The 288,358-nt window shown below is 44.2% G+C and overlaps 5 protein-coding genes across 11 annotated transcripts; 3 read left to right on the top strand and 2 right to left on the bottom strand.

Moving 5' to 3' along the window:
- Positions 1-107,069: 107,069 nt before the first annotated feature.
- Positions 107,070-111,812, top strand: NDUFB6 (NADH:ubiquinone oxidoreductase subunit B6). The gene is made up of 5 exons (XM_073345590.2): positions 107,070-107,392; positions 107,703-107,795; positions 109,550-109,594; positions 110,002-110,072; positions 110,185-111,812. Exons 1-4 carry the CDS (start codon positions 107,213-107,215, stop codon positions 110,068-110,070), a joined length of 387 nt encoding a protein of 128 aa, XP_073201691.1. The 5' UTR covers positions 107,070-107,212; the 3' UTR covers positions 110,071-110,072; positions 110,185-111,812.
- TZMP1 (transition zone microprotein 1) lies at positions 110,707-112,814 on the bottom strand. Of its 2 annotated transcripts, none has more exons than XM_073345588.1 (2): positions 112,371-112,814; positions 110,707-111,736 (listed from the first exon to the last, which is right to left on the bottom strand). In XM_073345588.1, exons 1-2 carry the CDS (start codon positions 112,800-112,802, stop codon positions 111,626-111,628), a joined length of 543 nt encoding a protein of 180 aa, XP_073201689.1. In that variant the 5' UTR covers positions 112,803-112,814; the 3' UTR covers positions 110,707-111,625. The 2 variants fall into 2 exon arrangements, 1 of the variants encoding a protein (XP_073201689.1); XR_012159123.2 differs by lacking the exon at positions 112,371-112,814 and adding an exon at positions 111,858-112,364 and having other exon boundaries at positions 111,648-111,736.
- Positions 112,670-122,484, top strand: TOPORS (TOP1 binding arginine/serine rich protein, E3 ubiquitin ligase). 2 transcript variants are annotated; one of them, XM_073345586.2, is made up of 2 exons: positions 112,670-112,989; positions 117,960-122,484. In XM_073345586.2, the coding sequence occupies exons 1-2, from the start codon at positions 112,801-112,803 to the stop codon at positions 120,996-120,998; spliced, it is 3,228 nt and encodes a 1,075-aa protein (XP_073201687.1). In that variant the 5' UTR covers positions 112,670-112,800; the 3' UTR covers positions 120,999-122,484. The 2 variants fall into 2 exon arrangements, with proteins under 2 accessions (XP_073201687.1, XP_073201688.1); XM_073345587.2 differs by lacking the exon at positions 112,670-112,989 and adding an exon at positions 113,110-113,349.
- Positions 112,926-169,768, top strand: RIGI (RNA sensor RIG-I). 4 transcript variants are annotated; one of them, XM_078852947.1, is made up of 18 exons: positions 112,926-112,989; positions 136,598-136,732; positions 141,762-141,940; positions 145,729-145,879; positions 146,516-146,647; positions 147,635-147,742; positions 149,875-150,028; positions 153,411-153,669; positions 154,353-154,515; positions 155,694-155,795; positions 158,461-158,618; positions 160,127-160,262; positions 161,387-161,535; positions 161,709-161,799; positions 162,564-162,734; positions 164,423-164,574; positions 166,792-166,938; positions 168,888-169,768. In XM_078852947.1, the coding sequence occupies exons 3-18, from the start codon at positions 141,860-141,862 to the stop codon at positions 169,191-169,193; spliced, it is 2,460 nt and encodes an 819-aa protein (XP_078709073.1). In that variant the 5' UTR covers positions 112,926-112,989; positions 136,598-136,732; positions 141,762-141,859; the 3' UTR covers positions 169,194-169,768. The 4 variants fall into 4 exon arrangements, with proteins under 4 accessions (XP_078709073.1, XP_073201685.1, XP_073201681.1 ...); XM_073345580.2 differs by lacking the exon at positions 112,926-112,989 and adding an exon at positions 133,275-133,688; XM_073345581.2 differs by lacking the exons at positions 112,926-112,989; positions 136,598-136,732 and adding an exon at positions 133,275-133,688.
- Positions 169,769-170,992: 1,224 nt separating this feature from the next.
- On the bottom strand, positions 170,993-220,098 carry ACO1 (aconitase 1). 2 transcript variants are annotated; one of them, XM_073345585.2, is made up of 21 exons: positions 219,955-220,096; positions 200,274-200,391; positions 199,514-199,682; positions 196,951-197,088; positions 194,641-194,710; positions 194,349-194,532; positions 192,191-192,330; positions 191,207-191,378; positions 190,579-190,679; positions 189,462-189,578; positions 188,052-188,211; positions 184,748-184,883; positions 183,996-184,080; positions 181,357-181,513; positions 180,665-180,789; positions 177,907-178,011; positions 177,332-177,474; positions 175,625-175,772; positions 174,165-174,287; positions 172,770-172,955; positions 170,993-171,737 (listed from the first exon to the last, which is right to left on the bottom strand). In XM_073345585.2, exons 2-21 carry the CDS (start codon positions 200,368-200,370, stop codon positions 171,624-171,626), a joined length of 2,670 nt encoding a protein of 889 aa, XP_073201686.1. In that variant the 5' UTR covers positions 200,371-200,391; positions 219,955-220,096; the 3' UTR covers positions 170,993-171,623. The 2 variants fall into 2 exon arrangements, 1 of the variants encoding a protein (XP_073201686.1); XR_012159122.2 differs by lacking the exon at positions 170,993-171,737 and adding an exon at positions 173,783-174,016 and having other exon boundaries at positions 172,883-172,955; positions 219,955-220,098.
- Between the last annotated feature and the right edge of the window lie 68,260 nt (positions 220,099-288,358).

Raw genomic sequence — 288,358 nt, 5'->3', positions numbered from 1 at the left:
CATGCCAGAGACAGAGGGGGATGGACTTAGATCCTGGAAAGAGACAGAGACTCCAGGCTTCTAGTGTTACAGCCGATGAAAGAAAAGCCCAGGAACGGGCTAAGGACTGGGAGAAATGGGTCAGGAAATAGAAGTCTCCCAGGAGCTTCCATCACATGGGTATGGGAGGGTGCTTACTAGCCCCTCAGGGGAGTTCATAAATCAGCGGAGTTGTACCGCAATGAGCAGGTGCTCATCGGCAAGGAAAACACTGCGAATTCCTCCCAAAGCTTTGCTTTTCCAAAGGAGGGAAGCAGGGCTGTCCGCGGGTGCCACGATCCCGTTGCGAGAGAGATGATCGCTGCCCTTTCCGAGCCAACGCACCCACAATGGGGCAGCGGACGGGCATGTGACCTTTGCAGCCTGCTAGCCGCGCGGCGCCCTGGGCACCCTGAGCTCGCGCTCCTGTGTCCCTGCAAGTTCCCACCGGGAGGGTGTTCCTGCAAATTCCCACTGTGCGTGTGTGTCCCTGCAAATTCCCACTGTGTGTGTGTGTGTGTCCCTGCCAATTCCCACTGTGTGTGTGTGTGTGTCCCTGCCAATTCCCACTGTGTGTGTGTGTCCCTGCAAATTCCCACTGTGTGTGTGTGTGTGTGTCCCTGCAAATTCCCACTTGGGGGGGGGGGTGTCCCTGCAAATGCCCACTGGGTTCTGTGTGTGTCCTTGCAAATTCCCACGGGGGTGGGGGTGTCCCTGCAAATGCCCACTGGGTTGTGCGTGTGTCCCTGCAAATTCCCACTGGAGGGGGGAATCCCTGCAAATTTCCAGTGGGTTGTGTGTTTGTGTGTCTCTGCAAATTCCCACTGGTGCTGGGGGGGGGGGTCCTGCAAGTTCCCACTAGAGGGGTGTGTGTGTGGGTGAGACCCTGCAAATTCCCACTAGAGTCTGGGAGCTTTGCTTGAGTAGGATTCCCCCCTCCCCCAGCCTGTTTGATTAAGTGCAGCTCAAGATCCGAGATTCCCCCCTAAGCTGGTTAGTTTTCAAACCAATGAGCAGCGAGCGACGGCAGGAGCCAAGGGGTCGCTCAGCTGCCCTCCACGTGTCCCCCTCGCCCCCACCCAGAGGTTAGGTGCTGCCCGCCCGCGGGCTCAGGGGGGTGGCAAACGCGCCGGAGGGAGGGAGCGGGAGACGAAGGACAGCCCGCCCCGCACGCCTCGCTCCCCGGGAAGCGCTGCCTCGTGGCACTGCTGGGGTGGGAGCCCCAGCTCAGCGACCCGAAATGCAGCCGGGGAATCCCGCCTGCCCAGCCAGCGGGGCGGCCCGGGGCGCTGCCCGGCCCCCGCCGCCGCGAGACCAGCTCAGCGGCAGGGCAGCGGCGCGGGGCGCAGCCCCGGAGCCCCAGAGCAGGTGTGTCAGTGACGAGGCGCGCGCCTGCCCGTCCCCCCCCCCCCCCCCCCGGCCCCGCGCGCCTTGCGCGTGCAGGGCTCACCTCCGCCAGGTGCCCCGGCCATGGCAGAGACTGAGGTCTGGTGCAGCGCTCAGCGCAGGCTGCCTGCGGGGGGAACTGGGGGGGGGGGACGAAGGTAGGCGCTGAGGGGGGAGTTGGGGCTGTACCCCCCACCACCCCCCGAATTCCATCCTCAGTCTCCTCTGTAGCATGAACCCCCCCCACAAAGAAAATGGGGGAGGGGCATTTGCTTCAGCCCTGTGCCAAGGGGTATGAGAGAGGCAAGGGGGGTGCGCTGGTATCTTCCCTTGGACCAATTTGATGGAGAGAGAGAGAGAGAGAGGGAGAAGCTTTCCAGCCCCACAGAGCTCTTCAGCTCTGCCCCCTCTCCCCTCCAGCACAGACAATGGAGGCTCTAGTCCCAGAGGCACCCTTAGTCGCTTTCCCTGGGGGCGTCCCGCCTGCCTGTGGGGGGCTGGCTCCTGCCTGCTTTGGTGGGTGGCTCAGGACTCTGCAAAACACAGCCAAGTGGGGCCAGGGGAGCTACCAGTACAATAGGCAGTGATCCCAATGAGCTCCTGATACAGCCTGGCTGTGGGATCCCCCCTCCCTCCGTGCTGACCCACTTCTGTCAAGGGAGCCCCCTGAGGAATTCATGGGACTGGGGGGGTCCAACCGGGCAGTCTTTACTTGGGTACAACGGCCTGGGACCTCCGTGGCCTTTAATGCACTGGCTTTGGCAACAGTTGTGCCTCCTTATGCTGCTAGAACTAGATTGGCATTAATATTGTTCGATCATGCTGCGAGGCCAGCCTGACTTTGCTGCATAGATGCACCATCTCAGCTTCCAGGCTGGTGCCACAATGGCTGGGCATATCTCCCTCCCACCACCCCCATGGCTGAGTGAACCTCCTTCCCTGAAAACGCCTGGTGTGATTTTGCAAAAGCACACAGCACTGACTGAACGCTGATCCCATGACAGTCAGTGGGAGTCTTGCCGTGGACTTCAATGGGAGCAGATACTGGGTCAAGGCTGAAGGCTTTTGAAAAGCCCACCCAGCGGTATGATTATTTGTCGCTCGCTCTCCCCCACCCTCACTTGCTCATTTTCACCAGGCTGGGGAGAGTCCCTTTTCAACTGGGTGTTCCAGTTGAAAACCAGACGCCTGGCAACTCTAGGTGGATGAGACAAACAAGAAGGTGGGGGTGGGGAGGACAGGACAAGATAAAACAAGATAAAAGGCTGTTTTGGCCCACACAAGCTTATGGCTGCTGTGCTTAGCCAGGCTGTAGTAGGAACCGCAACTCACCACCTGCCCAGCCATTATCAGATGGCAGTCTTCTCTATGTACTGTGACATAGGGCCATAAAGAAAGTAGTACTTGGTAAGAAATGACTTGGAGTTTGTCTGGCGTGCAAAGGGCAGCATGGGAGAAAGCATGAAAGTGCTTGTAAGAAATGTGGACAAATGCGAGATTGGGCTAGTATCACTGGCAGAGCAAAGGTTGGCAGTGCTAAGCTAATAGGATAGATAGCTCAGGCCTAAACTGTGGCTGTCTTTGAAGGCTAGGACGAGAAGGTTGTGTATGATGCATTAGAAGAGGGGGACTCAGTGGAAAGACTTGAAGAGGGATTAACATAGCAAGGGTGGAAGATGATAGTGGCAGCAGCATTTTGAATTGAATTGACAGGGGCAGATTTTCAGATATCGAGGTCAGGCAGGAAGATATCAATGTATTCAAAGCGTAAGATGATTAGGACTTACACAGTGTGGGTAGAGCTGAAAGAAAGGCTCCTGGAGATGTGTATGAAGAAACAAAATTTAGACACTACCTGGATATGAGTCAACAGTGTGCCCTTGTTGCCAAGAAGGCCAACGGCATATTGGGCTGCATTAGTAGGAGCATTGCCAGCAGATAGAGGGGAATAATCACTTCCCTCAATTTGACACTGGTGAGGCCACATCTGGATAGTGAGTCCAGTTTTGGGCCCCCCACTACAGAAAGGCTGTGGACAAATTGGAGAAAGTCCAGCGGAGGGCAACGAAAATGGTTAGGGGACTGGGGCACATGACTTACGAGGAGAGGCTGAAGGAACTGGGCTTATTTAGTCTGCAGAAGAGAAGAGTGAAGGGGGATTTGATAGCAGCCTTCCACTACCTGAAGGGGGGTTTCAAAGAGGATGGAGCTCGGCTGTTCTCAGCGGTGGCAGCTAACAGAACAAGGAGCAATGGTCTCAAGTTGCAGTGTGGGAGGTCTAGGTTGGATATTAGGAAACACTATTTCACTAGGAGGGTGGTGAAGCACTGGAATGGGTTACCTAGGGAGGTGGTGGAATCTCCATCCTCAGAGGTTTTTAAGGCCCGGCTTGATAAAGCCCTGGCTGGGATGATTTTGTTGGTGTTGGTCCTGCTTTGAGCAGGGGGCTGGACTAGATGACCTCCTAAGGTCTCTTCCAACCCTAATCTTCTATGATTCTGTGATATAGTGTAGACAAAACTGAGATTATAGGCTTGTGTGAAACATACATTAATTACAAAATTCTTCCACGTGGTTTGCACCCATCAAAGTAGTTCATTATTATACCTGATTTGATCATGTGAATATCTTCTGTATAAGGTTGATGAAGCAGAAGAATTTCACATGACATGGGAAGAACTTTTCTCTTATCTAAAGGAAACATGGATGACAAGTGAGAGGTTCATGAGATCTCTACGGAGGAAACTCATGCAGTGATCCAGAACTTTGTTTTTTATAGATTGTAAGTCCAGAATGGACCATTCTGAACATCTAGTCTGACCTGCATAACACAGGCCGTGGAATCTCACTCAGTAGTTCTTAGAGCTAGCTGGTAACTTCTGGCTGAGCTAGAGCATATCTTTTAGGAAGACATCAGTGTTCATTCAGAGCCTTCGAATGATGGAGAATCTACCATGTATCAAGGTAAGTTAATTTTCACTTCTGCTACCAGGAGTTTCACGGGATTTGAACCTCTGGCACTGTAAACAAGAACCCAATCCCTTCGCTCACATTTTTGCAAAGCACGTATTTGTTACTTGTTTGTATCCTATAGTATTCTTACACAGAACTTTTACTTCATTGTTAAAACCAATAGAGACACATAAAAAACAAGCACATAGTTACCTTTTAGCATGCAAGCAGTCCCATTGACTTGAAGCCAATACATTATGCATGGAGCTGTACCCATATACAGTTGTTGGGAATGTGGCCCAGTATTATATACAATATATATATTGAATGGCTGTTAAGATTTCACGGTTATTAGTTGCCAGAGCTGAAAGCACCTAATGTAGAAAATACTAACACAAAGCAAAACAAAACTCTCTGTGAATGACAACTTGGCCATGATCCTATCCTATCTACCCACTTGGCTGGGATTCTTAAAAAGGGAAAACTGAAAAACTGCATCAAAGGAGCAGAAGACTTGCAGAAATCTAGACACTATTAGTGATCTCAGCAAAAAAAAATGTTATCAGAATACTGCAAGAAATGCAGAGGATGTCAGAAGATGAAACAAACAAAATTGACCCTTCAAATTTAAGGGACAGGGTTACTGAGATGGAAAGAATAGCCACTTTAGAGGACAAGGATCCTTTTAGCAGAAAAACCCTTATAGAAAGTGTCAGAACGAAGATGGAACTAAGCAGGACAAATTTAATTCAGAATACAGTTCAAAGAAGGGACAACAGCATAAAGATCATAGCTTTCCCAGATGGGGTAGAGAGGGCGACCCAAAAGACTGTTCAGAAACCATCCCTGATCAAATTGCTAAATTTATCCAAGAATTTTTAACCTAGAAATTGGGGGGAGGGCTCATTGATCTCTCACACAAGTGACAGTAACTGAGATTGTTTATTAAATTACTCTTGGGGTTACACCTAAGAAGAAAAGTAAGCTCTTTGGGGTAGGGACTGTCTTTTTGTTCATTTTTTGTGCAAATCCTAGCACCTTCGGGTCCCATGGCATTACAGGGGCTTGTCATCCTGCAATACAAGTAATTGATTGTTGCTTATTATTAGAGGGAGCCACAGGGAAAAAATGAAATGGGACATTACAGAAATAAAAGTTCATACTTCAGACTGTGATCTTGCCAGCTCTTCCAGACTAAGTCGGGTTGGACTGGGTCTGTGCTTGGAAGACAGATGTCCAAAGAAAACCCAGAGTTCTGCAGGAAGTGGTATTGGTGGTTCAGTGCAGCAATGTCCCAGTACACCATTCGAAGAAAATTGCTTTTGGAGAAGTAAAACTAAGGTCTTGACACTTGCGGTCCTTAAAGACCCCATAGATGTTTTGCTCTGGTAGAGATATTAGCTCTTGTGTTCTGAGTAAATTCCATCTTGGGATACTGCTTTTGGTCTACCAAAGTTGACCCACCTAAAATAAAAGCTTTTGGACACCTATCTGAGGATGACAAGGACCTTACAATCATCTGAGGAGTCAGTCCTGCAAGGTACTGAGAGCCTGGACCAAAGTAATTTGTGTTTGATTTGCCTCTTTTTTTTTTTTAATCTAGATTATAAGATTCTTGAGGCAGGGACCACATACTCTTATATAATATACAGTGCACTGTTGTCAGTTCCCAGATGAATAAACATACACATTTTATCAAACGTACATTTTCTCGTCAACTATAACCTTACTGAAACACCGAGGAACTGAACAGAGTAATCAGCTCCAAATCATTATTGTTTCAATTTTAACTTGTGCACTGGACCAAATGGCAAACTGCTTCTTAATTATTTGATTCAAGCTGTCTACAGGAAACACCAATATTCTCTTTATAAATGTTGCACTGCTCATATTTTTGACTGCACTAGTATGCTGGGTTTATGGTACATGGGGAAAAAGAAGTAGATGTAATGAAAAGGGATATTGGTTGAGTGAAGGATTTGTTTACCTTTTCCTATCTCCTCCTGCATGCTTTTTCCTCATCTTAACCTTTGTTTCACAGTTCTGATTTCAATTTTAGCTACTACTGAATCTCATTAGGATATTATGAAAATGGAATTAATAACCCCCATATACCGCTGACTTGGCAAAACCATGTAAACCAACTGTACTCAGCTTAATGTGTTTCCACAAGTCCCTGATGAGAAGCAGTTACAATAGATGAAGTTTTAAGCTATGCTGTTGCAATTGGCAGTGGGCCCAGATACAGCATCTCACATCGCCCCCACAAGTATCAAGACTCCATAAGCCAAATTCACAGTACTTATCAAAGTTAGCATGGGTGACACTGAATATGCTTTTCCAACTTCTAAAGGTACCCAGCTGAGGTCAGCAAAATCAATACAATTTGACACATCTTGTCACTCCGTTTGGTCTGAGTGAAATCTATCCTAGCAAACACACATTTCCGCCCTCAAGATGGGGCTTAAGTGGTGCATAGGCCTTGTGCTAGTGAAATTCCATTTCTTTGTCCAATTAGGAGGTTTAGCATGTTGGCTGATCTTGTGGCACTCTCTGTGTGTTGGGAAGTCTAGACTGCAAGCTATTCCTAGATTTGGTATGTGGGTTGATGATTTTGTCAAACACAGATCAACGCAGCTGCAGTCAGCGGAACTATGCCAGTTTATACCAGCTGAAGATTTGTTTCAGAAAGTTTTTCTTCGTAGCCTTCATCTCATCCCTGGAGGCGAATGCAGACTGCAGCATCCATCTTCCAGTTCACTCTTCTTTCATGGTGTCTCAGCCATGACTAAAAAGGAAAGTGCTCACTGGTGTCCCTTGATGTATTGCAAGGATACAGGTTCCATCCTTATGTTCTTCAGTCTATCAGGCTCTTCCTCCATTTGAAAAAGTAGTGACCCATTCAGCTGATGTTCCAGGTCATAGAAATGCCCATACCTGCATTGTTTATGACTTCTATTCTAACTCTGTGGCTCTGCAATTCTTTCAAGAGACCTGGGCTTGCCTCTGAAGACTTCATCTGATTCTGACGCTTCCTGAGTTCAACCTGGGGAGAAATGTTCAGGGCTTTACAGTTTAATAGCTCCCTTCAGTCTGAATCTTCACCACAAATCAACTGAGCTTGACTGCTGTTTGCTGGCACAGTGTCCTTGAGGCAGGACATGAAGAAGTGTTGTTGATTAAAGTAATTTTCTGATGAAAATCCTTGCAACAAACCGATGACAAAATGTACACAACTGAGTCCTGCTTAGCTTACAGGTTCTGCAGAACAAGTTTAAGAATAGGTTGTCCACTCCAGGAACCAGATTCTGATACCCTGATATTGAGTGGTACTTTACTCTTCAAGTGACCTCATTGATTTCAGTAGAGCTACTTGTGGAGAAGATATTACCCAAATGAGTTGTGTCAGAATCTGGCCTTAAACTTGCACTCGAGCCTCAATCCTGGCTGCATTGAACTCAACAGGAGAGTTTGTCATTGACTTCAATAAGAGCAGGATTTCTCCCCAGGAGTCTGCCATGCTGCACCTGGCCCTTCATACACTGCATGTAACAGAAAAAGCCAATTTTTTGTTCAACATTATTCATACAAAAATGTAGCAATTATATGGAAATAACATGCAAGGTCTATGATAGAATAGTAATGAATTGTTAAGCAGTATCTGACATTAACACAGTACATTTCAACCCAAAGAGTTTTACAAACTTAGGCTCAAACTTTCTAAAATGGTCACTAATTTTAGTGTTTGAGAGCCCAGCTCAAGATGCCTTGGTCTAAGTTTTCAGAAAGGACTTTGGAGACCCAAGTTTGAGACACCTTTAAAGGGATCTGATTTTAAGAGTGGGCAGGGGGGTGTCCTCAAATATGGAGGCATCCAAAATCACTAATCATTTCTGAGCCTGGTGACTCTGGGATCACTGTTGTTTGTTCTCTTCATGTCTGATGGGGAAAATTAGCAATAACGTGAATGATTATGATTTAAAGAGTCTAAATAACTCATTTTACGTAGAAGCTTTGGAAGATCAGGGCTTCCAAAACCAATTAAGCATAAAGCAAATGAAGATGCTGGTAAGAATTATTGAGTGTAACCAATACAGCACACTGAACACAGAAAATAAAAAGCAGTGACTTTCAATTAATCTTCTGGATTAATGTAAACAATCAAGAATTCTGTTCATTTAACACTGCAAAGATGTCTTCTTTCTGATACCATTCATATTCATCAGATTTTTTTTAACAATGATATCACTACTTGCATTGATCTGAAGGCAGACCCTCAAGGTCTGAAGAGCTGCAGGCCTGGTTTCTGTACTTCTGATGTGTTTGCAACAGTTAACAGTAAAATGTCTACCTTCATTCCTCCATTAGCAGCTGTCAGTGAGAGAATTGTGTAGTGGGAGTTGGACAGGGCCACCCCCAGGGCTTCTCTGTTCTTTCTCTCTGTGCGGGAAGGGCACAGGAAGAGTATTTGTCCATATGAGTGCAAGGCTCCACTGGTATGAGTGGAGGGGGAAGGTAGCCTCATAATATGTGTAGTACTGGAGGGACGAGCAACAGCAGTGCATGAGTGTATGTCTGTCTGGGAGAGAGCAGGCAAGCACAGAACGTATTGAAAAGAGAAGAGTGCTCATTTTGTTCTGGATGATAATTTGAAGCAATTGAGGCATAATTATGACTAACTTTGCAGTTCTATTCCTAATTAATTTGGAAGTTGTTTTCAAAGAGATACCTTGTCTGACTGTATCTGTCAAATCTTCCCATCTGTCACTGTTGCAGTGAGTCTGGTTTGTGTTAGCTGTGTCTGTCATCAGGTCTGCTATTGTCTGCTCTTCCAATGCATCTCTCGCAGCTCTTCTAGCTATGGCTCCCATAGCTTCCAGCCACATCTCTTACAGCTCTTCTGGCTTTCTGTGCACCACTTCCTCTTCATCTCTGGATGTATCTGCCATTTCATCTGCCTGCATCTCTCTGCTCCTCCAATCACAGATCAAAATGGATCTTGCCTGATTTCCCCAGCTCCTCCAGAAAGCCTCTGTTTCCTTAATCCTCTGACATGTGCATCTCTCTGTTTCACTGGCTTTCTCTCAGAGCATCATCTTTTCTTCTGATCCTCTTTCCTTCCCTTCTTCATTTCAGCACTCATTGGGTCTCATTCCCTCTTTGCTTATCTTGCACATTATTTCATCACCTTCCTGGCAACCTACCTCCCTTGCCACCCATCCCACATTGAATAGGGTGCCTGTATCCAGTGTGCCATATGTAGGGCCCTACCAATTCACAGCCAAGAAAAAACATGTCACGGACTGTGAAATCTGGTCTCCCCCCGTGAAAGCTGGTCTTTTGTGTGCTTTTACCCTATACTATACAGATTTCATGGGGGAGACCAGCATTTCTCAAATTGGGGGTCCTGATCCAAAAGGAAGTTGCAGGGGGGTTGCAAGGTTATTTTAGGGGGCTTGCGGTATTGCCACTCCTACTTCTGCGCTGCCTTCAGAGCTGGGTGGCTGGAGAGTGGCAGCTGTTGGCCGGGCACCCAGCTCTGAAGGCAGCATCCCGCGAGCAGCAGGGCAGAAATAAGGACTGCAATACCATATTATGCCACCCTTACTTCTGTGCTGCGGCCTTCAGAGATGGGCTCCCGGCCAGCAGCTGCCACGCTCTAGCTGCCCAGCTCTGAAGGCACCGCCGCTACCAGCAGCAGTGCAGAAGTAAGGGTGGCAATATTGCAACCCCCCTTACAATAACCTTGTGACCCACAACTCCTTTTTGGGTCAGAACCCCTACAATTACAACACCATGACATTTCAGATTTAAATAGCTGAAATCGTGACATTTATTATTTTTAAAATCCTATGACCAAGAAATTGACCAAAATGGAGTGTGAATTTGGTAAGGTGCTAGCCATAGGGAGACTATACCTGCTCATAGATTAAATCACCACATATTTGCAGGGATCATCATATTGGGACAGATTCTGACACCCTTACTTATGTTGTGTAATACCTTGCTCTGAAACAGGCCCTGCATGACAGCTTCAAATCAGACTTGTTAGCTGAACATTGCTCTTCAGTCATGGTGGCCATTCATTGTCCCCAACTGATTGATTGCCAAAGACGAAGCCCCACAGGTCCTGTGGGATCCTCAGATGTGTGGGCAGCCAGTGGGATTAGATAGATGCTGTGCAGATGCAGTCTGTGACTCGGGCTGACCAGGTGCCAGCTCATGCCAAAGCCCCTAGGCCTCAATGAATACTGACAAATGCACAGCTGTAAATAAGCCTGGTTCATCTGTGGGTTAGTATTGGTAAAATAGGTATTAGATTTATAAAATGTATTTAGACTCTGCAATGCTTGTAAATTGCTGCATTGCATTAATTTCATTTATAATATCTCTATCACATGTTATAAGATAATATTTAAGTATAACTACAAGTATTTGCTCTGAAACTGTAAATCCCCACAATCAGGAGAGACACGTTAACAAGTGTGAAATTGTTAAGTCCAAAGCAGACTGTGAAGAGTTATAAAGGGATCTCACACAACAGGGTGACTGGGCGACAAAATGGCAGATGAAATTCAATGTTGATAAATGCAAAACATAAAAACATTGAAAAACATAAGCCCAACTATACATACAAAATGATGGGGTCTAAATTAGCTGTTACCACTCAAGAAAGAGATCTTGGGGTCATTGTGGATAGTTCTCTGAAACATCCATTCAATGGTGCAGCAGCAGTCAAAAAAGCTAATAGAACATTAGGAGCCATTAGGGAAGGGATAGGTAACAAGGCAGAAAATATCATAATGTCTCTCTGTAAATTTATGGTCTGCCTATATCCTGAATACTGTGTGCAGCTCTGGTCATCCCATCTCAAAACGATATATTGGAATTGGAAAAGGTACAAAGAAGGGCAACAAAATGATTAGGGGTGTGGAACAACTTTCGTATGAGGAGAGATTAAAAAGACTGGGACTTTTAAGCTTGGAAAAGAGACGACTAAGGAAGGATATGATAGATAGATAGATAGATAGATGGTCTATAAAATCGTGACTAGTGTGGAGAAAGTGAATAAGGAAATGTTATTTAATCCTTTACATAGAACAAGAATTAGGAGTCACCCAATGAAATGAATAGGCAGCAGGTTTAAAACAAACAAAAGGAAATACTTCATCACACAACGCACGGTCAACCTGTGGAACGCTTTGCCAGAGGATGTTATGAAGGCCAAGACTATAGCAAGGGTTCAAAAAAGAACTAGATAAGCTCATGGAGGACAGGTCCATCAATGGACCTTAGACAGGATGGGCCGGGATGCACCACCATGCTCTGAGGGTCCCTAGCCTCTGTTTGCCAGAAGCTGGGAGTGGATGACAGGGGATGGATGACTTGACTATTGCCTGTTCTGTTCGTTTTCTCTGAGGCATCAGGGTCGGCAGACAGGACACTGGGCTAGATGGACCATTGGTCTGACCCAGTGTGGCCGTTCTGATGTAATACTAGCTTGCCATAAGAGATGTTATCTCCTGCCCATACAAGAAGTCCCTTAGACACCAGATGAACCATTTTGGAACACCAGAGGGCAAAAGACCTTGTTGATTGCTCTCCTCCTCCCCCCCACCGCACCCCCACATTCATGAAGAGGAAACAGCCACAAGCAGTTCTCCCATCAGCTTGAATGCTGCGAAAAAGGAATAAAAATCACAGTCAAGAAGAAATTATCTCTATGCTGCTTGAATGCTGAGGAGCGAAGTTTTCTAAGCATAAGCAAGAGTTCCCCAGTGATTGGCCAGGGTTAACCCTAAAAGACATATAGAGCTTGCTTATTATAGAAGCTTCTATTACCTTTTTGAATTTTAGGGCTCTCCCGGGAACCACAGCGGCGAAAGGAGCAGAATGTGCAGCTCCTCTGGCGTGGTTGTACCTCCCCCAGTTCCGCCCCCAGCCCTGTCCTCCGGTGGGGCTGCTGTGCAGACCCCAGGCACGACTCAGGAGACGCAGCTGCGTGGAAGGGCTGGGGGCGGTACAGCCATGCCAGAGCAGCTGCTGGTGTGGGGCTGCCCAGCGACCCCATGTTCTGCTCCTTTCGCCGCTGCAGTTCGGGAGAGCCTTGCGGTTCAGAAGTCTCTGGCACAGCGGGAGGAGGGCAGAGCCCCTCTCTCCCTCCGGTAACATGGGATGGATCATGGGGAGGGGATGGGGAGAGTGCGGGGGCAGGGAGGAGTCATGTGGGGAGGTCATGTGTCCCCCCTTCGTGTCCCTCCCATGATTGCAATGTACCGGTAAGAAATGAATTCTACTTGCACCACTACCTATGGCATACAGTTCATTCCCCTGCAAACTCTGGATTCATCCCTCCAATGGGCCAGATACTCAGCTGGTGTAAATTGGTGCAACTCCATTGGAGTAAATGAGCTACACTGACATCATCTGAGGGACCTGGCCCAGCGGAGATTTAATAGTGTGTTTTCTATTCTAGCTTTAAATGTCTCAAGCATTCGGTTTTCCAACCCTTGCCTTGGGAGGCTGTTCTTGGTAAGATATAAGGATGTCTGTCCTTTCTTTACTTTTCTTCCCCGGTATGGATAATATATATATGGAACATGGGGGTAGGGCATGGTTGTTTGGAGAACTGCACAGAAACAAGCCTGGGAATAACAAGGAGAAGATCAGATACTCAAGGGAAAAATCAGTCTCTCAGAAGCTTCCCACACTGTGGCTGATGTACACTCTAGCTTTTCACAGCAAATACATAAAATCTTATCCCATGCAAACCTATCTTTGCTCTCACTTTAGAGGAGCTAAAATATGCTTCTGAGATCATCTAACTAGTCTACAATGGACTAAGATTTAAGAGTATGTCCTCTTTGAATGTAATGTTTCCTCATTAGGAAATTAACATGATTTTCTTAAATCCTTATCTACAGGTCTGTTAAAAAGCCAAATAATGGAAGAGCATTTCATTAAACAATATCCATAAAGACTCTGAAAAATCAGTCACGCTATATTATGTTATACATGTCTCTGTATACAGGTCCAAATAGGAAAGGGTTACTTGTGTTTATTACTGGAAATGCAAGTATCGCTATTGAATTTAGAAAGGAAAGCTGGTTGCACTGTAATAATTACTAGTAAAAGAATAATTTATTGGAAACGAAAAACAAATGGGCTGTTAGACGGCCTCCATTTAAGTAGACATTGTGCAGAGACATGTATCAAAAGTATTCTGTACTAAAAGTATGCTGTAAGGTTTATGTTGCTGCATGTTCAGGATGACTGCATTACTCACAACTGGCAAAATCTTAGGTATCCATCACAAGACACACTATCATTCCTGAGTGTGTATGCGGGCTGTTCAGACACTGAAGAAAGGGGAGAGGGTATCTTATATAAGAAATGCAGAAGGATTTTATATTAGCTTCTAAAAAGAAAAGGAGTACTTGTGGCACCTTAGAGACTAACGAATTTATTTGAGCATAAGCTTTCGTGAGCTACAGCTCACTTCATCGGATGTTGTATCCAATGAAGTGAGCTGTAGCTCACGAAAGCTTATGCTCAAATAAATTGGTTAGTCTCTAAGGTGCCACAAGTCCTCCTTTTCTTTTTGGGAATACAGACTAACATGGCTGTTACTCTGAAACCTGTCATATTAGCTTCTAGTTATGTTAAAATGTAAAAAGTGGGGGAAATGGTTGAAATACAAAAATGAACAGCTGCAGTCAGCTCGAAGGAGTTTAAATTACAGCATAATCAAGCATTCTTACTCTTGGCCTAGATCTCACAGCTAAAACGAGTCTTCTTGGTGTCTTTATATCACCTTTAGCACTGCATGAACTCTGCTAGAAGATGCAGCCTCTGGCTGTTCAAATCAGACCTCTATATCAGGAGATTCCCTATAATCCCCTAACCAGAAGATTTTAAATCTTCTACTCCATTAAAAAGGAAAAACTATTTAATTCAAATGCATTCCAAAAAGACCACGTAGCTGCTCCTCAGCAGCCTTCACTACACACTTTCCCTTAGTGAAATAAAAAATTGGCTCCCAAATTAATAGATTAAATTCCCCAAAAGGCTGTAGGACTAAATCAAAGTTTGCACTGCCATCCAGGTATAAGAAACCCCATCTTGTGGTTACACCTGAGATCTAAGGTTGTTCAGGCTGTAGGGAAGGTTGTTGGTATATGTAGCATTTTCCATGTTGCTATATAGAGACCAGTCAGTTATAAAATTTGAGAATTTTAGCCAAAAAACTGCATGAATATACTAAAGTACCTTCATCAAAATATAATTCATTACCATATACGCCAACCCTCTCTGGGTTACACAATGATGTATAACAGTTGATTTTATCATCAATCTTTTCTTTTTCCTCAGAAGAAAAACCCTAAACAAACCTTTTAAACACTCCTTTTACCCAATGTACTACCCATGTACTGTTCTATACATCAGATCGAGAAGTTTTTATTATAGCAGGACAGCTGTCATCTTCATGACTGTCCTTACAATTTGTGGGACTGCAAGCAGCTGGGGGAGAAATTATTAGCTGCCTCCTCTCTTCCTAATGCCAGATGTAGATAGGCATAGCTCATGTGTTGCTAAGCTTGCAGAATGGAGGAATGAATCTTGAAAAGCAGTGACACTAAAAAAGATCTAGAGGTATATCACAGGGCAAAGCACTATCCGTGTGCCAGTGGCTGGTAGGGGAACCTGGGCCTGCCCTCTTCTCTGGGGTCCAGCCCAGAGACCCTCAACTCAGCAGTCTGATCCGTCTCTCTCTGGCATCACTGCTCTATCCCTGGGCTGCTTCCTACTATTGGTTCCCCTTTGCTTCCTGAGACTACCAGTTCCCAAAGCCTCCTCTCTTTTCTCCTTTTTTTTTTTTTTTTTTTTTTTGCTGTGGGGGGTGGTGTTTTGGGTGTGGTTTGTGTTTCCCAGATTAACAGGATTTAGGTAGGAAGGTGATGACAGATACAGAGGCAGCAGTGGGAGTGACCCATGTAGTGGAAGACACAATGAAGATGACTGGTTGTGGAAGCTGTGGTATGTACATGATCCTGGAGGGGGCACCTGGTAAGAGTTTTGTCTGTATGAAATGCCGTCTGATAGAGCTGATGGAGGAAAATATCCGAGGTTTGGAGATGCAGGTGGAAAGTCTGGTTGAGTTTAGGAAGGGGTTTGAGCAGATTATGGAGCAAAGACATGAGGTATCTGAAGGGAAAAGCTCAGACTTGCAGATGGAAGCAGGACTGGGGAATTCTGAGGGGAGACTGGGTGAGGAAAGTGGTCAGTGGAAGCATGTGACTAAAAGAACCAGGCAGAGAAAAAGACGGGCTAATGAAGGAAAAACAGAGCTCAAGAATAGGTTTGCAGAGTTGGAAAATGAAGAAGGGGCTCAGCAGGTAGTCACTGAAGGTGGAAGGGCAAGGAAGAAGAGAAGAGCGGCTAGTCCTATAGGAAAAGGGGAAGAGTTAATGGAGATTACACCAAATATGATCCCCAGGAGGATACAGGATGGGTTAAAGAGGATTACAAGGGAGAATAGGAATGGAAAGAACTTGCAGCCAGAGGGAACAGGGAATAGATTGGAGAATAGCACCGTCACCAGGAAAAGGCTGGTCTATGTGATTGGGGACTCTTTACTGAGAAGAATAGATAGGCCTGTAACCAGAGCTGATCCAGAGAATAGAAGGGTGTGCTGCCTTCCAGGTGCTAAGATACGGGATGTAGACCTGAGGTTGAAAAGGATTCTAAAGGGAGCAGGAAAGAATCCCCTAATTATCCTTCATGTGGGAACAAATGATACGGCTAGATTCTTGCTGGAAAGTATTAAGGGAGAGTATGCTAGGCTGGGGAAGACGCTTAAGGAAATTGAGGCTCAGGTGATCTTTAGTGGGATTCTTCCTGTTCCTAGAGAAGGGCAACAAAGGTGTGACAAGATAATGACTATCAACAGATGGCTTAGGCAGTGGTGCTATAAGGAGGGCTTTGGGATGTATGGCCACTGGGAGGCATTCATGGATAGAGGACAGTTCTCTCGGGATGGACTTCATCTGAGTAGAGAAGGAAATAGACTTCTAGGATGGAGGCTGGCACAACTGATTAAGAGAGCTTTAAACTAGGAATTTGGGGGAGATGGTTGGGAGATGTCCAGGTAATCTCCACGCTGGAATTTAGCATTGAGAGGAAAGAAAATGAAGTAAGAGGGGATACAGCCGTGGGTAGGAGGAAGGGCAGTGTAGATACAAGTCTAATAGGTTACACTGGCAGTAAAATGACTGTGCCTAATAGGGTACAGAATGTGAGTGAGGACAAACAGCAAAAATCAAGATGTTTGTACACTAATGCGAGGAGCCTGGGCAACAAAATGGAGGAACTAGAGCTACTGGTGCAGGAATTGAAACCAGGTATTATAGGGAGAACAGAAACATGGTGGAATAGTCGTCATGACTGGACTACAGGTATTGAAGGGTCTGTGCTGTTTAGGAAAGACCGAAATAAAGGTAAAGGTGGTGGAGTAGCACTGTATATCAATGATGAGGTAGAATGTAAAGAAATAAGAAGCAATGAAATGGATATGACTGAGTCCATCTGGGCAAAAATTAAATTGGGGAAGAAAACTATTAGAGCCTCCCCTGGGATAGTGCTTGGGGTGTGCTATAGACCGCCGGGATCTAATTTGGGTATGGATAGAGCCCTTTTTAATGTTTTTAATAAATACTAATGGAAACTGTGTGATCATGGGAGACTTTAACTTCCCAGATATAGACTGGAGGACGAGTGCTAGTAATAATAATAGGGCTCAGATTTTCCTAGATGCGATAGCTGATGGATTCCTTCAAGTAGTTGCTGAACCGACTAGAGGGGATGCCAGTGTATATTTGGTTTTGGTGAGTAGTGAGGACCTCATAGAAGAAATGGTTGTAGGGGATAATCTTGGCTCAAGTGATCATGAGCTAATTCAGTTCAAACTGAACAGAAGGATTAACAAAAATAAATCTGCAACTAGGGTTTTTGATTTCAAAAGGGCTGACTTTCAAAAATTAAGGAAATTCGTTAGGGAAGTGGATTGGACTGAAGAATTTATGGATCTAAAGGTAGAGGAGGCCTGGGATTATTTTAAATCAAAGCTGCAGAAGCTATCGGAAGCCTGCATCCCAAGAAAGGGGAAAAAATTCATAGGCAGGAGAGATCAAGCTGGATGAGCAAGCATCTCAGAAAGGTGATTAAGAAAAAGCAGAAAGCATACAGGGAGTAGAAGAAGGGAGGGATCAGCAAGGAAAGCTACCTTATTGAGGTCAGAACATGTAGGGATAAAGTGAGACAGGCTAAAAGTCAAGTAGAGTTGGACCTTGCAAAGGGAATTAAAACCAATAGTAAAAGGTTCTATAGTCATATAAATAAGAAGAAAACAAAGAAAGAAGAAGTGGGACCGCTAAACACTGAGGATGGAGTGGAGGTCAAGGATAATCTAGGCATGGCCCAATATCTAAACAAATACTTTGCTTCAGTCTTTGATAAGACTAAAGAGGATCTTAGGGATAATGGTAGCATGACAAATGGGAATGAGGATATGGAGGTAGATATTACCATATCTGAGGTAGAAGTGAAACTCAAACAGCTTAATGGGACTAAATCGGGGGGCCCAGATAATCTTCATCCAAGAATATTAAAGGAATTGGCACATGAATTGCAAGCCCATTAGCAAGAATTTTTAATGAATCTGTAAACTCAGGGGTGGTACCATATGATTGGAGAATTGCTAACATAGTTCCTATTTTTAAGAAAGGGAAAAAAAGTGATCTGGGTAATTATAGGCCTGTTAGTTTGACATCTGTAGTATGCAAGGTCTTGGAAAAAATTTTGAAGCAGAAGGTAAAGGACATTGAAGTCAATGGTAAATGGGACAAAATACAACATGGTTTTACAAAAGGTAGATCGTGCCAAACCAACCTGATCTCCTTCTTTGAGAAAGTAACAGATTTTTTAGACAAAGGAAACGCAGTGGGTCTAATTTACCTAGATTTTAATAAGGCATTTGATACCGTGCCACATGGGGACTTATTAGTTAAATTGGATAAGATGGGGATCAATAGGAAAATTGAAAGGTGGATAAGGAATTGGTTAAAGGGGAGACTACAACGGGTCCTAGTGAATGGTGAACTGTTAGGCTGGAGGGAGGTTACCAGTGGAGTTCCTCAAGGATTGGTTTTGGGACCAATCTTATTTAATCTTTTTATTACTGATCTTGGCACAAAAAGTGGGAGTGTGCTAATAAAGTTTGCGGATGATACAAAGCTGGGAGGTATTGCCAATTTAGAGAAGGATAGGGATACCCTATAGGAGGATGATACTAAACTGGGAGGAGTGGTAGATACACTGGAGGGGAGGGATAGGATACAGAAGGACCTAGACCAATTGGAAGATTGGGCCAAAAGGAATCTGATGAGGTTCAATAAGGATAAGTGCAGGGTCCTGCACTTAGGACGGAAGAACCCAATGCACAGCTACAGACTAGGGACCGAATGGCTAGGCAGCAGTTCTGCAGAAAAGGACCTAGGGGTGACAGTGGACGAGAAGCTGGATATGAGTCAGCAGTGTGCCCTTGTTGCCAAGAAGGCCAATGGCATTTTGGGATGTATAAGTAGGGGCATAGCGAGCAGATCGAGGGACGTGATCGTTCCCCTCTATTCAACATTGGTGAGGCCTCATCTGGAGTACTGTGTCCAGTTTTGGGCCCCACACTTCAAGAAGGATGTGGATAAATTGGAGAGAGTCCAGCGAAGGGCAACAAAAATGATTAGGGGACTGGAACACATGAGTTATGAGGAGAGGCTGAGGGAGCTGGGATTGTTTAGCCTGCAGAAGAGAAGAATGAGGGGGGATTTGATAGCTGCTTTCAACTACCTGAAAGGGGGTTCCAAAGAGGATGGCTCTAGACTGTTTTCAATGGTAGCAGATGACAGAACGAGGAGTAATGGTCTAAAGTTGCAGTGGGGGAGGTTTAGATTGGATATTAGGAAAAACTTTTTCACTAAGAGGGTGGTGAAACACTGGAATGCGTTACCTAGGGAGGTGGTAGAATCTCCTTCCTTAGAGGTTTTTAAGGTCAGGCTTGACAAAGCCCTGGCTGGGATGATTTAACTGGGAATTGGTCCTGCTTTGAGCAGGGGGTTGGACTAGATGACCTTCTGGGGTCCCTTCCAACCCTGATATTCTATGATTCTATGATTCTATGATCTGGATGACCTTGTAAACTGGAGTAATAGTAATAGGATGAAATTTAATAGTGAGAAGTGTAAGGTCATGCATTTAGGGATTAATGACAAGAATTTAAGTTATAAGCTAGGGACGCATCAATTAGAAGTAAAAGAGGAGGAAAAGGACCTTGGAGTATTGGTTGATCATAGGATGACTATGAGCCACCAATGTGATGTGGCCGTGAAAAAAGCTGAAAAAAATGAAGTCTTGGGATGCATCAGGAGAGGTATTTCCAGTAGGGATAAGGAGGTTTTAGTACCGTTATACAAGGCACTGGTGAGACCTCACCTGGAATACTGTGTGCAGGTCTGGTCTCCCATGTTTAAGAAGGATGAATTCAAACTGGAACAGGTACAGAGAAGGGCTACTAAGATGATCCGAGGAATGGAAAACTTGTCTTATGAAAGGAGACTCAAGGAGCTTGGCTTGTTTAGCCTAACTAAAAGGAGGTTGAGGGGAGATATGATTGCTCTCTATAAATATATCAGAGGGATAAATACCGTAGAGGGAGAGGAATTATTTAAGCTCAGTACCAATGTGGACACAAGAACAACTGGATATAAACTGGCCACCAGGAAATTTAGACTAGAAATTAGACGAAGGTTTCTAACCATCAGAGGAGTGAAGTTTTGGAATAACCTTCCAAGAGAAGCAGTGGGGGCAAAAGATCTATCTGGCTTTAAGATTAAACTCGATAAGTTTATGGAGGAGATGGTATGATGGGATAACATGGTTTTGGTAATTAAATATTCATGGTAAATAGGCCCAATGGCCTGTGATGGGCTATTAGATGGGGTGGGATCTGAGTTACCCAGGAAAGAATTTTCTGTAGTATCTGGCTGATGAATCTTGCCCATATGCTCAGGGTTTAGCTGATCGCCATATTTGGGGTCGGGAAGGAATTTTCCTCCAGGGCAGATTGGAAGAGGCTCTGGAGGTTTTTCGCCTTCCTCTGTAGCATGGGGCACGGGTCACTTGCTGGAGGATTCTCTGCTCCTTGAAGTCTTTAAACTACAATTTGAGGACTTCAATAGCACAGATATAAGTGTGAGGTTTTTTGCAGGAATGGTGGGTGAAATTCTGTGGCCTGTGTTGTGCAGGAGGTCAGACTAGATGATCATAATGGTCCCTTCTGACCTAAATATCTATGAATCTATGACTGCAGCCTGCAGTCTCTACTCACGCCTCCCTTTCTCCTGGGAGTGCCTGCCTTTTCCCAGCAAGCCCTTCTGCTGTCAGCTCCTGGGTTTTATAGGCCCTGCCTATTCCTGTCCAGCTCAGCCTCCTTAATTAGCATCCTAATTGGTTAATTGGTCCATCTGGCCTGCATTAAATCCTGTAGGGTGAGTGTGGGGTAGACACCCCATCACAGGGTCACAGTGACGAGCAACTGAACATGAGCTTTCAGTATCTCACTGGCTAAGAGGGACTAATATGAGCCTTGGATGTGTAAACTGGGGTGTAGTGAGTAGAATTAGGGAGGTGATTTAACCTGTGTATATGGCATTAGTGAGAGAGATACTGGAATACTGAGTACAGCTCTGGTGTCAATGTTTTTAAAAGGATGTTGAAAAATTGGAGAGGGTGCCTAAAAGAACCATAAAAATTATTCAAGGGCCTAGACAATGCCTTATAGGGAGACCATTAATGCGCTCAATCTGTTTAGTTTGTCAGAATAAAGATTGAGAGATTATCTGTAGGGCCCTACCAAATTCACAGCCATGAAAAACGCGTCACGCCATGAAATCTGGTCTTTTGTGTGCTTTTACCTTATACGTTAGAGATTTCATGGGGGGAGACCAGCATTTCTCAAATTGGGTGCCCTGACCCAAAAGGGAGTTGCAGGGGGGAGTCGCAAGGTTATTTTAGGGGGGTCGCGGTATTGCCACCCTATTTCTGTGATGCCTTCAGAGCTGGGTGGCCAGAGGGCAGTGGCTGTTGGCCAGGCGCCCAGCTCTGAAGGCAGAGCCCCGCCAGCAGCAGTGCAGAAATAAGGGTGGCAAAACCATGCCATACCACCCTTACTTCTGTGCTACTGGCTTCACAGCTGGGGAGCCGGAGAGTGCTGGCTGCTCACTGAGGGCCCAGTTCTGAAGGCAGCAGCGCAGAAGTCAGGGCGGCAGTATCATACCAGGCCATCCTCACTTCTGCGCTGCTGCTGGTGGCGGCTCAGCCTTCAGAGATGGGCTCCAAGCCAGCAGCTGCTGCTCTCTGGACACCCAGCTATGAAAGCCGTGCTGCCATCAGCAGTGACACAGAAGTAAGGGTAGCAGTACCGCAACCCCCCTACAATAACCTTGCAACCCCCCAGAACACCTTTTTGGTCAGGACCCCTAGAATTACAACACCGTGACATTTCAGATTTAAATATCTGAAATCATGAAATTTGATTTTTAAAATCCTATGAAATTGACCAGAATGGACCGTGGATTTGGTAGGGACCTAATTATTTGATTATGTGTAGGAGTACCTTCACAGGGAAAGAAACTGAGTACTAAAGTGTTCTTTAATCTAGAGGAGAAATGCATAACAAGAACCAATGGCTGGAAGCTGAAGCCAGATAATTCAAATTGGAAATAAGGCACCATTTTAACAGTGAGGGTGATTAACCATTGGGCAAAACTACCTAGGGGAGTGGTGGATTTTCCATCTCTTGATGTCTTTAGATCAAGACTGGCTTCCTTTCCATGTTTTGGTTGGACACTAGTTATTGGACTAATTACAAGGGTAACTGACTGAAATTTAAGGGCCTGTGGTATGCAGGTCAGACTAGATGATCTAATGGTCCCTTCAAGCCTTAAACTCTATGAATTCTGCATGAGATGTGGAGCTTTAGGCAGATGCTGGCTTGTGCTTAAAGCTGACCTTGAGTACCCACTTCCCAGGCCTCCTTATTTTCCATCCAGCTCAGTGAACAGTTGTCAAATGCCAAGTTCCAGCACAGCAGCACAAAGGGTTGCCTTCCATAGGCACAATCAGGGCATCTTGTCCTGTGGGAGCTAAATTCATCCTTGCTGTGAGCCTGGAAACCTGGAAGGGATCTCATTCCAGGCATGTGTAGCAATGATGAGGCAACCCTGCTGAGTGCAGGATCAGGAAAACCTATTGTGTGCTATTCTCAAGGCTGTTCCATAAAGAACTACAGACTGTCTGTGCGGACTGAAGAGCATCTATGGTGAGACAAAAAGCTGCAATGTGGCGATATGAGTAATTAATTAGGCTCTCGCTGCCATGGGCACTTACTGTCCCAGCTGATGACAGGCTAATTAAGAACCTCTACTGTGTATATTTCAGATAATCATTTACTTTGGAACAAATTAACAATGGCTTTTTAAGTAGTTTGTTTCACCGGGGACTAATTACAGTAATTTGTGGGAGAAATCACAGGAGCTTGAACAGACATTTCAAATTTTCAGCTACTTAGTGCCAAAACGATATTGCTTTAGAGTGCTAGAATTGTATCAGGGGAAAACACTTGCTTCCTTCTAAGCCTGGTGCCATGGTATTGACTCACATAATCGTTTAGTCCAGTTCCAGGGACTTTGAAAACTGATGAAGGTGACAATGAAAAACATGATTTTTAGCAAAGGATTACAGGGCCAGATTCTGATACCTTTATTCACCTTGAGTAATACCTTACAGCTTGAAGAGTATCATTCAAATCAGTGGAGCTATTTGCAGGGTAAGGTGCTCCTCAATTTGAGTAAGGGTGGCATAATCTGGCCTACAAATTGTCCTTCTATAGTATCTGCCAATTGGGGCTCTCAAAGCACTTTTACAAACGTTTAAGAATGAAGTCTCATGCCAACCCCATGCAGGTGTGAAGTATTATCATTGTTGTTTTGCAGATTGAGGGAACTGACTGGCAGCATGGTTAAGTGACTTGCCCAAGGTTATGCATGATGTCTGTAATAAAACCAGGAGAGGATCCCAGATCTCTTTGATCTGAGTCCAGTGTTCTCACCATTAGACCCTGCTTCCCCCACAAGTTAACTTTGAAATGTCAAGTATGAAGCTGGGGAAATACTGTGGGTGTGTTACATTTCCCTTTAGGATTATGTGATAATAGTCACAGGAGTCCTAGATTGAGACTTAGCCACGGTAAAGCGTGATATGCACATGCAGGGAGTTTAGTCACTGGATGTGGGATTCCACTCATTGATTGAGTCAGCTTGAGTATCTGGCACTAGTGGGCAAACACAAGTTAGGAAATACCTTGGGGCAAATTCTGCCCTCCTTCATGAAAACCCTTGCATTAAGTTGGTTGCACAGTGAGGAGCTAATAAATATTTGAATATTACAGGTAAAATAAGAGCTGGAAATATAATGGGAGAGCACTATAGCTGAGAGAGGTTTGAAATAATAGAACAGAGAGCAGAGAGAGAAATTTAGTGTCTGAAGAAGTGAGAGGGAGAATAACCAACAGCATAAATTGGAAGGTCTGTAGTGGAAATCGATCCATCCATAGCAGTAGTAAAAAAACAGCTATATAGTTTTCAGCTAGCTGCTAAGCACCATTTAACTGAAAATATATTGGAATTAAGGCTGCCTCACTGAGAATCCTCAAAGGTCACTGTCCAGCTAGTTTATATTTGTTGTGAAAGAGGAACATGTCCACACTTTCCTTCTTGAAACGTTGCCTATGAGCTAGGATGCAAAATCTGCTAGTCTAAACTCACTTTCTAGAGCTGCAAAAGCCACAGTGGAATTACTGCGTCTACCCTTCTCCGGCCTTTGCTTTTCTAGCAGTCGCCCTTCACTGGGAGCTGAAATAGTTTCCTTGTTCCATGGTAACAGTGCTGTGTTGTGGAGGCTCCTCGGAGTAGGATACATTGTGATCTTTGCCACCTGCTGTATATTGGCAAAGTAGGTGCTTTTACTTAACAATTCTGCCTGTCTTATTTCAGATGTCAGCAGCCTCCATGGACATCAAATGCTGCTTTTGTCTGTGGACACAGCTGTCTTTTCTCTTTTTTCTTTCTTAAAGCTACTTATGACTTTCTTTATGGCTGGACTTTGGGACACTGGTGACTCATTTCCTCAAGCTAAAGGCATCATGGAGCATAGGATAGCTGCACAGACAAGTATTCTTTTTTAAGTGGAGTGCTAGTAGCCAGAAGGCAGCAAAGGTTTAAAGCAATTGTGCCGCAATGCATACCGTGCAATTCTGAGCAGATGCTTCAATAATAGCTTGTGAAACAAAGTGTGCTTTCAAAACCAGAGCTGTTACAGCTCCACTGACCTCAATGGAGAGACTCTGATTTACACCACCTGAGGATCTGTCCCTGTGTTTTGCCCTGAAGCCTCCCAGGCTCCTAATAAATCAAGGCGTTCCTCTCAGTGACATTTTCTATGAGCAACCCTTAAATAACTAATCTGTGGCACAGCAATGTGGCTCACCTTGTAATCTTTGCCTAGTCAGTCCTGGCTTCCTTCAGCTCCACCCTATTGACTTCACAATGCTTAGCTAAATTTACAAGCTGATTGCATCCAGCAGGTGAGCTCAAGGCACATTTCTTCAGCCCGGACTTTGCATGTGGCCAGTACAGCAGTACTCCACTCTGCTATGAAAAGAATCAGCTGTCTTATTGCCACATGAAAGAGATGCTTTCCGGAATGCTGAATAGCTTCCAGTGTGTGCTTAAATCTAGAAATGTAAATTGTCTCCTCCTTTGTGCTAAGAGATGTTGATGGATTTGATACCTGAGTACAGGGTATGCTTGCACTCTAGGATATCTATCACCCTTCCCTAGGAAGCCCCTGAGCACAGTGGATGCCTCAGGGTTTTTCAAGGCCTCTCACAGGCATATGTTTGTAGAAGACTCTTTAAAAAACAACAATAATGTACTCTTCATAATTATTCAGCGTTGTCCTCTCTCTGAGCATCTCTTAGGGATAAGTCACAGATAATTGGGATGTTCTATATCATAGCTCCTGGCACTTGTGTTCAGTTTATTAAGCACTTTGTGGCTACCTCTAATGAAATGAGAGGATGCCATCACCTTGAGAGCAGAGCAGACTGTGGTCAAAAGAGAAAGTGAATTGCTCTCGGAGATGTGCACAGAGCATGGGGCTTGGGCTTGGCCTGAGACATTCTGGGACAGGGTCCCCCTTAACTGTTATTCTCCAAAAAGGTTGTTGGTTCCTGCTTCCTTTCTCTTCCACCCCAAGGGATGCCGCAAGAGGGATTGTGCTGGTGAATGCAAAATTCCTGCCTCCTCCTCCTCTTTGGTGCATGGAAGAGCACTTGCTGCCTGCTTCCCGGCAATGGCCAGTTCTGTGAGCCAAGGTGAGGTGTGGGCCAGGATCGTGCTATGGCCCTGCCTGTACCTCACCCTGACAAATAACATAATACGATCCCCAGGATAACAACAGAGTGAACTTGCTACATTTATCCATGGATCACTTCTTGTAGTATTTACTCACCTCTCCGTACTAGAAACTAAGAACAAAATGCACACTGATTGGACAATGAAGGTTGTGGTAATAAAGGGTGCAGAGTAAAGGTTGTTTGGGTGATCTTAATTGAGCATTTCCATATCTTATAATGTTTGGGTTTTATTTTTTAAGTGGAACCTTAAGTTGAATTTTCTACATTCTATTTTTTCCATTTTATTTCTATAGGACTTTCTGTTTGTCTGTATGATGGATTTTTTTTTTTTGGTCTTTACTTCAGGCTAGCAAAAGGAATATGTCACAAGACTGCTGTGTTCTTGAAAAAAATGCCAGTAATGCCATTTCTTGAGACAGTGGGCCAAATTCAGCCCTGGGCTAAGCAGGTGCAATCATTGTGTCAATGGAAATTGTCGCTTCGCTACATTATGCCAGAACAGAATTTTGCCCAATATTTCAAACATACCATAGATAAATCGCATAATTTTCTGTGTGGCGTGAACCATGGGAAATGTAAATTGCCTGTCAGAGGTTTGCTTTGGGGAGAAAATGCCTAGTCATTCATGAAAGCAAGGCTTTTGCATAGAGAAGAGCTATCTCTGTGTTTATATTCATTCCATCATCCTCTATAAAACCTAAAAGGATCTGTATCTCCATGCCAATCACCTTCTCATTTCCTTTGGCTGCAATCCAAAGTCCTCTTCACTGGAATGTTCTGGGGTCAGGCAAGTCCTTGGCTGGCGGCAGAGGAAACAAGATCGGCTTTCTGTGCTGTGTTGTGTAACAGCTGCCCCCCACTGCCACTGAGACAATTTAGGACAGTGTCCTCAGCTTTGTTAACACCTATATCCCAGGGAAACGTTTCCTGGATCATGTATATTTAAAAGCTTTGATCCAGTTAAATGTGCATTTGAGATTTGAAATAATGAATGGGACATCCATTTGTGTTAAAAACAAAAATGTGGCAGAAGTCATTAACATAAGCCTAAAATTCCTATTAATTTCAAGCATTCAACAGATAGCAGCCCTCTAATGAGGGATCATTTCATAGCCCTGCTAGAATCTACGTCGTGTGACTGACCAACATTATTCCTCAGTAGCCGTGGCAATTTGTGCATATAGTTTTATACCAACGTATTGTTGTCAGGTTCTGCTCCTGTGCTCAGAAACATGAAGGACTAGCTATGGTGAGGGAAATGCCAGCATGCTTAATGACAGAAATTGGCTTGTGCAGAAGGAGCAAGTTTAAGTACAGGAATAAGTTGCCCTAGTGAGGCTTAAAGATAAAACTATCAGCATCTGATATATCCCAGCCCAAAAGTTCCCTGCACAGGATTATGGCTCTGTCTTGCTGCTAAATAACGATCTCCAATAGGGGCGGACCCCCAACTCCACCCTCACCCCCTTTCACACACACACAGACACACACTCTGATCTTCACACTTCTGAACTCTAGAAAAGTGAACTTGTGTGGTTTTGGTTTGTCTCTAGTCTCAAACAATCAAGTTACTTGCTAGCATGTGAATGGAGTCTGGTGGAAAGCAGGTTAGAAATTCTCACAGATATATCTCTTTCTTTGAACGTACATAGAGAAAAGTCCAGACCGTGATGACATGGAGTTCAGGTATGAAGAGGCAGCCTTCATTGCTGAAGAGGAACAAGATGGTAGAAAGACATAGGATGAAGGCTACACCAGAGGCAGCTCACAAGGACAGTAGAACACCGTTTGTTTGTCCTAGTGCTGAGCTTGAGCAAATCTCTCTCTCTTCTGGGAACAAAGTTTTAGTTTCGCCTGGAATGCTAACTAGTTTTAGCTTATTTTAGATTTTAGCCACTCACCTTAGGTTCTTGCAAAGTCAGACCAAGGACCATCTTATACCTGGCTGCTCCAGATCTTGCCATACTCTGCTGGGCTTTTTATTATTGACCTTTCTGGTGTTCAAAACTATTTTTTAAAAATCTTCAAGTGCATTTAGAGCCAAATCTGAAGCTACTGAACTGCCATGCTCCCAAAGAAATGTTGATAAGAATAGGCACAGCATGAACAAGCACCACATGCTTCCCGACAGTGTCTCACTAACATTCCTTGACCTGGAAGGTCTAGGGTGGAATTGGTACTTTAGCCTTTGTGCCAAGTCAGCAGGTCTTGTCTACACATAAGTTGTACTGGTGTAACTTGTATCCGTTTTTAAACTGATTTAGTTGAACTTTTGTAAGTTTGCATGTAGACATTCTTCCTTTGGTTTAAGAATGGCTTATTTCATTTACGTTTTAATCAGATTAAGTTCAATCAGAATAAACCACTCTTAAACTCTAATAAGAGAGTCTAAGCACAAAGTGGCACTAGTTTAATTAAACCCTCCTTAATTTAAACTGGTCCAAATTTGTGTGTAAACTAGTTTTCAGTCCCAGGTCCTTCTAATAAGATTGTCACAAAGGTGCCAAATAGTGCCACACATGGGGATGGTATTTAAGAGGATCTGTGCTCATTAGCTACTGGATTGAGACCTCAAGACTCATAGGCCACCATAATGACAGGTTTAAGAGTAACAGCCGTGTTAGTCTGTATTCGCAAAAAGAAAAGGAGTACTTGTGGCACCTTAGAGACTAACCAATTTATTTGAGCATGAGCTTTCGTGAGCTACAGCTCACTTCACGAAAGCTCATGCTCAAATAAATTGGTTAGTCTCTAAGGTGCCACAAGTACTCCTTTTCTTTTTATAGGCCACCAAGTAATCATCAGATGATAATTACCCAAATACTCTTAGGTTACTCAAAACCTCTAAGGGACTAGTACTCAATCCTTTGAAAGAACACTAAGAAGTTATAAGCAAATTGTAAACATGCATAGGCCAGATCCTCAGCTGGTTGAATTCACCCAGTGAAGTCAGTGGAGCTATACTGATTTGCACCATCCACAGATCCAGCTCATTCGTGTGAAATATGCAGCATCATGGTTTCAATGAAACAGAAAAGTGAGTTCCTGGCCATTTATTCATGTTGATGTATAATAACCATACAAAAAGCACCAACCCAACACTTGAGGTGCTTTTGTCACTGATTAAAATTTTCATAATCAATCATTCATGGTGATGAAAGATGTCATTGTACTTTCTGCAAGAATAGGGTTATTGCTTAGTCCGCTGGACAGATTTGAACTCAGGTAATTACTTTCTGCCTTCCTAAATTCCCCCAAAGATTGAATTAATTAAGGTGTTCTTCAGTTCTTAACCTAAATTTGTTCTGCAGTGCACTATTAAACAGCTGCTCCATTCCCCCAAAGGTGAGTACATTTCAGTGGTGCATGAAGTGATCCTTATATATTCCTCGTCTAACTCAGAGGATTGTTGTGCGGCTTAACAAATTAATATTTGTAATCCTCAAATGACCAACGCTATAGAAGGGCAAAGTATTGTCATTATCTTACGATTACTATTGGCCCCATCAATCATCACTTGCCAGCCTGATCATTCTCAAGTGAAAATGAGAAAGATAATAGGCTCTGCTAATCAAATTAATTTCTTGGTCTCAATTCACAATAGGGCTAAAATTGGCAAAGCGAGGGCAGAGCTGGCATCAAGAGCAGAAGTGGCTTATTGCCAAAATGGGGATGCCAGGGGATGTTGCTCACATGGTACACAGTGTTCTGGATACCTTACAAGGCAACAGCAACTGAAATAATCAGTTACATCAGATCTGCTGAATAACAGATCACTTCCCTGGGAGGCTGGAGTGTTATCTGAGGGCCACTTATAACAAAACTTCTATTTTCCCTCTTCCCACCGCCCCCTAGGGATAAGAAACAAAATGTATGGTGTTGGTGGGGACTTAAAAAGTACTGAGCATGAAACGGGTTTTTCTCTTCTGAAAGTCATTTTACTTCAAGATGGAGATCTTGCTGTAAAGTAGGGGCAATGCTCCAGCACTATCTTGCCGCTTTGATCTTAGACTTTCCAGATACTTGCATTATAAAGCAGCCATATTGTAGATGCGACTAAAAGATATCCCATGGACTGAATAGTAGGTTATATTGCACATACTTGAGTCTCTCAGCTGGCTTGACTGGTCTGCAAATATTAGTGTGTGCTTTTCCACTGCAATTGACCCTAAGGGGATGAAGATACTGAATAGAGAGGCTTACTAATGCATTGTCTAGTCTGGGGATTTCCCTGACTGTAGGCATTGTGATAGTTATGCTGGTGCAATGCCTAGTGTAGGCAGGCAAAGCTGCTATTTGCAGTGGCACAGCTATTACTATACCAATTGCTGTAATTGGGGCAAATCTATTGGGGCAAAAAACCCTGATCTAGACAAGGCCTCGGTGATTCTGGACACAGCTGGAGTAGTGGTTCACATTAGCTGGGCTGCACTGAAATGGAGTTCCAAGGAAATGATGTTGGCACAACTGAGGACATGGAGTGGGGATAGTGTTTTACTTTCTGGTAAGGTGTTTGCCTGCACTTTGCCCTAGAGAGTTGCTATTTGGGGCACTCTAGGATTCCCCATCTGCTCCAGGTTTCCTGGTGGATTTGTTGACCCAAAGCATCTTTACTCATCTACATCTGGTAAAACAGCTGTGACCATTTTCCTTGGATCTGCATCATGCCACACTTACCCATGCTTTTGTGACTTTTACATTCATAGGTTTTAAGGCCAGAAGGAGCCATTTTGATCATCTAGTCCAGAGGTAGTCAATAGGTGGATCGCAGGCCAAGTCCGGACCACCAGATACTTTGAACGGACTGCAAAATCTTTTTATTTACATATTGTTATTGTGGTGTGAAAAATGTTTCTCTGGACTCTGGACCTTGACTATACCTTGACCAAGAAATTTTGACCTTGACAAAAAATAATTGACTACCCCTGAACTAGTCTGACCTCCTAAATGACACGAGCATTAGGTTTGTGATTTCTGCATCAAGCCCCATAACTTCTGGTTGTGCTCGAGCAGATCTTCAAGAAATTGTTTTAGAAAGGATCACTGCAAGGTTCTCTTCATCAGTCTGCCTGGAGACCCTTTGCAAGCTTTACTTGGGCCAGATTGCAGTTCCCTGCCTGTTCCCTTGGCGCATTAGCTGCTGGGAATGTATTAGACCAGTCCTCTGTCAATGGCATCAACTTCCTCTTCTCTAGCAAAGCCAATTCAAAGCAGTTAACTCGGGCAACATAAGTGGCTCATGCCTGGCTGTCTGAGAGGTTGCCTTTCTCCCCATTCACCACCATCACAGACGAACTCAAGTGTTTCAATTCAGCTCAGTCTTGAGAGTGCAGGTCTGAAATTCACTTTCCCCAAGTCTGTTGATTGTTGGCACATGATGGGTGGAAAGTTAGGCCGATAGGTTAAGGTGCTATCTTGGCCCTCTGGGGAGACCCAGATTCAATTCTCTGCTCTGCTACAGAGTTTCTGTGTGACCCTAGGCAAATCACTTAGGCCCAGATACTTAAATGGGAATTAAGTGACTAAATTCCTTTGTGGATCTGGGCCTTACTCTCTCTGTGCCCCACTTCCCCATCTGTAAAATGAAGATAATGGAATTTCTTAGGACCTAAGAAACAGGTGAGTTGTGAGGATAAATATGCTGCAGATTGAGGCACTTGGACACCACAGTGATGGGGGGTAATATAAGTACTGTGGATAGGCAAACAAACAGACGTAAGGCCCATTCCTTCTCTCGGGGTTTTGCCTGATGGAGAGGATGGGTCTGTGTGAGACTGGTGTTTGTTTTACTCAGGGAAGAGGGCGGTTGTTTGTTTGTTCATTTAGTGCCATAGGATTTATGCTGTGCTTTTTAAAAACTTGTACAAGTTCCCAGAGGTCCTTATATTGGATGCAATTTGTAGTTGTTGTTTTTTAAAAGATCAGAGAGTTTAACACTTCCCCACCCCCAAAGTTGTGATAGAATGGGGATTGGCTCCTCTTCATGTATACAGATGAATTTAATTGACACTTCAAGAGAAGAAAAGATATTGCCCCTAAAAGGAAATGAGAGCTTGAAAAGCATGAATGCGGTGGAGGTGGGAAAGAGATTAAGGCAAACACTCCAGGCCATGGTAAAATGAGAAGCCCTGAAAAGTTCTCCAAATTCCATTTATCAGGCTTACTGTCTGTTGATGAAGGAAAATCATACACTCTTCCATGAGAGTATGAGGCCAGAAAAGACCTTCTGAACTGTGCTGCCCCTAATTTCTTTAAAGCTCTGGAAATGTCAGTGTATATTTTATAGTGAAGGAACTTCCTTTTTGAAGTCTAGCTCTGATTTATTGAGTGTCAATAAGAACAGTGTTTAAAGCTTTGAAAACAAAACTAGTCTGGGGTTGGATGATGAGTCTGACTTCCTGGCTGTGTTGTGGATCTATCTGATGTCTCAGTACTAGTGTTTTGTACAATGATAATAATACTACACATAGTGCTTTTCATCAGTAGATCTCAAAGTGCTTTACAAAGGGAGGTCAGGGTCATTATACCCATTTTACAGATGGGAACACTGAGGCACAGAGAAGTGAAATGACTTGCCCAATGTCACCCTGTAGGCCAGTGGCAAGGCTGTGAATAAAACCCATGTCTCCTGAATCCCAGTTGAGTGCTCCGTCTGTAAGGCCACACTACTTAGTAAGAGAGTGCATTTTTCCTCCATGCAAGATGGACCAGATGCTATCTTGACGTCCCTTCCAGCCCTACATTTCTATGATTCTGTAGTATGGGACCTTCCTCATCAAAGCCAAGGATGCAGAGTGTAAAGGATGGGATAATGGAGTAGTTTAGTGTTTCTCAAATATGGGTGCACAGGGCTGTCCATGTAGGGTCTGTTTTCTGGCAGGACCGAAGGAGATGTGATAGTGATTCATGTGAACTACAGCAATTTGCAGGTCCTGTGAAACTCACACCCTGTAACTGGCTGGCGTCCCACGGAATCTGTCCAATACTTTGGCCAATCCACATGTGACCCAAAGCAAATATTAATTGCATTTCACATAGTGCCAGATAGGGAATCCCTATGAATGAACTTGGGAACCTATCTTCTTCCTGGAAAAAAAAATCACCCTCTCTGAGACAGGCAACTACTTAGTCCTGGGAAATACTTGCAAGATATTTTCGTGCCATAAAGGCTCTTTATAATTCCATTTTATTGTAGCTCCTCATCGCTCAGATAAAATTGACCCTTCCTTGGTGGCTCATCACCCTCCCACTCTGCGTCTTTCTCCTCTCTCACTCTCTTTCCTTTCTGAATCTCAGTGTCATCTTATCTTTCCTCCTCTGCATTTTTGTCAGATAGACCCATAAAGTGTTAACTGAATATCATTAACCTGTGTCACTCCAGTACAACGATACTGTGACAGGTTGGGTCACAGAAACCACCTTTAGACTGTCACCTGATATGCTGAGACTACCTCTAAGCCCATTTTCTCTGCTGGTTTGGGCCTCCAGAACCCTGTCTTGTTGAGCCAGACATGGTCTGAACCATGTGTCCCAAAGCTGCAGACTTAACTGAAAACACCTTAAGAAGTGCTTCTGTCTCTAGCACCCAGGCACTCAGCTTCCAATGGGATCCAAACCACAAATATATCTGTTTTACTCTTTATAAAGCTTATACAGGGTAAACTCATAAATTTTCCGCCCTCTATAACACTGATAGAGAGATATGCACAGCTGTTTGCTCCCCCGGGTATTAATTACTTACTCAGGGTTAATTAATAAGCAAAAGTGATTTTATTAAGCATAAAAAGTAGAATTTAAGTGGTTCCAAGTAATAACAGACAGAACAAAGTAAGTTACCAAGCAAAATAAAACAAAACACGCAAATCTAAGCCTAATGCATTAAGAAACTGATTATAGATGAAATCTCACCCCAGAGATGTTCCAATAAGCTTCTTTCACAGACAGGACTCCTTCCTAGTCTGGGTCCAGCAATCACTCACACCCCCATAGTTATTGTCCTTTGTTCCAGTTTTTTTCCAGCATCTGTTTGGGGTCGAGAGGCCATCTCTTGAGCCAGCTGAAGACAAAATGGAGAGGCTTCCAGGGCCTTTTATATTCTCTCTCTTGTGGGCGGAAACCCCTTTGTTCTTCTGTGCAAAGTCACAGCAACAAGATGGAGTTTGGAGCCACCTGGGCAAGTCACATGTCCATGAATGATTCAGCTTTTATAGACCGACGCCATTGTTTACATGTTAGTTTGAACATTCCCACGAAAGCTCAGATGTGGATTGGAGTTGCCCAAAGTCCATTGTCAATTAAGTGTTTCTTGATTGCGCACTTACTGAGAATAGTCCTTTCTAAAGAAGCTGACCAAATGCTTCACTGAGGCTATTTAGTATCAAACACATTGAGATACAAGTGCATAGCCAATATTCATACTTCAAATACAAAAATGATACACACATAAAGACAGCATAATCATAAACAGCAAACTACAACCTTTCCATAGACACCCCACTTGACCTCCTCTGTACAAAACCTGGTGCAACCATAGGACCCTATTTGCAACAATGATCTGTACGGTCACAGTTCATGTCAGTAACATCACAGATACTTTACCTGTTTTTATTCTGTCACTTTCTATTTTTATCTCCCTAAACAATAAAAACCACCTGGGACCAAATTGAAACATGAAACATTTCCCTTTTAAACTGTCCCACCCTTTCCTTTTTGCTCACATAGACTGACATATCTTTGTAGAAATGTACATTGTAAGTTCTTTGGGACAGAGGATCATTTTTTGTGTGTGTTTTTACAGCACCTAGCACAATGGTCAACAACTGGGGCTCTGAAGTGCTACTACAATACAAATAAATAATAATAGACTTGGCCCAATCTGCAGTTCTGTAAATTTGTATCTGTGTTATATGCCAGTGGAAATACAAATGTTCAAAAATCTTGAAATTAAAATATATCAGTACTACTAAAATTAAGTTTTATAATAATTTTTACACATAAAATAACCCCTACCCACCCACCCAAAAGTGCTTTAAAGAATGTGCCAAGAGCTGAGAAGTGAGTGAGATCATTCACCATCATGACACCAGGAGTTTGTCTTAAAGGGACAGGGATTTACCTGCTTTATCCAGCTCACTCCCTTCTGGTTATGTTACTTTAAAAATGAAGGGAAAACACCCCTCTCTATGCTTTTTAAAGCTAAAGTCAAGTGATTCTTTCCAGAATTAAAATAACCATGATGAAAATGGGCACTATTTCACACCGAAATGTTTCTTTTGGTAGCTGAGAAAATAATTCCTATTAAATTATGTATTCAAATTTAGCCCCCTTTCCTGCTCATGAATATTGCTGAAGAGATCAGTATTTCCTCCTAAGTACCCACAATTAATAATGTCTCACAGTTTTGTTGATTATTTATTTTTACTTTGTAGACTGTGGAACTTTTCTCTGAGTATTTACTATGGTTGTGAGTGATCTAAAGTCCTTGGATGGCAATGAGAATGTTTCCATTGTTTTCAATGGGCTTTGGATCAAGCCCCATGTGAGCTGTGGCAGTTCATTGGACTTGGATGAATAAGTCACATGTTATTTATTCTGTTTCCTGATTGGATAAAAATACCAACACTGCTGTTGCAAATATAAAATCTGAAGGGCTGTCCAGAAACTGGCTTTCCCATTCAGAGGGGAATTCTCAAATTTCCAACAAAAATTGTTATGAAATGGAACAAATCATAGAATCATAAGACTGGAAGGGACCTCAAGAGATTATCTAGTCCAGTCCCCTGTACTCCTGGCAGGACTAGGTATTATCTGGACCATTTCTAACAGGTGTTTGTGTAACCTGCTCTTAAAAATCTCCAGTGATGGAGATTCCACAACCTCCCTAGGCAATTTATTCCATTGCTTAACCACCCTGACAGTTAGGAAGTTTTTCCTTATGTCCAACCTAAACCTCCCTTGCTGCAATTTAAGTCCTATTCTCAGAGGCTAAGAAGAACAATTTTTCTCCCTCCTCCTTGTAACAACCTTTTATGTACTTGAAAACTGTTATCTTGTCCCCTCAGTCTTCTCTTTTCCAGACTAAACAAACCCAGTTTTTTCAATCTTCCCTCATAGGTCATGTTTTCTAGACCTTTAATCATTTTTTGTTGCTCTTCTCTGGACTTTCTCCAATTTGTTCACATCTTACCTGAAATGTGGCATCCAGAAATCGACACAATATTCCAGTTGAGGTCTAATCAGTACGGAGTAGAGCGGAAGAATTACTTCTCATGTCTTACTTACAACACTCCTGCTAATACATCCCAAAATGATGTTCGCTTGTTTTCCAACAGTGTTACACTGTTGACTCATATTTAGCTTATGGTCCACTATGACCCTCAGATCCCTTTCCGCAGTACTCCTTCCTAGGCAGTCATTTCCCATTTTGTATGTGTGCAACTGATTGTTCCTTCCTAAATGGAGTACTTTGCATTTGTTCTTATTGAATGTCATCCAAATTTACTTCAGACCATTTCTCCAGTTTATCCAGATCATTTTGAATTTTAATGTTATCCCCCAAAGCATTTGCAACCTCTCCCAGCTTGGTATCATACACAAACTTTATAAGTGTACTCTCTATACTATTATCTAAATCATTGATGAAGATATTGAACAGAGCTAGACCCAGAACTGATCCCTGTGGGACACCACTCATTATGCCCTCCCAGCTTATGGTCCACTCTGACCCCCAGATCAATTCTTATTCAATCTTATAACAATCCTACAATTCTGTATCACCAAATAGTGTTGCCAAACTTTATAGACAAACAATTAAACTCAAGCAGCCCAACCCCCCAAATTCTGATTTTTAGTTAAAGGAAATGAGCACCGGTGTCATGTCTGGAGGACAATTACATAGCCACAATCTGGTTTTGGCATGTGACATTTTTTTACAGCGATTGGTAAATCTTGGAGCCAGGAGAATACTGTAATAATGTTCCACTATTTGGTCAAGTGTGTTTCTGTGTTTCTGTCCCTTGTATTCCCTTTGCTTCAAAAATTCAAGATGCACTCGCTTGAATGGTCAAGTTCAAAGTTGCTCATGAGAGCAATTACAGAAACCAAATTTTTAGAGCTGGTCAGAAATTTTTGGACGGAATATTTTTCTGTGAGAAAATGGTTCATCTGTGAAAATCAAATATTCTGTGGTAAAGTGTCAATTGTGATGAAATTTCAGTGAAAACCAAGCTGGTTTCAAAACCTGACCAGCAGGCAGGGTTCTGTTGAAAATGAAATAAGTTAGATGTCTTCAAATCACCAGGACCTGATTAAATGCATCCTAGAATACTCAAAGGGCTGACTCAGGAGATATCTGAGCCATTAACGATTATCTTTGAAAAGTCATGGAAGACGGGAGAGATTCCAGAAGACTGAAAAAGGGCAAATATAGTGCAAATCTATAAAAAGGGAAAAAAGGACAACCTGGGGAATTACAGACCAGGCAGCTTAATTTCTGTACCTGGAAAGAAAATGAAGCAAATAATTAAGCAATCAACTTGCAAACATTTAGAAGATGATAAGGTGATAAGTAACAGTCAGCATGGATTTGTCAAGAACAAATCGTGCCATACCAACCTGATAGCTTTCTTTGACAGGGTAACAAGCCTTGTGGATGGGGGGAAGCAGTAGACGAGGTATATCTTGACTATAGTAAAGCTTTCGATACTGTCTCACATGACCTCATGAAGAAACTAGGGAAATGCAACCTAGATGGAGCTACTATAAGGTGGGTGCACAATTGGTTAGAAAACTGTTCCAGAGAGTAGTTATCAGTCATGCAGCTGGGGCCAGGGGCCATGGCCGGGCTGGGAGATGGGAGCCGTGGTTGGGGGTGGGGCTGCAGCTGGGTCCGGGAACTTGGGGCCAAGGCTAGGAGTGAAGCCATGGTTGGGGCCAGGAGCTGGGGCAGGGCTGGAGTGGAGTTGAGTGGCATTCCCTCTCTGCCCTGCGTGGGGGCTGGCCCGCTCCCTGCCAGGCCCTCCTAAATGTTCCTCCACACCCCCTACGGGGGTGCACCCTACAGTTTGGGGACCACTGTCTTAGAGATTTCCTAAGAAACCCACTTAATTTTAAAAGTTCACCTTGTTTCAAAAAGTCCTTTATAGATCTTATCATTTACCAAGGTTTACATTAGCCATGTATCCTAGAAAAGTTACATACAGTAACACATAAACAATTACATCTTTAATACAATGGACACCACCGGTATTAAACTTAATTCAGTAAGGTTTATCCAGGAGATTGCCTTATTTGTCACAGAGATAACATATCAGGGGGGATGGGAAGGATGAAAAAAATCTATAGTTGACTGGTTGAAAACCTTTTGGAAACTCAGTGCATAGAGTTCAATGCAAGGCAACCAAATCATTGCTTTGAGTTGGAGGGTGCAGATCCAGATTACCAACCACCCACAAAGTTCAGAGGTGTTCAGACCAAGGGCTCTGACTTGGCTGGGTATGGAAGTAGGAGATAGCTGTGAAATCATCCTCATTCAGATTCCAAACACCCCTGAAAGTGTGGACGCACTGAACCTACACACCGATAGTATTAACCAAACTATTAGGAAGCCAACTGTCATGCCTGCTTGCTAACTGTCAGTGCATGCTGCCAAAATATTTAGACTTCTGCACATTCTGAATCACCTCTGTGTCTCTCTCCATATCTCACTGTCAGCTTTGACTGCAGTCATCCTCTCCAGCTCGCACCATCCTCCTCTTTTTACGATCTTCTTTTAGGCATAGATTGACAGACTAGGAGGTTGCATTCCTTCATTTATCTACAGAACACGGATACCGTCAGCAGTACTGCAAGCCCCATTATGCTGTCTTGTTCATGAGCCTCCACTCTGATCTGGAGGGACAACTTATAGATCTTGAAAGACAATTAGGTTTCCAGGTGCATTCAGGACCCAATTTCAGCATTTAGTCACTGGCCTGAATATAAGGGTAGCTGTACTGCCCCCTGGGGAACGGAGGGGGGAATTGTAACCAGAGCCTAATTTGTAATGAAAGAGGTGCCAGGGGTTAAAGCAATTAGGTGCTGGGGCTCACGCAATTTTTTTACTTTCATATCTGATGTGGTAAGCCCAGAGATGCCAGAGCTTTTGGCGCGTATACCTATAGTTTTTTACCCATTCTAAAATATGGTCTATCTGCAAGTCCATGAAATAACATGCTGTACTGTAAATTAAATACACCTAATTCAGTCAGCAATGTACACTTGGAAAATTAAATTTTCAGCCTCTTCTGGGCAGGTACCTTGTCTTTGCATTTGTCTGTAAAGGGCATGGCACACACTTAGGGCTACATAATAATAATTAATAGTAATAAAGGCTAAAGTCACTTCCCCTCTTTCACATAAAATGTTGTACCCCCATCCCCAGAAAACACCTATGTGACCCTGAGATTCAAACCACTGATGTAAACAAATGTAATGGTGTAGGAAAGGCCTAGGTATGTATATTTTTTGTGAAGTTCCATCTGTGGGTTAATGAAGCAAATTCAAGTAAGGGCTGATCCAAAGCCCACTAAAATCAGTGGAAAGACTCCCATAGTTTTTGATGGTCTTTGGATGAGGCCCTAACTACTTTGTGGTTTGTTTTCATGGGAACTATATTTAATATCCTGTGCCTTCTGATAATGGCCTTTGCCTCCCTCCGAAGAGGTTTCATAAAGGCCTGTATCTCCATAAAGTGTGAAAGTAAAACTCTTCTGCAGGATATACTGGGGAGGAAATAGATATTTGGGAGTCAAAATATGACACTGGGCTAGAGAGATCGGGATAGGAGTTAATCTGCTCATGGGCCCAGTTAGAAACAAGGAGTCCATGATTCACATTAGCTACTGTTCAGATTGTCACTGGGACAGGTTCTGTGCAGTTCTGTTGCAGCTGCTCATGAAATCAAATAATAACAAAGTCCCTCTGCTAGCTCACTACCTAGACCTGCCAGTGGCCAAAATCTCAGTCCCTGAAAACAGTTCCTGAGTAAACAAGCTAATCAGAGGAGAGTGCTGCAGGGCCAGGGATAGAAAGTATTCTTTCATCCCTTCATCTTTGTATGAAAAGGTTTCAGTGATGCGGCCCTCAGGCCAATGTACTAGTCCTCATGTGACCCTTGTGGTGATTTGAGTTTGAGATCCCTGCTCTTGAGGACACCAACAGCCTGCAAAAGGTGGAGTGGTCCTCTTCTTGGGATGCATACCGATGAAGTGAGCTGTAGCTCACGAAAGCTTATGCTCAAATAAATTGGTTAGTCTCTAAGGTGCCACAAGCACTCCTTTTCTTTTTGCGAATACAGACTAACACGGCTGCTACTCTGAAATAAGAGATTAGAGGAGTTTCAGGCTTAGAGAGCTGCTTAAGGAAGCTAGGAAAAATAATAAGTCTGGTTTAAGCCATGCAAAATGTAATAGTAAAATCCACCCAGCAATTCTCCGTATGTTGGCTCTATTCCATTGGCACCCAACAGCCATGAGGAGAGCCAGGAGGGGAGGCAGTACCCCCCATTTGCACCAATAACCACCACTATAGTCCAGTATGGTCCAGATAGGCCGCCAGAGACTAAATATGAATTTAAGACTCTGTTTCCCGAGCAGATAAGGGCAATGGGTAAGCAGATGGGTCCTCTCACGAAAGAGAGTGTGCTTGACTGGCTGGCCCACCTAAGTAGTACCCCTGGCCTTAATAAAGAAGATATGGTGGCAATCATGAGAGAATGTCTGTACAATGATGAATTTAACATGCTACCCCATGAAATACCTATGGGTAATGTTAACGAGTTGGTGGATATATACCTGTGTGTGTAAAAATTATATTTCCTGTATGATAATCTCATGGGAAAGGTATAGTCGGAAAGGCAAAAGGACCCCGAACGCCCCAAGAGGTACCTCGCCAGGAAGTGACTCCTATACTGGCTCACTGGACTTGCTCCCATTGGAAATGGTATAGTAAGTTATGATACACCAGAGTTTCGGGACATTTATATGAAGGGTTTACTACTGGCTTTCAGGTTATCCATGGGATCGGTAAACATCCGGGCGGTAAACCTCAAAGAGCTCGAGGCTAGAGCCCGTGAGGCATTTGAGCTAAACTGGGAAGCTCATCCAGGATATGGGACTGGTAACAAAAAGAAAGTGGCAGCTTTAAATCCTGTAACTAAACCAAATGACTTTAAAAATGGATATGCAAATAACAACTGTGGTTTTAGTTTAAATTATAAAGGGAAAAGGTTCTTCAAGAAGGGAGGGCCTACAAAGCCTGTGTATGAGGAAACAAGCAGTTTGTTTCAGGGCACTCCAGAGGAGCTCTAGTCATTTTGCAAGGTGCTCTGGAGAAAACTCTTGAATTATGAGCCAAGAGCTCAAATAGATGGGCTGCCGACTGATGAGCTCTTCCAATGGCTCTCAAGGCATGAGAAAGGTGGATAGCTACCAGGGAGTGGTGCTCAATGTAATCAATGGTCACCATCTTCTCAACCTGCGTTCTGAGGAGGCCAAGCTCTCTCCCCCCCAGGTTTTGTAGCCCCATTAGGAAACAATAAGTAGGGGAGGCCAACTACTACTATCATGTTGACAGGGAGATTTGGTAGTATACAGCAGCGAATGCTAGTAGACACTGAGACTTCCATGTTGCTTCTTTGCACCACAGTGGCACCACAAGCAGGCAAAATCCCTACTGAAGAAGTAAAAACAGTAACCCAGGAACCTATCCTTGCAACAAAGTCCGATGCCAACTCTGTCCACATATTTATTCAATCATAGGACCTAATCACACCATCATAGGGCCTAATCACATTAGCCACGCCATCAGGGGCTCGTTCACCTGCACATCTACCAATGTGATATATGCCATCATGTGCCAGCAATGCCCCTCTGCCATGTACATTGGCCAAATCGGACAGTCTCTACGCAAAAGAATAAATGGACACAAATCTGACATCAGGAATCATAACATTCAAAAACTGGTAGGAGAACACTTCAACCTCTCTGGCCACTCAGTAAAAGACTTAAGGGTGGCAATTTTGCAACAGAAAAGCTTCAAAAACAGACTCCAGTGAGAAACTGCTGAGCTTGAATTAATATGCAAACTAGATACCATTAACTTGGGTTTGAATAGAGACTGGGAGTGGCTGGGTCATTACACATATTGAATCTATTTCCCTAAGTATCCTCACACCTTCTTGTCAACTGTCTAGATGGGCCATCTGGATTATCACTACAAAAGTTTTTTTCTCCTGCTGATAATAGCTCATCTTAACTAACTAACCTCTCACAGTTTGTATGGCAACTTCCAACTATCTGTATGTATATATATATATATCTTCTTTCTTTCTATATTTTCCATTCTATGCATCCGATGAAGTGGGCTGTAGCCCATGAAAACTTATGGCTCTAATAAATTTGTTAGTTGCTAAGGTGCCACAAGTACTCCTGTTCTTTTTTTTGAAAGTGTATGTAACACTCCTATACGGCCCTATGTGGGTATGTTTATTTCCTAGGTAATCTTACTAGGTAATCTGCTTTGATCTGTTTTCGATCACTTATGATCACTTAAAATCTATCCTTTTGTAGTTAATAAACTTATGTTTTAATCTAAACCAGTGAGCATTGACTGGAGTGCCTGGGGAAAATCTCTGCTTGGTTACCACAGATGTGCATTGTTCTCTTCACATTGAGGGAGAGGCGGACTAGGTATTAAACCCGTGTACTGTCCAGATTTGACCTGGGCAGGACGGTACTGCTCTAGGGTCCCAGGCTGGGAAGCTGGTGGTTAGAGAGCCTGCATATAGCTGCAGCTGGGTGTGTCCCTACATGTATGAATGCTGGTGAAAGTGCAGGCTGGAAGGCTTTGCAGCTTATCACAGCAACACAGTGTGAGAGGGAGCCCAGGCTGGTGGGTTAGGGGGCTCAGTAGTACCTCAGTTCTAGGTGGCACCCCAGGGGGAACCTGTCACAGTCTCCTTATGCAGTAGATGTCAGATGTTTTCTGAACGCTGCTCAGCTCTTGCCCTCTCTATCATGTGGCAGTATGTCCCACAGACCAGCTGGGCCTGGTGCAAAAGAGTAAAAACTTGGATCACTTTTCAATTTGCCCCCTTCCAAATTTGCTGACCTGACCCCTTGTCCCTGTGCTAGGAGAGAAGTGCCCGCCCCCTCCACCCTTCTCCAGCCTCAGAAGGGTCTGGCTCCAGGGCGGGCTGAAAATACCGCTCTGGGGAGAGGCAGGAAGGGGACGGCTAGATCTGGAGAGCAGTGCACTGGGCTAGGAGTCAGGAGAACTTGGGTTTGAGTCCTCAGTCTGCCAGTCACCTTGGGCAAGTCACCTTCCTGCTCTGTGCCTCAGTTTCCTCTCTCTGACCCCCCTAGTATATTCAGACTGAGCCCTTTGAGGCAGGGACCACCGCTGTGGGTATATGCTCGCTCTCTGCCTCTTGCTGCCTACTGAGGGGTGAAAGGGAAGGGGGCAGGTGAGATCAGCGGCTCTTCTCCTGTCTCTCTCCTCCCCTGGGCTCAAGTTCTTGCTGACTGGATTCCAGGGCACCAGAGCCCCCAGCGTGCTCAGCCTGTCTGCATTCCCAAAGCAAACACAGCGGCACCGAGAGCCCTGATTGATCCCATCTGTCTGGTGTGAAGCGGTGCAGGCAGGCGCTGGGGAATGAATCCGGATACCAGGAGTGCCACGCTAATTGGAAATATGGTGTGGAGAAATAACACCCAGCTAGGGGGAGAGGAAGGAACACATTTCAGATACCCGTAACTCCCTCCCCTTTACAGGCATGAGCACTACTGTTGTCACCCATTCAGAAAGTGCAGGGAGGTCGTTTCTCCCCCATTCCCAGTCCAGAAATAGGGACAGGATACAGTGCTATGACTTCCATGGACAGAGCGGACTGTTGCTTTTATTTTGAGAGATGTGTAAATTAATCCAATCCTTTGTTGTGAAAGATGGATGGTTGGCCACTGGACTTGAACCTATACCTCCTAAATCCAGTTTGTGTCTCTGCTACAGCTACCCCGTGACCTTGAGCAAGTCATTTAAACCTGTCTGTGATTCAAGTTTCCCATCTATACTATGGGAATAGATACTCCATTAATAGTTGTGGGGTGCTCAGATACTAGGGTTTATGGGACCATAAACATACCTAGACAGACATATGTTCAGAATATCTTCTTAATCTGTTAAATTAATTGAAGTGAAAAAGATTGCCATGGAGTATGGAGGAAGCCAATAACAATGGACGGTAGGGATTCTGCAGCTTTTCTAGTTTGTGGCCCAGTGTTAGAGAGAGACTCCCTCTACTGCCCCTGCCAAACTCAATACCCCTACTGCACGGATTGCATTCTTGGGACCACCCGGGCACAGATTAGTTTTAAAACCACTGACTCAGAGTATTGTCCATTGCTACATCCAATGAGCTTCCATGGATTGTTGGAATCTTGTATTAGTTCACATCGTTCATTTATTTCAGGCGCCTGCACTTTCACTTTCCATTAGGTGCAATCACATAGGAGCATGTATCTGGTTTGCAAGTCAACCCCCTCATTTAAATTTAGTAGATGAAGAACTATTAAGTGGTCATTATCAACTGCAGTATTCTAGTGGCAATATTGTCCCTTCATTGGGGGCTGTACTGATGGGAAATTGATGCCACTGGTGCTTGCTTGAGATTGGGTCAGGACATAAATTCTTTTGCAAATGGGAAGGGAGACTGCAGTGACAGAGGTTATCACTGGATTAGAAAAACTATATTTGGAATGAAAGTGCCAAATATATGCAAATATTATTACTTTTGCATTCATACAGTGCCTTTGTACCTGAGGTATTTCATAAACACACTTTATTCATATAACTTCATCACTGAAAGCAGCCATCTCTGGGACAGAGGGCAGCTACCAGACAGACATTTGCCATATAGCATGCTTCCAACAGTGTTTGCTGACTTGCAAAAAATGTTGGTATCATCTCAGTTTTAGCAAGCAGAGTTCTGCACCTCAAAACTCGCCACCACACTGGGCACTAAGGGATTGTCTACACGGGGGAGCTGGGATAGGGTTAATCTGCAGCTTTTTGAGTTAATCACTTTGAAAAGGTTTATATACACACAAAACACAATTCACTGTGGTGCACTGACTTCACATTTATCACACTCTGGCATCTTCTCTCAAAGTGATCTAACTGCTGTGAAGTGAGTTAGTTAGTCTGATCAATCATTCGTGTGCACACAATGCTGCTGTGAATTATTTTGGCAGTCTTCCAGCACCTCCCCCATACGGTTTTGCAGGAGACCATTACTGACCGGTTTGCCTGTGTGTCCGCCTCGGCTCTGGGGTCAGACTGACTGGATGCTCCCTCCCGCATTTATAAGCAGGCACACCGCCAAATAAGTCAAAAATTATTTTGTAAGAACTGCACAAGTTTGGGACAGTGGTTACAGGCGAAGAAGCTTGGTTAGCGTTCTGACTTTACATGGGGTAGAGAGACACTGCAGGCACGTAAAGCCACAGAGAGTACAGCACCCCTGTAAATGTCCTGTAACAGGCATTCTTGCAGATGGTAACACTGTGCTCCAGGCAATCTGTTTTTCTCTGCACTTTCAATATGTCGGCAGGGGAGATAAAGCAAAATCTAAAGCTAAGAAATTGCTCAGTTTTTGTTTGAAGATCATTGCAGTGACAAAGGACAGTGTGGCAGTTGCCAGGGAAAGCATTATCATGGCCAAAGATAGTATGGAAAAAGACAGGGAGATGCAGAGGCATCCTGGAGGCAATACAAAGCCAAAATGCCCTGTAGCAGCACGTTACTATTAGGGCAGCAGCCAGCCATGCTATGCAGCCCCTGGACAATACAGGGTACTGGCAACAACTCCTCCTCCTCCCTGCTGTACTCCCAGATGCCATTCCCCTCCCAGAGCCCAGCTTAGGACACTGAGAACAGTGGTACCTGGGACCACGGCTCTTTTGAGCCCTCTATTGCTCCCGGTATCTTTGACAGTTTCAGCACTAAGCACCAGAATGCCCATGAACCAAAAGAGGCAGAGCAGAGCCAAGACATACCTCGCCTGACTTTAAGGCTCCCCCCTGCCCCTTGCATGCTGTCCTGCACTGTTGCACTTTGCTGTTTTGTTTCACTGCTGGTTTAATGGAAGAGTTCTTTGTAGTTAGTAGATTTTAAATATGTTGTTTCATAACTAAAAGCCACTCCCCCATCTCCTCTCCCCTGATTAATAGCTGGATGAACAGCTGCACAGTTTCAGACCTGAGACGCAGAATAGGCATCCCTGACAACCTTGCCCCAGTGGTTTGCATTTTGTATTGGACACCTTGTGGGCTGCTCAAACCGCTGAACAAGTCTCAGCACCTCAGTCTTCCACCCATCACTAAAGCTCTCTCTCTTTCTCTCTCAAATATTGTGCAAAACACAACATGCTGCTATAACCTTTGGGGTGTCTTTTTTTGCTGCTTCCAACCTATTCCACAAACAGTCCATCGCCCTTTCAAACAGCCACATGCACACTCCACTGTCATTCTGCAGCTATGGAAGCAGTAGTTAGACAGTTTCTTCCCTCTGTTCAAGAGGACTGAGAGTGGCTTCATTAATCAGGGAAGCAGAGGTTAAGCCAGGTCCCCCAGGATAACTGGAGCAATGTCTGCACCATTAATATCCGGTGTCCCTGGGGGCAAACAGTCCTTTCTCCATTCATTCAAACAGAGCTCAGTTCCAAATGATCCTAGCAACATGGACCCTTCCAGAGCACCAGCATTTATGTCCATAAATTTGCCATGGTGGTGTACAAACTGTCGGAGCACCATGGAGAAACATCCCATTCTGTTTATGAATTCTGAGCCCTCGTGTTGGGGAGAGAGGAACTGAACAGTAGGCACACGACTCCCATCGGTTGCCCCAGTACAGTAGGGGAATCCCATGCGTGCAAAGCCGTCAATCATCTCCTCAGAATTACCAAACTTTAAAACCCGGCGCAATGGTACCTTTTCCAGGCCTGCATGCCTATGGCCGGATGGTCGGTCGATCTCATGCCAAATCTGCACTGGTTTCCCAAGCCCAGAAGTGGCATTGCATGCTGTGAAGCTGCTCCAGCAACCAGTCCTCTATGGTCAGTTGCTTGGAGTTCTCCTCCTCCTCCCCCTCTGTATTCTGGTTCCCCCATTGCTAGAGGAGCAGCTGTTGCATCTGTGCAGTGGTACAGCAAGCAAAGTCCCAAGGGAATTGGTAAGGGAACAAGGGGGGCCTTCAGTACTCCCCGTCAAACTCAGCGGGAGGCCACTCTGCCTCACTACAGCCCCTTGCTGAAACTTACTGGGGGGTTGGGTTAGCCCTCTTCCAGTACCAAAAGAAAGGGGAAGGGCAAATGAGAAGTCAAGACCCTGAGACTGACAGTCCCCAAGGCCAATGGGAAGGGGTGAAGGCCCCAGGTCAGCCCTATTGACGGGGCAGGCAGGCCAATGCGGGAGTCAGGCGCCAGGGTCCCGTCCTCCGTGTGAGCGGGAGCTGTCTGGGGAAAAGCGGTCCGAGCTAAGGCGGGAGCCACAGCCTGAGCTGAGGCAGAGGGAGAACAGCAGCAGCGGAGGCCAAGTGGAGCTGGAGCAGTCCGGAGCCACGTGCGGTGAGCAGCTGGGGAGCGTGAGGGGGGACCCTGAGCAGTGAGGGCGCAGTACAGGGGGACGCCACCCGACACAAGGGCTTGCAGGCTGGACTTGGGAGGGGGGTCGTATCCCCGACTGGAGGGCCGACGCTGGGGAGTGTGACCACCTCCAGAGCAAGGTATCTCCGCAGCGCAGCCAGGGCCTGGGAAGGAGGCCTGGGACGTGTGAGGAACAGGCTGTGAACTTTCCTTATGGCCCAGAGACAGCTGTTTGTGGTACCCTGTGCCCACACAGCAGGGTCACTTGTCTCCTAACAGGGACTGCTTTGGGGTGGGAGTCCCTCCAGCCCCACCCCCATACCAAGTACAGTATGAGAGGCAGAGACTGAGGTTGCCCCAAGACTGCAGCTTCCCCCCTGGCCAGGTCAGCTTTGGGGTGGGAGTCCCTCCCCACACTGATCATTGCCGCAATGGGGGAGCAGAAAACCTGTAAACGTCTCTGAGCTGAGCCGCAAATCCAGCCTCACTGGTTGAAACAGAAACTGTTGACAGTAAGTGGAAATCAAAGTCCAGCTGCTCCAGCTGAAATCTAGGCTCCAGGTGAGATCCAGCAGCTCTCTGTGGTCTTCCCATTCTACCAACTACACCAATGCCCCAGAGTATCCCTGGGGTTGCCATAATTAAAACTTCCAGAATGTTATGTTGCTTGAAAAGATCTCAGCTTTTTATCGGTACCCAAAGTCCTTCAAAGTAAATAATACCGTTTACAGTACCAACAATGCAACATTATACCTGCCATCTTACAATAGACTTGGTTTTGGATTTGTTAATAAAGCTGTATTATCATCATGTGTCAGAACTTTTGATATATCCTAGAACGTAGTTGCCCTGGTAACCCCTTTTGAAGATTATCTGGACATGACCCCTCTCTGAAGATCTCAAAGCATTTTGATAACTTTAAAGAACTAAGCCTAACAAAACTCCTGTGAAGAAGCCATTTTACACATGCGGACACCGAGGCAGAGAGATTAAATATTTTATCTAGGGATACAGTGAGTCTGGAGCAGAATCAGGACTAAAACTCTTATCATCATGACTCTCAGACCTGTGCTAGACCATGCTGCTTCCCATAAGACACAGGATGCATCTTTTATGTTTTGTTATCAATTAATTAATCTTTCATAAAATGCTCATTTAGTAAGTGATCATATCCACTTTGCTTCCGAAGCCACTGCATCATACAACAGAAATAGTTGTACTACAGCTTTACATATACAATGGAACATTATTCACAATATTATTTCAGTGTTTCAGTATTTTTCCTTTAGCCAGTGTTAAACCCCAGTTTTATTAGTTCTGCAAATGCTAAAATGACTTCTCTATTTCCCAGTACCTTCTCCCTACAATAATGGGCTTGATTCTCCATCCTATTGTGGCAGCATTTCACACCCACTTGGTGCTCAGGTGTAAATGGACACACAAGGTGCAAGGTGATGTAGAATCAGGCTTTTTAAATGCTTTCCAGTTCATCTCCCGTTTTTTAGCTTCAGGAATATTTAAGAGCGAAAAAGCCCAATGAAGCCAAACTCTCAAGTTTAATTGGAGGACAGGGTGGGCTACCTGAACCGCTGAGACTGCTGAAAGGATTTTTTTGCCTCACATTTAGCTGCCTGTCTAATCACCTACTGTGCTTCATTGTCTCCTGTGACTTTAGACTTGACCTATTTCTTGGCTTTATGCTTGGCCTTTCCACTTTTCTCCTTTACCTTTAATATTGCCCTCTCTCTTCCCTTTAGCTCTTTCTTGTTTCTATCTTTGAATGCCTTTGTTTGCCTTTCTTTGAGCTGCTCTCCACATCCTCTGACAAAGGGCTCCCTGATGAAATGATTCGCAGTTAAGACTTTCTTGGACAGACAGATCATCTCTCCAGCATCAGTGGATCTGTCAATGGCATTTATAAGGCTCTCAGTACAGCCTTTCCCATGCACCAAGTGAACTCTGGGCCTAGGGAAAGGAAGTTTATGTTTCTCTGCTGTCTTCTTTATTTTTGCCTGCTCTTTAGGATGGGACTTTTCTGCCTTTCTCAGCCCTTCTCAGGGCACTCAGATGCAGCCTCTTCTCTTTCTCTCTCAGTTCAGTCCTGGATACTGAGCCTGTTCTGGCAGCTGCTCCAGTGCTTGGAGAATGGAAAGCAAGCCCTCACCTCTCTATGGAGGACTGTCACTCACTCTCTCTTCCTTTATTCCTTTCCTTTGATTTCTTCCCTCTCTCTCTGTAGGGGGAATCTAGTGTTTTCTGAAGCTCTGGACCAGATTCTTGGGTCTGGCTGATCTGAGCAGGAGCCAAGGGACCACAGATAGAGGTGCTTCACAGCAACCTTTGTGCTCCCTCATTTCTAGGAGCAGACAGGGATAGATTTTGCTCCAGCATAAGTTAGAGCAGCCTCAAGGCTGCTCTGATTTACACCAGTGGCAATTGCTCCTTTGAGTTAATTCTGCTGGCTGAGGATCACTGCTCAGAGGAAAGGATAATTTAGAGCATTGTTTTATATCAGCTGTGGATTTCTCCCCTTCTCCCCCCCTCCCAAGCTCCTGGTCTTAGAATCATAGAAGATTAGGGTTGGAAAAGACCTCAGGAGGTCATCTCGTCCAACCGCCACTCAAAGCTCCCTCCCTTTTGTGCCCTGGGGCTGGTACAAACGTGGTGCGGCAAAGATCTCGCTCCATATTGCATTGTGGGGCAAGGTGTACAGAGAATCCCATGTTGTTCTAACAGAGTGAAGTGATTTATTTAAGGATAATAGAAATGGCATATAATCAGCCCAACTTTCAAAAGGGTGTGACCTACTTTAGGTGCTTTCCAGCACTTTAGGTACTTTCCTGCACAAAAACACTGAGATACCAAGGTGACAGGCACCTTATAAATGGGCCAGAATAAGGAAAAAATAGTGGTATTCTCCCAAGCACTGCTCACTACCTGAGCATCACACATCCCTGATGCCAAATGCTGCTCATGAGACTCTACATCTAATAGACTTGTATTGATTTTGTTAGCATAGAATCATAGAATATCAGGGTTGGAAGGGACCTCAGGAGGTCATCTAGTCTAACCCCCTGCTCAAAGCAGGACCAATCCCCAACTAAATCATCCCAGCCAGGGCTTTGTCAAGCCTGACCTTAAAAACTTCTAAGGAAGGAGATTCCACCACCTCCCTAGGTAATGCATTCCAGTGTTTCACCACCCTCCTAGTAAAAAAGTTTTTCCTAATAGCCAACCTAAACCACCCTCACTGCAACTTGAGACCATTACTCCTCGTTCTGTCTTCTGCTACCACTAAGAACAGTCTAGATCCATCCTCTTTGGAACTCCCTTTCAGGTAGTTGAAAGCAGCTATCAAATCCCCCCTCATTCTTCTCTTCTGCAGACTAAACAATCCCAGTTCCCTCAGCCTCTCCTCATAACTCATGTGTTCCAGTCCCCTAGTCATTTTTGTTGCCCTCCACTGGACTTTTTCCAATTTTTCCACATCCTTCCTGTAGTGTGGGGCCCAAAACTGGACACAGTACTCCAGATGAGGCCTCGCCAATGTCGAAGACAGGGGAACGATCACGTCCCTCGATTTCTGGCAATGTCCCTACTTATACATCCCAAAATGCCATTGGCCTTCTTGGCAACGAGGGCACACTGTTGACTCATATCCAGCTTCTCGTCCACTGTCACCCCTAGGTCCTTTTCTGCAGAACTGCTGCCGAGCCATTCGGTCCCTGGTCTGTAGTGGTGCATGGGATTCTTCCGTCCTAAGTGCAGGACTCTGCACTTGTCCTTGTTGAACCTCATCAGATTTCTTTTGGCCCAATCCTCTAATTTGTCTAGGTCCCTCTGTATCTTATCCCTACCCTCCAGCTTATCTACCTCTCCTCCCAGCATGACCACCTCTCTTCTTTTGGCATGCTTTGATTAGCAGTGAAAGAGAAAGGGGTTGACATTTAATCTTCTATCATTAATTTTCATATATGAATGGGTCAGGTCACCCCTGTCAGAGTTACTCTTCCAGGCTGCCTGAAGACTCAGGCAGCCATCACGGCAGCAGTTTGCACTCAGCTTTCATTCTGAAAGTTGTTTTTGTGCCCAAGAGCTAGAGACTTACATTATCTATTAAATGAAAGAGGAGATTTTAGAGCACATAGTGTAACCACCAGTAGTGATGGTGTTTAGTAAGGGAGCAGGCATGTATGTAGGACAGGGATAAAAAAGTTTGTCAGTTACAGGGCTTGATCATCAGAGCCCATGCATCCTAATGCAAATGAAAGTCATAATCACAGAAAAGAGAACACATGGGCTTTTCAAAAACTCCTATCACTCATCTCATTACTGATACATAAATATACCACATGTGCCCGTGCACCTTTCAGAGCAGCTGTATGGAGAACAAAGAATAAAAGAGAAAAGCACAAAGGAAACAAAGAAGATTTTCAAAAGCAGAAAACAGAAACCACAACAGCATTTGTGCCTAATTGGAGAGAGACCAACTAATAAAATGGTTTACTTCTGTAGTTTTATTATCAGCCGTCTAACTAATTACTATAGCCCTTAATAAAGTTTACAGGTTTGATTTTAAAACAAAATTCATTTTACCCACTGTAATCATTGGAAAAAATTAATGAACTTTTCTTAGGACATCAAGGATCAATCATGGTTCAGAGAAATGAGAATTCATTCTAAGGATTCATCTTTAAGGAAAAAAATGTTTTATAAGTTACAGAATCTCGTGACTGGCCCTGAACTCACCCATGACCACTAGGCAGTCAATTGATCAGAATAAACTCATTCATTTCTAAAAATTATTATACAGAGATACCCCTTCCTCCAAAGGGAAACTCCACTAATAAGATCTATAAATTCTCTTCATAATCACACAAGCTGCTTTGTAGCATACGCTAATCAATTCTGTCATTAAGTAACTTTTGTGGTGCATTCCAGCTGAGGATCTCAGAGCACTTACAAATATTATGAAAGTAAACCTACAAATGCCCCTATGTAGAACGGAAGTATCTTCCCTACCTGTGAGGTGGGAATACTACCTGTAAAGCAGTTATGGGTGACATTTTCAAAATGCTCCCAGGCAACATCCCCAGCACACTCCCCGTTTGTCAGCCCCAACCAATCCATCCCATCCAGGAGCCTTTCCTTCTCAAAGTCCTCCATTCTCTAGTCGAGCACCTCCCCAGCATGTACTCCACCAATCACCTTGATGACTCAAGTCCCTAGCATTCAGGCAACCCACTCTACCACCATCCCCCATGCACCCACCCCACCCATGCAACCTACCCACCCAACATCCCCCAGGCATCCAAATCCTCACCCAATCTTCCTTTTCACCCAGCAGCTGGGTAACTCCCTAACGCACATACCACTCCCCATCCCTCCTCACCCAGCAGCCAGGCAACACTTCCCAGCACCTGCCACCTAGACAGCCCACTTTGTGGCAAGTACCATATACACCAAAGGGAAAGAAAGGAGAAAAAATATTGCATTCGATCAATAATTGAGCATGGGCAATACCGAAACATTAGATCTCACAGAGGCATTTTTAAAAGCAGTGTCTCAAAGACAGGTTGCACAATACAGTTGCAATGATTTTCCAATCCACCTAAGGAAGTGTTCAAGGAATAAGCAGCTGCTGCCCTCTTGTGGGTACCTGTGTACTAGACTGAATTATTTAATTGCTAGGCAGAAGCTGTTCAGTCTGGTAAGGCCTTTTAGGAGACCTTTCACTATGTCTAGCCGCACTGGACCCTCTGCTGGTTGGTGTCTTGCTGTGTGTGACAGTATGCAGGTGTGACCCCCTTTGATATCCCACACTCCGCCACTGTCACCCAGGTGTGACAGCTACTGGTATGATACTTCCCAGTGTTGACCAACCCACTGGTTGGCTACTTGCCTGTAACTTCCCATTTGTGCTGAAGGTTGCTTCTCACCCGACCTGAATCTAATTCTAAGGCCCTCTCTCTTTAAGGGCTAGCCAGCCCTGCTGGATGCAGACCCTTTAGGAGTGGCTAAGATCCACTACTCTAGTGCTCCTTAGGCCTCCTGTTCCCTTTTATTTCCACAATAGCAGCTAGGGGATTGCTTCTTTCATTCCAGCTCCCTGTTAGTGCAGCCTCTGGGGTTGCTCCTGCAGGCTGTACTTTTGGCCCTTTTTACTCTGGGGCAGTTCTTCCCACATGCTCTCATCATCCATCTGGCTTCTGGCCCCCTCTTCTGGACAGTCACCTCACTGGCCCCCATGTTTTCCCTAAAGCTCTTTATCTCCCTGTCACTTGTAATGGTGGTCTGGAGGGTGCTTCCTACCAGACCTCACATAAGGTTCAGTCACTTCATTTCTGCAGCTCCCTCAGCTCCACCCCTCTGCAGGCCTACACTAGCTGACTGTTGGTCAAATGTTGCTTCTTATGTTGCTAATATGATGGAAGTAATTTTTAGCTGACCCAAACCTAAGTCAAGGGTCTGTCTCTTTAGGTGGGCTGGTCAGCCTTTGCCTGATCCCTCTTTGAAAGTGGTTTCACAGCTTTACGTGTATCAGGTGGCCTTGCCAGTAAAGTCTGTTTCCCAGATAACATCTAACATGTGGGTCTGTTCAGCTGCTGCCCCCTTGTGAAACCAAGAGGGTTTCTTGTTGTCACACTGCTCCCCTAACTCTGAGCCAGCAGCCAGCAACTGGCAACTGCCAGCAACTGTCATTCCGGTTAGTCTGTTATGATGTCACCAGAGCAACAGCCATCAAATCAGATCAGAAAAGCATGTTGGAAAGATAGAATGATTACACATCTGACACTTGCCCTTTGAAGGCCAGCTGCTGTCAGGTGTGGGTTTGTTTGGTATTTCATCAAATGTGGATCAATCTTTTAGGGCTGCCAGGAAAAATACCCCTAAGCCCCGGGCTAAATTTGTAAGAGTTACCCAATCTAAGGTGGAGGCAAACCCATTGACTCATCAGCACTGCTACTATTGTTGACCCCAAATGCTGACAGGGAGACATAGGTGTTGTGGTTAGAAACAACTTGCCATCTTATGGCAGTTTACAGATAAAATCATTCTGGGTGCACCTGAGATACTCAAATCTTAGAGCTGGTCAAACAGTATTTGTTGAAGGCAAACCTCAGTGACTGCTGAGCTATTTTGGCCTCACAAATCACTTATGAACAAGGCTTCCTCTCAAACATATTTGAATATACAAATATATTTGACCAACATTATGACGGAACAAGTGGCAATCTAGTCTGTGTGTTAAGTCAGGAATTGTTTGACTCTACTACTTTAAGCTTTGAAATGGGTCACTCAAGTCCCATGGCTTCAGACCTAGCAAGTTTGTAACATTGTACTTTCCTCTCAATGACTATTCAATCCTTCTCTTATTTTATAAGATCCCCATTGAAGTTTTTCGAAGGTAAGCACTGTGGCGGTGTTATCTGTTTGATCTGTACACCAAGGAAGATGAGCAGATAGTGACTCCTCAATGAGACTCACTGGGGATTTGCAGAATGCACTAGTCTCAGTTCACTGATATTTACACATCTTGAGTTTGGTTTCACTTTTGGGCTTCAGCACCAGCATCTCTGAACTGAGCCCCAAATCCAGCCTCGTTGATTGAAACAGAAACTGATAACAGGGAGTAGAAACTGAAGTCCAGCTGAAACCTAGACTCCTGCTAAGATCCAGCAGCTCTCTGCGGTCTCACTATTCAACCAACTATCCCAGCTCCGCAGAGTATCCTGGCGTTGCCATGGTTACATTTGTTGGAATATTATGCTGTTTCAAAAGACATCGGCTTTGGTACCCAGAGTCCGTCAAAGTAAATACGGTTACATTGCCAACAATGCAACATTATATTTGCCACCATAAAACAGAATTGGTTTTGGATTTGTTAATAAAGCTGTATTATCATCCTGTGTCAGAATTTTAGATATATCATAGAACATAATTGCCCTGATACCCCATTTGAAGATTATCTGTACATGACACCTCTTTGAAGACCTCAAAACACTCTGTAAACATTAAAGAATTAAGCCTCACAACACTCCTATGAAGAAGCTAGGTCTAAAAACCATTTTACAGATAACAACACTGAGGCAGAGAGATTAAATATTTTATCTAGGAATACAGTGAGTCTGGGGCAGAATCAGGACTAAAACTTTATAATCATGACTCCCAGGCCTGTGCTAGACCATGCTGCTTCCCATAAGTCACAGGATGCATCTTTTATATTTTGTTATCAAATAAATTAATCTTTCATAAACTGCTTATTTAATATGTAATTATATCCAATTTACTTCTGAAGCCACTGCATCATACAATAGAAATAGTTGTACTACAGCTTTACATGTACAGTGGAACATTTTTCACAGCATAATTTCAGAGTGTTTCAGTATTTTTCCTTTAGCCAGTATAAAACCCAAGACTTATTAGTTCTCCAAATGCTAAAATGGCTCCCGTAATTTTCCCTACAATAATGGACCTGATTCTCCATCCTGTTGTGGCAGCATTTCACACACACTTGGTGCTCAGGTGTAAACGAACACACCAGGGGAAAGGCGATGGAGAATCAGGCTTTTTAAATGCTTTCCAGCTCATCTCCCCTTTTTTAGTTTCAGGAATACTTAAGAGTGAAAAAAGCCCAACTCTCAAGTTTAATTGGAGGACAGGGTGGGCTACCTGAACCACTGAGACTGCTGAAAGGATTTTTCTGCCTCACATTTAGCTGCCTGTCTAATCACCTACTGTGCTGCATTGTCTCCTGTGACTTTGGACTTGACCTATTTCTTAGCTTTAGGTTTGTCCTTTTCTTTGATTCTTCCTGATTCTTCCTTGGCTCCCTTCCTTTTCCTGCTCTTTTGGCTTTATACTTGGCCTTTCCATTTTTCTCCTTTACCTTTAATATTGCCCTCTCTCGCTTCCGTTTAGCTCTTCCTTGTTTCTCTCTTTGAATGTCTTTGTTTGCCTTTCTTTATGGATGCTCTCCACATCCTCTGACAAAGGGCTCCCTGATGGAATGATTCGCTGTTAAGACTTTCTTGGACAGACAGATCATCTCTCCAGGATCAATGGATCTGTCAATGGCATTTATAACGCTCTCAGTACAGCCTTTCTCATGTACCGAGTGAACTCTGGGCCTAGGGAAAGGAAGTTTATGTTTCTTCTTTATTTTTGCCTGCTCTTTAGGATGGGACTTTTCTGCCTTTCTCAGCCCTTCTCAGGAGAAGGGCTCTTCCCAGATAACAAGGGGCTCTTCTCTTTCTCTCTCAGTTCAGTCCTGGATACTGAGCCTGTTCTGGCACCTGCTCCAGTGCTTGGAGAATGGAAAGCAAGCCCTCACCTCTCTATGGAGGACTGTCACTCACTCTCTCTTCCTTTATTCCTTTCCTTTGATTTCTTCCCTCTCTCTCTGTAGGGGGAATCTAGTGTTTTCTGAAGCTCTGGACCGGATTCTTGGGTCTGGCTGATCTGAGCAGGAGCCAAGGGACCACAGATAGAGGTGCTTCACAGCCACCTTTGTGCTCCCTCATTTCTAGGAGCAGCCAGGGACAGATTTTGCCCTAGCGTAAGTTAAAGCAGCTTCAGGACTGTCCTGACTTACATGAGGTGCAGTGGCTCCCTAGAGTCAATTCTGCTGGCCGACGATCACTGCACTCCAGCCATGCTCCCTCTTATACTTTGTGAGCTTGCTAGCCTGGGAGATGGAGGACAGGATAATTTGGAGCCATCGTACATTGCTTTATACCAGCCAGGGATTCCTCCTACAAGCTCCTGAGCTTGGGTAGCCCTTTCTCCCTTTTGTAGCCTTGGGCTGGTACAAAGGGGATGGAACAAGGGTCTGGCTGGTGCAGGGAGCACAGAGAATCCCATGTTGTCATAACAGAGTGAAGTGATTTATTTAAGTATAATGTGGAAATGACATATAGTCAGCACTACTTCCAAGGATGGTGAGACCTACTGTATTAACCCTTTAGGTGCTTTCCTGTACAAAAGCATGGAGATACCAGGGTGACAGGCACCTTATAAATGTGCCAGAATAGGGGGAAATAGTGGTATTCTCCCAAGCACTGCTCACTACCTGAGCTTCACACACTTCTGATGCCAAGTGCTACTCATGAGATGCTACTCTTAGTGGACTGTATAGATCTTGTTAGCATGACGACCTCTCTTCTTTTGGCATGCTTTGATTAGCAGTGAAATAGATAGGGGTTGACATTTAAATGGCCATTGTTATGTTTCATAAATGAATGGGTCAGGTCACTCCTGTCTGTTACTCTTCCAGGCTGCCTGACTCTTCAGGCAGCCATCATTGCAGCGGTTTATGCTTAGCTTTCATTCTGAAAGTTGTTTTTGTGCCTAAGAGCTAGAGACTTACATTATCATTGAAATTAAAGAGGATTTTTTAGAGCACATGATGCAGCCACCAGGGAAAAGTGTGTGGCTCACTGAGCTGTTGTGAGCCAGGTGCTTATCTCCCTGTCACTTGTTAGGGTGCTTCTTACTAGACCTCACGTAAGGTTCAGCCACTTCCCTTCCCTGGCCCCTCAGTTCCAGCCCTCCACAGGCCTACACAACTGCCAGTTGATCAAACAATGCTTCTTAATCCTAACTCCCTATATGATGAAAGTCATTTTAGCTGGTCCCTGCCTAAATCAAGGGCCTGTCTCTTTAAGGGCTGCCCAGCCCACTTGGCTGGTGTCCCCTTAAAAGTAGTTACACAGCTCTAAGTATATCAGATGGCCTTGTCAGTAAAGTCTCTTGCCCACATAACATTTAACATGTGGGTCTGTTCAGCTGCAGCCCTTTTGTGAAATCAAGAGGGTTTCTCGCAGTCACACTGCTGCCCTAACTCTGAGCCAGCAGCCAGCAACTGTCAACTGCCAGCAACTGTCATCCTGATTAGTCTCTTATGATGTCACCAGAGCAACAGCCATCCTATTTACTCACTGCAGGCCATTTACTGGGATGTCACTGACTAGCTGTTGGCCTCTATCAGGTGTGGTTTGTTGTTGTTTTTTTAAATCTCACATTGATTTTGTGGGTCTGAGATACCAGTCCGAGAGTGCTGTAGATTTACTTACTCATCCAGTTCTTCCTCCACTTTCACTGTAATGAATGGAAAAAAATAATCTGTAGAGAAGTCCAAGGCTGTTGCCAATGGCCTCCCGAGAGAATGAAACTGATAGCGACACAAGTGATAATTCAAGGGGGTTGACAATGTCAGGGTTCCAGACATATAGGTATAGAGGTGTTTAGAGGGGTTTTCTGGTGTAGTGTGAGTTAAGTAACACCATGCATATGAATACCATTCAGTTGGGGAGGTCGCAGCATAAACTAGAAACTAATACAACGATCACCAGCTTTTGGGACCCACAAAACCCACATTTTTTGGGACAATCCCAGTTTAGAGCCTGATTCTGCAGCCATTAATCAAAGGGTCTGTGATGTTGCTGCTAAAGTTGGGTGACTGTCTTCTGTCTAATGACTAAAAATTGGCTGGGCAACCAGACATAACTTCAGGTGATAAAATCTTTACAAATATATACTTTGCTTCTACAGTAACCCAACATTCTTAAAACAGATTGATATGGCTCACCGTAAAATTAGCACCCACTTTCTCTCCAGCCTTCTCTTACCAATGATCATTCGTAAGAGTTCTATTTATACCTTTTTCTTTTCGGACCATGGGAGAACACGGCCCCAGTTTTCTGTACTGGTGATTATTTAGGGAAACTATAATAATATTTGTATTGTAGAAGCAGGTTTAAAGGAGTTTTCTTCCAAGGGAGAGTTAAAATTGGATGTCTAGTTCTAAACTGGACAACTGGGGTGTGCTGTTCATTGAGACTCCCATCTGGGAGACCTGCAGTGTGATTCTGGGACATGTGAGAGCGGGTGGGTGTACCTTTTCTGAACCTTTTTTTTGTTGCAGATGTTTCCTCTGTGGCCTAAAAATCTGGCTGTTCCTCCTTGCCTAGTTAAATAATGGAAATGCTGGGTAATTTACCCCCTTTTTTCTCTCAATAGGCATTTATTGTTACAGACAATGCCTGGGAGTAACTCTGATAAATCAACTCTCACCGCTTCTAGCCAAGGGTCTTCAAAAACAACTGAGAAGCGCCGGGCAGATGAGAGTAAGTCCAACTAAAGAACAATTCTTTGTTTTTGTTTGTAAAGCACTCTGGGTTCCTTTGGGAATGAAACTGTAAAATACTATAATTGGTGCTAAAGGGAGATTTTTATTTTCCCTGCTTTCCATGGAAAAAGGTTAGCAAACCAGATGTTTTTTTAAAAACCTCTCAATACAGGCAGAAAGGCAAGAGTTCAGCGGGCGTACATTTCACAACACTGGCACTCCTGGCAGGCTTCATCTCTCCCTACAATATAGGTGGTCCTGATCCTGCAACCCTTGCTCATACAAGTGGGAAGTCAGCATGTTCATGGCACGAAAGTTTACAGGACTGGACTCCCTGTGTGCATTTTAGCTTTTGTTCAGGCTAATTGAGTGAACATGCACATAAAATATTGTCTAATCATAACCAGAAAACACTGCCCAATCACATAGGCCAATTGTAACAGATAGCTACACAGAATAAGGGCCCATGATATTTCTCTGAGCCAAACAGAATGCATGGGGTCTTGACTCAGCTCCCACTGAAGCCCTGGCGTAGAAATAAACTTTCTCTAATGTTTAAATTTACACTGGATTATGGGTTCCTTTCACATCTCCTCTTATGGCTGCAGCAGCTGTTAGAGAAGCCTGCTATAGTTTAATCTCCTCCTTTACAGCTTCTTCATTAGCCCAGGCTCTTCAATGAAAGAGGCACCATCACTAAGGGCCAGCAAATTCTCTCCAGATAGCAAGTGCTATTCTATAGGCTATGAGCAGTCTGTGTAGCCCAGTGTGAGAACAGCCAGTCCAATCTCAAGGCATTTTGTTGGTCACATCTACACACCAATTACATCAGAAAGAGAACAGGAGGCAAGCATATGGAAGGGGAGAGACAGAGAAAACAAATTATAGATCCCAGTAGGACTTAGACTTCACCTGAATGGTTGGAGGTAAATAGAAAGGAAGCTGGGACAGGTTGCCTGCCTAATGACGTGATGTTTCTTTGACAGGTGAGGTATTTACCAGAATGTCCTACTTGGCAATTGAGACCAACACCAATGCTTCATCATCCAGCGGATCTCTGCCACCCCAAAAGAGTGTGTTAAGTATGTATGATGGAACTTTTTTTCTTATAATATATATTCCTGATGCTCAGTAGCAAGAATAAGGAAAGCTTTCACAAGTAAAAACTGCATCAAGAGCAGATAATCTGACATGGAGAGTGGATTTCAAGCACTGTAAAGGATTGCATTGATGCAACTGACAGACGTGTAATTTCACTGGCAAGAAATGTTGATGAGCATTTTTTATTTTGTTTGTTTTCTTACTGGTCCAAAGATGCAATGCCCTACACACAACTCCATGGCATCTCTGTGTGTTTGTCTGTCTGTAACACAGCAACCCTGCAAAACTCAATCCAATCAATTCCAGAATGTCAGGGAATGTTCTCGGCATCAGTGGGTAGAACCATATTGACTTTGGTGAGACTTAGAAAACTGGAAAAGCCTGATTTCCACTCTGGAGGCAGAGATGAGGCAACAACTTTAGGGTTAGGATTATGCCAGTCCCCTGCAGCCTAATCACTTTTTAAATTGTTGGCCTGTATTGCATGTCTATAGTTTCTTTTACATATTCTAAAATATGGTCTTCCTATAGGTCCATGAAAGAATATGCTGTACTGTAAATTAAATTCACCTAATTCAGTCAGCAATTTACATTTGGAAGGATAAATTTTCAGCCTCTTTTGGGCAGATACCTTGTCTTTACATTTGTCTGTAAAGGGCATGGCACACACTTGGGGCTACATAATAATAATTAATAGTAGTAAAGACTAAAGTCAGTTTCCCTATTTCACATAAAAAATTCTACTTCCCTCACCGTCCCCAGAAAACACCTATGCGACCCTGAGACTGGAACCACTGATGTAAACAAATGTAATGATGTAGGAAAATCCTGGTGTATGTATGTGCTAATGTATATTTTGTGTGATGTCCCATCGGTGGGTTAATGAAGACATGAATGTGGAAGCAATTTAAAGTAAGGGGCTGATCCAAAGCCTATTGAAATCAGTGGAAAAACTCCCATAGTTTTTGATGGCCATCAGATCAAGCCCTAACTGCATTGTGGTTTGTTTTCACAGGAACAGTATTTAACATCCCGTGCCTTCTGATAATGGCCGTTGCCTCCCTCCCAAGAGCCTTCATAAAGGCTTGTATCTCCATAAAGTAAGCATGAAAGTAAAATTCTTCTGAAGGGTGTATTGGGGAGGAAATGGATATTTGGGAGTCACAATAGGAAACTGGCCCAGAGAGACTGGGATACAAGTTAATGGGCCTGTGGGCCCAGTTAGAAACAAGGAGTCCATGATTCACATTGGCTACTGTTCAGATTGTCACTGGGACAGGTTCTGTGCAGTTCTGTGGCAGCTGCTCATGAAACCAAATAGTCCCTCTGCTAGCTCGCTATCTAGACCTGCCATTGGCCAAAATCTCAGTCCCTGAAAACAGCCTGAGAAAACGAGATAATCAGAAGAGAGTGCTATGAGGCCTGGGGTACAGAGTCCATGGCTACTATTGAATCCTAAGGGCTGCAGTAGTCTCTGGCTGATGCTTCTTCTCTCACAGTCCATGGATATGGTTTGACCAGTGGTTTTGCTTGTCACAGATCCATCAGCCATATGTTGCTTCTTCTCTGCCTCATCCCTAACCTATCCCCAATTCTGCTGCATTTTGGATTAGGGCACGCAGAATCTTCTATGGAACACAGGAGGAAGGGACTTCTATGTAGGCTCTCTGCAACTAAGCCCTCACTTCAGAGCAGAACGACATCAGTTCCACTCCCAACTGTGTGCTATAAGCCTGCAATGGGGGTTACAGGATTTGCCCCAGCCTGAATAAATGCAATATCAGAACAAGATTGTATGGATATGTGCAGATGCTGTGATAACTCTGTGCTTGGTCTCCTTCAGAGACCTAATCACCTTGCAGAACAGCAAGAGATTCTTCAAGGTCCTGTTATTGCTGGTTCCAATAATTTATGGTGAGTATTCATGGAATTCTGGGAACCTGTAACAGTCTCATCTCAACTTCCAGTTTAGAAACAAAAATGCCTACTTACTGAATTAATCTAATTGCTTTGATTTAGGGATTCTTATGACTAGAGCTCACGCTACTATTGTATGTGTGTGTGTGTGTGTGTGTGTGTGTGTGTGTGTGTTTTTCTTCACTATCTACCTAGATAATTCCATGGCCAACAACACCTCCAAGCACCTCCCAGTATTTCCAAATAACAATTGCAATCACCCTTTCTTTTCCTTGCCATCCTGCTGGAGTAAACAGGTTGGTTAGTTGATAGGTTTGGGGGAGGAATGGGGGTGGATTTGATTGTGGAAGACAGAGTAGGTGGGAAGTATGCTGAGGTTTTTTTTCTGTGTGAGGAACTCCTTTCTTATGAGGAAAGTGAAGTTGAAGGGCTGAGTTCCACATTTAGTCCTGAATGTGGTGAGAACTCTGGCCATTCATATCTCTTGTGGGAGTGAGTTCCCCAGTCTAGACCCAGCTCCTTTGGAAGTTCTGTCTTTCCTCCTTGGGCGCCTCCCATTATTGGTCAACATTACATTGCATTGTTCTGGAGGAACATTCTGGGAGGTCACGCATGTGAAAGGGGAGACAATGTCAGATAGACATCCCAGTGATGGCTCTGAATGTCAGAACAGAGACCTAGACCTGAACTCTGTCCAGAAGAGGCAATTCAGAGAGAGGTGTATCGGGGAGATGTGCTCATTGTGACCAGTGTTGTCTTGCAGACTGGCTGCTGCATTCTGTACCACCTGGAGCTCTCAGAGGATGTGGCATCATTTCTAGATATATTGAGTTGCAATAATCATGTCATGGGTATGTGGATCACTGGGGCTTGGCATAAGTCTAATAGGCTGGAACACAGTCTTTTCAGAGCTGTATGCATCCCAAATTCAGCTCTCCATAGCTAACATCTTATCATGTGGGTTTGGAAGTGGATAACCTGGCCTTGGTGGTGATTACAAATGTTGGTGAAATAATTTTCTGTTGTGTGTGTGATTTGCAGCAGGTATTTACTGTGTTGGCTCATTATCGTCCAGGAGATTAGCAGAGGGGCTAGCATCACAGGTAAGTGTCTCTTGGGATAGGAAAGGAAACTCTTCTGAGCCAAAATGAGAAGCAACTTCAGTAATTGCCTTCCCAGACAAAGTTGCGATCCACAGCATCTGTGGCAGGCTCCTGCAGTCTTTGCAGTTTAATCAAACAGGTAGAATGGCCGTTAACGTTAATAAGACTTTTGCCACTATAAGGGAGAAGTCGGGGCTGCAGGATGTGACTCCCTATATGCACTGGGATTACTGGTGTCAATTCATTGGGCGTATTGTTTCTGACTCCAAAGAGGGGAAGGAACATCTGCCCTGCCTACGTTGAGAAGTCTTCACTGAGGCTGTGCTAGTGGTTAGTATATTTGTTTGCCTTTCTTTTACAGGAAATGACAGAGCACCATGAAACAGAGCTGAAGTCACTGTGGTAAGAGGGATTTCTTGACTATGAATGTATTCCCTACTTCAGTGGAGGTGTCACTAACTCTCTGGCTAAATGTGCATGATTATGTCTCCTTAGTAGCTGGTTCACTTTGAGGATTAGAGCTGGCTTAGCTAATAGAGTGACTCCTTTTACTGAAGCAGTACAGGGGCTCTTGCTTTTGCAGCTGAAGGTCCTGGGTTCTATCCCTAGTGAATACAGTGATGTCCTCAAGAATGCAGTCTCAGGTTAACCACAGCACTCCAAGTGCACAAAGGCAGCAGAGGTCCTGTCCACATTACAGCAGCATTACATCTGGTATCAATGAAAACTCATTCTCCTCAAAATGGAGGGAATGGGGCAAGTTTGTCCATACGACCAGTGAAAAGAGAGGCATGGGTGTATTTGCAGTCTCCTGTTCTCATGTATCTGTTGTTCCATGTTTTCAAGGCAGTCACACACTTTATTGGAAGAAAAAATCCATGAAATTGAACACATTAAAGAGCAGATGCAGCATCTGCATGCAGAGATCAATGGTGTGATGGAGGGCATCCTGCATTCTGTTCAAGAAACCCTGGAGGAGAGCGACATCCCAGGAGAGAACAAAGATGTAAGAGGCTGGAATTGTATAATTAGACCTTTCTGTAGCTCTCCCCATTCCCTCCCACTACTTCCTGTCACACCCTTCCGAGCCAATTAGGGCCTGTTAGTCCTTGCTATGGACCTGAACATTAGGGATGGGATTTTCAAAACACTCAGCGCTGGCCTGACACTGTTTCCACTGAAGTCAGTGGGAGATTTACCATTGACTTTGCTGGGAACAGTTGAGCCAGTGCGGACTACTTCTGAAAATCTCCCTCATGGAGCTTTCTCACTACTGTGCCCTGACAGTGTCTGCTAGAACTTTGGTAATTATGTCATTTTTCACCAAAATATCTCATAAGTGTAATGTTTAATGTTACCATTTGAGTGGCACTATACCAGTAAAATTGTTTAGGTTCCTACTTCTTCCTGGAAATGTATAATCTGGAATCCCAAAGTCCTTCAACAGTTGATCCCAAACTGCAGCTAGAGGTATCTCTTAAACTACAGGATAGCAAACTTAATTTCAGAGGCAGTGAGTGTAGTTATTAAGGCATTGAACTCAGAGTCAGCAAAACTGGGTTGTATCCCTGTGTAGCTGAGCGTGGCAGGGCCCCCTTTGGCTCCTGCCTCTGCTAGATTCACAAAGTCACCCTGGGGTTAGTAACTACTCGTGCAGTTTATTCACAGACTTGTTCCCACCACTGTTTCACCATATACAGTTGGTCCTTCATCGTCTGCAGGCAGGAGGGAAGAGCTACCTCCCTGTCTTTTCCCTTTCTTTCTGCTCCCCTGTGGCTTCCTGCCACTGAGACTGTTATACAACCCCAGGCTAATTAGGTGGCAGTTGTCTCTGCTTCCCCAATTTGCGCCAGGTTACCTCCAGCCAGCTCTAATTTATTCCCCTATGTGGGAGCTGGCATGACAGAGGGCTGAATCAGCAACTCTTTGCCCAGCACCCTGTCACACACCTCCTCTCCTTTCTCCAACCGCCAGGTTTGCCTTTCTGCATCCTCTCCTCCCTCTAATGGGGTGGGAGAGACTCTACGGAGGAGTCCCTCTTTGGGTCAGTCCCAGGGTTTGCCGTGTGGGGTTCCTCCATCCCCTACCCACAGAAACTACATTGTGTGGCAGGTCGACGGCCCCACAGCTCCCCCACAACCCACAGGTCCTTGCACCATTTATAGCTCCCAAGGTGTTCCCATGGTTTTCCGCCCCCTTCCCTTCAGTCAGGAGTTTGGGGTTGGTCATGACCCTCTTCTGGACACTCAGGACTTCCTGTCCCCCAAGCTCGTCCAGCAGGGCCTGGGTCTCTTCCTTTGGGGGTCTGCCATTAAGGCCCTCCACTGGGCCTTGCTCTTCGGTCAAGAACCCTGGGTGGACGTCTCACCCATAGCTTCCCTCTCCCTTCTTGGGCTCTGTTGTCTAGGGGTTTTCTGCTTGGATCTCCCATTTTCCCTGTCGTGGGCTTTCTCCCTCTGCCCACCTTTCCTCCTGGGAAGAGGTCCCAGTCCATACCCACCACCACCGTGTAAGACAGGCCCTTTACTACCCCAACCCACTGCCACTTAAACCTGCCCCAAACCTCGAGGGGCACCTGGGCCATAGGGTATTGCCTCCTATCCCCATGGACTCATTCTAAGGCCTGGTCTACACTATGAATTTAGGTCAAGTTTAGCAGCGTTATCTCAATTTAACCCTGCACCCGTCCACACAATGAAGCCCTTTTTTTCGACTTAAAGGGCTCTTAAAATCAATTTCTTTACTCCACCCCCAATGAGGGGATTAGCGCTGAAATCGGCCTTGCTGGGTCAAATTTGGGGTACTGTGGACGCAATTTGACGGTATTGGCCTACGGGAGCTATCACAGAGTGCTCAGTTGTGACCGCTTTGACAGCGCTCTCAACTCAGATGCACTGGCCAGGTATACAGGAAAAGGCCCGTGAACTTTTGAATCTCATTTCCTGTTTGGCCAGTGTGGCGAGCTCACCTGCACAGGTCACCACACAGAGCCCATCAGCACAGGAGACCATGCAGTCCCAGAATCGCAGAAGAGCTCCAGCATGGACCGAACGGGAGGTACGGGATCTGATCACTGTATGGGGAGACGAATCCGTGCTGGCAGAACTCCGGTCAAAAAGACGAAATGCCAAAATATTTGAAAAAATCTCCAATGGCATGAAGGACAGAGGCTATAACAGGCACCCGCAGCAGTGCTGCATGAAAATTAAGGAGCTCAGGCAAGCCTACCAAAAAACCGGAGAGGCAAACGGCTGCTCCAGTTCAGAGCCCCAGGCATGCCGCTTCTATGATGAGCTGCAGCCACCATTACCCCAATCCTGTGCTTTGACTCTGTCCAAGGAGTGGGAGGCAACACGGAAGCTGGTTTTGGGGGCGAGGAAGATGATGATGAGGAGGAGGTTGTAGATAGCTCACAGCAAGGAAGCGGAGAAACCGGTTTCCCCAACAGCCAGGATCTGCTTATCACCCTGGACCTGGAGCCAGTACCCCCCAAACCCACCCAAGGTGGGCTCCCGGACCCTGAAGGAAGAGAAGGGACCTCTGGTGAGTGTACCTTTGTAAATGTTATACATGGTTTAAAAGCAAGTGTGTTTAATGATTAATTTGCCCTGGCAGTCACGGCCAGTACAGCTACTGGAAAAGTCTGTTAACGTGTCTGGGGTGGAGCAGAAATCCTCCAAGGACATCTCCATAAAACTCTCCTGGATGTACTCCCAAAGCCTTTGCAAAAGGTTTCTAGGGAGGGCAGCCTTATTCTGTCCTCCATGGTAGGACACTTTACCACGCCAGGCCAGTAGCAAATAGTAGGGAATCATCGCAGAACAAAGCATTGCAGCGTATGGTCCCGGTGTTTGCTGGCATTCAAACAACATCCGTTCTTTATCTCTCTGTGTTACCCTCAGGAGAGTGATATCATTCATGGTCACCTGGTTGAAATAGTTGGTTTTAGTAAGCAGACATTCACAGGTGCCTGTTCCTGCTGGGCTGTTTGCCTGTGGCTGAACAGAAATCTTCCCCGCTGTTAGCCACATGGTGGGGGGAGGGGTGAAGCCATCATCCCAGAGAATGGGGGGGTGGAGGTGGGGGGGTTAGTTGGGTTTCTGCTGCACGTGAACTCGGAAACCGCAGCCCCGCCTTTTAAACTGCCAACCCATTTTTAATGGCCAACCCAACGGCTACTTTGTATGGGAAATGAGGGCACTGCTGTTTAAAACCATTCCCACACGTTATGAAGGTTAAAGAAGCCAAAAGACTGTAGCTTACCATGGCTGCCTGCAAGCCGAATTCTGTTGCCCGGCCCTGCATGAGTGATCTCTCACACCAAACCGGCATACCCTCAAAAAAGAGGCAAAATGTGACCTTGTAATGAAAGCACATGTGCTATGTAATGTTAACAGCAAGGTTTACTGTGAAAGAGTGTACCCATTGTTCTATAAAATTTGTCTTTTTAACTACCACTCTCCATTTTTTTCCCTCCACCAGCTGCATGTGTTTCTCCTTCCCAGAGGCTAGTGAAGATGAGAAGGCGAAAAAAACGCACTTGCGATGAAATGTTCTCTGACCTCATGCTGTCCTCCCACACTGACAGAGCACAGCAAAATATGTGGAGGCAGACAGTCTCAGAGTGCAGGAAAACACAATATGACTGCAAGGAGAGGTGGTGGGCCGAAGATGATAGGTAGCGTCAGCTTGCTGAAAGAAGATAGGAGTCAATGCTCAGGCTACTGGAGGATCAAACGCATATGCTCCAGCATATGGCTGAGCTGCAGGAAAGGCAGCAGGAGCACAGACTGCCGCTATAGCCCCTGTGTAACCAACCTCCCTCCTCTCCAAGTTCCATAGTCTTCTCATCCAGATGCCCAAGAATGCGGTGGGGGGGCCCTCCGGCCACCCAGCCACTCCACCCCAGAGGATTGTCCAAGCAACAGAACGCTGGCATTCAATAAGTTTTAAAGTTTTAAAGTGCTGTGTGGCCTTGTCCTTCCCTCCTCCACCACCCCTCCCGGGCTACCTTGGCAGTTATCCCCCTATTTGTATAATGAATAAATAAAGAATGCATGAATGTGAAGCAACAATGACTTTATTGCCTCTGCAAGCTGTGATCAAAGTGGGGAGGGGAGGGTGCTTAGCTTACAGGAAAGTAGAGTGAACCCGGGGCGGGTTTCCATCAAGGAAAAACAAACAGACCTTTCACACCGTAGCCTGGTCAGCCATGAAACTAGTTTTCAAAGCTTCTCTGATGCGCACTGCGCCCTCCTGTGCTCTTCTAACCGCCCTGGTGTCTGGCTGCGCGTAATCAGCGGCTAGGCAATTTGCCTCAACTTCCCACCCCGCCATAAATGTCTCCCTCTTACTCGCACAGATATTGCGGAGCACACGGCAAGCAGTAATAATAATGGGAATATTAGTTTCGCTGAGGTCTAACTGAGTCAGTAAACTGCACCAGCGCGCTTTTAGATGCCCAAATGCACATTCTACCACCATTCTGCACTTGCTCAGCCTATAGTTGAACAGCTCCTGACTACTGTCCAGGCTGCCTGTGTATGGCTTCATGAGCCATGGCATTAAGGAGTAGGCTGGGTCCCCAAGGATACATATAGGCATTTCAACATCCCCAACGGTTATTTTATGGTCTGGAAAGTAAGTCCCTTGCTGCAGCTGTTGAAACAGACCAGTGTTCCTGAAGATGCGAGGGTCATGTACCTTTCCCGGCCATCCCACGTTGATGTTGGTGAAACGTCCCTTGTGATCCACCAGAGCTTGCAGCACTATTGAAAAGTACCCCTTGCGGTTTATGTACTGGCTGCCTTGGTGCTCCGGTCCCAAGATAGGGATATGGGTTCTGTCTATCGCCCCACCACAGTTAGGGAATCCCATTGCAGCAAAGCCATCCACTATGACCTGCACATTTCCCAGAGTCACTACCCTTAATAGCAGCAGCTCAATGATTGCATTGGCTACGTGGATCACAGCAGCCCCCACAGTAGATTTGCCCACTCCAAATTGATTCCTGACTGACTGGTACTTGTCTGGCGTTGCAAGCTTCCACAGGGCTATCGCCACTCACTTCTTAACTGTGAGGGCTGCTCTCATCTTGGTATTCTTGCGCTTCAGGGCAGGGGAAAGCAAGTCACAAAGTTCCATGAAAGTGCCCTTACGCATGCAAAAGTTTCGCAGCCACTGGGAATCATCCCAGACCTGCAACACTATGCAGTCCCACCACTCTGTGCTTGTTTCCCAGGCCCAGAAACAGCGTTCCACGCCATGAGCCTGCCCAACTGACACCATGATGTGCACATTGCAGGGGCCTGTACTTTGCGAGAAGTCTATATCCATGCCCTCATCGCTCTCGTCACTGTGCTGCAGTTGCCTCCTCCTCACCTGGTTTCGCTTTTGTTGCAGGTTATGGTGCTGCATATCCTGCTGGATAATGCGTGCGGTGTTTATAGTGCTCATTATTGCCGCGGTGATCTGAGCGGGCTCCATGTTCCCCGTGCTATGGCGTCTGCGCTGAAAAAAGGTGTAAAAAGAGTGTCTGCCATTGCTCTGACGGAGGGAGGGGCAACTGACAACATGGCTTACAAGGTTGGCTTACAGGGAATTAAAATCAACAGAGCAGGTGGCTTTGCATCAAGGAGAAACAGAATGGCCCCCTCAAAGATAGAACTCAAAACCCTGGATTTAACAGGATGTTGATTTCACAGAGAAAGGGGGGAGAAAATGAATACAAAACAAATCTGGCCTATTTCTTGTTTTGATCCACTTCATCTATCTTTATATATCTTGCTGGCAGCAGACGGTGCAGTATGACTGCTAGCCATCGTCATCTCCTGGGTGCTCAGCAGAAGACGGTGCAATACAACTGCCGGCAGGACTGAATCGCCATGAGATGAAACTTAAAAGGGAAATGACCGGGCTGAGTCACTCTCATGTTTGCCCAGGCGCCCCTGACTGACCTCACCGAGGTTGACTAAAAGAGCACCCTGGAGTACGGCGACAATGGCTACCAGTCATACTGCACTGTCTGCTACCAAAAGGTAATGAGCTGCTGCTGTGTAGCAATGCAGTACTGCGTCTGCCAGCACCCAGGAGACATACGGTGACGGTGAGCTGAGCGGGCTTCATGCTTGCCATGGTATGGTGTCTGCACAGGTAACCCAGGAAAAAAGGCACGAAACGATTGTCTGCCGCTGCTTTCACCGTGGGAGGGAGGAAGGGCGGGGCGACTGACAGCATGTACCCAAAACCACCCGCAACAATGTTTTTGCCCCATCAGGCATTGGGATTTCTACCCAGAATTCAAATGGGCGGCAGAGACTGCAGGAACTGTGGGATAGCTACCTACAGTGCAACGCTCCAGAAGTTGATGGTTGCCTTGGTACTGTGGATGCACTCCGCCGACTAAATGCACTTAGAGCATTTGTGTGGGGACACACACAATCGACTGTATAAAAACGCTTTCTACAAAACTGACTTCTATAAATTCGACCTAATTTCGTAGCAGACATAGCCTAAGTCAATCTTCGCACTGGAAATCCACCAGTGCAGTCCCACCAGCTTCCTTTGTATCAGGGAGCAGGCTGAGGCTGTATTCATCAGACCTCCTTTGGGGTTTCCTCCCCACCATTACTGAAATGGTGGATAGCTCCCGCCCCTTCCCCTGCCCTCCAGCATTTGCCCAGCCACAAAACTCTGCCACCCACAATCCATGTGCAGGGAATCCCCCTTCTTGTGTCTTGGTCGTCAGCACTGCCAGCAGACAACCGGCCTGGACCCTGTGGAAGCCCCTTGGGTGTCCTCCCGTTTGTTCTCTGGGCCCTTCCCAGGTGGGGGTATTATCTGGGCCTTCTCCCAGTCTCCGCTTCCTTGCACGGCCATCTCTCCTTCCTGGGGAAGTCTGCCTCTGTGTACTCCTCCGTAACCTTTATGGCCGCCTCTATCATTTTCAGTTGGTACCTCCTCACCCACACCTTTATGTTCTCAGGGAGGCCCTGTAAAAACTGCTCTAGGACGAGCATGTCCATGATCTCCCCCACTGTCTGGGCGTCTGGCCTCTCAGGCAGTGGGTGGCCCAGTCCATTAACTTTTGGGAGAATGCCCACGGCTGCAAACCCCCACCACATCCACCTTGCTGACCAGAACTTCTGGCCATACTTCTCCGCGGACAGCCCCACCCAATCGAGGACGGCTGCCTTTACTGCTTCATAATTCCTGGCCTGCTTTTCACTTAGGGCCATGTAGGCTGCTTGGGCTTCACTGGCTAGGTAGGGAGCTAGCCGCAGGGCCAAGGTTGCCCTATCCCCTCCAGCTCCCACAGCTACCCACTCAAATATGCCTAGGAAGGCATTGGGGTCATCTGTCAGGCCCATTTTACACAGTCCTAAGCCTGGCGCCTGAACGCCATCCCTTCCCATGGGGCTCACCACTTTCTGCAGGAGCGGCTATTGGAGGCCAGCCTGCTCCCACATGAAGTTCTGCAGGCTTTTCTGCTGTTCTGCCTGCCAGGTGAACAAGGCCTGTCTCTCTAGGTGGTGGGCTTGCTGAAAACTCTGCACTGCCTTCTGCACCACCTCCTGCTGCATGACCACCCCTTGCAGGTTCTCCTCCATCTCCAGACTGCCAAACACTTGCTCTAGCATGGGATCCCAGACAAGCCCCCATGTGTAGCAGAGCACAGCAGGGCTCCCTTGAGTTCCACCTCTGCTAGATTCACAAAATCACACTGAAACCCTGGGGTTAGTAACCACTCGTGCAATTTATTCACAGACTTGCTCCCACCACCATTTCACCATATACAACTGGCCCTTCACTGTCTGCAGGCAGGAAGGGGTATTCCCCTGGCTTCTTCCCTCTGAGGCTTTTATACAGCCCCAGGCTAATTAGGTGACAGCTGTCTCTGCTTCCTCAATTAGGTCCAGGTTACCTCCAGACAATGTTAATTGTCATTAACAATTAACGTGGGAGCTGGTGTGACAGAAGGCTGAATCAGCAACCCTTTGCCCACCACCTTGTCACACCTTCACTCCGCCATTGTCTTGCTTTGTGACCATAAGCATGTCTCTTAAGCTTTTTATGCATTTATTGTTCCATTTGTACAACTGAGATAATACTTCCCTGTCTTCATCAAGTGCTTTGAACTCCTTGGATGGAAACACTGTATAAGCACATCTTATAATACTAAGGGCTAGTTTTTGTTTTTTAACTTAACCCTCTCTTCCCATCATGGAGACTTGATCATTTCAATTCCTTAGCCTTGACACCTATTCTCAAAGTCACCTTTAACTGAGCCACCAACTTTAGCGGAGGAGAATATAAGACTCCCCATCAGTGCCTCTTCTTATCTAGCTATCTGGATCATTACTGAGTGGTGAGATACTCTTTCTCACATTCTGGGGACTGGATGGTACTCATGCTGCTCTCATATTCAGCTGGCCTCCAGAACAATAGAATGATGTGGAAACCAAACCCAGGTCTCTGACACAGCAGTGGAGAGCTTTACTGTGTGGTCTCCACCTCAGTAGCTGAATGAGTTTATATCCTTCCAACAGTTACTGGGAAAACTTATTTGAGGTGGAAGTTACCGTTGTGTGTTTTATTGTGATTTTTCTCATTGACACTGAGTATTTCACCTTAAGTGCCTGTGAGTGTTTATGTTGTTTGCAAATATCTTTCCCTTCGTTACCTTGTGTCTTCTCTTTTTTTTCAGCAAGTACTAGAGATGATAAATGTAGCATTTAAGAAGGTTTATGAGGACCATATCCAGATGCCTGACTGGGCTCAGAAATCCATAGGTAAGAATACTCATAGCATTCTGCTCTTATATAGTACCTTTACAATGATAAGTATAGTTATTCCTCCTTAACAAACTGGGGAAACTGAGGCACAGAGGTGCTAAGTTGACTTGCCAATGTTCATACAGGAAGTCAGTGGCAGAGTCAGGGATACAACCCAAGTCAGCAGAATCCCTGTCCTCTCCCCTCACCACTAGACCATGATGTCTCTGGTAATGTTGTTATGAACTTTTAAAAAGTATCTGAGACATTCTTCTCTTCTGCACTGATTTCACCAAAGGTGAATGGGAGATCTTGATTTTCCTTACAATAGTGTGACATAAACCCATTCTAGATATTGATTTATCATTTATACCATGCTAAACTTCATATCAGATCATTATGGGATGTTCTCTACATCATATTGTGACATAAATCCAGCCATAAGATATTGTAGCCACTCTTTTTCTTTGACACCTACGAACTCAGATACCACCGTGAGGAACACAGGATGGATAGACTGATGGTCTATATGTAACAATAGAAATGCCTTGTAATCCACTGCTTGTCATAGGATCTGGCCTTTGTTAATCTATTCATATTTTAATTGCAGGTGCCACCATTGATACAGGCAGAACATCTAAGAGTTATGAACTTGGGAAAACAGAGGGGTGTTGTTTTAGTTCATGGTTCTTTTCTTCTGCAAATCCTCCAGATACTATTTTACAGGTAGAGCACATCTGTCCACTTTGTGTATTCTCTTATACTACTTTCAAATGTCCTCATTCCAAAACCTTCTCAAGAACCAGTTCTTCAGTGATGGACCTACAGTTAGTTAGCCAACTAATTAAGGAAAGGTTGAGAGGCAGTCAGGTATAGATAACTTGCATTTAAACCCACACCCACCAAGGGAATTAAGTGTTGCAACACTCACTACCATGGCACCTAACTTTTAAGTGTCTGAAAAATCACAGGAACAACACTGTGAACCACAAAGCCTGAGTTAGGCACCTAGGTTTCCTATACAATGAATAGGAAGAGATAGGCAACTTACAACAGGATCCACAAAAGTCATCATGCTAGGCAGGGAGTCTCCTAAGCTAGTCAATGGGAGATGCTGATGAGAGGAAGGTGTCTTAAGCCCCTCCCCTCTCTTGGAGATAGGTGCCTGATTCTAATTAGTGATTCACAAGGGGAACTCCTCTCCTGGAGTTAGAGGGCTTAGATGCCCAAGTCATTTCTCGTGAGAATGAGTTCGGTGCCTACCTTGCTCCACATAAAAGGGCCAGAGGAGGAGGTTCCCACCTTATAACTTCTAATCCAGTGGTTAGAACACTAACCTGGGATGTTGGAGACCCAGGTTAAATTCTCCCCTCTGCGGGGGGGGGGGGAGAAGAAACTTGAACAGGGGTCTTCTCCCGAGAGTGCTCTAACCACTGAGCAGCTATGGGATATTCTGATGTGGGGCTCTCTCAATCTCTCCTGTTGAAGCTGTTCTGCTGTGGATAAATGAGTCCTTGAAGTGGGGGACTGGACCCAGGTCTCCCACCTCCCAGCTGGTGCCCTAACCACTGCACTGTACTCTCTCTCTCTCTCTTTCTTGCTCAGGCTTTGATGTGTGATAGGTGTCTGGTGGCCTAGAGGGAGGCAGCAGTGCACATATTTAGAGGCAGAAACATAGTTGCCAATGGAACTTTAACCCAGAAGGCTTTGGCACCAAGTCAGGTTAGGCACCTACAAGGTTCGGCAGAAATTTTTTGGATCACAGTGAAGCCTAAAACTGGAACATAAGCACTTAAACCCAAGACATAGGTGCCTCAGTCTGGGGTTTAGGCACCTCAGTACCTTTGTGGATGAGGGCCCGTGAGCCTGATCTGAAGTGCATAAATATGTAGTTAATGCATATAAAAATCTATACATTTTAATTGTCTTTCTTTCCTCCACCCTTCGTATGTTGCTTGCCTCCTTAACAACTGATCCAGTGTCCTCTGAAGTCACTGGAAAAATTCCCATTAACGTCAGTGGGATTGGGATTGGATTGGGACCTTAAACTGTAAGATCTTTAGGGCAAGGGCCATGTCTCCTTCAACATTTCTTAGTGTCTTATTACCATAAGCCCCTGGGTGTCCTTGGGGTCTCTAGGCACTAATGCAATAGAAATAATCAATAATACGTAATAGTAGTGATTCCCTTTCTTCCTCCAAGAAGGGTGAAGAAATCAAGTAATTTCCTGTAAGCCCAACATTATTGCATGAGGGTTTTTTATGATGGTGAAACAGGCCCACTGGGAGCAACCTCCAATGTGTACCACTCTGAATATGTTATAGCCTTCTTCACCAGGTTCCTGGGTACACTCGGGCTAGTTACAGCACTGTAGTTCATAGAAACCATTTGCTCCCAGTAGTGGAAGAATTATTGTATCACAACAAAAATCCCTTTTATGTGGATGTTATTTCTTTGCCCCAACTTTCTGCTGGCATTTGTACTTAACACCACTGAAAACCATGTTCTCTTCTGTTGTCTGTGATCTTTAATCTTTAGACTCATGCTTTGAATGACTGCAAACACCTCTGGCCTGATTTAACTTTATTGACTTTGGTGGTGCTATGGCCTAAGTTCAAGTGTTATTGGAAAGGCAATTTTCCCTATAATAAATAATAAGAAAGTCTCTGGTTTGATCTTTGAGCTCAGTATTAAAGCTGTCTGTTCAGGTGATAGGCAAGGAAATCTACATTTTTGTAGATTTGATAGAACTGTATTAATTTACCAGTATAAAGTCAAATAACAGAAGGCACCAATTTTTGTGCTTGTCACTGAATACACATGTATGTGGGATGTGTTACTCCATTAGTGTTAATTGGAGTTGATTTCTGCTTCCAGCCAGATGTTTACCCTGGAAACTGCTGGGCTTTTCAAGGATCTCAGGGTCAGGTAGTAATTAAGTTGCCTGAAAAAGTTTACCCAACCGCTGTTACACTTCAGCACATCTCTAAGGCAATCTCTCCCTCTGGAGATGTAACTAGCGCCCCAAAGGATTTTGCTGTATGTGTAAGTATCTGCCTTTAACTTTTTAAACTGGAATTTTATGGTGGGAAAATACAAGAAAAGAGACTTGCTTTGTATGTTCTGTTTACAGGATATCAGGTCTGTTCTCTTCACAACTGTGCACAAGTTTAAGGAATTTTTTTCAGATGAGGTGGTAATTTTATCACTACTAACAATGCTCATTTCTATAGTACTTTTTGTCTGAGTATCTCAAAGTGGCTTTACAAATAATAACCAATTAAGACTCACAACAACCTTGTGCTATTGGTAAAGGATTCAGAAGGATAACAACATCCACCTCTTAAGTGGAAGCAGCAGCTGTTTAACATCATCACACAGCAACCCTATCCAATAGGTTTAGGGCAGCTCACTTGAAACTGCAGCAGAGATTCATCTACACTGAAAAATAAAAGACCACAGTGAATCTCAGGGCCTGGGGTCAACTGACTTGCGCTCATGGGGCTCATGCTACGAGCATGGGTGGCGGGTATAATAAGCCAGGGGAGGCCAAGCCTCCCCAAACAGGTTGTGGTGCACCTCCCTCTGGAGTCACACCGCTGGTCTGCTGCCTTTGGAGCACCACTGCAGGATTGGCGCCCAGGCTATGGCCCCACCCATGCTCTGCCCCAAGACCCCACTCCTGCATCCCACTTTTCCCCTGTGGCCCTGCCCACGCTGCTCCTCTTCCCGCCCTCACTCCTCTTCTCCCCCGAAGCCAACGGGGACTCGGGTGGGCGGGCCTGGGACTATGGCTGGCTGGGGCCCAGGACGGCTGGAGCCAGATGGCAGGTTGTGGCGAGCCGGTGGGCCAGAGCTCAGGGTGGCCAGTGGGCTGGGGACTTGGGGAGGACGGCGGGCTGGTGGCTCGTGGCCAGCAGGCTGGTAGCTCGAAGCCGGTGGCCCAGGACTCAGGGCGGCTCGGGCGGGCAGTCTGGGGCTCGGGGCAGCTCGGCCAGGGCTCATCCGGCCATGGTGGGGTCTCGGAATGTTTACATTCCAATACATCATCATTCCTTCCAGCTGTCTTCCCACTCTGATTTTAGGGACTGGATGAGGAAACAGGGAAAGAAACTCTGCTGGGAACTTTTATGTATGAGTCAGGAAAAGAGACCATTCAAACTTTCCAACTGAAGGTACTTTAACGGGTGGTGAGATTGGGGCAGATGACATTGTATGCATACAGGTTTGCCTACCAGGTCTTGGAAAGGAGAGGATGTAGAAATCTCTCTCTGAGAGGAGATTACAAAGTGGTTAAACTGGTGTTTTGGGAGAACAGAACTGTAGTGTGGGAGGATGTGGGAAGGGAGAGATGATACCCTCAGTTCCTGTGTGAACTTGGTTTCAAGGGAGGCCCCTGGCTGAATTCTCCCCTTTTGGCAAAGTCCCGCTCCTGCAACAGTCATTCTAAGTTGCAGAAGACAGTGGCTTTGCAGGGAGCAAAATATTTGTAGGGCCAAACTCAGCAAGCAGGTGCATCTTCACCAACTTCAAAGGCAACACATCAGTGTACATCAGAGTTGAACTTAGACTCTGTTCTTCCTTACTTCTACTTTTCTCCCTTAATCAGCCATCTTTGTCTCCCCCAACCTTTTGTACCAGAAGCAATGGAGGGAAAGTGCTTAAGAAGCTAGGCAGTTGGGTTTTTGAAACACTTAGGTTTCATTAGTACCAGCTTGAACAAAGCAATGGAGTAAAGGGGGTCAGGGAAGAAAGAAAGAACACAAAGCTGGAGAGGCAATGATTTACCTCACGGTAGTTGAAATTTCCTGTTGTTCCAGGCCTGCACCACAGCTGATTTCAGCAGAGAATTTCAGCTTTCCATAGTTGGTGCTAAACACTTTCAAGCTCTGGAGTTTGATTTGACATAAATTGAGACAAGCTTAGCCCTGGTATAAGTTGGCACAGTTTCCATTAATTTCAATGGGAATTTGTCCTCCTACCTCAGGGCTGAATTTGGTCCAGTAGTAGGGTTAATATAGAGACGGGACTGGGACTAAAGAAAACTGTTTAAAGTAACACAGGTTTTGATTTCTCTTAACTTCTTTTTTTAATTTCAGAGTGAACTTTCCAAATTTTTTGTTTACATAAAATTCAATGTGCTGAGTAACTGGGGCAACCCAGAGTACACTTGTGTTTATCGAGTCAGGGTACATGGGAAGATGACAGACAAGAGCTGAGGCCTGTAGTAAGAAGACATGCAGTGAGAACCCCATCAGAAAAGTAAATGCACCTAAAAATGACAGATTTTGTCAACTAGTGACTCTCCTCTGTTCTGTTAAAGAAATAAACAAAATTTAACTTGGATATGTGCAGAGTCATGAATATTGGCAAAAGGAGTCTCAATTACTTTTATGCACTGAAATGCTCTACGTCTTGCAGGATCCTCTAGAAAAACCCTAGAGCAGAAATGCTGGAACAATTTGTATAGTGGGGGTGCTGACAGCCATTGAACCAAACTGTAAACCCTTTGTATGATGGAAACCACTTCAAGCCGGGGCATGCGGCAGCAGCCCTATTTCCAGCACCTATGCACTAGAGCATTACTGACCGCTCCAGAAAGGTAAATGACCAGAGTGCAGAGGCAGGAAAAACCCCCTCCAAGTCAATAACAGCCTTGCTAAGCTCATCTCAGTCGAAAGTCGCCCTCTGCATAACTTATTGGTGCATCTCTGAGCAAGTGATAAATGGTGGCTGAGTCTGTGGATCTTCACTCTTTTCATTCTTGGAAATGTTTTTCCTACTAGACTCCCAGTTTCTCCCTTCCTTTGTGACTTAAGATTCTCAAAGCAACTATGTATAACTGTCCCCTTCTTACTCAGCAGATCTGCTCCCCATCAATAGAGATGCAGGGTGAGCAAGGGAGTATCATAGTTGATGGGGGCTGTGGCAGGATAGGTAGAAGCTTGCTTTTGCCACAACACTGTGGTTCTGAACTGTTCCCTCCAGCTCCCCACCCAGCAGGGACTGCTCTGCGGTGGAGGCCCTTCCCCCATACCAATTGCAGCATGAGAGACAGAGACTGGGGTTGCACCGAGACTGCAACTCCCCACTCTCCCGAAGCAGGACTGCATCACTGACTCTTGCTGCAGCGAGGAGCAGAGAAGCAGTAAGATCCCTTGCAGGGGAAGCCCTGCCCCTTCCTCTAGGGAATGGGGACACAGGTGGTGCTGAGCTGGGGGAAGGGGCCAGACTCAACCCCTCCCCACCACTGCCTTCCTTCCAGGCTTCACAACTGTCAGGCAGCAGCAGCTCCTTAGCTGCCACATAGGGCTACGTGCCAGTCCAAGGCTGGCAGTGGACAGGCAGGTGGGCAGGAGGTCTTGGTTGCCAGTGTTGAGAGGCTCCTGGCACTAGTGATTGGACAGGGTGAGGGTTCTCGCTGTGTGGAGGAGAGAGGGGGTCCTAGCTCCCTGCAAGAGCAGCATTCATTGGGATATTTGCATGACAGCACCAAGTAAACAGTCTTCTACAAAGGCGGCAACGCTGCCTGTCACTCTGGGGTGCCCCCTCCTGCTAGGGTTCCCCTTCTGTCCTTCACCCCCACACCCATTGAGCTCCCCCTTTCCACCTACCATGCCTGAGGCTGTCTGATGGCAGCTGCTTCCTTGTGAATGTGGGGAGCAGTTTGTTAGTCCCACTACACACACTGGCAGCAAGGGAAGCAGGCCTGGCTGGAGGGTTTGCAGCTTTTACCATCAGCAATGAAGAGCAGATGCCACAAGCCTGGACATCATTGGGTGGGTTGGGCCTTTAAGGCAGAGGGAATGTGATAAGTATGGTCATGTGGAAGGATTTGAAATGTACGCTCCTAGGGGGAAGGACTGTGGCTGTATAAGTCAAGCTGGTGCCTCAGGCTAGAGGAGGCTGCTTTGTGCAGGTCAGGCCTAGCTTTGGTCTGGCCGGAGATGCAGGCAGAAGGCTGAGAGCTCCCAGGAAGATGGCTGTGGTTATCCTGGAAAGGGCATGGGGCAGAACAGAGAATCACCCAGAGCAGGGGTGACGAGAGAAGGAAGAGGCCTGGTAGTGCCAATTGCACTTAATTAGCGGCCCAGCTGCAACATGTGGTGGTAAGGGTGAAAGTCCCCCTTCTCAGGCTCTACATCAATGGGGTCAATTGCTGAGCCTGAAGAGAGACTAAAAAGGAGCTAGAGGCCATAGAAGGGAAGATATCATTTAGCCCAGGGAGGAAGCACCCGTATCAACAGGGACAAAGAAGTTAGTTCCACGAGGGCTGAAAGACTATGTGTTTTGGTTTCCATTGGACATTTGTGTTTAGCCTGGAAGGGGTGAACTTCTGGCTTTTGACTGGAGGGCCACAAGCACCGCAGTGGCTCAGCAGTGTGTGGAACATCATCAGGGTGGAGAAACTGAGGCACAGATACATAGAATCATAGAATATCAGGGTTGGAAGGGACCTCAGGAAGTCATCTAGTCCAACCCCCGGCTCAAAGCAGGACCGATCCCCAATTAAATCATCCTAGCCAGGGCTTTGTCAAGCCTGACCTTAAAAACTTCTAAGAAGGAGATTCCACCACCTCCCTAGGTAACGCATTCCAGTATTTCACCACCCTCCTAGTGAAAAAGTTTTTCCTAATATCCAACCTAAATCTCCCCCACTGCAACTTGAGACCATTACTCCTTGTTCTGTCATCTGCTATCACTGAGAACAGTCTAGAGCCATCCTCTTTGTAACCCCCTTTCAGGTAATTGAAAGCAGCTATCAAATCCCCCATCAAATCCCCCTTTCTTCTCTTCCGTAGACTAAACATCCCCAGTTCCCTCAGCCTCTCCTCATAACTCATGTGTTCCAATCCCCTAATCATTTTTGTTGTCCTCCGCTGGACTCTTTCCAATTTTTCCACATCCTTCTTGTAGTGTGGGGCCCAAAACTGGACACAGTACTCCAGATGAGGCCTCACCAGTGTCGAATAGAGGGGAACGATCACGTCCCTCGATCTGCTGGCAATGCCCCTACTTATACATCCCAAAATGCCATTGGCCTTCTTGGCAACAAGGGCACACTGTTGACTCATATGCAGCTTCTCGTCCCCTAGGTCCTTTTCTGCAGAACTGCTGCCGAGCCATTCAGTCCCTAGTCTGTAGCGGTGCATTGGATTATTCCGTCCTAAGTGCAGGATTCTGCACTTGTCCTTGTTGAACCTCATCAGATTTCTTTTGGCCCAATCCTCCAATTTGTCTAGGTCCCTCTGTATCCTATCCCTACCCTCCAGCTTATCTACCTCTCCTCCCAGTTTAGTGTCATGTACATGACCAGTGCTAGAAAGGAAAGCCCATCTGCCTAACTCCCTGTATTCCCTCTTTGCCTGGTTTCCCCTCAATAACAGTCCACCCAGAGTACATGGGCCCTCTGATGCCAGTTCCACTGATCATGTTACACTTCTCCTGGGATCTGAGACCACTGGCTCATAAAGTGTTATTTACAATAATGATCTTCCTCCATCTTCTGCCAAAGGGACCCTAGACTTTTCAAATTATTTTACTGACCTATTACCCGCCTGTTGTGGATGAAGAAGTTTTCCTGTCTGGCCTTTACCTCTTTGCAAATTCTCTTTACTGAAGGCCACCACAGAAAGCCTTTTTATAAGAAGAAACACATTGAATTATTAACATTTTTGTGGCCTCATAGATAGGGCACTGGGGCTCCACGGACACAGATTGGGGTTCACAAGACCCCTGGGTTTTATTCTTGGCTTGTTGCATGACTTGGGAAAGTCACTCCCTCTTTCTGTGATTCAGCTTCCCCATCTGTAAATAATTATGTTTCCCTCCTTTCTAAGCACTGTGGGTATGTCTACACTGGAGGGGTAAAATCCTGCAGCAGCAAGTCTCAGAGCTAGGGGCTCATGTTATGGTGTTAAAGACAGACATGTAGATGATCTGGAGGACTGTGATCAAGGCATCACAGCTTTTATCCGTTCATATACATTACTCTTAACAGTAGCATGTCTGTTAGATCTGGGAGCCCGGAGATCAAGGCCCCATTGTACTAGATGCTGTATGTACAAGAAGTGAAAGAGAGTCCTTGTTTCAAAAAGCTTACAAGCAAAACAGATCAAATAGACTGAGGGTTGGATGAAGGAAACATTATCATCCCCATTTTACAGACGACAAATTAGGCACAGAGAAATTAAGTGGCTTGCCCTAAATCACACCTGGAGGCTCGGACAGAAACAGGCATCAAAGCCAGATCTCCTGAATCCCATCTACTCCCTTAACCACAAGACCATTTTAATGTAATCATAGTGCATCTCTTTTTCTTAGATGCAGAGCCCTTGGTCCCTTTATCCAATTCTGGGTCTTCAAGGCATCTTTCGCTTTGCTATGTTCCTCTCACTTCCTTATTCTCCTGTTTCTCCATGTAGTACCAAATATACTTCTTTCCACCTTTCCCTACCTACCTTGTAGCTTCTGCTTCCATATCTATGGTGATATGGGATCTAATTATAATCCAGACTGTTTCCTCCACAATTATGCACATTACACATCCAATCACCTTTAAAGATTATTTTTCTAGTTCTTCCCCATAGTGTGATCCAGCCAATAATTTCTAAGAGCTGTAATTCTGCAGCTCTTCCAAACAAGTCACTTGCACATGGCATTGCACAGACAATAGATATGATATTAAGCCATATGTTTCATGCTTTTTCAAGTGAACAGACACAAGGGCATCAGTGAGTAGTAACAGTCATTTAGAATGTGGGTCATTCCACTACTTTTAATTCTGTTCCAACTTTTTGGCTGTTCTGTATAATTAGAAAACTAGGGACCAGATCCCCAGGTGGTGTAAATCAAGATAAATCCATTGACTTCAATGAATCTTTGCCGATTGATACCACGCTCATAGTTTATGTTTGGCTAACAATTTTGTATTTTAAAACAAAATCTTTTGTCAACTACTGAACTGTAGAATCAGCCATCCTTTCATATTCTAATCAACCTTATAATTAACCCGTATCCATGCGGACTGCCTCCTGTTACTGATCTTATCTGAGGGAGATTCTTTTGTATCTGTTGAAGCAGCTGTTTGTGTATCTGCGTACCCTGCTGAATCAATTAATCATTTAATTAAGCTGTGCTAATCAGAAGCAAGTTGAGCATCATTTTTTTAAATACACTTCAGAACATATAAACCATACTATATGAAATAGGATGCCTTGTATTATTTCAAAAATGGAACGGGAGTTCATCAGCATAATGGATGTTCCTTTAAGCAGGCGGTTGATGGCAAAACAGACATTTCTGGTGATTTTGTCTGAACACTCGTGCTGGCTGAACACAGTTTTAATTTGCAATACAGATTTTAATGTGAGAGAGAGCAAACAGTTTAGCTATAGCTATCTGTTCTTCCCGTGATGTATATGAGACTTACCTAGGTAATTCATTAGCCCTGTTACAGTGATTGGAGAAGAAATCCAAAGGCTGCATACATAGCACCAAATCTAGGCCCACTTTGCTTTTCCCCTCTGAAAATGGATGGAGAATAATGCTGTTGTATTTTGGGAATTCCACTTAAACACATGCACATAGGAAACTTAGGCAAGGAGCATGAATAATCCTAGCAAAGGAAGATGTATGGGGGAGCAGAGGGTATGCACTAAAGTGAGAAGACTATGGCCAGGATTGGTGAAAATGGGTGCTTGAAGTTAGGCTTTGAATTCCATATTTAGGTTGTGATGCTGGTAAACCAAGTGCCAGCTCTGGCCAAGGCTGTAGGGGTTAGCTAAGAGCTGATAAATTCATAGCTGGAAACCAAACTAGCTCACCTGTGTGTTAGGTTTGTTCAGAACAGGCATTAGTCTTATAAGAATGTATTTAGTGTTTCAAATCTATAAAATGCTTGTAAATTGCTCCATGCATTAATCTCACTTGTAATGTCTGTATTCCAGTGTAGAAGATGAAATATGAGTTTGTTTTATAATAGTAAAAATGCCTGCTCTGAACTTGCGAACTCAGATGGGAAGAGTGGCCCTCCCATCCATCTAAGAGGACTATCAAAAATTAAGTGGGCAGTTGTAGGACAAAAGCTTTGTTGGTTGCCCCATCCAGCATGGAGAAGTACATGCAGAAGGCCTCATCCAATTGGTTTGAATGATGGAAGAGGGAAATGAATACAATCTTCATTTTAGCTATTTTTATTTCTTACAAGGGCTGGAACTAAGAAACAAAAAAGCAGAGATTCCCAGAGTCGACCTGGGGTAAGCCCTGAAAAGACATTCAATACTGACAGATTCCTACATCTGTCACCTTTTGAATCACAGACTGAAACTCATTTGTGAATCTATAATTGCTTGTTTTAACCTGTGAATAACTCTTGTATTTATTTTTCCTAGTTAATAAACCTTTAGTTATTTTATTATAGGATTGGCTATAGGCATTGTATTTGGTGTGAGATCTGAGGTACAAATTGACCTGGGGTTAAGTGCCTGGTCTCTTGGGACTGGAAGCAACCTGAATATTTTGTGATCTTCGGTGTAAGTGACCATTTGTCACTAAGTCCAGCTTGCCTGAGTGGCAAGATAGATTGGAGAGCCCAAAGGGACTGTCTGTGACTCCATGGTAAGACTATTACAGTGCTGTAGGAGTTCACACTTGTTACTGAGTTGGAGAAATTTAATTCTAGAACATACCACCACTTTGGGGCACCTGCTCTGCTTTGACAGTCTGTCCTGAGATTGGCACTCTCAGATGTGAGCCACTCCAGACATTTCTGTGTGACATAGGCATCTAAATAAGTGTCCTGATTTTTCAATAGTGCTGATCAGCCAGCTGTTCCTATTGACTTAGGCTGGAATTTTCCAAAGGACTCAGTGGCCTAATGCTGCAACCTGTGCTGTCAGAGGCCATGATCTTCCACAAGGGCAGTATGGCATCATTCCCATTGGGAGCAGTGGAAGACAACGGACATTTTGAAAGAGGGCCTCTTAACTAGGGAACCTGTGGCTTCAGTTCCAGTGAGAATAATCAGATATGTCAGCCAATTTGAAAAATTTTGAAAAAGGGCATTTCTTTCTGGAATTCTCTGCAGAAGAATATTATTTGTCAGCCCCTGCTGAAGAGGCTTTCATTTATGAAGAATCATGGTAAAAAAGCAAACCTTAATCCTACAAAAGACTTCAAATGTAGCCAGTGCATGAGATTACAGTGAGTTATAACTATATGGTAAACTTGAGGAGTCTGAATTATTCTAAAATGAAAGGACTCATTTTTAATTAATTTTAAGTCACAAACTAATCAACTGATTTATTTGCAATGTCTCAGAAAATTAATTCTGTATTCAAAGTGTAAATATTGTAATATTGGAGAGAATATGCTGTAGTCTTCATATGTGATAAGTGGTTGACTGCCTGCTTTGAATACACAGCCTCTGACACGATGCATGGCACATGGCCTTTGCTTTCTCCATATGCTATAATTTCATAATGTCTAACGTCTACCTAAATACAAAAAGTGCTCTAAAGACACCTGTATAATTGTCAGTACATGGGGGTTTTGTGAATGGGGAAAATCTTCACCCTTAGTAACAGGCTGTTCAGTCTGAAATTATTAGAAGATGGCACTTTTCCTGTGAACTGTGCTTAGTCATGAAGAAGGCTAGATGCGCATGACCCCTGGATGTTTAGGAGCAAGGTATTAACACTTCTGTGGTCACGGATTAGAGGAGCCTATGTGACAGAGGGCTAAGGGTGCCACTCTTTTTTTTCCTTAGGGTGGCAACGCAGGGAAGAGTTACGGTTGGTTGGATCCCATTACCTGCATTTTCGTGGTGTCAATTGTTTAATTTCCAGGCTTCTCAATGTGTTTTTTGAGAAAATGGAGACATTCGCTTTGAGTTTTTTTGGCTCATGTGATAGATTCTTTCGGTTTTCACTCCATGTAAGAGGGTTGTGTTTTTGTTTTTGCCTAGTTATGTAACTTCTTTGACATTTTTAAATTGAATTTAGTGAAAAACTCCAGATTCACAGCCCAGTGACTGAAGTCCTATATTTATTCATTAAATCAGTTTTGTGTGGCTTTTGTCAGCTTCCCCCAATCTACTTAGCTAATGTGCTTTAGCCATGACCCTGGGGAGAATGAGTTCTATCTCCAAGTCAATCGGTCCTCAGACTCTTCCCAAAAAGGGTGCCACTCAGTGCTAGCTGTGGGGATGTTTTTGTGATGTGGGCATTTGCACTATAGAAACTTGAATAGGAATGCAATAATGTCGACCCTACTTGCTGGGTGGTTCAGATACTAAAGGTGTTCCTGTGAATTATTGCCACAGGTGCCTAGGAAATGTTCTTTAAAGCATGCCCGTGTGAAAACTGTTTATTATTTTAGAAGGTGCCAAGACTAAGAGCCTATCAAAGATCAAGTTATGTTTAAGCCATTCCAAAATGTCATCATGACCAAGGGTGGTTGGAGACAGATCCACAGAATTATGTGCTGGATCTGCTTCATTTATTGGACTCCTAGCTAGCAAGATACCAGTCCTGAAAATTTCACTCAAGCTCCTTTCACTGCAGCATTCAGTCAACCTCAGAGTACAGCTTCCATATTTCATTTTAGGAATTAATGAATATTCAAGACATTTTCAGGATATAGAGCCCTGGGGATCTAGACCTCAAATTGCAAATCAGAATACAGCCAGGTGTACCTTGGTACAATCCCTACCAACTGGGATAATGAAGCAATGGTTAATACATTGCTTCCCATGGAAAACATTTATTTAATTTCTGTAATGTGGAGCAAAGGAGCTTGATTAAATACATCCACTGAGTTTTACTTATTTTTGTGCCACAATCTCCAGGGTAAACTTTCAGTGCAGTGCACAGGGATTTAGCTGCCCAATCCCCATTTTCCATTAATGGAAGGCATATGGCTAAATCCCTGTGTGCAGCACACTCCTTTAACGTTCGTTTAAAATGTAGCCTCTTGAGTGTTAATGGAAAATCTCAAGCCTTGCTGCAGTCAGCCGATGAAACTAATCTCTAGCAGTAACTTAAAGATTAGTCTCGCTTCAAAACACAAATGTGCTGTTCCATCAATTCAGAGAGAGACAGCTCAGCTCCTCCGGAAAGGAGACCACTGACAGCAAAATTGAATACAAATGATGATACTCTGAGCATGTACAGTGGCTCTCAGGCTCTTATTTCTATAGATTCATTCATTTCATAAATACTTTTAACCTACATCTTAAATAATTTTGGGGCTTTGGGAGCTTAATCCTGGGATTTGCTGAGTAGCCTCACCTTCTTATGGAATTCATCAAAGGTGAGTTCTGGGCAGAGGTTCAAAGAGGACTTCTTATTTTATCCAGAACTGGTGTATTGATTATCCAGAGTGAATCTGAATGCTGAACCTTTGAAAGTTCTCATGTGGCTAATTGGCATGTCTTTTTTGTTCTCGTTTTAGGAACAAAATGCAGGACCAGGGGCTTTTATTTGGCAGTTTTCAATGCTTTGGTGATAACCAACACTTTGGCTTCTTTCTGCTCTGCCAGAACCCCACTAAGCAGGAAGAGAGGGTCAAAAGTGGTAGCTGGTAAGACCGATGCCCTCTGCTCCATCTTATTAATTAAACCTGATAGTCAATGAGTCCTCATCTGTTGGGGCTTTGAACCCACTTTCAACACTCTTTTATTAGCTTTCAAATAAAGCCACATCTGCTATTGTCACCATCCTGCCATAGTTGCAGCTGCACAACCTGAGGGTATTTCACAGACCCTCAACATTGCCTCATAAAATCAGGACTTCATGCTGGGGCCAAGCCTGTGAGTATCGTGGCCACTGATAATATAACACGGCCTTACACAGAAAATGGGGAAAACAGCTGGCCAAAAAGATGCCACCCCAAAAAACCACGGGATTCACCTAAATGGGTGACACAATATTTCCTGTGTGCGTGCTAGTCTGTGTATATGTATGCATAAAATATTTTTTCAAATAGTCTAGAAAAAACAGTAGTGGGGATGAGGGGTGAATTCAGCTGAAGGGAAACCCTTAGGCTTTTCACTTTTTTCCAATGCGAGCAGGCATGGACCCTGCCTCAGCACTCTGGGGAATATAATTTATTGAGTAATTGTCAATCTTTTGGGACTGCAAACAATCTAAGGTGGAAGCAACTCATCAGCACTACTGGACTACAGCATTACCATTGCTGGCCCCAAATGCTGATAGTCAGACCCAGGTGCTGTGGTTTGAAACAACTTGCCATTTTGTGGCAGTTTATAGATAAAATCTTTCTGGGTGCATTTGAAATACTCAAATATTAGAGCTGGTCAAATAGTAATTGTCTAAGGCAAAATTATGTGAATGCTGAGCTATTTTGCCTTCACAAATCACTTATAAACCAGTCTTCCTGTCAAACATATTTGGTATATGAAGATATTTGACCAATATTATGATGGGATAAATGGCAAGGAATTGATTGACTTTACTGTTTTAAGTTTTGAAATGGGTCACTCAAGTCCCATGGCTTCAGACCTAGCAAGTCTGTAGCATTGTACTTTCCTCTCAATGACCATTCAATCCTTCTCCTATTTTATAAGATCCCCATTGCAGTGCTGGCAATTTTTCTGAGGTAAGCACTGTGGCGGTGTTATCTGTTTGATCTGTACACCAAGGAAGATGAGCAGATAGTGACTCCCCAATGAGACTCACTGGGGATTTGCAGAACACACTAGTTTCGGTTTACTGATATTTGCACATCTTGAGTTTGGTTTCACTTTTGGGCTTCAGCACCAGCGTCTCTGAGCTGAGCCCCAAATCCAGCTTCACTGGTTGAAAGAGAAACTGAAGTCCAGTTGCTCCAGCTGAAAAACCTAGAATCCAGCTAAGATCCAGCAGCTTCCCATTCTACCAACTATCCCAATGCTCCAGAGTATGCCTGGGATTGCCTTGGTTACATTTGCCGGACTGTTATGCTGCTTCAAAAGACCTCAGCTTTTTATTGGTACCCAAAGTCCTTCAAAGTAAATAATACTGTTTATGGTACTAACAATGCAACGTTATATCTGCCATTTTACAATGAAATTGGTTTTGGATGTGTTAATTAAGATGGATTATCATCATGTGTCTGAATTTTGGGCATATTATGCTACGTTGCCCTTGTATCTCCATCTGAAGCTCATCTGGACATGGCCCCTCTCTGAAGATCTCAAAGCACTATGCAAACTTTAAAGAACTAAGCCTCACAACACTCCTGTGAAGAAGCTAGGTCTAAAAACCATTTTACAGATGAGGACACCGAGGCAGAGAGATGAAATATTTTATCTAGGGGTACAGTGAATATGGGGCAGAATCAGGACTAAAACTCTTATCATGACTCTCAGACCTGTGCTAGACTGTGCTGCTTCCCATAAGTCACAGGATATATCCAGGGTGCTCTGACTTACACCAGCTTCAATTGCTCCCTAGAGTCAATTCTGCTGGCCAAGGATCACTGTACTCTAGCCATGCTTCCTCTTATCCTTTGTGAGCCTGCTATGCAGTGAAATAGAGGATAGAATAATTTAGAGCTATTGTACATTCCTTTATACCCCCCATAAGCTCCCGAGCTTGGGCAGATCTCCCACTCTTTTACACCCTGGGGCTGGTACAAAAGGGATGGAGCAAGGATCTGACGCCATGTCACGGAGTGGGGCAAGAAGCACCAAGAATCCCATGTTGTCATAAAGAGTGAAGTGCTTTATTTCAGGATACTGTGGAAATGGCAGATAGTCAGCACTACTTCCAAGGATGGTGTGACCTACTTATTAACTCTTTAGGTGCTTTCCAGCACAAAAGCAGAGAGATACCAAGGTGACAGGCACCTTATAAATGAGCCAGAATAAGGAAAACATAGTGGTATTCTCCCAAACACCGCTCACTACCTAAGCTTCACACACTCCTGGTGTCAAATGCTACTCATGAGATGCTACTGTATAGTGTTTCTCAAATGTGGCCACCGTGGCCGCATGTGACCAACCAGGGGCTTTTTTTGTAGCCACAACCTCCTGGGTGGTGATGGGGGTGGGGGTATGCCTCCCTCTGGAGAGAGACAAGCTGGAGGAGCAGGCAGCCAGTGAGTTCCCCACCTTCCCGGGATCAGTGGGGTCGAGCTTCAGCCCTCAGGTGGCAGGCACTAGCCACAGGGCTTTGAGCTCTGTCCCCAGGCCTTGTCCCCTGGGCATGGGGCTTCAGGCTCCATTCCCTGGCTGTGTGGTGACGGGCTCTGGCCCCAAGCTCACCCCCCCACGCCCCGGCATCCCTCCTGCCTCCCCCTAGTGCCCATCGCCCCTGGCCCCTGCTGCCTTTGTACGAACCTCCCCATCCAGGGCTTATTTTGTCCCCAGGCTTGCCGGGGCTGAGTAAGTGTGCTGTGAAAAGTGATGTTTGTTAATATCACTTTTCACAGCACACTTAGTAGCTAGCAAATTTTTTTTAAAAAAAGCAACCAACAAAAGCAAAAGAAACAAGAAGAAAAAAACCAAGAATGTTCAAAGCACCTTATTTGTGTTTCTATTTTATCTAGGTCCAATAAAGAATAGAGACAACTGTACACTATTTTTATTATGAGTCTGCAAAAAAAACCCTACATAGATAGATGACAATGTTTGTACATGTACCTGTGCATATTTATTTGTTTTTCCTAAAGTTAATTAAGTATTTTAGGCAAAATGGTCAGAGTGGCCCCACTCTGACGCCACCAAAAAATTGGTAGTGAGAACCCCAGATTCTTGTTAGAATGACCATCTTTCTTTGTTTGGCATGCTTTGATTAGCAATGAAATAGATAACAAGTTGTAACCCCTTTGGGGTTTAGAGAGCATGGCCCCTTTAAATTGTTTTTTTGAGTTGGAAAGTGCTGATTGTTCCAGAAGGGGGAAGTGCTGTGGGAGAGTGGGGAGCAGAGAGAGAGGGGAGAGTGATAGGATGTGTGTCTGGAGCTCCAGACAGAAGGGACGGCAAGCAGGCCCTCACAGAGCGAAGCAGCCGAGAACCTGCCTGGGAGGGGCAGAATGGCCGATCGGGGACACCCCAGGACAGGATCCAGGAGAAGCACCATGTCAGGGAAGAATCACCCAAGAAGGACAAACCAGAGCTGGACCCAGTATCACTGTTGCACACAGCTGTATGGGACTGTGAGTACTTGAGCTGGTGACTTTGCATTGGGAGTAAGGAGAGAGGCTGTAGCTAGTTACATGGGGAGATTGTCGCTCCGGATGGATTCACAGAGAGCGGCAGAAGAGGGAACCGGAGGGGTTTGTTGTTGAAAGTTTGCTGGCGGCGAAGATAACTAGGAGCACCCAAGACTCACTGCCGGATGCAACTTTGCCCCAGAGTCCTGAACTCTGTGTGCAGACACATTGCTCCATGTCTGCCCTTTCAGACTGTGGTACCACTGGGCCCGTGGAGCCTTGTGTTGAATGCAACCCTGTTTTACTGCTCACCCTAGCTTTCCCCCTGCTGTTTTTCTCCTTTCATGCCTGAGTAAATAAATATTTCCCTTTCCTATATTCATTGTACTCTTCTGGTGTGTGTGTGTTCCACTCTGGGGGGTTTGGAACAGGTGCCCCGGTGCTGGAAGGGACTTTCCCTGCTGCATTCCTGCGTGCACCTTCTCTTTGACAGAGCTGCTCACAGAACAGACTCCATCTTGGCCAGGAGAGCACTAAAGTTACATAGTGTTGACATTTAAACTGCCATCATTATGTTTCATGGATGAATGGGTCAGGTCATTCCTGTCAGTTATTCTTCCAGGCAGCCAACGTTGCTGGGGTTAACATAAGAATGGCTGTACTGGTTCAGACCAAAGATCCATCTAGCCCACTATTCTGTCTTCCGACAGTGGCCAGTGTCAGGTGCCCCCGCGGGAATGAACAGAACAGGCAATCACCAAGTGATCCATCCCCTGTCGCCCATTCCCAGCTTCTGGCAAACAAAGGCTAGGGACACCATCCCTGCCCATCCTACCTAATAGCTATTGATGGATCTATCCTCTATGAACTTCTCTAGTTCTTTTTTGAACCCTGTTACAGTCTTGGCCTCCACAACATCCCCTGGCAATGAGTTCCACAGGTTGCTTATTCATTGTGTGAAAAAATATTTCCTTTTGTTTGTTTTAAACCTGCTGCCTATTAATTTCATTTGGAGACCCCTAGTTCTTGTGTTATGAGAAGAAGTAAATAACACTTCCTTATTTACTTTCTCCACACCAGTCATGATTTTATAGACCTCAAGCACATCCCCCCCTTAGTCGTCTCTTTTCCAAGCTGAAAAGTCCCAGTCTTATTAATCTCTCCTCATATGGAAGCTGTTCCATACTCCTAATCATTTTGTTGCCCTTTTCTGTATCTTTTCCAATTCCAATATATCTTTTTTTGAGGTGGGGTGACCAGATCTGCACCATGTATTCAAGATGTGGGCATACCATGGAACTTATACAGAGGCAATATGATATTTTCTGTCCCTTTCCTAATGATCCCCAAGATTTTGTTGGCTTTTTTGACTGCCACTGCACATTGAGTGCATGTTTTCAGAGAACTATCCACAATGACTCCAAGATCTCTTTCTTAAGTGGTAACAGTTAATTTAGACCCCATCATTTTATATGTATAGTGGGATTATGTTTTCCAATGTGCATTACTTCGCATTTATCAACATTGAATTTCATCTGCCATCTTACACTGAGCTTTCATTCTGAAAGTTGTTTTTGTACCCAAGAGCTAGAGGCTTACATTATCTTTGAAATGAAAGAGGAGATTTTAGTGCACATGATACAGCCACCAATAGTGATAGCAGTAATGATGGTGTTTAGTTAGGGGACAGGGATGTAGGTAGGACAGGGATAGAAAAGCTTGAGTGTCAGTTACAGGGCTTTATCATTAGATCCTGTGCATTCTAATGCAAATGAAATTCATAATCACAGAAAAGAGAACACATGGGCTTTTCAAAAATTCCTATCACTCATCTCATTACTGATACATAAATATACCACATGTGCCAGAGCACCTTTCAGAGCAGCTGTATGGAGAACAAAGAATAAAAGAGAAAAGCAGCAAGGAAACAAAGAGGAATTTCCAAAGCAGAAAACAGGAGCCACAGCAGCATTTGTGAATGAATTAATAAAATGGTTTACTTCTGTAGTTTTATTATCAGCAGTCTAACGAATTACTATAGCCCTTAATAAAGTTTACAGGTTTGACTTTAAAACAAAATTCATTTTACCCACTGTATCTATTTGAAAAAATTAATGAACTTTTCTTAGGACATTAGGGATCAATCATGGTTCAGAGAAATGAGAATTCATTCAAAACATTCATCTTTAAAGAAAAAAAAATGTTTTATAACTTACAGCATCTAAGGATTGTGCCTGAACTTGCCCCTGAGCACTAGGCAGTCAATTTACCAGGATAAACTTATTCATTTCTAAAAATTATTATACTGAGATACCCCTTCCTCCAAAGGGAAACTCCACCAATAAGATCTATAAAGTCTCTTCATAATCACACAAGCTGCTTTGTAGCATATGCTAATCAATTCTGTCATTAAGAAATTTCTGTGGTCCACTGCAGCTGAGGATCTCATAGCACTTAAAACTATTAATGAAAGTAAACCTAAAAATGCCCCTATATAGAAGGGAAGTATCTTCCCTATCTGTGAGGTGGAAATACTACCTGTTATGGGTGACGTTTTCAAAATGCTCCCAGACAACATCCCCAGCACACTCCCCATTCATCAGCCCCAACCAATCCATCCCATCCAGGACCCTTTCCTTCTCAAGGTCCTCCATTCTCCAGTAAAGCACCTCCACAGCACTCTACCACCATCCCCCATGCACCCACCCCACCCATGCAACCTACCCACCCAACATCCCCCAGGCATCCAAATCCCCACCCCATCTTCCTTTTCACCCAGCAGCTGGGTAACTCCCTAACACACATATCACTCCCCATCCCTCCTCACCCAGCAGCCAGGCAACACTTCCCAGCACCTGCCACCCAGACAGCCCACTTTGTGGCAAGTACCATATACACCAAAGGGAAAGAAAGGAGAAAAAATTCGATTTGATCAATAATTGAGCATGGGCAATACCGAAACATTAGATCTCACAGAGACATTTTTAAAAGCAGTGTCTCAAAGACAGGTTGCACAATACAGTTGCAATGATTTTCCAATCCACCTAAGGAAGTGTTCAAGGAATAAGCAGCTGCTGCCCTCTTGTGGGTACCTGTGTACTAGACTGAATTATTTAATTGCTAGGCAGAAGCTGTTCAGTCTGGTAAGGCCTTTTAGGAGACCTTTCACTATGTCTAGCCACGCTGGACCCTCTGCTGGTTGGTGTCTTGCTGTGTGTGACAGTATGCAGGTGTGACCCCCTTTGATATCCCACACCCCGCCACTGTCACCCAGGTGTGGCAGCTACTGGTATGATACTTCCCAGTGTTGACCAACCCACTGGTTGGCTACTTGCCTGTAACTTCCCATTTGTGCTGAAGGTTGCTTCTCACCTGACCTGAATCTAATTCTAAGGCCCTCTCTCTTTAAGGGCTAGCCAGCCCTGCTGGATGCAGACCCTTTAGGAGTGGCTAAGATCCACTACTCTAGTGCTCCTTAGGCCTCCTGTTCCCTTTTATTTCCACAATAGCAGCTAGGGGATTGCTTCTTTCATTCCAGCTCCCTGTTAGTGCAGCCTCTGGGGTTGCTCCTGCAGGCTGTACTTTTGGCCCTTTTTACTCTGGGGCAGTTCTTCCCACATGCTCTCATCATCCATCTGGCTTCTGGCTCCCTCTTCTGGACAGAGTCAGCTCACTGGCCCCCTAAAGCTGGCCCCCTAAAGTTTTCCCTAAAGCTGCTTATCTCCCTGTCACTTGTAATGGTGGTCTGGAGGGTGCTTCCTACCAGACCTCACATAAGGTTCAGTCACTTCATTTCTGCAGCTCCCTCAGCTCCACCCCTCTGCAGGCCTACACTAGCTGACTGTTGGTCAAATGTTGCTTCTTATGTTGCTAATATGATGGAAGTCATTTTTAGCTGACCCAAACCTAAGTCAAGGGTCTGTCTCTTTAGGTGGGCTGGTCAGCCTTTGGCTGATCCCTCTTTGAAAGTGGTTTCACAGCTTTACGTGTGAAAAGTAAAGTAAAGTAAAGTCTGTTTCCCAGATAACATCTAACATGTGGGTCTGTTCAGCTGCTGCCCCCTTGTGAAACCAAGAGGGTTTCTTGCTGTCACACTGCTCCCCTAACTCTGAGCCAGCAGCCAGCAACTGGCAACTGCCAGCAACTGTCATTCCGGTTAGTCTGTTATGATGTCACCAGAGCAACAGCCATCAAATCAGATCAGAAAAGCGTGTTGGAAAGACAGAATGATTACACATCTGACACTTGCCCTTTGAAGGCCAGCTGCTGTCAGGTGTGGGTTTGTTTGGTATTTCATCATCTATCCTTTCAATCTTTTGGGGCTGCCAAGACAGGTACCCCTAAACCTGGGGCTAAAACTGCAAGAGTAGCCCAATCTAAGGTGGAAGTAAACCCACTGACTCATCAGCAGTGCTGGACTACAGCAATACCATTACTGGCCCCAAATGCCGACAGGGAGACATAGGTGTTGTGGTTGGAAACAACTTGCCATCTTATGGCAGTTGATAGACAAAATCATTCTGGATGCACTTGAGATACTCAAATCTTAGAGCTGGTCAAACAGTATTTGTTGAAGTATCAGTGACTGCTGAGCTATTTTGGCTTCTTATAAATGAGTCTTCCTCTCAAACATATTTGGTATACAAATATATCTGACCAATATTATGACTGAACTAATCTAGTCTGTGTGTTAAGTCAGGAATTGTTTGACTCTACTATTTTAAGCTTTGAAATGGGTCACTGAAGTCCCATGGCTTCAGACCTAGCAAGTTTGTAGCATTGTACTTTCCTCTCAATGACCATTCAATCCTTCTCCTATTTTATAAGATCCCCATTGCAGTGCTGGCAATATTTCGGAGGTAAGCAATGTGGTGCTGTCATCTGTTTGATCTGTGCACCAAGGAAGATGAGCAGATAGTGACTCCTCAATGAGACTCACTGGGGATTTGCAGCTCGCACTAGTTTCAGATCACGGATAGTTACACATCTTGAGTTTGGTTTCACTTTTGGGCTTCAGCACCAGCATCTCTGAACTGAGCCCCAAATCCAGCCTCACTGGTTGAAACAAAAACTGATGACAGCGAGTAGTAACCGAAGTCCAGCTGCTCCAGCTGAAAAACCTAGAATCCAGCTTAAGAGACAGCAGCTCTCTGCAGTCTCCCCATTTTACCAACTATCCTAATGCTCCAGAGTATTGCAGGTGTTGCCATGGTTTCATCAGCCAGCATGTTATTCTGCTTCAAAAGACATCAACTTTTTACTGGTACCCAAAGTCCTTCAAAGTAAATATGGTTTACATTGCCCAAAATGCAACATTATATAAAAACATAAGAATGGCCATACTGGGTCAGACCAAAGGTCCATCTAGCCCAGTATCCTGTCTTCTGACAGTGGCCAATACAAGGTGCCCCAGAGGGAATGAACAGAACAGGTAATCATCAAGTGATCCATCCCCTGTCACCCATTCCCTTTTTCTAGCAAACAGAAGCTAGGGACACCATCCCTGCCCATCTTGGCTAATAGCCATTGATGGACCTATCCTCCATAAACTTATCTAGTTCTTTTTTGAACCCTGGTATAGTCCTGGCCTTCTAAACGTCCTCTGGCAATGAGTTACACAGGTTGACTGTGCATTGCATGAAAAAAATACTTCCTTTTGTTTGTTTTAAACCTACTGCCTATTAATTTCATTTGGTGACTCCTAATTCTTGTGTTATCAGAAAGAATAAATAACACTTCCTTATTTACTTTCTCCACACCAGTCATGATTGTATAGACCTCTATCATAACCCCCCTTATTCATCTCTTTTGCAAACTGAAAAGTCCCAGTCTTATTAATCTATCTTCATATAAAAGCTGTTCCATACCCCTAATTATTTTGGTTGCCCTTTTCTGAACCTTTTCCAATTCCAATATATCTTTTTTGAGATGGGATAACCACATCTGCACATAGTATTCAAGATGTGGGCATACCTTGGATTTATATAGAGGCAATATGATATTTTCTGTCTTATTATCTATCCCTTTCTTAATTATTCCCCACATTCTGTTAGCTTTTTTGACTGCTGCTGCAAATTGAGTGTATGATTTCAGAGAATTATCCACAATGACTCCAAGATCTCTTTTTGAGTGGTAACAGCTAATTTAGACCCCATCATTTTATATGTATAGCTGGAATTATGTTTTCCAATGTGCATTACTTTGCATTTATCAACACTGAATTTCATTTGCCATTTTATTGCCCAGTCACTCACTTTTGTGAGATCCTTTTGTAGTTCTTCGCAGTCTACCTGGGACTTAACTATCTTGAATGGTTTTGTATCATCTGCAGATTTTGCCACCTCACTGTTTACCTCTTTTTCCAGATAATTTATGAGTATGCTGATAGGACTGGTCCCAGTACAGACCCCTGGAGGACACCACTACTTACTTCTCTCCATTCTGAAAACTGACCATGTATTCCTACCTTTTGTTTCCTGTCTTTTAACCAGTTATCAACCCAAGAGAGGACCTTTACAAAAACCATGTTGATTCTTCTCCAACAAATTATATTCATCTATGTCTCTTATGATTTTGTTCTTTACTATAGTTTCAACCAGTTTGCCCGGTACTGAAGTCAGGTTTACCAGCCTGTAACTGCCAGGATTACCTCTGGAGCCCTTTATAAAAATTGGTGTCACATTAGCTATCCTCCAGTCATTTGGTAAAGAAACTGACTTAAATGATAGGTTACAGACTACAGTTAGTAGTTCTGCAATTTCACATTTGAGTTCCTTCAGAACTCTTGGGTGAATACCATCTGGTCCTGGTAACTTATTACTGTTTAGTTTATCAGTTTGTTCCAAAACCTCCTCAAATGACACCTCAGTCTGGGACAGTTCCTCAGATATGCCACCTAAAAAGAATGGCTCAGGTTTGGGAAGTTCCTTCACATCCTCAGCCGTGAAGACTGACACAAAGAATTAAGGCTACTGTGGAGAAACTCAATTATTGTCCTTGAGTGCTCCTTTTAGCATCGTCCACTGTCCCCACTGCTTTTTTAGCAGGCTTCCAATTTCTGATGTACTTCAAAAAAAATTGCTATTACTTTTTTACTCTTTGGCTAGCTGTTCTTCAAATTGTTTTTTGGTCTTCCTAATTATAGTTTTACACTTCTTTTGCCAGAGTTTATGCTCCTTTCTGTTTTCCTCACTAGGATTTAACTTCCACTTTTTAAAGGAAGCTTTTTTTGTCTCTCACTGCTTCTTTTACATTGTTGTTTAGCCAAGGTGGCACTTTTTGGTTCTCTTACTATGTTTTTAAATTTGGGGTATACATTTAAGTTGAGCCTCTATTATGGTTTCTTTAAAAAGTTTCCATGCAGCTTGCAGGGATTTCACTTTTGGCACTGTACCTTTTAATTTCTGTTTAATTAACTTCATCATTTTTGTGTAGTCCCCCTTTCTGAAATTAAATGCTACAGTGTTGGGCTGTTTTCCCCACCACACGGATGTTAAATTGAATTATATGATCATAGAATATCAGGGTTGGAAGGGACCTCAGGAGGTCATCTAGTCCAAACCCCTGCCCAATCCCCAATTTTTGCCCCAGATCCCTAAATGGACCCCTCAAGGATTGAACTCACAACCCTGGGTTTAGAAGGCCAACGCTCAAACCACTAAGCTATCCCTCCCCCATATTAGTGGTGGTCACTATTACCAAGCAGTCCAGGTATATTCACTTCTTGGACCAGATCCTGTGTTCCATTTAGGACTAAATCAAATATTGGCCATCTTACAATGGAATTGGTTTTGGATTTGTTAATTGAGCTGTATTATCGTCTGTCCGAATTTTGGGCACATTATGGTACGTTGCTCTTGTATCTCCATCTGAAGATCATCTGGACATGACCTCTCTATGAAGAACTCAAAGCATTCTGCAAACATTATAGAACTAAGCCTAACAAAACTCCTGTGAAGAAGCCATTCTACACATGTGGACACTGAGGCAGAGAGATTAAATATTTTATCTAGGGATACAGTGAGTCTGGAGCAGAATCAGGACTAAAACTCTTTTCGTCGTGACTCTCAGACCTGTGCTAGACCATGCTGCTTCCCATAAGACACAGGATGCATCTTTTATGTTTTGTTATCAAATAAATTAGTCTTTCATAAACTGCTCATTTAGTAAGTAATCATATCCACTTTGCTTCTGAAGCCACTGCATCATACAATAGAAATAGTTGTACTAGAGCTTTACATGTACAGTGGAACATTATTCACAGCATTATTTCACAGTGTTTCAGTGTTTTTCCTTTAGCCAGTGTTAAATCCCAGTTTTATTAGTTCTGCAAATGCTAAAATGACTTCTGTATTTCCCAGTACCTTCTCCCTACAATAATGGGCTTGATTCTCCATCCTATTGTGGCAGCATTTCACACCCACTTCGTGCTCAGGTGTAAATGGACACACAAGGTGCAAGGTGATGGAGAATCAGGCTTTTTAAATGCTTTCCAGCTCATTTCCCTTTTTTTAGTTTCAGAAACATTTAAGAGCGAAAAAGCCCAATGAAGCCAAACTCTTAAGTTTAATTGGAGGAAAAGGTGGGCTTCCTGAACCGCTGAGCCTGCTGAAAGGACTGGAATGGGGGCCCACAGTGCTAAGTCTGCCATTACAGACTAGCGAACATGGGACCGTATGTCGTATTTGCCACTCATTCTGATGCAGGATGGTTATCTCAAGAAAAGGCATTTGCTAAGAGAACATAGCTCATATCCTCTGTCAATATCAGCTTGCTCTAATTTCTGGAGACTTCCATATTGCTCTCACAATTGCATCACCCAGTGTCTTGTATTCGGTTCAGAAATAACATTAAAGATAGCACTGTAACAAACCGTGACTTTCCAGGGAAAAGGACACAACTGAGGCTCAAGTGATCACCATGGGAACTCTTCTAGGCCTTGTGAGAGAGAGCAGATTTTACATTCTGTGGCTAAGTACAACGCACTCTGCGCTGCAGGGTACGTACGACAAGAAAAGTGGGTGGGGCTATGTCAGTGAAAGTGAGACAGGTTGCAAGAAATCTCACAAAATAATTATAAGCTCTTTGAGTCAGGAAGAAACTTTCTGGTGTTTGTACAGCTCCCAGCACAATGGAGTCCTGGTTTGTGAGCAGAGCTCCTAGGTGCTACAGTAATACAAATAATTAATTACACTGCTAATAGCAAAACCATCTCAGACCATTAGGACCTTCAATAACAGGAGATTGAACTTCCCCAAGAGCAGGGGGGAGTGTGTGCTGCATGGACAGAGCTAAAATGGTCTCCCCCAGCACTGACTCCTATCAAATGTTTACAATGTAAATGCAGCTGATTGCCACCTAACTTCCAGCCTTCCTGTTGGTGGCATCCCATGGAAAGCGTGAGCATGAGGACTCAGGTATTTTTACCTTTGCCAGCTGGAGGTGGATCAGTGTCCCCTAGGCCTTCTGCTTCTTAAATCCAAGTCACTTCCCAGAGTGCTCCAAAGAAGCCATTCTTATACTGCTGTCTTCCTGCGGGGAAGGAATCTGGATGAGACCTGAAACGCTGTGAGTCCTTTGCATTTACAGACTGATTCCTCCCTGTTGCTGGAACTGTAACAGTTTGTGAATAGGCTTTTATCTGACATATTCTGAATTTGGAATTCTTCATGTTCAGAGATTCATCTAACCTATTCCCTGGATGTTTGGAACAGGGCTGGAATCAGATAGGGTTTCTTTGGGAGAGAGTGACCATTTTCATAGCGTTAGCCATACAGTTTACTGTTAATCATTACGGGATGCTGACATCAAAGTGCTATATGGCTACTATTTGCCTTTGAATTTTACAGTTGCAATCATTAACAGTGATAGCAACCAAACAGTGTTTTATTCTGTGCATACCCTCTTATATAAAGCCAGAGAGCCTCAGGGCTGTACCGTCTCTCCACTCCCCATAGCAGGGATTTCACCTCCTCTACTGGAGAAGTTGACTGTCTTCTTCATATCATAGTAACATGTACTTATAATGGGCAGTTTATACTAGTGAGAGACCTAAGCATGCTGGTGAAATCCCCAGGCTCCTGCCCCATTCTGTACTTGCATCAAAGAAGGTTCAGGCTAGAAGGGTTACCTGCATGGAGGCAGATATCTTGATTATCTTCAGCTGCTGCAGAAGCTTAGCTAGCCCTGACAGTGCCATTAGGAGGATCCTGGAGTCTTATGCCTCATACAGGCAGTTCACAAAGACCTCCAGGATCTTGTCTATGTGCGCTTTGACCTGAAGCCAACAAGAGATGCAAAACTGCTCTGTTAGCTGGTCCCTGGGGACTTTTTGTGTGTAGGTAAGCATGGTTACAGTAATAAAAATAAAGAGTAACAAACAAAATGGTTGTATTAGGATTGAAATTAGAGATTTTTTTCCACATTAGTGTCTAGAAATGGAAGTACAAAAGGGGAATTGGGGCATTTCCTACCTAGAGATCCATGGCTGAAGTCATATCCCTTTCCCCCCACAGGAGGCTATAAAGAAAAAAAGACTGAGGGGGGACCTGATAACTCTTCAGGGTGTAATGGCTGTTATAAAGACGAGTTGGTCAATTGTTCTCCATGTCCACTGAAGATAGGATAGGAAATACTGGGCTTAATCTGCAGCAAGAGAGATTTGGTTAGCTATTAGGAAAACTTTCTAACTATAAGGATGGTGAGGTTGTGGAATAAGCTGCAAAGGGAGGTTATGGAATCCTCTTCACTGGAGGTTTTAAAGAACAGGTTAGACAAACAGCTGTCAGGGATGGTCTATGTTTACTTGGTCCTGACTCAGTACAGGGGGCTGGACTTGATGACCTCTCATGGTCCCTTCCAGCCCTCCATTTCTATGACTCTGTGAAACAGTAACCTGTTGCAAGACCTCAATGGAAAAGGGGAATATTGTCTAAGCATATTATAATGTAGTGTAAGGGCAGAGAGACAGTATGACTATACATGTGGGACAGCCCTAGGCCAGACACAGATAAACTTTGCAGTGTGAGAGCATACTCTCCCCCGCAACTCCCAGTGATGCCCGCCTGGTCCCAACAGGAGTGGGCTTCCTGTCAGAATCCAGTCATCCACCACTTACTGCATGAACTTGCTAATTGTTCCTCATTAAATTGTTCCACAGAAAGCCAGGCTGGGGGGACCATCCAGTGTGGAAGGTGTCTGCTGGTGGAATCTCTTAGGGAGCAGGTAGAAGAACTACAGGAGGAGATGGCTAGGCTGAGGAGCATCCATGAACATTAGAAATTCATTGAGAGTATTCATATGAAGACCTCTAAGGTCAAGGAAGCTATCCAGCTAGAGAGGATTGCTGTCTCACCACCAGGAAAGGAAGATATGGTTCTGTCACAGGGAGGATGCTGGCTGCTGTTTACTTCTGACAGCAGGCAGTGCTCCACCCCTGCTCCCAACCCACCAACCATCATGATAAAGAACAGTTATGCTGCTCTGTCAATGAGCAATGAGGAATTGTCCCTGAAGGTGGAGGAGGAGAAGCCATATACCTCCACGGCTAGGGGGATCGCAGCCACCACTCCCAGAAGGAAACATAGGTTAGTTGTGGTTGGTGACTCTCTTCTGACATCTGTCAGCCTGACATGGCATCCCAAGAGGTATGCTGCCTGCCAGGGGCCCATATCTGAGATGTTGCAGAGGGACTGTTGAGGATCATTCAAGCCTCTAACTACTACCCCAGGCTGCTCATCCATGTGGCACTAATGATACTGTGAGGTGTGAACCTGAGCAGATCAGAAGAGACTAAAGGCTCTGGGAATAAAGGTGAAGGAACAAAGGTGGTATTCTCTTTGATCCTTCCAGTCAAGGGTAAGGGACCAGGCAGAGTCAGATGCATCCTGGAGGTGAATGCCTGGCTGCAAGGATGGTGTTACCAGGAGGGCTTCGGCTTCCTTGACCTTGGGATGCCGTTTCAGAAAGAAGGACTGCTCTGCAGAGATGAGGTCCACCTATCAAGGAAGGGGAAGAGCATCTTTGGATATAGACTGGCTAACCTAGTGATCAGGGCTTTGATGTGGGAGAAGAGTCAGAATCTGGGGGAGGGGCATGGGCTGTTATAGCAGGGATAAGGGAGAGACAAGAGAGAATATAGAGTGAAAATCAAGTCAATATCTTAGATGTCTGTATACTAATGTGCGAAGTTTGGGGAATAAGCAGGAAGAACTAGAAATGCTAGTTAATAAACACAACTATGACATAGTTGGCATAACAGAAACTTGGTAGGATACTCACATGACTGCATTATTGGTATAGAAGGGCTCAGCTTGCTCAGGAAGGCCAGGCAGGGGAAAAAGGGAGGAGGTGTACACTCGGAATGAGGTTGAGATGGAAATAGGAGACAGACTCTGTGCCTCAGTTCCCCATGTATAAAGTGCTGATATCGCCTCACCTCGGTTGGGTGTTGTGAAAATAAACCCATTAATGCTTGTAACAAACTACATATTTGCAACCTGAAGCAAATACTCACCAACAACCACATACCACACAACAGAACCACTAACCCAGGAACTTATCCTTGCAACAAAGCCTGTTGCCAACTGTGCCCACATATCTATTCAGGGGACACCATCACAGGGCCTAATAACATCAGCCACGCTATCAGAGGCTCGTTCACCTGCACATCCACCAATATGATATATGCCATCATGTGCCAGCAATGCCCCTCTGCCATTTACATTGGTCAAACTGGACAGTCTCTACGTAAAAGAATAAATGGACACAAATCAGATGTCAAGAATTACAACATTCATAAACCAGTCGGAGAACACTTCAATCTCTCTGGTCACGCAATCACAGACATGAAGGTCGCTATCTTAAAACGAAAAAACTTCAAATCCAGACTCCAGCGAGAAACTGCTGAATTGGAATTCATTTGCAAATTGGATACTATGAATTTAGGCTTAAATAGAGACTGGGAGTGGCTAAGTCATTATGCACAGTAGCCTATTTCCCCTTGTTTTTTCCTACCCCCCTCCCCCAGACGTTCTGGTTAAACTTGGATTTAAACTTGGAGAGTGGTCAGTTTGGATGAGCTATTGCCAGCAGGAGAGTGAGTTTGTGTGTGTGTGTGTGTGTGTCCCCGGGGGAAAAAAAAAAGGGGGGGGCAGTGAGAAAGCCTGGATTTGTGCTGGACATGGCCCACCTTGATTACCATGCACATTGTAGGGAGAGTGGTCACTTTGGATGAGCTATTACCAGCAGGATAGTGAGTTTGTGTGTGTGTGTTTTTGGAGGGGGGTGAGGAGGTGAGAGAACCTGGATTTGTGCAGGAAATGGCCCACCTTGATTATCATGCACATTGTGTAGAGAGTTGTCACTTTGGATGGGCTATTACCAGCAGGAGAGTGAGTTTGTGTGTGTGTGGGGGGGGTGGGGGGGTGGAGGGTGAGAAAACCTGGATTTGTGCCGGAAATGGCCCAACTTGATGATCACTTTAGATAAGCTATTACCAGCAGGACAGTGGGGTGGGAGGAGGTATTGTTTCATGATCTCTGTGTGTATATAAAGTCTGCTGCAGTTTCCACAGTATGCATCCGATGAAGTGAGCTGTAGCTCACGAAAGCTCATGCTCAAATAAATTGGTTAGTCTCTAAGGTGCCACAAGTACTCCTTTTCTTTTTACATATTACAGTGACAGCACCACAGAAAAATCTATGAGGAAAGTAATTCTGCATTTGTTGTGGGGTTTGGATGGGCAGTAAATAATGCCTGGGGCAACACACGGAATAATGAGGATAAAAAGAAATACTGAATGACTCCCCAGTAAGTGAGCACCATCTATGGTGTACACTGGATGGGGCAAGGGTCCTGTGTCAAACATAGCATGTGATGGTGCAATTAAAACCTGTACCATGATGCCCAAGGTGGCTGAATGACGGTTACAAAGGTTTAAATTTAGAATTGCTGCACTGGTGAGTGCTTGACTTTGCAACCTTAACGTCCTTTTTGTATAGGTTTCTGGGTGTGATGTTACATGGAGCACACTGTGTCCTGCTGCTTTGGCTGTTTCTGTTAACAGCTCAGGGAGATGAACTCAGGCCTGTTTCTGCACCAGATGCTCTGGTCTGCCCCAGATTTGGGGAGAAGTGAACAAATTCCTGCAAAACGTTTAGATTCTGCATCTTCCAAAGGGAAATGTTCTGTCTGGCATTCCCAGTTCTCACCAGCTCCCCCCTCCAACTCCCTCTCCACACACCAGCTGTTACCACCCCCTCCCACAGCTTCCCCTCCATCCCCACCCCACGTGCCAAGCTTTAACTGCCCCCAGTGCCCCCTCCATCCCTGTCTAGGGTGACCAGACATCCTGTTTTTAAAGGGACAGTCCCGTATTTAAGCCCTCCTGCAGATGTCCTGACTTTCTTAAAAACGGGCAAATTGTCCCATATTTTCTGTCTCCCTCTCCCTCTCCCCCGCAAATCAATACTGGTGGGTCCTGTGCCGGCCAGATCCCTGCTCACCAGCTGCCCACCCACCAGCGGTAAGTCCGGGGGGTCCAGTGGCTGACGATGGGGGTGGGTATGCACGGCTGGTGACGGGCTGAAGCTGCAGTGCGCAGGGCAGGCCGCTCCTGCTGGTCCGGGAGTGGCGTGGGACCACGACATGCAGGCAGCCTGCCTGAGCCCGGCCGGACTTTCAGCAGCCCAGAGATCGCGATCGACTGGCAGAGGCTCCAGGATCAACCCCTCGATCGTGATCGACGGGTTGGTGCCACTGAATTGTATTTAATTATGGATTTATTTTTGTGGGCCCCCCCTTAGCCCGAGGCCCTGGGCTGCAGCCCCCAGAGCCCCTGCGCTAATCCGGCCCTGCCCCTCGGGTGCAAATGAGTAAGGGTGGGGGAGGGGAGTGATGGAGGGAGGGGGCGTGGCCTCAGAAAAGGGGCGGGGCAAGGGTGTTCAGTTTTCCGCAAATAGGAAGTTGGCAACCCTAGGGCACCAGTCTTTAGCCCCCCCTTTCCCCCCACACACTCAGCTCCCCTAGACCAAGCCCGGCCCGCCCTGCGCTCTGCTATGGGCATGCGCACGCAATGGCCCCCCAGGGCCTTTGCGGATTCGGCCTCCCAGGAGCAGGGGGCGGGCCAGGCAACAGGGGCCGCCACGCGCCTGTGCCTGAGCTGGGGCAGCACATGTGGCCTCCCACCAGCAGGGGGCGGAATACAGCCTATCCCTTCCGGATAGCGTCTGTGATTGACAACACAAGATAGCGGAAGCACTGAGGCGCGGCTTCCGGCGACGCGCACAGACGGCTCGTCTCCCTGAGCAGCGGGGAGCGGTGTGTGGTGACGCCACCCGCGCGCGCCGCTTGCGGGGTGTCCTGTGCTCGCGAAGGTCGCGTTTCCGGCGCTGGGCCGTCTCGGGGCTCGGGATGTCTGGCTACACCCCCGACGAGAAGCTGCGGCTGCAGCAGCTGCGCGTCCTGCGGCGCCGCTGGCTCAAGGACCAGGAGCTGAGTCCGCGCGAGCCCGTCCTGCCCCCGCCGAAACTCGGGCCGGTGGCCAGGTTCTGGGAGCGTTTCCTGCAGCCGGGCTCCTTCTGGCGGCTGCAGGTCAGCGAGGCCCGGCTCCCCTTCCCTAGAGGGGTCCTCCAACCCTGCTCTGCTGAGGGGTTCCCACCCTGGGGCAGCCTTGACCCAGAGGGGTCCCCTAGCCCCCATTCCGACCCTGCTGCGGGGTTCTCCTGTGAATAAATAAGCCCAGAGATAAAATCTGTCAAGCCAGCACTTTTGAATGCTAAATTCAATTAAAAAATTACTAGACATTTAAAAACAAAGCTGGTATTAAAGGTTGAAGTGGGGGCTTATATATAGTAAAAATTAAGGGAAAATAACATGAAATTTCATTTACTTTTGTTTCCAGACTTTCAAGCTGTACAAAGGTGGTGTATTTACTGTAAGATGGATACTTATTCCTGCCTGGGTTATTCACTACTATGTCAAATACCATGTAATGGTAAGTATAGAAACCTGCATGTTGTATTTCGATGCAGAAGGTATATGCTTGACCCAACAAATACCATTTACTTCCCTGCCCTGTAAACACTTCCACTTTTTCTCCTTAAAACCCCCCATACTTCGAAAAACACACCATCTGTGATCTACCATGAAGTCAAAAGTTAAGGGTGACTGCATCTGAGAATTATTTTGCTTTATTTTTGTCTGGGTACACTTTAGTGGTGTTGAAAAGGTTTCACTTGCAGGACTATAAAACTATTCAGTGCTTCTGCTTTTCCACTTCAATAGACAAGTGTCCTTTGTTGGCACACTTGATCCTGAAGTATGCAAAGAAACAAATTTCTGTAATACTTCAGATGAACAAAACTGTTTTCTGTTTCTTGCTGCTTAGTAACTGTTGATAAGGCTTACATTTTTTCTTTAAAAAAACAAAACAACCTACTTCAGTCCATTCAGTTGCTTGTTTCTTGACACAGTTTTCATCTATAGGCCCACTCAGCAATTATATACACTGGGATTAAGCATTGAACATTCTAATCCCCTGCCTGCAGTATTGATTCTACAATTAAAATAAGAAAAAACACCTCATGAAATAGGCTTGGATTAAAGAATTTTGGGGCCCTGTATACTTGGGGAAATTGCCCCCCCTCCACCTGCGGTAAATTAGTCAGTAAAGCTCCCCCATCCATACATATCCCACCCCACACAACTCCCTGAATGCTCCTCACATCCCACATACATGCCAGCCACCATCCCCTAGCCTCAACGGACATGCCAGTAGCTCTGACATACATCCCGTTCACTGTAGCCCCACAAGCCACAGCCCACAACATCCCCCACTCAGCTGCAACATTCTGGCTCCCATCAGTTATAACTTGATCTACTCTCTCTGTCAAATATCCAGTGACAGCTGATTCCCCTGAGTACCTGTGCCTCCCTTTAGTCACCAATGACTCCATTCATGGTCTTTCCCTTTTGGCTTTTAGACAGTTCTGTAACGTATGTCCTCTTACGTATAAGGAGAATATCAAGGTTATTCATTTCCCGTTTAACTTTTCTAGAATAGATAGACTTAATTTTCAGCCTTGGAAAGCTAATATTTTTAGTATCAGAAAACTTGGAAACTCTTATGTAAATATTTCAAAGTGCCCATAGAGAATGGAAAAATCCATTAAGTTGCATTTAGTTTATTCTGGGGGAAACCAGGTTTTTCACAGCCCACGTACTGAGAGCTACATGTTGTAATGAATGTTTGCTGAGTAGCCCTCTTATGTTTGGATAATTTTATGTTGCTTCCTCTATATGTTTGGTAAGACAAGGTTAGTTCAAACTGCATAAGCCTTGATGATTAAGAGGTTGTTTTATGTTTTGTTTGTAGCTTACTTGTAACCCTGGTCTTGCTCACTCTTGCTTCCTTTACTAGTCACTGACAGAACAAAGCTCACTGCTTTCCTGAAGAAGTAATAACACTATCACTGAGCCACGATTCAGCGAACACTCTTATTAGGCCACCTGTGGCTCTTTACCCTGGGAGAGCCTTTTCATTTATAAAGTATTTTGAAGACTTGTCCTGTTTGAGGTGTTTTTATTCTCTATACTTCTGGTTTTAAACTAAGAGTAACCTAGTGGGGAGAAGCGGGTCTGCTTAATATTAATTGTAATCAATGCTTCACCTTTTTGGCAATATGGAAAACAGCTTTTCAGCCATCTTTAAAAAAAGCTTATCCTGACTAATCTGTTTTTTTATTGCAGAAAATGCCATATGGTGTTATTACAGTGAAGCCCAAAGTATTCCCAGTGAGTTAATTCAAATAAATATTTTCTTGTAACATGTCAGCCTCATAGATAAAGAAAACAAATGGGAAGGGAGAGGTGGGTGTGTGAGGGCAACAGTGGTACAGGGAATAAAATTAAAATAACTATTCAGTACTTTGGGCACTTGGTACAAAGAAATGTTAAATGCTGACTAAGAAAAACATTGTGATATAGACCTTTAGAAGCATCAATTATTTTCTTCAGAATGGATAATATTCCCTTGAAAACTTGTTTCATCAACCGAAGATGATCCAATTAAAAGATATTGCCTCACTCAATTGGCGCTCTCATAAAAATAATAGTACTTTTATGCTCTTGCATATTATATATTTTAGATAGTAATGTGACCCATGACAAAATATTCACCATAATCTTTCTGATTTCATTAGGGTGACAGAATTCTAGAGACAGGAGAAATAATCCCACCAATGGAAGAAGAACCTATTGGTCATCACTGAAGGTTATAAACTCTAGCTTTGTTCCTATAAAAATGTGTTAAATATCTCCAGATATGTATATAAAACAATAAAGTCACTTTCAAGAGACACTCATGTTATCTTATTTCCTTCTAGGTATAGCAGGAATAGAAAACACCATCTCCAGACCTTTCTTTAGGGCAGAGAATAAATGGCTAGTTAAGGAAGTTACTCTCATAGTAACAAACTGTTCATGATTGACTGTATGAAATGGACTCTAGAAGTAGGCTTCAGTCCAATGTACTAGTAGTAATACAATCTTTTTGTCTTAATAGGCAACAGATTATCTGTATTTTATCCATTGTAGCAACCAATTATGTATCTCTACTCATGTAATTGTATTTAACCAAACAGGAAGACACGGCAAAAAAACATATCAGCTCAGCAGGTAATGCACAAGTGCAGTAAAATTTAGAAAGGATTTTTGGAAAGTAACTGTCCTACTTTTAAGTCAGATATTATTGAGAAATAATTTTATTAAGATTATTTTACATAGCCTCTTTGTTTCATTCATTGTGGAAGTCCTACCTGAACTATGAACACTCAAGCAATATTGTAATGTTTATAAACTACAAAATCTTACAGATCATGTTGCAAAAAAGAATTGTATGAGAAGGGTTTGGTAAAACATGATAGCTTTAATTGTATGAATCAACAGCAAAATAAGATGAGTAAACAGAAACGAACTGTGACAAATAGTGATTCGTACTCACATTTCTATGAATACTTGTTCCTGTCAGGAACTAACCCTATTTCAAATACTCAATCCACTTTATTGACTAGCAGTATTCCAGAATTCGTCAACCACCCTGGACCTGACTATTCCTGAAGGTCAGCACACCATATCACTAGAAGATAGTATGAGTTATGTCACTGTAACGTATGTGACTAGCACTTTACTAGGCATAGCCAAGATGCCAGACACATCTGCGGACCTCTAAACACAACTCGGTTGAGGCTGCTACAGTTACACTTGCTTAATCCATCAATGAAAAACTTTACCACAATCAAATTTAATAGGAAAGAGTTGCTATGTATAAGTTGTTACTGACAATGGCTGAATAAAACTATTTTGAGGGCCAAATACTACTAATATGAACTGAAGGAAAATGTTGAATCACGCTTAAATAATGTTACTTACTGCCATACTGCTGGACATAAACATCTGTACCATATTTTAAACATTACAAAATCTTTAGCAAAGACATTGTCTGTAAAAGAGAAGACATTCTGCAAACAAACTGAACATACACTTGGTGTACAGTTCTTCCTTGGCTACTTCTTAGTCTAGTGCTCATTTTCTATATTTGTTAAGAAAACTCAGTGTCACACAACATGCATTGCCTGTATTTCTGTTGATCCTTTTAATTGTGCAGAAAGCTTGATTTTTTTTTCTTGAAGCCTTCTGCCACTGTTAAACTTTTGTGGTCAGGTCATAACTTAAACTGGTACTCTGGAAATCTTTTCTGTCCTCAAATTTGGTTTTACATGTGTTCAGGTTTGAAAATCCAGCTGCAGTCAATCTGTCATGTTTCCTTTAAAAATTCAACATTTGATCGGGGTAGTCCTTCTCAAGTTGCCACCGAGCCGCTATTCTTGTTGCATAAATAACATATCCCCATGAAAGTAATACAATGGTGAGAAGAATCTGTTAGAAGAAAATATATAATGTTTGGAAAGGTAGGTATGGTGCATTACCAATAAAAATGTTTACGTGCATTGAATATTGGTCTGATATTTAAACTATTTGTAAAATGGTCATCACTTACCATCCCTGGCCTAAAAGTTTGAGGTGTCCAGCCAGACACTAATGAAATACTGATTATATAGGGTAATGGCGGGGACAGGATTGGTATAGTACCTGCCTGCGTTAGCATGGTCTTTTCTGGCTCTGAGCCCTGGCATTCAGTGCTTCAAAGGAAGGCAGGATCTCTGGCTTCCTAGGCCCTGGAACCGACGGCTTGATGGAATTAGGTTCAGTGCCCGGTGCAGAGCGTAACGCCGCCCCGGGGTTGTCCCGTAGGAGGCGGGCCTCCAAGGGCAGCTGGAAGGGCAGAACCGTCCGTGCGGTACCTGCTCCCCACGCAGGGCTGCGCCCCGTTCCCCCAGCCAGCGGCCAGGGACCGCACGGAGCCGAGAGCGGAGGCTTTGCTGCACTCTCCCACCAGCCCGGGCCGGGCTCGCTCCGCGCCGGGGAGGGGGTGGTGCAGGCGCGTCCCCCCCCCGCAAGGTGGGGTCGGCCGGCTCCGTGCGCTGGGCCGGGGGGCGGCGCGGGCACCTACCAGCGAGTAAAGCCAGTCCCGGGCGCTGCGGCCCAGCGCCGCCATGGTGCGGGCTGGGAGCGGCGCGTGCGTGGGGCACGGCAAGGGGAGATCACCATGGAGACAGAGCGAGACGGGCGCGCGCTCCGAGCCGCCATCTTTGGTTGGGGCCTGGAAGCGCCAACCCTGCGCAAAGCGAGCGGCATGAGCGGGTTGTGAAGCATCTCCGGGCGAAGCCGCCCGCAGCCAAGATGGCGGCCCGGAGCGGTCACGTGGCCGGCGTTCCGCCCACTTGCAGGCTGCGGAGGGGGCGTTGTTGTAAGCCGTGGAGCTCCGACCAAGTCTTTTCCGATCCCAGCAGCCCTTGCGGGGTGTCTGTCTGGCCTGCGGCCCGGCCGTCTCGGTGTGTAGCTGGTCGCTCTCCGGGCCCGGCCGCCGGCAGGCGGCTTTCATGGGTGACCCACTGAATTACCTCACAGAGCGGGGGCGCCGCCGCCGCCTTCGTCACGGGGGGGAAGAGCCGCGCGCGGGCCCCGGCCCGGGCCCCGCCCGCTGCCGCCGCCGCCAGAGACTCAAAGCGGCGGACACGGGGCAGCCCCGCGGGGAGGGCGAAGCGCCGGCACCGGACGGCGGCGCCGCTGTGAGTGAGCGGGCCGGGCGGGAGGGAGGGAGGCTGGACGCGGGAGCGGGCCGCGCCCTTGCCGGGGGAGGTTCCCCCCTTCCTTCTGCTCGCGCCGGGGCTGGGCGGGAAATGGCGGAGTCCGGGGTTGGGACTGAGAGCAGCGGGTCCGTGGAGAGTCAGGGCCGGGCGGGCAGGTCTGTGAGGCGGGAGGGCTCCTGGGCAGAGGCGGTGTCGTGCCCAGCCCTGTCGGGAATCTGTTCTTTAGCCTGGTTCAGGAAATGCTCCGCTCCGCCCCATATGGGTCAGATTTTTTTACCTTCCTGCCAGGTGCAGGTAAAGAGCCAGTAACGGAGTGGTGGGTGCCTTGTGCTTCCGCAGGTGAGTTGTCAGTAGCCCCTCCCCCCAGCTCGTGAGCGCCCCCCCCCCCCCATTCCCTAAACCCTTGCAGGGACGAGAGTTGGGGCAGGAGTTCGGGTCAGCAGGAGCTAGGGAGACTGAGCAGAGAGTACTTTGGCAGCCCTGCCCCGCACTCCTGGCCCAGCTGGATTCTGCCTGATTTGTGGTAGATCTGTGTGTAGAGGGAGAGTGAACTTACAGGCACTTTGCAGCCCCTGCCACTCAGTGCCTTGTTGGGAGGCTGAGCCAGTATGCCAGATGAGTCGAACTGTTCCCATTAGGGCTATATGGAGAGTTTGACAGTAACATACAGGGGTAGTTACCAGCTGTCCTCAAGTAGGCTTCCTATGGAGAGCAATAGAGTGCTCATCGCTTTCCGTTTTCAAAACGGGTCAAATAACAGTTCTAAATAGAAACACCAAGCCCAACTGTACATGACCACAGTGAGATTTATCAAGTCAGTTGCCCAGGATTTCATATCTCTCATTCGCTTAAAGCCTGAAAATTTAGCAGGCCACACTCTAGTCCTTAATATAACGATTAATGATATAAATATATATATCAACGAATATAATGATAGTCAAAATAGAAATACTTTGAATTTGAAATTCTCAGGCTGGGAGAGATACTTCAGTGTTCAGAAATGAAGTTGGTGCACACAGCTTTGTATACACTTTGGTTCTCAGCTTGTCTTGTTAAAAAAAAAAAGTATCAATTCTTAATGTTTTTATAGTACATCTGTTCACATGTTTGCAACAGCTGAATTGTATACAAATTGCTGCACATAACATATTAAAGTTATGGTCAGAAAACCAACTATTACAGTGGTATCTTCATACTTAACAGTTCTGCCAGGGCTTTGGAGTGGAGCCTGGAGCTGGAGCGGAGCCAGAGCACAGCTCCAAAGCCCTGAGTTCTGCTGCCTTGGTCCTGTAATCATATTTGCTGAATTAGTGACAGACAGACACTACAGTTTACTCTGAGCATTGCTGAGTCTGTACGGCTGTGGATAAATAATCTGGATTATATGTCGTCTCATGTATCAATTGAGTTGTTAACTGAGTTCTTGTCCAGTTATATTACAGGTGTAGCTGGTAGAACCATCTATAATTATGGGTGCCTGATGCATCTTCTTTTTTTTTTTTTTTAAATTTTTTTTCCCCGCTTATCACATTGCCAAATGTCAATTATTTGGGCTGAAATAATTTCAGCAAATAATGGTTCAGCTGTTTTTGAGAACAAGATTAGGGAAGACTTATTTTGCCTACATTAATAAAAATCTTTCTATTTTGTTGAGAAGCTCTAGTGCCTCCATTCTTTGCAATTTGGCAAGGGGATTGCCCTGGTTTTAGGTGTGGACCTGTTTCTGGGGAGAGAATGGGAAGGCTCAAATATGGACAAGTTATAAGCCCTTGAAAAATCTCTGTTCACACATGATCAGTAGAGACTTATGAGTTTGGCAACTAAATACTGAAGCTGAAGATTGTTTGGAATACACATACTGCAGTCAGGGCCACAGGGGCTGAGTAGGACTTCACTTGCAATTGCTACTGCTGGCTGTTGCAGCACCAGGCACTGAGAGCTGGGAGACTGTATCTCCTGTGCTGTCAGTGCTCCCCCTGCTTGTGTCTAGGAATTTGGAGGAAGAGCAGCTTGACTCAAATGTGATCGGTTTGAAGAACCAGACCTGAGTGGGCAGAGAGGAGTAGGGTTGCCAAGCCCCTCCCGGTTTGGCCAGGAGTCTCCTGGAATTGGGCTCGATCTCCTGGAGACCACTGAAGCCAATCCGGGAGATTTTAGACGGTTAAAAGTCTGGCAGTGCAGCGGGGCTAAGGCAGGCTTCCTACCTGCCCTGGCTCCGCGCCAGTCCTGGAAGAGGGCAGCATATTGCGGCTCTTAGGTGGAGGCGTGGCCAAGGGGTCTCCATGTGCTGCCCCCACCCCGAGCACCGACTCTGCGCCTCCCATTGGCTGTGAACGGGGAACCATGGCAAATGGGAGCTGCGGAGGCAGTGCCTTCAGGCAGGGGCAGAGTGCAGAGCTGCCGCCAGACATGCCACTGCTTCCAGGAGCCAACTGAGGTAAGTGCCACCCGCCCGGAGCCCTCACCCTCTCCTGCACCCAACCCCCTGCCCCAGGCTTAGCCCAGAGCCCCCTCCCACACTCCAAACCCCTTGGCCCTACCTCCCAGCCCAGAGCCTGCACCCCAACCTCCTGCCCCATCCTGGTGAAAGTGAATGAGGATGGGGGAAGAAGAGGTAGTGGAGTGAGGCCTTGGAGAAGAGGCGGGACAGGGGCATGGCCTTGGGGAAAGATCAGGGGGTGGGGCAGAGGTGTTTGGGTTTGTGTGATTAGACAGTTGGCAACCCTAGGGAGGAGGTGTAGATTGGGTTAAGGAGCCTCGGCGTGTGGTGAGTGGGAGGCTGGCACTGTTTAGGCAAGCGGACTGTTTGGGGAAGGGTGGCAACTGAGGTAGGGTATGGGGTTGAGGGCGGTGGGGTGGATGGGAACTGTCTGGGCAAGCAGCCAGGGTGTAGATTGAAACAGACTAGGAAAGGAAATTGGAACAAGGAGTTGGTGTGAGACAAGGCAATTTAGATTGAGATCAAATGAGGATCCAGAAGTTGGTTGGAGGGGATGGGGAATTTGGACTGGTAATTAAAGACTGTATCAAAATGCATGTGCAAAAAGGGGCTACATTAATTCAGGCATTTCCTAACTTTTGAGTGCTTGACTTTGCAACCTTAAAATTATTTTAACATTTTTTGTGTGTGTAGTATTAGCTACATAAATAATACACTTCCGTTAGATCACAATTACTGGTGGTAGTACAGAGACCAAAAATAATAGTAGAATTAATAGGATAATCAGCTTGATCAGACACTAGAGAATTAACCACTTTTTAAAAAATACAAAAAATACACCATTATATGAAGTCTAACAACTATGAAAAACATCTTGATCTTTTGTGGAACTAGCCAGCTGATGAAACCTACCTAGTATAGAAAAGATAAACAACTATAATTATTTACCCTTTGCACTAAAATGTTATAATAATAATTTTAAAAATAAAAGCCTGTACCCAAAACAGGAAGTTCGGGAGGGTGGCAGCATCTCAGAATTTCTAGAGCTTATGTATGAAATTGTCTGCTTGGCTGGTGATGTCAGAGTGTTGGCAAAGATTGTTCTAGGATGTCTGCAACCCTTAAGTGGGTCTTAAAAAAAAAAACAAAAACCCTCAAAAACACCAACACAGGGCTTTTTTAAAGGCAAGAGCTCTTAAGTTCTTTGTTACTTTAAACAAATTTGCTATGTGTACACTTAATAGTTGGTAAGTCACAGCTTTCGTGAGCTTATGTTCAAATAAATTTGTTAGTCTCTAAGGTGCCACAAGTACTCCTTTTTGCGAATACAGACTAATACAGCTGCTACTCTGAAACCTATTTAATGTACCTATTTAAAAGTAATTGCCAAAAATAAATATATGTTGATGTCAACAGAAGTAGTTATCTGCTGAATTGTGTCACATGATGTAAAAATCAAGTGCAGAAGTGTTGCTGAAACAGTGATCTCCCCTGGCTATCCGTAGAAGAATTTGAGGCATCTTAGAATGATTGGTGGCCAATCACAAACCTAAATGCGTCTCCATACTTTCCCACCACTTGTCCCATTCATTCAGGTGCACCTTGGCCTGTGAACAATTGGCCAACAAAGTAGTGCTTGAGCAAAGCAATACTGGCTGTGAGTAAAACTGACTAGGGGAGAATTCAATCCTAGTCAATTTCCCATAGCAGCATTATGCAAAAGAAAATTGACTTTGTCTGCATCAATCCCAGAAGTTGCTTTATAGGTGGAAGGACTGGAGAGGGAAACTGGCTGCTGACCTTGCAGAGGCTCCTGGAAAAAATATGGAAAATAAAAAATAGACGCTTACAAGGTGGGAAGAACAAACACTAAAATGAAGACAGGAGAAGTTAAAGAATGGGAGTAACTCAAACATCAGTGATTTACATTTTTCCAGTTACTGGAAATTGTGGCTCATCAAAGCTTAGAGATGAATAACCAAAATGTATATTTTGGTAATCCACCTAACAGACTGAACGATAGTAAACCAACTTTCTCTTGTGTATTGATCTAAAATGTTTTGGGACACAGATGGTGAGCTACGCTTAAAAATAAAGACTTTTGGGCAATTCTCTGCCTAACAGGCTAGATTCTCAGATGGTGTAAATCAGGGTAGTTCCACTTCAATGAAGAATCCCTGGTTTACGTAACATGAGCATCTGGTTCCATATATCTTTCCAGTTGTTCCTTTGCTCTGTTTGCATTAGGGTGTTATTTAACCACCAATATTTCCTAAATTTCTGGGGGGAGAGACTGCAGGGGGAGCTTAATAACTTAAGCAGTTACATGTCAATTTCTTCTGGCCTAATGGGTTAGCAGCGCTTGCTGCTGTTCATTCTTAATTTTCGACTCTCAGAAAAAACTGTTACAAGCTTAGTTGTTTGTTTGGTTCACTTTCATATCGCTTTTTTTGATCAGGAAAAGTTTAGCAAAGCTTTTATTGATATTTGCCTCATTTTTCTTTTGTAGAACATGACATCAACAACTGAGGAGTTTACGGTGGATAGCAGCTTTTCACCTAAAGCTGGCACAAGCAAGCTGCATCAGACAATGCCAACAGATACATCTCCAGACTCTAAATGTCCAATCTGCTTGGACAGATTTGACAATGTGGCCTACTTAGATCGTTGCTTGCATAGGTTCTGCTTTCGTTGTGTACAGGAATGGTCAAAAAACAAAGCTGAATGTCCACTCTGCAAACAGCCTTTCCATTCTATCTTCCATACAGTGAGAGCTGAAGATGATTTCAAGGAGTATGTACTCAGGCCTTTGCAAAATGGCTCTTTTGCTAGTCCTGATGGGCGGAGATTTCGTTACCGTACTACGTTAACAAGGGAACGTCATACATCAGCTTATCCTCGAAGGAGTTCCTCTTCTCGAAGAACGCTGTCACCTCCAGATAATGGGATATTATTTGAAGGATTATCTGGTCAACCAGTGGGGCAAAGAGATGGAGGAATTCATCAGATGATTAGACGGCTTGCATCAAGGAGACAAGCTAGTGCAGAGGGTAGATCACTGCGGCAAATTCAAGAACAAGATATAATTAATTTCCGAAGAGCTCTGTATCGTTCTGGTGTGCGTGTTAGAAATATTCAAGATGGTGGTCGTTATAGAGACATTTCAGCTGAGTTTTTCCGCATGAACCCCGCTTGTCTTCACAGATTAGTTCCGTGGCTGAAGCGTGAGCTAACAGTCCTGTTTGGTGCCCATGGGTCTCTAGTCAATATTGTACAGCATATCATCATGAGTAATGTGACTAGATATGATTTGGAGAGTCAGGCCTTTTCTGATGACTTAAAGCCTTTTTTGCTCCATCGTACTAACCACTTTTTACATGAATTCATCAGCTTTGCCCGATGTCCTTTTAACATAGAGGCATACGATCAGCATGCCAATTATGATTGTCCTGCTCCTTCATATGAAGAAGGAAGCCAGTCGGAATCATCAGTTATTACAATATCTCCAGATGAGACAGATTCCCAAGAACCAGATCATAATGCATCTACAACTAGCGTTGATCGGGCACCTTGGGATGATGAAACTCCAGGGCCATCGTATTCTAGCTCTGAGCCGGTTCATGTTGCCATGGCTTCTCCTTTGGATACTTCGGAAACTTCTGATGAAGATCCTAGTAGAAATGGAACTGAACTGCAAGGGCAGTTACAAGATAATGCAGCCCCAGATGGTGACACTGATACTTCTTCAGACAACTGTGTCATTGTTGGGTATGTTAAGCCATTAGCTGAAAGAACACCAGAACTTGTTGAGCTGTCCTCAGACTCTGAGGAGTCAGTTGATGATGGGAAAAGTGAGGATGTGAAGAAACCACAGCCTATCCAGTTTCACGTTTTTAGCGTCAGTGATGCTAGTGGGTGCTCATCGCCATGCTCTCCTATATCTAAGGATGGTAAATATAGCCATAAAAGCAGCACCTCACCCTCACAAAAGATGAAGTCAAAAAAGAATGAGAAAGATACAACTAAAATAAAAGATTTGTCTACAAAGGACTCATTACAAAGTTCCTCTACAAGAAGGGATAGGATGTGCTCTCCATGCAGCCACAGATTATCCAGGAGGAGGAGATCAAGGAGTTCAGAATCATATTCACAACACTCTGGCAACAGAGACAGCCATGGACAGAGAACCAGGAGGAAACATCACAGCAAAGAAAGGTTAAAAAGTAGACTATCAAGAAGCAGAGATAGTAGCGGACATAGGACCAAAAGAGACACAAGGAGGTCAAAACCTCGAGACATAAGTTTATCTAGAAAAAGCCAGACAGTGTCTCTAAGTAGTGAGAGCACTATATCTAGAGATGTAAGCCGATCAAGATCCCGGAGTAATGATCATAGCAGAAGAAGATCGAGGAGCAGAGACAGTGATCATTATTATGTAAGAGATAATTACCAAAGTAGATACCAGTGGGAATACACTTTTTACAGTAGAAACATGGACAGAGATGGCTATGAATCATCGTACAGGAGGAGAACTCAGGCCAGAGCTCATTATTCAAGGCAGTCGGCTAGTCCAGAGTACAGAATACAGTCTTTTTCTAAAAGGACAAATACTCGAAATCAGAGAAGTCACAATGAAAGCCGATATTATTACTATGAAAGACGCAGATCAAGGAGTCGATCCAGTAATAGATCTCGGACTACTTCTGATAGAATGCGATGTGAAAAGCCTGGTGGAAAAAGGAAATACAAAACTCGCCACTTGGAGAATGCACACAAGGAGAATGCAACAAGCCCTTGTGAAGGGAAAGGAAGTGACCTCCAGAGGTCTTTGTCAAAATACAGTGGTTGCTACAAAAATCAGGACAGCCTTTTAGACAACCAAGCAAGCGTTGGCAGTAGACATAAAAAGAGGAAAAAAAATACAAGAAGTCCAAGCGTAGAGATTATTTACGAAGGAAAAGCTAGTGACACAACCAGACATCATAAAAAGAAAAAGAAAAAGCACAAGAAGAAACACAGGAGACATCATACAAGTAACTCATCACATTCTTCTCCAGTTGTGATTACAATTGACAGTGATAGTGATAAGGAGACTGGAATACAAGAAAATACAGAGTGTGACAGTAGTATCTCTTGGACAACCACAACCCAGTTTAATGAGAGAGAAAATGAGACTCCATCCCCTGTCCTGGGAACAAGTGATTGTAAGGATGAGTACACAGTAGATGGTGAAAGTGGACTGTTGGACAAGGATTCCAGTATTACTACCACTAGGGGAGACTTAGGTGATGACTCTGGAAAGGTAGATCGCCAATTTCAGGAAACATCAAATGAGCAGACTCTTGCAGTGGCAGATGATAGTAGTGCATCTGACATGGGAACTCTACCGAGAAATGTTGAAACTATACAAACTCAATCATCCAGTCAGTTGCTGTCTTCCAGAGCATCATTTGTAGAGAATTCAGAGAGACCACCTTTGATATTAAGACTGCCAAAGAGACTTATTGACAGATCCTACTGGCTTGACTCCCCAGAAAAAAAGATGTAACAAGTTTTACACTGAACTGTTTTAAATGATGAAATCCTGAAAACAAAACACCTGGTGTGGTTTGTGTATGTAAGACTGTTTAAAAAAAAAAAAAAAAAAAGTCTGAGAAATGTGTAAAATCCTTGAATTTATGCACTTTTAAGTTCAAGAAAACAGAACATTGCTAATAGTTTAACTTAAAAATTTTCTTTCAGAAGTGTATAAACCTTTAGAAGTTATAATTTCATAGAGCCATACTGTATTCACATTGTATAAAATATATCCATGGAATCTTTCAGTTTTTTTAAAAAAAACAAAAAACCCTGAAGTCAGAAAATCTATTTTCTGATGGTTGCTCTTTTTATTTTACAAAAGAAAAATTGTATAATTCACAAAACAAATTCATGTTTAATTCTGCCATCATTTTAATCTGCATAGTTTAGCTTGACCTCTTCCAAAAAGGTGTCAATGCCTCTGTACAAACATTGAACCAGACTGCCATTGAAGTAAACATGAATTCTGTAAGAGTCCCAATAAAGCAATAAGACACTTTTAAATCAGATTTTGAACCCAATGTAATATTTACTTTCCAGGCATGTCATTTGTCTTTAAGTCTGGTATAACTTAAAACTGCACATGGAAAACCATTAGGAAGAAGTCTGGATCTGAGCTGTCCGTGTAAACTGACAAGTTTAGCAGACCAGATGCCTGTGCATCACCATATTTTTCCCCACATACCATCTTCAGTCTTTTAGCGTATGAGCTGCAAAGAAAAACACCCCGCACAGAGTCTCAGCTGACTTGGGCTCAGGCTGTGGGGCTAAAAATAGCAGTGTAGACATTAGGGCTCAGGCTGGCACCTGGGCTCGGAGATCTTCCCCCTGCCTCAACAGGTTTCAGCACCCGGGCTCTAGCCCAAGCCTGAATACCTATGCTGCAGTTTTTAGACCTGCAGCCTGAGCCCTGTGAGACCAAGTCAATTGACCTGGCCTCTGAGACCTGGTGCCGACAGATCTTTTATTGCAGTGTAGGCACATACCCTAAGAGTAAGATCAAATCCAGTAATGTCTTTCTAGTTTTTTTTTTTTTGTTTTCTCCTGCTTCTTCTGTACCTAAACTGCAGAATGCTAACTGTATCATCACCTTTCTAAGATGATCAAAAGACAGTCTGGGTAAATAATTGAAGACAGCTACTTGATGTCACGCTTACTCAGATTTTTCTTCTGTTAACCCCTGCCATTGTTTAAATGGGTTTCTGACATTACTGAGGTATAACAAGAAATAGAAGCCCCACTGTAGGCAGTTTAATTACTTAGAACAGTGGTTCTCAAATGTTTTGTGGTGACAATCCTTTTCACGCAGCAAGCCTCTGAGTGTGACCCCCTTATCAGTTAAAAACATTTTTGTATTTAACACTATTTTAAATGCTGAATTTATAACTCTAGTTTTAAATGAATTTACCTTTTCTCACTGCTTTTAAATTAAGACTAAAACACATTTTATCAAATTATTATTATAACCAGAAAAGTTATTTTTTTAAATAGTTACTGTTTAATACTGGGGGGGGGCAAAAAGAACTTTGTCAGTATCACTTTTCACAGCAGACTGAGGGCATGTCTATACTATAAAACAAAGTTGACTTAAGTTATGTTGACGTGCAGCCACTGCAGTAACTAAATCAGTTTCGTATGACCACACTAGCTCCTTCTGTCAGTGATGTGCGTCCTCACCAGGAGTGCTTGCACTGGCTGTCGGTGTCTGGCACATACCCAGAGCCCTACCGACTGGGACTGAGAGCCTGGAGCCCCGCCATGCACGGGGGCTGACAGCTTGCAACTCCCTTGTAATAATCTCGTGACCGTGTTTGAGAATCCCAGACTTAGAAATATATATGTATTTCAAATAGGAGGGATCTTTTCCTTTTTCACTGATAAATGTTGAAAGTCTAAAGCCCAGTAGCTGTCACTGTGTCTGTGGAAGAACAATTGTTTTTTAAAAGTCCATTATTCTGTCCTCACAAAAGAAAAAGAACTGCTACACTAAGCTGTAGCCTGGAAAAAAACAGTAAGGGAAGTAGACTTGTAAATTTATCTCTCTCCCAGCTGATGAGTTTCTAAATTCTGTTATCCAGAAATTACCTTTCAGTGTCTGAAACAATCTGTGTATGAAAGTTCTCTGTAAATTCCCATAGGTCAGACTTTATTTTTTTGTGTTTTGTGAAAAATGAGCCAATTTCATTGCAGTGAAATTGCTCCATTCGTGAGGGTTTTTTTTAAAAATTTTTAGCCTGTTTTTACTGATTATTGTATTTCTCCTTTGTTGCTTTGTGAAACACGCACATAAATGTGAGGGATTGACTGACAGTACATAGAGTGCCAGCAAATACACAAAGTAAACAGCGTTTTCTTTTAGTTATAGTAATTTAGGTGCTGCCTGCAACGAGGTACAAACATTTCAGATGTAAATGTGATTAACACTTACAAAAAAAAAAAAAAAGTCAAACTATAATGCAGTCTCACTATAAATTCAGATCCTGATTACCCTTTGGCAGCATTTTTTTTTAAAGTGACAGTAGTCTTAATGACTTTTAGATCTAAAGTGATAGAATAATTCACTCTGCTTTGTAAATACCTCTGATTAAAAATGGTTTTAACTGCTTGTGATGGTAGCAATGAAGGTTTTTAGCTAATAATTTGACCTCATCATGGCTCCTAGGTGCATTGTACATGCTAAGAAATTGAGTGCTGCTGACCTTCACCAGCTGTATTAAGCAGGTGAACTACTGCATTTTGCACTGACAGTGGTTCTGGTGATCTCATTAATCATTCAGTGACAGGTGTGTATTTTAACTTATGGAGAAAGTGCCCAGAGCTTAGGAGGGGAGTGCCTATATGTGTTTTATAAATCTGATGAAATTAAATGGTAGATTTATTTACTGCTGTAAGTTACATAGGGCTTTAATAGTGAGTAAGATGCATTCCTCAGACAGTGGAGCTTAGGACAGTAAAAAGCAAGACACAGCAGTAGTAAGGGAGGATTTTGAGAAGTCGGGTTATTTATTTATTTTTTTTAAATGGTGAAGTTTCCTGGAAGAAGCACTGACAGGATGAGCCAAAGGAGTGTATGATAGAGAGCAAGAGCTAAACAGTTCCAAGGGTAAGGGCAGTAAACTCAGCCAAGAGTAGGAGAGTAAGGGACGGGGTGCAAGAAATAAGTACAGAGATGTAGGTGAGGATGAAGGGCTGGAGTTGGATGCAGTAGGAGAAGAAGGCTAATGAAGAGGGCAAGAAGGAAGCAGGGGAAGGAATAAGATGTCTGCAGCAATGGCATTTCAGTAGAGGGTCGGACTCAGAAGCAGACTGAAACATCAGTGGGATTATCTCTGTCACAGAGTAACTGTCATCTGGTGCACAAGTGCTGAGATGTAAGGGGAATGCTTATTTTCTAAGAGGAAGCTATTTAAACCCTGTCAATGCTATCATTAAGTTTTCAGTTTTATTGAGAGATCGTATGGACTGCTATCCATGTATGGAAAACTAATCGAGTGCATAAACTGTAACATGTGAACCCTATTGATTTCTTTAATATCATTTGGCTGAGAAGGGCAAATGAATTGAAAATATCTTTGCTTGTGAACTTTCTAAATGAACATAATTCAGATTTTTTTTTTTTTTTTTTGCGTTAAGACTGAAATCTTGTATTTACAGCTCTGGAAATGCACACCCTCTTAGAAATGCATTTCTTGGGTTACCCGGTGGTATTATTACACAAGTGATCTTGTGGCTTACCTTGGTAATTATGTAAACAGAGACACAAAGTGTGTGAGGTAATATCTCTTACTGGACCAACTTCTGTTGGTGAGAGAGACAAGCTAGTCATTCTGAATGATCAGGAACAAATTATGGATGCTCTATGGGATGTCACAAAAGCCATGCTTCAAGATGAATAAAAACAAGGATAAGACCGCTTTTCTTTTAACACATGGTATTTAAAAGACTACTTTCAGATAAGCTCCAAAATTCAGGTAGGGCATGTCTGTAAGGAAAATGGGAAAACAGTAGTAGAAACATTTTAATGGTTTTTCAAAGAAAAGCTCAGTGGGAACAGTTGATTGGATTTAAATATTTCAGTTGCCTGTTTAGGTTTCAGATATTCCACCATTTTGCCAGTGCTTGAGAACTAGAAAGTTAAAGGTGACAAGTCTCGGTGCATTTTCAGTGGCCCCTTGAAAATTCAACCTAGGGTGTAATTTATAGAATGTTTAATTTTTTGCAGATTGACTCTTTGCAGCTCAATACTACCTTTGGTGTAGGTCATATTCCCCCAAAAAGACAGACTACCCCTTACTGAACTTCAGCATTTGTATCTTCAGTATGCCTTCAATCTCCTTAATAGTTTCCAATAGCAGAGTGTTTAGGCAAAGTGTCATTGTATAAGTAGTACTGGTGATTCTTTAGGTGGCACTCTGCCCTGTGAATCAGTACTGAACCAGTGCACCATCATTGTGATTAGAGACCGTGTGCTGCTGGAGAGACTGCATCTCACATGAGACATCCTCAAACTGAAGTCCTGACCTCTAGAAACCCCACAGCTCATTTGGCAAGAGTGGGTATTACTCGGGGTTCAATTCTGGCATAGTATTTACTTTCTCCCTAAGGAGATGCATACCAAATTCAAAGGTATCTGTAGACCCCTTCTCATGCTCACTCCCATGTCTGCAGACATGACAACTCACAAGCTGCATAGTTTGGAGCCACTAGTTCAAGTAGGGAATGTCATCCCATCCTGTCTGTGGAACTTAAGTGATATCAAACACAAAGGAGTTCAGCAGAACACAGTCAAGGTAATAATCTTGGTCTACATTTTGGTGCCCTCCTTTGGTGCCTCATCTTCAGAGAACTCATCCCTTTCTGATAATCAGTCTGCAGATGAGCACCTGAAGATTTCAGCACCCAAAATTGTTGGTTGCATGTGAAAACTTAGGTCCCAATATCGTAAATAATTGTGTGTGTGTGTGTATGTGTATATATATATATATATATATGTTTCATCATAGTTTGATCTAAGATCATGTAAACTGGCAGATGAGGAATGACTGGCTTGCTTAGTTTGGTGATGGGACTGGAAAGAGACTTTCACTTGTAGGTTGATGGTTCAAATTTTTGGCTAGGTCTGTAGTCTTTGGCTCTGGGGCCGTCTCTCTTTTTGTGTTTGTATATCACCTGGCACATTGGTACAAATAATTCATAGTAGTTATAGGTTTATGAAAGACTGTTGGCTGCTGTGAGCCTATATATAATTAGCTTGCTGGTCTGTTTTGTTCCATGAATATTTGTCCATGTCAGGACCAGCACAATTGGCCCCAAATAGAAGCCTTGCTGCACGTTCAACAAAGACCAAGGACAGAATGGGCCATAAAGACTGAAGTATCCTGTTGCCAGGCCTGGGCTGGGTCACGGGCCATTTGCCTGGTTAGCAGATCCCTTAATGGAGCAACAGGAGCAGTCTGTAGGTTCACAGTGGTAGTTTCGATCTGCATTTAGTTTGCTTTTTCTGTTCCAAAGAGGAAGATGGAGTGAGAGAGTTCACATCTCCCTCAGACTCAAGGCCTGCAGAAGGGAGTGGGAGACTGACTCGTGGTGGCCCTCCTCAAGGCCCGGGGGAGGAGATGAAGACCTTACATGGACTAGATGACCTCCTGAGGTCCTTTCCAACCCTGATATTCTATGTCCCTTGCAGACCTGGTGGTAGTCTGTTAGTGCACCAATGAGTGAGAGCATTGGGGAGGTGGGGGATTGAGTGAGGAAAGAAACATAGCATGTAATTACATTACAGGAACAAGCTGTCTGAAAGATAAGTGTGTGTGTGTTTATACACACATGCAAACACAACATTTTTCAAGTGAAATTGAGACCTGAGCTTGCAGTACTACCCTGCATACCCCTCCCCACCTTTACAGATGGCCCTTCCATAGTAGGTGTGAGGCATGGTGATGGTGTGCTGTGTGGAAGCCACTGTCTGTGGATAAACAGAGGATGGCAGTCTCCAGAGTTGTCAGTCTGTCACAGTTTGGTGGGTAGATCCATATGACTGGATAAAAGAAACCAGACTGGTAAGTTTCCCTTTCTCATGCACAAGTACAATGGTGCAGTAGCAGGCTTCCGACACAGCAGCACAATGTTTCACACACACCTTAAAATAAAGACAATATTTTAAATCATGAAAACATGCTCTTCAAATTTGGATGAATAAAACCATGGTTCCCCACCTCAAGCTTAAAGTTTGTACTTTAAAAGTACTTGCCAGTATCTGAGATTAAGCTGTAAACTACATATTTCAGAGTTCTGTAGTATTAAGAAAATACCAATGTACTACATTCATTGCTTGTGATTCCCATGCTGAATGTAAATTAACCGAGGACACCAAGAGACTAATTGAATATAATGGTTATTACTTTGTCATTGGTCTTCATCAGAGATTTACAGTTATTTCCCACAGTACTTCTCCTTACTACAGTATCTGGTGTAACTCTTCTGAGGAGTATGTCAGCACCAACCAGAGCTGGAGATGCTATGGGAGAACAAATCATTTTATCTTGTATTGGTTTCTCTCTGGTATGTATTGTACTGTACTCTGTTTGTTTTTTAATTTTTAGAAATGTTTTCCTTCATTATTGCAAAATTCATTTTCAGTGCAACTTGAATTCCCCATCTATTCAGTAGCATCCGATGAGTAAGAACAAATCGGACTTTAATATTTTGTCATAAATAAAAATCAGAGTGTTTGTAATTGTCCTATCCCAGGTATAAGTTAGACAATGTCACTTGCCTTTTATAATGCGGGTGGATTGTGCAGTTAAGTGACAATTCTGAAGAACTGTAGATGGTGTCACTTTCTTCTCATGTTGAACCATGAGCTTTAGTAGAGTAAGGAAAGCAGTGTTATCCCTAAAGCTTCTCTGTCTCTCCTTCACCTTAAGGCTTCTCAGAACCTCTACCAACCCACTCCTGCCTGGCTTCCTACTAGCTTTAAGGAAACAGTATATACTTGTGGTTTGGGTCATAGTGGTCTGTAACGTAACTGGAAGGGGATACAGCACTTCAAATAATTTATTTAAGGCTTGTCTACACACAGTTTTTGTACTGCTTTGACTACAGTAGAACCTCAGAGTTACGAACACCTCAGGAACGGAGGTTGTTCATAACTCTGAACAAAACTTTATGGTTTTTCTTTTGAAAGTCTACAACTGAACATTGACTTAATACAGCTTTGAAACTTTACTATGGAGAAGAAAAATGCTGCTTTCCCTTTATTTTTTAGTAGTTTAACAAAGTACTGTACTGTTTTGGGGGAGGGATAGCTCAGTGGTTTGAGCATTGGCCCACTAAATCCAGGGTTGTGAGTTCAATCCTTGAGGGGGCCATTTAGGGATCTGGGGCAAAAATTGGGGATTGGTCCTGCTTTGAGAAAGGGGTTGGACTAGATGACCTCCTGAGGTCCCTTCTAACCCTCATATTCTATGATTTGCTCTGTTGCTGCTTCATTGTGTACTTCTGGTTCCAAATGAGGTGTGTGGTTGACTGGTTAGTTTGTAACTCTGAGGTTATACTGTATTAGGAACTTTAACTCATTCCCCTTGTGCATGTGCATTATGATAGTCTTTAATTACATGACCACATTATCTTTTCCAAAGAACCCCTGCCTTATTAGGACATAGGGTGGGGAGAGCAGAATTAAAGTTGTGTGGGCAACCTGCCAAGTGCTTGATGGTGCTTGTGCATCCTTGTGTGCACTCTAGCCTCCAAAAGGCTTTTCTAGCATACTACAGCCAAGGCCTGACCACGTGCTTCTGGAAGAAGGATGGTATTGGAATGAAGGACTGAAAGTTGGGACTCTTGGGTCCAATTCCCACCTTTGCAGGTTCCTAGCTTCAGGGCTGCCTGATTAAATACAAAATTAGGAAAATATGCTCAGATTCTCTAATGCAGCGGTACTCAAACTGTGGGTCAGGACCTCAAAGTGCGGGTTGTGACCCCATTTTAATTGGGTCGCTGGGGCTGATGTTAGACTCACCGGGGCCTGGGGCTGAGGTCGAAGCCTGAGCCCTGCTGGCCTGCATTGAAGCCAAAGTCTGTGGGCTTCAGCCTGTGGCGGTGGGGCTCAGAGTCCAGCCCCACTACCTGCCTTGGGAGGCGGGGCTCTGCCCCCGTCCCCGCCCAGGGTCATGTAGCAATTTTTGTTGTCAGAGAAGGGGGTTCCGCTACAACGAAGTTTGAGAACCACTGCTCTAATGCTGTGGAAATGCAAAGCAGTGTTTTGTGTGTGGATGCATGCACACAATCCAATTGCTAGGGGGAGCTGCCTCTCCACCTTCCTTCCACAGCCTCAACTCTTCAGCAATGAGGTGTTTTTTTTTGTTTCTGTTTTGTTTTTTTTTAATCTTGCTTTACGAACCTCCAGTTAACAGGACCTACTGGGCTTCTGTTTTTAAGTGCTACACCCCCCTTTTGTAGCTGTTTGTCCTGGGTTTACCACACCACCTGATGTAAAACTGAAGAAAATGCTAAAACAGTTCAGGCACATGATGTAAGGGAAATATACACACTGAAAATGTGTTGGGGTTCCAGAAGTATGACCCAGGCCCATCTCCTTCAGTCCTGCATCTCAGTATATAAGAAACTCTAGACCAGCTAGAAGCTGTACAAAGGGAGACTCTCTCTACAATGTAAAACAGGTGAAGTGGTCTAAGACACACTTGCTTTTCTTGGGCAAGACCTCATAAAATCAGAGGACACGTCCTTCAATTTTGCTCAGTTTTGCTGTGTAAAAGAATGAAAACTGGCACCTGCTAGAGTAGAAAACCTCCCAAACATTTTAGAAACTAATCTGTCACTGTATTAAGTCACACGTGCTGCCCTCCCCTCTGTTTATATACCAAACCAGAATACAAGCAGAATAGCTGGACTGTGCTGAGAGCAGGGTGTATGCTGGGATGTCTCTATGCCCCTTGGGCTCTGTTGTGCCTTTCTTTGCAACAGAATGGAGGACTGCGGGTGTAGCCACTAGACAGGTCTGTGCTGCAGTAGGTGACAACCAATGTATGAGGTGTACGGGAACCCCATTTGTCTCTACCACTAGAGCACCAGTGCAGCTATTCCATACCAACCTAGCAGGCTAAGGGGCAAAATACTCCACCCAAAGACAGATTTTTGAGCTTTGGTGAGAGGTGGCACCATTTGCCCCATGTGTTCTGTATTTCTTGCCTAATTTTCTTGCTAAGGATAGTTGCATACCATAATCTTTCCTTTTCTGTGACCTCATAACTGGATCTGGAAGAAGCACACCTGATTTTTGGATCTGTTTTCGATTCTTAACTATGGAGCAAATTCATATCCCACCTGTCAAAAAACACTGAATCTGGCCCAACATGAGAACAATGGGCCAGATCCTCAGCTCATGGAATGCAGCCTGGCACCGTTGGCTGGCTCAATATCATGAGAAGAATCCAGATAATATCATGAGAAGAAGTCAGTCTCAGTGATTGGTATAAGAGAGCAAGAGTCTGACAATAAAAGTCATGTATATATGGAGAGAGAGAGAGATTAGCACTCAGTGATCATCCAGAGCTCTGAGATGATAATAGAGAGCCCCTGACTAAGCCAGCCCTGATTACAGAATGGGCCCCACCTGAGAGAAATTAGGTGATTCCAGGTTTAACTGCTGAGTGGGCCCAGCTGAGGAAGGGCTGGAGGCAAGAAAATGTAGGGAGTCAGAAGGTGCTTGCAGGGTCTTGAGTGAGCAGGGAGGCACCCGAAATGACCTGGGGACAGATTGAGAGACCTATAAGGGAAGTAAAGAGGTGAGGAAGGAAATGGCGTAGGGAAAACTGCACTATGGGTAGAGGATTTGACATAGCTGTGCAGTACAGGGCCCTGGGCTGTAACCCAGAATTGAGGTTGGGACTGGATTCCCTTACCAGCCCCAAGGAAGTGGTGTGTAAGGGTAGCTGAGCCCAGGGAGGGGGCTGCAGGCTGAATGTGACTCCACTGAAGAAGAGCTGTGGAGAGGGTGGGTGCTTTTCATTTCTGTTAAGGTAGTTTTGAACTTTAGTTTGGATAGCTGACCCTAGAAGGAATGGGCTGAAGACTGTGCCCTGGCTGGAGGGATGAGTTATCTGAAAGAAACCACCACAGCCCCAGAGTGACTAGTGACAAGGGCTGCTGCCCCACAAGGATATTGTGATGCCATGCCTGGCCATGAGGAAGTGCACAGTGGTGAGTAAGCCCTGTTACGATGCTTTTTCTTACATTACTTAAAACTGCAGCATGTCTGAAACAACTACACTTTTGTAAAAAGAAAAGGAGTACTTATGGCACCTTAGAGACTAACACGTTGATTTGAACATAAGCTTTTATGAGCTACAGCTCACTTCATCGGATGCATGCAGTGGAAAATACAGTGGGGAGATTTATATACACAGAGAACATGAAACAATGGGTGTTATCATACACCCTGTAACAAGAGTGATCAGGTAAGTTGAGCTATTACCAGCAGGAGAGTGGGGGGTTGGGGGGGGGGACACAGGAAAAACCTTTTGTAGTGATAATCAAGGTGGGCCATTTCCAGCAGTTTGATCACTACAAAAGGTTTTTTTCTCCTGCTGGTAATAGCTCACCTTACCCGATCACTCTTGTTACAGTGTGTATGGTAACACCCATTGTTTCATGTTCTCTGGGTATGTAAATCTCCCCACTGTATTTTTCTACTGCATGCATCCGATGAAGTGAGCTGTAGCTCACGAAAGCTTATGCTCAAATAAATTTGTTAGTCTCTAAGGTGTCACACGAACTCTTTTTTCTTTTTATGGATACAGACTAACATAGCTGCTACTTTGAAACCTACATTTTTGTAGTTGTCCACTCTCTTTTCTGACACCTTGTGGCACTGTATCTTAGCCCTTGTCTACATCCAGCTTCTACTTCCTTCAAAAGCAGTCTCCCTGATGATAGCACCTTTGGCGAACAGTAAATGACTGACTGCCCTTGACCACTTTTATACTGTGTGAGTGAGCACATGTGCTGCCAGACCCCTATCTGAGGTAGGGATTCTTTCAGCAGCAAATTAACATGAAGTGATTTACTTTGTCCATATTGGACACAGGGTTAAAGGGGTGGGGTGTGGGGGGGGGGGGGAGGGGGAATCGCTCCAGATTGCACTTGCTTTTGAAATCTTTACTTTCATATGCCATAAGTCCTCTGGAAGAAATTTCATACAAAATGAAATCAAAGACTACCTACTTGAAACTTCTTTTTTGGATGGGATAAGTATTGCTGGTAACTCATATAAATAAATGTGCTGCTAAGATTTGAATTTACTAAGGTAATGGCCTAGCCCAAATTTGGTTGTGTGTGGTGTGTGTGTTTAGTTTGTTTATTTTATTTTTTTATTCTACATAAACTGTGCTGTAAAATATTATGTCTTCTCTATAAGGTTCCCTGGGGGAAAAATCCACCAGTCTACCAAGTACTGTGTGTTACAATGGTCAGAGTTACCCAAAGGCACCATTACCACAAGACAGTAAAATCAGATAAGGCACATTATGTGCTGGTCTGTATAAACTCCTGATTTAAACATCCATGTGAGTCTTTGGAGGAAGGGGATGGGTGGGATGACCTGCTTTGGTTTTGAGTTTTCTTGCTGGGTTGATTATTCTGCCCTTTGAATATGTTAATAGACAGTTTCCATTTGGTGGGAGGAACATGCAGGTGCTTAAAGGAGCTTGTGGTCTTGCTGAATTTGAAGGATTTGTTGTGTCTTTAATGGATTTAGAAACACAGGAAGTGTCATACTAGACCGGACCTGAAGTCCCGCTAGTTCAGTATCCTCTCACTAACAGATGCTTTAGATGCACACTTTGCAGTAGGCAGATGTGGAATAATCTGCCCCCCCCATTAGTTCCGATCCTAATCTCTTATAGTTTGAGATGGGTTTAAATCCCAAAGCATGAGGTTTAATATCCCTCCCAAAACTTGTTCAGCTTAGTTATAACAGCGCTGGCTATTCTTGTCACACACGTGTGGCAGGGTGTGTGTGCCCCCTTTTGAAGGGCAGGCACTTGTGGAAAGCAGTCTTGTTAGCTGCCATGCTGTGGCTTGCTGCATCTACTGCTGTCCTTCATTGATGGTTATCCTGGCAGCCTGATTGGCTGCATCTAGCTCCTTCCCTCTGCCTGTGCTTTTGGTCTAAGTTTCAGTTTCCTTTCTGCTGCTCTGCTTAGTTTCTTTTCTCCTCCTCCTCCGGTGGCTTGGACGTTTTTCCTCTTCCCTCTGAGTCAGCTGACTTTCAGTAAGTCTCCGTCAGTGGTGAGCTTGCGCCGCCGAGGCTGTCCCCCTCCTCATGGAAAGGTCAGGGGGAACTTGCCTTCCCTGATTTCAGCCTGCAGCCCAGAGCAGGGGCCACCACCATCCACCTGCTGCAGCTACAGGGCGCGTTGTGCCGAAGGGTTTTTCTCTCCTTGGCAAGCGTGAAGCCAGGGCAAAGGATGAAAAGGAAAGCTGGGAACTAGTTCTACAGGAGTTCAACTGGCTCAATAAACTGGAGCACAGATGACTGCGGAGCAGAAAGCAGGCCTGCGGTGCTATCGGCAGTACATTGAGAAGATACTGAATCCTGCCTATGTGCTGGGCAACATGAAGGAATGGCTCTCTGATGGTGAGATGCTGGGCTTGCTGTGGGTGGGGGCTCTGGGCATGCTTTAGCCAGGACATCCCTGGCTCGCCATCCCTGCTTCTCTCATGAATGCTTCTCTGCTGGAGAGCAAGTGGTGGGTGACAGTTTTGCCACTTAGTGGGGTTTTCTGTTCTCTTCTCCCCTCTCACCACTTCTGTTTGCCCATTCTGTCTCCTCTTTAATTACATCCTGTCTAATGAAGATATTTCTATTGAGTATTGGTTTTTCAAAATGTTTTCGGCCAAGTACAGCGAGAGTTGATGGTTTGTCCCTTTAATCTGTAAAGATGATTAACCTCCGCTGTACCCTGCAACTCTCTACACTGCTCCTAAAATGCTTGAATTACGATATAGCTTTAGTTTTCCTCACTTAGCACCCACTACTGAAGTCATTAGGAGCTTTGCCATTGACCTGAATGGATGCAGGGTCAGGTCTTTAATTCTTTCTGTGCTGTATTGCCCATAGATCTAGAATTCAAATGGGAGAAAGGAAGCAGGAGATGGGAGAATACAGTTTCCCTTGTTAAATTGATGGTAGCTTAATGCATATAGTGAGGGGACTGCAAGGAAGAGGAAGTTTCCGTTCTGAAATTTTTGAGCTTTGTATATGACATACTGTACTCTGGGCTGAGTCTTTCTATTTCGGTGCTTGGTTGCTCTGTCTATACCTGGCACTGTGTATCTGGGGAAATGAACATTCATTGCTGCCTGATGTACGAGTTTGAAGTGTCAGTTCCCGCTTTTGGGTAGGAACTATGTTTTCTCTATAGCACCTAGCACAATGAGTCCATTACTGGTGCTCCAATGTGCTTCCGCAATGCAAATAGGTGATGATGGTGATGATGGAACACCCATGTATTAAGGAATGCTGCCGGTTTTTGCTGGTGCACGTAGACTTTGGCAGATGACAACGGCAAATGGGTTAATGTGGTGGTACTCCTCTCAAAACACAGCTTTGGGATTAATAGAAAAGTATTCGTCTAATGCCCCAGAATATGGTAGGTGCCTTACAAATCATATGAAATGCAAGGCGTGTGATTTTCAAAGCCAGTTAGCAGATTTAGCCACACCGCTCAGTGACCGACTCCTTGGCAACGGGTCCCCTGTTCTTTGCAAACAACTCTTACCTCAGACCTGACAAACTCATTACACCAAACACGTGTATTTATCTATAAAGAGTAACAAGTAAGATATCTACAGAAAGCTCTTAATTTGCAAAATACATGGTCTTTGTGTATATATGGGTTGTATTTAAGGAATATTTCTATTGAATGTATGCTTTATGGACATGAAGTAGAAATTAGTCACCAGGGGATAATGTGTGTCAGTGGTGGCCCGTTCAGGCAAGAGGGGAAGTGTCACCCTGCACTGTTTAGCTAGTGAGGCAATGCAAGGCTCAATTTAGCCTTGTGCAATACTAAGGCCTGGTCTACACTAAAAAATTAGGTTGACATAACTACGTCACTGAGGAGTGTGAAAAGTTCACACCCCTGAGCAGCGTAGTTAAGTCAACCGAAATCTCTGTGTAGACAACTTTAGGTCAATGGAACAATTCTTCCGTCGATTTAGCTATGGCCTTTCAGGGAAGTGGATTACCTTCGTTGATGGGAGAACCCCATCGCATTGGCATAGAAGTGCCTATGCTGAAGGGCTACAGCGGTGTACCTTCTGCATTTGAAGTCTAGACAAGTCCGAAGACTTTGAATGGAAACTATCAGAGGCAAATGCAAACAACTGAAACCAGTTAAAGGTAAAAAGGGAACTTTACAACAAGATGGGTTCACTGTCTGTGAAAAGAAACATAAAGATGTTGTTATACTGATAACACAGGAGGGAGAAGCACTCTGCATCCATTCACTGAGGGGGGCGGAACCTTTGGAGCGCAGGGGTGCTGTCCTTAACATTTGGTTCCTGGTTTTTAAGAAACCAGCCAGTTTTGCAAAAGACGGAAATTTGGAGGGTTGAGGGCGGGGGGGGAGACTATCTTTGTTAGACTCAAGTTCGCATTTTATTACTTTCGTTTTCTATCATAATCATTTGTTGCCATCACTCTCAGGTCTATCAGATATCCGTGAAATCTTTACTGTTTCTTCAACTTATTTTGTTTTATTATAAGTGCTCACAAGTGCTGTGTGGTTTGCAGGAGCCACAGTTTAAGATAAAACTGGTAAATTGGGGTACTGTGTATATTTGAGGGCAGAGGATCTGGGATATCAGGGACTAGCCAGCATCGGGCTGGATATCACATGGAAATGATTCAAAGGGCCTCAGGGATTAGGGTACATCTATTAACCTACAAACTGAAGTTGGTTGGCATAGCCTAGAGGACAGGGCTTGGGTGGCTGAAAGGCTGGTGGTACCAGGGAGCTGACACCCAGCTACCCCAAGACAGACTCCCTCTTGCTGGAGGCAGGGAGTAGGCTGACCAGATGTCCCGATTTTATAGGGACAGTCTGGATTTTGGGGCCTTTTCCTTATATAGGCTCCTATTTAGGCCCCCCACCTCCTGTCCCGATTTTTCACATTTGCTGTCTGGTCACCCTAGCAGGGGTAACACAGTGCCTCACAGGCTTGGATTCCCCAGGGCTTGCATTAATTTCAGTGAGACTTGTGTGACCAAATCCCCCTTGGCAGCTTTCTCAATTTCAACCAAGAACTTGCAGTGTGAATTTGGGTTTAATTTGTGCATCTCCAGAGATTGTTTCCCATTCATAAAGTGTATATGCTTCCTCTCCTCGCCTCTGGAAGTGCGGTATAAAGCAGATACCCATTGTGTAAATATACCCAGGAAATATTTGAGCACCTGCAGCATTCTGCACCAGGTGCAGTCCCCACTGCTGTCCACACACCAGATCTACAATTTTGACTTATTCATATCTGATTTCACGCTAGATGCCAAAGAGAGAATTCAGACTGTAGAACAGAAGGAGGGGTTGACTGCTGCTGCGGCACTCTTCGTTGACTCTCTACTGCAGCTCGAATCAGAAGGATGGTTTCGGGGATTTCTAGATACACTGAATGCAGCAGGTTTGTTTTCGTTGGTGAAGCTGACAGTTTTCATTTCCCCTGCTTTTTCATGTCGTGTGTGTGAATTTATTGCTTGTGAAAGGTGCTGGACTGACCACCCTGGAAAGTGAACGCCTTTTTAATTCCATAGATCAAGTCGTAGCAGTACAAGCTTCTCCACCAATCCATCTTGTAGCTCGATGGGTCAGCTTGGAGGTTGAGAGCGGAGGTTAAATTGGGGCTGGCTCATGGCAGCTTGGTGAGATAGGACATGGGCATGTGCAGACACCTGTACCATTCTGTGTCCCAGAATCTTCGCTTTTTTTAACTCAAAAAAGCCAGCCAACGAAAACCCAAATATTAGATCTCTAGCCCTTAGGGTTGCAAAGAAAACCTGCAAAATGTGAACCATGTAACTAACTGATGCAGTGACATCTGCAGACAGCCTGAGACAGTAACTCTGAGAGGTATGAACTGCATCAGTTCCTCAAAAGCCTAATTAGGACAACTTAAGTCATTATTGTTTTCTGTGCTGATCAAAGCAGGAAGTTTATATTACGAGGATCTGGGCAATCTGCTTTTAGTGGCATCTTGTTTTGGTTGGTAGAAGCTTGTGGCGGTGGGGTGTGGTTTTTTTTATAAGACTTAGGAGAATAGCTCTAGAAAGAATACATGATTTTCATATCCCAGACTGTTTGCAAATATTGTCAGTAGGAAAAAATCTTTTAACTTGTGAATTGAGGAAATTTGATCCATGAGACATAATAAATGGGGAACCCCAACATTATTAGTCTTTTTTCAGAGTAAAGATCACATTCAAATGGTCAGGCACAAAATAAATACATAGACGTTTCCCTTCTCCCTTTGATGGATTTACCTATAAAGAGTAATATTGTTTGCAAAATCTAAAATGACAGTTTAAATGTAACACTCTTCTTTTAATTTATCAGCATTGTATTTCATTTCCATAGCACTGAGGTGTATACAATGCTATATAATGGATGAGTTTGTGCCAAATAAGGAACAGATCCCTGCCTTGAAGAACTTATTTTCAAATGGTCTCTAAATGCTCTGATATAAACACCAGCTGTCGTGTGTAGGGGGAAGGACCAGAGGTTTACTATAAGGTAGCATTTAAAACCCTCTGACCTGAGAGAGGAGAGCTCCTCTGATCTTAATATGATGCAACTCTTGATTAACTCATAAATATACAATGTACTTTAAGTTAGCTTGCATGCAACCGTCCTGTTTGATTTTTGGAGATCAGTAATTCCACCTAAAATGTAATTGTTAAGCTGGCATGAAGGTAATTTAATTGTTTGCACAGGCAACTAAGTGAACTGCCAAAAATATGTATGCTCTCTGCAACTTCTGTATGATCTATACAGAGAGCCCCACATTGCACTTTCGATTTTTGCTGGAGGACTTCCATAGAAGTTAAAGATTGAAAAGGCCCCATTAGGTTTTCCTAAAGCAGGATTGTTGCCTACTCTGTATATGTAAATATTCCGACTTAAGCAGTTTCAAGCAATGAGGCTTCTACCCTTTCCCCTGGAAGACTATTCCACAGCCCATCTGGGATTAAAAAATACCATTAAATCTACACTGCCACTGTATAAATCAGTATGTCTGTATATATAACAATGTGTTTAGATCTTGTCTGATATCTTCAGAAATAGAACGGGTTCAGAGATTGACAGTGAAAGTGATTTGAGGCCTGGGGAGACTCCATAAGAGGAGAGAGTGGAAAGACTGGGGATATTTAGATTCAAGAGAAGATGAACAAGAGGATGTAGCAAAGGTATGCAAAATAAAGAAAGGCATAAAGAATTGAATTGGGCATTCATAATTCTCATAAGGCCTGATTTAAAACCCATTCATATCAATGGGAGTCTTTCTGTTGACTTTAGTGGCCTTTTTGGCCAGACTCCTGGGCTGGGATTTTTGAAAGTGCCTAAGGGAGTTAGGCACCCAAATCCTATTAAATTTGGATGGGAGTTATGTGCATATGCCTCCTTTAAAAAATCTCAGCCTTAATACAAGAATATGGGGACATCTAGTGAAACTGGAAAGCTACAAGCATATAAATGATTAAAGGAAACACTTTTTACAGCATGTATAATTAACCTATGGAACCCATTGTCACGAGATCACTTTGAAGCCAAGGGCTTAATAGGATTCAAAAAAGGATTAGTCATTTATGTGGATAGTGAGAATATCTACAGGTAATTAACATTTGCATAATATATGTATAAGGGGTGTGAAGCCTCATGCTTCAGAATGTAAGCCAGCTATTCATTGCCTAGGGATGGGAATAAAGTTCCCATATGGGCAGGTTATTAAATGATTGTCCATTATGGAGGTTTAGTGCAGCTTTCTCTGAAGCATCTGAGAGATTGCAATAATATAAGTATAGTACCTTCAGGGTGTGCCAGCTTTCTTCCACACTAATGGATTTTAACTCTTCCTCTCATTGGGACCCTTACTTACTAGGCTTCTTAACTTCTGAAAACTTACTTTCATGAAAGCTATTGCTGCATTCTTTGAACTCATTTTTTATTATGCAATAGTGCAGTTCCTTGTCAATTGCTCCAAGCTTCCTTCTTCATACTTTATTATAAATTTGTTATCAGTAAGAAGTGGATCCAGGGTAGCTTCTCCTTGGGCTACAATCTCTAATTTCTGAATCTTAAAGCTGTGTTCCATATAACTTAAGAACATCTTTGTCCGCTTGGCGGTATCTGTGGCCCAGCTGATAGGAGGGTAGTTTAACCCTCTGCCCCCCCAATGAGTGCTTTCAGATCGTCTATATTGCAGGATAAACATTGGCTCATGAGTTCATTCTCTCTGTTCCTGTGTTGGTCTGTAAAACATATTGATGGTTTTGAGTCTCGGACTAAAAAATGACCATTTAATTGAGAAGCTCTAGCTCCCCTATGTTTTGCAACAGGGACTTGACGTTTGGCAGGGGATCTGTCTGGTGTCTGCAATGGACCTTTGGCTGTTCCCAGGAAAAACCTCCCAAATTTGGACAAGTTTATAAACCTTTGAAAAATCTGTTTGCACATGCCCAGTAGAGGCTTGTTAGAATTTTGGCAGTCCAAGTCTCTGAACATTCAGCCTGCGTGGAGCATGTTCCCTTACATGCTGATAGGAACTGAGAGAGAATGGGATTGTTGCCCCCTTACTAACATTCAGTGGGGATGTTTTGGTTGGCTAGCTCCCAGTACTAAAAGGGGAAGCGCCGATGGGGAATCAGGAGCCTGAGACTGATGGTCCCCAGAAACAATGCGGAGAGGCCAATGCTCCAGGTCAGCCTGATTGACAGGGTGGGCAGGCTAATCAGTGAGTCAGGAGGCCGGGGGGGGTCCCGTCCTCCATGTGAGCTGGAATTGCCAGGGTCAGACAGAGTGGGGCTGAGCTAAGGAGAGAGCAGGGGCCCGAGCAGAGCTGGGGAGCAGAGCTGTGCCAACCAGAAGGGCTAGAAAAGCAGCCCAGGAAGCAGGTCAGAGCTGGGAGCAGAGTTACAGAAGCAGCCCACAGAGCAGACCTGTCCAAGGTTGTAACCTGAGCCGGAGAGAGCAGATCCCTGTGCTGGGAGGAGAGCTGCAGCCACAGAACCAGGTGTGGTGAGCAACTGAGGCCAGCCAAGGGGGAACTTGGGCAAAGGGCCCAGCGCAGAAAGACACCCCCAGCCAACGGTCCTGGCAGGCCAGACTGGGAGGGGGATCTTAACCCGATGGGGAGCTGATGCTGGGAAGAAGGGTCCCACCACCCAAAGCCCAGAGGCATGTGGCCACCACCATTGCAAGTGTCCAACCCGCAGCATCCCTGCAGCACAGCCAGGGCCTGAGAAGGAGGCCTGGGACCTACAAGGAACAGACTGTGAAGTGCCCTGATGTTCCAGAGACACTGTTTGTTTGTAATGTTCCCTGCCACAGAACAGGGTGGTGATTTCCTTTTAACCTTTCCCATTTTTCCTTATTCATTTTTTTTAAATTAATTGTTAATTAAACAACTTGCGTTTGCTTTAAATTGAATAAAATGATCAGTGGGTCCGGGAAGTGCCCAGTGCGGAGAGAGTACCCCAGAGTGGGGACACCCTGGCCCCTGTCCTAGGTGACCATAGCAGGGTTGGGGGTCGAGCCGCCCAGGAATCCTGGGCCCAGCCTTGTCGGGGTTACAAGGACTCTCTCAGACAGGGGAGTGGAAAGGGAGCCCTCAAGGGCAGGGAGGCCTCTGGGTAAAGGAAGTGGGAGTGAGGACTCAGATTCTTTCGCTAGCCCACTTCACCAGGGTAGTGCAGAAGCCAGGAAAGTTCCCCACAATAGCAGGACCATTCCCCTGCTTACATGCAGACTGGAATGTGCGTGGTCCCTCCTCACAGAGCAATTGAGCAGGCTTGTTCCCAGAAATACCTGGACTGAAGACTTTCCCCATAATTACTCTTCTTTGCCACCAAGATCAGTTGTGGCACTGGGTACCAGCACTAAGAACAGGGATATTCTCTCCTGTGCTCTGAGGGGAAAGAAGAAGCCGCTTGATGTGAATGCAGAGGAGTGAGGAACGTATGGGGGGAGAGAGACGCAGGGAGGAAGGGCAGAAGATGGGGAAGAGGCTAGAAACAAGGAGAAGAGAGGGGCCGTAGCAGAAGTTGGATGGGAGAGGGGCATGAGCAGCGATAGGAGCTGTGGTGATGGCAGAACATCCTGAGCGAGGCCCAGGTCCTGTGGGGGAAAATAAGACAGCATCAGACTGTATACATACCAGGGGGTTGAGTTAAGGTTGTACAGGCAGTATTAATGTTGGTATTTCCTAACTTTTCTTGCTTGACATTGCAGTCTTAAAACTTCTTTAAGATAGGGTGCCTTTTCTGGGGGTGTGGGGGTGTGGTTTTTTTTTTATGGAGCAGTAAGGGTAACCCAACCCCCTTTTCAAAATGTGTTTGCAGTTCACCCAGTAGCTCTTAGACAGTCCTGGGTCAAAATATCTGTTTTAATTAAAAGCGGTGTTTGCTGGTGTAATTTGCCCCATCCCTTTTGTCTTGAAGGTTACACTGGTCTGAGAGAAGCAATTGAAAACTGGGATTTCCAAAAACTTGAAAGCCTGGAAGTACATCGACAGCTGCTGAAACGTATAGAAGCTACGATGAGAGAAATTGATGCAGAACAGATAATTCCTTTCTTAAACACTTGTCTCATAGACCGAGAATGTGAAGAGATTCTGCAGGTATCATTTCAAAATCAAAATTGCAACTTGATTTGCAGAGTTTACAGTTCTATGATTGTGTAGCCCTGACTGTGGCTTCAGATATGTTTGTATAATATAGAAACTAGGGATGTCAAACGATTAAAAAAAATTAAATTGTTAAACAATAATATAACTTTTTTATTATAAATATTTGTGGATGTTTTCTAAATTTTCAGATATATTGGTTTCAGTTACAACACAGAATACAAAGTGTACAGTGGTCACTTTATATTTTTATTACAAATGTTTGCACTGTAAAGATGAACAAAAGAAAGTGGTTTTTCAGTTCACCTCATACAAGTACTGTAATGCAATCTCTTTATTGTGAAAGTACAACTTACAAATGTAGAATTTTATTTTTGTTTTTTATATAACTGCACTCAATGTAAAACTTGAGTCTACAAGTCCACTCAGTCCTCCTCCTTGTTCAGCCAATTATTTATGTTTATGGGAGATAATACTGCCCACTTCTTATTTACAATGTCACCTGAATCTGGGAACAGGCGTTCTCATGACACTACTGTAGCTGGCATTGCAAGGTATTTACGTGACTGACAGGCAAAACATTTTAATGCCTTATCCTGCTTTGACCACCATTTCACTGTAGGCTTTGTACTGTGTTGTAATTGAAATCAATATATTTGAAAATGTAGAAAACATATAAATATTTTTGCATTTTTTAAATTTAAATTGGCATTCTATTGTTTAACAGTGCGATTAAAATGGCAATTAATCACACTTAATTTTTTAATCAAGTTAATTTGTTTTGGGTTAATCGCTTTAGTTAACCGCGATTAATTGACAGCCCAGATAGAAACAGGAACATGTGGTTTCTATTTATTTCTATAAAAAAGAAGCTTACAAGAAGTGGAAGGTTGGACATATGACCAGGGAAGAGTATAAAAATATTGCTCGGGCATGTAGGAATGATATCAGGAGGGCCAAATAGCACCTGGAGCTGCAGCTAGCAAGAGATGTCAAGAGTAACAAGAAGGGTTTCTTCAGGTATGTTGGCAACAAGAAGAAAGCCAAGGAAAGTGTGGGCCCCTTACTGAATGAGGAGGCAACCTAGTGACAGAGGATGTGGAAAAAGCTAATGTACTCAATGCTTTTTTTGCCTCTGTTTTCACTAACAAGGTCAGCTCCCAGACTGGTGTGCTGGGCATGACAACATGGGGAGTAGATGGCCAGCCCTCTGTGGAGAAAGAGGTGGTTAGGGACTATTTAGAAAAGCTGGACATGCACAAGTCCATGGGGCCGGACGAGTTGCATCCGAGAATGCTAAAGGAATTGGCGGCTGTGATTGCAGAGCCATTGGCCATTATCTTTGAAAACTCGTGGCGAACGGGGGAAGTCCCAGATGACTGGAAAAATGCTAATGTAGTGTCAATCTTTTAAAAAAAAGGGAAGAAGGAGGATCCTGGGAACTACAGGCCAGTCAGCCTCACCTCAGTCCCTGGGAAAATCATGGTGCAGGTCCTCAAGGAATCAATTCGGAAGCACTTAGAGGAGAGGAAAGTGATCAGGAACAGTCAGCATGGATTCACCAAGGGCAAGTCATACCTGACTAATCTAATCGCCTTCTGTGATGAGATTACTGGTTCTGTGGATGAAGGGAAAGCAGTGGATGTGTTGTTTCTTGACTTTAGCAAAGCTTTTGACACGGTCTCCCACAGTATTCTTGTCAGCAAGTTAAAGAAGTATGGGCTGGATGAATGCACTATAAGGTGGGTAGAATGTTGGCTAGATTGTTGGGCTCAACGGGTAGTGATCAATGGCTCCATGTCTAGTTGACAGCCGGTGTCAAGTGGAGTGCCCCAGGGGTCGGTCCTGGGGCCGGTTTTGTTCAATATCTTCATAAATGATCTGGAGGATGGTGTGGATTGCACTCTCAGCAAATTTGCGGATGATACTAAACTAGGAGGAGTGGTAGATACGCTGGAGGGCATAGGATACAGAGGGACCTAGACAAACTGGAGGATTGGGCCAAAAGAAATCTGATGAGGTTCAATAAGGATAAGTGCAGGGTCCTGCACTTAGGACGGAAGAACCCAATGCACAGCTGCAGACTAGGGACCGAATGGCTAGGCAGCAGTTCTGCGGAAAAGGACCTAGGGGTGACAGTGGACGAGAAGCTGGATATGAGCCAGCAGTGTGCCCTTGTTGCCAAGAAGGCCAATGGCATTTTGGGATGTATAAGTAGGGGCATAGCGAGCAGATCGAGGGACGTGATCGTTCTCCTCTATTCGACATTGGTGAGGCCTCATCTGGAGTACTGTGTCCAGTTTTGGGCCCCACACTACAAGAAGGATGTGGCTAAATTGGAGAGAGTCCAGCGAAGGGCAGCAAAAATGATTAGGGGTCTGGAACACATGACTTATGAGGAGAGGCTGAGGGAACTGGGATTGTTTAGTCTGCAGAAGAGAAGAATGAGGGGGGATTTGATAGCTGCTTTCAACTACCTGAGAGGTGGTTCCAGAGAGGATAGTTCTAGACTATTCTCAGTGGTAGAAGAGGACAGGACAAGGAGTAATGGTCTCAAGTTGCAGTGGGGGAGGTTTAGGTTGGATATTAGGAAAAACTTTTTCACTAGGAGGGTGGTGAAACACTGGAATGCGTTACCTAGGGAGGTGGTAGAATCTCCTTCCTTAGAAGTTTTTAAGGTCAGGCTTGACAAAGCCCTGGCTGGGATGATTTAACTGGGGATTGGCCCTGCTTTGAGCAGGGGGTTGGACTAGATGACCTCCTGAGGTCCCTTCCAACCCTGATATTCTATGATTCTGTGATTTCCTTCTGATTAGAAAAATAGGCAGTGACATGTCCATAGATATGACTGCAAGTGGGACCTGACTGTTGCATCAGGTCACAAAAAAATTATTTATCTGCAGGATAACTGGCTGTAGCCAGTACTATCAGTTGCCCACTTTTATCAGCACAAGATTGAATCATAGGATTTTAAATGAAAAATATATACTGTATGTAAAAGAGGAAACCAATTTGCTATGCCTTTCTGTCAATCTAGACCATCTTAAGAGTTATGAAAATGGATCTTACAGGATTGTTCATGTTCCCATCAGTGAATAAAAGGGTTTGAAATGCAAGTTGTAATTTCTAATATGTGGATTTTGGTTAATATTAAATGTGCTTGTTTCTAGATAAAGGCCCAGTCCTGCAAACACTTATGCACTAGAGAAGCTTCTCTTCCCAAAGAGCTCTCGAGAACGGGGAGCCATTCTGTCACTCCTCTTCAGTGTGTGTGTGGGTGCATTAATGTGGCCAAAAGGATAGAGCAGAGAGTCACAAAGCTGATATAGACCTTTAGTGGGATACAGATGTGTTGTAGTAATGCTATTTAAGAGAGAAAAATGAAGCTCTTAAAGCGGATTAAGTTACACTTTGCTAGACAATTCAAAATTACAGCTTCAATTGGGCCTGCTATGGTAATTAGTATCCCCTCTTTACAGACTGTGGAACTGAGGAACAGAAAGCTGTCCTAGACCTCCATCCTGCAAACACCTAAGCACATACGTAACTATACAGTTGCAACTAGTCCAGTGGAGTGCAGTGGGGCTGTCTGTGCGTGTAAAGCTAGGCACGTGCTTAAGTGTTTACAGGATCAGAACCGTGGTGTGCTCTACAGTTATGTAGCTGCACAACAGAACTTTAAAGAGCTTTCCCCTGTAAAGTCTCAACAATGGTTCTCTTTTGAATGGCACACTTTTTGATATTTTGGAAGCAGTCACAAACTTTGCTTGTGCATTACGCAGGTCAGAGAACTGAAAGGCAGAATGGCTGGTGCAGTAAAGCTCATTGAATGCCTTTCTAGGTCAGACAAGGAAAACTGGCCCAAAACCTTTCATCTAGCTCTAGAACGAGCAGGATATGACCCAGCAAGCAAACTGTGGAATATGAAAGAAGGTAATATGCAAATTATTTTTACCATATTCTGTGCTTAAGGTTCTGCTGTTGTACCTGACATGAATCGTCTTCAGGAAGATGAGATTACCTTAAAGGGACACTGAGCTTGATTCTTTTCTTTTTTTTCTTTTTTCTTTTTTTAATTGACTCGGTTAAAAAATGTGTTCTGGGAAACAACCCTGTATTTTTTTTTTTTTTTTTTTTTTTTGGTTACAGCTAAATTAATGATAGTTCTATGAGAAAACTGCTCCAAAACGCAAAATATAGGGGGAGCAAGGAATATTTAGCATGTGCCCTCAAACTAGTCAGAAATAAATTGTGGACTGGTACAAGGAGGAAGAGGAGGTTGAATAGGCTGCACTTTTATGAGTGTGTGGCACTTCTAAAATCATGGGTCTCCACAGTCATTTGTCTACCTTGAGCCCAGTCTGGACAAGGCATTTTATTTTTACCTCGTAGACATTAAGGCCAGAAGGGACCATCATGATCATCTAGTCTGACCTCCTCCACTGCCAGTAAACAACTTTCTTTCCCAATAAGATTCAGCATTGTGGGAGAACCACTTTCCTGACCTGTCAAACGTATGACATTTAAAGTGGAAAAGATGGCTTAGATGCTTGCCTTGCTGTTGTTCAGATAATGATAAAGAGATGGATGTTGAGATGATGGAGGACCAGAATGGGAACAGTAGTGCCTTGGACATAAATATACAGTATTCCGAAGAAGCAGAAGTTCACAACTTCAGTGAAAGTCCGTGTTCTCCTTCAGGTAATATTCAGCAGCTTAACACTCTTCTAAACATTAGAACTGTGCAATCTTTTGCACTTTTAAAATCTGTGTGTGGTGTCCTTAAAATGGCTCAAAAGAAGATAATTGTAGAAAATAGAGCCTTCTGCATTGAGTTTCCTACTTCCTGGTTTAATTGTTTAACTTCGCTGTTTGCTGCTAAAAATGCCCAGTGCCTTGGGCATGACACGCATCATGTGCTGCCCCTTGTTTACCATATACGCTTACCGGAAATCTGGTGTTTCAGAGGAGCACCCTTATGAAGGGGTTAAAATAGCGGAACTCAATCCAGGGCTCTCCTCTGATTTGAGTAAGTCACCACATGGCTTAACTGGTAATTTAGATAAACATTAGCATATCGATCTGTGCCCTGACTGGAACAAAGCTAAGGGAGCCCTAAAATACTGCTTGTTTTCTTAACTGTTTTGACAGATGTTGATTTGTGTTATCACTAGCTGTTGGTCACAAAACAATAACTAGTAACTCTGACAGAGCAGCTCTTCAGTTTTTAAAGGCTGGGAGCTCCTGGATTAAAGAGAACATTGAAAGGTGTAGGAGTTGGTAGACCAGAAAGAGATTAAAAGAAGACCTATTCCAACTGTATGTAGTGTTCATACAATCTGTTTTGGGGAGACACGGTCAGACATCTTTATCAGGTGCTATGCTTCCTGGTGTGAAAAGGTGGGTCAAGGTAAGATCAGTGTTGACTCTGCCAGCAAAGAGTTTGAAATGAGTTCATCTGAGGGAGAACAAACGGGCTTTACAAAATGCCAGCTTGTAACACACAAACCACTTAAAGTTCCAGTCTGGTACACGGTCGGTTATAAAATCTTTTCCCTCACGGGTGCTACTCATGTAATTTTAGATCATAACCATATATAGGAGATAATGTATTCTAACCAAACCATTATATAATGGATCATGTTCTTCACCACAGCATATATTGAGCTTTGCTTATTTATGTTCTAGAAGTTTCTCAACAACCTACTTATGGACCAAAGAAGCCTAGATGTTATCAGATGGAGCTTGCCCGGCCTGCTGTCAGTGGGAAAAATACAATCATATGTGCTCCTACTGGTAAGAACACGTCTATACCCAGTGTTGAGGTTTTTATGTTGAGAAGTGCTCTCTTTATTTTGCTGTGTGGTGTGAGAGGGGATGGCTAAGTCAGGGGGAGGGGTGAAGAAAGTCTGGAGGAGGGGGATGGACACCACAACTTTGTCTGTTTAGGACAAAGATTTGTCACATTCTCCCATCAACCTTTTATTTAAAAGCAAACTACCCATTAAGTTTTTAATCCACAGTGATTATAGAGGAGCCCTGAGGACTCACTAGTTATGGTCATGCAGAGACAGTGGGTGAGGTTCTGTGGCCTGCAACATGCAGGACGTCAAAATAGATGCTCATGATGGTCCCTTCTGACCTTAAAGTCTATGGCATTTACAGCAGAACTAAAATCCCTCTCTTTTGCACTTTGATGTTTGAATGTTCCCTCTGAAATTTCCAAACTAGCCCTTCATGGGCCAATTACATTTTCCATAATGTTTGTATGGTGCAACATTTGCTAACTTTCACAGAGAAAAGGTTTAAAATTGAGACCTTAGAAATGTATCTCAAGACTCTGCTGGAGATTTTCTGTCTAAGTAAAGAGCTGCAGTCTCTACAAACTCCGGACCTCAGGGACATTTTCATGTCAGCTCAGGAACAGGTCAATGTTAAACTTTAACCATAAAACAGCTATTCCCCTTCTGCAAAGAGTAGCTGACTGGGCAGTCAACTTTCACTGGCTACTTCCCTGAGATGCTGCCAGCCTGAATCACCAACTTCATTCCTCACAGCGGCTTTGGCTGGAAGAGGGGCTGTGGAAGGAGAAACTAAGGTGTATGGGAAGGGTGAGCAGGACTGTGTGGGGAGACTTGCAGATGAAGATACCATGGAAGCCGATATGCAGCAGTGACCTGATCCAAAGCTGATTGAAGTCAATGGAAAGACTCGTGTTGACAAGCTCAGATCAGGTTCTCCCTGTTGTGAACCTCCTATCATCTAGCACAAGTCTGGCTGAGGGACTGGACCCCCCACCTCACATACCCCCACAATCCTGAAGAATCATGATGTCCCTCCCATGTATCTCTGCTCATGTAACTGTTTTAAAAAAGAATGCAGTGGGGGGGAAAGCTGTGGGAGGACAAAGGAGGACCCTGGAGCAAGCCAGACTGTGCACTGGGAGTGGTATAAGCATGAGTGAGGGTCGTATAGAAGGAGTGCAGCAATACATGGCTTAAGGAGAAGAAGTGGGCTTCAAGGGAGGGGAGGGGGGAATAGAGAACATTGGATCTGTGTGGGGCACATAAGAGTTAATGCAGCATGGATAAGGTAGCATAGAGGCCCTTGTGTCAGGAAGTATTTGTGTGGTCTTTGTGCTCTAATTCCCATATATAGTGACACTTTTTGTATTCCTAAAATAAACTCTGTATGCAGCAGTACACAAATTAGTTACAAAAAGGTTGATATTCTGGCTTAAAGGAAAAGTTGGGAAAACAACAAGCAAAATTTAATGGACCTGAAACAGCTGTAATCTAATGAGGAACATCTCTGGATTTTACTTTTTTTCCCTCCCTTCTCTCTCCTTTTTTAATTTTATTTTAAAGTGTTTTGACATAAGCACTGCTCTAGAGAAACAAGCTTTTCATGCATTGGGGAGTTAACTCAAAACACAGTTGTGGGAGGTAATTCTTAAGAAGGTATCCATAACATTATTTAGAATGCTTCCTTGTTTATCAGTAGCAATCATAGCAAAGCCATAAGAAACTGAAGTGAAATGAAACAATCAGGGTTTGTGAAACAGAAGAGCACAAAATTGGTAGGGAATTTGCATCCCTTTAAACAAATAAAGCCAGTACCCTCTGAATGAGAGTTGTCATTCTCCCCTTAATCCGTTGCTTTTTGTCAAAGGACTGTCATCATATATGGTAGATAAGTAGCCTTCTGTACTACTGAGTCTGTTTCAGTACCAAGATCATGAAATAGAGAGTGATGCTAAGTATCCTGGATTCCCAACTCCATTCTAATCTCCATTCCTGCAGTGAGCTTAATGTAAGAACATGGGCTTGCCCACAAGGAGCCTTAAATTGTTACAGCTGCACTTGGGGGGAGGGAATATTCCAGCTTTTTGTTACTAATTCTTTGTTTTCATGCTTGATGTTTAAAAGGATCTGGGAAAACCTTTGTGGCACTTCTGATTTGTGACAATCATTTCCAAAACATGCCCAAGGAACAGAAAGGGAAGATTGTCTTTCTAGCAACTAAAGTTCCAGTATATGAACAACAGAAAAAAGTCTTCACGCAACACTTTGAAAGAACCAGGTAGGTACAAGTCCACACATGTAGTCTTCAGGTTTCTTCACTTCAGAGTTCCAAACCATAGAAACCATAGGTTCCTTTACATCCTCAAGATCCTAAATTTTTTGTTACACCATTTCAGCACTGTGTGTCTCAATACAGTTCTGGTAAAAAGTGTGGCCCAAACTCAGAAGATGAAAATACATCCAATCAAAAAGTGACCAAACTGACTTTGAGGTGTAATTGAAGCCTGCCTCTGAAAAGCAGCTACTTAGGTGCATCAGTATAGAGCCCTTGTATGGATGTATAACTTTCATTTAGGTTTAAAGGAGCTAATTGACATGCATCAGCAGGTAAGCTTCTCAGTGCTAAGTTCAGGAAGTGTTTTCTCTTTCTTTTCTTATAGCCTAGATCTTTGGCTTTCAGATACATAGGGGGTGGGATAGGTTTTCTGAATACAGTCCACTTCATGAGCAAAGAATGGTGGTTGAATGGATGATGCTGATTAAAAAATCCACTGTCCTAAACCAAACATGTTTCAGTTGGGGGAGTTGCAGGTGCTCAGGACCTCTGAAAATGTGGTCACCTATTTAGAGGCCTGACCCAAAGCCCATAGGAATCAATAGACTCTAATTGACCTTAATGGGCTTTCAGACCCTGGGTATCTAACTTAAGGCACTCACAATTGAAGATTTTGGGCCTGAGTGCATCTGTCTTATCAAATATCACTATCTTACTTGATCCCCTAGGAGATCTTGCCCTATCTTCTGGCTTTTCCTGCTCTATAGGTGTATGAATGTGAACATACTTTGTATTAACAACAAGGAGTCCAGTGGCACTTTAAAGACTAAGATTTATTTGAGCATAAGCTTTCGTGGGTAAAAACCCCACTTCAGATGCATGGAGTGAAAATTACAGATGCAGACATAAATATACTGACCCATGAAGAGAAGGGAGTTAGAATCATAGAATCATAGAATATCAGGGTTGGAAGGGACCCCAGAAGGTCATCTAGTCCAATCCCCTGCTCAAAGCAGGACCAATTCCCAGTTAAATAATCCCAGCCAGGGCTTTGTCAAGCCTGACCTTAAAAACCTTTAAGGAAGGAGATTCTACCACCTTCCTAGGTAACGCATTCCAGTGTTTCACCACCCTCTTAGTGAAAAAGTTTTTTTCCTAATATCCAATCTAAACCTCCCCCACTGCAACTTGAGACCATTACTCCTCGTTCTGTCATCTGCTACCATTGAGAACAGTCTAGAGCCATCCTCTTTGGAACCCCCTTTCAGGTAGTTGAAAGCAGCTATCAAATCCCCCCTCATTCTTCTCTTCTGTAGGCTAAACAATCCCAGCTCCCTCAGCCTCTCCTCATAACTCATGTGTTCCAGTCCCCTAATCATTTTTGTTGCCCTTCGCTGGACTCTCTCCAATTTATCCACATCCTTCTTGAAGTGTGGGGCCCAGAACTGGACACAGTACTCCAGATGAGGCCTCACCAATGTCGAATAGAGGGGAACGATCATGTCCCTCGATCTGCTCGCTATGCCCCTACTTATACATCCCAAAGTGCCATTGGCCTTCTTGGCAACAAGGGCACACTGCTGACTCATATCCAGCTTCTCGTCCACTGTCACCCCTAGGTCCTTTTCCGCAGAACTGCTGCCTACCCATTCGGTCCCTAGTCTGTAGCTGTGCATTGGGTTTTTCCGTCCTAAGTGCAGGACCCTGCACTTATCCTTATTGAACCTCATCAGATTCCTTTTGGCCCAATCTTCCAATTGGTCTAGGTCCTTCTGTATCCTATCCCTCCCCTCCAGCGTATCTACCACTCCTCCCAGTTTAGTATCATCCGCAAATTTGCTGAGAGTGCAATCCACACCATCCTCCAGATCATTTATGAAGATATTGAATAAAACCGGCCCCAGGACCGACCATTGGGGCACTCCACTTGATACCGGCTGCCAACTAGACATGGAGCCATTGATCACTACCCGTTGAGCCCGACAATCTAGCCAGCTTTCTACCCACCTTATAGTGCATTCATCCAGCCCATACTTCCTTAACTTGCTGACAAGAATACTATGGGAGACCGTGTCAAAAGCTTTGCTAAAGTCAAGAAACAATACATCCACTGCTTTCCCTTCATCCACAGAACCAGTAATCTCATCATAAAAGGCGATTAGATTAGTCAGGCATGACCTTCCCTTGGTGAATCCATGCTGGCTGTTCCTGATCACTTTCCTCTCATGCAAGTGCTTCAGGATTGATTCTTTGAGGACCTGCTCCATGATTTTTCCAGGGACTGAGGTGAGGCTGACTGGCCTGTAGTTCCCAGGATCTTCCTTCTTCCCTTTTTTAAAGATTGGCACTACATTAGCCTTTTTCCAGTCATCCGGGACTTCCCCGGTTCGCCACGAGTTTTCAAAGATAATGGCCAGTGGCTCTGCAATCACAGCCGCCAATTCCTTCAGCACTCTCGGATGCAACTCGTCCGGCCCCATGGACTTGTGCACGTCCAGCTTTTCTAAATAGTACCTAACAGCCTCTATCTCCACAGAGGGCTGGCCATCTCTTCTGCATTTTGTGATGCCCAGCGCAGCAGTCTGGGAGCTGACCTTGTTAGTGAAAACAGAGGCAAAAAAAGCATTGAGTACATTAGCTTTTTCCACATCCTCTGTCACTAGGTTGCCTCCTTCATTCAGTAAGGGGCCCACACTTTCCTTGGCTTTCTTCTTGTTGGCAACATACCTGAAGAAACCCTTCTTGTTACTCTTGACATCTCTCGCTAGCTGCAGCTCCAGGTGCGATTTGGCCCTCCTGATTTCATTCCTACATGCCCGAGCAATATTTTTATACTCTTTCCTGGTCATATGTCCAACCTTTCACTTCTTGTAAGCTTCTTTTTTATGTTTAAGTTACCTATAACAGATTTGAAAGTAGCTATACTTGAACAAAAAAACTTCAGAAACAGACTTCAAAGAGAAACAGCAGAACTAAAATTCATTTGCAAATTTAACACCATTAATTTGGGCTTGAATAGGGACTGGGAGTGGCTGGCTCATTACAAAAGCAGCTTTGCCTCTTGAATTGACACCTCCTCATCTATTATTGGGAGTGGACTACATCTACCCTAATAGAATTGGCCCTGTCGGCACTGGTTCTCCACTTTGGGGTAACTCCCTTCTCTTCGTGTGTCATATATTTATGTCTGCATCTGTAATTTTCACTCCATGCATCTGAAGAAGTGGGGTTTTTACCCACGAAATCTTGTGCTCAAATAAATTTGTTAGTCTTTAAGGTGCCATCGGACTCCTTGTTTTTGTGGATACAGACTAACACAGCTACCCCCTGATACTTGTCACCATACTCTGTATTAATGTCACAACACATGTCTTTTCTCTCCCAGGTACAAAGTTGCAGGGATTTCTGGGGAAACGGCTGGGGATGTCTCTTCAGCAAGCATTATTGAAGGGAATGATATCATTGTCTTGACACCTCAGATCCTTGTGAATAGCCTCAAAGAAGGAACCATTTCTTCCCTTGCCATTTTCACTTTGATTATAATTGATGAGTGCCACAACACCATTGGGAATCACCCCTATAATGTGTTAATGACCAGCTACTTGAACCTTAAATTTGACTCCGCTGTGAAACAGCTGCCTCAGGTAAGGCCCAATCTAGGGGTGGGAGCATTTGAAAAACATGATACAGTTGAACCAGGACTGCCAGCTGAGGTTATGTTAGCTATGCTTTTGATCTTTATCCATTTTTCCTACAAACCCCACCTTGCTTCAAATGTTAACCCTGTGTTTCACGTGGAGGCTTCTGGCTCAGCCACTTTACGAACAGCTGTCTCCTTTTAGTTAGCAAGATGAGACCTAATCTTTTTAACTCCAGACTGTATTCTGATGAAGGGCTCATGGGAGGAAAGCCTATATTACAACATATAATCCTTGATTTCCTCCTCCAGGACAGAAGCACAAGATTTGGGCCACAATGATTCAATTGTGACTTAATATTTTATAGCCTCTAAAAAGTACATAAGGCTCTGTGTTGTCTTTAGAAGCAAAATTGACTATGAATGAGCCAGAATTGAAGTTTCTCCTAGCACTGGTGCAAGACTGGCAAGAACCTCTTGATCTTGAGAAGAATGCTGGGGATGGAGGAGAACAGAATGTAGTGGATCTTGCTAGCTTTTTATTCAAAATATCAATGCCAGTGTTCTTGATTTCTCCCACCTCTGCCTTCTCTTTACTAATAGGGAAGATCACTCAGGGGACTGTCATGTTACTGGCTGCTTCTTTTTAATGACATGCATGTAACTAATTTTGTATGTGAATGTGCTCAGATTGTTGGCTTAACAGCCTCTGTCGGCGTGGGCAGTGCCAAGACCCTCGAGGAGACGAAAGAATACATCTGTACCCTCTGCGCCTGTCTCGACATACAAGTCCTATCTACCATCAGAGAGAACACACAGGAACTGGAGGAGATTGTATACAGGCCCAAAAAATGTAAATGTTTCAGTAGGAGTGTATCACTGCTTAGGTCCTGGGTTAGTCTAGTGTCTGAGAACAGACTTAACTGCATCCCCATTCAGGACAGCACTTCAATCAAATGCTCCAAATGAAGCAGCATGTGCTTGAGTCCTGTTAACTTCAATGTAACTAAGCCCACACTTTAAAAAAAACAAACCAAAAAAAAAGTGTTTACCAATATTGCCTGGGATGGCTCATTTGTACGGAAGCATGACTGTTAAATTCCAAGACACAATCCTGTCTGCCTCCTGGGTGGTCGCTAAGAGTGGGCAGAGGAAGAGCACAAAAGGAGCTGTCCCCAGTGTACATGGCCTGAGGGAGGGCTAGATAGAATGGCAGTCTGTGTGCTCCTCCGAGTGCTAGGGCAGAGAAGTCTTACTCCCCAAAGGTGGCTGGACTGTGGATCCGTGTCCCTCATAGACCTAACCCATGGATCTGACCGGCCGCATGCCAGGGAGTGATCTGTATGCCATGGGTGCTCTGCCTCTGCATGCCCAAGCCTTTTAGGAAGTGGTGTGCTTCCTGAGACCAAACATCTCCCAATGCTCCCTGTAGGGCTGTGTGACTGCACTGTGCTCCCAAGAAGCTCCTAGTCGAGTCCCTAGGAAATGCTGCTGTGTGACTGTGTGGTAACCAAGCCTTTACGGAGAGTTGCATGAAAGGAAATGAAGGAAGAGGAATGGACTGAAACACATTAGCTGGATGTTAGATGGGAATTTTCTAGAGCTGACGGGCTCTGTTTCCCCCCCATCATTTCCTAGGTTTGCTTTTTGCAGGTAGTATTTGCAGTGAGGTATTGGTCAAGTAACATAATAGTACAGTATGAATAGTAAACCTGAAATGACGAAAGTCCATTCTTTCTGCACTGATCTTGCCCAAAGAATTTTGCTTGTGTAGACCTAGGGATTCTCTTTCTGTGCATGTATAACTCTGACAATAAAGGCATATCTAGGTCAGACTTGGCCCTTCCAAGGATCAAAGACACAACCAGAACAGATATTAGCAAAGAACGGCCATGCCCGCTGTTCTTCGGTCCAGGCTCCACGTAACAGTTTCTCATGTTGTTTGATCGAGGGCCTGGGAATGTTTTAGTTAATCAGCTTTGGTTTGTGATTTATTGCTAATCACTTCATGGTTCCTTCTCGTGACTCTAGCTTTCAGACTAGTCGGGAAGCGCCCCCAGAACCACTTTATGGACATTATCTCCGTCCTGATGTCTGAGACTGAGGCCCTGGCAAGCAAGGTTTACCCAATAGGTAAGATTACACAGAATGCAGAGCAGTGGGAGAGAACTGGGGATTCATTCTTAGACTATATCAATAATGAACTCCTCTTAAAAAGAAAAGGAGTACTTGTGGCACCTTAGAGACTAACCAATTTATTTGAGCATGAGCTTTCGTGAGCTACAGCTCACTTCATCGGATGCATACCGTGGAAACTGCAGCAGACTTTATATACACACAGAGAACATGAAACAATACCTCCTCCCACCCCACTGTCCTGCTGGTAATAGCTTATCTAAAGTGATCATCAAGTTGGGCCATTTCCAGCACAAATCCAGGTTTTCTCACCCTCCACCCCCCCCCCCCCCACACACACACAAACTCACTCTCCTGCTGGTAATAGCCCATCCAAAGTGACAACTCTCTACACAATGTGCATGATAATCAAGGTGGGCCATTTCCTGCACAAATCCAGGTTCTCTCACCTCCTCACCCCCCTCCAAAAACACACACACACAAACTCACTATCCTGCTGGTAATAGCTCATCCAAAGTGACCACTCTCCCTACAATGTGCATGGTAATCAAGGTGGGCCATGTCCAGCACAAATCCAGGCTTTCTCATCTCCCCCCCCCCCCCTTCTCACCCCTCCTCTTACTTATTGCAGCAGCATAAAGCTTCAAAGCTTCCTTCCCCTTTTTATTTTAGATTTCTTTTCCTTCCATTTTCTCTTTTCTACTATCTTAGATGAAATAGGTTACACATGGAAAACAAGCTTTTTGCTTATCCTTCAAATTGTTTTAATTTGTAATGTCACCAATCATTTGACATGCCATGAAACCAGATTGCTTAGTCTGTCAAATAATTTGAAGTAAAAATACCAGAGCTGCCTTTAAAATGCAGTGAGGTGGTTTTTTTTGTTTTTCCTACAGAAAATGTCCTGGTATGTGGTGTTTCTCCAGATGTTTCATATAAAACGAGACTATGCTAAAGGATCACATAATGAGGCCTTAGGCATATTTCATCTTGACTATTGCAGCATCTTCTTTTCCTGTCTCTGTGCTTCATCTCCCTCCCCCCCTCCCCCCCCAACCTCTCCAGCCTCTCTCAAACTGCAGCTGAAACTTATCTTCCTCTCCAGCTACTCTGACATACACATGGTCTCTTCTGCTCCTTGAGTTCAGTCACTGGCTTCCTGTGTGAATTAAGTTCAGCCTCTTTGTCCTTTGAGGTGCCATATGGCACTGTCCTTCCTACATTTTACCTCCTGTGCTGCTTCTCCCTATTGTTACCTTGGACTTCTCTTCCTAATTACCTATCTTAAATGTTTCTGTCCCCCACTTACTGTCACATATGAGCACTGCATAATCTTCAGTGTATCATGACGACCCTTGTGAAGATAAATTTTACAGAGAGACTGTCAGAGAATGAACCAGGGTGGGGTAGCGACGGAGGCTGCTGTCTGTAGGACCCCAGACTCATTTGTTGCAGAATTTGGAAGGTGTGTGGTGAATGAGGCAGGGGATGGCAGGACTAGAGGGTGGATTCATAGCTGAGAGAGTTGAATGCCACGCTAGAGAATTGGATTCTGTGCCTGCCTCTGCCAGAGTTCCTGTTTGATGCTGGGCAAATAACTTAAACTTTTCACACGTGGCCTTGAATTGTGTGTTCCTTCTTACCTGGGTGCCCAGCTTGAGTCATCGGGGTTTGATTTACAGAAGCGCTGAGTGCTCACTGCTGCAAATGACGTCCGGGAGAGCTCCGGTCTGAATAGACAGTGCTACAAAGTGCGAAGTATTCTGAAAAATCAGGTCCTAGGAGTCTTGGGCTATGTCTACACTGCGCACCTTAAAACAATATGGCTGTGTTGCTGCAGCCATGCCATTGTAAGGTGTGCGGTGTAGCTGCTCTTTATCGCCGGGAGAGAGCTCTCCCAGTGCCAAAGCCACGCCCAGCAAGGGGTGGTAGCTTGTTCAGCAGGAGCCTCGCTCTCGTGCCAATGAAGTACTGTCCACACCAGTGCTTTTCATTGTGAACGCTTTCGTCGTTCAGGGGTTGAACCCCTGAGCAACGCAAGTTTTAAAGATGGAAGCACCAGTGTAGACGTAGCCTTGAGTTGGGTAACCAAAAGACGTGGCTATTTGTGCCATTGATCTCTGACTCAGTTCCCCACGTGTAAAATGGGGATACCGTCCCCACACCACACAGGAGAGTTGTGAAGTTAAACTAAGTGTTTGCAAAGCACTTGGATACTATAGTGATGAGCTCAATAGAAAAACCCAGGAGGAAATTAAGGCTCTGTCTAATTTAGCAACTTCTGTCGATATAACTGCATTGCTCAGGGGATTGGAAAATCCACCTTATGACACAGACCACACATTGAGCAATGAGGATAACATTAAATACTGACTAGCTCCTCCATCAGTGAACACTATCCATCCTGTGCACTGAATGAGGCAAAGGTCCTATGGAGAAAATAGGATGTGGTGATGTAATTAAAGCCTGTGACATAATGGGCATACACAAAGGGGCTGAACTAATGTTGCAAAGGTTTAAATTCTGGCATTTCCTAACTTCTGAGTGCTTGACTATGCAACCTCTGTGCTCTTTTAATATTTATGTAGAGTGCCCTGTATCTTGTTTGGGCTGCTTTAGTTAGCTGCTAAATAAGATGTGTTGATGCCTGTTTCTGCACCAGATGCATTGTCCCACATTAAGAGTAAACGTTTCGGAACGCAATGCTATGAACAGTGGATCGTTGACACTCAGAAGAAGTGCAGAATGTTGCAACTGCCAGATAAGAAAGAAGAGAGCAGGATTTGTAGAGCTCTTTTTATTTACACTGAACACTTACGGGTAAGTGAATGCCCTCTCCTGTTGCATGTAGAGAGGGATCAGTCCTGTTCACAGCAGTGCAGGTGCCTCCAATTGGAAGTAGAATAGGACCCTACACAGTTCCCAGATTTCTGGGTGCTCTTATCTTTGTAGTAATTATGGGATGATGCAATGGGCCAGATTCTCAGCAGTACAGATTGGCAGAGCTCCACTCGCTTTCCTGCAGAAGGCAGGCAAAAGACCTTGAGCCAGATACTCAGCAGTGTAAATTGGAACAGCTCCACTAAAGCCAAAGAGCTATATCCATTTACACCAGCTATGGATCTGATTCAAGGTCTTGATTGAATTCTTTGTGCTCCAGGGTAACGTGTGAAGGACTGGAGCACACTGGGGAAACCTGCAGCCTGTGGCTAATTGCCTGTGGCACCTGGGAACTGGGAATTGTCAACTTTCTTATAAAATGTTACTTTTATTTTGTATATTGTCTTTCATACAAAACAGTTTGCAAAGTTATATTAAGATCTATGGGTCGAATGGGTGGAATACATTCTAAGAAATGTAATGTGGAATGAATGATCAAATAGTTTAAGGGCTTTAGAATATTGCAGAAATTGAAGATTGGGGGATAGAACTTCAAACATTTTGAAAATAAACCTTCCTCAAGGCATAAGAATATAAATTACAGGGTGATTACTAACAGTGGCATTTGTCTCACAAAGGCTTACATCCCTGATGGACTTTAAGCAGCTCAATAACTACACTGAACTCAACCCTGAAACACGTGTAAACCCTGTATGATCAGGGCCGCAATTCCTATCTGGCTTACATTCAAACAGAGGTTTGAGTAATCAGTTTGAGATTGGAATCAGGCTTCAGAAATTCAAATTGGAAAATAAATTAGTGGATTTTTCTCAGTCTATTTTAGCGGAAAGTGTAAACTTATACTTGTTTGAAAGGAGCAAACACATTTTTAGCGCCTCACATCTGAGCTGTAGCCTGGATGTTTACTAAAAACTGAACTGTTCAGAGGATACTGCTTGCAGTCACTGTTTTTTCGTGTGCTACTGTAGAAGTAACAAGTATTTCAAATGCAGAAGCTTATCTTAGCCCTGGTCTACACTGGGGTGGGGGGAATCGATCTAAGTTACGCAATTTCAGGTATGTGAATAACATAGCTGAAGTCGACGTACTTAGATCGACTTACCGCGGTGTCTTCACTGCGGTGAGTCGACTGCTGCCGCTCCCCCGTCAACTCCACCCGCGCCTCTTGCGGTGCTGGAGTACAGGAGTTGACAGAGCGCTCGGGGGTCGATTTATCGCGCCTAGACTAGATGCAATAAATCTATCCCTGCTGGATCAATCGCTGCCTGCCGATCGATCTGGCGGGTAGTGTAGATGTACCCTTAGTAAAATTCACTGGTGGTTTTTGTTTTTGTTTTTTGTTGTTGTTTTGTGTTTTTCTCTCCCCCTTACTGATAAGCATTTGGCCTGAAAAATGAGTGTTTTAAAAATATATTCTCTCTAAACAGAAATACAATGACGCCCTCATCATCAACGAAGATGCACGGACTCAGGATGCGTTAGCCTACTTGACTGAATTTTTCAATGACATTAGAAGTGGAGGGTTTGATGAGATAGATCAACAGTTAACAGTGAACTTTGAAGGTACTTCATGCAGCCTCTCTGAAAGGTGCAAGTACCGGGGGGGGGGAGGAATTATTTAAGGTGGTCCAACTTGCTGCTTTTACTTGTATCCATGTTTAGAGGCTGTAACAGTTGGGGTCCAGACCTTCCAAGCCAGTTGTTTGCATGAAACCAGCTTTGGGTACCCATCTGTTGTCCAGCCCAGGAAAAGACCTTTAAAGTTAATGGAAAGTCATTGAGCCTTTCCCTGTGCTCCCAGTGTACAAATGTCCTGGCTCATCAGTGGGGACTGAACTCAGGACCTTCAGTGCTAAGACCATGAGCTTCTACCCCGTGAGCTAAAGAAGTAATAACCTTAGCTGTCAGCTGTTGTAGACTCTTATTCTCTTATGTGGGTCAGTCGCTATCAGATAAAGACTCACTCTCCTGTGTGTTACACAGAATTGGGAGCCGGGGGACTAAAGGGGATCAGGAGCGCTAGCAACTTCAGAGGGAGGGGCACATGTTGTGCTTTGTGCTACTTGGGCTCATGCTACCCCAGCACTCCTGCAGGTATTACAGCAATGCCTCTCGGGGGCTGCAATGAGCTGTGGTTTAATGCCACAGGATAGCCCTGAATTTGGAGAACAGCTGATTAAGAAATCAAGTGTACTAAATTAGGCTCTGATCCTGCAACTGATTGTGCAGACTAATTCCCATTGGGGATTCACATGGATGCAGGGTCTGCCTGTACAGAGCCAACTGAAGAATCATGACTTTGGGGCTTGTCTACATGGCAAGCTAGGGCACTGTAGAGTCACAGCCTCGCTGGCCACTCGCTAAGCCCTCAAGTCAGTCAAGAGCCAGCAGAATCAATATTTGTCTTTAAAATAGCTTTTTTTTTTTTTTTTTTTTTAAAAAGGCAATTTTCTGGTTTAGATGCCTGCTCAGGGGGTATGCTGCTGTGATTTCTGCTTTAAAATGCAAATGATTCAAAAATATCTCCATATAAAACTTTTGTTTTTTAAGAAAACAGTTGAGAATTTTTAAAGAAGTTAGTCCAGGGAAAGTCACTTGACATTTGGCTGCTAGATGTGGGTCAGAATGCTGTTTGCTGGAATGGATGATGCCAACTGCAATCTGAGGAGGTCAACGTTTTCTTCCAGCTAAACAACAGGAACTGAGAGAGGCCTCAGAAGATGAACTGAATGAGAATCCCAAACTGGAGGAGCTCACTTTCATCCTGAATGAAGAATACCGCCTGAAGCCAGAGACCCGCACCCTTCTCTTTGTTACCACAAGAGCTCTAGTATCTGTAAGACCTTCTCTCTCCAACACTACTAAAAAGGGGCAACTAGAAAATAAATATAGGGTAGCATGCTTAGCAGCCAGCCTGGTCTGCGCTTATTGCATATGCCAGGACTCCTTGCATCCTTTTCTGTGACCAAGAGTTCGGAAAGGATTACTAATGGGTGTTTTACTTTACAGGCTTTGAAGAAATGGATTTATGAAAATCCTACACTCAGCTACCTAAAACCAGATATGTTGATGGGGCGTAGCAAAAGAAACCAGCAAACAGGTATGGGAGTTTGCCCTGAGGAAGTAAGTTATGTCATGTCATGTGTTCCCAGACCACTTAAATTATTGCATCATCTCTGTAGTCAATCTCCATGTTCCAGGACAAGCCAACAAGCAAATGCCCAAACCACTACTACAATTCCTTCATCAATATTAGGGAGGGATACGAAACGTACAGGAGATCTTACCACATCTAGACGGACTCCTGCTTTTCCTGCTAGAACCTCTGGTTAAAACGCTAGGTGCATTAGCAACAATGCTCTGCTATGCAGTGCTGCTAGATAATTTTAAAAAAATCTCTCGTCCTCTCTACTCGGAGCAATGCAGTGGGTGTTCCCTGCCTCATTTGTGGCTCACTCAGTTTCCCTGTGTTCGGAGGTACATATGTTTTAAAAACTTGACTGCACCAAACAGAATAAATCTGACTTATTTTGCGAATATCTTAGTTTGTTTTAAATAGCAGGGAACAGGCTCTCATTAAAACAAACCATTTTTAAAAGGACAACTTCAAACACTTGGAAGTGTAAAATGTTGTTTGCCAAAGTGATGCAGTGTGACACCCTACATGAGTCCCTCTTTGTTAGATATTGTGCAGCTTTTTAGTCCTCAAACAGTCAGCTGTGTATCCTGATTTGAGGCATTTCTTTCAGTCTGCGAGCAAACAGACTGACTTTCGGTACTGACTGCACGGTTAAGATGTGTATTATTTGATTTAGGAACTTTTCAGCATCTGACTGTGCATTGTATTCTGACTTTATATTGTAGGTATGACACTCTCAAATCAAAAGGGCGTACTGGACTCGTTCAAAACCAACAGTGACAGTAAGATACTAATAACTACAGCTGTTGCTGATGAAGGGATTGATATTGCTCAGTGCAACCTGGTTCTCCTCTATGAATACTCTGGCAATGTCACCAAAATGATCCAAGTCCGAGGTATGGGTCACTGGAGCTTAAGAAACTATAATCATGTGACCATGGTATAGGTCTAGAAAACACCCCAGTCAGCCCCTCTGACTGGCTGTTCTGTTTACTTTTGGCTTCGTGTGTTTATCTTACTCGTCTCTGCCTCTGAGTGCTTTCAGATGAATGAAGGGTCAGGACAAGTCTTGATATCTATTTGTCATAGGACGGAAGAGCCATTGATTAGATTCGTGTGTGAGAGTAGATTATACACATCACACAATGATGCTACACTTTCAAGGAACATCTCTTAAGCATGCATTTGTGCAAGCAAGTAAATAGAAATATGCACAGAAGAAGAATTTAACTGCAAGTGCAGTTGAAACTCTGCAAAACATGCCCCCATGGAGAATTCAGAAGAAACTCCATTAATGGCGTCTCGCATAGTTGCTTGGCCCTTCTACACAGTTGTTTGCATATGGGCACAATCTGTCCTTAAACTTGTGTAACACAGTGCCCTCAGGTGGATTATGGGAAGTGTGGCCTGAACCTGGGACTCCTGCATTTAAAAACAAGTTTCTACTCATAAACCATTATGTAGTCCAGCCACTGGAGGGGGATAGAGGGCCCTACTCTAAATGGGGGTTACACTTTCACCTACAAAAGGGAAAAAGGTCATAAAATTACCTAGCCCTTTTAAAAGTTCCTCTGCAAAATTTAATTCTGTGAGCTGAGCATGTAGTCAGGCTATGAAATTCAATATTGGTGTGAAATGGTTATTTTACTCATTTGAAATAGACCTTTCATTGAGTGAGCCCCTGGCTTTTGGGGTTTATAATCACACTCAATGTCATGGTTTTATTGTTACTTATTTTTGTATTAAATTACCTCAAAATTAAACTTAAAGTGGTGAAGGAAAAAGATCTCTCTTGCTACAAGTGCTGTTGTAAATACCTGAAAAAAGTTGGGCAGATTAACTCCACTTAAAATAATTTTTGGAACTCAAACTAAATGTGAGTAATGGTTGGTTCTAACAAAACCTCCTTTTTAAAAGCATAGGATAACATGGGAATCCTATGAATTATTATTATTATTATTAGTTTGTATCACGGTAGAGCCAGACTCCAGTTGAGATCAGGGCTGCATTATGCTAGGCATTGAAAAAATACATAGTGAAGAGACCATCCTTCCCCTAATGGTATTTCCTACTGTCACCTATGAGTTTTCATTTTGGTGGTAATCCAACAACGGGACAGATAACTAATGGATGTTCATCTCTGTCTTGTTCTTCAACTAGCCATATGGATTTTTCTCAAAGAAACCACTGAGACAATATACAGTGGTGCTGGCCACAAAATATCTGAGCTAATCACCCCGAAGGCCTCATGTGCCAATGTGTAACACAGTACAGACAGAGAACACATACAACATAGGGTGGGGTCTTTGTAACTTCAAAACTTCATAGAATGTGTGTGTCTTTGGATGCTTGCTTGGATTAAGAGGGTCTGAGCCCAGTGAATTTTAATTGGGAGGCTTTTCTAAGCATATGTAGTTGCCGCAGCTTGGGAGTGGGTAAGGGACACATGAGGAACCATGCAGAAGCATAATGTTTCCAATGTCTCCATGCCTGCATTGAGACCCAGGCTTTGTGGCACAGCTGGTCTGCTGTTTTGCTCTGGTCTCTATAGACAGTTATAAAAGGGCTTCCTGTCACCTCCCAGGTCGTGGAAGGGCAAAAGATAGCAAGTGCATCCTTGTGACAAGCAAAAGCGAAGTGGCTGAGAATGAGAGAAATAATATCTATAAGGAGGAGATGATGAACAAAGCCATTGAGCAGCTGCAGGAGTGGGATGAGGAAAAGTTCGCAAGGAAGGTGAGTCCACTCGCTGCCATTCTGCATGTTCTAGATCAGAGACAGACCCTAAACTGGCCACCGTCACAGGGCTCTCTCAGCTGCACCGAGTATTCACTCAGGGTGGAATTCACCCTGTGCACAGACAAAGCACGAGGCCTGTGCACCACTTGAGGCCTTTGCTGAACCTGTGAACTGGGAGCCAATGGGAGGGGTAAATTTCCCCCTGTGTGTGCTAATCCATTGTGTTGCTGTGTGCTGTTTCACCCCCATGGTAGCTGTGGAGCATTAGTGGTCAAATGGGTGTTATAGCGACCTATTTGCATAGCAATATATGAACACTTATTTTGCAGTTGTTCAGTACAGTAAATTATCATATCTGCATGGGGCTGTGGGTAGCCCATTAGCATTGAAGAAATTTCTGAGGGCTTGGCTACACTTGCAAGTTAGAGCGCATTAAAGCAGCCCCAGGTGCCCTAACTCCCGACCTGTCCACACTGGCAAGGCACGTAGAGTGCCTGGATGCTACAGCTGGAGTGTTCCTGGTAATACACTTCTCGTGGGGGTGGAACGCTTGCTGTGCCCCGGCTGAAATGCCTTGATGTCAGTGTGAACGAGGTATTGCATTACTGAGCTCTGATCAGTCTCCGGAAACATCCCATAATCCTCTTAAATCAAGTGGCAACTTGCTGTAGGAGTTCAGATATCCCCTTTCAAAGCTCAGTTTCTGACAGCCAGCTGCTTATCTGCTCCAGGACAAAGCAACCATTAGTGTGGAATGGAGGTGGGTGGACGGGGGTGTGTGTGTGTGTGTGTGAGAGAGAGAGAGTGAGTGCAAGGTGGGGACTGGGGGGTCTGCTGCTGTCTGAACTTACAAGACCACATGCTGACATGCTGTCAGCCCCCAAAAACCCATACGCAAAACACACTCCCTGTCACACTCCTCCCTCCCCCTCCCCCTTTTGAAAAGCATGTTGCTGCCACTTGCATGCTGGGATAGCTACCACAATGCTCTGCGCGCTCTGGCATTGCAAGAGTTGCTAATGTGGCCACGCCAGGGCACTTGAATCTGACAGTGTGAACACACGGCAGTGCCTTCCCTGCTGCGGTCTCTGAAGGCTGGTTTAACTCCCAGGGCTCTACATCTGCAAGTGTAGCCATGCCCTGAGTTGATGACAGAAACCAGTTTAAGCCCAAGTAGTTCATTGTGTCCACACTGGGTATTCTGATTCATGTTCTGAACCATTCCAGATTTGCTCTGGGTCTACACTAGCAATGTCCTGTTTGTAGCCTTTGGCTACTGATTTCACAGCTCCCTGAAGCCGTGGATTCTGGAAGATTTCAAAGGGCCACTGGTGAGCAGGTGGGGAGTATAGGAGGATGGCTCTTTGAATGATGTTTAGGCTGCTGGCAGCCTAGTCCAGACAATATTTGTCACGCACATACTCCCAGCATATTTGTAAAGCCCGTGGTTTATCTCCTACATCTTAGAACTGAAAAAGTCTCCCGTGTGGAGAATGTCAGAGAGATGCTGTCCTTCATGCATACTGTCCCAGTAGTGGTGTCTGACTCCAGCAAAGAGTCTGGCCCAATCAGCAAAGCTCTATCCACTTCAATGCCAAAATTAACTTTGACCACTGTTTAACGGCAGTGACTGCAGAGATGAAAAGCAGTCGGTGTCTAACATTGGCCAGGATCTGGGCCTAGGAGAGAGTATTGCATTGTAGTGAGCACCCTGAGGCTCTGACATAACAAATATGCCCTGAGCGTGCTCAGAAGTGAGTGGTGGCGTGTGGGTTTTTTCCTTCTTCCCCTGATGCTCTTCACTCGTCAGCCATCTGACCATCTTAGACAGGTGCTGGCTTCATATTTCTACTAAAAAGGGACTTTGTTCAAGAATTGGATGTCAGGCTGCCCATCACAGATGTATTTTCCACTTCTACCACAATTCTTATGCATGGGGATAACTGGAGTTGGCAATTCTGAAAATAGGTGTGGTGCCCTTTGGGGAGTTATTAGACCTGAGAGACTGAGTCACATTTTCATAGGAAATAGCAGAAAGGAGCTTGAATTCCACCATGACCACCATTTTCAGGACCAGGTCTACAACTGGTGTAAATCAGCATAGCTCCATTGACTTCACTGGAGCTACGTGGATCAACATCAGCTGAGCATCTGGCCCTCAGTGTTTCTCTGAAGATCATAATATCCATTTGTTTCTAATGCTTTGTTTTTTAGATAAATGACCTGCAAAACAAGGAAAAGACCATGCGAGATTCCAGAAAGAGAGGGAGAACACAAAAGCCCCTGGGGGGCAATAGAAAATTGCTCTGTGGGAAGTGCAAAGCAGATGCCTGTAATACAGAAGACATCAGGGTTATAGAGGTAAGCGTATAGCTTAGGAATCTGTGAATGTTATGCTGTGCAAATAGTTTACCAGCTGAGTCTTACCAGTCCAATTTCAGTGTTACATTTGGTGTGGAAGTTTAAAATGACCAGTTTGATGCAGAATGGGACATAAGAACTTTAGTAACAGATCACACCTGTGATCCATCCTGTGGACAGTATCAAATATTTCAATGAAAGGTGTGAGAATCAGTGTAGTGTACAATCATGGAACAACTGCCTGTAGGAGAAATTTCTTCCTAAGTCCAGGCTGTTACCATTTAACTTACACTCATAAACAGTGATTTGATTTTTTTTATCCTACATAATGTATGTTTATCCTCAAGCATGATCCATTGGTTGGTAAATGTATACAAACAGGAAATATCCATACCTAAACAAACCACCCATCTTTATAACCACACATGTTCATATTATACAGCTGCAATATACATGGTACCTGGATACTTAATGTAACTGGCTGTTCACTTTCCACCCACAGGTTACTTTCTTCTGAATCTTTTTTGCTGCAGGTTAGCACTGAGTGAATTTCCAGTGGTTGGTTTATGCATGGTGCAGGGGGAAAAATAAGTTAGCTGCATTACCTTTCAGTTTCATTAGCTGCCCCCTTTGTTTTTATATCATGACAGAGGCTGTATAGGAGTGCGCTATTTACTTTCTCTATGCCATCCAATATTTTTTATAGCCCTCTCACGGTGCTTTCATATTCATCTCACTAAAACAGTTGTGATCTTCTCAATCACTCCTCCTATGGAAGTCTCTCTAGCCTTCAAACAACTTTCATTACCCAGAGCTGAACCCTTTCTTGCTGCTCTGCATCTCTGATGAAGGGAGCAGGGCCCAGCATTCCCGGGGAAGGCGTATCCTTGCTTTACGGAGCAGCACTATCCTTTTAGGGTTATTTTTCCTTCTCATTTCTTAGGTGGTGCAATGTTTTTTGCTTTTTTTAGAACTGCTGCTGTGCATCATTCACATGTTCTCATTGGGCTGTCTAGGGTGACCCAAGGGTCTTAGTCATGCTCTGCTCCCACCCACTGATGGTGGGAAAGTCAGCTGGGCAGCTCTGCAATTGGAGAGCCTTTTCCTTGAGCCAGGAAATCTAAGCATTGATGTTGGGGTTTCCCATGCCTGGGGTATTTCATGTGCTGCAAACAGGTGGTTTCCAAGCAGTGGGGAGACTGGCAGAGCACAGCTAGGTGATCTCCTGCTCCCTGTTTTAAACAAACTCCCTACACCTGAATTGACCTCTCTGGAGTTTCCATCCAGCTCCCCAGTGAGACAGTAACCGACCTTAGGGACTATGGAACACAGTCCTCTTAAAATCATTTACACTTGTAAGGACAGCTGTGAAGTGGCATGCACTGTTATACCACACAAGGGGAGGTGGTAATAGGAGATTTATAAGAGAAGACTCAATACATTTTCACCGACGCAGCAGAGACTTCACCAATCCTTGCAAATTACATTTGGTTTTACAATTTCGTGTGAGAAGGGGAATGAGTGACAGATCATCTCTCTTACTTTTTTTGTAAGTGAATTTCCTTTTTCATAATTGCTACTGCAACTCAAGCTATTTCTTATAGAAGAATAAGGTCTTGCAGCTTATGGTTTAAACCACGTGACAGAGGCAGAATTCCCTTGGCAGTAGTGTAAGATCAGTGGGAGCTACAGGTACTCAAGCCATGAAAAGGTCCCAATTCAGGCACCCAAAATTAGTTGGCCCTTTTCAAAAGTGCCCAATCCTACTAGCTCCTGTGTCAGAATTAGAATACTTGACCCAACTCTGCTGCCAAGTAGGCTATGAGGGTAAAATGCGATGGGATTCTCTAATGAAAGGCACTCGTATGAAGGCCAACCAATAGAAATTTAGGAATTATGATAAATTTCTGGTATTAAGCTACATCTAATACTTTTACTGTCATTTTTAGGAGTCTCACCACACAGTCTTAGGTGCCCTGTTTAAGGAACGTTTTCTAACAAAGCCTCACAAAAAACCAAGCTGCTATGACAACTTTGAGAAGAAATGTAAAATGTACTGCCGGGACTCCAAGTGCCAGCATGACTGGGGAATTACAGTGAGGTACAAGACGTTCGATGACCTCCCAGTGATCAAAATTGAAAGCTTTGTGGTGAAGGATGTCACAACTGGGAAACTCTCAGTTTTCCGGAAATGGAGGGATGTGGATTTTGCGATGAGGGAATTTGACATTAACGAAATGTCCAGTACAGAGTGAGTAACAACTGGTTCATCACCACCCTACTGTGTGAGCTATTTCATACACAAATGCACATTCCTAAATACATGCAGAATGGGCAAATGGCAGCACTTGCTTAAAGAGGGTTCTGCAGTCTTTCATTCGTAATTCTATTATGAAGGTTATGCTATCTTGTACTCAGTTCTAAGTGGATGGATGTAGATGATAATGCTCTAAGAACTATTGTATTTCATGCCATGGCTGATAGACTTTTTTTGCCCATTTTATCTCAATAGTCTGGCATTCTTTTATGTACACTCCCTCTTCATTATTTGTCACCTCCAACAGACTAGTAAGAACACTTCCTAATTTGTATTCTGACTGTATGCTAAGTTAAGTCTTCACCTCTGCAAAATAGTTTGTGTGGGAGGAAAAAAACAAATTGAATGCCTAATCAAACTTATTAGCTAAAACATCTAGATAGGTGCAATTCTATAAGTGAACAATTGAAGTTGCATGTTTTGCATTGATGTATCTGTTTTGTTGCTATTTGTTCATGTTGCACTTTATGCAGACCATGTAGCCTGAACTCATTAAATCTTAAATTCAATTCACCTCCAGATGTCATTTATGCTAGGATGTAGAGTTGTTTACAGGCAAAATACAATGCAGGTTGGTTCCTTCACAGTAAGGAACTGAAGTCAGATTTAAAACATTCAACTTTCTGGATTTAGAGACTACCCTTGGTCCCTAATTTAGTGTGCTGTGAGGAGGACTGGATAATTTTTGGTTTTCAACTAAACAAACACTTTCAGATTTAAAAAAAATCTTGTTCGGAAATGTTAGGCCACTTAATCTCCTAGTGGGAGGCAGGTCTAGCCAGAACTGATTTAAAGTCAAACCAAGAGCTCCCATTATACCTGCAAGAGGTTCGCTTCATCCCTTCCATTAGACAAATGAAATCCACTGTTAGGATACAGCCAAACAGACAAGGATAAACAGTTCCTTTGTTTTCAGGGGAAGCCATTTACTTTTAGGTGGAAAACTTTCTCCATAGTGGTGAGTGGCAGCTGTTTAACAATTGTGCGCTGCTAACTAATAAGTAGCACAATAAGTTTAAGTAGACACTTATCAGTATTGCTCTGTTAATTCCTCATGAAAATGGATGCATTTAAATAAAACTTTAATGGAAGTGTGATTAGTAATCCATAATTAAGTAGTCTTTCTACAAACTGGTTGCTTCCTACAGCAAAATTGAAGTGTTAGAAGATTGAACTTGAGCATTTGACTATTTCCATTGTTACACCATTACTTTCGGAGTTTAGAAAATTCCCATTCATAAAGCCAGTGTGTTTCTTATCCTTCTGACAATCTTTGTTACTGCAAAGTTAGTGTGCTTTAATGTAGTACAATTTCTATCAGGGTTGATGCAGATAAACAAGTGCATGTTACCCCCACTGTGAAGACAAGCCCAAAGATGTTCTAGGCTTGATGCAGGTGGTCACAACAGTCCCTCATTGTAGCTTTCAAAATGTCCTCTCCCCCAGTAGTTAAATAGTAATATGGGAGGAGCCTCTTTAGTAGCACCTAGTATGTTCAATGTTTTGGAAGCCACTACAACCAGTGTGTATGCAGTGGACACTTATTTAAAACCAAATGTGGAGTCTTCAAAGAGCCACAAACAATATTCTTGTTGTAGTAGTTGCATCTTACCTGTAATTTTTTGTAGGTTGGATGTTTATCCTTGAAGGACCCCATTATCAAACTGTACTTCTCAAACATACTATCACCCTCTTGCTAAAGATAAGTCTGTATGCAAAGAAAGTCCAATGCTATAGTGAAATTTTCAAAAATAGATTTTAATCTTAGAAATTTGTTGCCCAAAAGGTCCACTGTCCCAACAAAACCTAGTGCTTAGAGAAGATGTTCTTAAAGGAAGATAATTCACATTTTGTAGTTAAGAGTAAGCTAAGCAATTTACTAATTTCAGCATTAGCCACTCAAGGAGGGATTCCAATCAAATGCTGTTTAAATAGGAAGAAGGGGAAGGAGCCAACCTCAATCTAGAATCCAGGGAAGGGGGCTAAAAAAAATCCCAGTGTACCCTGTCAGTTTCTGGGAAATTGAAATGAGCATAGGACTGTATCTGACTGACAGGTGCCATCAAACAAAATGCACCATGTACAAATCACCAATTGTTACAGAACAGGCTTTGGCAGTGGTTACAGATCCACTTTCTGCATCACCCCATACTAGAATAGTCAATCTAGCCATCATACAAAAACTAAATGATTGTGTCAGGAAACTGAACACATTCTACCTTTTTGTAAACAAGCCCCTGGGTAATACAGTCCACAAGGAGACAACTGATTTCATGGTTTAGACTTCTAAGTTCTGTGCTTATTGGGCATTCTCATGTGGCCATCAAAGGCAGGTTTCTAACTGGACAGGTGCTTGCTGTTGCTTTAATTAGGACGCCATTTTACGGATCATGTAGTTCAGGATGCCACCATTGCGGAAATAAGTGAGCTCCACATCAGTGTCAAACCTCATGATGGCTTGGAAGGTTTTCCCTGTATCCAGCTGTGGGGATTAGAGAGAGAACATTAACAGAGTACATCCTGCTGTCTAAGTTCTGCCAGTGTGCCAAGTGCAACAGGATCTGGTAGTGAAAGGAGGATTATTTCCCACATACAGCTGGAAGCCATGCTTTAGCAATAACAAACATTAAGCAACCAGTAATGTGCAGAAGTGCCAGACTTAGCTCCAGATACAAAACCCCAGTAACTTAGCTCCAGAATCTAGTAATGGTTTACTTATGTCTTGGAGCATGGAAGTTTGTATCCCTTAAAGTGGTTAACTTTGTTTTTAATAGCTAAATACAACTATTTAATGTTTCTAAATTCTTGGCTTCAGTAACGTGGCAAAAATATTAATTCTACAAATGTTTTTGCAGCCTCATTTTCTGTGGTGTTGGCACAGAGGATAGGGAACCAGGAAAAAACCAGTTATGAAAAGGTTAATCACTGTTTCTATACTAAAAACTGTACAAGCTCAGCATTTCCCGGAGTTGCGCACATTGTGGATTGAGATATATTTTAGTTTCAAATGCATGAAGTGATGCACTGGGATTTGTAGTTCTTCCCTTGTGGGGGGGGTGTGTGTATATATATTTTTTAATTAAGCAGTCTCCTACCCACAGCACTTCTTCAGACTTATATTGGACTACTTTGAACTCTACACTATAGCAAAAGTGGTGAAGCCCTCAAATGTTGGAAATCTCATCTAAAAATGTGCTCACCATTTATTTGGACCTAGTGTATTGAATGCTTAGCTTAGTTTAGCTGTATGGCACTGACTGTTGTGCAAAGTGCAATTTATAGGGGTGGAGGAAGTCAAAGTTAAGCGTCAGTGGACTGCATCAGTATTGTGTAGTTGCATGAAGTACACTTTATGGATTTCATTCTATGCCACAGCGTTTCTATGTGAAGGTGTCACTCACACAACACCATAGCAGCAGCTGGACCAAGAATACTGGAAGGTGAGAGAGTGAGTTTGAGGGACTTGCTCACTCAAGGGTGCTTCTGAAAATCCAACCCACAGAATTCTGATTACCTTGATCTGGACATTCATCCTTGGTGCAAGTTCTTCAGGAAAGACAATTGTGTAACGTTCCCGTCCTGTGAGACCTAGACTCTCAGCATCCTCTCCGGGCAGATACTGCAGGGGAATCACTCCCATTCCTACCAGGTTACTGCGGTGGATGCGCTCATAGCTCTCAGCAAGGATGGCTTTGATTCCCTGGGAAATGCAAACATTCAGCTGTGTTTACTGTAGTCTCTCTATAGAGGAGGTTGGGAGAATTCTCCTTATTACTAAACAGAGTTATAGGCAGAGATTTGCAAAAGTGACTAGGGATTGTGTTCTAAGCACCCCAAAGGGGCCTCAGAGGGTGTGCTCAGCCTGGATTTTTCAGAAAGTGCTCCTTTAAAGGTATTGTATATGGGGGCCTGGGCCATAAAGTCTCATAGCGCACACACACAGGCACCCTGAGTAAGCTTGTGCTCTAGGCCACATGACCTCTGTTCTGTGGATAGGTGTCATTTATATTGTGCTGTCTCTGTCTCTAAGTTCTGCACTGTTTGTATGTTTTTAAATAGTCACACCATTGATCACATGTAGTACAGCAAGCCCTTAAACAACTCCCAGTTTCAATAGAAACTTGCACTTTTTCCAAGAGGTTTGGTTTGAATGGAAGTGTAGAAAACAAACCAAATCCCCACTGAAGCTAAGGCCAAGACTCCATGGGGTAGTTAACAGCACATAGGAGCCCCCCTCACCGACTGCATCCTGTCAGTGTTTGGTATCATACAACCCCAGAACAAAGTCATTGCCCCACAGAGCTCTAAGTCCAGGTAAATAAGTAACTGTTACAAGTTCCACCCCATTTTGGTTGGAGTGTCATGCACAAACCTACCATAGTTAAACTTGGGGGAATAATTTGCCAACAGCCTGCAGTATGCAATCTCTTGCTTTTGGTGGGTGGTTATTTGTAGCGTGGTGTTGGTCATCTCAGTTGTATGCTATTGTTTCTGCAATAGGGAGTCCTGTTTGTGTATGAAACTTACCTGTTTACTGGGTAAGTATGAATTTCTTCAGGAGGGATAACCGGCTTCTATAGTATATAGCTCGTGTTGTGGGCTACAACACTGCTGGGTATCGCAAAGGCTCTGCCGTGCCTGTAGTGGTTTGCTTTGTTCTCAAAGTTCAATCAGTTTGCCCAGAAGGAGCCCCTTCTTAACCAGCATAGACCATAATCTGAATTCTTCTCTCATTTGGTCTAAGTGATTGACAGTAGCATTCTACTTAGAGTGAGAGAGACACAGACACACCTTGGAATATTCCTTCGAGGGGGAGTTTGGGCACAGGATGCTCATAAGCATCTAGGAAAAGTGAACAACGAAGGGTGGTTCTAACTTCTCCACTTGCATTTATTACAGAGTCACTCACCAGTAGAAAAGGGCCCTTTGCTGCCCAGTCCCTGGAGCTTCCTGAGCCATACTCCTTGCCCGTCAGCACAATCAGGGGATGGCCGGCCTGCTTGTACCTCTCAGCAGCATCATACACATCCAGCTGGAAGGAATACCAGATCCATTAGATGCCTCGTAGGGACATAGACTGGGAAGCAGCAGTGCTCTTTAGTGCGTGCACAGCTACCAGATGGGTGCTCCAAGAACGCCATACATGTGCGAAATACCACCGTTCCGCATAGAGCTAGCCTACAACCCCATGCAAGTGTGCTTTGCTCAGAATGTGAGGGGCTACGGATGGAGTACTAGGACATCAGGTCAGGTAATACCTAGGGCTTGTCTACGCTATGGCGCTTTTAGCAACAAGGCTGCGTCGACACAGCCTCGTCACTAAACGCCTGCAAGTGTACACGCTCTTTTGCGGTATTTTGTCAGCACTTTTGCCGACAAAATACTTCCAGCCCCATGAGCGGCATAAGCTCTGTCAGCAGGAGAGTGCTCCTGCCAATACCGCTGCTTGCGTCGGCAAAACTTTTGTCTTTCGCTGGGGGGGCTTTTTAAGTACCCGTGAAAGACAAAAGTTTTGGTAACAACTGCGCAGTGTAGACATAACCATAGTGTCCAGTCCCAACACTGATCTCTCTTCCTATAGTATTAACCAGTTACAGCCCTGCCGGTATTACACTACGTATTCTCTTGGCAGAGCTGCAAATAGCCAAGAATAGTGGAGGATGTCTTTTTATGTTGGGATGAGAGCTGGCAAAGACTGCACGTCTACACCCCCATGCTGTTAGATTTTTGTCTCTCTAGAAATACACATCTAGCTTGCTATATAAATATATAGAGAGAGAGGTTACATATAGATCTGTACAGCCTCAGAATTATGAGCTGACCTGTGAACTACACATCTCATTTGGAAGCAGAAGTATGCAATCAGGCAGCAGCAGAGATTACAGTACAGTGTTAAACATAAAACAGTAAAGGGAAATTTTAAAGATTTGACAACCTGAGAACTGGTTGTGTGCTTGTCTCACTTAAAGTAGGATGGCTAAAAGCAGCATTTTTCTTCTGCATAGTAAAGTTTCAAAGCTGTATTAAGTCAATCTTTTGTTCAGAATTATGAACAACTTCTATTCCTAAAGTGTTTGTAACGCTAAGGGTTCTATGGCATAGATATTGCTACACACAGAATATACAGAATGATAAAGGTGTATTCTCTAGAGAGAGATCTCATAGTTTAAAGAGACAGATTCTCAGTAAGTCAGCAGAGTTCCCCTGAAGTCATTGGCCCTACATCCGCTGACACTCCCACTATTCTCTACTCTAGATGAGGATCTGACCCAAAAAACTAGGAAATAAACTCAAAAGTAACTACTGCAGGCAAACTAGTTAGGTGCCTCAAGGTAGGCAGCCCCAGTGTGGGCCAAGCAGTGTACTCACTGTTTCTCCAGAAGGGAAGTGGATGGTCTGGGGTGCCTGCTTATTGATGAATTTGTTTGACAAGCGAATGTTTGCAAATGTTCCTCTGACCATGACAGCGTCATTACCTCTGCGGGAGCCATAAGAGTTGAACTCTCTAGGAGTCAAGCTATTAGGAAAGAGAGACACTGGTGTTTATTTTTAAACTGAAGTGGCTGCAGGAATTAACAGATGTGAAGAGGCATCTCTGAAGCTAGATCCAGCCATCTTTTGATAGTTTGAAAGTTCTCTCCTAGCACTCACATGGTTCCCAGCAGCATAGTAGGGGACCAGCTGCCAGTTCATTATTTCTATTTCAACATCTTTGTTACCAATCCACTGTAGCACATGCATGTAACCTAGACCTAGCCAGAGAGGCTGCCAAAGAATTGTTACCCCAAGCAACATACACAAGTGGTGCTACGATAATAGGAACCAGGCTGCATTTAGCCACAAGAACCAATAACAATCTCTTCTGATTAGCTGCTACTTAATCTCCACCACCGCTTACTTCTGTTGCTATAGCACCTATGGTCCCTGGCCAGAGCCCCATTATGCAAGGCATTGTTCGAATCAGTAGAATTTGAGCTCTTGAGCTCTTTGGGGCAGGCTAACGGATACAGAGGGGAAAAGGTAATACTAAGAGTGGGTGTACATGGCAATATTAATTTATACAGAGAGCATAAGACTTATATATGACCCCCAAACAAACACACACAGGTCTCCTTCTAACTGAGCCAGTAACAGAGAGACAAAGCATAGAGCAGGGCTGTTTGTACTGGGATCCATCCAAAATGTTACTTTTACATGCTACATTTGTTTTGCAACTTGTGTATGGGACTTTAAACTTTCAACCCCATTGACATCAGTGGGACTTGCACCCATGAAGCAAGAGTGATTTGCATTCAGTAACCTCTGGTACATTAGCACATTGCATTTAAAAACCTGTTGAAAGGCTTTTGTTACAAAAGCAATGATTTAAAAAAAACAGTATTGTTTTCAGAAACAAAATTCGTGCCACTCAGAGAGAGGGACTAGGGATTAGACACACCACACCGTGCATGAAACAGAACAGGGAGTCAGGCCTGAGAGAAGATTCCAACATTAGCCCAAGGCCTGGTAGACAAAACCCCAGACCTCCCATAGAACAGTAAAGCAAGAGCGCAATGTTCTCAAGCCTGTGCCAGCAGCTGTGCCGACCCAGGAAGAACATCTGAACTCAAGAGTTTCTGTAGCGCAGGAAGTCCTGGTTTGACCAGTGAAGGAGTCCTATATTATAGGGGAAAGGTGTTTAGGGTCAAAGCTTGGTGCCACTGAAATCTATGGAAGTTTTGCTGTTGACTGCAATGGGACCAAGATTTGGCTGGATTATCTGGAAGGGAAATGGCTCCCTATTCTCTCTGCCCTGGCTGACGCAGCTCATACTGTAGCATGAAGCAAAAGGAGTCAAGGGAGGATGTGAGGCGAGAGGTGTTCGCTTGCCATGTGGTCCTAGGAAGGCAGCTGCTCTGGACAGTAGAAGGAACAGCTCTAACAGGTGCAAGGAGGTGAAAACAGCAGGGTGGGAAGGCACGTGAATTTCAACCCTCTGACTTGCACAGTACAATCACTGAACCACAGAGCGAGAGGGGGAAGGAGCAGAAAGGATGTGTATGAGAAGGAAAATATAAAGCATTTAACTTGACTTACCTTCTGCTGGTTAAATAACGAGCAGCAGGGCTGTTCCTTGCTATATTCCCAGCCGGAGATATGTGGTCAGTTGTTACAGAATCTCCCAAATTTAAGAGCACGTAGGCATCAACTATGGATTTAGGGGGCTGAAGCTCCAAAGTCTACCAAGCAAACAAATGCAACAAATATATATATATTTATAAAATTAGAATGAAAGTGACCCAGAATTTGTTGAGTTGGTTGAAAAGGGTGGGAGGTGCACTAAAAAGCAGCTAAACTAACCAGTCAAAAAAAATCCACCCGTTCTTCAAACAAATCTTCACCCTCTGAATATTCATTAGTTGTGTTGGAGTGTTTTTTCCCCCTTTGGATCTAAGCTATTTTTGAGTGTGAAAAAATCACCCTGAGGGACTATGAGAGCAGAATTTGGCCCAGTTACACAGGTGGAGGTCTGGAATAGGTTATCACATCAGTGGATTACTCCAACTATACACCATTTTAACAGGAGCATTTGGCCCTGAATATAGTGTAACTGCCCTGGAAGCGAACAGAAAATCCTTTGGAAAGGAGAGAAAAAAAAAAAATGTACCTACCAGGTTCTCAAAGAAAGGGGGTGATTTAATGTATGTCGATTTGGGATTCCAAGTATATAGTTTATCAGATGGAGTATCTAAAGCATTCCAGGATTCATTTACTGTCTGAAAAACAGAAACTAACATTAAATTTTCCAGAAGTATTTAAGTGACTTGGAAGCCCAAGTGACTTTTAAAAATAGGACTTGGGCACTTTTGCAAATGTTCTCTCTCTCCGTGCTTTTTCAATGCCTGATGGAAAAGCTTATTACAACAATATGCGATTGTGTGCTTCTGTGCCATCATCTAGAGTACTGAAACAAATAAACTTCACACCTTCTCTTCATTACAAATCAAAAAATTGCTCATCCAGCTGACTATTGTCTATAATACATCGTACACAGCCTGAGACTACTTTGCTGTTCTACCGTGCTTTCCGTAAGAGAATCTCAAAGCACATTCAAAGAATTAGTGAATTACGCCTCAATACCCCCATGAAGGCAGGAAAGTACGGCTAATACACATTTTCTTGTTTTGCTATTAACATTCAATTAAGCCACTTGTACTTCAGCCAGAAATACCTACTGAGACCGAACATCTCACTTTCTAACAGAGTCCTGGGGCAAGAGAGACAGCAATACCATCTACAGGATTACATTAAGCAGCAAAGTACCGTGGAACAGTGACAACCATTTAATCTATTGGAATTAGCCAGTTACACATCATTCTAATTTTAAAATGACTACTTTTAACAGCAGCAGCAGGGTAAGTGGGAAAAATATACATAAGAACGACCATACTGGGTCAGACCAAAGGTCCATCTAGCCCAGTATCCTGTCTTCTGACAGTGGCCAATGCCAGGTGCCCCAGAGGGAATGAACAGAACAGGTAATCAGCAAGTGATCCAACCCCTATTGTCCATTCCCAGCTTCTGGCAAACAGAAGCTAGGGTCACCATTCCTGCCCCTCCTGGCTAATAGCCATTGATGGACTTATCCTCCATGAATTTATCTAGTTCTTTTTTGAACCCTGTTATAGGCTTGGCCTTCACAACATCCTCTGGCAAGGAGTTCCACAGGTTGACAGTGCACTGTGTACAAAAATACTTCCTTTTGTTTGTTTTAAACCTACTGCCTACTAATTTCATTTGGTGACTGCTAGTTCTTGTGTTATGAGAAGGAGTAAATAATGCTTCCTTATTTACTTTCTCCACACCAGTCATGACTTAGTTGATTTAGTTGGGGATTGGTCCTGCTTTGAGCAGTGGGTTGGACTAGATGACCTCCTGAGGTCCCTTCCAACCCTGATATTCTATGATTTTATAGTCCTCTATTATATCCCCCCTTAATCGTCTCTTTTCCAAGCTGAAAAGTCCCAGCCTTATTAATCTCTCCTCATATGGAAGCCGTTCCATACCCCTAATCATTTTTGTTGCCCTTTTCTGAACCTTTTCCAATTCCAATATAACTTTTTTGAGATGGGGCGATCACATCTGCACGCAGTATTCAAGATGTGGCGTTCCATGGATTTACATAGAGGCAATATGATATTTTCTGTCTTATCTGTCCCTTTCTTAATGATTCCCAACGTTCTGTTTGCTTTTTTGACTGCCACTGCACATTGAGTGGATGTCCTCAGAGAACTGTCCACAATGACTCCAAGATCTCTTTCTTGAGTGGTAACGGACCCCGTCATTTTATATGTATACTTGGGATTATATTTTCCAGTGTGCATTACTTTGCATTTATCAACACTGAATTTCATCAGCCATTTTGTTGCCCAGTCACCCAGTTTTGAGAGATCCTTTTGTAGTTCTGCATAGTCTGCCTGGGACTTAACTATCTTAAGAAGTTTTATATCATCTGCAAATTTTGCCACCTCACTGTTTACCCCTTTTTCCAGATCATTTATGAATATGTTGAATAGGACTGGTCCCAGTATAGACCCTTGGGGGACACCACTATTTACCTCTCTCCATTCTGAAAACTGACCATTTATTCCTACCCTTTGTTTCCTGTCTTTTAACCAGTTACCAATCCATGAAAGGAACTTCCCTCTTATCCCATGACAGCTTACTTTGCTTCATTACTTCATTATCAGGAAGACCTTACTAAACAGCTGCAGAAGCTCTTCTTGCTGAAGTACAAAAGTCAGTTAGATTCATAGATATTAAGGTCAGAAGGGCCCATTATGATCTAGTCCGACGTCCTACACAATGCAGGCCACAGAATCTCACCCACCTACTCCTGCGAAAAACCTCTCACCTATGTCTGAGCTATTGAAGTCCTCAAATCATGGTTTAAAGACTTCAAGGAGCAGAGAATCCTCCAGCAAGTGACCCGTGCCCCATGCTACAGAGGAAGGTGAAAAACCTCCAGGGCCTCTTCCAATCTGCCCTGGAGGAAAATTCCTTCCTGACCCCAAATATGGTGATCAGCTGAACCCTGAGCATATGGGCAAGATTCACCAGCCAGATACCCAGGAAAGAATTCTCTGTAGTAACTCAGATCCCACCTCATCTAACATCCCATCACAGGCCATTGGGCCTATTTACCATGAATATTTAAAGACCAATTAATTGCCAAAATCATGTTATCCCATCATACCATCTCCTCCATAAACTTATCGAGTCTAATCTTAAAGCCAGATAGATCTTTTTCCCCCACTGCTTCCCTTGGAAGGCTATTCCAAAACTTCACTCCTCTGATGGTTAGAAACCTTCGTCTAATTTCAAGTCTAAACTTCCCAGTTAATGCAAAACACTAGGTAACCGATTCACCTCTATTTTCTGGTAGACTTCTTTAAACATCCCTGGAATGACGTACTGATGTTCAACGGCCTGGATCTCGTCTCTTGTTGGCCAGAGGTCTTTTAGGAAAATCTCCTTCCCTTCTGCATTTACTCCTATAAGAAACCACGCACCCTTAAAGTTCATGTACAAACATTCCACTCGCAAAAGTGATCCAATTTCTATGTGCTGTTCACTCCCACTATTCTCTACTCCACTCCAACACTCAGGGACCCTGCTGCCTTAGCTTTCTAGCCTGGCTTTGACCCGGTGGACTGGGATCTCGTGGAAGTTGATGACGACATTGTCAGGGTGAACTCCCATTGGTATTTTCTGGTAGGGCTGCCTGGAGATGGTGTGCAAAGCAGGCGTCCTTCAGGTCTGCCTCACCCCCCCCCACACACACCCCCCCCTGAGCCTGCAGAGGCACAGCACCCAATATTCCCATGAAGGAGCTTCCCTAGGTTCAGGCGATTGGTGCTATTAACACACTTCTCCCCCACGTGCGCTTAGTGGCCACTATTGACCCAACACTTGCTTGTCTTGCATCTCATACGCACCTCATTGGGCTCCTCACCAACCAATACATAAGAGATGCTTCCTCTGGACTCTTCACTTAATATCAGTTGAATGTAGTGAAAAATAGTCAGGGGGGTAGGGGAGAAAACCCCACAGTTTCTTACCTAAAGGCTCCTTCTCAAAGTCAATCCTTACGGTCCCTGCGATAGCATAGGCTATTACCAGTGGCGGGGAGGCAAGGTAGTTGGCACGAGTATTGGGATGGATGCGACCCTCAAAATTCCTGTTTCCGGACAACACGCCCACAGCTATGAGGTCCCCCTGCAAGACAGCAGTAGAGACAAGTGAACACAAGCAGCGGAAAGTCAAGGGCCTTCTGGTTCAAATGCATTTGGAATGGCTATACGGCTAGGGGCAGACGGAAAGGAAAGCGTTCTGTGATTGTACATGATTAAGGCTACACTTTAGTCACAGGTATTTTTAGTAAAAGTCATGGACAGGTCACGGGATTGGGGGACAGGGCAGCTAGCAAACAGCACAATACAGCTTAGAACAGCATGTAACAGAGCAGGTTACGTAATTAAACAGCAGGAGCATGGCCGAATGGTGGCACATGGTCTGGGTCGCCGGGAGCACTCCTGCCAGAGGGATCGGCACTGACCAGAAGTCGTCAGGACCTACATTTTGTGGCTATCCCAAAAGGTAGTACTGCCACCAGCAGAAGGCCCCGAGGAAATGGCTCAGCACCACCTGCTGAATTACCAGCACCACATTTTGTCTGTCCTGTGTTACCCTGAAGGTCAGACTAAAGGCAGAGACCATCTGTTTGTTCTGTGTTTGTACAGGACTTAGGAGCCCCAGCCCTGGACCGGGACCCCTTTGTGCTAAGTGCTACTGCAATCCAAATCATCATCAAAATGGTCCTTTCTGGCCATCTAGGACTGTTCCTGAAGCACTGAAATGTTCCTTGGAGGTCTTCCATCCATCCTGAACCAACCCAACACACTAATATTAGCCTGAAAGAAGTCTGGCTACAAACCATCTCAATAGCCTCACAGACAGCCACTGAATGAATTAATATCATTACAGGTTTCAGAGTAGCCGCCGTGTTAGTCTGTATTCTCAAAAAGAAAAGGAGGACTTGTGGCACCTTCGAGACTAACCAATTTATTTGAGCATGAGCTTTCGTGAGCTACAGCTACATCTGATGAAAGCTTATGCTCAAATAAATTGGTCAGTCTCTAAGGTATCATTACAGTATCGCTGAATGAGAGATTCAAAGATTGGGCCACCTACAAAGCTCCACTGTCTTTTATTAAAAGACCTACAAATATATTCATACAGGTGGCTTGACACGGTTTGTCACAGCAGGGAATAAACAGAGGCTTATTCTGAGAGGGAAAAAATGTTTCACACACAGAAATCCTCCCATAAGCTTCTTAAACATGCAAGTCAAAGCCATCACAACCACAAACAAAGAAGCTCATCACCACACAGTTGTGAAACTGGTTAACATTAAAGACTGCGAAACCTGGCTAAGAGATGACCTCTGAATCCCAGGGCAAGGCTATACTGTGAACAGGAAAACACAATAAAACAGAATCTTGCTATGTAGCTCTCAGGTATTCTGAAGGACCTCCGTTCCCACAGGGCAAGCAGAAAATCCTCTCTGCCTCTCCAAAACACAGGCTTCACTTTGGTTTTTTCCCTGTTAATGCCCTTGGGTTACTAGAAAATGCATGTAGGAAACATCAGTTTTGACAGTGCTATCAAATTCTTAGCTTTGGCTGAGAAGAGATTGCTAGTCAAGTGAAGATGCCTGGTTCTGGCACAGAAACATTCCTATGAGGAGACAATTTTAGAGACCCAGCCCCTTTTCACCTGTGATCTATTCAAGATTTTAAGCTAGAGGCCAGATTCAGTCCTGGTATAGACTGAATGGAACCACCCTGAAGTTGATGGATTTGTACCCTCTTACAATGGGGTTATATTTGGTCCGAAGTCTCTCGCTGTCAAAGGGGGTAGAAGTGCTTCCAGGTTCCCTTGAGATGACTGCAGACTCAGTTTTCAAAGATGGGTAGTGATTTTGGGGGCTCTACTTCAAAGGGCCTGCTTTTCTGAGGACAGGCGCTCAGCACTCCTAAAAGTGAAACCAGGCCCCTTTTAAAAAGGTATCTCAAGTTGACCACCCAGAAACTGAAGTACCCAAAACCACTAGTCACGTTTGAACACGTAGGCCTCTATCTCCACAAATCCAGCCATATACACCCATTTATAAACATAATCGGAGTCATTTGGATGGGGGATATTATTCCAGAGGGCTACATTTGTTCCATTTCCGGACACCCATTCACTCTTTAATTAGACAGAAAGCTACTCTTCATTAAAACAAGGACATCCCAACTAACGAGCATTTTCCCTTTTATAAGGCTGGCTTCTACAGCATCCCCATACTTCATTCACACTCAGGGACTGGCTGCCTCGCAAGCAGACCGAACTCCACATTCCCCACTGCTGAACGGGGAGCTTCTTGTGGGCATCACAGACCCACGGCTTTCTACGGCTGCACGACGGGATGATTTAAGTCGGCTTGCCTGCTCTTGTTGCAGCTTGCCATTTTGTTTACAGGGAGGGAGTTCTCATCTGAGTTGAAGAATCACAGCCCTCTCCTGCATGGATCCTGTGGCAACAAGCCCTCGAGATGTATCTCAATCTCTTGACCAAGTGAAATAAATACGTGATTGTGTCTCTGAAAGACCATGCAGTATTCCATGCTGCAGAAGATTTAACAGCAGCTGAGTACCTGAGTGATGGCTTCTGAAACAGGCTCCGGTAGAGGTCCACTGTTCCCAATGCAGGTCATACACCCGTAACCCACCACATCAAACCTACAGACAGTATTAAATATATTAGCGATCACAAGATAGGTATTAATTACTTTTTGATAAAGCAAACGATCAGGCAGTGAAGCTCTGTCCATGAGGAAATGTGTTACAACACAAACTATTCAGTATCGTTTTCTGCTCAGAAAACGGTCTGTGATGGTCATTTGCATTCTTTTGCTGCTCTAAAAAAAAGTGTATCTAGATAGGTGTATAAATTTGTGCACCTAATTTGCACACACAATTGTCATGGGTACAATGTTTTGCATGCAAACAGTCATTAGTGCATGTGATTGCAACACTGCATAATGGAGACCATATGTTTATCATCAGACAAGACCTACAAGTCATAAGTGAGATGCTATTTTAGAACAATTAAATTTAAGAAATGAACCGTCCCCTTGCCTAACAAGTAGTCGTCTTTAGTGAAATAATAGGCCACCTTCTCAGCTGGTATAAGAGTCAGCTGAGTAAATGGTGCTGCCTGGCTTACACACACGAGTATCTACCCCTAAGGGCTCAGCTATGCCTTTCAGACTGTGGACACCCATCATTGTCTTACGTGACATCACTTGCTGCAAATGCTTTGCTTGTACAGTCATTACGTTTGCCAAGGATTATGGGAAATAGGCATCAACGAGCCTTGAGACAGTAAAATGAAAACCCCTCTCACCCTAGCTGAGCAAGGTAAGGCATAACTCCACTCTCCCTCAGATAGTAAGTGACAACCCCACTGCCTGGGGACAAGCTGGTTTTAATGTATGGCTTCACAGACAGACCAGCATCAACAGCTTTCTTAGCAAGCAATCCTGCAAAACACAAAGGGCACCTGTGATTGTTCTTGGCAATGGCACAGTCCACCTGAAAAAAACAAAACCAAAAAATCATCTGACAGCTCCCTTGACTAGCTTGAAACAGAAGAGATTCCATTTCCGGTATTTGATTATTTTGAATCAGCAACCCATGTGCTTAAGTTCCATTGACTCCAAGTGCTTTGATGAACTGTGGTACTGGTTTCTTCCATTTGTAGTGGAAAGCTGTGTGCAGCTACATTCAAAGACACACACACTCACATACTTGGGCAGAATACCAGTATAAGATCAGGCACTTGATTAGTTTAGTAGCTATTTCTATGCATTAAATAAGGGAAGAGGAGCCATAAAACATTCCATATAAGAATCTGGTGAGCCAGGCCTGAAATATCTATTGGCATAAGTTCACCTGGCCCCTTGATGTAAGCAAATAGTCTCACAATGTGTAGCCTGTTTAAGCAGCATTATCTAATTACCTTCTGAGTGTGAACCTTGTTAACAAGAATATATTTACCCGGAGCCTGAATTCTTCTCTTGGATATTTTATTCCTTTTAAACTGTTTGTCTGTGGACAGGCAAATTCAGTGCTCTTGGTACAGAGTTGACAGCTTTGGAGACTGAAGCCTTCCATTTATTCATAGCAGCCCTGCAAGCCGTATCACAGTGCCCACCTCTGTGTCGCTGGGGCAAGAGGACAGCTCAGCATCTCTGAAACCTGTGACCTCTCTGATGAGGGAGCTAACCAAAAGGTGGCTCGTTTTTGCTAGCTGCTGGGGTCAGTTTGGATGATGCAAACAGACCCCCAGCTCATTTCAGAGAACACTAATGGATGAAATTAAGGGCTTGACACCTAAATAAAAAATGGCCCAACTTTCAGAGGTGCTGAGCATTCACAGCATCCAGAGACATCAGTGGGAGCTGCAGTGCTCAGTAACGGAAAATTGGGCTACACTGAAGGGCTCAGATAAAACTACGGCCCAGATTTTTTTAAAGCCATTTAGGCTTTGCAATGCTGAGCACAGCAATGCCTAACTGATGTAGGAGCCGAAATTGTATTTGCAAAAGGGATTGAGGCATGAGTCTAAATGTACTCCCTAAAGCTTAAATCCCTTTGGAAAATGCGATTTAGGCTCCTAAATCAGTTAGACATTGTGACGCTGAGCACAGCATCACCTAAATACCTTTAAAAATCTGGGCCGAAGAGCCTAACATTAGACACCCAGTTTGAAAGTGGCATACATTTAAACACACAAAACTGTTAAAAGAACATTATTAAGGTTGCAAGTCAAACAAACACTCAAAAGTTAGGCAAAAAGAAGAGGCATACTTGTAGCACCTTAGAGGCTAACAAGTTTATTTGAGAATTAAGGTTGCTTGTGCAAATCTTAATTTGGCTCCTATGCACGCATGTATTATGACACAATCTTTATAACTGCACGATCACGTACTATTTTTCCCATATGACCCTTGCCTCATTCAGCACATGGGATGGATGGTGCTCCCTGAATGAGCAGCTACTCAATATTTTGTTTTCTACTTATTGCGAAACGTGTCGCCCCAAGCCTTATTTACTGCACACTGAAAACAATTATTCATTTCCTCATGGGCTTCTCTATGCGCTCATCACTATAATGTCTGAGCTCTCCATAAATATTAGTGAATTTATCTTCAAAACACCCGTTAGGTGCGGGAGAGGTATTATCGCCATTGTAAAGATGAGGAGCTAAGGCAGAGAGAGATTTAGGTCAAACTCATCCACCAATTTTGGGTGCCCAATTTGAGATGCCTAGGACCTGATTTTCCAGCACACTTATAATTATATAGCACTTTATATGTGCAAAGCACAGCTCCCATTGATTCAGTTGCAACTGCGAGTGCTTAGCACCCACAACCAGGTCCTGGAGCAACTACACAAATTACACCCGCTTGCCTGCTCTCTTCATCCTCCACCCTCGCAAGGTTCTGACCTTGAATCTCTTTCCACAACTTCAATCACAGAGGAACTACAGAGCCACCTCTGTGTGCCTTTGGAGGGGAGCCAGAACTGGGTCAAAGTGAGGCCATTCCCCCACCCCTCCACTGGCCTGCAGGTTTTCTGGCACACGCACAAACATGGTTGCCAGCCAAAACTTGGCACAAAGATGAAAAAAAAGAAGAGAAGGAATCAAGAAACTGAAACCAGGAACATGAGTGGGAAGTTCTTCCCTTTTCCTCCAGGACACGTATGGGAGGGTGAGTGTCAGACAGAAGCATCCAATGACTACCAAAGAGTTTAATCATTGCTATCAGAGTACTAGATCTAGAACAAGGAACCTCGGGGACTGAGCAATTCCAATTGAAGATAATGCTGTTCTTGGGACGGCGTACCGTGCAAATTCCAACACGTACACGGGCCCTAGCCTCCAGCTAAAATCCATTACAAAATCACCACTGACTTGAATGGCAGCAGGACTGAAACATACATTATGTAGCCCAGCGGTTCTCAACCAGGGGTCTGGGGCCCCCACACTGGTTTCAGGGGTCCGCCAAGCAGGGCCAATGCTAGACTCGCTGGGCCCCAGGGCAGAAAGCCGAAGGGCCGCTGTGCAGGGCTGAAGCCCAGGGCTTTGAACCCTGCCACCTGGGGCTGAATCCAAAGCCTGAGCGACTTAGCTTTGCGGAACCCCCTCTGGCGTGGGGCCCCAGGCAATCGCCCTGCTTGCTACTCTCTAACGCCGGCCCTGGCTTTTATATGCAGAACAACAGTTGTTGGGGCATTGGTGAGCTCTGGAATTTTTATAGCATCTTGGGGGGAGTTAAGAAAAACAAAGGTTAATCCCCCCTGATCTAGGCTACTGTACAGCCAAAGCAAATTGACACCACCCTTGCTTCGCATCGCCTCAAACGCCTCACCGAGAGGTCAGAGGTAGGTGATAAATGAAACTTACCTCACTTATAGACTTGTCAATGCAAGGGAAAAAAGCCATGTGATTAACAGCCAGAGTTTCCAGGTCTCAGCCCAGATATTGGTACCTGGATTCCTCCTGCTCACTCGAGGGGCTAAATTCAGCTCTGGCATAAAGGGATGGGATTCCTTCCATGTCAATGGGGTTTGATTTTATGAGGTTGTACCCAGACCTAAAACTACATCTGCCTGGAGCGGTTCCTCTGATCAGACACGCTTACCGGCTCCTAACATGACCGAGGGGTTGCTGGTATTAGTACAGCTGGTGATGGCCGCAATCACCACCGAGCCGTGGGTGAGCTCGAAGTCAGAGCCGCTATGAACAAACTTCACGCGATCGCTGTGACGGTCTGGGGCAATACTGAATCCTTTGAACCCTTGCTATAAAGAGGGACAATAAAAACAAAGGGAGAAGATGGTTAGTGTGAGAACTGGGAAAGGGAGACAGAATGGTACCAGAAAACAGCTGTACTTTAAAAGGGGAAGGAAGAGCGTTTGGTGACACAGCGTGTGTTATAGGCTCCTCCTTGTGCCCAAGCCACAGAAGATGAGTGTGTAACAGCTTCAGCACAAGATATAGCAGCTCTTGCTTTTAGCTCTGGAGGTCCCTGCTTCAGTCCCCAGCATGTTAGCCAACATGGCAGCTGTCACATTTGCTTAATTGGGGCCAACCCTACCCGCTCATCCCTTGGGGACAAGGTGGCAGCTGCCTCTTGCGGTGGCACACAGGTGGTCTTTTGCACAGGAAGACAACAGAACTCTTTTAGCCTGCACAGAGGCGCCTGTGTGTCTTGGATCCCAGATGAGACTGTACATCAGCGCACAGCATCAGGATCTAGGAAGCCACCCCACTCCCCAAGCTGAGTCACTCAGGTCAGGCCTGGGATTTTGGCCAGAATGCCCAAGAGTTCATACAATTAGCCTGACTGGTCTGAAGTTTGTGTGAAGATCTAGCTGAATGGATGAAAGAACGAGTCTTAAAAAAAAGGGGAGAGAACTAGCATATCAATACTACGGACTGGGATAGAAAATCTGAATGGCATAGCAAATCTGGAGAGTTTAGCTGGATTTGAAAACCAGAGCATTCTTCATAAGGTATTGGCTTTTACAGGGAATGAGCCTGAGCTGTAAAGTTTAGATCTGGATTCAGGGCTGAGATTCCCCAGAACTTAGGGGTGTTTAGACTTGGGTCCTAATCAAAATCCTAGACGCAGATCTATTAATTGCTGTTTTTAACCGGATGGACTGCAAGAGGCAGTTAGGGTGGTGGTTTTAAGTTTAGTTGGGCAAAAAGCACTTCTGGAAACCTACAGTGAGTCTCAGACTGGTATGTCATTATCAGATTGAGTGACTACTTCAATACTGCAAATGCTTCACTAATGGGTCAGGAGCAGATCCACGGGCCACCCATATTCCAGGACCCGTAACTTGAGAACCACCACTCTAGAATACTTATTCCTTAGCGTGGTCTTCTAGGCTACAGTTGAAAATAACCAGGAAACAACATTCCTGCAAGGTCACACAAAGTGTCCTGAATTGATTGACGCAGACCTGTGTCTCTAATGACTAAGCCCTACAGATAGCTTTTAGAAGACAAACATATTTCCGTTTGCAATGCCACGTGCCCTTACCTTGGCTCCCAGGCAGGTCTCAAAGTCCTTCTTCATTTCTGACACAGCTACTTTGTCCTGAGGTCTTTTGGGCCCACTACAGCAAGGCACGACGGTATGCAGATCCAGCTCCACAACCTGTTCAACAGGAGGAACAGTGCAGCTCAATAAGCTACTGCCAAGGATCGAGCCAAATAATGCAGGATACATCGCTCTCAAGGACACTGGGGTCCCAATGCAGCAATGCTCAACACAAGGAGTTCCACTGACTACTTATGCACTTAAGAACCTGACTGAATCAGTGCCTTAAACTCTCTTCTGACAGCATGAGGCCTAACGCATTTAAGGGCAAAATTCCTCAAAGCCATTTGTAGCGAGTTACAAACTCAGATACTGTTAGCTCCCAAGGAAAAAATTTCACAGCCACCTCAAGTCCCCATTTTCAAAAGTGACTTAGGCACATAGGAGCCTAAGTCTCATTGACTTTCAAAATAAAGCCAATACGATACATGTCTAAGTCACTTTTGAAAACAAACAGATCTGAGGTGGTTTGAAAATTTACCCCCACCCTCACAATCAAGACAAATCCTAGCATCAGGAAGCATTCTGGGAAATCCTAGCAAAGGGGTAGCATACAAGCAGCCTCTTGCCCACCATTTTGATAGTTGGTTTATAGGTGAAGTCGTGCACTTAGGGAAAATTTACAAGATTTCAGAGAGGATCAAATCCCTTTAATCTTGCCTTGTTTGCTAACTATTAAGAGATACTTGGGGGCAAGTTCTGTCCTTATTTAAATCCATGCCACCCTATTATAAATCAACAGGGTTGAGATTGCTGGACACAGTGAGACCCTGCATTTCCCTCAGGTGTTCTGTGTGGTCTAATGCCATTACATGAGGCTGCCTCAAATGCTGGCTTACACAGTCACGGAATGGACCAGGGCGTGCTTTGGGAAAGGGATTACAAAAATCAGAGTCATGTTAATTTTTTCCTTGCTGTGTGAAAATTCCTCTTTAAAAAAAGATGAAACAGAGAACAACAAAAATAAATAAAATGAAAGAGGAGAGCGAAGGGGTGTACATGTAGGAGAGAAATAAAGGAAGGAAGGTACAAGATTAAATGATGATCAGGACTCTACCTGGGTAAAATCTGGATCCTGAGCGGAGTTATTGAAATCTCTAAACATCCCCACAGCCAGAAGATAATTCTTTATGTGCTTAATTTTTTCTTCATCACGACCTAAAATGAAATCCAGACATAGCTAAATAAGAACAGTCAAGACAAAGATATTGGGGCATTTTAAGAATGCAGAACAGGGCCTTGAATGGGATAGATTGTATTACATCAACTTCATGTTTAACTAGAAAAGCAGGAAGAGAAAAGTCACTGGATCTTTAATGATCTCAGTCCCAGTTAACTGGGACTGTTAGTTGTATTCCAAGGTTGGAGTTGAACTCTTGACGTTTTCTAAGCAGAAACTTTCATACGCTGGAGTTCATAAGGGCTCAACCCTGAGAAACACAGTAGCTCATATATATTATGTAAAATGGATCCTTTGCAGAGCCCAAGGTTAAGGTTTAGGAAGGTGCTAGGACCAAATGCATGGCACCATGGGTCTCATTCTGATCTCTCTCATACCAGCGAGATTCTGAAGTAATTCCATTCTGGTCAATGGAGTTACACCAGAATCAGGCCCTGTACCACGAGCTGTCAGAGCCTAGGTTTATAATCTGGATCTTCAAGTTCTGGCCTCTTTTTGCACTTACCCGTTTGGATCAGGTACCTGATGCTGACTTCATCAACTGGGAAGAAGGCTGCAGTTGCTCCATATTCAGGGCACATATTGGCAATGGTGGCTCGATCAGCAATTGACAGCTGGGCTACACCAGGCCCAAAGAATTCCACGAATTGACCCACCACCCCAACCTGGCGAAGATGCTGTAATACATGAACCAACAGAGGTACTCAAAGGCCATTTCTAATCTTCAGAATGCTGACTGTATAAGCCTTATGCACTGGAGACAGTTCAGGCCTATGCGGTTCAGCTGCAGTCAAGAAGCCACGCTTCCTCAAAGTTCTGGTCCATTTGGGAGCAGGGTTTTGTTCAGTGTGTAACAGAGCTTCAAAACTCAATGCTAAACATGCCATACGTACACGGTTCTGCTACCGCTGCAGGCAATGGCAAAACTTTCCTATTAGCATCAATGGGAGTCTCAAAACCTGACCATGACAACCACAAGGATTGTAGGAGCCCTGGGAGTTCCAGTTCTTCCTGTCTCATCCAACCAGATCATAGAGTATTAGGGTTGGAAGAGACCTCACCTAGTCCAACCCCCTGCTCAAAGCAGGACCAACCCCCAATTAAATCATCCCAGCCAGGGCTTTGTCAAGCCGGGCCTTAAAAACCTTTAAGAAAGGAGATGCCACCACCTCCCTAGGTAACCCATTCCAGTGCTTCACCACCCTCCTCGTGAAATAGGCGGGGGGAGGGGAGGAAGCAGAATTGGCCCACCCCATCTGAGGTGCAGCTGATCAGCAGGCAAGAGGGAAGAAGCTGCAGAGCTAGCTGCAGCCCAAGCTGCAGCCCAGGCCCAGCATAGTTGGGTCTCAGAGGATGAAATCAAGATGACAGCCCCAGAGACGGGACTCCTAAGGCTGCTGTATGCAGCTACTCTAAGATCACACCATGCACACACGTGCCACACTGTGGCCCATTGTAAGAAATCCCCCATGGCACAGATGTCAGTTACCTTGGTAACGGTGAGCACTATGTCTGTGGATGTTACCAGGGGATGAGGATTTCCCATCAGCTTGTAACCAATCACTTTAGGAAGCACCATGCTGATTGGCTGGCCCAGCATCACCGCTTCTGCTTCAATGCCACCAACGCCTGAATCCAATTGGCAAGACAAAAGTAGAATTTTTTTTTTTAGATGAGGCAATGCAGGCTGAAAGTTAACGAACCAGTGAAATAATGTTACTACAAATAACGGAAAAGAAGTCACCACACAGCAGGGCTTGGATTGAGCTGGTCCGAGGGGACATTTCTTAGATGTTCTTATGCTGTTCTAAGATTTTGTTTAAAAAAGAAAGTTTCTAGCCCTTGGGGGCTCACTTTCATTTGGAAATTGAATCATGTTTAAAGCCAGTCAAGTTTGCGGACATGAGACTGACTGGTCAGTGCAGACAGGCACATAGAATCATAGATCAGGGTTGGAAGGGACCTCAGGAGGTCATCTAGTCCAACCCCCTGCTCAAAGCAGGGCCAATCCCCATTTTTTCCCCCAGATCCCTAAATGGCCCCCTCAAGGATTTAACTCACAACCCTGGGTTTAGCAGGCCAATGCTTAAACCCCTGAGCTATCCCTCCGCTCAACACTGGGATAGCGAGTCCTGAGTAAATGCTGGTTGAGAAGAGTTGGTCCATGCCTGCTGAGCACAACTGAGCCTTTTCTGCACTGACCAGTCAGCATTTTATTATTTTAGTTCCTTCCCCCTAGCACCCGAGTCATGGACCAGGACCCATTGTGCTAGGCGCTGTACAAACACAGAACAAAAAGATGGCCCATGCCTCAAAGAGCTTCCAATATAAGTGCAAGCCAAGAGTCAACAGATGGATACAGGCAGATGGGGGAGTACCAGGAAACAGCGAGACAATATTGGTGACAGGCACTGGTCACAGCCCACCAGCAGCCTGACCACTGTCAAGCTGCCAACTAGTTTGACTGTTTTTCAACTCTATTTGTAACAGTTTCCTTGTGAAGATGAGGCCATGGTTATAAATAGATTCTTTATTATTTGTATTTCACTAGCACTAGAAACCCCAGTCACGGACCAGGACCCTAAAAACACAGAACAAAAAGACGGTCCCCATGCCCCCAAAGAACTTACAATCCAAGTAACGTGAGCAGATGCAGTGCTGTATTACCAAGGCTGCAGATACAGAAATTTCTTATATACAGATTTTAATCTATAGCACTATGTAAAGTAGATACAAATATTATGACTTACACTGTGTGTGACTGAAAACTTTATGAGCGTCTTTGTAAGCAATCAGCATTTTTGTCAGCTCTTTGAGACCAGGACACTTTGTTCTGTGTTTGTACAGAGCCTAGTATGCTGGTTGATGGAATCCTGGTCAACAGAGGGACTCGTAGGTGCTTTCACAATAAACATGACGAATCACTGCAGTATTCCCCGGGTATTCTTTATACTAGGTATAGGGATGACTACAAAATACTTCGGTTAGACTATCTACTTATGCAGATAAAATTTCAAAGCTTCTATTGTCTACCATTGGCTAGGAACATATTTCTGTTTGTTATTCTGGCAAGCACTGTCCCATTATTGTCCAAGCAAAGAACATCTGGTACTAGAATACTGGCAAAGACTGATCAAACCTTGTTTTGATGTACCTCATCCCCTCTCATCAGTACTGTCTTTGAATCAGAGTCTTTGATCCAAAACTGCTTTTATAGTTACTGTCACTAGGCAAACATTTTCAAAAGCATCTAAGTGATTTTAGACTCATGGGTCCCAGTGAAACTTTCAATGGGACTTAGGCTCCCAAATCATTTAGATGCTCTTGAAAATTTTACATCCCTTTCCCCCACCACTACCCAGGGACATTTTAAACCCACAATAAAAGAATATTTATTTAAAAATAAAAGCACACACAAATCCCCTACAACCTGACACATGACTGAAATGTGATTTGTTGTCTATTACTCTTACAAACATTGGGTATGGAATAGGAAATCAGGTTACAAAATCCTGATTTATAGGGTCATTTGAACTGGACACAGAAAAGGGAGTTTGTTGTACTTAGTCATTTTATTTTATATGTGATTTGATAGGAACACAAGCCATAATATAACCGAACAGTTCATAAAACTTCAGTGCACTTACCCCAGCCCAGCACTCCCAGACCATCAATCATTGTAGTGTGTGAATCAGTGCCTACCAAGCTGTCTGGATAATAGTACCCATTCTGATCAAACACCACTCTTGCCAAGTATTCTAAATTCACTTGGTGGACAATTCCCGAGCCGGGAGGAATAATCTTCATGTTGTGGAAAGCTTGGGAGCCCCACTGAAACACAATGAATAAGAGCCCCAAATATTAAATACACAGGAACAGTGAAAGAGTGTTGATTCATCCCATCTTGCAACATGTAAAGAGGAGAAATTCTTCCCATACCTTTAAGAATTCAAATCTTTCTTTGTTCCTTTCAAACTCCAGCTCCTGATTCTTCTGCAAACTGTCCGACCTGCCGGTGAAATAAATGAACAACAAAGCTATAAGTCTCCAACCGAATTTAGTGTGTGGTCTGGTGTGTGCGTATAGTGAAAGAGAAAACAGAAGAGCGCTTGTAGCTCATAATGCCGATCAGTTTTATATGTTTCCAGCAATTGCAGCTGTGAGCTAAAGGCAAATGATCAAAGGGGCTTAACAAGTCTCAACAGGAATACCTATCATCTGGCTCAAACGTTAATCCCATACAGAATGTAGGCATTACATCTGCAATTTGATAAAGTCTGGCCTACGTCTTAAAGCAACGGAAAGTTTTCCAAACCTAAATGATACGCGAGCTGCATAGCAGTAAAGGAAGCTGATGTCAGTAATTGTGATTGAACATATGCGGATACCGATCTGGAACGTACACCACAGTTCAAGCCTGTACTCCTAAAAAAATATATGAAACAACTGTACGTAAACATAAAATCCCTAAGAAGTGATTACTTTTGGAGCAGGGACACTTCTATACTCTCTGAGCCATGCAGCACACTGTGGTCACTGTGAAAGAACTAAACAGCAATGATAGCTGGTCAGCAAAATGTATTTATTTATTTTGAGAAATTTGTCCATCTAAAATGGGATTTCATCAAAAATTATTTTTTGTGAAACCCTATTTTTCACTGAAAATATTGTGCTTTTGTAAAAAACGAGAACCACGTATATTTCTGTTTTTCAATGACATTGACAAAGAATTCTCACAGGGAAACATATTTCCCCCGACCCCAACCAGCTCTCATAAGAAACAGAGATTCAAATGAAATGGAGGAAGAGCATGTTTAAACAGATCAGTACCAACATGTACATATACTCCAGAGACATTTAATTTCAAACTGAAATCCATTCCTGACCTTTTCTCAGAGATATTTTAAGACTGCGGTTTAAAAGTTAACGAGGAGCAGATCTCAGACAAATGATCCAACTCAAGATCTAGGGGGGAAAAAACTGGACAAACTGCTGAGCTTTTTAGTTAGCTGGTTCACTGCCAATGGAGGTTTGCATCCATGTGGCTTTTGAGGTTTAAAATAACCTGCTTTTCTAAGAATCACATGGAGGGAATTTTTTTAAAATAAATAAATAAATCAATCCATCAAGAGGCTTATTTCCACATATAGGATCAAAATCTTTATTTAAAAACAAAACAAAACAAAAACAATCCGAGATGGGACACTAGATGGGGAGGGCACGGAGTTACTACAGAGAATTCTTAACCAGGTATCTGCCGGGCAAGTCCTGACCACATGCTCAGGATCTAAGATCTAACTGACTGCCATATTTGGGGTCAGGAAGGACTCTTCCGCCAAGTCAGACTGGCAGAGATCCCGGGGAGGGGGTTGCCTTCTCTGCAGCATGGAGCATGGGACACTTGCAGGTTTAAACTAGTGTAAATGGTGAATTCTCTGTAACTTGAAGTCTTTAAAACCATGATTTGAGGACTTCAGTAACTCAGTTAGAGGTTTGGGGTCTATTTCAGGAGTGGGTGGGTAAGCTTCTGCGGCCTGCAACATGCAGGAGGTCAGACTAGATGATCACAATGTTCCCTTTTGACCTTCAAGTCTGAGACTGCTCTTAGATGCTAAGATTTCCTTCCCTTTTTGTATTGTTTTCATTTAAGTGAGCAGTTGTAATATTATTTCCTATTGAGAGTAACAAAGATGGAATAAGTTACTGGGTAAGGCAACTGGAGTACAATGAATTTAAGGAGTTTGGAAAACAGAAGAGAACTAAGGGATGACATGAGAAAGCAGAACGATATCACGAGGTTCAGCTAGGACATGCAGGATGGTAGGTAAGTTTCTAAGATCCCGATGCTGCAATGAGCTCTGTGCAGATGGACCCCTCCGACTGTTCAGAGTCCCATTGATTTCAGTGAGGCTCTGTACAGGTGCAAAGGAGCTCACTACAGGATTGGAGATTAAGTATTCTAGAGTTTCCAGTTCGCTGTTCCTTCCTTCCCCACTACATAAAAACACTGCTGTGTGCTTCTTCACCAAGGCAGCGATGAGCTAACTACCCCATTCTCAGAACTGTGCCAACACAGCCCAGTGTAGTAAACGGTCTCATTTAATCAGTCTTTAGCTTCTACAATGCTAGGGGACAAATCCTCAGTTTGCATAACGCAGTGTAACTCCACTGTGGACCTATGCTAATTAACGCCAGCTGCCCCTGGCTTCCTAGCAAGCATGGAAAAGAAGGTCTGCTTTATTTCCTTACCTCCTGTTAAAATCCACCTGGATGGAATGATCAATTACTAGATCAGCAGGACAGATGGGATTAATTTTTTCAGGGTCTCCACCCAGTTTCTTCACAGCATCACGCATTGCTGCAAAGTCAACCACTGCAGGTACGCCACTGAAATGAGAGAATTAAGCGAACTGAGGGGACAGAGCCCAGATCCTCACGCATAGCCAGCCAATGCCACACTGCCACCAGATTCTGTCTCGAAAGCCAACACTGGAATCACCACTCCATTGCAGTGGGACACAGAACCGGGGTGGGAGAAAGAACAAAGCCACATTTGGCTTCATCAGTGCAGAACACTTGGGTGGAAACGCATAAGGTGACAAAGGGAGGTGGTTGTGCAGCTTGGGCACTGGACTGGGAGACATGAGACCTGGATACAATCTCTGTGATCTTGGGCAAGTTACTCTTCCTTGCTCTGTGCCTCTGCTTCCCGTCTGTAAAATGGGGATAATACTACCACTTTTCTCCTACTAGCTGTGTGTACAGTGCCTAGCCCAATGGGGCTCTGATCATGGTTAGGCCTTCTAGGAACTAATGGATTATAGATCACGTTAATATGAGTCGGTAGGAACATCATCAGCTTTTGACTTGCAAGCTGAACAAAGGTGACCCAGAATCCATGAGAGTGAGTGTGACTATGGAACCCCTATGGGAGTGAACAGGCTGGCTTTCTGGAGTAGAACTGCACTGACTGGCAATCAGGAGAGCACTGAAGGGAAGAATAACAAAGCCCCCCACCCACTGTGCCACCAAGTTCTTGAACTTGACTTAACAAATGCCCCCAAACCAACCACCCACATGCTTCACACTCCGTAAGTATCTCTGTTAGGCTGTTAGCCAGAAGTCACATTTTCACCTCTGGTAACAAGACTTTGTAGCAGTCCTATAAGCCTGGTTGCTCCAAGAACTGACATGACAACAAACAACAGACCTTCCTCTAGGTATACAGTAGTGTCTCTTCAGAGCATCTGGCAGTCAGTGTCATGTTCTAACCATGAGACCATAAGTTTCCATGTTTGCCTTTGCAGAATGGATGGAAAGCTGGTGGTCCTTCACAGATGGTACATTTTGGCATTTCCAAGGTTACCCTAGCCACCACTGCTCACCAGGGGCATTTTATGTAGCACTCAGCACTTCACTTTTAGACTGCTACTTTCTGGGAAACATCCTCACATAACAAAACATTAATTCTGCAGGGAGTCGAGTGTACATAGTGTCCAGTGATGTGGTCATGGGCATTCAGGACCATTTAGGATTAGACTCTGAGTGTACTTCCTGAAATAGCAGCCCAGAAGAGAGAGACCATTTTAGAGTTCAAAGTGCAACAAGCGAAGATGTTCTTTGCTGCAAAGGACTAAAAATAATCAGCCTATAATGTTATAGAAGACTTGTGTGTAAGAAAAACAGTGCAGATTATTAAATACAACAGGGTCAGCACAGGGAATAGGGTAAGGACTTGGTTGGAGTTTTGTCTGCAAACATTTAGGATTGCAAAGAAGAAAAGCCAACACAGCTCAGGTTTATATTCTGGCAGTCACTCTGATCTACAAAAATATGCATCTGAACGTAGTGAGTGTGATGTACAGTGTGTGCATGTCAACTTCCCCAGACTATACGTACAGCAAAGAAAGCAACTGATATTATGCGCTAACTGCATTATTGGTTGATACAGAAGAGAAATAGAGCAGTTATTTGCAACACTATGGGGGATTGAGGGAGTGACACCAGAACACATGCATTTTATGTATCCAGAGGCATTCAAGGTGAATTACAGAATGCACAGGGCTGAAAATCAAGAACCCTCAAAATTCTAATCCTGAACTAGCAATTTACTCTCTATGGGGCCTTGTGCCAAGAGCCAGATTTTCAGTACAGCTCACTCCCATTTAGGCACCGATACAAGGGCTAATCTTTTCAAGAAAGCTCAGCACTCAGCAGCTTCCACCGTGACACTTGTGGACAGATTTTAGAAGAGATCAGCAGCGACCCTGGACATTTATTTAGGTGTCTAAATGGGAACTGAGCTCTTTAGAAAGTATAGCTCAACCTCTCTGCACTTCACTGTCTCCACCTGTAAAGCGGTCAGCATACCTATCACCTCTCGGGATGTGAGCCAGTTAGGACCCCAATGCTGTTCCCAACAGAGGCAATGACAATTTTGCCACGGACTTCAAAAGCGGAACATGATTGAGCCCTCAGTTCCTGTGATGCATTTTGGAGAATGCCAGGCAATACACTATTTGCTAGGGTGAGAAATGGAATGAATCTGTTGTCCAGTAATGTGGAGAACGCCAAGGTTGTGCCACATTCCCTCTTATCACCTGGGTCCGAGGTTCAAAGGACAGTGGACTTTTGATGGAGTACTTTTAAAATGACCACGGTTTGCTTAAAGGAGCTCTGTCAACTTGACATCCAGTATGTTTAGAATAACGTGGCACCGCATCCACCCTCCACTCCCCTCTGCTTTGCCCACTGCGAATGGTTGTGGTTTTTAAAAGCCCATTTTCCTAGTTTTAGGAAGCATTTGACTCACGTTAAATCCTGCAGAATAACTCGTGCAGGATTAAATGGCACTTCAACATTCTTGCTCTGCATCACATGCCAGTCGAGAATATTCTCAACATCTTCCTTCTTCACTAGGAACTCATCACAGTTGCGGATGGCTGCCTCCAGGAGGACCCTGATAGAAAATGGCAAACGTCCTGGGGGGAAGAGACAGAAAGCAGATTGGTTTACACCTTTGGAGATGAAGTTTCCAGATATCTGGGCATGGCTGTGTCCTTTCCCTTTTTGGGTAGCAAAGTTCTGGCTCCCCTGAAGTCAAAGGGAGTCTTGACATTGACTAGAATGGGGCCAGGATTTCACATATCATCTTTATTTGTGGCATACATCTTGCAATCACACACTCCTATCAAGTCCATCACATTATCAAGGCAGCATGGATGAAACTCGTCTTCCACTGATCTGGCTAGACCTTCATGCCCTGCCCAGAGGATACCCCTCACCTGTAGGAAGCACTCAACTACCACATAAAATGACCAATGTGCAGTCCAAGTTTAGAAAAAAAGATCATCATCATAGCAGGAAATTAAATAAGCCTAGATGCTAGTACCCAAAAAACATGATTAGAAATTGATCTTCAAGGAATAGCTTTTAAATTTGTACCCATGTTTCTGTGCCCGCAAATCAAGTATCATCTAGAACTGCAGAGCCTTCCCACAGTCATTTTCAATGCCCACCGCAGCCTGAGTACACACGTCTCAGGCAGTTCCTTCTGAATGCTGCCAACATACCGTATCTCGCATCTCCCAATTTGTTCAGATTGAAGAACTTCTTTGCAGGCTGGTTGGAGTCTAGTGGCTCTGCAATCCATGCAAAAGGGTTGCTCATGATTAAAGCCCCTGTGTGTCACTGAAAGCACAAAAGAAAATCATGTCAGCTGCCCCAGAGGTAAATTCTGTATCAGCTGGAGCATATACTTCACAATATACATTAAACACACACACAATTCTCTTGTGACTCCTCTGCAGTCATTATTATAGGAGTCTTGTGAAGATTATGAACTGATTTCCACAGGGCTCAGAAGCCTACATTTAAAGCACTGTGGGTGTTACAATGTTTACATGGTGACTATCTCCAGACAGACTTTGTGCCTTTCTGCTTTGCTAATCACACAGAGGTTGCAGAGCCATTTCTTCAGTGAAAACTGCCAAGTCTGAAGTAACAGGTGCCCCTCCCTTGCACACAAACAAAAACATCTACACTGAGACAGACAGAACCTACTAAAAACAACTGATCCCCTGAAAATACTTTCAGAGGTACAAAGCACCCACACCTCTTGTTGACTTTACTGGGAGCTGTGGGTACTTTCCACCTCTGGAGGGCAGAGAATCAACAATCTGGCCTCAGGGTAAAGAGTTTTTCCGTTTAACACCCACCAGAAGTGGGGATTTTTGTCCATTATATAGCGGCCTGACAGACAGAGCACTTGACTGGGACTCAGAAGACTTGGATTCTATTCCCAGGTCTGCCACTGGCCTGCTGTGTGCCCTTAAGCAAGTTACTTTACTGCCGCATACCTCAGTTTCCCCATCTATAAAATCAGGATAATGATACCCACCTCCTTTGTAAAGCACAAGAGACAGGTACTATTAATATTAACAATAATAATAATAATACAGGGCCATGTTGTGCACACCCCAATCACAGTAGTGAGATTACTATCCAAATAGTTCAGTTGATTTTACTGGCTCTACCTGGCTCAGTAATGAGTTCACAATCTGTCCCGCAGTGTTTTCAGACTATTCAGACATCAGTCACACCTCTCAGTTTTAATGCTTATAATTAAAGCTAAGTGTGTGGGTGGAGAGGAGAGGCGCAGAGGGATTTTAGTTTGGTTAGTGAAGCGGGAAAGGCTTGTAGAAGTCTATGATTTATGTTTATGCGGAACTGCAAATAAGATACAACCGCACGAGACGGCAAAAGGTGCCAAGCAGAGAGAATGCACTGTTTACTTAAGGTAACAATGCAGAAAAGAGAAAACAAAAACAAACCACAACTCACTCCATCCCACACATTCACCTCTGGGAACGCACACAAGAGCCTGTCTTATTTAGGAGAATGAATGATGCATTGACACTTTGCACCCACAAAAATATCAAATATTAAATATAAAAATATCAAGTTCATATTATTTGCAATTGCTGCATAAATTGAGTTGTTATCCCTACATTTTCATAACATGAGAGCAGGAATCACTTCCGTTCTTGTCTACACAGACATCTCTAAATTCCCTTAAGACACTAATTGAGGTTTTGAACTTGGATTCTTCAAGTGAATGGGCTCATATCACACACACACACACATACACACCCTCTCCAGCTCATTTGGATCTTCTACTTGTTACTTTACAAAGTGACTGTTCTTCCCAGTCTTGCAGTTATGAACCACTCACACAGCAATTTATTGACAGCAGCATTCCCTGAGGTTTTGTTCTTTGAACATCTTGAACCATCAGGGTTTTCTTTCTTTTTGTCTCCCTCTTCCTCTCTCCATTTCTTAGAGCCTCCTGGATAGTGCATGACCACAAGAGAACTCATCTGCTTCCTTCCTGCTATTCTAGCCAGTCATTCTCCTGGATGAATTTTATACCATCTTCGAAACTCAGCCCTTTGTTTCATGCATGCTTAATTTTTACAAGATTATTTAGTACCGCAGAAGATACAAAACACTGAGATGTTTCCTCACAGATAAAGCTGACCATGGCTTTGCAGTGGCCATAAAACCTGTTTTCACTGTATCCATTTGCCACATTCTCATCTAGCTTTACAGTTTCAGCTATAACAGCCAGTCATGTCAGTGTCAATCATGCCAGTCATTACCGATGAATATGGGCTATAAACCAAGTGATGCCAGTCCATAGTTCAAGCCAACCATCCACCTAGAAGCTGCAGGGGGAATGAGACTAGCCAAAAGCCCACGATTCTGCACAGATTTGTAAGTAATCACATGCTTTGGATACAGATTAACTTTCTATCACAGTGGAGTGTTTATTATTATTTTGCCTGCCTTGAAATGGGAACACACAACGGTCGGCATGCCATGGAGCTGGTATCGATGGCCTTCCAGGCTCTGTACAATATGGAAGGTCGCAAGCATTTCATTGCTGGGTCACGTCCACAGCCAGCCGTGCTCCTGACATTTTCAATGAACAGAAAGACTCACAGCTGATCACACACTAAATAAATCATTTGTGCTTTCATCCTACAATCTCAAAGTGGTTTCCAAAATTAAAATGAGATTATATCCCAGACAGTGGCTTTTAAAAAAATAAAATAAAAAACATGGGATTCTATGCTTATCAGCTGCCAGGAACTCCAGATCAAGTTGCTCAGTTTACACAAAGATGTTTTCTAGCTGCCAAACCTGTAAACAGAATCCAGCTGAAGTCTTTCTGGTTTATGCATCACCACCGCCAGCAAGATTCTGTGGGTTAAATTCTACGTGGAGTTACCCCTGGACCAGTCTTGTTTAGCTCAACTATAGAAGCCCATACTTTGGCGCTGAAGGTCCCAGGTTATAGTCCCTGTGGATAAAACCATTTCACACAGGTGTAACTGACCAAAACCTGGTAAACAATTCTGTGGGGGATGCACAGGAAGGAGTAGAATCCAGCTCGCTCACTCTGCAGAGCTAACAGCAGTAAAAATTTATTTTTACCTAGAATGTCAACAGATAGCACTCAAAATGCAAAGAGAGAGCAGATCTGATGATTAAGAAAGTGCAGGAGGTTCACATTTTATAGGGGTCATACCAAAACTGGATCCAGGCCATGTGATCAAAAACGGAGGGGGAAAAAAGAACACTGAAAAGGCCCTAAGTTATTCTTGCTCCACCTCACCCAGCACTCTTTCCCCTCCCCCCAAAAAAACCCCACACTCCATTGTGTTCAGTGCCCGAACAACCAAATAATGTTTGCCAGACTCCTGATCTCTGAAGTTCACGTGCATAAGGAATCAGATCAAGATTTCTGTAAATTTCACCTGCTAGCCAGCACATGAAATGAGTGGGAGAGCAAGTGAGAAACACCACCCCATCAGCATAGTGGGATGGAGAAAAGTAGGGCCCAAACTGAATGAGAGGTGAATGCTGGGGGAGGGCGGGAGAACAGCACAGGAGACCACAAAGAACGTACTGCCAAAAGTGTGGTTAAAAAAGAAAAAAAAAAAAAATCTGTGGTCAGATTCCTAGTTTCCCCATCCCATGAAGCACTCCCTGTTTAGCTGCATTTCACCAGATCAGTGCTCTGCTCTTCCCTTCCTTGCATGACTTCTTCAGAATCCAGCCCTCTGCTAAGAAACCCTTGTTCATTAACTGAAACCCTTGCTTAAAGGCCACTCACACTACATGAAGCTACTGCATGTTTTGAACAGAGCTTCCATGAACAAAATGGCCGAATTAATTCCACGGTGGTAAATGCACAGTAATGCACACTGGAAAACATGATCCCAACTTCACATACAAAGCGATGGGGTCTAAATTAGCTGTTACCACTCAAGAAAGAGACCTGGGGTTGTGGGTAGCTCCCTGAAAACATCTGCTCAGTGTGCAGCGGCAGCCAAAAAAGCGAACAGAATATTAGGAGTCATTAGGAAAGGGATAGATAATAAGACAGAAAATCTGAATGCCACTACATGAATCCACACTTCGAATGCTGTGTGCAGTTTGGTTGCCCCATCCCAAAAACGATATATTAGAATTACAAAGGGTGCAGAGAATAACAACAAAAGTGACTGGGGGATGGAACAGCTTCCATAGGAGGAGAGATTTAAAAGACTGGGATTTTTCAATTTAGAAGAGAGACAATTAAGGGGGGAGGTAGATATGAAATCTATAAAATCAGGAATGGTGTGGAAAAAGTGATTAGGAAAGTGTTATTTACCCCTCTACATAACACAAGAACTGGGGGGGGGGGTCACCCAATAAAATTAATAGGCAGCAAGTTTAAAAGAAACAGAAGGAAGTACTTTTTCACAGAACACACAGTTACTCTGTGGAACTCCTTGCCAGGGGATGTTGTGAAGGCCAAAAGTATAACTGTTCAAAAAGAATTAGATACTTTCATGGAGGATAGGTCCATCTGCCAAGATGGTCAGGAATGCAACCCCATGCTCTGGGTGTCCTAAGAATATGTCTACACTGCAATAAAAAGCCCACAGCACTGATTCTCAGAGCCCAAGTCTGGATGTCTACATTGCATTTTTTAGCCCAGTGGCCTGTCAGTTGACCCGGGCCAGCTGTGGCCACGGTGCAGGTCTTCTATTGCACTGTAGACATACCCTAAACCTCCAGCTGCCAGAAGTTGGGACTGGATGACAGAGGATGGATCACTCAATAATTGCCCTGTTTTGTTCATTCCCTCTGAAGCACCTGGCATGGGCCACTGTCAGAGACAGGATAGCAGGCTAGATGGATCTCGGGTGACCAGACAGCAAGTGTGAAAAATTGGGATGGGGGTGGAGGGTAATAGGAGCATATATAAGAAAGAGACCCCAAAATCGGGACTGTCCCTATAGAATCGAGACATCTGGTCACCCTAGATGGATCATTTCTGATCCAGTATGGCCAGTCTCATGAACTGCAGTGCACAAGGCAAAGCTATTTAAAAACCCCATCAAACAGAAATATGACAGGTACGTATTAATCCGTACCTCCGGGGGACTGAGTCATCTATCTGCCGCCCTGACCGGGAAAACTGAGAAGTCTGCTGCTTGCCGGGGGCTAAGATTCGTGATGTGACGGAGAGACTGCCGAGACTCATCAAGCCTTCGGATCGCTACCCCTTCCTGCTTCTCCACGTGGGCACCAATGATACTGCCAAGAATGACCTTGAGCGGATCACTGCGGACTACGTGGCTCTGGGAAGAAGGATAAAGGAGTTGGAGGCGCAAGTGGTGTTCTCGTCCATCCTCCCCGTGGAAGGAAAAGGCCTGGGTAGGGACCGTCGAATCGTGGAAGTCAACCAATGGCTACGCAGGTGGTGTCGGAGAGAAGGCTTTGGATTCTTTGACCATGGGATGGTGTTCCATGAAGGAGGAGTGCTGGGCAGAGACGGGCTCCATCTTACGAAGAGAGGGAAGAGCATCTTTGCGAGCAGGCTGGCTAACCTAGTGAGGAGGGCTTTAAACTAGGTTCACTGGGGGAAGGAGACCAAAGCCCTGAGGTAAGTGGGAAAGTGGGATACCGGGAGGAAGCACAGGCAGGAATGTCTGTGAGGGGAGGGCTCCTGCCTCATACTGAGAATGAGGGGCGATCAGCAGGTTATCTCAAGTGCTTATATACGAATGCACAAAGCCTTGGAAACAAGCAGGGAGAACTGGAGGTCCTGGTGATGTCAAGGAACTATGATGTGATTGGAATAACAGAGACTTGGTGGGATAACTCACATGACTGGAGTACTGTCATGGATGGTTATAAACTGTTCAGGAAGGACAGGCAGGGCAGAAAAGGTGGGGGAGTAGCACTGTATGTAAGGGAGCAGTATGACTGCTCAGAGCTCCGGTACGAAACTGTAGAAAAACCTGAGTGTCTCTGGATTAAGTTTAGAAGTGTGAGCAACAAGAGGGATGTAGTGGTGGGAGTCTGCTATAGACCACCGGACCAGGGGGATGAGGTAGATGAGACTTTCTTCCGGCAACTCACGGAAGCTACTAGATCGCACGCCCTGATTCTCATGGGTGACTTTAATTTTCCTGATATTTGCTGGGAGAGCAATACAGCGGTGCATAGACAATCCAGGAAGTTTTTGGAAAGCATAGGGGACAATTTCCTGGTGCAAGTGCTAGAGGAGCCAACTAGGGGGGGCGCTTTTCTTGACCTGCTGCTCACAAACCGGGTAGAATTAGTGGGGGAAGCAAAAGTGGATGGGAATCTGGGAGGCAGTGACCATGAGTTGGTTGAGTTCAGGATCCTGACGCAGGGAAGAAAGGTAAGCAGCAGGATACGGACCCTGGACTTCAGGAAAGCAGACTTCGACTCCCTCAGGGAACGGATGGCCAGGATCCCCTGGGGGACTAACTTGAAGGGGAAAGGAGTCCAGGAGAGCTGGCTGTATTTCAAGGAATCCCTGTTGAGTTACAGGGACAAACCATCCCGATGAGTCGAAAGAATAGTAAATATGGCAGGCGACCAGCTTGGCTTAATAGTGAAATCCTAGCGGATCTTAAACATAAAAAAGAAGCTTACAAGAAGTGGAAGGTTGGACATATGACCAGGGAAGAGTATAAAAATATTGCTCGGGCATGTAGGAATGAAATCAGGAGGGCCAAATCTCACCTGGAGCTGCAGCTAGCGAGAGATGTCAAAAGTAACAAGAAGGGTTTCTTCAGGTATGTTGGCAACAAGAAGAAAGCCAAGGAAAGTGTCGGCCCCTTACTGAATGAGGAAGGCAACCTAGTGACAGAGGATGTGGAAAAAGCTAATGTACTCAATGCTTTTTTTGCCTCTGTCTTCACGAACAAGGTCAGCTCCCAGACTGCTGCGCTGGGCATCACAAAATGGGGAAGAGATGGCCAGCCCTCTGTGGAGATAGACGTGGTTAGGGACTATTTAGAAAAGCTGGATGTGCACAAGTCCATGGGGCCGGACGAGTTGCATCCGAGAGTGCTGAAGGAATTGGCGGCTGTGATTGCAGAGCCATTGGCCATTATCTTTGAAAACTCGTGGCGAACCGGGGAAGTCCCGGATGACTGGAAAAAGGCTAATGTAGTGCCAATCTTTAAAAAAGGGAAGAAGGAGGATCCTGGGAACTACAGGCCAGTCAGCCTCACCTCAGTCCCTGGAAAAATCATGGAGCAGGTCCTCAAAGAATCAATCCTGAAGCACTTGCATGAGAGGAAAGTGATCAGGAACAGCCAGCATGGATTCACCAAGGGAAGGTCATGCCTGACTAATCTAATCGCCTTTTATGATGAGATTACTGTTTCTGTGGATGAAGGGAAAGCAGTGGATGTATTGTTTCTTGACTTTAGCAAAGCTTTTGACACGGTCTCCCACAGTATTCTTGTCAACAAGTTAAAGAAGTATGGGCTGGATGAATGCACTATAAGGTGGGTAGAAAGCTGGCTAGATTGTCGGGCTCAACGGGTAGTGATCAATGGCTCCATGTCTAGTTGGCAGCCGGTGTCAAGTGGAGTGCCCCAGGGGTCGGTCCTGGGGCCGGTTTTGTTCAATATCTTCATAAATGATCTGGAGGATGGTGTGGGTTGCACTATCAGCAAATTTGCGGATGATACTAAACTGGGAGGAGTGGTAGATACGCTGGAGGGGAGGGATAGGATACAGAAGGACCTAGACAAATTGGAGGATTGGGCCAAAAGAAATCTGATGAGGTTCAATAAGGATAAGTGCAGGGTCCTGCACTTAGGATGGAAGAATCCAATGCACAGCTACAGACTAGGGACCGAATGGCTAGGCAGCAGTTCTGCGGAAAAGGACCTAGGGGTGACAGTGGATGAGAAGCTGGATACGAGTCAGCAGTGTGCCCTTGTTGCCAAGAAGGCCAATGGCATTTTGGGATGTATAAGTAGGGGCATAGCGAGCAGATCGAGGGACGTGATCGTTCCCCTCTATTCGACATTGGTGAGGCCTCATCTGGAGTACTGTGTCCAGTTTTGGGCCCCACACTACAAGAAGGATGTGGATAAATTGGAGAGAGTCCAGCGAAGGGCAACAAAAATGATTAGGGGTCTAGAACACATGACTTATGAGGAGAGGCTGAGGGAGCTGGGATTGTTTAGCCTGCAGAAGAGAAGAATGAGGGGGGATTTAATAGCTGCTTTCAACTACCTGAAAGGGGGTTCCAAAGAGGATGGCTCTAGACTGTTCTCAATGGTAGCAGATGACAGAACGAGGAGTAATGGTCTCAAGTTGCAGTGGGGGAGGTTTAGATTGGATATTAGGAAAAACTTTTTCACTAAAAGGGTGGTGAAACACTGGAATGCGTTACCTAGGGAGGTGGTAGAATCTCCTTCCTTCGAGGTTTTTAAGGTCAGGCTTGACAAAGCCCTGGCTGGGATGATTTAACTGGGAATTGGTCCTGCTTCGAGCAGGGGGTTGGACTAGATGACCTTCAGGGGTCCCTTCCAACCCTGAGATTCTATGATTCTAATCACTATCTTTATAGATACAAGAAGATTGTTTTCCATACACATAACGTTCGGACGTTAGAGCAAAGAAAGAATCCTTATGAATGTTATTAAAGAGAAAAGGTGGACCAACTTCTGTTTGTGAGAGAGACAAGCTTTCAAGCTTAACAGAGCTCTTCTTGAGGTCCTTAGGAATCCAGTTCTGTTTGTACTCTATTCCTCCAATACCATGTAGCTTATCGGGCTAGCCTGCTTGCTTGCATGTATATCTTTTCTTATGAGTTTAATCATTTGTTACATTATAGGTTTGTTATTATAATAGGTTTATCAATTTGTATTAGAGTATTTTAGCTGCAATGCAAGGAACCTACAGGCAACATATCCTGTATGTTAAGCTAAGGCAAGTTATCATACATCTGTTTGAGACCTTTACCCTAGATAGGTGGTGATGAGCTAAAGCATATAGTATAGATGTTTGTGACCTTTCACATAGATAAGTGGGCAAGTTAAAGTAAGCTAGTAGGTAAGGCCACCTAAGTTCATGGCCTTTTTCAGACTTAACAGGTATACCACGAAGAACATGTAAATAACCGGTTAGGACAGAAATAACAGAAGTGAGGATGAGCTAATGGTCTCTAATAGTTACAAACATGTCATTAATATGTACAAACATGCCAGCCCAAGTGTACCCTAATGTTTTTGTGGGTGAGGAAGTGAAGTTTGGAAGTATTGGCCCTAAAGGAAGAAGGGCACATGGAAGGAGGGCACTTAGGCTCTAAGCTCAGGCCCTATACTAGGGAAAACCCACCCTGCTGAGGGGGTTCAGCTTGCTTTTTTTAGTTTGTCATTGTTCATTTTAAGTAAACTCTAAGTTAGAAGCAGCTAGAGCTAAAAGCTATAGAAGCTAAGCTCTGCACCTCTCACTCAAGACTTGAGGAACCTGAACCATCCAACTCTCTTGGCATGCCAGAGGCAAGGCTGATCACCAGGTTCTCAAGGAAGGGTGCGAGTACATTAATCGAGAAACCTTTCTAGTATATAATACCACATATACTTCTAGAACAATGTTGCTGCTTTTGTAATTGGCTGATTTGATTAATATTCCATTACTGTTCCAATTTTCTCAATAAAAGGCTTAAAGCTGCCTTTTGTTCTCAGTGTGAGTTTCCTTGTCAGACATCCCAAGGGTCCCTGCAAATTCTGTGTAGCCTGATTCTGGGACCTTATTGTGTTCTGATCAGATTAACTTGTGATCCTATAACCCATATTTATTTAAACAATATTATTAATCTCCCACAAAATCAGGCAACCCCCAGGTGGGAGGAGTGTGAGTTTCTCCAGCAACAAAGGGGTTATATTCACATCTCTCATGAAGTTACTACTAATGGGTGGTTACTCACATGCTTTGAGACAACATACCTAAGTGACTAACACCGCAACTATTCGGGTTTTTTTATTATTATTAAAGGGGGAAAAAGTCAGCAGCATTCCCAGATCTTACTGCATCAAGAGACTCGTTCAATTCAATAAAGCTATGCTCTCCCGGACTGAGCTGTAATTGAGGTGTGTTTGCAGCATGTTTAGACATACAAGAGCTAGATTGCCAACAGCAGTGAAGCCATGACAGCACAGGCTAGGTGACTGAGTAGTTTGAAGAAAGAAAAGGAGTACTTGTGGCACCTTAGAGACTAACCAATTTATTTGAGCATGAGCTTTCGTGAGCTTCAGCCCGCTTCGTCGGATGCAGTGGGCTTATACAGACAGTACTGAAGTCCACGCGGCCACAGCTTCACTGCCACTGGTATCTGAGCTAGCTCGATCAAAGCTAGCTCGGGTCTGTCTCAATGTACTGCAGTCACACTTCCAACTGCAGTGTAGACATACCCCGGGTGCCTTCACAGGACCTTAGACCAGTGCTGAAGGGGGGGCTAGCAGATCTTTTCCCATACAGTTTTATTTCAATACCATACAAGACATATGTTTTACAAGCCAGCTGGTGCTCTCTGGTGATTCTGGCACCTAGATTCCCCTCTCACATTCACCAGTGTGAGTGAGGAAGAGTAACTCCACTGAAGTCAATGGAATTGAATCAGTGAGAGACAGAGCATCAAGCCCACCACGTCTGGTGTGTTCTTGGAGTTGCGAGTTTGCTGGATTTGGTGGAAGTATCTTACGAAAATGATGGGTGAGGGGGAGAGGAAAGAATATGCCATTTTACTCTCTGCTACATATGGTGGAGTAACCCACGAGGCAGCCCTCAGCATCAGTTCAATGCATTACACTACACCACATATTGCTGAAGCCAGAACATCCTAACAGTGAAAATCAACACGGCAAAGCAGAACTATAACAGGTTCTCTCACAGGATTTATCTGCTGCCTCTTCTAATCCCTTCCAGTAGCAACTTCACGTTAATGGCAACAAAAGTATTTGTTTTTTAAAGGACCACACAGAATTCCACTCAACTGCTTTGCTCTGTAGCAAAAGTATTATTGCCTAGAATATTTTACTTCCAAGATCCACGTGCATGGGAAACTGGTGGGGTGGGGGAATTGTGCTGGTGAAAGATTCCAGGTTATTATTGATCACGTTTTTTACGATAGTGACAAAGGACCAACCAAGAAGAGGGCCCCACTGTGCTGTACAAAGCACAGAGCAGTAGACAATGCCAGACCTGAAAAGCTCAATCTAAATAGCAGGTGTGGAGACAAAAACTCCCTATCAATCTACAGAGCAGGTACAGAATAGGCAGAAGCAGCACAAGGTTCATGGCACTGTCCCATCAATGCAATTTAATGCTAACTGATGTGAAAGGATCAACTTTAGGGCCAATAGGATACTCAAGTCTCCATGTCTACCCAGTCCCTGGCCTCATTAATGACTTGGATACTGGAGTAGAGCGTATGCTCATAAAATTTGCAGATAACACCAAGTGGGGGGGGGGTGGTTTGCAAGCAATTTGGGGGACAGGTTTAAAATTCAAAATGATGTTGACAAATTGGAGAATTGGTCTGAATGCAACAAGATGAACGTCAATAAACACAAGTGCAAAGTATTTTACTTCAGAAGGAAAAATCAACTGCACAATGAGGAATAACTGTCTCGATGGTAGTACTACTGAACAGGATCTGGGGGTTATAGTGGATCACAAACTGAACGAGAGTCGTCAGTGTGATGCAGCTGCAAAAAAGGCTAATATGATTCTGGGGTCTATTAACAGGAGTGGCATATGCAAGATACAGGAGGTAACTGTCCCACTCTACTCAGCACTGGTGAGGTCCCTGCTGAAGTACTGTGTCCAGTTCTGGGCACCACAATTTAGGAGAGATATGGGCAAATTGGAAAGAGTCCAGAGAAGAGCAACAAAAACCATAAAAGATTCAGAAAAACCTGACTGATGAGGGAAGGTTAAAAAAGCTGGGTATATTTAGTCCTGAGAAAGGAAGATTGAGGGAGGACCTGATAACAGTTTTGCAATCTATTAAAGGCGGTTATAAAGTGGACAGTGATTAACTGATCTCCATATCCACTGAAGGTAGGACAAGTAGTAATGGGCTTAATCTGCAGGAAGGGAGATTTAGGTTAGATATTAGGAAAAACTTTGTAACTAAGGGTAGTTAAACTCTGGAATAGGCTTCCAAGGGAGTTTGTGGAGTCCCTATTATTGGAAGCTTTTAAAAACAAGTTGGATAAACACCTGCAAGGAGGGTCTAGGTTTACTTGGTTCTGCCTCAGTAGAGGGGACTGGACTTGATTTCTCGACATCCTTTCCAGCCCTATATTTCTATGATTCTCTCTGCAAAGGTGTCTTATATTTTGTTGTGTTTTAAATGACTTCAAGGTTACCTCAAATATTTGGATGGGAGCCATTTTTGAGCATCTCTCCACACATCTAAATAACTGCCAGCTTGTCTCACAGGAGCCACCAGAACAGGCTTCAGAGAGTAAAAAAACCAAACAAAAACAAAAAATCTCTCTGTCACTAACGCTCCATGCTGGATTCAAACCATCCCTTCAAGGCAGAAGGTTTTGAATCACATTACCAACTCCCCAAGCTGCCTATTACCCCTCATTTTAACTATTAAAATGGTCAAAAAACATTACAGCACACACACTCAAAACCTTTACTCATCTGCGTTGCGGGCTGCTGCTCCTCTGCATTTAATCCAAAAGGCACTGGAGCAGAATGCCAGACTACTAAATTAAAGCTCTCTCAGGACAATATTGGGCACAAATCCCACTGATATAAATAACCAGCATGTACAACTCAAGGGCACGACCTGGCCATTAATTTGTCTAATGCATACAGCTCCCCTTCCAAAGGAAAGGCAGAGAGGATGGGGAAATAGATGAGACTAAAATCTATAGGAAACCTCTAAAAGCAGTCTCTTTTCCATCTCTCACATTCTGATTAGATATGGGCCTGAGAGGACATATGCAAAGCTGGTTCCAATCTTCACCAAAGTTCAAAGAGATTTAAGATCAGGTGGTTTGGCACAGGCACCATCTCTAGCCCTGTTAACCCTGGAAATCAAAAGATACACGAGCGAGGGATTTCCTGTCCAGCTGCAATTTTAGCATGATTTGAGCACTTAACGTCTCCCTTTGTTCCCTTGAGAATACCTCCTGTCTTAATGTACCATCCATGGGTTCATCCAAACTATGGATTAGCCAAAGGAAGACAGAAGCTGTCTCTAGCCAATCATAAAAATATATCGATAAATATTTTACTTACTAAAGAGTCCATGTATAATATGGAATCACTGACATGAAAACAGCTTTATTATTTTGAAAAAGGACAATGCATGGTGGACAAATATTTTAGATTTACGCTTAACTACTTTAATCATCCAAACAGGACAGTTCCAGCCCCTGCAATATACACTACATGGAATCAAAGCTAAAGATATCTGGGTAAAGTTCAGTGCCTGTGATATTATTTAGGGCCAGGACAAGCCTTGTTTTACAATGTATTTTCTACCTTTCCATTCCCGTATACCTAGAGGAGTGTATAAGCAAAGGCACTATTATAGTAAAGACATTGATTCTGTTTAGAGAAAGAAAACCCCTTTCTAGTTACCATTTGCTCTATTTATTTCACATAAACCCACTATATAAGAAACAGACAGGCTTGTGGTATCGCTGTAAATGAGTCCATTTAGTACAGTGGTTTCAGTGCAATGCATTACAGAAGCCTGGAAAAACAGAGCAGCTTTAAGAACGTACACACTGGAGAAGGAGACAAAGAAGAGGCCACTGACAATTTGGCAACTGAACAAACATTTTGCTGGCATAAAGCAATGGCACAGCTGGGACCACCTGCACTTGCAATAAAATGCAGCAAAGCGTAAAGGGACTTGATAGCACAACATGTGTGAAAACTTAAGGGATCCATTTTCAATATTAGTGCTTTAAATCAGTGGTTTTCAAACTTTTTTCTGCAGACCCAGTTGAAGAAAATTGTCGATGCCCATGACCCAGTGGAGCTGGGGATGAGGAGTTTGGTGTGTGGGAGGGGCTCAGGCACAGGGTTGGAGTGCAGGGGTGAGGGCTGCGGGGTGGGGCCAGGGGTTCAGGGTGTGGGAGGGGGCTTTGGGCTGGGGGTGCAGGCTCTGGGGTGGGGCCAGGGATTAGGGGTCAGGGTGCAGGAAGGGGGTCTGGGTTTGGGGGGCTCAGGGCTGGGGCAGGAGATTGGGGCATAGAGTTGGGGTGCAGGTTTACCTCAGGCGGCTCCCAGTCAGCAGCACAGCGGCAGTGTTAAGGCAGGCTTCCTGCCTGTCCTGGCACCACGGATCACACCACGCCCCGGAAGCGACCAGCAACAAGTCTGGCTCCTAGGTGGAGGCGCGCAAGCGGCTCTGCACGGCTCTTGCCTGTGGGCACCCCCACCCCAGCTCCCATTGGCCGGTTCCCAACCAATGGGAGTGCGGAGCCGGTGCTTGGGGCAGGGCGCAGAGACCCGTGGCCCCCGCACCTAGGAGCCAGACCAGCTGCTGTCTGCTTCCGGGACACAGCACAATGTCAGAACAGGTAGGGACTAGCCTGCCTTAGCCGGGCAGCACCGCCGACTGGACTTTTAACGGCCTGGTCAGCAGTGCTGACCAGAGCCGCCGAGACCCAGTGCCTTACATTCCACAATCCAGTACTGGGTCGCGACCCGCAGTTTGAAAATCACTGCTTTAAATTAACAGTGCACCACAACAACAAGAATTGGGCTCCAGGCTCCCGATCGCAATGTATATAAATCATTTGCTCTAGAGAGAATTTGTCTTTTTTAATTGATAACATGTCTGACCTAAAACCTTGGATGGCCCCTCTTACATCAATGTAATAATATAAATATAATACAGAGCCACTCTGGACTACATTTTCAGTGCACTGTGCAAGCAATTAGGTGGCTATTTCTTATTGTTTTAGTTTGTACACCTCATCATCTCATCTTATCACTTAAAATATGCAGGGGGATTATTTTACCCCCCATCCAATCGCAGTTCACATTTGTGGGTTTCCTGTGCAAATTCTGCAGTTGAAAGTGTGAGCAATCAACTCAAGGTAGTCTCAGAAAATTCCAGCCACAGGAGCTTAGATGAGTTGCCAAACAATGGTATAACTTTCTGCTAGAAAGGAAGCTCAAAGCAGGTGAATCCAGTCTTTGATGAGGACAGGTGTGTGCCTCCGGCTTGACAGCGGTTGTCAACTGTTACGTGTTATGAAGTTCACTCAACTTGTTATCCAACATGATCAGAGCTAGCAAAGTGACACAAAGTCCCGTGGTGGATGAATCTGAACATCTGCTTTCCACTCCATCAAGTCACTCCCCTCCCAGATGCACACTTCCCCACGCTAATTCACTCACCATCCTTCCTCGCACCGCACACACAAATTGATACTATACAAGTGATAGCCCAAAAGGCTTTTGTGGCTTAGCTTTTGTTTTGATTGATAATTCAGAGATGCAAGACACACACACACCATCTATGGTCTTTTCAAAGAAAGCCCTTCAAACAGAAGTTGGGGATTTCATTAACTCCTGGGAAATGCCTACCAAGGCATAAAAGTTAAAGAAACACTGTAACTTTGCTTATGCAGCAAGTGTCCTTGTTAAAAATAAAGACATTCTGTAACTACCTTTTTTGTTACAGGGAAAGAAGTCCCAGGGAAGTAACATTAAACACCCCTGCATTTCTGGGGTAAATATTCTTAGAGAGTGAAAGAACGGCAACACTGAAAATTAAAGCCATGCCTTTTACCCAGATGGCAGCAGCAGCTCTGATCTTTGCCCTAAATCCAATCACTGTATCCCCTTGCTACGGGTCCCTTTCTAATGAACAGGCACAAGGCAGCTGATTGTTTAATATGGAGTGTGGACTAGTTTTAACCAAGCTCCCCTCTTTCTATAAAGTAGAAATCCAGCTGTGTGGTTTTCTGCATATCAGTGCTAATGGGAGGAGCTGTGTGTTTGCAGCGTGAGGAGCGCACACTTCTCTCTGCAGGAGTCGAAGACAAGTGCAGCAGCTAGCAAATTTCTGATCTATTTCAGAAAAGGGATGAGGCCTCAAGACAGGACAGAATAATGCATTGGGGGAGGGAGGAAGACTGATCAGAAGAAAATTTAAATCCTTCAGTCTTTTACTTCTCTCCCATTCCATGGGACAGACCCACAATTGGGCTGCTTTATCCACACACCTGCAAGGCCTCCGTCATTACCTGCCATCTGAGCCGCTCGGGTGCGATCCAAAGGGATACGCAGGCATGTAGGTGGAAGCAGAGTCAGAACATCTCGGGAGTCCCGCGCCTAGGAAGCTGGGACTCCCTTTCTGTTTGTGTAAGCAGAAGGCAAGTGCTTAGATGAGAGATTCTGATCCAAACAGTGCCTTGAGGCCAAACCAGAGGGCGGGACCCTGAAAATGTCCCTCCAGCAGAGGCAGATGGAGCAGAGGGGTCTGGAGATTCCTTCACAGCCTTCTGCTGCCTCAGGCAGTGGAGTGAAGAGGGTCCATCCCCATGCTGTCCCTCCTTAATGACCTTAAGTGGGATTGCTACCCTCTGGCCCCCAAAAGCCACCACAACCACCCACAGCAGTCATTTAGTGAAATCCCACAGCAGGTTTCTGCATTAGCAGCTGTTTGACAAAGGTCTCTGTGCTGCTTTTACATAAACACTGTTTTCTCTTGAGCTTTTATGTAGTTATTTTGAATGTCTCAGCCTTTTACCCCTACCACAAACCTTATTAAAATATAAGGGAGGAATGGATTGCTCAGGGGAAAGGTCAACAGAGGACGGGGGAGAGAATGACAGAGAGGCCAGAGGGCTAACTAGGACTAGTAGCCAAAACTAAAAGCTTTCATAATCTTTGGCTTGGGAGGGAGTTGGCATTATCCTGCCTGGGGCGGCTCATTGCAAAGCAAACCTCTCCCTTGGTGAGAGAGTAGCGAGTAGAGGCACATTGTCACCTGAAGGAGCCCCGCTGCTATGCAGAGTAGGGAGCTAAACACATATAGGGGTTTTGCAGATCTCCTCGAACCCATATTGTGATTAAGGACCCAAAAGTTGAGGGAGGCAGAACCCCACCTAGTTCACTGATCTGAGGCCATGCAATCTGGGGGTGTTTTCCATCCTCCCCCATAACAAATGCTAAATTCTCTCTTGACAATACTAGAAGCTCAGCACTCCTGGGCAATTCCACAGGAGCAAACTCATGAGCGAATTCAGTTGTTTTCAGCCAAAGAAAGAGGAGAGAGAAATGTTCAAGTGGTGCAATTATGCTAAACAGTGGAGGCCATCCTTCACTTGAACGCTGTAGAAGAGAACGGGGCCCTTTTCATCAGGGAGGGGTCTGGCCCAGAGACCCTGATGTACTAATTCAAATCACATTGACTTATTAGCATGCCTTCGAAACAAGGACTCTTCATTGTGCGTCTTGCACAGCTCTGAGCTCCTCGCTGGTACTTAACTAATACCACTGTCAGAGTCTCCCTCCCCTTTCCTCCTGTGATCCGTGCACCAGCTCTAAGCTGTTAGCACAGAGACCGAGGTCTCAGAGTACAACTGCCACTCCACTGATAGCTTCATGCTTCTCTCTCAAATCTAACATGAATCATAGCCTCATGCAACAGCCAAAACCTGGATGGAGATGGGGACTCTCTCCTGACTGCATGCATCCGATGAAGTGAGCTGCAGCTCACCAAAGCTTATGCTCAAATAAATTGGTTAATCTCTAAGGTGCCACAAGTCCTCCTTTTCTTTTTTCTCTCCTAGATGTAACTCCTCCCGACTCAGGAGCCGGGCATATTGTCTCCATTAGGAAAATTCCAGGCAGGATTAGCCGACAAGGTGGTAAGAGTGTCTGTTCTGTGTCTACACTACAGCCTTGACCATCAGTAGTAAAGCAGCAAGCAGTGCACTGTTTTATGGAAGCAAGGCACTGATGCAGCTGCACCAATGCCAAGGATACGGCTTTACCACCATTTTGTGAAACCTGCTAGAACTAGTTACTCTAAACATGGAAACTAATGTTTCTAATGCAAAAGCAGCATGATCCAGTCACTGGACAAGGCACTGGGCTGGGACTCAGGAGATACAGGCTCTATTCTTGGCTCTGCCACTGACCAGCTGGGTCGCTTCTCTATGCCTCCATTTCCCTCTCACCCTTTGTCTTGGCTCTTTAGACTGTAAGCTTTTCGTCAGACAGACACACTCCTACTATGTGAACATATAGCACCTAACACAATAAAGCCTTGATCTCATTTGGAACCTCTTGCACTACCTTAATACAAACACAGAGTAATAAGAGACAAGGCTGAATCGCTTATAATGAACAATAAAGAATTAAAAGTTACATTTAAAGGGGTACTCAGCACACTCTTTCTTTTCCCGGATTTTATTAAGCGTTAATTGTCTCTTTTCCCATCCCCTACATGGAACCTTGAACTCACCATAGCAGTTTTGTTTGCTTGCATGTCATCATCAGGGATATCAGCAGAGCTCTTTCTGCTACTGCAAACACGCGGTCTTTGGCCATGATTCTGCAAACTGATCCATGCAGGCAGGCCCCTGCACAGCCTCACTGACTTCAGTGGGGCCGCATATGAGCGGAAGGGTCCATCTGTGTGGACCTGGGCTGAGGTCACAGAGACTCCATATGGATGCAGAGGTCTGCCTGCATGGATCAGTGTGCAAGACTAGGCCTTTGTGTAGATATATTGCATGGGTAAGATATAATTTGACTTCAGTTAAAACAGGGAGCTTTTCAAGTATATGTATATACAGTGGCTTTTAATATTTAATAATAAATATAAAATTTAGAACCCAGAGTTAAATTCTCAATATTTTTAAAGTTACAATATTTTATATTTGTGTTGTACCCTGAAAAAGTGGCAGGATCACCCACTAATAACTAGAAGTCCTGCTAATTTGGAGATCTGTTTCACTTGGAATAGGAAGAGCGAACTATGCAGTCATCCCAGAAACACCAAAGAAGTCAATGGAGTTACTCTGGATTTACACCAGCGTGACAGCAGATAATTGGGGCCTGTGTGATTACAGCCAGTTAAATTAAAATCCCGGCCACTCCTATTTTATGGATTTGAAGTATCACCTGTTTTTTTCCTGGGGGAAGGAAGCAGCAAACAAGAGAAGGCCACAGACCTTTGCCTCTATTTCTGGGAGACACCCCTCCATGGCAGCAATTTGACTTAAAAACACTGATCCCTGCCAGAGCTGGAGACCAGAGCTCATGTGACCAGCCTTCCCTCCAAGGGGCCTAAGAGTTTTGTCCTCCCTTCTCAAGGGGGCATTACAAGAAAATTCACGAGACTGAAACTCACACAAGGGGCGGGGGTGAGAAAGACGGAAGAGCTCAGCAAGACCAACGCTGCACGCCCCCGGTTATAAAAGCAAAAAGAAACGCTGCTCAGGCTGACAAACAGGGTAGTGCGGGGGGGGACCCCAGGAAGGGAGGAGGAAGGATACAAATTTGCAAAGACTGTCCAGCCAGGGACACCCCCTGCCCGGATCGCCGGGAGAGGAGAGGCCTGTGCAAAACACGAGGGTTCATTTTAACCAGCACACTTCTCTCATCCCCGGCCCTGCGGCGCAAGCAGGAGGCAACCCCCGGGCCCCAGCCAGCGGGTCCAGCCCCCTCTCCCTGCGGGGGGCCCCAGAACTGCAGATGAAAGGCGGGGGGAGAGGGAGAGCCCCGCTGGATCCAATTTAAGCCCGTTTCGGGCAGGAGCCAGCCCGGGTCAGCTGGGGACCCCCAAGGAGCGGATCCTGCGGCCCCCGGAGCAGGCCGGGGGCCGGTTCCGCGAGCGGCCGCGCCCGGACTCACCCGTGCAGCGCGCTGCGGGCCGGCCCGCGGGGACGGGACGGAGAGACGCCCGGCCGGCCGGGGGGAACCTGGGGCAGTAGCCGCCGCCGCCGCCGCCGCCTGCCTCGCTCGCTCCGGCCAGGCTCCTCCCCTGCTGCGAGGGCGGAGGTGTGGGAACCAGCGTCAGCTGCTTGCCCTTGCCAAGGGCTCCCTTCTCCCGCCCGCAGCCAACTCCTGAGCGGCGCCAGACCCCAAGCGTACCCCTCCCAGCGCCTGGGGGGCACAGGCCGGCGGCTTCAAGGTCAGCCTTTCAGGGGGTGTGGGGTCCCGTCCCGTCCCCCCATCCCCCTATTGACATTTACTCTGCAAAGACAGAAGAGGTAGCCCTGGCGAGGAGCAGCCCAGATGATGGTTGGTGTGTGTTGAGAGAGTGCAGACGGGTAAGGGAGTGGGGCAGAGACATCTTACTTTACTGTAATACAAAATTTCAGTGCCCCCTAACCTCCACCCCCCCCCCCCCACACACACTGTATTGTGTGCCACCCCCACTCACACCCAGCAAATTAGAAACACTCCACTGATCTCCCCAGCGACTTGTGTAACACAGGCCATAGGGCTGCACTAGGATTCCTCAGGGGGGACAATCCCAGAAACCATGCAACTAAACAAAAGCAATTCAGGGTGCACTTCTGCACTAACCAAAGGGGGTTCCAGATGAATGGTCTCTCAGCTCTTACACCTCACACAGCCCCTGTTTACCAAAGGGAAATGGCTTAGGCTTTTACCTGCCAACTCACCCAGGTTTTGAAGGCACTTGTGCTCTGAAAACAGGTGTTGCTGATTTGAAGAGGGGCCTTGCACAGGTGTTGCTGGAAGCCCAATTTGGCCTTCAGAACCTTTCTTTTGAGTGACCACACATGAGAAAGATAGCCACCACCACCCCTCACACACACACAGCTTAACTTGGAGCCCAGGGTGAGTTTGCAAGGCTGGCTCTTGGAAAACACATCTTGTTACCTACAAGCTGGTCAAATTTAATGTCACAATGCCATTACCATAGAGTCACTTTCTAGGATACAGCCACCTGATCACACAGAATGTGCTATGAGTGGGGCCAACTTCAGGTTGCTCTGGGAACCTTAACCTTCAGTTTTCTGACTTTATAAGTTGGTTGTTTGCCATTTGGCCCCTATGCTGGCAAACTCTGGTGCTCATGTCCTGTCCTGTCAAGCTCTGTGTGGGGTGCAGTGGGCCTCTAGCACATAAACAGCTAAAGGATCAGGGCCTTATTCTCCATTTTTAAAAATAGCCCCTCACCCCATTAACTTTTTTTTCTGTCTTAAACTTGTGGATCAAATTCTGCAGTCCTTACTCACACAGATCTCCCACTGACTTCCATGGAAGCTTTGCCTGAGGAGGTACAGTACAGCCAGTCCCTATGTTTACTAAAATCATTTCTTTACTTGAACATTGCTATGATACCGATGGTGTTTTACCCCCTTCAGATTATGCAGTGTATATTGGGGCCTGATTTTCCAGACTCTCATACTTGTGAGTGACATTATGTATGAGCAGAGTCCCACTGAACTTGATAGAACTACCCACAAGAATAGATTTTCTCACATATGGAAGTGTTTGCAGAATCAGGCTGACAGGGTGTGTGGTTAGTTCATGAGGAATTTTACACACAGCAAGTGTATATTTTGTTTTTATAGCTAAATAGATGGCAATATTTCTGAGACCCATTTTTGGTTCTATTTTTACAAATTTATCCAACGTCCACACAGGCTTTAAGCACGTGACTGCACATGACTGTTTACAGTTAGCATAGAGTTACAATTTATGGGTTTGAGTGTGCAAACCCTCATGCTAAGGAACAGTCCTGTTGATTTCAGTGAGATCATTCATATGAATAAGGACCATCCACATGATTAAGCTTTTCAGGATCTAGCCCTGCTTCTGTTCTGTAGATGAGGGTAAGAAGTAATGCCTTAATAAACACTGCAAAATGGCTCCGGTGCTGGTGACAGGAGAAGCTGGAGAATTCCCTAGACCCTTTAGAACTTTTCTCAAAATCCCAGGTGCTTCATGTATCATCAAGAGCATTTTAGTTGTTCATGGATTTTGTTGATTTTGCCAATAATAAAACATCTGTAACTTCATAATAAGATAATCATTCCAATATGTGCATCACACAGTGATTATTTAGTTAATATTAAGATCAACAGTGCTGCGAAATAAATAACTTTGGAACACCCCTTTTTCTAGAAAACATGGTGCCCTCCCACTCCTTCAGTCCTGCCAGAATACAAATTCCATATAAGTCAATAAGCCTATAGATTTCTAGACCCAATAAATAATAATCCTTAACTCATACATAAGGCTTCCTCTATAGGTCTCAAAGCACTTTACAAAAGAAGGTAAGCACTGTTAGCATTAAAGAGGAGACAGAAGCAGAGAGAGGTGAAGTGATTTTCCTAAGGTCAAACAGAAGTCAGTGGCAGAGGTGGGAATGGAATCCATATGTGCTGACTCATGGTCCAGTGCTCTATCCCTTAGACCCCACTACCAGCCTTCTTTTGCCATTAGACATCTCCAAAGCACTTTGTCAGGCTAGAAATATGGCCAGTGCTTGCCAGCGATTCCATCTGCAAAGCCTTATTTTCACAAGTCTTTCTCTGAAAAAAGAAGAAATTCCTAACTTTCTACCATATGATACATTAACAAAGGGGTGCCCGAGCAGTTGTATTTGTGTTATATATACTATATGTATTGTATATATTTTTAGTCTCATGGAAAACCACTTGTCTTGGTTTTATATGTTCAGCAGCAGGACAAAAACGGTTTTGGAAGGATGGGGTCAAAAGATAAGGTTTACCCGGAGGACCACTGTTAAGGGTGTGTGTATGCAGTGCTGTTGTAACCATGTGGTCCCAGCATATTAGAGAGACACGGTGGGTGAGGGAATATCTTTTATTGGACTAACTTCTGTTGGTGAGAGAGACAAGCTTTCGAGCTTACACAGAGCTCTTCTTCAGGTGTGTGTGTGGTAATTTTGGTCTATCAGACTTGACTGTTCTTTCAATGGGTCTAATTTATGGGATTTGGATTCTCCCATTTCAAGTGGTGGTGGTTTGGGTCTCATGGATACCCCCCCGGTACAAAGCGGATGGTGGGAGGTTGCCTCTGTGATGCTGCAGAATCCACTGCCCCCCCCCATGCACGGGAAGGGGATAGGGTTGGAACCAGGGTGTCACGGTTCCTCCCCCACTCTGAACTCTAGGGTACAGATGTGGGGACCTGCATGAAAAACCTCCTAAGCTTATCTTTACCAGCTTAGGTCAAAACTTCCCCAAGGTACAAAATATTACACCTTGGACTGGCCGCTACCACCACCAAACTAATACTGGTTACTGGGGAAGAGCTGTTTGGACGCGTCCTTCCCCCCAAAATACTTCCCAAAACCTTGCACCCCACTTCCTGGACAAGGTTTGGTAAAAAGCCTCACCAATTTGCCTAGGTGACTACAGACCCAGACCCTTGGATCTTAAGAACAATGAACAATCCTCCCAACACTTGCACCCCCCCTTTCCTGGGAAATGTTGGATAAAAAGCCTCACCAATTTGCATAGGTGACCACAGACCCAAACCCTTGGATCTGAGAACAATGAAAAAGCATTCAGTGTTTTACAAGAAGACTTTTAATAAAAAATAGAAGTAAATAGAAATAAAGAAATCCCCCCTGTAAAATCAGGATGGTAGATATCTTACAGGGTAATTAGATTCATAGATTCATAGATTCATAGATATTTAGGTCAGAAGGGACCATTATGATCATCTAGTCTGACCTCCTGCACAATGCAGGCCACAGAATTTCACCCACCACTCCTAAAAAAGACCTCACACCTATATCTGTGCTATTGAAGTCCTCAAATTGTAGTTTGAAGACCTCAAGGAGCAGAGAATCCTCCAGCAAGTGACCCGTGCCCCATGCTACAGAGGAAGGCGAAAAACCTCCAGGGCCTTCCAATCTGCCCTGGAGGAAAATTCCTTCCCGACCCCAAATATGGCGATCAGCTAAACCCTGAGCATATGGGCAAGATTCATCAGCCAGATACTACAGAAAATTCTTTCCCGGGTAACTTGGATCTTACCCCATCTAAAAACCCATCACAGGCCATTGGGCCTATTTACCATGAATATTTAATTACCAAAACCATGTTATCCCATCATACCATCTCCTCCATAAACTTATCGAGTTTAATCTTAAAGCAAGATAGATCTTTTGCCCCCACTACTTCCCTCGGAAGGCTATTCCAAAACTTCACTCCTCTGATGGTTAGAAACCTTCGTCTAATTTCTAATCTAAATTTCCTAGTGGCCAGTTTTTGAATTAGATTCAAAAACATAGAGAACCCCTCTAGGCAAAACCTTAAGTTACAAAAAAGATACACAGACAGAAATAGTTATTCTATTCAGCACAATTCTTTTCTCAGCCATTTAAAGAAATCATAATCTAACACATACCTAGCTAGATTACTTACTAAAAGTTCTAAGACTCCATTCCTGTTCTGTCCCCGGCCAAGACGACTACAGACAGACACAGACCCTTTGTTTCTCTCCCTCCTCCCAGCTTTTGAAAGTATCTTGTCTCCTCATTGGTCATTTTGGTCAGGTGCCAGCGAGGTTACCTTTAGCTTCTTAACCCTTTACAGGTGAGAGGAGCTTTCCCCTGGCCAGGAGGGATTTCAAAGGGGTTTACCCTTCCCTTTATATTTATGACACAGGGCATGCACATTCCTCCGTCAAGTGCCACAGACACGCCCCACTAATGCTATTACAGCCCCAGCCCAGGTGGTGCTTGCAGCAGAGAGGTCAAGTATTAACTGGGCACGGAGAATAATGCAGCCCTCACCCCTCATTCACAGTAGCAGGGTCAAGTTTGTACTAATGCAGCTCACTGTCTGTTGCACAGGTAGGTACAAGGTGTGATTTGGCAACGGTGCTAATCCCTCACCTTTCATCAGCAGAAGAGTCACCCGGTGTCTGGAAGTAAGGGTTGCATTGAAATGGTGCCTGGCTTTAGGGTTCGGTTATGGGGACCACCAGCCATTAACCTGGGAAGTGCTGAGGCAAGTCACATGTTGTGCTGATGCAGGGACACAGGCCATAGTTCTGCTAGCCAGAACAGATACAAAAAGAGTAGGGTGACTTTCTCCTTGCCATGATGGGACCCCAGAGCCTGTAATTTCCTGTTTTCTGTTTTTGTTTTTAATAACACTTCACAAAAGATAAAATCCAATGAAATCCATGTCAAGCTTTCCTCCTCTCCTCAGTGTTTGGAAATTCACTAGCAAGTGCTATTGAGAAAGCCCCTGCTCTGCACTCAAGTCCAGGAGAGAATGCCCTGTCAGGCTACTCATCACCTGATATCCTGAAAGCCTATTGGATTGTGTCACTGTATCTACCCACTCCCTATCCTCCCCATACCCAATGTGACTTGTGATTTTGCACAATCATTTCTGTGATCAAAGGTTCAATCCTGTGCGCACTTAGTCATGTGACTTGTCCTTACCCAACCACGTAGTTCTGTTGTATGCAAGTTCACGCCGTAAATCACTGCCCTCGATATGAGAGAATGTTCAGATCGGAAGTTTAACTGGAAGCTCACCAATGAACTCATGTTTAAGCCTTAGTTTCAGAGTAGCAGCCGTGTTAGTCTGTATTCGCAAAAAGAAAAGGAGGACTAGTGGCACCTTAGATTAGTTCATCTCTAAGGTGCCACAGGTACTCCTGTTCTTTAAGCCTTAGTGTTACTCATCCGCTTCCTGCCCCGTGTTGCATACGGTTTGGAAATGTTGCCATGCAACTGCTACCCAAGTCTTAAAGCAAAGAGCATCTGACAAAAAGGTAGTTAGAAATATAAAAGTGGGCAAAAGTTATGATAATATTTAATGTTTGCTGCTTTTCTGACTGAAAGATCTTTTATTAAACTGATCGTACATCCCTTAAAAGAAACTATTGGGGGTGGCAGAGTTTGGGGAAAGAGACTGTCATTTCTCTCTGATTTAAGCATTCGTTTTTGTTTTTCTTCCTTTGAGCAAACATGGGTTTAAATGACTTGCTTTTAAAAACAAACAAAAGCAAAGTAAGGAATCATTTACATCATTATGGGTATATTTATACACAATTAGCAATGATGTTGAAAGAAACAATTGAGTTTTGCCCTCTGGTGGTCAAATTGGTATAGTACAACAGGCAGTGAAGGCTCAATGCAGGAGAAAGGGCATCTTACTATTTATTTGTATTGTGGTAGCACCTAAGAGCCCCAGTCATGGACCAGCGCCCCATTGTGCTTTATAATATAACATTTTGTATGTCTATAGCACCTGCATCCATAGATCTCAAAGCCTTTTAGAAACATGAATAGCTTTTAGGCTTACAAACCCCTGTGAAACAGGAATGACAGCTCTTATTTTACAAACTAGGGAGGCAAAGCAAGGTGCACAAGACAAAGTAACGAGTCTGCGGCAGAGCCAGGAAGAGATACCAGGCATCCTGGCTGTCAGGCCTGTGCTTTAACTGAAGGCCATCCTGTCTTGCACTTACTGCTCTTACAGAATTTTCTGGATAAGGAAGAAGACGGTCCTTAAAGCCTCCCATCTCTGAGTGGCTCCTAACCTCCATGTTTAAGGAAGCAGGAGAGATCTAAAATCTGCAAAGGGAAGGTAGCCTGTTCCTACTGAGATCAATGGGACAACTCGTGTAATGACAAAGGAATGATGGGGGGAGAGATAGCTCAGTGGTTTGAGCATTGGCCTGCTAAAGCCAGGGCTGTGAGTTCAATCCTTGAGGGGCCATTTAGGGATTTCGGGATTGGTCCTGCTTTGAGCAGGGGGTTGGACTAGATGACCTCCTGAAGTCCCTTCCAACCCTGATATTCTATGAATTCCCATCTGCCCCCTGAAGTCAGTTTCAGTCCCCTTTACATTGCTGGTGTGGTGTAAAAGGGACTTAATCTGGACTAAAATATGGTGTATGGTATTTATAAAAAGAGACACATTAGAAAAGCATTAGCTGTTTGAACTGTTAGTTTGTAAACAACATGTAATGTTGTACTAGCCTGTACATGTGAACAACTGCCTTCTGCTGGACCAGTACTGTTATTATACAGTGCCTAGAGCAGGGATCTCAAACTCAAATCACCACGAGGACTAGTACATTGTCCCAAGGGCCACATCACTGAAACCTTTTCATAAAACAATACAAAAGTATAGTCAAAAATGAAGAGTAATATAGTATGGTATTAAAAGTCAGTGTATTAACTTTTTTAAAACTCCTGAATCTTTTTTAAAAATCCTGACTCTCAGGATTTGCTATATGGTCAGTATTTAAAAAAACAAAGCAAAACATAATAAAACAACAACTGGAAGACCTTTATAGCCTATAGGATTTCTATTTAAGTATGTACAATAGAGTACCTGAATTTGAACGTATCTTATTGAAGAGGCTGAAGACAAGGGGTTAATTTATGCCAATGCATAAATTTAAGCTCAGTTAATAAAAATCTTAGTCTGTTTGCAGACAATTCACAAACAGGAAGAAGGCTATAATGACCGAATAGTTCACCCGACTCTGCTGTCAAACAAGCACCTTCTCCTGTTATAATGAGAGATTAAAGGTCCCTCCCTCTGCCCCCAGCCGCGCCCCCACTCCACCTCTTCCATGAGGCCCCACCCCTGCCCTGCCTGTTCCCACCTCCCATTCCAACTCCTTCCCCAAAGGCCCCGCCCCAACTCCACCCCTTCCCTGCCCCTATTCCAACCTCTTCCCCAAATCCCCGTCCTCCAGAATTTGGTTTACATACCCTATTATTTTAAAAAAAAAATTCTAACCAAGCTTCTCTTCAGCTGTAAAGCCATGAATTTGGAAGCAGAAAGTCAGGAGTTTTATCCCTCAGACACTCAGGGTATAGCTCAAGTAGTGTCTGTGCATGCATGCCACCCCAGGATCATTCCAAAGACACAGTTAGGACGAAGCTACTCCATCCTCATATGCTTCGAAAACCTGCATATGGAAGCTCTGATGAGAACTAAAAAGATTCCAATAATCTTAATGGTACTTTGTTCAATGTTGCTATTTGATCAGTTAACCCCTTTTCGAAAGAGACTGCTTTTAACAAATGTCACATTTTTATACACTTGATCTTTCCTTTTTCTAACTTTGCATTTTTATAATAATAATTCGTATTATTATTATTATGAACCCTGGTATGAGCTCCAAATAGGTCTGCCTGAACAGAGCTCAATGCAGCATCCAGAGCTAAGGCTCTCATCCTGCAAAGTATAAGGCTCCCGTCCCACAAACGGGTATGCATGTGCTTAAGTGTTTATAGTGTTGGTGCTTTATTCACAGGCTTAACTTTACATACTGAATGGTCCTTTAACTAAAGGTAAGCACATGAGCAAGTCTTTGCAGGATCGGGACCTACCTCTGCAAACTTCTGACTTTGAAATGCTGTGCATTGAGTCAGACTGATTTATGTAATATTAGTGTTTCCCTTTTCCATCAAAAGGGGTGGATAAATTATATACCCTATGTTTGGAAGAGTAGAGTTTGTAAGACTTTGAAACAAGACTCTTGCAACACCTGTGCCTTTGAAAAACTGTTGCAATATAATGTCCACAATAGCATTTCAAAACAAATGAAAAGGAATTATATTCTGTCCAAGTGAGTTACTAACTTGAGTGGATGGAAAGCAGCTGACTTTACAGAGGGATAAGTAGGCTTCGGGGTTTCTGGAGTCCTCCCACTTGCAATCAGTTTTACAAGAGCAAAAGCCTATGCACATCAGTCAATACTATTAAGTCGGACTAGATAGATCCGGGTTTGGTGAGTCTCAACCGTGTTCTATTAAATTCTGTCACTTCCAGTTACACATTTCTGATTTTATTCTGGTTTAAACCAGAAGTTGCTTCACTTAAAGAAATAAATAAAAGGGAAGGATAGGGAAAAGCTTCTTACATATATAGAAAGGAGATAGAATAGTATCCTCAATTTAATGTATAGTATTTACACAGCTTGCTTACAGCTTACTACATTTGGGATCACACACACATACACCTCTCCAGGTCTCTATTGATGAAAATCAGCACCATAAGGACCTGACCCTCACAGGTATTTAGGCACTTAACTCCTATTGATATCAATGGAAATTAGGTGCCTAAATGCATCTGAGGATCTGGGCCTAAAAGATCAGAATATTTCTTCAATCTAAGCATAAGTAGATGAGGTTGTGTGTGTACAAGGGGAGAAATAAACATACCAGTTTCCAAATTCCTGGTGCCCTTTCTTATGAAACAAACTTTCAGACGTCAGAGTTACTCCCTAAATTAAGAGGGCAAAAACAAACTTTATATCTATCTTATCTAATTATGTACACTTGAAACCTCCCTATTGTTAGGCCTTGATTCAGCAAAGTGCCCAGGTCCCTTTAACTATGTATCTTAAGCATGTGCTTAAAGTTAAGCAAGTGCCTAAGTGATTTACTTATTTGGAGTATGAAAAGGAAAGCTAGTTGGCCCTGCCAATTCTCTGAGCACGGAACTCTGACTGACTTCCATGTGAATGTCTTGCAGGTTGAGTCTCTGGGACAGATTCTCAGCTGATGTAAATTGTTATGGCTTCACTGAAGTCTAGGGAATTATGACCATTTATGCCAGCTGAGAATCTGTCCCTGTATTTCAAAATAATCTTCCCCTGCAGAAAAGTATTAAAGCAAAATATAAATCCAATGAATAAACGAAACATCATTATTGTAGGGACTAGAAGCAACTGTGATAGATGTTTAAGTCTCTCACTTATGGGACTTATTGCAGAAAAGCTGTAGGACATTAAAACTGATTAAATTATAGTGGACACAAGAGTGATTTAAAAATAATTGTGGACATATTTAGGTAAAATGAAGGTCAGTTTGCAAGCAGTTTAAATAAGATTACTTTAAAAACAAATGTGATTTTATACCACAAATGAGTAGCTTGAAAATAGCCATCATGAGAAATGTATTGGGAATAAAACTAGGTTGGAAATAATCGGGAATTGGAGGTAAAAACCAAGTTGTATTGAAAGGGAAGATGGGAATTATGAGTAAGTAAGATGAACAGAAAACCGTATAAAAGCAGTCAGAGTTGAATCACTTTATTAAAATGTTTAAAAAAAAACTGCGGGCAGAATCTGCTGAAAATTCATTGAATACATCACCTGCCAGAAATGTTGGAAAACTTGCTGAATAATCATCAAATGTTAAGTTGTCTTTTGGTTGACAACTAAGGATGCACAGAAAGACATGACCAGATTCTCTTCAGTGTAGCTCCACAGATGTCAGTGAAGCTATGCTGATTTACATCAGCTGAGGATCATGTCTAGGAAGTTTCACTGGTTTATTGGTCGACTCCTCCACTTCCTGTCTGATACACTGGTGTGACATCCCTCGTGCCCTGGTGCGGGGAACTTCTTGCAAGAGGGGCTTACCAATACTGTAGCAGCTGAACTGCAGCTGTTCCTAAGTTTGGAGCCAGAGGGCAGACAGGAGCACCCCTTTCTTCACTCCTTGCATTGAGTTTGGAGGCAATGAAAACGTGAGGGGCTTGCACTGACTTTAGAGGGGGCTGGACTGGGCCCAGAGTGAGGGTTATGCAAGAAACATTCCTTCTGAGTTATTCTGAGTGTCAGTATGTCATTTGAATACAGCGGTTAAGATCGTACTCCAACAGCTAATAAAGGTTACTGAAACAGCAAAAGAAAATGTTTCACTTAGAGGGCTACCAGCTAAAGGTAGCTTTAACCCATCTGTCTCTGTGAATTTATGTGCCTATTTAAGCCTTGATGGTAAATTACCATTTTTCCCCTGAGGCAACTCCAAAATTTACAAAAGGGCAGGGTAGAAATTGGCAAATGCAAAGGCAGTTCAAAAGCCAGGAGTTCTCATCCTCTCTCTTTCTTTTTCCTTCCTACTCTCATCACATTTATGTGGGAAATTTTTTTTATCCAGAAGGAAATCCCACTAATTTCCCCAAAGTGTGAGAGTGACGGAACAATACATTCCCATCCTGAAATCAATCATTTTACACCTATCCCAAAACCAAACAAGTATTTTTAATTGGCAGCTTTAAAGAACAGCTGGCACATTATGGAAAACAATGAAAACCATTCCCCTTGGAAAGAGTTGTGCATTTTATATGCCTATACACAAAGAAACATTGAGGTTGCAAAGCTAAGTACTGACAATACCACCCCTCGCACAACTTTAACTCTGCTCCTTGCATGTGTGCACTACGACACAGTCTTTAATTACCTGGAATGATAGGTCAAACATCTTCCATCAAATCTGTATATCAGTGGAAAACTAGATTTTCAGTTAGATTCATTTTTTCACAGAGTCTGCTTTTTGTGGAAAATTTTGACATTTCCAAAACACATACTTCTCCCCCACCCCCAAACAAAACGAAACCCTGGACATGTGAAAACTGAAATAGTTCATGCAGAAACATAAATAACTTGATTCAAAATAGCACTACAGTGTCCCACAGCAGATGTAGTTCAGGAACCTTATGCCTCCATTCTCCTATGTGGGATGGGCTGTCTGGCTGGACTACATCTCCCATGACACACTGTGGTCCGGGTCTCCTATGACATACCCCCTCCCCTCACAAAAGGGGAGAAAGTGGTGCATTATGGGGGAGATGTTGCTCTAATGATCACACAGTAAAGTATTCACAAGACCTCACCTCACTGGCCACACAGGCTGGAAGGTGCACAGAGAATGAGGTTCATTTTTTTAAAATCCTCACTGTCTCTTTCACATCTTCCAATGCAAGGACTGATTCTATCATCCTTACTCACGCTGAGTAGTTGCATACCCCGTGGTTAGTCCCAGTAACATTGCTCTGCAGGGGTCAAGGTGGTAATGCCATTATAAACCCCTGTTTTGGTCCCCTAACAACCATTCCTCATTCACCTTCAAACCTGCACACTGAATGAGGAAGTGTCCTTCAGAAAAGTTGTGTGATCATGTGATTATTGCATTGTGACGGATATATACCAGGGGGCTAAGCGAGCAATCTGAACGTTGACATTTCCAGATACCAAAGAACTCCAAATCTGGAAATGTCGAAGTTTAAGTTGCCAGCTCAGCCCCCTTGTATATAAGAAAAATACTAAAGCAAATACATTCCCCCATGCAGCTCTAACTGCTAGACCACATCAGAACACTTGGACATGTATAACAAGCAGACTCAGTGAAGTCAGAACTCCTTAACTGCCATGCCTCATTGCACGCCAATTTTATATACTGCCTGGAATGAGGCAGGGCTCAACATGAGCATTTTAGGGATGTGAATTTCAAAAGTGCCCAGCTTTGGCCTAATATTGCTCCCTTTGACCTTAATGAGAGTTTTACCATTGACTTTCATGGAAGCAGAGCTAGGCTTATGATGAGCTCTCTAGAAAATCCCACCCTAGGAATCTAAACTCTAAACCCAAACATAACATTAACCCACTGAAGATGATTACATTGTTTCATCATTGAATTATGAATAAACTGCGAAGCCTTAAAAACTGAGCAGTCGTTCTTTGATCTTTAGAAAACTTGTTAATGAACAGTCTCAAAAGTGCATTCAAATATTTGCTGGCAATCTGAATTTCTCAAACCTTCAGTGATTTGTGTTTGAAAGGGCTTCAAATAAACAGGCGAGAGAGCAGAAGTCTGTTGGGGAGAGTAAACAGAACTTTTTATAACCTAAATAAAGTTATTTTAGTTTGTTTTAATGACTAGACAGAGTCATTTTAAAAAGTATCCACTAGAACAGCTGGACCATGAAGAAGAGGTTAAACAGAAAACCAGCGGACCCTTAAAAATAGACATTTTGCACTTCAATAAGGACATTTTTTCCTAATAGCTAATCCTAGATATTTATGCTGTCCTGTACTTGAGTTGATGTAATGAAATACATAGAGCTAGATTCTGCCATGCTTACAGTGAGTAGTACCTTACTCTTTGATTAGTCCTAATGGCATTACTAAGCTTGAATAAGGACATCAGAATTCAGCCCATAGAGAACATTAAAGTTAATTGGCTCAATCATGAGTGGTGCCAAACTCACAGGCATGCAGCCAAGAAAGGGGAAGAGGTAAAGGTGTCTGGCTCCAAGCCAGTTTCCTACGGCTGGTGATCCTGGGGCCTGGCACAAATTAGATCTTATGGCAGCTGGAGGGTTCTCCTTAGGTGCCATTCCACTGGCCCAATGTCACTACAGCACAGCGTGTTTCAGCCACTCTCCCTGCCATCCCCCTCCAATGCCAGAACATACCTACATGGGAGAGTGAGGGAGGAATGGGTAGCATGAAAAGTTGCCTACAGCTGCAATATAACACCAAGGGATTCCCTTATGACAGGAGACTCCTTAGCTTCCCCTTTAAGGCAGATTCAAAACCCCTTAGCATTGTGATACAACCTGGCCTGGGGATCTGCCCCAATGAGACTATCTAGGATGTTAGAAAGGTTTCAGAGTAACAGCCATGTTTGTCTGTATTCGCAAAAAGAAAAGGAGTACTTGTGGCACCTTAGAGACTAACCAATTTATTTGAGCATAAGCTTTCGTGAGCTACAGCTCACTTCATCGGATGCATACTGTGGAAAGTGTAGAAGATCTTTTTATATACACACAAAGCATGAAAAAATACCTCCTCCCACCCCACTCTCCTGCTGGTAATAGCTTATCTAAAGTGATCATTCTCCTTACAATGTGTATGATAATCAAGGTGGGCCATTTCCAGCACAAATCCAGGGTTTAACAAGAACGTCTGAGGAGGGTGGGGGGTAGGAAAAAACAAGGAGAAATAGGTTACCTTGCGTAATGACTTAGGCTTGAATAGAGCCTGGGAGTGGCTAAGTTAATTGTATCCAATTTGCAAATGAATTCCAATTCAACAGTTTCTCTCTGGAGTCTGGATTTGAAGTTTTTTTGTTGTAATATAGCAACTTTCATGTCTGTAATCGCATGACCAGAGAGATTGAAGTGTTCTACGACTGGTTTATGAATGTTATAATTCTTGACATCTGATTTGTCTCCATTTATTCTTTTACGTAGAGTCTGTCCAGTTTGACCAATGTACATGGCAGAGGGGCATTGCTGGCACATGATGGCATATATCACATTGGTGGATGTGCAGGTGAACGAGCCTCTGATAGTGTGGCTGATGTTATTAGGCCCTGTGATGATGTCCCCTGAATAGATATGTGGGCAACGGGCTTTGTTGCAAGGATAGGTTCCTGGGTTAGTGGTTCTGTTGTGTGGTATGTGGTTGGTGGTGAGTATTTGCTTCAGGTTGGGGGGCTGTCTGTAGGCAAGGACTGGCCTGTCTCCCAAGATTTGTGAGAGCGTTGGGTCATCCTTCAGGATAGGTTGTAGATCCTTAATAATGCGTTGGAGGGGTTTTAGTTGGGGGCTGAAGGTGACGGCTAGTGGCGTTCTGTTATTTTCTTTGTTAGGCCTGTCCTGTAGTAGGTGACTTCTGGGAACTCTTCTGGCTCTATCAATCTGTTTCTATCAATCTGTGATATATGCCATCATGTGCCAGCAAGTACTCCTTTTCTTTTTAGGATGTTAGAAAGAATCATGTTTATAAGGTACATTCTGATGGCCAGGATCACTGCGCTGTCTGCAAAGTGATGGGCAGAAACCTATCCAACTGCTCTGATTCTTGTGATACTGGCACAAAGCCTTTGAATTACTGCTTCAAAGAATTCATTTCTTTTTACAGGCGTGCTTGAGGGGGCTTAGAGAACTGCCTTTGGGCCAAGCCATGGGGATATTTTATTGTCTAGTATAAAGGGAATATTCCATGTGCAGCTGTTGAATATTCCATTTGTCAGGAGTGAGGTAGCACAAGTAACCTGTGCCACCTTCTCTTCACAGTCATTTGCTCTGTGCACATGGGGTAACGTTTACTTCTATTGATCTACATTGATGGCTTTATGCTGCAGCGTGTCATGGTTCTACTTCCAGGCTTATTGCCTGATGCCTGGCGTCTTGTACGCTTATTTACATCTCAGCAAAGTGGGTGTGAAATGGGCCTGCTCTGATCTGGCAGCATCCGCCCTGCATTCACTTTGTGTGACCTGTGTGACTCTGTGACCTGTGCGAATTGAGCTGGTGATCTCAGTTTATCCCTAGCAGATGGGCATTCACAACGCAAACATCTCTTTCCTGAATAGCATGCATCTGCCATTGATAGGAGTCTCAGGCCAAAGACCGAATGGGTGTAGAGAATGAATTATCCCCTTCTCCGGAGCAGGACTGCGGCACAGTTGCCTGCGCAGTGGGAGGAAACTTGCAGTGCCACACGTGTAAATACAAAGAGGGCTGTAATGAAATAAAAAGAGCAGCGTCCAGAAGACACCTGTTCATGTTCCAGTGCGACTGTATCACTCCCCTCAACAGATTTGTAAGTTACTTTTTGACATAATGCACAAGGCTTCGATTATGGTAAGCGGTAGAATATACCAGCAGTAAGTATCGCGTAAGCTAAAATTCTGCAGGTGCTTTCAGCCTATGGGAAATGGCAAGCTAATGTTTTACAGGCTGCAAGACAGCCGTTATGATACCCATTCTGCTTCCAAGGTCGGGCCCTGCTCGTAGTCTGCACAGGACTCTAGCTTTGCTGGAGAACAGAGAACAAGAGTAAGAGTCCCCACCCTCGGCACACAGCACAGCCCTCATCTGCTCTTGTACCCCTGCCAATTTCCGGTGACCAAGTAAGGCCAGATTAAATACTATCGTCCTTTGCCTAGGGCCACAGCTCCTGAACTAATGGGATCAGCTTTAGAATCTCCGTTTTAAAACAAATGATGTTTGCAGCCCTTATGCTTGCAGAGAGAACTTTGGAAGAGTAAGAGAAATGTAACAATTTCAATGATGGTGGTCAGCAACTGGGACGTGGGCATTCTGACCTATGGGGTAGCACCAGAGTTTGGCCCAGTAGTGAGAGCCAAGGCCAGGAGTCAAAGCCAAGGGTCAGAGCTGGAGTTAGAAGCTGGGTGAGAGAGCAGGGGTGGAGCAAGGCTAGGAACAAGGTCGGCACAGGAGCAGTTGCAGATACAGAACAGCCAGTGACTTGTTGGTGCTTCTGTTGGGCTTACGTCCATGCCTGCTGGTTCTCTTCATCCAGTCATGGGGTTCTGCTGCATCTCATCTCTGTTCATGAGTCTGCTTGCAGACTCAACAAGCTAGTCCCAGGCTCAGCTGCAGGCCCTCGTTCTTGACAATGTCTGCCTGAGTCAGCAGCCAGCCTGAAACAATTTCTCCGAGAGGTGTGAACTGCCCAATTCATTCCAATCAAGTGTTAACTCTGAAGCCCACTGATCCCAGTGAGGAGACCCTCACTGCTGCCACCCCTCATGGCTCTGCTGCCTGGTAGTGGAAGGGCTCCCTCCCCACAGAATCCTCTGCTCTTGTGGGAGGGAGTGGAATCCTCCTTTATAAGTGCTGAACACCTGCTGTCTGAAAAAAGGCCCCCTGAGCACCCAAAATCACTGCACATTTTAAAAGACAATTAGACCTTGATGCTTAGTCAAGATATTATGAAAATCAGCATTGATCCAGGCTCTATAGCTTTTAAAAACAAATTTGAATAATTTGGTCATTCCAAAATATTTGTTTTTCAAAATACCTGGATTCCATGGTGTTGGTCAGTATTTCTGTCCAGTTTCCTTCACTCACAGTTGCCTGTGTTTCAGACTAAATTGAATCCCCAATTCTGGGATAACTCAAGACACTCTAGGAATTATTTTGGGGACGTTCTATGGCTTGAGTTATACAGGAGGTCAAACAAGATGATCACAATGATTCCTTCTGACTTTGGAATCAACAAATCTCAGATTTCTCAACAGACTTGAAACCAGAGGACTTACTGGATTTTGGAGGTAGAGCAAAAGCCATAATACATAACTGAAGGAAACAGAAGCATAGACCACAAATTCGCAGCACTTTGCAGATTTTATACCTAGTCAGCCATACCCACACTCATTCAAAATTCTGTGTGCGCTATAGGGAAACTCTGGATATTCTCACCCCTAGGGCTAGCTTGGAGCCATGCAATCCATGTTTAGGACCAAAGGCACAGTTCTATTTAAAATAAGCTTTTCCATGCAGCTTAGTGGTTTGGGGTATACCTACATACTGCAATGTGGACACTTACTGCTGCGATGGGTGGGATTCTTCTGGTGCTGCAGTAAATCCATGTCTCTAAGAGGCGGTAGCTGGGTCTATGGAAGAATTCTTCTGTCAACATAATGGTGTCTACACTGGGGCTTAGGTCATCTTAATTTCATAGCACAGGGTGTGACATTTTCCACAGCCCTGAGTGATGTAGTTTGGCCAACCTAACTTTGTAGTATAGGCCAACCCTTACACGACAAGTTTTGCCCAAAGCAGATTAAGATGCTCGAGACCTTGAAACCTGACCCTGTCCAAATAATTCCTGGTTTATTATTGAAATCCTGACAGACCTTCACTTACAGCAGAGGTAGCTGTGCGTGCCTGTAGAATACTCAAGTGGGAATCAAAAGTAAAGAGCCCATCCATCTGATATTTCATGGATTTATTCTTCCTTTCTTTATGCGTGTGCTGGCTTCTGTTGGCATAAATCTTAAGATCTTTCTTGTACAGGTGGCTAGTTTAATTATGTAAAGTAAATCTATTGAAAACAGCTCAATAAACATTAACAAGAAACCTGTATTTCTGCAGTGGGCTCTGGAAACTTTTCTGCAGAGAAGTGCAACATTACATTAGACCATTAGGTGGAGCTATTGTTTCACTCATTATAAAAGAAGGTGCCCTTGCCAGTAGGGAAAACATGGCAAAATACAGCTTCACCATAAACGTGGAAATAGATTTACCTAATAATAGAAGCATGGAAACTGAGTTACTTAGAGGCTTTAACAAAGAAAATGAGCTGAGGATAGGAGCATAATTTAATTCCATACTTCCTTCCCATCCCTCTCTTCTGACACAGATGGGCATGTATATTTTGTACATTGGCTGTAGGTAAATGTAACATGTTTGTCATAAAGCAGAAACCTCTAACATCCTAATTTGTGGACACAAGAAATATATTTTATTAATAGGGTTACTTTGCTAGCACATATTTAGGGTCAATCTGATTTTGATAATGTCTGGATGTTTTTCAGGACACAGTTGAAAGTGTGCTACTACTCCCTTAACAGCTCTCTAAAGTAAGTTATCAGCATGGATTTGAAAGCAGGAATCTGCTTCTTTTCACAGGTATTCCTTCCTGAGAGCTTCCAGGCATTATGATGCTTCTGCATTGCAAATGTACTGAGTCCTTGAAAATTTATTCACTTTCAGTGACTTCCACTGTATGAAGATTCTTTTCACCCCATTCAGTTTGAGGAAAATTATGTTAAGAAGATTTTACAGTACACTTCTCTTGCAGCTGGTGTCATGTTTGCATAGAAACCCTCCCACCAACCCGCAACTGCTTCCTACTCCACAATCTCTCCAGTACCACCTCGCCTCTGGTAGTCCTTTTCCCTTTTAGCCTATACACTCAGTATTAAATGGGATATTTCTATCCTGGCATATTTTGCATGTTCCCGTCCTCATGCAGAAAATCATGCAAATGAGTGTCAAGCAGTATGTGAACGTCCAGCATTCATCAGAGTCACACTACCCTGAAGTCAGAACCTGGGCACTAAGCATAGACATCAAAGCTATTCTGATCCAGTTTGTTCAAATGTTATCCTCTGTGTGATGTCCACATCACTGACAGGTAGAAAAAAAGCAGCCCAGCTGGACTGTCAGAAGAGGAGCCAGTGTCTGAGATTATATTTGAAAGGAAACCCAGAAGGTAGCCATGGGCTCGTAATCAATGGTTTGTCCATTAATCTCCTGCTAACCCTCCCACCACTGACAGACAATAAGGCAATATGTTCAGACCAATGCAGCCAACCTCACAGCAGTCTTCAATCCACTGGATTTTATTGCCAACTACTGGGAGCTATTGTGTAAGGCTCCCCCCCTTCTCCCTCACACCTGAAACACAAAATACAGAGGGGGAGGGGGACACAAAGGAAGGGTCTAAAGATGGCTGCTTGTGATTGGCAGTTGGCCAAATTCACCCTCAGATTGACTCCATTAAATCTGTCGGGCCAGATCTTCAGCGGACATAAATCAGCAGAGCTCCCGTGTCTCCACTGCCGTATACGGCAGTGGAAGATCTGGGCCAGGAGCGTTACACCACGGAAGAGTCTGTCCTATTTTTTCTTTGGTCTTCTAAGTCATAGGTGTTTATTTTTCTGAAACCTTCCACCCCCCCTTTTGCCCTGTTCTCCCCTCTTTCCCTACAGTTAGCACTACAAAGCCAATATAGCTAAGGAAAAATGAGCTGAATTCTGCCTCATGCATCATCAGCAAAATTGCCTGTTAAATTCTAACTTCAGAATCTTTATTGTTGCTAATGATGTTCAAAGCGGAAAGAACGGCGCTTAATTTTCAATAGGAGGGTGAGATACATTGCTGGCAGTCAGAAATATCTTCTCTTTTGTCAGTAAACTAAGCAGATATGACTCTAGATGATACCTTTAGGATATATTGTAATCTTTCTCCACACATTACTTGTATTTGCATTTACAGACTGTAATTTGCTATGATGTGAAGTGCTTTGCGAGACATTCGTATGAAAGATTTCTACAAAGCAAGCAAACACATGTTTAGCTGAGTTATAAAACTGAACAAATGTGATCTGGAACTCATTGGGGGGAATAAATATGGAATACTCAGATGTCACTTTCTCAATACTTTTTCTAGTTCTAGCTGCACAAAATGTTATGAAATAAAAATATACAGATGAGCTACAGGCTGAGGAAGGGAGAGAGGCAGATTTAATCAAATCCTCAGCTAGTGCAAATTCATACTGTAGCTTCGTAAGAAAACAGCACAATGTTGCTTTACACCAGTGTGACATTCCCCTGGTGTTAACTGGACCAGTGATCTACTAGGTCACTCCAACCCTTGACTCTGGGAGCCAGTCTTACCCTGCTCTGCTGTAAGAACCCCCACTCCTGGGCTGTTCAAGCACAGCCTCTGGCATGTAAACTGCTTAGATTGTGCAACCGAATGACACTAGCCAATATCTCCGGTCCCGGATACAACCCTAGGAACCTCCGTCTTGCAGTGTCCAGTTATGCCTGCTGGACACTGCAAGCTTGCAAGTTCAATTTAACAAAGAAATTTATATGCACCAGGCTTGTTATCCCAAGGGGAGTCTCTGACATGCTTCAAACCAAATGCACTGCTTCAGGTAGAACGAACACATGCATTTGTTAACTACAAAGATAGATTTTAAGTGATTATAAGTCAAATCACAGCAAGTCGGATTTGGTCAAATGAAATAAAAGCAAAACACATTCTAAGCTGATCTTAACACTTTCAGTACCCTTAGAAACATAGATGGTTCTCACCACAGGCTGGCTGGTTGCCCTTCAGCCAGGCTCTCCCCTTCGATCAGCGCTTCAGTCGCTTGGTGGTGATGTCTGTAGATGCAGGTGGAAGAGAGAGAGGAAGAGAAGGGCAAACGTCTCTCCCATTTATCATGTTTTCTTCCCTTTGGCTTTGCCCCCCCCCCCCTTCAGGGTCAGCTGAGCATTACCTCATCGCAGTCCCAAACTGACCCAAGGAAGGGGGGTGACTCACTCGAGAATCCAACAGATTCTTTGTTGCTGTCTAGGCCAATAAATGAGTTTGTTTGTTCCTATGAGGCTGGGCTGGGTTTGTCCCATACATGCCCTGAGAAGGTGTGAACTGCCTCTCTGTTCCTGGAGAGTTTTGTCTGGGCTTGTTTTAAGCCATGAGGACACACTTTCAGCCTCATAACTATGTACATGAAATTACAACCTATAACATTACTATAACACTGCTCAGTGCATCACGAGCCTTCCGAAGACACCCGGCGTGACACTGGATCCTACACAATCATTTTATAAGGATGAACATGGGGGTGTAGGGTGTTCCCACGAGGTACAGAACATCACAACCAGCTACGTATCTGGGCCACTATCTTTATTTATTGTTCCTCGTGTCACTTGAGTTAGCAGAGTGGGAATTAATGAGTTACAATTACTCTGTTCCTCCCCAGACTAGTTAGCACTCGTGGAAATTCAAACAGAGTGTAGGATTAGCACCCCTCCTACACTTTAATGGAAGTGCCTTACTTTTGTTCTTATTGTCCTCCAGCAGTTCAGTATTGGACGTAGGTTGTTCTGTCTGTTCATGCAAAGGATACCAATGCTCCTCAACAAGTGGATGATTTTTGTACACTCTGATTTTGTATCAAAACATAAGACTGGCCATACTGGGTCAGATCAATGGTCCATCTAGCCCAGTATCCTGTCTGACAGGGGTCAGTGCCAGATGCTTCAGAAGGAATGAGCAGAACAGGTCAATACTGAGGGCATGTCTACACTACAGACTTAAGTTGACCTTTGTTAGGTCGACTTACAACCACCACAGTAATTACTGCAATGGCTGATGTCCACACTACCCGCCTTGATCAGCGGTGCACGTCCTCACCAGAAGCCTTTCCACCAACTGAAGAGGGGCAGTGTAGGGACTGAGAGCCAGGGCTCTCCGCTCTGTGCAGCTCCACACCCCCAGAAGGCCAGCGAGTCCCCTAGCTTCTCACCTTCCCACCCCCAGCTGGGAGCAGGGCCCGGGCCAGCGCAGCTGGGTTCTAGCTGCCCAGCTGTCTTGTCAATTTCAGGGCTCCAGCCCTGACTGATCCATCCCGTGTCATCAGGTCCCAGCTTCTGGCAGAGCTTAGAGCATACCGACGTTGCAATCACAGAGTGTGATTGCTTCTCCTGCAGACATATCCTAGCTAGCTTTAGTCGAGTGAACTCAGTTACTGGTAGAAGTGAAGCTGTGCCTAGTCACCCAAGTGATTCCCCAGGGCTCTGGGTAGGCTTGTACAGCCTCTGCTGACGCATGTGTTGCCGTGGTTCTACTGTGCCTGAGCTCGCTAGATCAGAGCCAGCCTGTGTACGTCTATGCAAGCTGTAAGTCGCACCCTGTCGCTGCGGCGCATACAGATGCGTACTATAATGATGGGGAACTCTTCCTTAAAAACGAGATTCTGTCCAGTGGTTTTCATACAGATGTCCCTCATTTCCCTGAAATGCAGGTGTGTACAGAATTTAAGAAGGGGGAGCACAAAAAACAAACTAACAAAACCTCACCCTTTACCTTTCCCCTGTAGGAAGGCCTCCAAACTGACCGTGGCTGGCAGAATGCTTCGCTGTCAAGGAGGCAGGCAGACTCTCTCCCTTTCCCTAGGTCAGGAATGAAGCTGCTTAACCAGGCTTTTACTTCAGAGCCTTGATTCAGAGTTACCAAACAGAAGACAAAGTCTCTGTGGTCCAACTCAGATCTGCCCCCCACAGCAGCCAGCATGTCTTCTAGACCCTTCTTTCTTGCCCAGCCTCCTCTTCCGGTTTATATTCAGCCCCAGTCACAATGCCCCAAGGTATTTTGGCCATAAACTCCCGATTGCCCCTCAGAAAGGTGCTCCACCCTGCCACAAGGTGGTAGCCTTAAGTGAGGTTGTTCTACACAAGAAATAAAGAGAGCACAAGCATGGGGGGGCAAGAGGTAAGATCATGTAAGCTCCGTGTGGAAGCTGAAGCCAGATGGATTCAACTTACAAATAAGGAAGTTAAAAACAAAAGAAAACCCAAACCAGTGAGGGTGATTTACCATCGGAACAAACTACTCAGGGGAGTGAGGAGTTGAAGAATACAAGACTGGATGGCTTTCAGTAGACATGCTTTAGCTAGACACAAGTTATTGGGCTCAATGCAGGGGTAAGTGGGTGAAATTTTCTGGCCTGTGTTATACAGGAGGTCAGACTAGATGTTCTAATAGTCCCTTTGGCCTTAAAATCCGTGAATCAAGATAAGAACAAAAGGAGTAAAAGGAGGATTGTTAAAGACGAAGTAACTGAGGGGAAGGGAACACAAAGAGGGTAAACTGAAGAGAAACATAAAAAAGAAGAAAAAAACCCAAACATTAAGGAGGGGGAGATTAAAGAAGAGAAAAAATGAAAAAGAAAATTAGAGCGACTCAAAACCCACTGAAGTCAGTTGAAAGACTTCCATTGATTTCAAAGGGCTTTGGATCTGGCCCTTAAACAATCAGAATTGAGACCTTTTTGAGATATTAGAATTTTTAAAAACATTTAGAAAGGTAGTTTGCAAAATTTTTAAACTGGCGTGCCTACAATTAATGGCAGTTGTGGGTGCTCAGCACTTCTGGAAATCCAGCTACTTAGTTAGGTGAAAACTGTGGTCACTGTCTCAGCATTTGAGGTCTACCTAAAAATTAAAGTCAAGGAGCAACTGTAATACTGACAAACCCCGGTCATCGGCAGGCAGGATTGAACCTGGGAGCCTCTGGAGCTAAACACATGAGCCTCCACTGCATGAGCTAAAAGCCACATGCCTCTTAGGTAAGGCTGTAGCAGACTTATTAATCTCTAAGTGGTCTTGGGGCCACTAGAGGGGACAGAACACCACACTGCTTAGACTGATGCAGGGCGTCCCTCTCCATGCTATAGCTGAACCAGATCACAGGCTTTGGAACAGGCAAAGCATTGAATGTAACACGGAGCCAACATGTTTCCTCAGGAAAGGTGTGAGCACTACTACACTCATTCCACTTTTGTTGACCCAGAACGGTAGTGTCATTTGGGTTGACACAAGAGAGAGTATCTTGTCTGACCTGCCAGAGGAAGAGGAGGTGACACCTCAGAGCAGCAAAGCTGGAGACAACTTTGACAGAGCTTGATTTTATTGGCAGCCATAGAATTAGGAGGAAAAAAGGGAATTATTTTTAGAGTAATCATTCTTCATACAGCATGTGTAGAGTTCTGGGCTAGGGAGAATGTCCATCATCTATATCAGTATCACGAGCTGGCTCAGTGGAGCAGCTGCTGTGGTCTTGATGTGGGTTACAAGCTGCCTGTGCATAGGAACCACCTGGGGATAACTGGAAATGCCCACCGTTATCTGCCTTAAGCAGGGATTTGAGAGAGGCACAGTGTCTTGCGACAGATCATCAATGGAAGGTGTCCCGTAACCGTGTTTTACTGAGTCTCCTTTGACATGTCATCAAGTTGGAGAGTGGGATTGAATTTGGAAAGGTGCTGCAGGGATAGAAGCAAGGAAATGATTAAGGCTCGCTGTGCCTGTGAACTGGTGTGCAGCTCGGATGTTCACTCCAATTGTGTTCTTCAGTTCTGGGGGGGTTTCTGGTTCGAGCACGAGGTAAGTATCCTCCATGCAGCCATAATAGAAGCATCCTGGGTAGGAGGCCTGCTCCCCAAATAGCACTGAGATCCACTGGCAGTAGTGCAATAAGCATTTTCATTGCTTAGATAGGAGCCTGTGTACATGGCTATTACAAGATCTTTTTGTACTTTGCCCTTCCAAAAGGGCCTGGAAGGTTTCCCCTCTCCTTCTTTAGTGGTGTCTCGCTCCCTGGCAGCTTGGGTCCTAAGTCCCCATGTCCTTACCTCACCCCTGTCCTCAAGGGAGTTTCCCCAGCAGAGAGGGGGATGTGGAAAACTTCAATACAGTGATTTAAGTGTTCACTGCCTTTTCTGCTGACGTTAAGGGCAAATGATGCATGTTTGGCTCCTCCTTCCCTGCTCCCTTCTGCAGCTATGGATACCTGACCCCATGGAGACACATTACCACAGAGATATGGCTGTCCAGATCTACTCAGGACAGGGGGTAAATGTGTGTAGGGGACCATCTGTGCAGATAATCCTGGCGGAATGAAAGAGCCCTGTTTTATTATCACCCATCATACACACAAACTTGTAGATTGTAAGCTCCTTAAGGCAGGAGTTTTGATCTTTGTGGACACGTTCTATTAATCGTAAAGCACGCTGCATGCCAACAGCACTACGTACCTACCCTATGCATTCATATACACACAGATCCATCTACAATCAGATTCCTTGTCTTAAGGAGCTGGTGCTCAAAAGGCATCAGTACAATATGGAGAGCTACCAGTAGGATATGATATGATCATTGCATTGGCATGCTTTACAGAAAAAAGGTGGAGTTTTATGAAGGAGGAAGTGAAAGGGCTCAGCATAGCTAATTGAGAGACTGTTCCATATGTAGTGGGAGGCATGTACAAAAGCACATAAGACAAAGGGCTCAATCATGGAAGACGTGAGTGAACAGGGACTAGCAGTCACCATTATTTCAGGGAAGAAGGGCAGAGCCTGGGTCTGATCTTGCTGCCACTGAAGTCAATGGGAGTCTTTTGATCAACATCAATGGACGGCTTTCTGTAGCCAGAAGTCAGAGAGCAGGGTGCCGGGGAAGGTTCCAGGCAGACGTTAATACTCCGTCTCTCTGCTTCACAGCAGAACATTATTAGACTCAGGAAAACAAAGCTTTTTGTTCAGTGTTAAAAGCAAGCAACTGATTATTATTTTTTTTTAAACTGTGGCCACAGGACATTGTGTCTGAAGTGAAGTCATTATGAACCCGGAAAAGAAAATGCTGAAGTTCAACCTTCCACAAGCCTCTCAGTGCGATAAGGCCGAATGACCTGACTGGAAGAAGCACTTCACCGGATTGCAAGCCCCATTCAAGCTTCAACGCAGAGCGCAGGAGTGAGGGTCAGCGTATTCATTCATGCAGTGGAAGAGTGAAGCTGAACATATTCATGAATCATTTGCCTTTGCTGAGGAAGGAGAGAAAAATATATGACGTGTGTTACATTCCTTTCCAGCACAAAATACTCAAGTATTTAAAGAACAAACGGACACTGTGTCACCAAATGGTGAAAAAGCACAGAGAAAACATGGAGCCTCTGATGAGCCAGCAGAGCCTGGTGACTTTAGCATCAAACAAGAACACAAGAGAGATAATCTAGATGTTGGGATTTTAATCAAGAACTTGCAGAAAAAAAATATTATGATTTCAGAGCTCCTGCTAGAATGGGTGGCACAGCTAGGAAAGCAGTGTGAGCTAGTGAAAATGTACTTCACTCAGCAGGAAGATGGTATGTGTGTGTGGTACAAAGAACCCGCCCCCCCCCCCCCCCCGATTCCTAGGTGAAGAGAGAGAGAGAGAGAGAGAGAGAGAGATCATCAAAAAATCCTTTGAAGAGCACAGAATTCCCTGGCAGCAATGTATACAGAATGCAGGGGGCGGGGAAGAAGGGAGGCACAATAGAGATGAGACTTACCCAGCCATTGGAAGCATGTGCAGGAAATGTATGAAAAGAGGACATGTGTCTCAAAGTCTAGGAATGGAGGAGATAACCCAAGTAAGGGTGATTGATGCCTGTTCCTGGGATCTGTGTCAGGGGACAACATTTGTGAACGTGCTTGGGCTGTCAAACTCAAGGTTTGCAACTACAGCTCTTAAAATTTAAAACCAGTTCCCTAAAACTAGTGACTGATGTGTAAAGAGACTTAGAAGACTATAAGCCCCAGCCCTAAGTTAGGACAGCTCAGGCCAGTGCTCAGTAGTACAGAGGTACGGATCAGTCACCCAGGCCAATTCAAAGCCTGCAGTAGCTGTAAAGCATATGGGATAAAGTATGTGGTATTTAACATGCTTATCTTTGGAAGGTTAATTACATTCTTCTCAGTGAAATCTGAACAGAGAAATGTTGAGAACCAAAACATTAAGAGCTGCTGAAGACCGTAACCAATGTAAAAAGAAAAGCAACCCTCACACAGCCAAAGGGAGGGAGGATTCGGAGGGATTCTAGGGACAAGTGATACATTTCCTGGGAGTTCTGTTTCCTCCCGCTCTGGGCATAGGCAGGGGTGGAGTGCTGTGGGAATCACTGGGTGGGAACAGATAAGAATGAACCTGTCTCTCAGAAGACTGATGTTCCATTCCTTGCGCTGCCATGGACTTCCTGTGTGATTTTGGGCAAGTCACTTAGTTTGTCTGTGCCTCAGATCCCCATCTGTAAAATGGGGATAAAGCACTGTCCTGCCTCACAGAAGCAAAATCCATTAAAGATTGAAAGGTGGTCAAATTCTATAGTGGGGCTGAGGGGGGGGCAGGCAGGGGACAGACGGACATGTAATTAGCCAAGACAGATATTTAAGGGCATATCTTCACGACAAATAAAGGTATGTTCCTAACCTGGGTTAAGTCACTCAGGTTAGAGTGGCAGTGAAGACATGGCAACTCAGCTCAGCAGCTCAAGTTCAACTCCAGGCTTCCTCCTAGGCTTTAACTCAAGCTGCTTACTTGAGTCAAAAGCTGAATTGCCTCTTATTTTAACCCAGGTTAGCTAATGCAGGTTAACCCAAGTTAAGAATGCACTTTTTTTGGCAGTGAAGACATACCCTTGGATAGGAGACAGACCAGTTACTGCCGCCATTGTCTTGTATTGTGGCATTGTGTTGAGGAGCTGGTACCTGCTGCACATCTGGAAAGGTCAGTGGAAAGACAAACTGCACGATTAGCTCCTTAGTTTTTCCTGAGGAGCTCCTGTTGCCAAATTTCCTTCCCATTGCAGACAGTCAGTCATCATTTCTCTGCCCACCTCACTCAATTCCCCTTGGCATTTAAAAAATAAATCGGCTTAGGTTCACCTTCCTCACTTTTCTGTTTCTTGGACTCCAAGTCCTATCTTTTATCACTGTCTCTTTCGGAAAGTGTTCATCTCTTGTTCTCTGCCTTGTGGCATGAGGAATGGCTAAAGGTTTTGTCCCTGTTGCTGGATGCCTGGATACTCTCCTGATGTGTGTCGGGCCAACATTGTGGCCCAGCTGTGGTGTCGAACATGAGAAAGGCAGAGGTGGCTTGCAGGCATATTAACACACTGGACAGCCTTGGAATACCAAGGGAGGAGATTAGAGCGACGTTCCCGGTTCTCTTTCAAATTCCAAAGCCTTTTTAACAGAGCACTCCATTATGGGATTCAGGGTTGGTAAAAGACCCAAAGATGGCCCTAATATTTAATTTCCTTTTGTTCCCTGGATGGTATTTTGAGCTGTGGGAGCACTAGAGTAGACTAGATGCTTGTTTTCCATGCTGTCTAGACGGGCTCTGGTCAGGACTGGGGAGCTGGCCTACTCTTGACCGTTTTCTCTATTGAGCAGCAGCATCTTTCTCTCTCTTCTACTTGGCTAGAGCAAAGACTGAATGCAACACTTAGCAGTTCGCCGATTAACTGCTGCGTTCCAAGGGAATTACAATGGAAAATGGTGACAGTGGACACCACTTTGAGGAGCACAGGCATTTGCCATTGAGCTATAACATGTAAGAAACAAAAACCAAGAATTTCAAACTGAAATTATATTGTACTGTATCTGGAAATATTTCAGCCTGATATCTATCTGGAGCTGTAATGAGTAAAAACACAAGACTACCATACTCAGACTCATGGGCCAACACGTGCATAAGACTACACAGTTACTTTTACATGGTGCTCATTGCAACAGCCAGCCATCCGAAGTCGCAATTGAATACTTCAACACTGCTCAGTTCGATCAGCGTAGAACACTATTGAACTAAACATCGGGGGCACCACCGATCAGCTGTGGCTGATGTGTGCTGAGCCTCCGCTATTTTATTTTCCGGGGGTGCTCCAGCCCCAGAGCCCTCATGGAGTCAGTGCCTAAGCACATACTTGGCACAGCTAAGCCATGTCTTTACTGCTGCTACTCATGTTACTGCAGCTGCCCTGCTATTTATAGTCTCACCACCTCTCATGGAGGTAGGGGAAAATCACACCCCAAGCTTGCAGCATAGCCATATCCTAAGTTATGTCTAGTAGAACAATAGTGCACCAAGCATAGCTGTTTTCTTACCTGCATACCACATCTGAAATGGTTCAACTTGTAAAGTCCTTACTCAGGAAAAATTCCCATTAATCTTAAAGAAAGAAAAGCAACAGGAAAAGCAGTTGCAGTTCAGGAGTGCCTTGGGAAAGGTGTCTACATGTTTCAACAATAGATGAACTCAATATATTGCTTTAGAAATTTGTAGCTAGTGGCCTCATTCATCATAGTGACATCAATACTGACAGCGATCTGTAGTGACTCAGAGAAACGATTGACTAGCAATGAGGGCTGGCTAGCAGGGAGCTGAGAAGGTGCTCAAAAAAAAATCTGAACATTTCAACATTTGCATTGCCTCTGTCATTTTTTTCCCCCACCACATTTAATGGGACAGAACCAGGTTTTGTATTTACTGAAGATTTTTGAGCTGAACTTTATGGGTCTTAGAGTCTGACCATTGATGGTTTGCACATTCCTGCAAGGAGTTTTGATTTTAAACAAAGTGTCTTAGCTGACACTGTAGCTGGAGAAAGAGGAGGGGAAAAATTCTCAGTAGGCCTTACATTTTAAAGCCTGCTTTGACTGCAAATGCAGAATAGTTGGTTAGGATGGAAGAGGAAGCCAGGATTTGTGCAATTTGCTTTTGGAAACAAAATTGGCCTAGGTATACATGACCAGAAGTGATTTTAAAGCTATAAATCAATCTGCTGCACGTAGAAAGGCAAATTAATGGTGACAAATCTAACGACTTGTGTGGTTGAAAGAGCATTAGACGTTAGAAAGCCATGACAACAGATGTATTAGTAGGTGATATGAAATCGTCTTTTACATTTGGAAAAGATGGGTTGAAAAAAAAAACAAAAAACCATGCATAGGACATGGGAGAAATGCTCCCCGACAGCACCATGCTATAACGGTCTGTGTCAGCACTTCCATTATAAATCCTGTTTTCCCAAGAGTTTATAGTTCTACAGTAAAAAATTCACTCTGGCCTGAAAGTTGCTGCACAAGATATCAGCCCAGGAGCACAATAAAAAAAAAAGTGTAAGAGCCTGATCCAAAGCCTACTGCAGTCAACAGAAAGATTCCCATTTACGTCAGGCCTTAAGTGACTTTATTAGTTATAAGAAAAGGAGGACTTGTGGCACCTTAGAGACTAAAATTTATTTGAGCATAAGCTTTCGTGAGCTACAGCTCACTTCATCGGATGCATTCAGTGGAAAATACAGTGGGGAGATTTATATACACAGAGAACATGAAACAATGGGTGTTACCATACACACTGTAAGGAGAGTGATCACTTAAGATGAGCTATTACCAGCAGGAGAGCGGGGGGGGGGGGGGGGGGGAAGGAAGAAAACCTTTTGTAGTGATAATCAAGGTGGGCCATTTCCAGCAGTTGACAAGAATGTCTGAGGAACAGTGGGGGGTGGGGAAATAAACATGGGGAAATAGTTTTACTTTGTGTAATAACCCATCCACTCCCAGTCTCTATTCAAGCCTAAGTTAATTGTATCCAGTTTGCAAATTAATTCCAATTCAGCAGTCTCTCATTGGAGTCTGTTTTTGAAGTTTTTTTGTTGAAGAATTGCCACTTTTAGGTCTATAATCGAGTGACCAGAGAGACTGAAGTGTTCTCCGACTGGTTTTTGAATGTCATAATTCTTGACGTCTGATTTATGTCCATTTATTCTTTTATGTAGCGACTGTCCGGTCTGGCCAATGTACATGGCAGAGGAGCATTGCTGGCACATGATGGCATATATCACACTGGTTGATGTGCAGATGAACGAGCCCCTGATGGTGTGGCTGATGTGATTAGGCCCTATGATGGTGTCCCCTGAATAGATATGTGGACACAGTTGGCAACGGGCTTTGTTGCAAGGATAGGTTCCTGGGTTAGTGGTTCTGTTGTATGGTATGTGGTTGCTGGTGAGTATTCGCTTCAGGTTGGGGGCTGTCTGTAAGCAAGGACTGGCCTGTCTCCCAAGATCTGTGAGAGTGATGCGTCGTCCTTCAGGATAGGTTGTAGATCCTTGATGATGCGTTGGAGAGGTTTTAGTTGGGGGCTGAAGGTTATGAAAAGAGTTGATGGTGCTGGATACTGAACATCACCAGAGCACAAGGGAAGTTTCCTCAGAATGGTTCTCTTATGAACCTATCTATGTAGGTCTTTAGAACAGCTATCAGTCGTCACCAGGCTAAGAACTACCTATCTTGGAACTTACTACGGCCTTCATCACCATAGTATCTGTGCACTTCTTAATTATTCATGGGTTTTAGGCTACAACACTCCTGTGGGGTAGGGAAGGATCATACCATTTCACAAATGGGGAGGGGACACTCAGTGATTTGCCCAAGGTCACGCAGAAAGTTTGAAACTGTTGCCAGAGTTCCACACCCTGGGTCCTCCAAAGGATCTGGGCAGTGCCCAGAGCCACTGCTCTGCAATGTCAAGCTGGTTTTCCCACTCCAGTTCCAGTCCTAAGACACTCAGGCTTCCAACTGGGCCTCAGAAAGTCCTGGAAGAGGTGGACTATCAATGAACAGTTAAAAAAAAATAAAGAAAAAGGGGAGCGGGAAGTAACACCAAGGAATCAGCTCCCAAACTGGGTTTCAGCTCTCTTCTTCCAGAGGGCACTCATCAGGCTGTGGCCCTAAACCGAGTTCATACATAAATAGAGCAGAATAGTCCCCTCTCAGGGGGAGTCAGCCAGTGATGAGCTGCCAAAATCTTAACAACCGGTTCCCTATAAAAAGTTCTGATGTAAGGGATGTGGCCCAGTATGTATTTTTTGTACCAACAGGGTTACCATACTTCCGTATTTCCCGGATGGCGATTTAAGAACCAAAAAGCCTGACCTGTCTGGGAAAATACGGGTGTTTGTTAACCCTGCCTAAAGTTCTTTTTTAAAAAGATGGGCCTGAACTAGAAATGAGCTCCGTTTCACATGTGTGGGTCCCCGCCACTCCTTGGGGGTGTGCTAGGGTGACCAGATGTCGTGATTTTATAGGGGCAGTCCCGATTTTGGGGTCTTTTTCTTATATAGGCTCCTATTACCCCCCCACCCCCTGTCCTGATTTTTCACACTTGCTGTCTGGTCACCCTAGGGTGTGCACAGGTGGGTCCCAGTTGCTCCCTGCCCCCCTCATTGAAGCAGGTATGCAGGGTTACTGCCCTGGGAACTGCAGGGCACCAGTGGACATGGGGCCAGCTACAGACAGGGGCATGGGGCAGGGCTAGTTGGAGGCAGGGGGTGCTGGGCTGGCTGCGGGCAGGGCTGGGGGTGCGCGACTGACCCCAGGGCCAGGGGTTGGGGGAGCAGCAGCAACAGGGCTCGTGCCCAGGGCCAGGCGGCAGCCCACGTGGCTCCCGCAGCACAGCGCCCCAGGTGGCCGGAGGAGAAATTACATCACTTCCCAGCCAGAGCCCATCAAAACCTCAGCGCCCCCTGCAGGGAAGCGGGTTAACAACCGGTTCTAAAACTGCTTCAAAACTTAACAGCCAGTTTGTGCGAACCGGCTCCAGCTCACCACTGGAGTCAGCAGTGGACCCTCCCTTCCTTCCTTCAAGAATTGGCTGTCAGGCAGCAATCATCCAAGAAGCACCAATCTTCAGCCACTCCTCTCTGCAGCCATTAGGGATTGAAGATCTGTTCTTCTTGGTCTGCCATCCACTGAGCTGGGTTTGCCCTTTTAAGATCCTTCCTCCATTTCTCAGAGATGTGACAGAGTGGGGCCACCTGAGCCCACATTAGCTCATTAACCCTGGGTTACCCAGCATGGGGGGGTCTGTATAGTCCATCAGAGTAACTAAGCAGGGAACTGAACCCAGTGCTGAGGACTAGCCAAGTGTCCTATCCACTAGACTGCCCTTTCTACTCTAGCATGCCACACTGTGATAGCTCTGGGACACACTGACTCTGTTCTCCCTCAAAATTGAGGGCCACTTTCACTGACCATAACAGCTTCTTGTGGTTCATTGTGCCTCCCTTGTGGATTATTTAAACAGATTCATGGTTTTGGGAATAACTAAGTAAATTATGATGAAAGAATCTTATGACTTTGATTAGGAGATACTAATCTAATTAGGAGATACTAATCTCCTGCACTATACGTATTGGGCTGGATCTTCCAGACCACTAAGGTCACGCAACACCGTGCAAGCAGCACAAAATGGCCAGAGATGGCCAATAAAGAATTCTTCCTGTGCATGGAGGGCAGCTCTCAGCTGGCAGAAATCTAGCAGTCAGTTCTGCTCCCTTCTGTGCCAGCTAGTCCCTTCCACCTTCCAGTGTAAGGAAAGTGAGAGGGCAAGGCATGGGAGGGAAGCAGATGGCAGAGCAGAGTTCCATTCAGCTCATTCCTCCATTGGTGTAGGGACCTCACAACAGTGGCTTAAGTTAGGACTGCATTTGTATATCGCTACTTTGTACCAGGGCTAGGAAAGGCTGATTCAGGGAGCCACGTTCTGTGCCACTCAGTCCTCCATTCCAGCAGAGCGTGGCCAGTGTGGAGAATCAAATGCTTCCCGTCAATAGTGTGCATTTTTCGTGAGTCAACAAATGCCATTTAAAATGATCTATTCTTTGTGCAATACATATAAAAATACAAAATTATAAAATGTAATAGTTTATGACTGTTTTATTGGTAGGTCTGGAATGAAGAATCATTGAACCATAGACAGGGCTACATGCATAATGCAATTATGTGGCCATGTAATTTTCTGCATGAATGTAGATTTTAGAAGTGCTGTATAACTGTTCTTCAGAATCTATGCTTTCATTTTCCCTAGTTCTAATGGCTGCAAAGAAAACTTTCTGTACATATGAGTGTAATGGATGCAGAGATGTCTGCTGACAGCCTGGAGTCGTAGTTCTTAAAGAAGTGAACTGCCTTTATGGACCATAAAGATGTGTTGACTCTGAAGCCTAATTATAGTAATTAAATATCAATATTAACAATTTCACTGCTGATCAAAGCAGGCAAGAAAGATAAGGAACAATCATATGAGGATCTGCACAATCTACTGTGAGTGGTGTCTGATTTTGGTATCTTTTGGGAGCAGGGCTTGATTTGTGGGCAGAGTCTGGCGCTGGAACTAGGGGTGTGGCAGCATCCCCCAGGCTTGAAGTGGTTTCCATCATACACAGGGTTTACAGTTTGGTTTAATGGCTCTCAGCCTCCCCACTCTACAAATTGTTCCAGCGCCCCTGGAGTCTTGGTGAGTACCACTATGTTTATTTTCCTTTCCAGGTTGACTTCCATGAAATCAAGAGTCCAAATCTCAAAAATCACTTCCATTGCTCAGGTTAACTGGTGTCTTTGTTGGCAACAGAGAGGAAGGATGGTCTAGTAGTTAGGGCACTAACTTGTGAGACATGGGTTCCAAGCCTTGCTCTGCCACAGACTTCCTACCTGATCTTGGGCACATCACTTACTCTCTGTAAAATAGGGACAACAGCACTTCCTTACCTCTCGAGGGTGTGGTCAGGATAAATACATTATGGATTGTGAGGCACTGTGTTAATGGGGGCCATATATATATACACCTGTGACAGGGTTCGACTCACCACCGCTGGTGCCTCCTGCCAATCGCTCCGGAAATTAGCTCTTGACTGCTGCGGAGCGCCCTCAACGCATGGTGTCAGGCCCATCATTTGCTCTGCTGCCCTAGGAACCACATTGCTCCTTGCTCAGTGGCGTCCTCTTCAGGACAGTCCTCATCTGCTTCAGGACACTGCTCTCCGGCAGTGTCCACTGCTACAGTCTCACCCCCTTCCAGGGGGGTGTTGTTAACAGCAGTCCTTCTGTCTGCACCTGCTTCAGTGACCAGCCACAACCCTGTAGTCTAGCCCCTTATCTCAGGGGCCAGTCTTGGCCCCTCTCCTCAATGGCCAGGTGCAGTGCAAAGAAGGGGACCCAGGTCTTCCCGCTACTCTGGGCCCCGACCCGTGACCCTCTAGCAGCAGCCTCTCTCTGCCCTTCTTCCTTCCCCTCTTGCCTGCTCAGTTTCCCTGGGCCACCTCCCCTTCAGCCTTATGCACCTTGCTGACCCTTTGCAGCAGGGCCGCAGCCTGGCAGGTAATGGGCTGGAGCCCCTATCTGCTCCCCAAAACCTGCCCAGCACTGCTCTGTCCAAGGTGCTGCTCCTTTTATCAGAAGCCAGTCCTTCTCCCTTACTGGCCAGGGAGCAACTGCCTTCTCCCTAGCTGGGCAGCCTTTATATAGGACCTAGCCCGGTCCTGATTGGCTGCCCCTTCCCCCGCCCTGACTGGCTCTCCCCAGGCCTTCACTGATTGGCTGCTGGTCCGCGCAGCCTCTCCGGCCTGGTTCAGCCCTTTTTCTCAGGGGGTGGGGCTCTGCCCCACCACAATACCTAATATGGCTTCTCTGCTGATATATTTCTTTCTGAATGGGCTATGGAAACAAACTACCATCACAGTCCCAGAAGTGTCCCCCTCCACCTCCGCCCGTCAGGGCTGGGTTATACCAGTTGGACCACATGGAGAAGCTTGCACTGTTGATGAACATTTAATGGGTGTTCTGGAAACCTGGTTGCTAGTCCAGCACCTTGCACCAGCATTACGTTTTCATGAACACATAAAACCCTCAACCCTTCAAAAATAAGGGAAAAGTACAGAAAGAAGAAATAGATTTCATGACAGAGAAGTAAACAAACAGTTAAAAAGAATCTCCGGGAAATTCAGTTAAGGCTATAACTTTAACCTCTTACTCATTGTGATTTGGCATTACAGGAGTGTCTCCAGATGTGGAATTTGTAAAACAAAATAAGGCATTTTTAAAAGTACTGGTTCTGTATTTCCATTGCTTTTAGGGTGATTAATGGTATTTCAGGCTTTTTTTTTTTTTTTTGTTCTCACTGAATATACATTTGTACTGACTGTCCTGAAAGCAAACCAAGTAGTTCTGAGATTTCATCCTGAGATGAACATTAGGCTTATTTGCTCATTGATTGTGTTAACAGGAGGGTGAAGGGAGAACTATAAAATATAATCAGGTTTATGCACTTATGTGTCAAAACTGGTAAGCCAAAGGCAACCCCAGCTGGGCTCTAGGTCATTTTCTAAGATGAGCTCAGCATCACAAAAATCTTTTCCTCGGATCATGACTCTAGCGTATTGAAAACTGAGAAGAATCACAGCATGCCAACCTATATGTCCTTAAGTAAATTATTTACTTTTAACATATTCTTATTATTTGTATTACAGTACCTCCCAGAGGCCCTGCATCAGGATCAGAGTCCCATTCTCAATACAGATGGACACTATACAAATACACAATACAAGACTGACCAAGTAGAGATGGGTCCAAAGCAAAACCCTGAATCCATGTGCCCCCAAATATTGGGAAAATTCAGATCCAGATATGAAATTGGTGGATCAGGTCCATCTCTAATTCTGAGCTATCAGAGGTTAAAGCAGCTGTCTCTCCAGCTTCTAAAAGCTAGCAGACTTCATAAAACTCATCTCAGCTCTGTCTCCAAAGAAATCCAGATTCTTAACAGAACTTAATTTAAAAATACAGTCACTTTATATTAATGGTACAATTATAAATAATTTATAAAGGGTTTATACATGATTAATAGATGTTTAATTTAGTCCTTGATTAATCAACTGATAGAGTCCAATAGGTGTCTCCTAACCATGGCTTATAAGCCTCTTTTGTACCATTTACTGAAATTATTATAATATAACCAACGATAACACATACCAAATGCCTGTAACGTGCTTATAACATCTATTCATCATTCATTAATCCTGTATAACCTGTTTCAAAATGTAAAAAAATTGACTTAAAAAAGCTTCTGATGTTAAGATTACATGGATACAGAATTCAAAAGGTCACCTCTATCACTTTAACTCTGCCCTCTTGTGTGTTTATGTTATACAGTCTTGAATTATACCATCACCTAGTGTTTCTCAAATAACACAAGGAAATGGTTGTTTTCTACAGAGTTAGATTTAGACAGGTGTGGTATCTTCTACTATTGTGTATTCTTTTGTATGCTGAACAGAGTTCCTGAAAGTGAGTTAGATACAAGCTGTGTAACCTTGTCTTGTCCAATGATGCACATGTGCACTACATAGCTAAGTAAGCCTGCATAGAGGAGCCAACATTCGTATCTAACATTGCTGCTAAAGTACTATTGTAAAAAGCATGTGGCTCATGCCAAAAGCTCATACTATTTTTAAGGCTCATAACTTGGGCAAATCAGAACAAACTTCACCTAATACCCTAAGGTACTTTTCCTTGGAGAGAGCTATTTCCCAGTCTCCAGCCATTTCAGCTGGGGAGTTGTTCATAAAAGAGCTGCAAAAACATTTTTGTAATGCACACAATGTATTTTGTCACTCTCCTTCTACCCAAACATGGCTGAATCATTTCTGCTTAAACATCTCTCCCCGCCCCAAAAAATACATCTTTGGGTTGGAACCAGGGGTGAAATACTGTTCCCAGGGAAGTCAATGGCATAACTTTCACCAACTTCTATGGGGCACAGATTTCCTAGATTCTCAGATTTCCTAGATTCCTGCATTAATTTCTGTTTGTACTAGGACATACCAGTGATGGGGTGTGTACTGTACACAGGCCCTGAAGGGCTTAATATGGGCCTCAGAGGCAAATTAACATACCTGGCAGCACCTGTGAGAGAGAGAAAGCCAGACATAATTAATAATGATGCCCAGCTGGGGAGGAGCTGGGTGGCGATTATAAAGCCAGGAGGTTTGTAGGAGAAAGTGGTTGCTCACCTGGCCTGGGCTCTATAGAAGCAGAGTAGACTGGGAACTGGGGCTTAGAACTCAGGGGTAGCAACTTTGATGGGCTGGATGGAAGGGGAAATTGAGGCTGACAGGGAAAATCTGGAAGTTATGTTGGAAAACAAAGGAGAAGCAGCAAGGGATGAGGAATGCCTTCAGATAAGGAAGGAAACATTGATCAAAATATCTGTATCTCAAAAAGACCGTGATTGGGGGGAAAAAATTAAGGAAAAGGATCAACATCTTACAATCAAATCACTAGCTGAAGATGTAAAGATAAGAGATATGAATGCCTTAAAACAGCAGAATGGATTAGACAATATATCTGAGATACATTAAGAACTAAAAGAATGCAGGGTGGACAGATATTAGTAGAATGAACACATAAGGAACAGGCTGAGAAACTTATTAAAACTACAGCTTTAGGGAAAATAAAAGTAATTTGTCAGCCACCTACATTTGACACAATGAGGAGTAACAGATGAGGTTCCAGTAGGCCTGATGGAAGATGAAGTTAAAAGGGGTATAGACAAGGACCAAGTACTGTTTGTTAAGTGACTGATTAGTAGGAGAGGGGAAGAACCCAAACCATCCACAGCCATCTGATAACATAAAGACTCAATACTACCTGACAGGGTTAATATAGGATATCAGCTTTTCTGGGTTAAACCATATATTCCAGTCCCCTTTGAGGTGTTATAAATGTCAAAGGTTTGGGCACGTGGCAGCTGTCTGCAAGGAGAAAACAAGGTGTGGTAAACATGGAGCACAACTCTCGTACAAGGACTGTATGGAAGAAACAGAATTAACATGCAGCAACTGTAGGGATAAGCACAGTACAGAACATAAAGGGTGTGTAGCAGCTGAATGAGCTAGACCAGGGATTCTCAGACTTTTGAACTGGTGACCCCTTTCACACAGCAAGCCTCTGAGTGCAACTCCCCCTTATACATTAAAAACACTTTTTTATATATTTAACACCATTATAAATGCTGGTGATGAAGCAGGGTTTGGGGTGGAGGCTGACAGCTCATGACCCCCCATGTGATAACCTCACAACCCCCAGTTTGAGAACCCGAGCTACATCGCTACAGAAAATTAAAACTATCCATAAAATATCCTATGCAGAAGCTACCAAAAGAGATCTATAGTGGAATGTGGAGAAAGGGGAAAATGGCAGTGGGAGGGAATGAGGGAGAGCTACAGGTCAGGAAAGAAACTTAAATGAATCAAACAGTATCTCTCGATAGAAATTTTATGCTTAAATAATCAGAGCACAGCAGCAGTAATATACTGCTGACAACCTGACCATGGTGGTGAAGGGGGTTGTGAAATGCTCAGCAAGATTAGAGAGGTTACTAAAACAGAAAACCTAGTAATAATGGGGGATTTTGACTATTCCCCTATTGACTGGGAACATGTCCTCTGAGGATGGGGTGCAGAGATTAAACTTCTGGACATCATTAATGATGGCTTCTTGGAGCCACTAGTCCTGGAACCCAGAAAGAAAGAGGCAATTCTTGACTTAGTCCTAGATGGAGCACAGGCTCTGGTCCAAGAGGTGAATTTTGCTGAACCGCTCAGGAATAGCAACCATAATGTAATTAAATTTAACATCCTTCAGGGGGGGAAATCAAAGGAAACCCTCCACAGTAGCATTTAACTTCAAAAAGGGGAACTAGACAACACAAAAATGAGGAAGCCAATTAAACAGAAATTAAAAGGAACAGTCACAAGAGACAAAAAGTAATTGGTAGTCAAATCCTATGGAGGAAATGAGAAACAAACATACAAACTCTGGCAAGTTAAGTGTAAAAGTATAATTAGACAGGCAAACAAAGAATTTGAAAAGCAACTAGCCAAAGACACACAAAATAACAGTAATTTTTTAATATACATCAAAAGCAGGAAGGGTGCCAGTCAGCGGGGCCATTGAATGATCAAAGTGTTAAAGGATCACCCAAAGAAGACAAATGAGCAGAAGACAAATGAATTTTCTGCATCACTCTTCACTAAAGAGTATGTGAGGGAGATTCCCACATCTGAGACACTCCTTTTAGGTGACCAATCTGAGGAACTGTTCCAAAATGATTTGTCAACAGAAGTTTGGGAACAAATTGATACACTAAACAGTAATAAGTCACCAGGACCAGATGAAATTCACCCAAGAGTTCTGAAGGAGTTCAAAAAGGAAATTGCAGAACTACTAACTGTGGTATGTTACTTAAATCAGACTCCGTACCAGATGACTGGTGGATAGCTAATGAAACACTGATTTAAAAAAAAAAAGCGGGGGGGGGGGTGTTCCAGAATTGATGTTGGCCAAAACAGGCCGGTAAGCCTACCTTCAGTACCAGGCAAGCTAGTTGAAACTATAGTAAAGAACAGAATGGTTAGACGCACAGATGAACATGCTATGCTGGAAAAGAGTCAACATGGCTTTTGTAAAAGGAAATCATGCTTCACCAATCTATTAAATGTAGTCAGTGATTTTAGTTTAGTATTCATTTGTGTGATGTTATGATTAATTAACATGTTATATCATATTCATGGTATGTTAATTAGAGTTAATTTGAAGGACGATAGAAGTATAAGATGGATCAGTATTTAGAAGAATCATGTATTAGACATAAGTCAGACAAGCTGAAATGCAAGAACCTGTAGGCTGAGGCCTGCAAGATTTTAGTTTAGCTATTTTAGGCCTTGGAGACAAGAAATGATGATAAAAGCCAATGACCAGAAAATAATCTGATGCCCTATATTAAGCGAAAAGAGGTACCAACGGGTAAGATTGAAAAAAATTACCCAGAAAATTAATATTAGATCATAAAATACTGTAGAGGCGCATCTGTCTCCGACATGTCTTAACCAGAGGATACAGGGTGTGTGTCGACGCTAATGAGAATAAAAAGAATTACACAGCCTATGGAAAATTGGAGTTCCTTAAGTTTCTAGGGGACACAGACCAATAAGAGAAAAGAGGGTTGACACTTTTATGGACATGCGCAGAATGTAGGTATAGACAGAATCACATTATAAAAGAGGGTGCCTAGATTAGGAAAATTGAGGTCCCTATGGGAAACTCCAGAAGGAACCATCCCTCTATTGATGATCATGCCATGAGACACATCAGACCCTAACACTATAGTTAAGGATGTGAGTAGAACTATATTTGTAACTTGTGCATAGGCCTATATAGAATTTCTATATGCTTGGGTAATCATAACTTTAATTGTAACTTTAATAAAACTTGTAAAACAGACTAGACTTTGTACTTGTGAACATATGTGTCATCACTACCCTTGCTCTTTATGTGTTCCTAGAGACACTAAATCTTAAGCAAGTAGCAGAGGTGACTTTCACTCTGTTAAGCTTGAAACTGTAGCTGCCAGAGCCAAACTCACAATGGTGTAATACCACATTACAAAAATTCACTTTAAATAGAATAAAAGGCTGTGTAGAATTCTTTGAGGGAATCAAACAAATATGGGGACAAAGGTGATCCAGTGAATATAATCTACCTGAACTTTCAGAAAGTCTTTGACAAGGTCCTTCACCAAAGGCTTTTAAGCAAAGCAATTGGTGAAGATAGGAAACAAAGTGCAGGAATCAATGGTCAGTTTTCACAGTGGAGAGGTAAATAGTTGGGGTCCCCAAGGATCTGTACTGGGACCAGTCCTATTCAACATATTCATAAATGACCTGGGAAAAGGGGTGAACAGTGAGGTGGCAAAATTTGCAGATGATACAAAAATTACCCAAGATAGCTAAGTCAAAAGCAGACTGAAGAGTTACAAAGGGATCTTACAAAACTTGGTGACTGGGAAACAAAATGGCAGATTAAATTTAAAGTTGATAAATGCACATAATCCTAACTATACATCCAAACTGATGGGGACTAAATTAGTTATCACTCAAGAAAGATCATGGAGTCATTGTGGATAGTTCTCTGAAAACATCTGTTCAATGTGCAACAGCAGTCAAAAGAGCTAACAGATTGTTAGGAACCATTAGGAAAGACAGATAATAAGACAGAAAATATCGTAATGCCACTATATAAATCCTGGTACACCCACACCTTGAATACCTCATGCGGTACAGGTTTCCCCATCTCAAAAAAGATATATTAGAATTGGAAAAAGTACAGCAAAGGGAAATGAAAATAATTAGGGGTATTGAACAGCTTCCATAGGAGGAGAGATTAAAAAGACTGGAGCTGGTCAGTTTAGAAAAGAGACGACTAGGAGGGGCAGGATTTGATAACGGTCTATAAAATAAGCAATGGTGTGGAGAAAGCAAATAAGGAAGTGCTATTTATCCCTGCACATTACACACGAACCAGGAGTCACCCAATGAAATGAATAGGCAGCAGGTTTAAAACAAACATAAGGAAGTACTTCGTAACAACACACAGTCAACCTGTCGAACTCCTTGCGAGGGGATACTGTGAAGGCCATAAGTATGACTTGATTCAAAAAAGAATAAGAGAAGTTCATGGAGGATAGATCCATCAATGTCTGTTAGCCAAGATGGCCAGGGACTCCATCCTCTGGGTGTCCGGTAAACCTCTAATAAATTGCACTGTTTTCATACCCTTTGAAGTATGTTGCATCAGCCACTGTCAGAAGGCAGGATAATGGGCTAGATTAGCCATATTGGATCAGACCACTGGTCATTTTTATATAAGGGGAATAGGTAAAAATGTACCGCTTGTAGGCAAATAAATGTATAGCATTCATGATAGAAGTGATTAAACAGAACTTTTCCAACAGGAAAGAAGACTGAAAGAATAACAAAAGCGGCAGAAAAGTGTTTGCATATAGGCAATGTCTTGATAGACCGCATTCATGCAATTTTAAATTAAGGTAATATTGTAGTTTAGAACAACATCATTTTCATCGGGGTTTTTTTCCCTGAAACGTACAGGGTTTAATAAGACATTTTTCAGCAATTGGAGAAAATGGAAAAGAAACCTGATGTGATATATATACAAGAAACTTGATTAGTGAGAGAGTGAGAGAGAACTTATGCATAGACTTTCAGGATATGATGTAAGCAGATATGACAGAGAAATAAGAGGAGGAAACATCTCTGTTTATAAAGGAAGGTCTGAGTTACGTTGAAATAGATGTACAGAACTTAAGTTTTGAGTACAGTACTCTTGAGATTCCTCTGCAGAATAATAGCACCTTTATATGAATCTATAATGTTTATAGCCCATGTAAAAAAAAAAAAAAAAAAAAAAACCAACCAACCAAAAAAAACTAGACAATCTAGAAGTGGAAGAGCTAGTAAAGGGTGTGAAAAACATGTATATTATTTGTACAGACCTTAATAGCGATAATGAATTATGGGGAAGCAGGAAAACTGATTATAATGGCAAATGCCTGGAACAGTTCATTGACATGCACAACTTGATATTACTCAATATTGGGACTCCTACTAGATTTAATTCAGTAGATGGAACCTTTACAGGTTTATATCTGGGAATTGCAAGAAGCAATATAGCAAGTAAATACAGCTGGGAAATCTATAAAGAAGATGGAATGGGTAATGATCACATCCCTATGCCAATTACATATCAAGGCTAAGCTAATATTGAAAACACTGAAGGAATTCGTACCCGAGGCCTTAGAAAAGTAAATTGGAGATTCTTTAGGAGTAAGTGTGCTGAGTATCTAAATACCAATTGTATAAGTGATAATTGGGAGGAATTTCATGATACTATAATAAAGGGAGTTGTAGTAGTAGCCAGTCTAGCCATATATAAGACATCATTTTGCCACAAACTCAAATTCAGTTTCCTGGTGGAATGAAGATTGTAAAGCTGCAATTAAAGAAAGAAATAAGGCATACAAACAAGTAAAAAATACAATGCATAATAAAGATTTAAGTATAAAAGACATAAAGCAGTGGCACAAAGAATTATTAAAAAGGCAAAGAGTTGAAGAAAGTACTATGGGGAAAATGAACAAAAATTCCAAGGTTTCAGTGCTATATAAACAAATTAAAAGTATAAGAACATAACAGAAGAATGGCTATACTGGGTCAGACCGGTGTCCATCTAGCCAGGATCCTGTCTTCTGACAGTGGCCAATGAGAGGCGCTTCAGAGAGAATGAACAGAATAGGATATGGAGGAAAAACAAAATTTACACCTGGACTTATAGTAAATGATAAAGTTGAAAGTTCAAACATAGGAAAAGCAGACATTTTAGCAACAGTTCCAAAAGTTAGTAGTGATATACATTAGAGTTTTGTAAACAAAAAAAATGTTTGCTGAAGAAAATTGTGAGCTCTTACAATTTACGTAGAATATAAAGATGACACACTGAATGAAAATTCAGCATACAAGAACTCAAACCTTACACAAAATTTAAAAATACAGCCCCAGGTTAAGATAGCATATGTAATGCAATGCTTAAGCACCTAATGAAAGGGAATTTAAGAGTTTTATTGAAATTACATGCTAATATATGGGGAAAAGGAAAACCATCAGCAGAATAGAAGCAAGTGGTGATTATACAGAAGGAAAACCTAGTAAAGTACACACAAGACCTGATGCATATTGTCTTAATGCCTTCACGCAATATGTGTGCAAAATTATGGAAAGAAAGAATGATAAATTAGATATTAGTAGCATACTTGGAAAAAATTATATAAAATGTGTACCAAATGACTTCAGAAAAAGAAGATGCACAGTTGATCATACTGCAAGATTAGAAACAAATACAAAACCCTATGAGGCACAGAGTGTTTATGATAGCTGTTGTTTGGGACTTTGAAAAAGCACATGACATGCTGTGGAGGGAAGGCTTGCTGTATAAACTAGCCACAACTGGAGTAGAGAGAATGTTCTGGTGGATAAGAACCATACAAGTCAGGGTGGGGGCAGCTTTGTCAAATATTTATAAACTGACTAATGGCACTTCACAGGAGAGCCTTGTCAGCCCAATCCCGTTTAACATTATGATTAACAATCTCCTGGAGAGTACAGGAGCAGGAATAGGTATTACTCTATTTGTGAATGACTGTGCTACATGGGCCAAACATAGAAGACTTAGGATAGCTGTGGAGAGAACCAATGAGGTTCCCAGGTGGATTTTAGACTGGGGAGATCTTTGGGGATTTAAAATTCTCACTTGCTAAAACAAAGGGAATGATCTTTACAAAAAGGAAGATTGGGGAAGAATGGAACCTATATTTTTATACAGAAAATATACAGGTAGTTCAGAATTTTACATTCTTAGGAGTTACGTTTGATAAAGTAACTTGAAAGGGTCATTTAGATCATGTTAGACTAAATGTAAAGACAAGATGAATCTGCTTAAAAGCATTGCTGAGAACAGTCGGGGGGTGCAGATAAGAACACGCTGTTGATGCTGTATAGGGCAACAATAAGACCAATTATAGATTTATGGATGCCAAGCCTATAATTCACCTTCTAAATCAACATTAAAAAATTAGACTATCCAAGCCCAAGCACAGCGAATCACAGGTGATGCGAGTATTAGGACTCAGTTGTGTGTGTGGCAGGTAGCAACTGGAGAAATGCCTATAAAGTTCAGGATGAAATGGTTAGATTTAACCTTTTGGGCTAAGGTTAATGGAAATAGTGAAGATAAGAGTACCACAGGAGGGGCTGGTATAAAGCCAGTAGGTTGACAGCAGAAAGGGGTTGCAGGGGAAGTAGGCTGCAGTCACTCCCTGGGAGTAAGGAGGTACATTTTGAGGCTATGGAGTTTACTAATCTGCAGTTACTCCCTTGGAAGAGGACGTTTAGCTGGTACACCCAGAGAGGTGGGAACCAGAAGCTGTAGGAAGGAGTCTAGGGAAAGAGCAGTAACCCAAGGGAAAACAGACCACATATGCCAGGCATAGAATCCTCGGATTGGAACCTGGAATAGTCAGCAGGCCTGGGTTCCCCAGACAGCCACAGACTGTCCAGTGGGATTTTGGCATCCTAGAAGGGGAGGACTATATTGACCTAGCCAGAGGGCTAAGTCACGAAGAACAAGCACCTGGAGTCCTAGAGGAAGGGAGAGAGAGACCACAGGGAGAGGAACTAATGGAAGGGGGTGTCGTACCTGTGAAGAATCAATAGCCAGAGCAACCAGGAGGAGGTGCCCTAGCGGTGACTGGACCGCATGACAGTGCCACAAATTCCTACATGCTAATGGGGTCAAAAGTGGTAAAATACTTGGGTGAAAAAGAAGGTCTGGAAGAAATTAAATTTTTTAGTCCATAGGAAATCAAAGTATGGCTGTACAGTTCTCTCCTGTTGTGGATTTGGAATTATATAATAAAACAAATGGAAGAGCAGGCCTGTCAAATATGACTATCAAGATTGATGAGTTTATACACAGCAAATGGTGTCAGCATTGCCAAATTTATATTGACAGCTCTACACAGGTAGAGTGGGAACGGTCTTTTATATCCCTGAATTTGGAATTAAAAGGTCCAATTTTGTGGCTCTTATGATGGATGACTTGATGGGCATACTATTTGCAAGGACCTGGATAAGGGCTGTATGCCCAACGATGACTGCTATCTGATCTGACTCTTGATCAGATATAATGGTGATTAGAAAGGAAGCCTTGGAAAGCAGGAATGACTTAAGCAATGAAATATTGTTCTTAACTATTGAGAGAGTACAATTATGTACACATATAGTCTTAGTGTGCATTCTGATGCATGTCGGGATTCCGAGCAATAAAATGGCAGCTAAAATTTCAAAAAATGCCTTAAAAATGGAGGCGGTTGATATAAGATCCCTCTGAGCAAACAGGACTTCAATAGTTTGGTTCAGAGAGAAATTGAGAAGGAATGGCACAAACTATAGACCAAAGAGAGAAAAGGACAAAAGTTCTATGAAATATATTCTAAACTTGCTGATAATGGTACACTTAAAAGCTGTTAGAAGCGAAGTAACTATGTTTGGGTCACTGTGACCCAAATGATAATGTATGTTTACTAAACCAGCACAAAGAGATGCTGTGTGACACATGCAAAGTCCAAGAAACAGTTGAGCATCTGCTGTGGAAATGCAGGTAGAATTATACCAAAAGAGAGATTCTTTATGAAGAACTGAGATGCCTCCAGGTGAAAAAATACAATCTGAAAGGATTAAAGAATGTACCGGGAAACTGGGGTTCCATTAAAGCATAAATGTGCTTTTAAAGATATAGGACTGGGTGAGAGGATATAGATTTTTGCTTATTCTAAAACTGTGGTAGGTTGTGGTCATAACCTCACATGCTCAGGCTGCTGTGCCATAAAATAACAGGAAGAGAGAAAGAAAGAAAGAAAAGAGAGGGGCTGCAGAGAGAGAGTCTGCAGTCACTCTCTGGGAGTAGAGAGGTGGGGAGGAGGAAACCTGAGGGGAGAATAATCCCTCGGATCCTAGCCTTGGAAGAAGGGTCAACCCTAGAGGAGTTGCGGAGAAAGAAAGCCTGAGGTGGCTAAGCAGGAAGATGCCCAGGGGAACAGCAGCAAGGAGGGGGACTGTGTAGACTTTGGCTGCTGGTTAGAGGATCCCTGGGCTGGAACCCAGGGTAGAGGGAGGGCCTGGGTTCCTCTGCTGGCCACTGAGAAGTAGCATAGTCTCGAACAGCTGGTCTGGTGAGACTTTGATACCCTGGAAAGTGTGTGTGGGGGGGGCGGGGGGGGGAGGGGGGGACGGGACGGACACACGATACAGTGACCTAGATGGAGCGCTGAGTTGTGAAGAGGAAGCAATGTGCATTATGGGAAGAGAGACCACCACAGCGATGGAGTGACCATCAGTAGGGGCACTATGTGGGAAGAAAGTCAGTATGCCGCACATTGCAAGAGTGTCTCCTCCAGGCTGTGTGTGGAACCCATAACAATATCTTTTTTTAAAAAAATCAACCCTTCATTTAAAAATTGCCCATTATGGAGCATATATTATAACTCTTGGTAAATTGCACCTTCTCTGTTAAAAGTTTGCACTTTATTTCCAGTCTGAATTTGTCTAGCTTCAACTTCCAGCCATAGGGTCTGATGATACCTTTGCTAGACTGAGGAACCCATTATCAAAATGTTTCCCATGTAGGTACTTATAAACTGATCAAGTCACCCCTTAACCTTCTCTTTGTGAAGCTAAATAGACTCTAGGAACTTAATCTCTATAAGGCACATTTTCCAATCCTTTAATCATCACTTACGCATTCTCATGTTTCTTCTCTGAACCATCTGCAATGTATCAATACCCCTCTTGAATCGTGGATGCCAGAATTAGACATTGTTCCAGAAGTGCACGCCAAATAAATAGGTAATATATCCTCTATAATTTCACCCCAGGGATGGCAAATGTCAGATGTGATGGGTAGATGAGATAATATTGGACCAAATTCTGTTGGTCAGACAGACAAACTTTTGAACTTACACAGAGCTCTTCTTCTGGTCATGACTACAAGAACAAGGTGTGATAGGTGAAATTTTCAGAAAGTTGAGTGACTCAGAACAGAGGCTTAGAATGGAAATGATTCGGCAACTTCAGCTGCAGCTGTCAGTAGAAATCAGCTATGTTACAGAGGCAAAGATGACCAGTGTTCCCGCTCACTTGTCAAAAGCAACAGGGGCCTCACTTACAAAAGTACCAAGCATCCACAGTTCCCCTGGAGGTCATCAGGCACTGTGAGTGCTCGGCACAGCTGACAATCAGGACTTCCAAGCTCCACTCAAGCTCAGGTGCACAGATGGAGACAACTAACTTTGTAGTCATTGGCCCTAACTATAAGGCTGCAATGAATGTAGTGAACACTGTTTGTATATACAGTTTGGCATCTACTCAGAGTACATGTGTTACCACGTTAATTAGGAAGGAGCTGCTTATTTAAAATATTTTAGCAATGTTGCATACCATGCAGGTTTGTATGATGGATGCAGACCTGGAATGGATTGCTGAAACAGTCTGATAGAGAGGAAACAGCCAGTGGTTTGCTTTTTTCAGGTTATTGTAAGAGTAGGAGGGACTGAGTCACTGCTTTACTTATATGGTTTCTGCTTTGAACAGAAGATGAATGTAATTTATTCCACTTGTGAATCCAGAGAAGGGGTGTTAATCAGGATTTTCTAGAGAGCTCCTATGTTTCCCCCCCTTCCTGGTATTCATGCTACAGTCCCTTGTAAGATGTTAAACATGCTTTCTGAATTCTCATGTTGTGTGACCAGTAATGGGATTCCTCTCTCCTCGCTGGCAGAGGGCAGCAAATCTTAGAGTCTGACAAATCTTTGGGGAGGCTTCGCCAGAAGCATTAAAAATATCTTTTGCAGAGAAGCATTTCAAAGTTAGAAAGTCCTTCCGCTCTCAGGTTCTCACGAAATGCTAAAGCAGGAAGACATTTTCTTTGAAATTTGAGAATCCTAATGAATTTACAGATTTTTTTCACCATTCTGGTTCACTCCACAGTCCTCCTGAGTACATATGAACGATAAAATTACTTCAGAACATTCACATATTTACAATAAACGGCACATGGGCCACATTTTCATAAGGCAAGACTTGCAAAAACAAAATTGGAGCTAGAGTGAACACATTTGCATATGCATTTGCCACTATTGTGTGTGTGTGTGCAAACTGTGTATGCAAAAAGATATTGAGACACTTAATTCTATATGTGCACAAATATACATGATTTAATGTGAAATCATAAGTATGACTGTACTCCATTTCTGGTAATATTAGCTGTCATGTCCCAGAACATAAGCTAACACTGAAACCCTAAATAAAGTTGAAGTGGGGGCAAAATACCAGCTATTTCTAGCACAAATGCCAGCTTCTAGCCTATATCTGACTCACTGACACTCCAAAACATGTGGGCCAGGAGTACAGTGTCTGAGCTCGACCACCCCAAAGACAAAACAGCTCGTGACTCTGCCGTAGGTAGATATTACTCTGATTGGTGATCAGAGAAAGTAACTGCAAAAAGTTCTGAACCCTGAGAACCAGGGGTGTTTGGAGACTGGCTAATAGGTCTGAGAATGTTTGTTTTTTTTTTCCCCCAGACCGTTCATTAATTTAATGAATGAAATCACAGCTCCAGCCTGCTTCAGTAGCCTCCAATCTGACTTCACTACCAGACGTGGCACCTTTTTATGATTGTCAGGAAGTGACTTCACAGCATGGTGTTAAGAGAATCAGAGAAACTGAAGATTAGCACCCCCAATTTATCCTGCTGCCAGTGAAGGAATGCCCACTACAGTGGAGTTTTAAATGAGTTGAGTCATTCTCTCCTTTGAGATTAATCCACAATCTGTTTCCTCTCCACACTAAAATTTATTTCTTAATATTGAGAGTAAATTCTCCTTTGCTCAGTTCCAGTTGTTACTCCTAGTTTTGACTTCTTCAGATCAAACTCCTTTTCCTGTTCATTACTTATGCAGAGGAGGATTAATTTGGGGGGGTTGCATAGTTTGCTTTCATTTCTTGCAGTATTCAGCATTGCTATTAATCCAAAGAGGAAGGTAATGGAAAAGGAGAAGTGTGAAGAAAAAACAATGCATCTTAGCTGTGCTCTTGGCTTTCTTCTGGGCTTGCCCTTCAAACCTTCCCTAGGAAACTGGTGTGTGGCTTGCACTGCAGATAAACACACAATGACAGCATTGCAAACCATCTTAGCAAGTGAGTGTCAGTCTCTGTGTGTATTACATAGAGAAGAAAGATGAATTTGTGATTATAGCACTGGACTGGGACTCAGGAGATGTAGGCTCAATTCCCAACATTGCCACTAACTTCCTTTGTGATCTTGGGTAACTTACCTCAGTTCTCTATTATGTAGTAATACTTTCTTTGCCTACTTACAGTGTAAGCTCTTTGGGGCAGGGCCTTTCTGTCTATATGTATTAGCAGAGTATGTGACATGATGGGGCCCTCTAGATACTGCTTCAATACAATAGCAATAATTAGGAGCCTCCTTACAGCACTAATGATCTCCATTGCCAGCACATGGTTTGTTATGAATAGTATTACACTCTTGCACCCAGCTCCCTTTTAACCTGTTAGAAACTGTCCTTCATGACACACACTCTTAACACCTGTTCACCTGTGCGCCTGCCTACAACCACAGGAAGGGACTTACACTTTATTGCCTTCCCAAAAGTAGATGCTCTACTTTCTTCTACCCTAAGTTAGGAGACTCTGCAACTGCACATTTCAGAACTGCAGAAAGCTAGCTGTGTTCTCAATATTTCTTTTGATGTTAGGCAACTTGAGAGAAGATAAGATTGTGAATGCTCCTTAGGTTATAACCTGAAATTACAGTCTTGACAGCTCTGTTCAGGCACAGTGCCAAGAAGCTCTGGGTACATTTAAATAACGATAGAACGAAGTGATATTGCCTCCTAAGGGACAACAGGAAACAACTTGGCCTTTCAAAAATGTTACATTGATGTGTTTTCCTAGGAACATCAAGTCTAAGTATGGCAATCTTATGGTAAAGTATCTCCAGGGATCTTAACTGAGTGAAAGCCAAGATGTGATAAGCCTACTGTATGGAGTCAAAATAAAAAAGACGGATGGAAACAGAAAGCTGATTCTGATTACATAGACCTTAAATCTGCAGAAATAATGTCTCCATGGAAAACCAGTATTTTTTTTTTTACCCCATTAGATAATGATGTGAAGGGACACTTTTGTGGTGATTATTGCATGATTCAAGTGCACAATGGATATTTACTATAATCAAAGGCTAGGCACTGCCACACAATACAGCACTGGATTTTATGTCTTTTATATTTTGTTATTGTGCAGCGATCCCTTCTTTGTACATACGGTGTCAAATTTATCCCATGGCCTTGATCTTCTAAGTCCTTTTGTGGTATATGGAATTGAGCACAAGCTTATTGTGTTTCAAAGTGCAAGTGGGGCTTATAGGTGGGCACAAATAGGATGAAGCAGTGGACACAGCTTTCACGCTCTCTTGGCTTTATTATAATATTTTATCATATTAGTAGGTGACAGGGACAAGTCAAGGTAGCTAACACAATGCTGGCCATAACTTGGCAATCAGTGTAGACAAGGGCAACCTATGAGCAAGCCAATGCGAGGGGCTGTTCTTATGGGGACTGATGCTCTGGGGCTATGTGCTTTGCCTAGTCGCTTACATATGTGCAAAATGCTGCCTGTCTGATTTAGTTTTGCTGTACGTGCACTTTGTGTAGTTATTTCCGCTTGCAAAAGGTGCAAAGCATTAAAAAAATAGGCTCCATAATATTACCAGACAGGCAGAAACTAGGAAGTACCAGTAAATTTCGGGAAAAGGAAATTTTATATCCTGACTTCCCAGAATGAAAGGATTTAGAGTGATCTCATGTATTATGTTCACAGCCTACACACACAAAAGTTATTTAAAAATATTGCAACCTTCCAGAAAGAATGCCATGTAATACTTTCTAACACACAAGAACTACAAACAAAGAAACAAAACAGGCTGCTCCCTAATTCAGAAAGGCACACCCCAACACCTTACTCTTGGCTAACTCTTTGCAGACTGCTGCTGCTAGACCCAGATCACATGTCTCCCTACAGAGCCCGCTAGCCTTCAAGCAGGACCAGGAAAACCAATGAGAATTTAAAGTGATAATTTAAAATTTGAACAGTTTTCAGTACACCACACCCAGAACCTCTGAATATCCCTCTAAACCATGGGTTCTCAAATTGGGGGTCAGGACCTGTCAGGAGGTTGCAAGGTTATTACATGGGGGGGTCACGAGCTGCCAGCCTCCACCCCAAACCCCGCTTTGCCTCCAGCATTTATAATGACGTTAAATATATAGAGGCTTCCTATGTGAAAGGGGTCACCAGCATAAAAGTTTGAGAACCACTACTCTAAACCTATCCCCTCCCACCCTTTGGAATGTTGTCCTCCACAAGTCAGGGTACCCTTGTGTCTGTCCTATCACCATGGCATTATTTTCAACACTAATCTTGGGTGACTATACTTGTGATGACTGAGATATTGAGCTTTATCTGAGTAAAGAATTGCCCATTTTATGCAGCTTGTGTGGTAGATATTTGATATGAGTTACCACATCAAAGGAGGAACTGAGCCCAACAAATTAATTTGATGTAATAAAAAAGCAAGTTGGAGCCAAATTGATAGGCCTAACTTAAGGCTGATGCTCTACGCAGGAGGCTTCCAAAGATTGCTATTTTTTTTTTCTGCATGGAATAATTTAAAAAGTGCCCTCTTATCTTGCTTTGTTTTCCCTCTGTGCTGTGTCTATTTGCTGCACTTGTGCTTCCATGACTATTTCATTGTTTTCACAAAACATAAGCCAGCCAGCTACATGCAGGACAGCATGTGAGAAAGCACACTTTTCAGTAGCAGTTTTTTGGAAAAGATTTTCCACTTATTCATAATGTAGGTGCCAAAAATGTCAGAGGAAGCCTATTGCCCTAATGAAGAGCAGGGGGAGGCAATTGAGAAGAAGCGGGAAGAATCAACCATTCGTTGTTACCACTGGCACCATACAAATATGTGTATTTATTTATAGTAGCACTCTGTAGGCTGGTGGACCCAATCACCAGTGTACACGTGCGCGCACACACACATCCAGAGAAAACTGGAAAATAATAAAAGAAATGATAGTCCTGTTCTTTGATCAACATTGTGTGGCCCTCAGGCCTTCAATAGCTTAATTCACTGGATGTCCTGCCAGCCTGGGGCATGAGCCACACCTACCTCCACACAGCCTTCCACCACTGCTACAGGAAAATGCACTCCTAGCTCGCTCAGAGTCCTAACCTCCTACATGGAGCTGGGGCTCTCCTGCATGTCCCCTGGCTGGGAGTCCTCAGCCCCTGTCACTAAATGCTGTCCAGCTGGGTCAAGTGATTCCTAGCACTTGCCTGCTGGGCCCCTTTCCAGAACAGGGCTGGCTGCTCCCTAGTCCTTAAAGGGGCCCAGCAGCCTGTTACACACCCAGGACTTTCCAAACGCTTGAAGGATAGTCCTAATTCTGAAGTGCTCCCAATCTAAGAACAGGCAAATAGACCGAGGTTAGGGAAAGAGGAACAACAGAGGGACATATTTATACAATTTGCATCCAAGTCAACCTGAGGCATTGTAAACTGCTTGGCAGAAGTGGGTCTTCAAGAGGGATTTAAATATGGTCAGTATAGAGGTCTTCTGGATGAGCTCAAGATCTTGCTATTCAATGGGGGCCACCTAGAAGAATTTTTTGTACTGTAGTGACTAATCTAAGGTCTAAACCTGCAAACACTAACTAGTTTGAATAGCTCCCGGGATTTCTATGGGGCTACTCAAAATAGAGAGCAATACACTCGGGAGTAAGAATGTGCAGGATCAAACCCAGGCTTTTCAAAATATTCTGTTTATATATACTGTGAAGACCATGGATATTCAGATATTCCATTACTATAAACTAGCTGGCTACTAGAGAGAGAATTCTATTGTCTAATGGGGGGAAAACAACTAAAAATGTGATGCGAATTAGAAGCAACCCAGGATTTGAGGTTCATTGGGACTGAAATGTTGACAGATGGCTTGAGGTCAGTGTGGCTTTTACAATTGTTATTGAAAGTGGCTGGTTTGGAAAGGTACACAGAAAGGCGATATTATTATGTGCAGCACAGTGTAAAGAAATGTTTAATAATTGCTGAGCAGCAGGACCCAGGATCCCAGTAGACCTTGTCTGACATGCAGGTGGTGGTGGTGAGCTTTGCAAGCTGTGCAATGGTGAGTTCTCCTATTTCCCAGATATTGGGATCCCTTCCTCCCCTTCCTCTTACCAGATCCTTTTTTGCATTGTGTATTTCCCTCACCCACTTCCCTATATTAGCCCCACCTGCCAGATATGGAACACTGCCTGCCACTCCTCCTGCCATGAATACAAAGAGTGCAGCGGGTCATGCTCACTCTGCAAAATACCCACTGGGACATGTCCACTTTGCATCACTCTACTGTGTGCTTGAAATGTACACAGCAGCTAGGAAGACTTTATGTATGTGGAAAGTGCTGTTAACATCTCAACAGTTCCACACACCTCACCCCACCCCCATAGCAGGAGTTCTCAACCTTTCCTTTCTGAACCCCCCCCCAAACATGCTATAAAAACTCCACGGCCCACTTGTGCCACAATAACTGTATACAAACCCAGGGCCAGCATTAGGGGAAACAAGCCAGGCAATTGCCTGCGGCCCCATGCCACCAGGACCGCTGCAAAGTTACTTTGCTCAGGCTTTGGCTTCAGCCTTGGGTGGCAGGGGTCAGGGACCTGGGTTTCAGCCCCATGTGGTGAGTTTTTGGCTTTCTGCCCTGAACCCCAGAGAGTCTAAGGCTGGCCCTGCTTGGTGGATCCCCTGAAACCTGCTCGCGACCCCCCAGAGAGCCTTGGACTCCTGGTTGAGAACCACTGCCCTGAAGAAAAAGTCAAAGGCACCACTCCTGCCTCACTAGGGCCAATAGAATAAAACCAATGCAGAGTTTCTAGGCTGATCGGTTTTGGAGATACGACAAGGTAAAGACAACTCAGCAAAAGAAAAATCTTAAAGTTAAAGCCAATGACATTTTCAGAACCTCCATATCTCCCCAGCACCGTGGCCAATTTGCTTCAAACTCCCCTGAAAAATTGGACCCTAGACTAACACCTATCACTTGAAAATTTAGATGGATTAGTTTGGTTTTGGTGGATTTGCTGGTGGGGATGAAAATCAGTTTTCTAACAGTAAACTATCTTCTATCTCTAGGTCCTGTATGGAACCTGCTCTTATGCAGGTAGGCAGCAAAAGGGCAGGATGCAGTAGTTCCCCCTCCTTTGCATGGCCTACACCAGAATACAGCACATTCGCTGTCTGTGAGCAGCTCCCTCACCTACATCAGGTGAGCAAATTTCCCAAAAAAGGGGCAGGGAGGAGGTGGGACCAAGGTTCTGTCCTCTTCTACACTGCAATGAGGAGTGGGACCAATGCGACAAGGGATCAATCTGCAGAAAGCATACCACATCCGCAGCACAGAAAGCTACTTCAGAAGCAATGCATTCTCTCCTTGGTTCCCCGAAATGCAGCGAGTGCAGTGCTGCACAGTGCCCAGCCATAACACTCTCTACGAAGGGTTTGGTCAATTGACTGGAGGAAGATAAATATTGAATGGAGTAAGAAAAGTCAGAGCAGATGGAAGACACCAGGTAGTGCTTTAGTTTAGGAACAGTGGGCCATATTTCCAGGTAGTGTAAATGAGCTTAGGGCTATTGAAGTCCATAGGCCTCTGTTGATTTACTTCAGCTGAGAATTCACCCCAGCACCGTAACCAAATACTAGATGATGTATGGTATAGAACTCCGATCTGTAAAACAGCTCCGGTTCCGCAGTGTCTGTCACTGAACAATTCCTCGCAACTGTACTGACAATAATGTAATACATGGTAATGGGCAAAAGACAGATACTTTCCCTTCCAATTTGATAGAGCATCATCTTGGGCTGACTGGCTAATAGCAAAGCACTCTGCCCTCATTTCATTCTCTCATTTTCCCTATTTTTGACACATTTTTTCTGAGGTCAAAGTTTTGCCTTTCTGCTGTGATGAATGGAGTGTTTTGCTTATGTTGTCCTACACCATTATTTATGTTCACTTCCAATGACCAGCACCTTAATTGCTGCATCTTGGAAATACAAACATAAAATGCATTAAACCAGGGGGAGGCAGAACTTTCATCTCCCTGATTATAATACTTTAGTTGACTTTTCTATTAATCTCATGTGCTTTCCATCCAAGATGCATTAATTCGCTTGCAGCATACCAGCAGGAAGCACAACCTGAAGCTTCACAGAAATGAAACACAGCTCCTGGGATCTATAACTTTCATGGGGACTGAGGAGATAATTGCATCACTTTGTACCACATCCTTAATAGACCCATCTGTGGGTCAGGTATAAATTAGAGTGACAGGACAGAAATCTAATGGCTGGACTCTCATCTCCATTGTGCAAGCATAAGTCTGGGAGCGGGACCATTGACTTCAGTGGATTTATTCCAGATTTACACCAGTTTGATGGAGACCAGAATCTGATTCTATCAGCCAGCTCCTCAGCTGGTGTACATCGGTGTATTTTCAATGGCAATTTAGTCTGTGTGTTTTAGGGACTCTGACTTGCACAGAATTCACAACTAGTCTGACTAATGGAGCACTACAGACCATGAAAAAGTCACTTGTACATGTTAGCTGTATTGCTTTTGATAGAAACCAATTCATAACAAAAAATGCTTATTCACACCCTCTGCAGTTAGTTCCCTGAATTAGTTTTGAGCATACAGGCATCTCTCAGGCCACATAAGGGGCCGTGAAGAGGACAGAAATGGCCTCATGAGAATATCCCCTGTGCCCAGGCCTCCCTGGGTGACACTGATCTGGAAAGGGGCTCTCCACCAGCCCTGCTCCTCGAACCTAGCACTGGCAGTGGGTGGTGGGTGTGCCAGGATTGAGGAGGGGAAATGGCTGGAGTGCACTGAGCTATTTTCTGCCTTCCAGGGCCCCTAGGGAACGACAGGAAGCAGAGCACACACTGGAGTAACCCTAGAGGCATAGGAGAGATTTCCATCTGAGCGGGGACTAAAAGATTGGGACTGTTTAGTTTGGAGAGGAGACAAATGAGAGGAGAAGTTAGAAAAATAATAAATGGAACAGAGACGGCAAATCCGGTGCTCCTGTTTCCTCCTCGTCGGGCTACTAGCCGCAGAGGACATCAGATAGAATTGAAGGCAACAAACTTGAAATGGAGGAAAGGAAATACATTTGTTTAAAGCACAGCCCTTAAACTGTGGGACTCAGTGCCACGAGAGTCCATTGAGACTATCTCTTGATAGAAGTCATAAAAGGATTGGACATCCACAGTTGTGTTACATAGCATAAATTTCATGAATTGACAGACGACACATGATCTGTCACATCAGTATAAACCCTCTTGCTTTAGGGATTCAGCCAAATTCTAACCAACTGGGTTTAGTAATGGACCTCCGCAATGGCAAGTTAGTCCATAGTTGTTCATTAACAATTTTTTTAAATCTTCCTCTGAAGCATCTATTACTGGCCTCCGTCTGAGACTGGATACTGGACTAGACAGACCAGTGGTCTGATCTGGGATAGCAATTTCAATGAAATCATCCTTCTGATGAGCTCGCGTGTCCTGAGACCATGAGATGAGCATATTGGAGATGGGTATTTGCTCTTTTTAACAGGCTATTTTTAATTTATGGGTTAAAAGAAGCAACTTAGAAATCCCCCAGCACAGCAAAATGGAATGTATTTTTCTCATGACTGTTATCTTCCAAACACATTTCCAAAGGAGCAGGGACAAGCAATTCTGTGTTGGGGTGGTGCTGCCGCTAAGTACAATTGCCAAAGCGAAACACTGAATTTTTCAAATGACCATAGGAATAAATCATGGTGCTGCTTTGTCAACAGAGCCATTGCATTTGTAGGGACACCAGTACTGCGGCTGCTAGTGTTATTAGCCTCTTCTAGCAGGATAAAATTTACAGACTCATGGGCTAAATATCGCGTGGTGCAGAGGGGAGCAAAGAAGAGCAAAACAGAGGGGCAGGGAACTCATCCTTCCCCATATTAGAGGGCCTAATTGGCTGCCTTCCCTGTTGAAATATTCTCCACCAGAACAAAACCCAACAACATGGCAGGTGATGTTCCCATTGCTAACCTTTCTCATTGGTTGGACTGATGCTTCTACTACTAGCCTCTCTCAGGGGTTCTGGAAATCGGGTGGGGGGAACAGAGCTTCCACAGTGGTGTATGCTGAATCAGCACAAATCTTGGCCTCTCTGACATCACCTAAGCTCTGCCCAGCATGGCTCGCTTCTTGTTCTCTTTGGCCTCCCCCAGTTGTGGCAGTTTCGTTCTATAGGTACAGCCTCTCTGTTGGTAGATTTTTCTATTGCTGGGGTGCTTGCAATCTGGTTTACTTCTTTAATTTAAGAAATGAAGTTAGTCCAGGAGAAGTAAAAATAGTCAGTTGCAAAGCAAACTTCACTCAACATCTGGGAAGGATGGAAAATTGCAAACACATAGGCAAAAAATCCCACTGAGGGTAACCCAGGGGAGCAGGTGCACCATGCTATTGTCTCTGTTTTTCATAATTTCTCTTTGGTGGGCTACTTACGTGCATACCTGCATGTTGAATAAAAGATGAGGTCAGGGAGGAAAAAAAAGGGGTGGAGAACGGAAGAAAGAGGGGAGAGGAAAGTGGATATGAGAGGTGATATTGCTAGGTCTTGGAAGGTGATAGACACAGTCTATAAATAATAGTCATTTCACAGGGCTAGTGTAGGGATGGTTCTGGCCTCTGCAATTGGGCAAAGACTGGACAGAGCCATGGTTTCCTCCCACTTTCACCAGTCAGCACAGCTAGCCATGTGCAGAGGGGAATGAATGCTGCATCACACCAAGGATAGAAGTTCTTATGAGAAAGAGAATTTACCCGGGTTACTGGTTCTTGAGTGGTTGATATTCTCCATGATAAGAATAAGCTAGGGTGAATTTAGTCCAATTGCTAAGTTTGTTTCTAAATGTTTATAATCTTACTTTGAAAAACATGAGTGCACAATTTCTGCAAAACCATCACTCAGACACAATGATAAGCCATTGGCACATGCAAATGCCAAATTTGGTGCAATCGTGGTGATTGTGTGTGCAAATTAGGATGGTAATTACGTACACCCATTCTTAAAACTTGGACCCTTGATCTTAAAATACTATGTGTATTGGACACTGTATTCATGGTATTGCAAAATAACGATATATTTGTTTTTATGGACATTTATCATAACACTAAAAATGGAAAAGTGAATTGGATAGTGAGGACCTGACATCAGTGGATTTGCACCAGTGTCAAATTATTATGAGAGAAGAAATCATACCCTGATGGATGAGTCATGTTCATCATTGGCACAACTGGATGCATCTACAAGGGTTTCATCTGCGTTGTTTCCACCTGAACCACTGGTGAATCTGGTCCAACAGAAGGAGCCTATGGGATTCTGTGGGAAACTTTTTGACTTACTGATTTTCAGTCCTACTGTACAAATGGCATGTACTCATTAATCACTTGAGACCTGATGCAAAACAGAAAGCAATGGAAAGGCTCCCCTTGACTTCATAGAATCATAGAATATCAGGGTTGGAAGGGACCTCAGGAGGTCATCTAGTCCAACCCCCTGCTCAAAGCAGGACCAATCCCCAATTAAATCATCCCAGCCAGGGCTTTGTCAAGCCTGACCTTAAAAACTTCTAAGGAAGGAGATTCTACCACCTCCCTAGGTAATGCATTCCAGTGTTTCACCACCCTCCTAGTGAAAAAGTTTTTCCTAATATCCAACCTAAACCTCCCCACTGCAACTTGAGACTATTACTCCTTGTCTTGTCCTCTTCTACCACTGAGAATAGTCTAGAACCATCCTCTCTGGAACCACCTCTCAGGTAGTTGAAAGCAGCTATCAAATCCCCCCTCATTCTTCTCTTCTGCAGACTAAACAATCCCAGTTCCCTCAGCCTCTCCTCATAAGTCATGTGTTCCAGACCCCTAATCATTTTTGTTGCCCTTCGCTGGACTCTCTCCAATTTATCCACATCCTTCTTGTAGTGTGGGGCCCAAAACTGGACACAGTACTCCAGATGAGGCCTCACCAATGTCGAATAGAGGGGGACGATCACGTCCCTCGATCTGCTTGCTATGCCCTTACTTATACATCCCAAAATGCATTTGGCCTTCTTGGCAACAAGGGCACACTGCTGACTCATATCCAACTTCTCGTCCACTGTCACCCCTAGGTCCTTTTCCGCAGAACTGCTGCCTAGCCATTCGGTCCCTAGTCTGTAGCTGTGCATTGGGTTCTTCCATTCTAAGTGCAGGACCCTGCACTTATCCTTATTGAACCTCATCAGATTTCTTTTGGCCCAATCTTCCAATTTGTCTAGGTCCCTCTGTATCCTATCTCTGCCCTCCAGCGTATCTACCACTCCTCCCAGTTCAGTATCATCCGCAAATTTGCTGAGAGTGCAATCCACACCATCCTCCAGATCATTTATGAAGATATTGAACAAAACCGGCCCCAGGACCGACCCCTGGGGCACTCCACTTGACACCGGCTGCCAACTAGACATGGAGCCATTGATCCGTTGAGCCCGACAATCTAGCCAACTTTCTACCCACCTTATAATGCATTCATCCAGCCCATACTTCTTTAACTTGCTGACAAGAATACTGTGGGAGACCGTGTCAAAAGCTTTGCTAAAGTCAAGAAACAATACATTCACTGCTTTCCCTTCATCCACAGAACCAGTAATCTCATCATAGAAGGCGATTAGATTAGTCAGGCATGACCTTCCCTTGGTGAATCCATGCTAACTGTTCCTGATCACTTTCCTCTCATGTAAGTGCTTCAGGATTGATTCTTTGAGGACCTGCTCCATGATTTTTCCGGGGACTGAGGTGAGGCTGACTGGCCTGTAGTTCCCAGGATCCTCCTTCTTCCCTTTTTTAAAGATTGGCACTACATTAGCCTTTTTCCAGTCATCTGGGACTTCCCCCGTTCGCCACGAGTTTTCAAAGATAATGGCCAATGGCTCTGCAATCACAGCCGCCAATTCCTTTAGCACTCTCGGATGCAACTCGTCCGGCCCTATGGACTTGTGCACGTCCAGCTTTTCTAAATAGTCCCTAACCATCTCTTTCTCCACAGAGGGCTGGCCATCTCTTCCCCATTTTGTGATGCCCAGCGCAGCAGTCTGGGAGCTGACCTTGTTAGTGAAGACAGAGGCAAACGAAGTATTGAGTACATTAGCTTTTTCCACATCCTCTGTCACTAGGTTGCCTCCCTCATTCATTAAGGGGCCCACGCTTTCCTTGGTTTTCTTCTTGTTGCCAACATACCTGAAGAAACCCTTCTTGTTACTCTTAACATCTCTTGCTAGCTGCAGCTCCAGGTGCGATTTGGCCCTCCTGATTTCATTCCTACATGCCCGAGCAATATTTTTATACTCTTCCCTGGTCATATGTCCAACCTTCCACTTCTTGTAAGCTTCTTTTTTATGTTTAAGATCTGCTAGGATTTCACCATTAAGCCAAGCTGGTCGCCTGCCATATTTACTATTCTTTCGACACATCGGGATGGTTTGTCCCTGTAACCTCAACAGGGATTCCTTGAAATACAGCCAGCTCTCCTGGACTCCTTTCCCCTTCATGTTAGTCCCCCAGGGGATCCTACCCATCCGTTCCCTGAGGGAGTTGAAGTCTGCTTTCCTGAAGTCCAGGGTCCATATCCTGCTGCTTACCTTTCTTCCCTGTGTCAGGATCCTGAACTCAACCAACTCATGGTCACTGCCTCCCAGATTCCCATCCACTTTTGCTTCCCCCACTAATTCTTCCCGGTTTGTGAGCAGCAGGTCAAGAAAAGCTCCCCCCCTAGTTGGCTCCTCTAGCACTTGCACCAGGAAATTGTCCCCTACGCTTTCCAAAAACTTCCTGGATTGTCTATGCACAGCTGTATTGCTCTCCCAGCAGGTATCAGGAAAATTAAATTCACCCATGAGAACCAGGGCGTGCGATCTAGTAGCTTCTGTGAGCTGCCGGAAGAAAGCCTCATCCACCTCATCCCCCTGGTCCGGTGGTCTATAGCAGACTCCCACCACTACATCACTCTTGTTGCTCACACTTCTAAACTTAATCCAGAGACACTCAGGTTTTTCTGCAGTTTCATACTGGAGCTCTGAGCAGTCATACTGGTCCCTTACATATAGTGCTACTCCCCCACCTTTTCTGCCCTGCCTGTCCTTCCTGAACAGTTTATAACCATCCATGACAGTACTCCAGTCATGTGAGTTATCCCACCAAGTCTCTGTTATTCCAACCACGTCATAATTCCTTGACATCACCAGGACCTCCAGTTCTCCCTGCTTGTTTCCAAGGCTTTGTGCATTCGTATATAAGCACTTGAGATAACCTGCTGATCGCCCCTCATTCTCAGTATGAGGCAGGAGCCCTCCCCTCACAGACATTCCTGCCTGTGCTTCCTCCCGGTATCCCGCTTGCCCACTTACCTCAGGGCTTTGGTCTCCTTCCCCCGGTGAACCTAGTTTAAAGCCCTCCTCACTAGATTAGCCAGCCTGCTTGCAAAGATGCTCTTCCCTCTCTTCGTAAGGTGGAGCCTGTCTCTGCCCAGCACTCCTCCTTCATGGAAGAATATCCCATGGTCAAAGAATCCAAAGCCTTCTCTCCGACACCACCTGCGTAGCCATTGGTTGACTTCCACGATTCGATGGTCCCTACCCAGGCCTTTTCCTTCCACGGGGAGGATGGACGAGAACACCACTTGTGCCTCAAACTCCTTTATCCTTCTTCCCAGAGCCACATAGTCCGCAGTGGCCTTAGATCAATGGGCTTAGATCTGGCCATTGCTTCAGCAGTGACTCTTCGCTGTACATTTACGTCTTCATGCTACTTGTTATGTTTTCCATACATGAAAGCAGCAATCCATACATCCCCCGCCCCGAAGCCCTTTTATTTTAGATTAAAGTGGGAGAGACCCAAACAAGAAAGAACAAAGTCTCCAAACAGATAGCATAGAGAGGGTGTCTCCTCCAAAGCAGGCTGTGTCCAAGATGACCACAAAAAGGCTGATGCCCCAGCAGACAAAAATTTAAGAAATGTCCTGGTGCAGGGCACAGAAAACAGAATTGTTACATCTCCGCACCTACCTACTGCACAACTTTTGATTTCTCACTGAGTTCTGCTGGAATTGGCAGCAAGCCCAGCAACAGATAATTGATTACCTCAGATAATCAATACACAGCTGCTGCTTACTTCTTTCTAAGTGGTCCTAAATGGAAATGAATAAAATAAAAATGTGGCCTTCCAGCCATTAGTATCCTGGAATTAGTCCAGTTTCTCAGCTGGTGTAAACTGGCACAGCTTCATTGGCTTCATTGGCATGATGCCAATTGATACCTGCTCAGGATGTGGCCCGGTAAGCACAGGCAGACTTCAAAAAGAATGATGGCTCCCTACATTTCAATCCTATGTGCTACCCAACCATAAGTACTGCAGGAAATATATAAAGAGTTAGTGTGCCAGGAAATCATTCAGAAATTAACATGAACAGTGGTAGGGATTTGGCTGACTCCACAGAAATAGAAGTTTTATGGTTGAGCACTTCACTTTATTGGATTTTTTTTTAAACATTGTGCTCCTTTGTTTCATTTGAGGTCCGGATCCTTAAATGATGTAAATACAGTGTAGTTCCAGTGAAGGCAATGGCACTATATTGATTTACACTGATAATCTGGTCCAGAATTTTGAAAAATCTCCTATCCATTGCTTTCAATTTGCCTCAGAATAAGTATTTCTGTTCATTGCATGGTGCCTAGTGTCTTTTGGATAGAGAGATTTTATACTGTTCTATAGTGGTTCTTACACTGTGCTCATGACCAGCTCCTTCGAGCATTAGGTGGTGTGACCATCATCTGTCACATGTTTAACATATCTTTGGCCAATCTCCATGCTGCATGCCCCTCCACAGAGAATGGAAAGTGAAAGCCAGCCAGCTCCATTTTGTTGTCCTGTCTCCTGAACTGCATCATGAGATGATGACATGCATATAACCATTGAAGGGGAAACCACAGAAAAGTATAAGGAGTCCAGGAACACTCCATCTCATCATTCCAGCAACTTAATGGTCATGAGGCCTCTCACGCTTTATTGCTTACACATATTCAATACCGAAAACATCAATTAAGCAATAAGGAGTTGGCTCTAAGGGGAAGAGCAGAGTGAAGGTCTGTAAGGGGATAAATCAGCTGAAAATGAAATGCAGCAGAAGGTGAATAAACCAAATGAACACAATTATTTCCATGCTATCAATGTGATAGCCACCAGCATGGAAGACACCAACCTAAAAACCTCCAGAGTTAGAAGCATGAGTCTCAAATGCTTGAGCTGAAGAAGCAGGCCATGTAGCTGTCAGCTGGATCAGACTCTCATCCTCTGTATTGGATGGGGCATAGAAAGGGACAGGTGACACAAACTGAGGAATGGGTTACATAAGCAAATGCTACAGTTGCCAAAGTGCAATTGCAAATGGGAGTGAGCGTGAGCCATGAAACAATGATCTGAGGGGAACTGGTCCAGCGGATTCTCATTATTCACAGGACCACACTGTAAGAATGTTTGAGAACCTCTGAACTATATTATTCCTTCATTGTATTCCCCTGTTAGATAGTGCCAGAAGGGCCCAGCCCACAGTAACAGGGAGCCCTACCTCAGTAGCATCACAAAGGAGGAACTGCATCTCAGGGAACCACAATTCCCTCCCTGCTCCCTATTATTCCCAGGGACCAGTAATTTGCTGTTGGCCTATGCCAGCAGTAAATTACTACCCACATAGTGCTGGTTCCACTGCATTTGCTAGTGAGCTGGGGTGTGTGGAGTCAAGGCTCCACCCATTCCCTGCCCTTCCCCACCTACTCCAGGGAGGGAGTAAGCGAGCTGATAGCCCCACTTATTCCCGCATGCCCAGACCCAATCTTCAGGTAGCCCAGGGCGGGGAAATAAGAGGAGTTGCCAGAAGGGCGTGTATTCCAAGTCACGGTCTAGCCCTAGATTTGTAAAATGGAAGTCCTGCTAGGTGGAGCTCCATGTCCGGAATACTGTCTTGTATAGTCATTTCAGTAAGTCCATATTGAAAAGAGTACCACCAAAGTGAAGTTTTTACAAACAAAACCAGAGTGGGAGAGAAGTGTAGGGCTAGGAATATGCCAAGGGTTCCATTCCTTAAAGCCCTGACAATAAAGGAGAATTCAAGCAGACTGGTGCCAGGCTGGTAGTGTGCCCTAGCTGGGTGACCAGATGTCCTGATTTTATAGGGACAGTCCCGATATTTGGGGCTTTGTCTTGTATAGGTGCCTATTACCCCCTACCCCCTGTCCCGATTTTTCACAGTTGCTCTTTGGTCACCCTAGCCCTAGCAAAGGGGCTTAGCATGGAGTGCCAACTCATGTCTGACTTTGAGACTCTGCATTTCTACCTGTTCGGTTTACATTAGGCAATTCTCACTGAGGATGGTATGAAATTTTGCCTTTGGGTTATCTGACAGGGGTTTAGCTGATGGAGGAAATAAATTAGCAGGTTTCTATTGACCAAAGCAAATATGCAGATGAATGTACTGTATAATGGCTAGTAACCACAAAGGGCCAATAATCAAACAAAGCAAAATGATTTTCCTTGTTGTAACAAACACGGCACAGCTATCCATAAAAATCTCTGTCTTTCTATTATTTAGGTATTTTTGGTTTGTTTTACTCTAGGTTTCCTTTGAAGACTTCTCAAAGAGGCAGTCTTTTCTGGTCCAGTTATAGGATTCCTTAGCTGACTGAATTACCACCACACCCCCTGGAGCCTCTGGTGATCATTCCTTTCAATTTCAATGATAGCTGTGGTACAGAGAGGGTAGAGCTAATCATCCACAGTATTCCTCACTGCTGGACTCGCTTGTCTTTCCACTTTTTAATCATACCAACCCTTTTCCCTCCCCTCCCCTCCGTTCTTTCTCCTAGCAGCAATCTCCAAACATAACTATAATCATCCAGGGCAGAGAAGACCGTTCTGTAACTAAGCAAAGACTACTGTCTTAAGTGTCTTGAACAGGGCGCACATGTGACATTTCAGCTGCCAAAACCAAGGAAAAGACTTGGTGTCCGTCTCTGTAGATGTCTGGATTTGACATTCTCGTGCACCATGCTACTAAAGATAGCCTGCTCCAGCCATTCCATTACAACATAAATGACAAGGGCAGTGCAAGTGAGTTGTTTTTATGAAGAAGTTACTGACATTGAGTAAGATTATTTCCTCAGGTTACAGGGACATTCTCAGAAGCACTTTAGTTACAACTGGAATGAGCACACCAAGTCATGAAATAGATTTGCCATTTGAATTTTACCGTATTTACAGTCACCCGCAATGGCCACAGCCAAAGCAGTCTTAGAAAAGACCTCCCACGGAATAAATCTCCTTGGGTGACACACTCCATTGATTAAGAAGGTCAGATAACAAATGTAACCCATCTGCCTGGTGGAGACAGCAGCAGTCAGGGCTGGGTTCAATATCTAGGGGTTCCTTTCCATCGATACAGCACAGAACCGGCTCGAGCCTCCACCCAGTAACCTGGGAAAATTACACACCACACCTGGGCGCCTCTGAGAGGCAATACTTCCCCACTCGCCAGCAAGAGTCCGAGTGTAGAAAAAGAACTTTTAATAAAAGGAGGGAAGTAACTCGGAGTTAATTTAGGAAAACACCATGCACAGGGTTCATAAATATAAACAATGAGTAAAAGACCCATTCCAAAGTAAGTTGGGCAGTGTCCTTTTCCCCTCAGGTTCTTAAGTCCAACAACCCAAAAGTCCCTTTCACATGCCCGACCCTTCTCTCAGTTGCTGTCCTTGGTCAGTGCAGACTCAGAGTTCAGAGGTGCATCTGCAGAGTTCACCTCCCACACTGGGTGGGGGTAAAGAGGCATCTTACTTCATCCGCCCTCCGCTCGCCAGCCACCTGCTCACCGCTTTTGCTGTGTACCTCCACCAGCCACTCGTCATGCCTCTCCACCACCACCCTGCTGGCTGTTAGTCACCTTCTGCCTCTTTGCTGTGACCTCTGCACATCATCTCTGTGATTTTCAGCTCTTTTGCAGGCTGGGCAGAAACACTGCCCCATTTTAAGTGATTTCAGCTCTTAGCAGGCAGGGCAGAAACACGGTGCTACTACAACTTATTTCAGCTCTGACTGAGCAATTAAAATAACAAAAGACACTCCTAATGAAGCCTATTTGGCTGTATTCTTTGAACAATGGGGAACAACAAGTTAAGCCAGTCCCCAGGAAGGGGGAGTGGGGGGAGAGGTTGTACAACCTCCTGACTAGGACACTGGGACTCCTATCCCCACCCCTTACTTTCACAGTGCTCTGACATTCGAGCCTCTGCTTAATGACGTTCTTTCCACTGAAGGTGCCCCCCCTCATTTGGGACAGGTTAATACAGGTTTTCTGTATTCCTACAATAATTACAACATTGGTAACCATATTCCACAACTCCTGCATTCAGTACTAAGGTCATTTGTACCTAACACCAGACAAAAATTGATCCTTTGACACAGCTGTAAATGATGAATATGTAAGCAGAGCAGGAACAAACTGTATTTACATAAACATACCCAGAGTCTCTTCCCCTCCAAGCTAGCTGTCAGGGAAGCATTCATTCAGACTCTGCTTACACTTCCTCACTAACCACTCCAGGTGCATCGTACGTTAGCCTGTTTACTGGCCTTATAACCCTGCCATACCTATTGAGAGTGGGCATGGCAGGGAAGGGGGGACTTCTTCTGGGGCTAGGGGGAGGGGTCCTTGAGGGGACCCCTTCTATTGGCACAGGTCCCTGCATCTCTTAGAATCATAGAATATTAGGGTTGGAAGAGACCTCAGGAGGTCATCTAGTCCAATCCCCTGCTCAAAGGGGGACCAACACCAACTAAATCATCCCAGCCAGGGCTTTGTCAAAACAGGCCTTAAAAACCTCTAAGGATGGAGATTACACCACCTCCCTAGGTAACGCATTCCAGTGCTTCACCACCCTCCTAGTGGAATAGTGTTTCCTAATATCCAACGTAGACCTCCCCCACTGCAACTTGAGACCATTGCTCCT

The sequence above is a fragment of the Lepidochelys kempii genome, chromosome 5 (assembly GCF_965140285.1).
Source record: "Lepidochelys kempii isolate rLepKem1 chromosome 5, rLepKem1.hap1, whole genome shotgun sequence".
NCBI classification, from domain to species: Eukaryota; Metazoa; Chordata; order Testudines; family Cheloniidae; genus Lepidochelys; species Lepidochelys kempii.
Note: the sequence above shows the minus strand (reverse complement) of the source record. Positions and strands in the feature narration are given on the sequence as shown.

Bases quoted from the DNA above. Each gene is read 5' to 3' on its own strand.
- NDUFB6 (XM_073345590.2), top strand. From the start codon at position 107,213: ATGTCTGGCTACACCCCCGACGAGAAGCTGCGGCTGCAGCAGCTGCGC. The intron at 107,796-109,549 runs GTAAGTATAGAA...TTTTTATTGCAG, and splicing joins ATGTCAAATACCATGTAATG to AAAATGCCATATGGTGTTAT. The intron at 109,595-110,001 runs GTGAGTTAATTC...TGATTTCATTAG, and splicing joins TGAAGCCCAAAGTATTCCCA to GGTGACAGAATTCTAGAGAC.
- TOPORS (XM_073345586.2), top strand. From the start codon at position 112,801: ATGGGTGACCCACTGAATTACCTCACAGAGCGGGGGCGCCGCCGCCGC. The intron at 112,990-117,959 runs GTGAGTGAGCGG...TTTCTTTTGTAG, and splicing joins CACCGGACGGCGGCGCCGCT to AACATGACATCAACAACTGA.
- ACO1 (XM_073345585.2), bottom strand. From the start codon at position 200,370: ATGAGCAACCCTTTTGCATGGATTGCAGAGCCACTAGACTCCAACCAG. The intron at 194,711-196,950 runs GTAAGGAAATAA...TTTCACCGGCAG, and splicing joins CAGGTGGATTTTAACAGGAG to GTCGGACAGTTTGCAGAAGA. The intron at 175,773-177,331 runs GTAAGTCAAGTT...CTTTCCTAATAG, and splicing joins CGTTATTTAACCAGCAGAAG to CTTGACTCCTAGAGAGTTCA.
- TZMP1 (XM_073345588.1), bottom strand. From the start codon at position 112,802: ATGAAAGCCGCCTGCCGGCGGCCGGGCCCGGAGAGCGACCAGCTACAC. The intron at 111,737-112,370 runs GTAGGTGCCCGC...TTCTTCTAACAG, and splicing joins GGGACTGGCTTTACTCGCTG to ATTCTTCTCACCATTGTATT.
- RIGI (XM_073345580.2), top strand. From the start codon at position 133,583: ATGACTGCGGAGCAGAAAGCAGGCCTGCGGTGCTATCGGCAGTACATT. The intron at 150,029-153,410 runs GTAGGTACAAGT...TTTCTCTCCCAG, and splicing joins CAACACTTTGAAAGAACCAG to GTACAAAGTTGCAGGGATTT. The intron at 155,796-158,460 runs GTAAGATTACAC...TTTCTGCACCAG, and splicing joins AAGCAAGGTTTACCCAATAG to ATGCATTGTCCCACATTAAG.